The 222,589-nt window shown below is 35.3% G+C and overlaps 3 protein-coding genes across 4 annotated transcripts; 1 reads left to right on the forward strand and 2 right to left on the reverse strand.

Moving 5' to 3' along the window:
- The first annotated feature begins 11,159 nt into the window (after window positions 1–11,159).
- Window positions 11,160–40,557, forward strand: SCOT (Succinyl-CoA:3-ketoacid CoA transferase). Its single transcript, XM_081742291.1, has 11 exons — window positions 11,160–11,516; window positions 14,405–14,510; window positions 15,538–15,764; window positions 19,590–19,846; window positions 21,241–21,409; window positions 25,072–25,192; window positions 29,756–29,972; window positions 33,373–33,448; window positions 34,880–35,050; window positions 37,366–37,537; window positions 40,091–40,557. The coding sequence occupies exons 1-10, from the start codon at window positions 11,427–11,429 to the stop codon at window positions 37,510–37,512; spliced, it is 1,581 nt and encodes a 526-aa protein (XP_081598417.1). The 5' UTR covers window positions 11,160–11,426; the 3' UTR covers window positions 37,513–37,537; window positions 40,091–40,557.
- A 5,745-nt stretch (window positions 40,558–46,302) lies between these two features.
- kermit (PDZ domain-containing protein GIPC-like protein kermit) lies at window positions 46,303–167,196 on the reverse strand. Its single transcript, XM_081742292.1, has 7 exons — window positions 166,663–167,196; window positions 60,970–61,066; window positions 58,391–58,524; window positions 56,535–56,673; window positions 55,421–55,530; window positions 51,481–51,562; window positions 46,303–48,405 (listed from the first exon to the last, which is right to left on the reverse strand). The coding sequence occupies exons 1-7, from the start codon at window positions 166,939–166,941 to the stop codon at window positions 48,248–48,250; spliced, it is 999 nt and encodes a 332-aa protein (XP_081598418.1). The 5' UTR covers window positions 166,942–167,196; the 3' UTR covers window positions 46,303–48,247.
- Window positions 167,197–183,549: 16,353 nt separating this feature from the next.
- Window positions 183,550–199,581, reverse strand: LOC145672998 (leptin receptor gene-related protein). 2 transcript variants are annotated; one of them, XM_081742295.1, is made up of 4 exons: window positions 199,532–199,581; window positions 197,153–197,227; window positions 194,413–194,608; window positions 183,550–191,019 (listed from the first exon to the last, which is right to left on the reverse strand). In XM_081742295.1, exons 1-4 carry the CDS (start codon window positions 199,549–199,551, stop codon window positions 190,906–190,908), a joined length of 405 nt encoding a protein of 134 aa, XP_081598421.1. In that variant the 5' UTR covers window positions 199,552–199,581; the 3' UTR covers window positions 183,550–190,905. The 2 variants fall into 2 exon arrangements, with proteins under 2 accessions (XP_081598421.1, XP_081598420.1); XM_081742294.1 differs by lacking the exon at window positions 199,532–199,581 and adding an exon at window positions 198,832–198,920.
- Window positions 199,582–222,589: the final 23,008 nt, after the last annotated feature.

The following is a 222,589-nucleotide window of genomic DNA, read 5'->3' on the forward strand; positions in this document are numbered from 1 at the left end:
TCAACTGCAGAATACCGTATGTTGCAATAGTCTGCGTTCCGAAATGAAATGAAATCAAGATTTACGTCCCACGGATATGCCAACTAGGCTAATGGTGACGGTGACGACGAGAGATGAATGAAATGGTGGAATGAAGAAAGTGAGAGGAAACGGGAGAACCCCAAGAAAACCCACGCACGCGGTGGTTGTCCACCACAAAGTTTACTTGACGCGAGCTGTGATCGGACCAAAGGTGGACGCTCTACCACTGAACCACTGCTCTGCGTTTCGAGTAAAATAGCTCTACTAGTTTATGTTCGTAGTACAGCAAGATCTAATTCACCGAAATCTGTGGGATGCATGCATTGATCTCACCACCTGAACTACCTTTTAACCCCTGTATTTTATTGGCGTAGTTATCTCTTTTGTTTTCGACAAAGAGCCAGAAAGAAAAGCAAAATCAGTCGGCATTCTCATTCGCTTCAATGCTGAAATTTATACTAAAATATGAGACACTTACTTACAAGTAGCATACACTTTAGTAAACCATTACACTTGCGTTGGACGAAAGAAGTGTTCGTACATTACCTATTACAATTCGTACAGTAAGTTGTTAATTCTCATTGACTATGGTGACATAGAACAAATGCATAGTAATCATTAAATAATTTGGTACTACTACTACTACTACTACTACTACTACTACTACTACTACTACTACTACTACTACTACTACTACTACTAATAATAATAATAATAATAATAATAATAATAATAATAATAATAATAATAATAATAATAATAATTATTATTATTATTATTACAGTTTATCTACATAATAATATAAATAACTATTAATATTATTATGCAGTATTAAAACAAATCTGGAACTTGTGATATTTATTCACTTCCATCATTCCATCAGGCAAACTGGTCCCATGTGTGCAAGAAGGAATGTTTCGAACTGGTAAAATTTGAGATGACTACTGCCTATAACCTTGAGCTTCGCCTGTCCAATTCTATTACAGCAGTCAACCTCCGCCGTCACGTCTAAGTGGAGTAGTCACCTAACCCTTGCTCATGTTCGGCAGCAACCACGAGCACTAGGTTTACTCACAAAGGATGTCGCGGCATGTTCTGCGAACAGCTTGTTGTTTACAGTTTCCATTCAACTTTCAGAAGTAATGTTCCACTGTATAAATATGATAAACAGACTTGTTTCCTAGTTCGCTTTGATTTTCTTAACGACTACTAAAAAATAAGTAGTTATCGTATTTCTGCTTTTTTTTTTTTTTTTTTTTTTTTAAATAGTGCTTTTGGATAGGATAGGCCTAATGGATAGAATAAGATATGCATATTCAATGATTTTTAAATTATTCAGTACATTTTAGCTTGTGATTGAACCTTACAAGTTTTGTGAGTATATGAATCAAGTTTTTCCATTCATTGAAGATGCTCCCCTCAAAATTTTCGTGGTCCCTTCACTGGCCCCCTTGAAAAACATTCTAGCTATGCTACTGCATAGCTCCAATACTATGGGATCTACCGTAGTCGGGTCAAGACTTCAACTAAGAACTAGTATGTTCTCTATCCAAATATCCATGTATCAGTATCTTGCGGTACTTCTGCAACTGCTTTTACAGAGGTAGTTGGTGAGTACTTAAAATTATATGCCCTTAGACAAACTCCTTCTATGAAAATTGTTGTGTGAGTACTGCAGAATTCTGAAACATGTATTTTTGTATAGGTCACATAATTGTTCCTAAGTAAAGTCTTGATCCGACTACCGTAGATCCTATAGTATTGGAGCTAGGGACCATTAAAGTTCATTTTTTCATGTTTCCGGCAGCCTATAATTCCAAAAGTAAGAATTTGTGCACCCAGGTTGGTCTATACTTTTTGTCTTATCTTGGTGTCAGGAATCACCTCCCAAACGTTGTTGATATATATATATATATATATATATATATATATATATATATATATATATATATATATATATATATATATATATATATATATATATATACAAATGATTTCAGATGAGAAGCGGCATGGCCTTGAGTTGGCTTTACGCGGCGTCCAATTGGCTTTGAGCGGTGTTGACAATTCGCGACAAGCAGTTCTGCACGCTGACTTCTCGCGCTACTGCGAATCTTGACAATAGCAGAGGCGCTTATTAGAAATATTGTATTAGCACATTAACTGCTCACTTTACGAAGTAGAGAAAAGAATTACGAACACATACGTGAAAACTACATCTTTTTATGACAACTGGTTGTCATGATACACGCTTTGAAAGGTTTCCATATAAAACAATTAGTAAAACGAGCGTTGAGTCCCGTCTAATTTCCAGTGGATTTTTCTTCGATTTGGAAATGGAACTCAACTTTTATTAAAGGATAATCAGGGGTGTAACCAACAGGTTGTTCTAGGGGAACATTACTTTCAGGGGGAGGAAAGCTTTTCACACATTAAAAACAGAACAAATGACCTCTTTCAGAATATGAAAGCATTTTAACTCACCATGTATACTATACACATATTATGTTTTCTCGATGCTACCTTAACAAAAGACGGATCTTGACAGTACTGAAGTTGAAAAGCGGATTGTAAGAGATAAATCAATAAGCTATTCATAAGAAAACAAATGCTGTTTCTAGCAGTCTGTTTATCCGACTTTGTGTTTATGTAGGTTAAAATACTAAAAGGAAAAACTCGAAAAAATATCAACTCAGATATTATTATGCAATCCAATAATATAGTAGTGAGAGATCCTGGGGGGACTGAGGGAGCCAGGGCCCCTCATTTTATTTGTAAATGTGCAATATTAGGCACAATTTGAACGCAGTTTGTCGTAAAATCATCATATATGCTTTCTGCATCTGAATGCACCCCCCCCCCAATTTACAGAGAAATCAGCGTCCTTGTAATTAGGTTCAGAAACTGTATTGATTATGTTTTCTTTTTTCTTTTTTTAAAAATCTTATTTTATTATAAACGTTCCTAATTTGCATTAACTATTAAATAAGTTTACTAAACATATACTAGATGAACCTCATTTCAGGGCTGGAAATAGTTTGGAAAGTCAAGGCCCTCTTGGGGCCGCGGTGGCTCAGTGGTGGACCTCTGGTGCTTGGGGTCCCGGGTTCGATCCCAGCCCCCGCCAAGTGAACTTTGTGGTGGACAAACACCGTGTGCGTGGGTTTTCTCGGGGTTCTCCCGTTTCCTCCCACTTTCTTCATTCCACCATTTCATTCATTACTCATCATCACCGTCTCCTTTAGCCTAACCGGCATAACCGTGGGACGTAAAACTTAAAGATTTCATTTCATTTTCAAGGCCCTCTTTTCCCCCGTTCGAATTAAATAACACGCCTCTGCAATTTGATTCATATATATATATATATATATATATATATATATATATATATATATATATATATATATATATATATTCGATTCCCGGCGGGAGCTCATGTGGAAGAACAGAAGGTATGGGACATTCGTAATATTGTTTTGAAATTGTCTTCATGCAAGATTCTTCCTTATTCGACAGAAGAAACGCAGTATGATTTTTTTTTCTTCGTTTCAATACCTTACGTATGTGTGGCCAATTACGTATTCCTTCTTTACTCCTCTAGCAGGGATGCAAAAGCACCAGGCGTCTGAGTGGTGTCATAAATTATTGTAACCCAAAACAAACTCGACCATATCGTGTTGCTTACGAATCAGATGGATTGTTGTTGTGAGACCTACATCAAGTATAAGAGTATGTTATTATAGGAACAGACATGGAAGCAAAGGAGCTGATTGTGTGTGTAGGAACGCAACTTTTCTTCTAGCATAAACAGAATTCATCAGTGTCTAGGTTGCTTTCTTTCGTGGTAGTTCATTTGTTCTCCAAAATTATAGTTGACAATGTCTTTAAGGAAACCGAGTACAAGTGCGGAATTTTCTTTAAAAAAAAAAAAAAAAAAAAAAAGTGCTACGAAGTGAAGCTCGAAGAATTATTTTTTGTGTTTACAATTTTTGGAACTCATAATAAAAAAATTACAAGAGTCAGATTCAGACAATGGCGAAATATTAATTGACATAGACGATAGTGAAAGTAGTGTTGAAGACGAACGTTTAGCAGTTCCACTGGAATAAGTTAATAGGTAGGTTATTCAGTTGCTATATATACTTCTAGGATACACAGCCAAAATCTTTGAGTTTGCTGGAATAGTATATTTACATTGTGAATAATGTTGCCAATGTATGTGTAATAATCTCAACTAGAGGAAGAGCGAGAAGGGAAAGGGGAGTCCGAAATCCGGCAACACCGCGCGGAATATCGCACAGCATTGGCTACTGCCCGTGATGCTTTACATCTGAAAAACACAATAGGTAGATAAATAGATAGATAGATATAGATATATATATATATATATAGAGAGAGAGAGAGAGAGAGACAGACAGACAGACAGAGAAGGCTACATCAGCAGTGGATTTTGTTTCGGGAGAGGTTTGAGAAACGGGTAAGAAACATTTGTGCTGTACGTGCAGTGCGAAAAATAGTCACAAATTTATTTCGGGAGAGGCTTGAGCCTGATAGGCACCCCCTAAATACAGGACTGTACATCAGTCAACCGTTCCCATATTATCTAACACTGCGACGAAAGAAATTTTGAGTGAAGACAATTTTAATTTTTATCAATATTCGAGACGAGACCGAGACTTTCGAGACTGACCTAAGTCTCGTCTCGGTCTCGTCTCGATTTATAGAGGCCTGTCTCGGTCTCGGTCTCGTCTCGGTTATATAAAATCCGTCTCGGTCTCGGTCTCGTCTCGGTATATAAAAGCCCGTCTCGGTCTCGGTACCATCCCTATAAGTTAGCGATGCTACAATCAAGGTTAGTTGTCTGTTTCACTTTCACTCCCAAAATAATAATAATAATAATAATAATAATAATAATAATAATAATAATAATAATAATAATAATAATAATAATAATAATAATAATAATAATGTGATGCTGTATTTTTTAGATTTATTTTTATGTTTGTTATTTATGTTTTAATACCACTTCGGTCCGGGTTCGATTCTCGCTGATAGAGAGAGAGAAAGGGAGCATTGAACACTTGAAAGCATAATAGTGCTTCGAACTGAAGAGCTTCGAACAATGTATATGATATGGTACGCTAAAATCAATACGTGAAATTCTTTTTTTTTTTTTTTTTTTTCATGCAAGGATTAATTCAACTCTAAATCGTGAAGTACTGGCCTTGCGCGGGGAAAGACGAAGACCAATCAAATTGGAGTGCTTCGATCACTGAATATCAAAGGATTGGGGGTAAAGGTCTACCCAATGCTATGCAAAATAGCTATTCAATACATAACGAAAAGACGAAAATCAATCAGTCAATTGGGAAGCTTTGATCGTGATAACTGAAGGGACTCTGATGAAGATCCGACAGCCGGCCAAGATTATGAGCATCCAAGACTATGAGCATAGCAACAGCGGGTTCTCACAAACCAACATTTTCCCATGGCTCATGTGGTAGCCGTAAAAGGCTATGAACATAACGACTAAAGGTTTGTCGAAACTTGCCTCCGAATTCCAGGAAATGATATCGAATTCTAGGAAGAAAATTTTCCCACGCCCGACCCAAGTACATTCTTCCTACTCTGGATATAGCTGAGACTTTCGTACCTACCAAAGCAAGGAAGGTAGCATTTCTGAATGTTGTTGGAACACAGGCTAATAAGGTAGCTGAACTATAATCGAAAGTAGTTTTGTGTTTCAACTGAAGACAATAAAAATGCAAAAGTACCAGAAGAAGAATAAAAAACCGTCAAGATCTGTCAATTGACTGGTGATGGGTGATAATGAAAAGTATTATGGTAAAACCCGTATTAAAATTCTGTGCTCACATATTTAATCTACGATATTTTCCCAATTATTTGATATATTCAGGATTTTTTTGTTATAATATATTCTAATACTAAGTGTGTTACTAACTGGTAATGTAAACAGTCATACATATGAGCATGACTAAATTATTAAATACAAAAAATATATCCGTATATATATATATATATATATATATAAAATCATAAAACAAATGTGAAATCTGGAAACAATAGTAAAAAAAGCAGGAAGAAACATTCTAGTGCTTAACTATACATTGATATTTCGGCAAAAACAGTAGGACTAAATAGATCGTATATTATCGCTGACAAGAATCCTAGTAAAATAAAAAAATAAATAAATGAAGAAGACACGCAGGAGAGAAATCTATTCTAGCCATTATTTATTGATAGTTTGGAAAAAAAAAGTTTAAATATCGGGCATGATCACTGGAGAGAAACCGAATGTTAAAGTGAATGGGACTAATTGTAGGAAAAAACTCATGTCAAATAAATGTAGCGTAAACTCAGACAGGTGAGAAACCATGAATAAACTTAACCATATGAGAAATTGCACAGGAGAAACACCAAAGGCGAGAACCGAACAAGAAAATTCTACAGAACATAGAGCTTACATTTAGAAATCGCATCGCTCGTATTATTATTTACAGTTTTTTAAATATCAGCTCATTGTTACATTTTATAAATCATTAAATGTACTATTAGGAGCATTATTTCCACTATTCCATCTAATTACAGGTCGCGTTTAAACTAGGATAGTACAGGTGTAGGATAAATTCTGAATTCCTTATTACGTTTTGTTTGTTCTTAAGATTATGTTATTTCTGTCGTGGGTTGCAGTTTCCCTAATCCCTAACAGGGGCGGATCCAGGGGGGGCGATCGGGGCGATCGCCCCCCCCCCAGAAGAGGAAACTTTCTTACTTTATATATATAAATAAAATCTATCCCAGAGTTTGGACCCCTTAAATGTTGCATTCTGACAACCCACCGCCCCCCCCAGAAGTCGGTCCTGGATCCGCCCCTGATCCCTAATTTGTTTTCCATCGTGACCTTCGTTTAAAAGTGAATAAAAAAAGAAGAAACAAATACGCAATGATACACCTGGTGCGGTTTTATTTTTAAATACCAGCCTGAAGGCGGTTCTGAGCATTAAAAAATAGATAGGGATGCTGAATATCACCCCGATTTATTTAATATATCCCAGATTAAGATGGTTTAATCACACACACCAACGGGAAAGAGTAAACAGGAACAATAATTATGCAACAAATGAATGTCAAAAATAGCAGTGTATAAATGATGATTTTTCAATAAGAGGCCCCGATCTACTTCACTGGCCCCGGGCCCCAGTTTGCCTTACGCTGCTACTGCACGTACTCCTACTAAAATAAAATAAGGGGAATCGAACCTTCATGCTCCAGCCGAAAGTGCATTCACTCGCCATATATTCACAAGGAAGCTCCAAAATAAACGTAAAGTTGCACAAATTTAGTGGGACAATACTGAACCGCTTGTCCACGCTGTGAATGCTTCCGCCTCAAACCAATCCTACATGATTGAGTAGTCTCTATTTATTGGTATTTTGTAATTATTTACTTAAATTACATGTATAATACTCGCACATTTGTTTGTGGCTTCACCTACTTCCTTTCACAGTAACCTTTCAGAGGTAAATAAATTTAAAATGTGGTTCAAGAATATGCATTCATTTCTCAAATGCATGAAAAAAGAAAGAGCAAATACGCATGTATATCAGATGCAATTAAATTCCGAAATTGCAAAATGCATAAAGAGAGCATTTTCTTTCTTCCTTCGTAGTGCAGTAATTTGAATATGGGCATCGCAAATATTGAAATCTACCGCGGAGTTCCTCTCTCTTTGAAATAATATTTGTCAGTTTTTCTGAGAGAAGCAGAAATTCCTCCTACCTTCATCGTGTGGATCGCTCGTTAGCACAAAGCTGAGAGGCTCTGCCTTATTACCTTTTTCTTTCGCCCGCCCCAAGGAAGTAGATAGAAAACACATTTCTTCAGTCACGTTTGAGCTGTTCTGTGAGGCAAACGAACGCGAGAAAGAGCCAAGCCAGAACATATGAACACAAGGTAAAACCAAGCACTGCGACTTAGAGGGACTTATGCAGAGTCGTTTTGACATACACTTAGCGTCATACTAAAAGCCTGACTACTGGAGGAAACATATGTTGGTCGAACTCTTTAGTATGGCACTAAATACGCGTCACAACAACTCTGCATAAGGCCCAGAGTCTTTTGCCAAATCACTCATGAATATCACCAGAATTGCAGACTTCATATGAAAATAACTAAAATGTTTGTTCTGTTGTTCACTATTCGTATACAAGGATAAATATCCATATTTGATTTTTTTTTTAATTCGGGAAGGCGTGTGACATTGTGATTATATTACAGAGCCGTCCTTATCAATAATTCTTATTGGTTTATCATTCCATGAGCTAAATTTCTTCATTCTTCTCAAGATACAAATTGCTGAGAACGTTAGTACTTTTTGTTTCGAAATTATCCTGCATTGTTATATAATCTATATAGTATTTATGATAAAATGGAAACTTCCAGGTTTATCTTCTCTACTTGTATTGATTGAACGACATATTTCCAACCAAAAGAGAAGCTTATCGTCTCACTAATTCCCACCTCTTCTCTATTTTTCACCGAAAAACATATTTAACTTCTACTGAAATTACTTTCTGTCCTTTCCCTACACAAACATTAATATTTCCCATTAAAATTATTTAAGCGCACCTATGATTGATTTTATTTTCCCCCAATTTTCCTCGATTCACATGTAAATAGATCATTAATTATACAGCGTGTCCCAGAATTCTTTCCCTGAAATCAATCAGTCATAAAGCATAAAATATGACACATACACAAATACCTTTTATCTTGAATTGCATGTAACATATTCAAGTTTTTGTGTACATAATTAATACATTTCTACGTGTGGTCCTTTCGTTGCCCGAAGGATATCCAGGCTATATTCCAACTCCATCCATGTGTTGGTGAACATTATGTGAGGAGTGGATATTATGGCTTCAGTAATTCTGCGCCATAATGCTGCGATGTTGTTCACTGGTGTTTGGTAAATCTGGTCCTTGACATAACTCCAAAGAAAAAATCCAGTGGTGTTATGTCCGCTTAAGTTAGTTTATGGAACCATCACGCCCGATCCGTCTTCCCGGAAATAAGCACAGATATCTAACCCGCAATGAGATGACGTACCATCTTGTTGGCAAATTAAGTCCGGAATGTCCTGAATCTGTAGGACAACAAATAACTGCAACATATGAAACGAGATGTCGACTGTGAGTCTTTTCACCGCAGAAAAAACATCCTATGATTTCACTGTGCGTAAGACTGTACCACCCATTCAGCTTAGGGCTGTCTCTGAAACATACCGTGTTGATTCTCGGATTCCCAGATCCTAACATTGTTTCAGTTGATAACACCGTTCAAATGAAATGTCGCCTCATCTGAGCACGTTTCAGATAGTCAACATTTTCCTCAATCTCAGACATGGCAAAATCAATGTCGTAACGAGCATTGTAACCCGTTGGTTATATGACTGCACAATCTGGACTTTGTACGCTAGGAAAATATGTTTATGTAGGATTCTGTGCACTGATGGCTTAGGAATTTTCAACTCACGTGACGCTCTGCGGACTGACTTCACGGGATTTCTCACGAAGGCATCACTCACTGTCTGAATCAAGGATCTTAAAAATAGTGGATCTGCCCTTACAACAAAATCTTGAAGCTATACGTCACAGTTTCGCCACCCCTACTCTGCCCACTCCGCCCAATAGGATTGCAATGTTTTGAGCCAACAATCATGGCGGAAACGAAAGTAGCCAATCAAACGATGGCAGTAACGAGAGTAGCCAATCAGACGTGCCGATGGTCGGTTGTTTTTTCGCTTCATCGATTTAATAGGATGAAGATACATATGGGCAGATCCTCTATTTATAATCCTTGGTCTAAATTGCATGCGCACTAGGGAGATCACTGGCACTGCCTCTTTCTTTAAACTTAGCATTCCACATCTTGATGCATTTAACATCTGGTGGTTATCTATATTATGTCGTCTGGAATTGTCTCTGGACTATTTTTGGTAACTGTGTCTCATGATAGCAGAGGACACAGACACCTTTGGTATCACTGTACCCTATTGTCCTCTACCTCACACAAATTTTCCGTAAACCTCATAATGAACATTTTCTAGCGTACAGGTTTACTTACGGAGCAACATTAGAAAGAATTGTTAAAAAAATATATAATTCTTTCAATAATTTCCTTCTTATTGTCCCCTAAAAGATTTCTACTGGTTGACATGAAAATATCTCACTTAGCATAAATAAAATTCAAGGGGACCACTAGAAGTAATTGTTGATTTTTTTTTACGATTCACGTATAAATACGGCTTTGTGTTATGTAGCATAAAGCCTTCAGTGCAAAAACACAAACCAACCTGTGCTAAGTGACCAGTAAAAACGACGAATGCTATCTAACCGAGTCAGGGCAGGGTGAAGCTGGTAGGACCGTTGGTAGGAAGCAGGCGCGTCAGTAAGTGTGGGTATGCGCGAAAGTGAGGATAGTGGAAAGAAATGCGTTTTGGCAATGATAAGTTTCAATAGTAAGTTACATGCCATGGTTTTATAATAGTAAAGCTCAACTTGTAAATATAAAATACAGGTTCTGTACACCATGCAGAAGTATGCCACCGAAGGAAAATATCATCTAATATAGCCACTTTCCATATGCACTCACTTATTTTATCCGTCGTAAAGCATTTGTGATGATTTTACACTAGTAACGCTACACTTGTTAACCTAAAATACAGCTGTATTACTTCTTAATTAATTCTGTCGCCTGCAGATTTTTTTTTAAACTTATAAACATGTCTATTCATGTATTGAATTCTACCTGTAAATCTTGCAAAATGTGGTGGAACAAAACTACACCTGCATCTTTTCTAGTAGTGAAGAAACTTGGTTGATATCTTCTTTATCAAATTTCTATACTGTTCTGGGTTATAATCGACAAAGTTCCTGCTTGAGACTTTCTTTATCGTGTTTCTTTGCGAAGGATAATGAAAATCGTTTATTTCCAAGCCTCTGAGAAGCATAAGACCCTGAAAATCGTATTTTTCTTTCACTGTTAACAAGAAGCGTATGGAAGTGCAGTATTAAGTACTTGTTTTTAATTTTATTAAGCTTTGTGAGTGGCCATTTGAAAATCAATAGGGCCATAACAGAGCATATAAATGTACAACGGTGCATTAGGAACAGATTTGCACACGGCTTCAGCGTAATTTTGGTGGATTTTAATATTCGTCTGCAAGATTGAGTCATGTGGGAAGGACCTTGTTGCTAAGCGAATATACGCAAATGTAGATAAGACATGTTATAAATTTTACACACGGACTGGTTGACCTTCACGTTTCAGTGAAGACAAAGTGAATTCGTCAATGTTACTTTTGTGGTTAGTGTAGTTTAAGAATGACACTAGTGCAAAAGTTAATTTTTGGTGTAGTGTGGAAGAATCACACTAAGACTTCTCAACTTTACAATGTAATCCGACCCTGTCAGGTAAGTGTTTACGTGCATTAATCATTTATGATTTACGAAAGATAAATTTAACATTTAAATAGAATAGTAAGTTAATTCTATGTAGAACTAAAGCGAACTGCGCGAAGTATTAAATCGTGTAATATACGAACAGTGCACAGATGAAGTATTTGTGTATTGCCATGTAACAGTGATGGAGTGACTTTTGGACAAAATCAGTTGACTGGTTCTCTCCGTCCTACATATCTAACTATGCCTACAGAGAAAAACTCCATTGCAGCAACGTCTATGTTGCGTATAATCAATCAGCGAACTACCCATGTTGTGAGGAAACTTGTTTTTGTGTAGAAATAGGGGCCTAATCGTCGAGAAGATTCTTGAACACAGGTCCTTCAGTATAGGTTAGTAGCTAGGTTGGCTCCTTTCTGTACCAAAGTTTAATATGTAGTTTATATAGTATTGCCGAGCGAGCGTTAGCGAGTGAATGCGGGTTAGAGCCCCGCAGGGCACGTTGTTTTCTTTCTTTATTACAGCTAAATGGGAAGGGGAACTTGCGTTCTAGAATCTTGCCCTAATTGTCTAATGCCTTAACATGACCTATTAATGAATGTTCAGGGCTAATCTTCTGCAGATGAACCCGGATTAGACCACATAAACCTTGTTCAGCGTTGTGTTGCTACGTAGCCTAGTTGTTGCCTTAATGTAGCTTACCTAGAATTACTGCCCTTTCATTTTCATCGTTCATTCTTAACTGTTAATTGCAAATATTTCTTATTTTCATGCTTTCTGTGCTCTTCACTGGACATTTAATTGTCTGTATTGTATTACTTCGCAAAATTAGTATTTTCCGACTGTTAAGTGTTGCAAACTACCGGTTAACTTTACAATACCCGTTCCGGCTGGTATAGGCCTACTTAATCAGAAGCGAGAAATTACACTCTATTAATTTTATGAAAATGGGTCAAAACTTCCCTAACCTTACATAAACCCATTCCTACTCCTACGCTACTTATCCCTATCCTACCCTACGGTACCCTACCCCACCCGGGTAAACTTAACAATACAAGGTCCAGCTGCTCATCGATAAGTAGGGCCGCTTTAAAAGGGTATAGTATAGTAGGGTAGAGTAGAGTAGAGTAGAGTAGAGTAGAGTAAGATAGGGATAAGCAGGGCACAGGTAGGAACGGGTTAGCTTAAGGTTAGGGAAGTTGTGATCTATTTTCCATAGAATTAATGGAGTGTATATTCTCGTTTCTGAGTGAGTATACCAGCTGGAGCAGACATTGTAAAGTTAACTCCTATACCCTTTTAAATCGGCCCTACTTATCGATGCGTAGCTAGTGCGTGTGTTGTAAAGATTACCCCAAACTACATACTATTCAGAAATAACAAAATCAATGAATCCTTACCTTTTGTATCCAACCAGCACTATAAACGGGTTTAAGTTTAGAGTTGCCCCTCCGTTTTTTATAAAAATTAGGAAAATTTACAGGAGAAATGGGGTAAGAAATGACGATTTGGCTTTCTTATGTCATGTTTAAGTGTCAAAGATTGGCAGTAAAGTTATGTTTAATACGAGAAAAGATATGTAGAAGTGGGTACTATTTGCAAGGCGCGGAAGTTGTCGATAACTGAACAGCATGGTAATCGTATAGGATGGGGAATCAGTGCGTTGAATATAATATTTCTGCATTGAGTTTTACAGAATTATATTAGAATAATGAAGAATATCTATTAAATTTTCATGAGAACCATGGATTACTGAATTTAAGTGATACTTTAAGCTTATATGAGAACCTGTTGCGGTCACTGTTCTAGTCTAACTAAAGGCTTACCAGGTAATCTAACCGAACCTAAACTAACCAAACCTAACTTAAACTAACCTAAACTAACATAACCTAGCCTAACCTAACAATTTTTAATGTTTTAACTGCATTTTTGTAGGTTGGAAACTGGAGGGGCAACTCTAAACTTAAGCCCTATAAACAACACCCTACTATAATATCATATTATGTAAATAAACTTTTAGAGAGATTAGGAATCAATCACATGTTTCTGGGGCATCGAAAGTTACAAAACACATGCTGTACTACGTTGCCACATAAGGAGGTACTTATATTCATGAAATATGAATTACTCTTAAGCAGAAAATGCACTCTTAGTGCCTGAGAAACTGTTTATTAAGGGTGGAGTTGCATTAATGGGTGCAGAATGACTTTAGGAGGACTGAGTATAACTATTGCGTGTTCACATATGGCATAAAAACTGCAGTGGATAAACCACGAATCAAATTAAAAACACAAACCAATTCATGTGGCCACTAAAAAGCACGAATGCCATCTAACCGAGTAAGAAGAGAAGCGCTGCATGGGGCCTCGAGGGATAATGTGGCGGTGCGTCTGTAGGGAGCAGGCGTGTCAGCGATGTTGGGTATACATATAAACGAGGGTGGTGGAAAAACACTTTATATGACATAGAACTCATGCCTTTTGTGTGTCAAAGCTCTGCGACACTTATATATGAGCACTTTGCTTCATCACGTCTTTCTTCTGGCATGCTACGTGGTAAAGAACTCACTACCTATTTCGTATTTCTACTTTATTATATATACGTAAGAAGTGAGATCCCGATATATTTTGATTACTTGTACAATCCTATTGTGAAATCAAGTAACATATTTAGAAGGGTATTTTTTAAATAAGTCTAATGGAATTAAGAAAAGTAATCATATCCAGGAGGAAATAAGTAATTCGATTGTAGTGCCACAGACAGCGTTAATTTTTAAAAGATTAATGCCAAAATGTACACAATAGGACAATTCTGAGTGCTTTGAGGTAAGTAATTTCTTATAAATATTACTGTGCATCCTATTAAATCAAGTGACAGTATTTATATTTGTTTGATTTCAGACTGTATGCTATTTCTCAACAAGCTCGAGAAGAAGAACTAAGCTTTACGTAAGTGCAGACGCAGCCGTTAGGGATATTCCTGATGGAGCAAAGCTCCTTGTTGGAGGTAGGTTGAAGTTCTTATTTTGGTATGAAAGGTTTTCTTAGGCACCCCTCTTAAGATTGTTCATTCCGATCAATTTATTTTTCAGGTCTTCCCATCAGGGGAAAAAATAAGTCACGGACCAAAAAAATTTGATGTATGTTGTGCCACTTGTCAGAACTGTAATAAATTCAATCTCAGGCTCAGAATATTCCTACGATGTGATGCAAATTCATTGCATATTACACTTTATAGTCTCAATAATACTCGAAAGAGTAATCATTAATAATTACTAATAGATGCTGTAAGACGCTTATTTAATGTTGAAAAAGATAAAAGCAGTTTATGTTACATCCTTATGTTAAAATTAGAATACGAACTGGACCGCGTGGGGTCATTTTTCGATACCAGCCCCCAACAAATTGGCTTTGTGATGGATAAAGACATTGTGCTTGGGTTTTCTCGAGGTTTTTTCATTTCCTCTCACTTTCGTCATTCCATCGTAATTATCTGTCTCATCATCACAATCTCCCTTAGCCTCATGGATAATCATGAAACGTTAAAAAAAAAAAAAATCACAATTTATCTTGAAAGAAAGAAACGTCTCATATACTTGATCTTTATACTCAAGGAGACAAATAATCAATTTAAATGACCGATAATTGTGGAATGAAAAGGTGGGAGAAAAGGAAGAACTCGTAGACACGATGTTGTCCACCACAAAGTTAGGAAATTATGTACATTTAACTGAGTAAAATGGTTGGTACAACGACTTCATCACCATTAATTCTGTCTTTTATATATATATATATATATATATATCTTAACCTTAAGATCCTGGGTCAACGCTAAGAATTGATCAAACCCAAAGCCATGTGCACTGAAGAAGATTGCTAATCATGATTTTACCATATTGAATACAAATTATTGCTTTAAAATTTTACTAGGCGTTAAACTTTTTAATATTCTTTTATATCAGTACTTTCGTTGTTTTGAATAGTAGTCGAAACTAATACAGCATTGACTACAGTATGTACACATTTATTTGCAGGCTTTGGTCTTTGTGGGATACCTGAAAATTTGATAGCAGCTTTAGTGAAGAGTAGGAGGAAGGATCTGACAGTAGTTAGTAACAATGCTGGCGTGGATAATTTTGGCTTGGGGCTACTGTTGAAATGCAAACAGATAAAGCGAATGATTTCGTCGTACGTCGGAGAGAATGCAGAGTTCGAGAGGCAGTACCTTTGTGGAGAGCTGGAAGTAGAATTGACGCCACAGGTACGTTTCAAGAGTACACGTAATGTTCTAAGTAACATAACTTCTCATTAGTATTTTGAAATTTATTCGAATTTTCAGCGTTTCTATCGACAGTGTGTTAATATTTAGTAAATGAAAAACCGGGACACTAATATCAGGCTATATACAAGGTCACGGTTCCTACTTTTTGGTCAGAATCAATTACCTGTCTTTCCCAGGTTACCAATAACAGTTTTCCAGTTCTTTTTACACACAGATAACTCAAATGAGTATCACAAGCGTTGTATAAAGAATGTGAAAAGGTAACATAAGAAGAGCTGCATGGCGTCCCTTATACCGAACTCCAATTAGTTCTGTTTAACAGGTCCTAAAATTTGCGCGAATTACGACACTCTCCCATTTATGATTTAAGAGACTTGTTTTTTCTTTGTTGCGTCATCACCTGAGTCAGAAACACTATCCTAAAAGAAATACAAATTTAGCAAGATAAAATATATTTACCCTAAATTCAGAACGATAAACAAAATCTCCTTAAAGACTACGCAGGCACTCCAAAAGTTTGACAGCAAAAAAAATCTAGTACGTATCAATTAAACAAGAAATATACCTTTATGTGCTTAACTGCCATTCTTGTGCTAGACGAAGTTGTTACGGAATTTTAACCTGAAAATTTGACTTCACTCTACACCGACAAAGAAGATTTCACTCTACAGACACTGGACTGGTTAAACGCTTGATTGTAAAATTGTTCGTCAGAAGGCGACAAACAGGACGAAATAGACAGTTTAAATGCGGATATACAGCGACTGAGAGCAGTACCACCATTGCTGATTAAAATTTCGACAATGAAGCAGTTCTGCGCTGTCGATTAAAGTATGAACTAAGTAGTAGTTAAATCCCGTCATCAGAGAAAAGAAAAATAGTGATATTCAAGAAAACATTGCCATAACATATGTCCCCTTTTGAATATTTTTTTAAATCTCCCCCCACTCTGAAAGCTAAAGAACCCATAGTACGAAAGAATGGATGTGATTTTCAAACTCCTTTTTTGTTTAGTAAAATTAGTTAGCTACACAAATCTTCCCAAAACCTTCTGTTTTTAGTTGAGACATTAGTTCTTTCAGGTTGATTTTTTTTTTTTTCAATCTGAAGAATGAAAGCTGGGACAAACAGACGTCCCGAAAGCCTTTTTCGGGACGGTTAATTCTTTCATTGAAAACCGGGACGTCTGGCAACCCTAGTTAAGACTCAAGTAACCATAAATTTTGTATTGCTAGACAAGTGACTCATTCCATTTGGTTTGATGTTCAACAAAGTTAGACGTTCGTGATTCAGAATCTAAAATGGGAATAAAAGAGGGAAATCGTACAGTACAGAGCCTAAAATTTCAGTTACTTTCCAAATCGGAGTAGATGTGAATTCCAATCGGTTTTAGATTTACCTTTGTCATTTCTAAGCTTCTCTAGGCGAAACACCGTGATTTTAAGCTTAAATGAGACACGTCTTCAGGAAATAGAACTGAGGTACTCAAGTGAATGCATGGACTCCACAAATTTCAGTGATCTTTGAATCAGCTGATAACTAAATTTGCTGTCTGTCCATTGGGCTCGGAAGATATTTCAAACTAAACTGTGCTATGGGAACATTTGGAAAGGTAATTAGGATTAATTTTCCCTGTAATAATGTATTGCAGAAATCTCTTGTATTTCATATGGACAAAGCTAAGCACATACAAAAACGAGTATTTCAGTGATATGGCGGGCAGAGTATCCTGTAATTTTTCAACCGTGTAATGAATAGAATATTTACATAGTAGTTCAACATCAAGGCACGACTGCTCAAACCTTTTTTGAGCTGTAAATGCATAGAAATAATAAACAACTGATTATAAATAACACAAGATAATGAGACAAGATCGATATTCTTTTGTATATAGTAAAACTTTTCTAAATTGACCAGCTTTGTTTCCACAGAGCTATAGTGTTTTCAAAACTAGAAACAAATTGACGTTTGAGAAGCACGTGGCACGCTGTTGCCACTTCGTGAGCATCCCGATGAGTCATCAGCTGGAACTGTCCTGTAAGTCTTAACGCAAAGGAAAATATCTAAATATTGGTTTGTTTGGATGGATGAAAGGATATGTGTGTCGTCCGAAAATCACTTCCACGCACAAAGAAACGAAAGACGCTTCTTTCCCTAATGAAAACATGTGTTTACTACTTAGCGGCAACATTGGAATGTTGAGGTCTGTTGCCAAGGAAGCCCTCCACCCACTCTTGCTAAAATGACGTTTATGATTCGACCCTCGCTGAGTGACCGCAATAACTATGTGACGTAGATTCCCTTCTTCAAAACAAATCTGCACGTGTTTTTGAGCTGTCAATTTGTTTCTAGTTTTGACAGCACTTTAAAATTGGTCATCGTACACAACGAAACACCCCTCGTATGAGTTCTGTTTGGAAAACATCAAGTCATTGTTAATATAATGAGAAAGTTTGACATGGCCCCGCTTAATTTGACATCCAAAGAGAGAGGGGAATTTCACGAGCCATTGGAGTTGTCAGTTTTGTGCTAGACGATGTTGATTTATAATGTGTACAGATACAGTCACATTCATAATATCTTGGAGCATACAGCATGAACTTCTGCGCCACACTGCAATATCCCTTCAGGTGCAGTACAAATACAAATATGGTACAGCTGCTCCTCGGAGTTCGCAGTAAAATAAAAGGCCAAGATTTCTGCGCTTTTAATTGTGAAATCTTTGTTCACCACGAATACGCTTCTCCAGGACCTGAAATTTAAAAGAAACTGGTGCTTCTATAAGCAAGTGGTGGTTAATAGCTAGATCATGACAATGTTCCCGTCTATTCATTGTTTCCTTTTCGTTGTTTGAAGAAAACAGCAGATCGTCCAAATTTCCTACAGCCCATACTTGTCACTCAGTAACGTGTAACATTCTCTAAGGCTAAAATCACTTGTGAAATGAATGAGATTCATGGGTGGGAGTATGAGGACACCGTGGTCTAGTAGTTAGAGCGCGGAACTCACGTTCGCGTGATCCCGGGTTCAATTCCCGGCTGGTGCTTCCCAATTTTCGACGTCCACCCAGCGTCGAGAGGCAAACTGGGGAGTCACGTGAATAAAAGACCTTTTGGGGACAGAGCGACGCAGAGCGCTGACTACGTGCTCGGTCGCTAGGCTGGACATAGTTCAACCGGTCGCCAACAGATGGCGTTGGAGCGGCTCAGGTCCACAAAAGTGTCTGTTACACCAAATGGTTTTGATTTGGTTTTGGAGCACCGTGACTATATGAGACGCAATTTACTGTTTAAAGTGAGACCTGAGCTACTAGTTCAGTTTTTCTCTGAAGCGAGAATCGAAATCAGGACCATGAACACAGAAATCACGTGTTAGACACATGGCCATTTAGGGGCACTTAAAAGGGACGAAATTTGAGGAAAGGAACACGATTCGATCCTGTGGACTCGATGGAAAAGAACACGACGAGGAAGCTAGTGATTCTAACTCTGATTTCGCGGAGTATTTAGGAAAGCAGAAGAGACATTTGGAGAAATATGTAAATCCCATGGTACTTATTTCGAAAAAGAAAAAAAAATGTCCAAAATATACTATCTTGTTTCATATTACTTGTAGATACTTTCTGAACAGGCTTCATGTCATCTTGATTATGGAGATTGAATTTACACACAAAATTGAACTCAGCATTATTGGTGCTTAAGTGACTATACTACCAAAATACTACACAAAATGTCCTGTATTTGCATAGTACCGAATACAATTTAATAATGTTATTCTTTCCTGTTTCTGTTTTCTTCCGTTTAGGGTACGTTAGCTGAACGTATTAGAGCTGGTGGCGCGGGAATTCCAGCATTTTTCACCCCAACTGCATTCGGAACTCTCATTCATGAAGGTGGAGCTCCGATCAAATACAATGCGGAAGGCCAAGTTGAAATCGCGAGCTGTCCAAGAGAAAGTCGGGACTTTGCAGGACGAGGATACATCTTGGAAGAAGCGATAACCGGAGATTTTGCATTAGTCAAGGCGTGGAAGGCTGACTGCGAGGGAAATCTTATTTTCAGGTAGTAGCTGCCGTATATGATTTTTAGTTATTAAGTCATTCTTGTACCCACTTACCGATAGGACAATATAAATTATTAGGAGAAATTCACTTATGAACGGTTTCTCTTGAAACCTTAATAGTTTCTAGTGTGTCGATCAGTATACAAGATGAAAGTAAACAACCATAAAGTTTACTGTATGGCGTAGGTAAGTCACAAATTTCAAGATTTTTCATTCTCTGTTTAAATACAATGGTGTGATTGAAAATATACCAAACAAGAAATGAAAATATTTTAATAGCCAATAGTAACAGGATCGTGCGATTTCCTTATTATGGGAGAAAAAAATTACCTTCTTTTATCACCAATAAACGGAAGTTCGCAATATTATTAGAGTACTTACGCTTTGCGTTTGTTTATAAGTGATGGAAATAAGGTAGTTCGCTTTGAAATTTTATCACGCAACGATGAAAACAGTGAATTCCTTACTCGAGTATCATTTTCTGATGAAGCTGCTTCCATACCTCAGGTAAAGTGCATAGGCATAACTGCAGGATATAGGATGAGGAAAATCCCCACACGTTATGAAACATGAACGGAACTGACACAATTTAAATATGTGGTGTGCGTTAACCCAAGATTCTGTGATTGAGCCTCCCCCCCCCCCTTTTTTTTTCCTTCTTTTAGATGTTACATTTGGATTGAATTGGATTGAAGTACAGCACTGAGACTATATGAGACGTGGACCTCCAGCTTAACGTAGCATACGTATCACAGGAGCTCCAACTGGGAATCGAACTCGGAACTCCTGCATTATTTTGCCAAAAATTGCACATGAGAAATGGCGCCCGAAGAACCATCTTTGGCATCCTATACCTCCGGTCAGTTTTGTTTGTGTGTGTGAGAGAGAGAGGTATTCAATAACATCTGAGTCTAGCATAGTAAGATTTTTTCTGTGCCTGCCTGAATTGATCTGGACTATGTCATATATTAATTCTGTGTTCAAATGGAATAGAGTGTACAGTGTATTAATTTTGGTTCTAATTGGAATGTCTGTAGCAAATGTTAACCCTTAACGGTTCACTATATTTTCTGTCTGTTTCCGGCACTGCTTGCAAAACAATATATCCACAGACTACCTTCCGCGTAAAATTTACCAGAGTTGTCACCAGGAAGCAATAGCTTCTCTGGATCGCGGAAAACATGTACACAAATAACCACAAGGAATAATACCTAAAAATAATAGTCTTCAAACGCAATAGGCAAGATCAAAACATGTGTAACCAAATGGTTACGAAAACTCGTTAAGGGTTAATAGTGCTCCGTTGATTTTTATTTGAAACTTGGCGTATTTTTCTTAATCAACATATTAATATTATTATATTTAATTTTAATTATTTACTTTTTTTAAAAAGGAAAAGCGCTAGAAATTTCAATCCTCCAATGTGCAAGGCGGCAAAAGTAACGATAGCAGAGGTTGAGGAGATAGTTGAGACTGGGGTCTTGAATCCAGACGAAATTCATGTGCCAGGCATCTATGTGCATCGCATAGTGCAAGGAGATAAATATGAGAAGAGAATTGAGGTATGTTATTTTCTAAAGCAAAATGTTTCTTTTTAATTATGGTTGGCTAGCAGAAATTAAGGCATTCTCCTTGAAAGAAATAACAGAAAAATTCTGCTCTATGGATTGATAAGGATTGAAACTTGGTCTCCCATTAATCAGGTAGTTACATTCCACCCTGTCTCTTTCGTTAGGAGGGGTTTTTATTCTGACGCAGATGTTGTTTTGTTTTTGGTCACACTAATTCTCGTCATTGACACTAATTTATGTTTTTTCCTCCTCTTTCGATGGGTCATTTACTTATTAGGGTTATTTTATTCTTTCTTTTATCAAATATTTTTTTATTTCATTAGCGTACGTAATGAAGACGGTATTTCGGTAGAAGCTAGAACGATTTGGTATATACAATTTGCAGATGGTATGATGTTTGTTGCAGAATCTGAAATGAAAGTGAATAAGAAGTTAGAAAATTTGAGGAGGGGCTGTGAAGAATATGGGATGAAAATAAATGTTAGGATAAGACAAAACCCATCGTGATTGGAACGAAGTGGTCGGTGTCAAAATATTAGAAGTTAGGAGGGGAGAAAATGGAATAAATGATTTTGTTTCAGATAACGGCATAGTATAAGTGATATGAAGTGCGAACGTGAAATCAAAACAATGATAGGAATGCCGAAAGAAACTTGTAGAAGGAAGAAAAGTCTATTTTGTGGATCCTTGAATAGACAGTTGAGAAAAAAGCTCATAAAATGCTTCGTGTGGGGTATTGTACTGCATGGAACAGAAACATGGACATTACGCGAAAGCGATGAAAAAATTACGAGCTTTTGAAATGTGAGTGTTGAAAAGAATAAGGAGAATTAGCTGGGTCGAGCGCAAAACGAATGAGAGGGTGTTAGAAATGGTGGGGACGGAAAAGAACAATTTTAAATGTAATTGAAAAGAGGAAGAGAAGCTGGTTGGGACATTGGCTGAGAAGCAACCGACTTCAGGAATGAGTGAGTGTGTGGCTGTTCCGGAAAGCAGACTGGGTAGTGTAGGGTTAAGGTATCGGCACGGTATGGCGGAGATACTGTGTTCGAGTCCAGGTCCAGTTATTCACTTTTTTTTGTATTATTGAATTCACACACACACAGGATCTAATGTGTAAAAAAAAAAAAAAAAAAAACGGTTGTTTCTTCCTTTCAGTAATGCATTCATCTCGGGTAATACATTTTATTAAGATTAGCTACCATTTACCTTTACCGTGTCCTAGAACTCTAAATGAATTATTATATTCCTAGTATATGGCAACAGGATTGCTCGATATCATCGAAGATAATAGGATTGATTGTCGAAATCATTCTAGGAATATAACAGTCCTGTTAGGATTCCCAGGTACGTTATAGGTGAATTAATTTGATCTCAAAATCGTAATTTCAAGAGTTAAGAATTTTGACGATGTATTAAGAGATTGACTTGAAATTTAGCATTAGAGAAATACAATTGTCTGCTAATGACCCTCCTGAAAATTAAATATAGCTACGTTTCTCAGCTTATAAGAATCTAGGATTTTTAATAGGACTTTGTCAGGCAATACTTATAGCTCAAAATTTTCTAGTGTTGTGTGACATCCTCATATCAGGTGCAGCATATGTAAAGTAGAAAAAATTCAAGATAATTATTTAGATACAATACGTAAAGAACTGGATTGTATCAACAGAGAGATAGTATTTTATCATTAAATGTTAATTCAGGTTTATCAGCTTAAAACACAGCAGAATAGTCTGTAAGGAACGTTGTTTTTCCACAATGATATAAAAATACACTGCGAAGAGTTAATGTCATATTTCGAAATTTACGTTTCTGAGAACAAACACTATAATCAAATTATTATTTGCAGTTCTGCTTTGTTTAATCTATGTAAATAAAAAATAATAAAACGATCTTTGACGGCATAGTCCTCCTAAACTGCTGCTCCAATTTTGATATTTTTTGGTAAATCAGTGATCTTGACCTTCACATTTTCAGCAAGGATACATGTAAAATTAATGGAGAACGACCGATATTAGTATCCAAAACATGGTTTGCGGAGTTGTTGATGTTACAACTGTAATCATTGTATATGTGAGTGCTGCATTATACACTTTATCCGTAACGTTTAATTATAACGTTGGGCTTACTAGTTAGGCTTAACGACATATAAATTTTCCCATATATATATATATAGGTATAACCGCTCACCAAAGTCAGTTATTACCAAAATGTAATTTCGAATATGTACTTTAGCACGATCTATAATTTCAAGTAAAAGATGACATAAACAAAAACCTATTCATAAAATATAGAACATGAACAAGTACTTAATACATCATAGCAAAAACTAGATAATCTGAATTTAATGCACATACTATACTATTCTTTTTATCTTCTTTTAAACATATTTTCACTTTACTGTGCGTAAGTACTTATAACAACGTTTATTTCCCAACAGCTGAGATAATGACACACCCGATACCCCTTAACTCCAAATTCATCCCCCATTGGCATAGAGGATAGGGTGGGAAGCGGTAACATGTATAAATAATCCAAAACTACTGATATTAGTGTCCAATCCATAGTTTTCGGGTTCGTTGAGATCACTTCCGATGCCGTTTAATTCCAAGTTCAGCCCCCCATCGGTATGGGAGCTTAGAGTTATAGGGTTGGGAAGGGAATGACATGTAAAAATAATGAAAAACAACCGACATTAATGCCCAGTCGATAGTTGTATGTATAATGACACACTCATACCCGTTGAAATCCAAATTCAACACCCATCGGCATGGGCGTGAGAGAGGGTGAAAAATAACATGTTCAAAATCGACGTTATCTGTTGTTTTCCTTAAACTATTCTTCCCGTTGAGCTAGTAAATGAATAAGAATGCTTGTAATTCTTTTGTTGGTGAATTTCAAAGAAATTATTAATTTAATGAAAAGGTTTAGAATTATACTTAAGAATTCTCGAAGTTTATAGGTACATTTTTAGTGTCTTTCTGTTCTATTGACTCATTACATCAGTGAGACAAATTAAACATAATATATATGTCATAAGTCTTTTAAAAGTGTATAAGAAGAGCCTAAGTTGTAAATCAGGGTGTTAAAATATGAAATAATGTTTCTGGACTATAGAGTCAAAAGTTCTATTTCGAATTTATGGCCCCGCGTAGCGTAATCTCTAACGCTCTCGCCTTTGGTCCCGGGTTCGATTCCCGGTGGGGACACTCGGTCGAAAAGGTGTAACAGCTTTTTCAGGCCAGCCATCCTGAGTAAGGTTTTTCCTGAGTTTTCCTCATTTACACCAGGCAAATGCCGGGATGGTACCTAACATAATAATCCCAGGCCGTTTCCTTCCTTCCCCATTTCTTTCTTTCTCTCCAATTCCCCCGGGTAGTATGATGACAGAGGGACGTCATCCCTCATATGTGTGACGGACTAATGGCCATAGATGCCGAAAGCCCAGAAATCTTAATTCCTAACCCTAATTATTTCGAATTTCAACCACAAAGCATACACTTTCTTCCAACTTTTGAAGCATGCTTTATTATATGTGCTTTCTTTGCTATAATAACGCAAAATCGTATATTTGAATAAAGTGTAGTGGAAATGAATTAAATTTAGGTGAATATCTATTTTTCTAAATAGTTTTATTTGTTTTTCAACAGAGACTGAAAGTAAGGAAAAGAGATATCACTGATGAATGTGGCGTGAGCTCCAATCCAGCACTGGCGAGACGCGAGCGAATCATTCGACGAGCAGCGTGTGAATTTAAAGATGGAATGTATGGTATCCTTTTGACGATTTTGCAGCTTTGCATATTTTTTATATACTTACTTATTTTAATTTGTTAGTTAGTCTCACAAATCGCTTTTATCTCATCAGTATAATGAAGATTAAGTGTTCAAGTTACATCTGGAAGTACGCATATTTCTCATTTGATAACTATAGGTGGAGATATTTTTGAAGAGAAAATCAAAACATGAAGTGCAATAGTTGCAATGCTTTCGGCGTATTTTTATCACATGCATGTTTTCTTGTCGAATATTTTACTTAAGTGCGATTGTAGAATTGTTTTTTGAAAAAAAAAATTAAAGTAATGATATTTGAAGTTCAAAGTTGAACTTAATGTAAGTCCAGTATCATAATAATGTGGTGGTGGAAGTATCGATACCGAATGTGCATATTTCATGAAGTGAATTGGTGAATGTAGTTTCCGAACGGTTTCTTTAAAAAGCACTGTGAACGCGTATGAAGCATTGTTATTTACTTTTCCCTTCACCCTGTTAATCAGGACAACCCATAAGGACGGGGAAAAAGTGAGACAATCTTAAAAATATTTTTAAAGTTTTTTTCATTCAATTGCTTCTTTTTAAAGTTGGAAATTCTCACCGAACTGTCTGTGGTGCGCGGCCATACGTGCGGCTGATTTCAGTAACGATACTGTTGCATAGAAGCTGTTTAAGGTTTTAAGTGTAAAATAATGTAAAATAAATCTAAGAAAAAAAATTAACCGTATAACTATCAATTTTACAACAAATATCGATCATAGATTATGACGACTGATCATCAATATATTCCAATTTTAATAATAAGTCGCTGTCTAGCTTTTTTTTTTTTTTTTTTTTTTTTCTCACGTTTGTCAACAACAAAATAATTTGGGGGTCATATGATATCTCTAAGAGTCCCTGCTGTTAATCAGTACGACAGTACATTTCTTGATTCATAAACCATGTCATCATGCAAAATTTGAATTATGTCAGCGTTCTGATTGTCTAGGTATAAACAGTGAACAAAACACATTAGATCTTAGTTGCACTCAACTCAATCTACGATCGTGATATTCCTGCACTGTAGCAGTACCGTGTTGAGATTTATATTCCCTTTCTCTGAAAGTCCATTTATATATAGTCCAGGACGCAAAATTTCAGTCAGACGCATTCGCCAATCCAAAAATGATGGTCGCCAGTATATCTCAAGTAAAAATTATGAAAGAAGCCCCTCCCCCCTTGGCCTTTGGTTTGACAGAGAAAGAGATTACATCAGGGCATAAAATTTCAAAACCAGATAATTAGATTCAGGTTAATCAATTTTGAATCGGACAATTCATATACATGTTAAAAAATATCTTACCTTAAGACTCCAGGTGTGTGTGACGCTTTCTCTCTCTCTGCCTCTCTGCACTGAAGTACCAGTTGTCGATCGGTACTTTGCAGTTTTCGGATTGAAATGCTTAAATGAAGGGCCATTGATAAAAATTGTCAGCAAATCATCCAGTGTGTCAGTCTTCAGTAAATTTCTGAGGCAGTCTTAATTCTGTTGAGAGTTCTGAAGCCTCTCTCACATGAAGCAGTACTCACAGGTGAAACTGCACAAAATAGGACAATTGGAAGCAAATTTGGAAATCTTGTAATGAAAGGAGAGGCGAATTACAACGTTCTGAAGACTGCCGTTTTCATGTCCATTGTGGAGACTTCATATTCCGTGTTTTCTCTCACTCAGTGACAATTACTTTCGTGCGAAACAGAAACTGCGCAACCCCGTGAGTTTCCGCGGAAACTATTCTTACTAAACATTGGTCGCCAGCTCTAAATTTCTAGTCGCCAATGGCGACCTCGCTACCGGAAATTTTTCACCCACATCTAGTCTTTATTCAGTGAAAAATTCGACAACGTGTTTACGGAATAATAATAATACAATAACCCTTGACAAGCTGATTTCCTTAACTTGATTGCATACATGTATCTGTGGATACATTAAGACATAAGATAATGTTTACCAAAGATAAAATCAGGTACATTTTTATTAAAAATTCATAGGATAACGCCTTCACAAGTGGAAGGAAATATGTTTGAGTCGTATAACATTAGGACGATACATGTGAGGGCAATCTCGACAAGAACTCGAATAAAGTTATAAACACTGTCATTCAAAAATGCTGATCTAATTAGGTTTAGAAGTTAACTCAGTTTTCAGATTATATCCATAGATTACAAGTTAAAGTAGTTTGTCGATGAGTGAAATTAGGTACCTAATGTAAGTGGAGTGAAATATTCAAATTATAAGTAGTATATGTAAATCATTAGTCTTACATTATTTTAATTATATGTAACTGACATCTTCAAATTTTGAGCTAGAGTGTGTAGGTAGAGTGTGTAGATTACCAGTAAGTAGAACAGTGACTTCGGTGTTAGTGTTTTCTTGGAAAAGAATTGGTTGACAGCAAGTGTAAAATCTTCTGAAGCCAGCGTTCTTCAGGTAATATCTAGGAGAAGATGGACAGAATTGGTTGCTCAAGTAACACTAGGAAAGTAATATGCAGAATAAGAATCACTTGGTATATAATAACGGTTATTGATAATAAACGTATGTTACTTATATCCTATAAGGTAGCCTCTTATTTAAAATTGATATTTTTTTTAGGCATTTCTCACTGTAATGATAATAGATAATATGATAATGATATAATGATAATATGATAATGTAATTCATGCAAATATTTGTCTTTGTGTAGACAAGTGGTTTCCAAAATTGTTTACCTAGCATAAACCTTGCATATTTCACGCTCCCTTCTTCCTGTTATTTGGTCATAATGTGCTTTTTGTCTCACATTTTCTGCGATTCCAAACGCAGCATCAAATTCTGAAATTTTCAATAGTAATAATAATAATAATAATAATAGCAGCCATTTTCCAACCATTTATGTTTATTTCCAGCAAGTCTTCTCCGTACCAGTATATATATTGTAAAGTTTTGTCGTATATAGGTATAGGTAGAGCATTAATAAAAAGTATGTCCGGAATCGATCTCCCATTACCAGTTTTATTATAAACTTCTCCACTCCTCCCGGAGAAAGTATTTTTGCAAAATACTACACTAATATTTTTTTCTAATATACAGGGTTAGTTATAGGTTGTCTTTTGACCGTAAAATCGCAGACAGGATCTCTACCGAGCCCCGTAGCAGGCTAAGCAGAGGGGAATTTAGGAACCAATGCTCCGTAGCAAGCAAAGGCGGGTTAAATGGCCAACAGAGCCCAGTAGCAGGCTAAGCCAGGAGATAGGATACGCGTAGTCCCGTAGCAGACTAAAGGCCTGGGGCTAGGTTACTCCTAAAGTCCCGTAGCAGACTAGAGGAGGGTCACCAGAAAACTGGTACTGAATTGCCTTTGCCCATCCAATTTATAGGGTTCCTTGGGTGGCGGTGGCGCTGCTGCTCCGATGTCGTCTTCTGCTCCGTGAGAGGGGCTAGAAGCCGTCGTCTGCAAGTGATTGTAGATCCATCTGGTGTGAAGTCTTCTTGCCGAACCACGCGGTGGTGTTTGTAAACACTGACATGTTTGTTTGTTTGTTTACAACATCACATGGGATATTACAATATATATTTTTTTTATCAGCTTTGTGCTTAATGAAACAACAACTCTTACTCATTACTAGTTTTTGTTTGTATGATATTTAACGCCTCTTTGTTTCAACATTTGCAATTACGAATGTAGTTTATTTCTGACTGTAACTTGCGCCCGCAGGTGAGGAACCACTGATGTAGGTAAACATTTACTCCTGCTACAGTACTAGTTGAAGGATAGCAGTTTGCCTATTTAATCTGAGTAAAATTACTTCAAAAGCCTTCTTAAACAGTTTTTAACTTAGCAGAGTGCTCAATGACATATCCAGAATCAAACAAAATCAACCAAGAAAACAACTTCAAAGCTTGATTTCATATACTGGACTAGCTATTTTTCACAAAACGAAAAAAGGAAACCACTGTAGCTGTTATATTATTTCCCGTTTATATATAAATTTTTGTAATGTAGACACGGATCGTGCAAATGAATCTCACCGTAGGGATTTGAACAACTTAGGACTTGGAGCTTTCTTTATCAGATGCATTGAGGAGAGTACCGAATTAAATTAGCTTCCAGCGTAGTCACACACACACAAAGCTTGGTGAAAGTGTCGTGAACAAAGTTGATCCAGTGATGTTAGGAATATGGAAATGTGAGAAGTACGCGGAATGTAGCACCGCTTTATTTTCAGTATGTTTTATATATTAATACTTATTTCTGGGTTTGTATTTCTTTGTTCAATTTTCCTTGGTTACGATAGCTGCATTTCGGTTTGAAATAATCTGTCGAAGTTTTCTTTTTTTCAACAAAAGTGCATTTATTATTGCTAAACAAGTCTACCATTCACATTTTTATATAGTTTTAAGTGCGTGTTTGTGTCTTTATAGTTTTACATGCATGTGAAGAGTAATATAAGTGGTAAATTTTAGCAGTTATACAAAGTGTTGTTAGAGGTGTTAAAAAAAAAAAAAAGTATATATGACATCTGTTCCTTGACTGGTGTTTAGTTAATCTTGGCATTGGAATGCCAATGTTGGCGAGCAACTACATTCCATGTGGCATGACAGTCCACTTGCAGAGTGAGAACGGTTTACTGGGTCTTGGACCGTTCCCTTTTGAAGACGAAGTGGATCCCGATCTCATCAATGCAGGCAAAGAGACCGTCACCGTGTTGCCCGGAGCGTCGTATTTTTCAAGTGACGAGAGCTTCGCTATGATCCGAGGGTAAGCATTGCTTGATATGATGTTGTCTGTACAGTCGTAGAAAAGTGTATGGTCAGTCTGTTTCTTACTTGTAACCCAGTCATTAACTTTGGAACGATTGGATCAGTTTTAGTAATGTTCCTTTTTCAACATGAAAAGTAAATAAATAAGGGATACTTACGAAACTTCTACTAATAAAAGAAAGAAAAAATGTATACAAAAATTCAACGAGATTTAAAAATGTCATAATTTACGCTACATAAACATATATGGCTGTTTCCACGATCATTTCACACGAATGTTAAGGAACTGCTTTTCAGATAGCTAGATACTTTCTTCAGTGTAAGTGGCAAAAAATCCACGACGTGGTAAGATGGTGATCAGTGAGCAAGAGTGAATATTTCATACTAAAATAAATATGAAAGAAAAAAATCCTTTGTCTTTTTAATTTTATACAGGCAAATTATTGATCATACTATTTATTTAATAAATAAATCAGCAAATCTCTTTTCTAGAATGATTCTAGTCAAACGAGCTACATGTTTAAGGACGAAATATTTCACAAAACGAAACCTACGTATTTACTGTTTCAGTATTGTTTTCGGTAGGTTACAGAGAATTACATTTTCGTTACACCAAACAAAACTGCTTAAATTCGTTCCAAAGTTAGTGACAAAAGAACATTAGTCTTGTGCTGGCGACTGTACAGTGTGCATTTCTGTTTATATAATGTTAATGGCAAATTTTGTTCGAGACCAACCATCTTTTTTTTAAATAAATATATATACCAACCTAGGTGCAGAAATCCGTCATTTCGGAGTTACAGGCTGCCGAAAGCATGAATAAAATAACTTGAAAGGTCCATAGCTCCAATACTGTGGGATCTACCGTAGTAGGGTCAAGACTTCACTTAAGAACTAATATGTGCACTATCCAAAAATACATGTTTCATTATCCTGCAGTGTTCACGTAACAATTTTTATAGAGGGAGTTTGGGAACGGACATATAATTTGAAGTACTCACCAACCACCTCTATAAAAATTGTTGCGAAAGTACCACAGGATTCTGAAACATGGATATTTGGATAGGGCATATACTGGTTCCTAAATGAAGTCTTGACCCGACTACGGTAGGTCCTATAGTAATGGAGCTATGCACCTTTGAAGTTCATTTTTTCATGTTTTCGGCAGCCTATAACACCGAAATGACAAATTTCTGCACCCAAGATTGGTCTATACTTTATCTTATCTTGGTGTCAGAAATCACCTTCCAAACATTGTCGATGTTGTTTTGAAACACTATATGTATACAGGGATAAGTGTATTCTGTGTAAGAAAGAGGTGTTTGAGTAGGCTAAGAATATCATGAAGGGTAGTATAAATAAATAAATCGTGACTGGATTGGCTTGACCCAGGATAGGATCCACTCGTGAAGAAGTTTAGTTTGCTCTATTGTATAATTGTCGTTTCTTTTTCCCTTTCTTAGATTGACAGTCTAATATATATAATACCTCATAATTTACACCAGATCTTCGGATGCCCTTATCTCTTCTTTTTCTTTTTGAATTTTGAGTTTTTGTTCGGCGTCCTTGTGCAACACCGAGGTTGTAAAGGACAGAACCATGGCCGGGGCTGGAATCCGGTGCATTGAGTGAGTGCACAGATCATTATACAAGATCAGTTCTCATAGTGCAGGTCGTTCTTCACGACACTTCAAGAGAGCTGGATTGCAGGACCGGTCATGGGGTTCAGCTTCCATTTTTTTCCCTTTTTTTTTAAAAAAAAAGATTATTTGTCAATATTTTATTTTTTAATACAAAGGGAAGAACAAACATTTACTCATTCAAGACAATATCTGAATTGTAAGTGTGTCTTTTAACTAATATCCTCTTAACTTAGCCTTCCACCAATGTTATTCAGCTATTCATTAGTACGACCAAACTTCAGCTTCAACCAAACACAAACACTAGTACGACTACTTTATTGTGGTGGAAGGACAAGTTATGATAATAAATCTTAGGTACACTTGCTGTAAGTGTCTTGATATATCGACGGTACTCTGCAGCTACCCCGTATTTCAAAAACAAGACAACCCCGTATCTACTTTACAGAAGAACAAAAAGTTTGACAAAGTTGGAGTTTAGTTGAAAGTCATCGACTTCTTCTGTATATATATATATATATATTTTAATAAGATACGAGGTAGCTGCAGAGTACTGTCGATATTTTTTTCTTCTTACTCATTTCTTGATGACCAAGTAAATTGCAAAGCATTATCTTACTTGTGGAAAACTTTTAAAGATCCCTCACGTGAATTTTGACTGTTTCTCCCCAGAGTTTTCACAGCGTCCCACTTGAAAGGATTTTGTATTTCCTGAATTACGATATCAAAACAAAGAACTTTAAATACTGATCGCAAATAGTAGGGAAGAAGCACAAGTGACTTGATTTCCATATCGCCTACAACTCTTACATTATAAATTGTATCATATTGCTTTACAGAATTACCTATGAAAACAAAGAAAAAAGTATAGAAATAATGAAAATTAGTTTTTTAAAGTGTTATTTTAAAAGCATTGCCATCAGAATACTGGAGGAACCGTTACCAATGAGAATACGTGTTAGCATTATTTGAAATTCATTGACTACTAATAGCGGATTCCACATTAATTTCTATATATTTTTGTCTTCCTCTTTTGCATATAATGGCGAAGTAGGCTTCCACTAAGTTTTATTTTACAATAAATCTAATTTTACAAACTTTTATTTTTTATTTTATTTTATTTTATATTTCCCATAGTGTGTAATTTATTCGGTGTTTGTTTCAATTTTCAACTACTTTTGACTACTCCTAGGTATACGTTGTTTAATTTATTTGTGGAATGTTCTATTTGCAAAACTCTTACACATTTGAAAATAAGCATTACATAGCGCTTGAGTTATCCAATCTAGTTGCCTTTTCTGAAAGCAAGACTAGTGAGGTGAAGAACTACCTAAATGTTTCGTACTGTCTTTGTTTAATCATAATTATATGTGTAAGTTTTGATTGATTAATTGATTTTAGTTTAGCGTCCCTTTCAGCAGCGAGGCTATATGAGACGTGGACCTACCGATTAACGTGGAGTCCGAACCACATGAGCTCCCGCCGGGAATCGAACCCGGGTCTCCCACGCCAAATGCGCGTATGCTAACCGCTTAGCCACGAGAGAGCTCATGTGTAAGTTTTATTGTTTGTTTCGTATTAATATAACTTAAAATTTCGAAGTAAATTTTAGGTTTGGTAGAAGAAACATAACAATCATTTTATCTGTTGGTACATGTTAAAAGTTTCATTGTATATTAAATGTTGTGAATTTTCTGTGAGCCAAATGAGGCTGCTATTTAAACTGACTTATAATAATCACCTGTATTGTTATTATAGGGGTCACATTGATCTTACGATCTTAGGTGCTATGCAGGTATCACAGTATGGTGATTTAGCCAATTGGATGATTCCGGTACGTATCATAACTGTAGAAATATTTTATTATCCTAAAAGTATACTAGGAAGTGCAAGCATTTCTTATGTACATTTTCAATAACACCTAAAACTAATCTATTGTAATGAAATTACAGTGATGCCTTGGAGTAACTCCGTTCCAGAACCTTGTTTGAGTTCCAAGACAATTTTTCCCTTTAAAATAATAGCAGTTTGATTAATCAATTCCTGAATTGAATATAAATGAGTATCTAAGGACCACTAAGTTGTTGTATATAGAATAACACAAAACACGTACAAAAGTATAAAATTAGCAGCAAAAGTCACACGAGATGCTTTCACTATAACTTTCACAACGAATGAACTGTACAACTAAAGCGTATACATGGCCCAAGTGTAGGAGAAACGTGTGCTCAAATACAAACGAGAAATGTGCTGGGTGTTCGACCAGGACAAAATTTGGTCGAAATTTTTGTTCGAATTGCAGATTCGAAAAATGAAATGAAATCTTTGAGTTTTACGTCCCACGGTTATGACGGTTAGGCTAAAGGAGACGGTGATGATGAGTAATGAATGAAATGGTGGAATGAAGAAAGTGGGAGGAAACGGGAGAACCCCGAGGAAACCCACGCACACGGTGTTTGTCCACCACAAGGTTCACTTGGCGGGGGCTGGGATCGAACCCGGGACCCCAAGCACCGGAGGTGAACGCTCTACCACTTGTGAAAAGAGATACATTTGTAAAAATAATCGAAAACTATTGATATTAGTGCGAATCCATAATGTTCGGGGTTACTGAGATGATTGGTGACACTCCTAATGACATTTAAGCCCAAATTTAAGGAAGATACTCTAGCACTCGTAGGAACGTGAAAAAGGGATCCGTGTAGAAGTAATCTGTTAGGATCAAATCTGGTTTTAGGGGTCTCTGAAATGATTATGACTTTCCGATGTCATTTAAGTCCAAGTTCAGGCAAGAAGAGGCATTTCGGGTGACGTTGCTCAGGCACTATTCTTCGCTATTTATTTCACTTGTTTCGTTATTTTCAAAGGGGTAACGCCAAAGGCGGTGCCCTTTATTTATTTCACTCGTCGTTGCTCGTCGTTGTCTATTTAACTTATTTATTTACTTTCATGATGGCGTGGGGACGGCAACGCGAAGGCATTAGAAGGTGAGGGTAGAAAGGGAGTGACATTACGGATTTTCATCAATACAGTTTCAATGAAATTTGTATCCAGAGGAAGTAAGGGTTTATATATTTTCCAGAAACCTGTTCCCTCCTTGAGAAGATAAGGCATTTCAGCTAGTATTGATATATTTGAAGTATTACATGATTCATTTCTTATATTGCAATCATACTTTTCGTTATCAAATAAAATCTTTCTCTGTTACTTCACCATCACGCAGTAACTGTTCTGTAATAGTTGTGCTGTTTTATTTTTTTTCTAGGGTAGTATGGTGAAGGGCATGGGTGGTGCTATGGATTTAGTATCGTCAGAAGGGACGAAAGTGGTTGTAACAATGGAACACACTGCGAAAGGCGGTGAACACAAAATATTGCAAAACTGTACGCTACCTCTAACGGGCAAAGGCTGTGTGGATGTCATCATTACGGAGAAAGTAAGATAGATTTCCTTATCAAATATTTACAAGTGATATTTAGAATATATAGTATATCAGATTTCGGAAGTTCAACATGTATAAAGTTCTTGAAATGGTAGTTACAGAACCAATTTCAGTCCTGTAAATAGTAATAGAATAATTATAATAGTAAAGAGAAAGTAAACGAGTATTTGTACAAAGTTAATGAAGAAATTAGAGGTACGGTCACAGATCTCAAATAAGAATGAGATAGTGAATGCTTGGAAACTTCAATTAAAGATTAGATGAAAAGACAAAAAAATGGGAAAAATTCACGTATTACGGAAAAGAATATAGCCATAGAAAAGCATGTGTTGGACTGGGATCTTCAAGGGAGATTGTAGAGAAAGATTACCATGATTTTAATCTGTAATTTAATTTAATACCGAAAGATCCACTGTATCATTATATAATGTACAAAAATAACATTAATAAAAGAATAAAATGAAAAGTTATTATACATTAAGTACTTCGAAATAGAATACGTTGTTCTTAGATAATATTTTACCCAATTATTCTAAAATATATAGTACATTCAATATGCATCGTGTCCAGAAAGTCCTGCTACTGTTACAATGATCCATAGCGCGTAAACGATATGAGGTAGAGACATATGCTATATGTTCTACGTCTCTCAAAGTTTTATGTACGTTTTATGTTCAGCGAAAATTTCACCGGAAGAATGGAAGAGATCGCTTATTAAAAGCATCCATAATAGATGGGGCGCAAAATTTTAGAGACAGGAAACTTAATAGACATGCCACGGAGTGGATGACCAGGTGTGGAGCAAGCAGTTGTGGACACCGTGCAAGTTGCATTTCAACGCAACCCGCAGAAATCGTTCCGTTGTGCGTCATGGAAATTGCATATACCGAAATCAATCATTCATAAGGTCCTCAATAAGCAGTACATCTTCATACCTCAAAATGTAACTTCCGCAGGCTTTGGAGCTAAAGAACTTCCTCAGCGTGCTGTATTTGCTGCTCCCATGCTTTAATCAATCGAACACGACAATTAGTACCTGCAGAGGGTGATGTTCTCCGATGAAGCCATGTTCTTTGTGTGTGGACATTAACCACCACAACGTTCAGATATGAAGTTTTGAACATCCACACTTCATTTTGTGAACATGTTCGTGCTAGCCCAAAACTTAACATTCAGTGCACCCTTATGCATGATAGAGTAATTGGTCAATTTTTTTCTTTGCTGAAAACATGGTTACAGGGGCGGCTTACTACGACATGCTTCATGAGTACCTACTCCCTCAGGTGATGGAACTGCGATCTAACACGATTGAGCACCTCCTCATTGGTCTCCAGATGTTAGGAACCTTTTCTGTCGCCGTTTCCCTGGGAGAAAGATTGGCTGTGATGGACCAATCGCCTGGCCTCCGCGCCCCTGTTATCACCCGTTTGGATTTTTTTTTTCTTTCTTGGAGAGTATGTCAAGGATTGTGTCTACGAAATATGTGTTCCAGATCTTACCGCACTTCGTACACGGATTGCTGCGGTTCTCGAAAATGTTGATGCTGCTATGCTGCAACGTGTATGGATGGAACTCTTAATATCGTCAGGACATCATGATGGCAACTAAAGGGACAAATGTAGGAATGTTGTAATTGGCAATAAAACTTCGAGAGATGTAGAACACGTTGCAAGAAAACGCATAATTCTATTTCATCTAGTTAACAAACTGTGTTTCATTGTACGAAAGGAGAACTTTGTGGACATCCTGTATATATACAGGGTGTTCACATGGTCCTGCTCCCTATAGTCCTATATACGGTAGGTAGACCATTTATTTTGATTTGCTCTTGTAACTTTTAAAGCAATGGACTAAAAACACTGAAATTTTTAACCCGTCCGTCTCACTTGTGTTATTATTGTAGTAGGACCCTCCAAAATTTCATTGTTTTTCGATGTTTTGTGATACTGTAGTGTCCTTAGTTTGCAACACTGTAAGAAGTGTAGTATTACATGTTTACGTTGAACGTATAGATTTGACTTTTTTTTCAGTCGTGTTTAGATAAGTTTCGTATCTAATCATGTAAGTTTTCAGTAGTCATAAAGATCATAATGCCGTTTGCAGCAATTTGATATTTCAAACTATCGAACAGATACGGGAAACATAAGTAGATTTTTTTTTTTTTTTTGGCGTAAAATGTTGTGTTTATGTCGTAACTGTAACTACATGCAATTGCATGCAAAATGTGACATGACTATGACACTCTTACTATTATGATTATTATTATTTAATGCTTTTTAACACATATTAATAACTACCTCTTGAATTAGGGAGTGTTTGAAGTGGATAAAGAGGAAGGACTGACGTTGGTAGAAATTGCAGACGACGTCGCTGTGGAGGATATAATCTCTGAGACAGGCTGTGAGTTCCGCGTCTCTGACGACTTGAAACACATGAAGCAAATCAAAGACCAATGAAGAAATGGACAGAAAACAAATAATGGTAAGTTTATAAAGAAATATAATTCCTAGAAAAATGTGAGTAAAGGGCTAATACTCACTGCAGAAAACAAACCACTCCCCTAGAAAGTACTTTCGGAGAACATTATCTCCATCTTCAGCCTAGTCACAACCCGAAAAGGATTTAAAACATGAGAAGGAATGTGGATGAGTAAAAATGGTTAAAAAGGATTTAAAATATGCGAAGGGTAAATTTTCTTGCCGGACATAAATATATATTAATTGTAACTCACTTGTCACTGTTGTTCACTGTTATTTTATTACCTTCCAGTTGGGATTGGGAGAGTAAAATGTGAACGCCAGCAAAATCGCCGGATAAAATAATTTTGCTCCGTTAACAAAATATGTATAAAATATTAAAATTCTGTAGAGAAGAAAGACCCTACACCGTACCCTTATTAATGTTAATGCTTTTTAAAAGAAAATATTCTTTAATGTTTAAAATTATTTTTTCATACAGAATGAGCCGCCATCTGGATGATTTAGTGTTTGATCGCCTGTTCAAAAGTTTTAGATATTTAACGCTAAATTAATTAAAGCATGTACACGACTGCTGTCACAGAACTTTATTAGGTTCAATTTATCCTGCTTACTTTCTTGAAAAACTTCCGCACATGCAAGAAATTTGACAGAAAAATAGTACATGTGATAACACTGTCATGTGTCAAACGTCACTTTGCAAGTCACGAAATTAGTTCGTAATCTTGTCGTGTGTAGAAATATATCAAACGCGTAATAAGTTACTTATTTTCAAATGAGGTTCAGATTTAACGTCACTATACTAGTAGCAGAGTGTGACCCACCAAGGGTACAGTATTACACCTTGGTGATTGTTTAGTCTTTGCATGAAAAATAAATAAATAAATAAAAATAAATAAATAAATACACTCCTCTCAAACAGGTCTATGTGTTGGTAAGGTTCCACTTTTTCATGGCCTCAGTACTAAGAGTAGGTGGTGTGGTCAGCACAGCACCACGCTCCAGTGGCTTTTGTTCCCCGGATTTCCCTAGTTTTGACAAGTGAACCTCTGTGGGGGTTGGACCAGGTTAGAATGGGAAAATAAATTCCGCCCCTGCAGGAAATCAAACCCAAGCTGTCCAGTTGGTAGGTAGACACCTTACCGATTACGGTACTACAGCTTTAATCTACATATATCTGTTGCACTTGGTGCTTACTGTTTAAAGGTAAAACATAGCTAAATAATAATACAAAAGACTGTTGTGTTTGTATGGACCGATTTTGAAGTTGCTCACCTTAGGAAAAGACTTGCCGCCGCCACCGATTGTCTTCTATTGGAACCCCAGTACTTTGAACATGGAAGTTTCCATTTCAATAAACTCTGTCAAAACATGGACAACAGAATTCGGTCTCTCACTCCTTCGTACAAATTTTCCAGATATCAACGAGAGTGCGTGGACGCTAATGTTGGAAACGTCTTTTTAACAGGCCAAAGCCACATTGGACTGGCATGAGAGATATTCATAGGAATGTCTTGAAATAGAATGACACGAATTCCTAATTCCCGTTCCATTTCCTGATACAAACGCAGAGATGTAGTATGCCTTGAAGTCTTTACGTATGAATTCTCACTTGATTGGTATCCGTTAATTCTGGAATGTCGATCCGAAAGATAGGTTTTCTAGTAAATTCCTGAAAGTTTCTTGCATTCACTTTCACGTTTTTATCATCGTTGCATATGAGCAACTTCCCCGCATACTGAATACCGTCAACAACCATAAACGGACAGGGGAAACTTTTTCCGGCCGTGGTGAACAAAGTTTCAGCGGCCTTTGGTGTCGCTGTCATATGTCCAAGTCCGAATGTAAGCGCCAGCAGTGGGACGAATGTATATTTCATTCATTGTAAAGACTGTTTGCCATTTGGACTGTGCCAGGTGCTTTTCATTTAGTTTTCTGTAGTTCGTTTTGCGTTCTACACAGGACCAGGTGGTGTAAGCGGCCTTACGGACGCAATTCAGCTGCAGTCGCTTGCAAATAACCATGTACACAGTTGAAGGTGCTAAATTGAATCAATAGCACGCCAATAGTAGATTCCCTGATGTACAGGTGCCAGTTTCCTTGAAGCCCTCTTCTAGGTCCTTTTCGTAAATGACTGTTTCGCGTTCACCACGGTCTCCTGGTTTGTATAACTGGCCACAATAACTTCCTCAAAAATTACCCCAAGTGTGAACCCATTCTTCCGATACTGTTTTCACCATGCCAATGTAGGGAAAATGGATATGAAAAAGTGCCATGACGTACCCTTCCCAATAAAGTTTAATTTAGGCGCCATTTGATGACACTCACCCACCTACAACTTCAGACACTACTGTTCTCCCAAGATGGCAGCGGCTAGCCTAATTCGATCCGATATAAACAAAACAACCGTCTGTGTAATTAGATAATATGTATAAGGATGTTGTTATATATATGTTTTAGCATGTATTCTAAGCGAGCAACTTTTGTGATAATCACTAAAACAGAAACCTGCACTCTGCAAAACATATTTTATTTATTTATGTATTTATTTTTACAGTCACTTTGAGAAATGGCCATGAATTTTGTGTACAGTGTGAATAACCCCAAAGGATCATGTTGAAGAGAACCCGCTATTTTGAGTATGTGAATATATATTACAAGAAAAAATCATGTGAGAAATGACAAAGACTGATGTAATGATACTACGAGATTTAACTTAACCTTTTTTTATAATAAAAGATCTTTTATATAGAAAAGACGTATTGTAAAAAGGTTACGTACCTTTGAATGAAGATTACATAATGATTTGTATAAAAATATAAAATTTTTATAACTTCTGTTGGTGTATATACTATAGAACTAATATTATTCTGATTTCTTATTTTGTGCCTGAACCCTATTTTTTTGTATGAATCTTTTTTTAAATTATTTTTAGTTGCAATGAAGATTGTGTATAGATTCTGCTGTATGAAAGCGATTCTTTGTATTATAGTAAAATAAAAGTCTAACTATGTTGAGAAAATAGTTACAAATACTTATATCTGATTACAAGTGTTTTTAAAGGTAAGGAAATGATTGCGAGGTAAAGAGGATTAATGCACCATAACTCTAAGTGGGAGACACAAATAAAATCTCTTGTAGGGGCGCGGTGGCTCAGTGGTAGAGCGTTCACCTCCGGTGCTTGGGGTCCCTGGTTCGATCCCAGCTCGCGCCGTGTGGACTTTGTGGTGAACAAACACCGTGCTCGTGGGTTTTCTCGGGGTTCTCCCGTTTCCTCCCACTTTCTTCATTTCACTCATTTCTCATTATCACCGTCTCCTTTAGCCTAATCGGCATAACCGTGGGACGTTAAACTTAAAGATTTTTTACAAATAAAATCTCGATCCAGTCGTGCATTCTTTTGACTGTTTGTACGAGAGAAGCCAGAAAGTTCTTACCCTCATCATGATAGAGATGTACTGATAATTTAAAAATTTGCACAGTGATAGGTTGCCCTAATATGAGTACGAATTTATGTCTTTACATATCCTGTCGAATTGCTGTTACAGACAGATAACTAGGCGGGAGTTTGTTGCTTGAAATCGAATCGTAATTAGGTTCTTCCATCTTGAAGGAAAATTGGCAAACACGAAAAATGGCACCTACATGCATTTGGTGAGGAATGACACAGTGAAGCACTGGAAGAGAAAATTCAAATGTGGTCGCACAGATCTACAGAATGACTCAGAAGGAAGTCGTCTGTTAATGGGTATAGATCCAAGCATGGTGGCAAACTGGAGCAATTAATACTTGAAAATAGATGTATGACTATTAGTTTAGCTAGGGAGGTGAACATTAGTGCGGGGTCCATTTACACCATATTACACGACATTCTACTACGTAAGAGCAAAGTAGCAACCAGGTGAGCAATTTGCACAAAGCATGTCCAGAATGAATATTGAGTATATATATATATATATATATATATATATATATATATATATATATATATATATATATATATATATATATATATTTGAACTTGAGACTAATAAAATGTAATCTTGACTCATTATATGCGAAAATGAGCTAGAATTACAGGAACTTGTTGCAAAAGTTACGGGATAGTATCAAAGCAAAGAAATAGGGTTTGCTCTCGGAAGGTCTGTTTACTGCTAGTGGACATTACATCGGGTTAACGAGCAGCAGAAACACTAACTTGTATTCGTCAAAATGACTACGAATCTTTGCACCATCCATCATATTCACCTGATCTGGCTCCGTCCGAGCATTTTCCCTTCTCGAATATGTAGAAAAAGGTTTCTGGGTACACGTTTTACTGGTGATGATTAATGCGGTGAAAATTGATTTGCCTTCAACTCTGCAATTTTATGAAGAGGCAATACGAGATTAATACATAGAAAAAGACACGTCGGTGGACCAAATTGTAGATCTCTGGGTCATCTCTATTATGGTCATGGTAACAATATTTTGGCCTTCCTTTGTATACCATTGAATGCGGATCCATAGAAAAAATGAGTGCTACGAGTATTACAGTAAACAGATAACACAAAGAAGTGGTATGTATCTGTTAATATTTGTTCAAGCTTTTGTTTAAATATCTGGACTTCAGAAGTAGCTAATGACAAGTTAACGAATTTCAAAGAATAAATAAGTGCGACTAGATGAAGAATCAAAACTAGATCTCTGATTTATCTGTCCCTAGACCAATTATATACTTTTACCCTTGAGGTTGGTGCTCAGCTATTTAGATCACATGGGCTGTGCTACAACAACCCACCAACCCAACAGCACTCTTTGAGTTTCGCTGAATTAATACATGTAAAGGATGTGGTGGGAAAAAAAGTAGAATCCACCACCAGTTAATGATGAGGTTTAGAGATGAGGATAAATAATCGATTTTGTTTTGAATAATAGTAAAATAAAGGTTATTGTCCCTCTTTTGAGTTAGGCCATGAAGGTCCAAGAACTGGTGTTGAGGTAAAGACTCCGCAGTTTCTTGACTGTAACACTATTGGAGGTGATGTAGTCAGCACTTCGCACCAGCCTCTTTACGTCCATAGGTAGCCGTTTTCAGGAAGCTGAATGAATTTCAAAGCCGCATTGGAACGCGAAAGTTTCCCGGATCTAAGTCTGGCTGCCTAATTGACAGGTAGACGCCTTACGGACTACGCTACCGCGACTCTTATCTAAAGAAATAATAATAATAATAATATCTCTGTAATAAGCTTTTCACATAGAAAGAAGTCACTTAGAGCCACCACATCCATCAGTTCTAATTACGTACGAAGGTCTTTTTCTGATTTGGGGATGATAAAATTTATGTAGTTTTTCGAGGTTTCTAAGAATGCCTTACATGTATGCAACCAGTATATCTTAATTGTGCGGGCTTACATAACAACAAAGGATAAATACATGTCTAATAATAATGGAATAAGGCCATTCTTTTTCGCTCTGCTTTTATCCTAGTTCTGAATCAAGACCCGGCAACGACCGGTCTGTACTCTGTCCAGGTTCTGAATTAAGACTCGACAACAATGAGTGTTTATGGCTAGCAATAATAATAAGGTACTTTCAAGATAGTTATGGACAAAATATTCTGGGAAACTAAATAGTTATTTAGAAACATTTCAAACAGTCACCTCGTTGGTTGGTTAAATCGAAGTTTAGCATTGCCTTTCAGATTGAGACTGTATGTAACGTGGACTTACATCTTAACATGGGATCCGAACCACATGGGTTTCCATTAATATATCCCAAGAATAACCTAAAATGACCCGAAACTCATCACGAAACATATATGTATCAAGTTGCAATATCCACGACAATTTTGACCCCAAATTTGACCATTGACTAATAATGGCCCATATGTTTCTTACATATACGTGTGGGTTAACCAAGTTACTCTCCTCGATAGAAAGTGGTACATTTAAATCCTTGGTAAACAAAGGCTAATACGTGAATGTTGACAGCAAGTGAAGAACGTTTATAACAGTATATGACACCTAAAATAATAATAATTAATTAATTAATTAATAATATTACGCTACGCCAATACGCGTTGTCTCTCGTAGGCTGCAAGGCTGGCGTTTGGTAAATCAAATTAAATAAATGAATTGATTCTCCCAAAGGAATCACTTCGTTCATCAATGAGGAAAGCGAAGAATAGAAATATTACATTGATTTATCAGAGCACCGGTATAGTACACCGAGTTGTGCTCTTACAAAAATATCAAAAGTGAAAACACTATGATGCATGTATGACCGTGACTCAAATGAAAAATTATCAACTATTATTACATTAAAACATGTAACTATTAGTTAAAATGTAGAAGGTAAGTAGAAATGTGAGGTCCAAGAAATAATACTTCATTGAAATCTTTTAGGCATCGTTTAACATCTAGTTTAAATGTTAACTAACGAAAGGATTTACCCGTAATAAGTAACGTAAATTTACATTATATGTGGATTAAGGATGTGCTGCCATCTTTTATCAATTTGCAGGTTTCATTCTTTTAATAGCTTATAGCAGCAAACTCGTTAAAAAAAAAAAAAACAGGAACCAAGGCCGGGATTTTCCCATCTCTGTTATGTCGCGGATATTAAGAACAAATATAAAAATCCACCACTTTAAGTATCCTACTCCAGCATAAACAATGAACTGAAGGAAAAGTGAACTTGCACTCAGAGAGGCTTAAATACTACAAATACAATCTCGTTGTGTCTGTATTTTTTCTTTAAATAATAATCTATAATGTTCGTGAAAAATAAAGTAAACGCACCTATGAAAGATGGTAATGCTTTTTATAGAATTCAATATCGAGCTTGAATCTCAATATTTCAGTTTGCAATTCCAGTGCAATTAGCACTTTTATCTTCATATCTCGATTTTCCTTATATATCTGTTATTTTTTTTAAAAAAAAAAAGATTTGTTTCCACTTTCAATGATAAGCCTTGGTTTGTTATAAAGACAAGACTAGCCTTCATATCAGAACTGTGATAACTAACTAAACGGAGCAGGTGTTCGAGAATTGAGTTCTTATATTTAACAACAATGAATGAAGATGCTGAGATTTATTTGACTATTTGCCTTAGCACTGTCCACGTGACTTTAAACTAATGCGACTTAAACAGATTTATGAATGTAGTATTCAAATATAAGAACAGTTTAGTAAACTTATCTATCATCATCATGAAGTCTGTTTCCAGCAATAATTATTTATTTTAAGTAAAATACTTATGACAAATTTTGAAGCCCCTGGAAACTTGCCACCCGTGCAAATGCACGTGTAGCACATATGGTAGAGCCAGCCCTGAATATTATATATATATATATATATATATATATATATATATATATATATATATATATATATATATATATATATAGTCGACAAATTATTTATGTGTGGCATTAAGAAAAATACTATTAGGCAAATTAGTACTAGTTTTACCTTCCGACAAGTTATTTGTATTTTATACTGTACGTGATGTTAGTTTCGTATTTATTAAAGGACTTCTTTCGCATAATGTTTCTTGCTTGATATATATTGTACAAACCTCCAAGTAATTAGTGCAATACTAATTAATCACCCATTTCATTAATCTCAAATATCTAATTGATTCACACAGTTGCGAATTTATTACTTTACTTTACTATTGCATAAAAGTGAGTTTGATCTTTTTTTTTTTTTTTTTTTTTTTTTTTTTTTAACATACCATTTATATCCATATAAATGTATAGTACATTACAAAGTCACATTAATGAACTTCTATGATAAACAATTTTTGTTTCCTTATGGATAGTTTATTGATGCATTTCCTACAACCTATGATTCTAAGTTCACTCACTGTCAAGACCTATGTTTCAGTAAGGCTTTCTTTGTTCAGATCCTTCATTAAGCTATTCCTCAGTGATGTCTAATTTCCGAAGAACAACTTTATTAATAGTTTTCAGGAGTCGCATGGACTGGACGTTTTATGTAAACATTTACTTTTTTATTATTTAACTAGATTAAGATTATTCCAATAACTATTTGTATACTAAGATATCTTGCTTTCACGCAGAGCAGTGTACATGGAAAAATGTGAAATGCACGAAAATCTAATTCTTGGGACGAATCGAATCTCCGTCTTCCACGTTCTTTAGTCAGTGAACAAAGAATTTTATAAGTAAACCTTAAACAACCAGATAGGTTCTGGTAACTATTTTATTGAATCAAACAGCTACTTTGTACACTTTTTAACTAAAAATCTTTGAAGTTCTAAAGAAGGAATAAAAAAAAAGGAAGTTGCCAGGAAAATGCGACATCTAAGTTTCTCTCCATTCCCACATCCAGAGATGTTTTGTTATTCCATCATTCTTTTGTATCTGCAGATTGTCAAGTGACGTTTTGTTATCGAGTTTAAACTTTAACATATCGTTCCGTTTAATTTCCGGTGGGCTGTAACTCATAAATGATGCATTTGTGCAGCCATGTTGATTTTTCATGTTTTCGTGTGAGGATTCATTTGCCAAAGCTTTTTGCCATTGTATATTATTATTATTATTATCTTAACGCAAGAATAAAATGTTTTGTTAAATGTTCTTTCTCTAACTTAATAAATTCGAACAAGCTTATTTCTGTTCAGATTTGTTTAGTACTATAAAAGTAATGTTTCCCACTTTAATTTTTTTTTCTCAAAATGTAGCTGATTTTCAAGAAATATCGAGTAACCTGTTCGAACCCTTCTTTGTCGATATCCATGTTTCCATCAAAAGTAATATAAAAGATATAACACAAAAATGGTGGTAAAATAATTTATTATTGTAATGAATTACATAAACATTGAAATTAGCATTAGGGTTGACAAGGAAGAAGTACTTAGCCATGGTAGGAAGACAATTTGTGTACCACAAAGTAGATAAATATATATAATGTACTCGTATATAAAAAGTAGATGCTGCATGGCACGCTTCTAATACAATCGATTAAATACATAGTATAATTCTATGCCAGCATTTCACAAATTTATTTGAAAAAAAAAAGTATGATTTTTTGTGACCTGTTCACGAAAGCACAAAGATAATTAATCACTTTTACAAACTTATTACTATTATGTTGCTGTGTTTGTGTATATACATGTCGCTGACCAAAGTGCATACCTACTCCCTTGTACACACGGAAAAGAAAGTATTTGACAATTGATAAATTTTCTTTGCCAATAACTCGGGAACAAATGAATTAATTTGGATCTTTTTGCTCTTATGCTTAGAATAGTTATAACTTAACAACTTGGCAAAGTCAGTACTCTAATAGGTTAATTTATTGTTGAGTTATTATGAAAAGAAATTTTGTCAACTGAAGAATACTTTCTTTCGTGACTGTACATCTTTTCTTATCAGTAACTTTGGAAGTAATGGACGAATTTGAATACGGTTTTCTTTGGCGTTGAGATAACGTAAATCTCAGTATTACTTACCGGAAATTGTACCCAAATTACTTATCTTCCTGGGAGCAGGTACGCACAGTTGCTTGTGGTTGTACAAAGACTCAAATTTTATTGACAACTAAGGTCAAATATATCGGTTATTTTAGAAATTGCGCTCAAGGACCAAGAAAATTATTCTACATGAAGCCCCTTCAGACCAAATAATTAACGATGTGACGACAACATAGATAAATTTTGTAGTTGTGGGATTGGTATTTAGCGTAATTTTCGTCACAGAGGCTACTTACACTTTAAGGTGGAATCTGAATCATCGTAATTCCCACCGGAAATCGAACCCGAGACGCCGTGCACTAAAGGCGCTTCCGCTATCTACTAAACCAGCGGAGAGGGCACGTAGATGAATGATGTACAGTCCGCAGCAAAAACCTGCAACATGAGCATGTAAGTTTATTGAGAAACAACGAAGTCTCTTGCTTCAAATAAGTGTGTAGGGAAGGACGCAGAGGTTTCTCCTGGCGTGATTCGTACCATTTAGACGTTATGTTGATTCCCTAGGCTGTTAGGCGTAGTTTCACTATAAAGTTACATGCTCATGTTGCAGGTTTTTTGCTGCGGACTGTACCATAGCATTGATTTACGAATCCATTAAGTAGTTATATCGATTCTTTCCAGATGGCAGTTAAAGACTAAACTTTGATACTAACCCTATCTATGAGCGTTGGTTCAAGTTATGAATACAAAAAGAAATACAACAGTCAATTGCTAATCGAACAGCAAACAAATACCTGTACACAAATTGCTAAAGATGAGACTTTTTTTAGAGCATGATATAACTTTATACTATGTAGTTACTTGATGGATTCGTAAAGCAATACTAAGTCATTGCCATAACGTCAAACTTTGATTGGCTTTAGTGCCTGAAGAAGGCCCCGGACGGTATACCATTATATAACATTTTCGTTTTATTTTGACCTGTAGAATAATACTCTACGGTCTGTGTGCGCAATTTTTAGAACACTCGATATATATTAGTTACATTCCTCATATAAATTACAAATTATTTAATATACACGTAAAAATCATACAAAATGAGCTAATTATTATCTCTAAATACCAAGTTTCTTGAAAGACTAGAAAAGAAAAAGTCTTTCATTCTGTCATAATTTATATGTATATATATATAAAATTATACATTATGCCTATAGTAATTGATTTGATAAGGCCGTCACTTTTATTTGGAATGTTCATGACTTGTAGAAAGAAGCCTCAGAAGATATACTTTTACTTTAGCCTTCCTGCTCGAGCGTCTGTAACCGCTCCCCATAGCTCAATGATGAAATCATCTGTGAATCCAAAAGCTTCGAGATCTGAACCATCAATGGCTTCCGCAAAGTCCATACTGTTCGTTTTACCTTCAGCGTGTTCCCATATTTGCGTAGCTATAAAAGAAAGGAATAATAACACTTTAGATGACAAATGCAAATAGCATATTTAAGTAGTACAGATTTCAAAATATAATTTCTTACAATAAACATTTGTATGACTGCAGAAAAATCTGACTGTGGGAACTCAAACCCCGCATTTTTGCTCGACAGATTGATACTCTATCGAATTGCTACTTGATTCAATAGGATGCATATTAAATCTATATAAATACAAAATGAAATTTAATATGTTCGTGACTTAATAACTGTTGAACCACGAGACCGATCTCGATCAAATTTTTAACTAGATGAGGTCGGGCCTGGAATGGTTTTGATCATTTCACTTCGACGGTGCAACTTAGGGGAGGGAGAGGGGGAATATATAAAAATGATCGAAAATTACCGATATTAGTGTCGAATCCATAGTTTTCGGAGTCGCTGAGATGAACATTGGCACTTCCGATGCCGTTTGAATTCAAATTCTGCCCCTCAACTTGAGGGAACGGGAGGAGAGATGTCGATCGAAAAGGACCAATATCAGAAATCGCTTCAGTAATAGTAAAAAGTGGCTGACTAACGGAAAATATTACTATTTTTTTTTATTTTAACCCGCGAAACGGGTAATTGATGCTAATACTTACTAAAATTGCTCTTACCCCCAGGGTATTTTTAAAATGCAATTTGAATATCGATGGCATACATGTTAACTACCAGCGACAACATTACTTTTGTGTTTCGACGCTTATTCCGCGAGCATCGTCTAACCAGCAAAGATTCATGGTTTTCGATTTTTTAGACGAAAGTTAATGCTTTCGAATCGAAAATCCTATTTTTCAATCAGAAATAAATATATATACAAGCAATATTTTTATGGAATCTACGATTCATTTTTGTTGAAACACGGTGGGTAACCTCGATCCCAGCTACTGAAAGGGTTATAACTCAGTGACCAACAATAAATAAGTGAATAAAAATCTCAGAGCTTCCCAAATGATATCAAAATTTAGGACAAAACGATCCATGTAAATGGATACTGCAGCGTGTATAAGACGTGAAAACACTTAATCAATTCCAATTTCTAGTACATGCGCCATTACCAAAAAGTTCCCATGTTCATATGAAGACATAATAATAAATATTACTGACTTGGTAATAGGATTTAAAAAAAAATAAAGTTCTAGGGGAAATTAAAACTGAAACACAACTTTTATCACAAGGCCACAAAACATGTCTTTTAAAAACTAACCATTGACCAATCATCTCCTGATGCACACTTGGTTATTATAATTTAATTGAAAAATTGTTTAGACTGAGTTGAGTGGAAGATACTATAAAGTAAATTTTTTCTTTCTTTGTCAGGCCACAGAATGGTGAATCCTTAAATGAGGAGACAGCACGCGAGTTCCTCATATGCTTTCAGCTGCAAAAGTAGCCAGAATTAATAACCTCGGGGCAAAATATCAATAGATATAAGTTATTATTAATAAACGTAATTAAGGAGTAAACCTAAATAACTTTCTTAATCAAATTAATACGGTTACTGTTGACACCCGTTTTACAACAAATAGAAAAATCTAAGTTATTCAGGGTGCTTCTTTGCAATACAATCTAACCGATTCACTAAATTGAATTAATGGCAATAGTATTCTTCAGTATCGAAAAGTTAAGTAATCTTTCATTCAGAAAATTTTCGTTAAGTATGATATGAGGGTCTAATATGTTATTTTACCGTTACAATTATTTCTCGAGATTAAAGAACAGAAATCTTTTCTTTAGTTATTGTCTTAAATTTGCCAAATAATTTCTCAGAAGTAAAGAAATATTTTGTTCCTAGACATTGACCGTGTTTACTTTCAGATTTCTTTCGTGTAATTCTTCTCGGTTACGTGAAAGTACTTCAAAAATACATGAATAAAATAAAAAGAACAGACAGGATGATTTAATTCATCCATACAGTATGTAATACTGTTACTTTACTGTGTAATATCTAGTACCGAAGTCTTCTCTCATACCGTGTAGTTTCTCCAAAGTTAGAGAAGTACAATAAAGATATTTCGAAACTTAATACTAAGCAGTGACGGCTCTTGAGGAAAATCACAACTGTAAAAGTTAATACATTTTATAGCTACAAACTAAGAGAAGAAAACTTGCCTGATGTACTATTTCTTTCTCATAAGAACTGTCATTTATAGTAACCTGAATAATATATGTTTCGAAGTTAATTTAATTTGATGTAATAGTGTTTCCTGAGTTTGCTTTAAAAATATATTTCGACTTGACCTAGTAAGCAAAAAAACATAATGCATTCGCCATTAAAAATTATTATTATTATTATTATTATTATTATTATTATTATTATTATTATTATTATTATTATTATTATTATTATTATTATTATTATTATGAATTGACGACGAATTGTTTGGAATAATAGAAACATTTCATGGTATAATCTGCGGCAAAAATAGCATATTTTATATACTATTTGTATATAAAGTAATTATATTATTTGTTTTCTCAATGGCGTATATATTTTTCATACACTGATCTTATCAATGACAAGAAACAGAAATTGTCAACGGCACTTAATTCCCAATAAGTACTAGTTCTTGGAAATTCACTCGCATAAATCTTTTTTTTTTAAAGGCATTTTTTTTTCTAATTTTTTCAGGTTATACGTTTATGTGTTTTAATTCTGTAACCGATCATTATTTAACCTGAAAATCTTAGAAAGGAACGTTGAACTCTTGTCGTGAAAGGTTAAAACAACGAATTACCTTTTTCTCTGTAGTTCAAACTTGAATACTGTAACGCTACCTTCCATCGCTTCTTGAGTTTCATTACTTGAATATTGTAACGCGTTACTCTGTGTCATTTCTTGTCTTACGTTACTTGAATATTGTAACGCATTACTCTGTATCATTTCTTCCGCTACGTTACTTTCCAAGGCTTTTTTTTTCCTAAGTAGTACATTCCATTCTGTTGGTAGTGGAAATGCTCCAGAGATAATTACTTTTTGATTTACTTCAGCAATTAGATATATTGTAAGCGATTTGGTAATTCATATTAGATTTAGATTCAAAAACTTACCTAATTCTGTGTCGTTAATTCCCATAAAACTTTCGAGCAAACTATTTATTTTTTCTATTCCCACCTGCATAATGTCATCGGGCTGAAAATAAAAAGGGATAGATTAGGTATTATTTCGGTTCTGAGGCACTAGTTCCGCTACAAGTAACATAGAATAAATCAAGATAATATAGAAAGGCACTATTTTATACAGACTAGAATTAGTCTATTAAACATTCTAATATTAAACATTCTAAACATAAACAGGTTTTAAATTGTAAACAAGAACATATCAAAATCTACTTCGCAAGTAGTGCCGTGCTGCGGAAAATCAGCGTCCGGGGCGAGAGTATACGATGGTTGGTGCGAAACGTAAGAAAATTTTCAAACATAAATCCAGCTTTTCTTTGAATTTGAACACTTTTTATTACTTTTTCCTTCCATTTTATCCTTCCTTTTCTTCTTCCTCCCGAATTTTGCGCCCCTACTTCGGCGCCCGAGTCCATCGCCCCGCTCCCCCACGGCACGGCATTGTTCGCAAGTCTGCATACAGAATAACTGGTGAATAAACCTATGCAAAAAGTGAGCTATGAAGAATAAAATTTAACTATAAAATATTAACTTCCAAGTTTTTTTTTTTTTTAATGGGATTAAGTTGATTCTATTTTCGTTGGGATCAATCAGCTTTTCCCATGTATTTTGTACTATGCGAATCAACACTTGAGTAATCTATAACCTTAGATTTCTCTCAAATTTTGCAACGCTGTTTCGTGCAGGACACGTATAATTTTGTTTACGAGTATGGAGGTATCGTCAACATAGAATACTGTAACTTGATGTAATACCATTTGAATTAAAATAATATTTTACCATGTTGACAACACTATTTATTATGACATTTGTGATCTGATAATGCTTATGGATAGCCTGCTTAGTATTAATTACAATGTCACTAAAATTTCTAATTGTTTAATCTATTAATATTTCAAGATATTTTGATTTATCTATTATTTTTTCATTGTCTGGATTCATTGTTTAATAACTTGATTATTTATAGCCGTTAGCAGTGCCAGAATTACGTATAAGCTAAACAAGCTATAGCTTACGACTCCACTCGCTGGGGGCCCGAAAAATTTAAAGGAAAAAACTGATTGTAATGTGATTTCCAAATAACAAGAGAAAGCAAGTAAGATAAAAAGCACATAGAACAATGATGGTTTGTATTGTTATGTACTAGGCTTTTATGTAGCAAGTAATAGGGCTCTATTTTTCAGTTCCACTTAAAATGAGGCCCCTGTTATCTAGCCCCCGTTTCCTAGCCCTGCTTGTAATGATCCCTTCTTTCCATGAAGATATCAATTAGGTCCATAAATTAGCATCTAGCACATATTCAAGCCTAAAAAAACTGCGACATTTTGTTGCTGAAAAAGAAAGCTTGATATATATAAAGAGCCCCTTTCAATAGATTAGGGCCCCATCAAACCTAAATCATTGACTGACCATTAGCTAGGGTTACCATATATCAGCATTTATGCGGACGTATCCGCATTTTGAGATTAAAACTTTTCCGTCTGCGTACATTTTCCGAAATTCCCTGACTGTCAGCATTTTCTAAGCTCAAGTGTAACGCCAATTCAATGTCAGACATGTTTTTAAAAAATCAGATTTGGTGAAAAATATGAATATTTTTCATGATAACATGATGGTATGTAAATACCGTACTCTTGTTTGATAAGTTTTGACACATATCAGTACATTTTTCATTATATTTTAAGAACGAACTTGAAAATAAAATAAAACGCATCATCGCAGTTAATGTTCATATAACTAGTTAGCCAGTTGAAAGTATGTCCGCATTTCGGCATTTCAGAATATGACAACTCTACCATTAAGTTATAACTTTGGAGAAAGTCAAACATTCATGGGTTCTGCTATCATTTTTCATAGTTTGTATATTCGGTTTACAGGTGGGAAGCAGGCCCGTATTTAGGTAAGTGCTATTCTGTGCTCGAGAACAGGGCGCAGAATTTAAAGGGCGACAAATTTTGAATTTCTTTTCACTTCTTGAATTCACTTTTCATTTCTTTTCTCTTCTTTTCACTTCACTTTTTTTCACTCTTTGACTTGAATTTCTTTTGAATAAGTTTCACAATAAAGTAATATTTAAAACTAACAACCCGCAGAATCACGCCCAAGAAAATGTGTGTTTAATTCTCTCTACTTACAGTAAATTTTAAAATGTCATCCTCTCCCACCCCCACCCCAAGGAGTGAGGATGAACTTGAACATCATGAAAACTGATAGCGTTAACATGAAAACTCAGCGACCTCGAGACCTATTAATTCAACACTAACATCTATCGTTTTCGATTACTTTTAAAATCTCGCCCCCTCCTTGGGAAGTGAAGTTCAATTGGATTCAAACTGTTACTATTCATCTCAGTGATCCCAAAAACTATGAATTCAACTCAAATATAGGTAGTTTTCGGGGTATGGTGGGAGAATTTGAACGGGGAGCGGCAAATTATTTAGAGCACAGGGGCGCACAATATATAAATATGGGCCTGGTGGGAAGTATTCCTTCTTAGTACGTGTGTGTGTGTATTTCTAACATGATTTGAGTTTTCTTTAAAAAATTTGTTGATATTTTATTTTCTCTTCTCTTTCTCTCTCGCTCTCTCTCTCTTGTCAGATTGAACTCGAAGCAAATCCAGTAACCAGCGGCACTTATGTGATTTGAAAAAAATTGAAACTGAAGATCTAATTGCGTGTTATTACCACCGTTACTGTTAATGCTCCTAACAACTAACACTACCAATACTAGCACTACTAACCAAACTTATACTGTACCAAGCTAAATGAAAAAACATAAAACTATCTTATTATTATATTTTGGAGCTCCTCACTTTTGGAGATGAGCCTTGTTTTTCAGAAACCTTTTGTATAAGAAAATTGGCAGGTCATTGTCGAGGTTATCTGAGCACAATCTCACCAATCACAAATACTATTGATATTATTCTGATCATAGAACTTTCATTAACACTAACATCCATTCGACTTGTGCATTACTGTTGGTATAGCGAGAAAGCTTATTATTCTGCATTATTTTGAGCAAATTCAGTGCATCTACTTTCTCGACAAACGTACTCCATAATTTACAATTATTACTTCTTTTTCAAGTGTTGATAGTATAAATTTCAAAACAGTGGACTCATTCTTCAGTTCATTTCCATCGAAATTGTATTTAAATTTCATCCCCATCTCTGTCAAATCATTAAATGAAAACAGTGTCGGTGCCGCGTGGCAATACAAGTGTAACAATGAAAATACTTTAAACATAGTCTAATTTTTACAATAAAAATATAATGCTTGAAAATAATTAGAAACAACCAAGTATGAATGGCATAAATAATTAATTGTAATTCATTGACCCATAAACTGTAATTCAAACCTGGAAACTTCGAGCGGTTCGTGAATCTCCTCTTGTCTAGTAAAAATGACGTTTAGACGTCGAAAGTATTTATTTATTATGAGTACGTTTGATAAATCTGTTCTCTCATAAGAGGGGCCCAATTCACACAATGAAATAAATTTGTATTAGAGTCAAATAAATACATAATGGAGAAACAAATGAAGAAAACTTTACTATTGTGCTTCCACAGGCGATGATGCATTGCAACAGTGAGTACTTCAAAAGAACAACTGCAAACAATATTCTGGTCCATTACTGAGAAGATTATCAAAGGAAAGCTGCTAAAGATAAGCAGCAGATTAGAAAGAAAGACAAAAAGAGAATTTACTAACGTCAGAGAGATGGACTAAACACAGTCCAAACACTTTCATGATATTGGTATTCCTTTGTTTTGATCATATATTCTTGTACACAGGAGTATGGACAGTATCCCATTTAAAAGAATGTCATTGGTCTCTCTATTTACAAATAGAGTTAACAGTGAACTTACCTCGTCTTCTATTTGTGCTTCTCCGTTTGCCCTTAACCTTAAAGTCTCTTTCCCTGAGCCATAGTTTGCTTTCTTTGTTTTACGAGGATCTGACCGAGGTCCGATGTTAGCTGCAAATTAAGTTAATACCAAGTGAGAAATGCTTCACAAAATTAGTATAATAGAGGAGCTATCTAGGTAAATAGTTCTACTTGATTGTATACACTAGACACTGAAAAACTGAGAGGTGTTAAAGACTATTGTATAAATTGTTACGTAGCGTATAACAGAAAAAAGAAGTCCAAAGATGAAACATGTACAATTGATATAACTCCTTAAGCTGAAAAAAATACGGTATATGGGGAAAGTAAATCCTTGTGTGGTCTTTGAGTACATGAATGATGTCCCAGGCAATTTCTGTCTTCAGAGGCCGCAGTGACTTCTTAGTAGAGCGTTCACATCTGGTGCGTGAGGTTCATTGTTCGATCCCAGCTCAAGGCAATTGGGTTTTGTGGTGGACAAACATCGTGTGCGTAGGTTTTCTCGGAGTTCTTCCATTTCCTACCACATTCTTCATTCCACTACTTTATTCATTTCTCATCATCATCGTCTCCTTTAGCCCACCTGGCATAACCATGGCGGGACGTAAAACTGAAAAATTTCATTTCACTTCTATTTTAATATGTTAAGGTATAATCACAAAAATGAATAAACTTTACACGACAGTTTTCTGACTATAAGAACTGTGCGACTAATCTTTAACATAGCAATCATTTGCAGAAAATTCTCAACAAGATTACAGTGTTCAAGAGTACTGTTCGTCGGCAATTTTCCTTCACAGATTTGGAAAAGTAAAAAATTCTCTTACAAACTTATTTTTCTTAAAAGATCACACATATATTTTTCAAGATTAACCACAATGAAAAATTTCTTCAATATGAAATTCGTTTAGCAGTCAGATTTTACTAGTCACACTGACAACGGGGCAACTTGTGAAAATAAGCTTTTACGGACGTTTGAGGTAAGAAATTTTTTGATCTATTCGAATATGTAATAAGATTTGTGTGTTACTCTCAAAATGATACATTAAATAAGACTACTGAGATAATGGGACGAAATATTCTATCAAACGTACCGAAGCCTGCTTTCATAGGTTCTATTAGTCTCATTGTGAATGTGGTTCCTTTGGGAATGTCCTTCAACATTTTAGCTACTTCAAAATGTCTTCGTCCAATTAGATTTTGAGAGTCAATTTTTTCAATATGATCACCAACCTGAAAAGAAAAAATAAATAAATTGATATTTTCAAGCTAAAAAAAAAAAAAAAAAAAAGAATTGTTCTAAATTTCAATTTGTACTGTAGATTTGTCTTTACAGCTAAGATGTCGAATAAAACACATAGTCACCAGCAAAAACACAAATCTCCCATTGTGATTTTTATCTGCATTGATTAATTAAATCAATTTACACAATTTACTTTTACGAATACGTAAATCTCTTCGATAGTAAGGTACAATTGCTTAAACTGTATACGTCAATACCATTAGATCCACACACGTAACTTGATTTTACTTACTGTGGTTTTTTGGCAGCTCGAAAAGCAAGCGCGAAACTCCAAAGACTGAGAGAGTGAATATCGAAATTTTCCCTAGGCTGGTACTATTATCAACGGTGCTTTCCAACACCTACTCAGTGTTTGTAAATTGAGAAGAATACACAGTACGAGCCTGGATGAGAAGTAAAGAAAGGTTGCATACTTTTGCGTCTTCGATCGAAAGTGATATTGGACTACAAATGGGGAGACTCAAGTTGGAAAGATACTGGAGTTGCTGACTGCTTGTATTGTATAACTGTTTCCTTGCTTCCACATCTTCAAAAATGAAGCTATGTTCATGTTATATTAATAACAAAAAATGTACAAAAAAATATTTTAACTATCATATAATATCAAGTTTTATTACATCGCGGTAAGATTATAACGCAGGTGTAAAGTATGTTCCTCAATACCCGCTATTCAATGGGTTTCTACTATATTAAAACTAGTTTATCCTTCGGAAATGAACGTTTTTTCGTATTCACAGCATTGGTATTATACAAAGTATACATGGTAAAACCAAAATGTTTTCATAAACATGTGGTGCCGCGTTCAATGTCGGTAAACTCGCAGTTTCCGTTAGTTTAGTGAATATGTATAACAGGCTTGAAACTGAAAGAAACAAAACTGCCATTACGTAGATGACGTCTCAATGTTTGAAGACCACTGACAAAAGAAAAACTTATACAGAGTGTCCAGACTTCTTTTAAGTGTCTTTCAATGTCTCACAATATGTAAATTATTCCAATATAAAATAATAAAAAATATAATTTTAGTTTATACAATATTCTATTTCATACTCTTAAAATAGTTTATAATAATAATAAAAACTTTATTTTAAGTGCTTCGAACAGTTGTTAGGCAAAATTTAACACATAATATATCAATATACAACCGTGTAAAATAGATAATAATAATAATAATAATAATAATAATAATAATAATAATAATAATAATAATAATAATAATAATCTAAAGTGAATATTTAATCTGATATTCAGCCAGCCATATATCTAAGTTCAAAATATTTCTAACCATTTTATTGTGATTTAAAATGAAAATATGTCCTACACACTATAACAATCGCTCTATGTTAACTACGTATTAAAATGGTAGTTATATTGGAGATATACCATATTTTTATAGTGTTTAACAATAGAATTAAATTATGACGATAGTGATAATATTACAAATCTCCAATATTGAATAGTCTTTTGAAGCAATTCTTATTATAGCAAGCATAAATAATCAAAATGAAAGAATCATATACTTTTCTTTTAAAATCAAATTAAAAATTAAATAAAATAAATAAGTAAATAAATAAAATAACGGCAGTCCAAATACAATCCTAAGAAGCTCACTAATTATCACTTATTTAAAATATAATTAGTGAATACCTGAATATATTTAATTCCATCTATTACACTTCCTTCTTTAATTCGCTTAATGAAAGCATAGCCGGCTCCATTGTCCGTGATAGTAAGGCCTAATGCGTCTTCTGTTTTTGTTATTTCGATTTCTTTGGGCTGTCCTGAAAACAAAGAGGAAATTAGTTAATTCGTTACAAGAGATGAAAGTTGGGTCCATTATCAGTAACCTGAAACAGAGTGACCAAGGAATGGCGCCATAGCTCGTCGCTAAAACCCCAAAAATGTTGCACCAAACCATCAGCAAGAAGAGTCATGCTTACTCTTCTGCGATGGAAATGGGATAATTTTGGAACGTTACATGGAAAAAGGATATGTAAATTTACTATAAAATAACCTTCACCATGCAATCAGAAAGAAAAGACGGGGAGTTATGACTTCAGATATTTTGTTGCTTCACGACAAAGTCCGACTCCATTCTGCCTAACGGTGTCCATAATAGGGGATATTAAATTTAAGTATCCTAGACACGTATCCTATTCTCTAGACTTCGCACAAGGAACTTTCATGCTTCTAGGCTGGTACAAAGAGGCAATGTGAGGTTAACGTTTGCGAAGCTGTGAAAAGCAAGAGAAACTATAGCCATATCACATTTCTTCACACACTTCAAAAACATTGCAATACATACATTCCATGTTATGGGGACTAAATTGAAAAATGAGGACTATTTATTTCTTAATTTGCCGTATATATATCCTAAATGTGTATAATTGCCTTTAAAATAATATAATTGCGTTTCTGGATCTAAAGTGTATTATAATACATACATTACGTTATGGTTGAAAACCAATGAAAGTATAACTTTAATCAGACTAATGTTGTTAAGTGTTTATTCACATGTAAACAATTTTAAAAATCACTATCTTGTAATAACATATTACTATATATTATGTAAGATTCTTTTGTTCTGTAGAAAATAATATTGATAAGTTACTTTTAGACAAGAGAATGGTATTGATAGCTGACTGCAATATTTTTTTATTAATTACATTATCTTCAATATATGTAACAACACTTACACGTATACTCTTCTTTAAGTAGTCAATTATATATATTTTTTACTTTTTAAATCAAAGTACAATGGTACACTTTTAATATTAATAACACTTGGTAAATATGCAATATCAAAGAAAGATTATTATCAATGTTCGTTGGTGATAATGATCACAAACTTTTTTTTTAATATAAAACATTTCTTCCCAACAACCGATTCAGATTTAATTACATCTAAATTAAATCAGCTTGGGAATTTTTTAAAAATCCTACATCTATATATATAAAAGAGAACGTACAAATCCTTTGTCCGCTCATCACGCTAATACGGCTGAACCAATTTCTTTTATTTTTGGGGGGTTATTAGGATTTGGACCCTAGATGGTTTTTATCATATCACTTTAATTTTCAATTACCAGTGTCTTGAGATAATTGACCATTCAGGTGTCCATTACGTACAAATCCTTTGTTAGTTCATCATAGGTATAAAAATAAACGTATGTATATGCAACCCGCATGACCGTGTCACTCGGCGGGTTAACATAAATGACAGGCGTTATAATGGTTTTTATCATATCACTTGAAAGCGAAAAAGTAAAAATTATCTAAGTAACAAAGTTTATTGCGTTCGGGGGTGACCACAGCGAAGCGGGGCGGGTTAACATAAATGACAGGCGATATAATGTTAACATTTACTGCAATCTTCTATGGTTTTTATCATATCACTTGAAAGCGAAAAAGTAAAAATTATCTAAGTAACAAAGTTTATTGCGTTCCGGGGTGACCGCAGCGAAGCGGGGTGAACGCTGCTAGTATATTTTAAAATATTTAAAATGCTACATATAATTAACGTAATATTAAACGTACAGTCTTGTTTTAAAAAATTGGCCACCCATCTCTCCTTGAAAAGTCCTGAACTCTTACCTGAAGCTTAAATTGAATGAAATTAATGGGATTTTCTGTAGTCCATTAACATTTGTATTTAGAGCCTAAGTGCGGTTTAGAAAATGTGATATTCTAAAGCAAGATGGGTGGCCAAAGTTTTTTTGAACAAGATTATACAATATACAAACTACCGTATTTTACGGACTATAATACGCACTTTTTTCTTCGAAAAATTGCCTCCAAAATTCAGGTGTGTCTTATACTCGAAATTAATATAAAAATATCCAGTGTTTGATTTAAAATTCCCGCCAGTCTTAAAAATGGCCATATATATTCGATGCCACGGGAAACCTATCCCTATCTGGCAACATTGGATTCAACTGGCAGCAGCAGTGTTTTGATGCGACGAACATGAGTTGCGGAGATTCACAAGCTTGCAAACACTGTATCCCTCCTGTTCCGCAATAAAAAATGTATAAATGTTATACTTAAAAATTAAGGCGTCTCTTATAGTCCGCAAAATACGACAATTGATCTTATATAAAAGCAAGTAAGAAACAACCAAATTCAAAGAGAAAAAGAAAACGTTGAAGAGTATACTTCAATGGACAAAAAATTCAAGATAGAGTTAGAACTGAACACATTTAGGGATTTTCTCAATTTCCACTTACCTTTCCTATGTACAAAAATGAAATCATCCAAACCTATTTGACCTCCGAGGAGTTTATTCATGTCGATTTTATGAGTGTTTAACGTACAAAAGAGTATCTGCAAAGAAAAGAAAAAAGAAAAACAATGTATTTTATTTTTGATTACTCCTCACCATACACTTTTAAAGATGTTAATTACATTAAATCAGTGGTTTTCAACTTAATTCCTATCACGAACCCCATTTTATCACATTCTCTTGCCAGAGACCCCTTTATGATTTCTGGTTTGTAATAAGCTTGTGTGGAATTTTTAATATACCTATTGCGGAGATCCATCTATTTCTATAATAGTAGACTCCATTTCTTGTATATAGTGGATACAGTAACTTCCTTAAAAGCGGTTAGATTAAAACCAAATATGGTCACTTCATTCATATTACAAATATCCAATTCGATCTGTCTTACTGTTTCAAAATGGAGGCCGTTTGAAAATTTTAAAACTTCATAACTTCCTTAACTTTGGGTCATATGATAAAAATAAATAAAATATAATAATAAAAATAAAGTGATTTCTATTTTTTTTTAAAAAAAAAGCTTGGACATTTCTTTAAAAAGTTATTGCGTATTTTAATTTTCGAAAGGGCGCCACTTAGAGTTACCTCATATTGTTGTGAATTTGGTACATTGTTGTGTATGTGTTCAGTATCACCAAAAACAGTTAAAAGCAACTTGTTTTTCATGCATGGTAAGCATTAAAACAAAGACAAGAAATCGCTTAGTAGTTGAAAATGACTTGATAATGTGAGTCACAAAGATTGAACCGGACATTGACCGGCACTAGGGAAATAGCACCATGCTCAGGTATCTCATTAGCTTTCAATTTTAATTGTATTTCAATATACAGGTTTTGTTGCTTTTGTGTTTTTCTGTTATTTCAATATGCAGTTCTCATTAGTTTCATATCGTACCTCTTTAATTTAAATTGATCCTTAAACAACCTTGCATCTGTTGAAAATGTTGAGTAGAACCTATTTTTTGTTGTTCTTAACAGTACGTATACAAATAAAAATATGCTTATCAGAACAAAATTCAAAATAATATTTCTCAAATACTTTCCGGTATTAGATTCTAATTATATTTATCTGTTCCGCTTATCTTCGCGACCCCAGATTGAGAAACCCAGATATACATGAAAGAAGAAGTTCTGATTGACTGAGCAACTCCCAGTTCAGATCACAAGGGTTGGAGGACAAACATCGTTACATTTATTTTAAAAGAGGAGCGGTCACAGGAACTCCTTCATATATTTACTCTGTCCGTCCGGAAGAAAAAAAAATAAAATAAAATAAAATAAAATAAAATAAAAACTACTTGACCAATCACCATCAAATTTCGTGATAAATTAGGAGGTAACAAGTTAGCAACTGTGTTTGTTTTTGGAGCCAATACTAATACCGGAAAGTAGTAGAAATTAACCATTTGTGATTTAACGTTGATCGCTAGAGCAAACACCATAATACATAGAGGAAATCGGTTTTCTGCAAAACGCTTACGCGTTCCAAGAATACGTTGCAACTTTAACTTTCTACTAAAACCGGAAATAGAAATCCACTACAATTTCCGGATTCGATATTTATCTACATAAAGCAAAAACGATAGCGGTAGCAAGAAAAGGTTTTTAGGAATTGATTTAGTGTTCTAAGAATAGATACCATCTTCTCTCTTAAACCTTTATTCGCACCAGAAATGGTAAAAATTAACCACTTCCGGTTTTAACGTTGATCGCCATAGAATAAAAACAGTAATAAATGGCGAGAAGTGGCTTTCCGTAATCCGTTATCTTAATAGGGACAGTGTTCGAAGTGGAAGAAAAGCAGAGATGGTATGTTTTATTACGATTTTGATTCGACATATTTGCTATCTAAATATTTAAATACAGTGAGGGTATGTTGCCTAAAAGATTGAATTTCTATTTACATAATGACTAAAAACCATTGGAGAACTTCTCTAAAGTTACGGGGAGAGGGACAAGGAAATACTTTGATCCCCGTCAACAACTTTCTAAAAAATAATTTAAAAATCCTCTTATGTTATATTATACAGAATTATACACGAAAATGCCCGAAACCCGAATTTGTATATTAATAATTTCCTGCAGGAAAACTCTCGGGCCCCCCACACGACTGACGATTACTCCAAACTCCCGGAAGATCCGCCCCCACAGCAGAAATCTCAAAATCCCCCCATGCTCAAAACACGACATTTATATGCATTAAGGCAAGAAGACACACACACAAAAAAAGAAAGAAACGATTCAATATGACACATCAAACTATAAACTAGATGAACTTCTTTGAAGACACCTCATTTAGAAACAAAAGGTAGGAAAAAGATAAAAATTTCACTGCTGTCAAGTTACAAATTATTTCTATATAAGGTGTTCGTCAAGTACTGTATACCGTACAAAAATTGATTTATTAAAAGGTACTTGGCATCTACTTTCCAGTGACGCTATATCTTGCTCACTGAAAAACCAGAGGTAGTATGTCTTCATCACGGAAAAAACAGAGGCGGTATGGCATACCACCGCATACCGTCTCACTTCGACCACTGATTAGGGATCCTTAGAATATATTCCATTTTCATTCTGATCTCTTTACTGAAACTAAAAGTAATAGAAATGTAATAGAAAGTAATAGTATTTCCGATTTCAATATAAATTGAGAAAATATTGGCATATAAACCAAACTCTTTCACGTGGCGTACACTTCATATTATCCGAACTCTAAATCATCCGGATCGCCAAAAATTCAAATCTATATCAAGAAAAACATATTTTAAAAAAACTCATTGAACTGGAAACTATATGGAAGCCGCAGTGGCTCAGTGGTAGAGCGTTCACCTCTGGTTCATATGGGGTCCTTGGTTCGATCCCAACTCGCGCCAAGTGAATTTTGTTGTGGACAAACAGCGTATGAGTAGGTCTTCTCGGAGTTCTCCCGTTTTCTCCTACTTTCTTCATTGCACCATTTCGGTCATTTCTATCTTCACCGCCTCCTTTAGCCTAGCCGGTATAACTGTGGGACGTAACACTCAAAGATTTCATTTTGCTATATGTATTCGTTTGTAAAAATATAATTTCGTAGAAATTCTTATTTAAACCAACGTTAAAATTTATTTTAAATTAGAATTCTCTGTATTTTTTAAAAACTTGTTTGTAGTAAATATTTGATGGTATTTTCAACGTACATTAGGCCTACATTTTTATTGAGCAAAAGCAATTTTTAAAGATTTTTTTTTTAATCTCGCAACATAACTTTATTTTTTAATTATTTCCCTGATTATTCGGATTTCTACATCCGGAGATAATCAACTGCTTGATGTTCATAAACTATTCTGTTATGATAGTGTTGAAAGGCTTTGTAATGCCTAATGTTAATCCTAGTGTCACAGTTACGAAGTTAAAAAACTACTTTACGATCGCATTGTTTTCTGCTTCTCAAGCGAAATGGATATTTTCTTTCTTTCTTTCTCTCTATTTAACTCGACTATTAATGTACAAAATCATTATTACCATGTAGAAAGCAAGATTTACGACGTACTGACCTTCAGTAGTCGTCAACATACTAGTGAGTAAAAATTATTGTCTTCACAATAAGTTTGTTGTAAAAACCTGTTACAGTAAACGGTCTTTTAATCCGGCACGATCGGAACCACGGCTATGCCGAACTAGCTACTTTGCCAGATTATCGAACGAAAATACACATATCTATAATATTTACATTACCTATTGAATACTAAATAAAGTCTAGTAAAGAGAATAGAGAGGATCACACGAGATATTTCCATGAATGGGATTTGGATAACCAGAGTTAAGTCACCGATATTAATATTTATTGTAACGGAAGCAATACCACTGTTAACAGGTAACAATGACAAACACGGTGGTATCCTGGAATCCGAACAAAAATTCCGAGCAATTTCTTTGCCTCGGAATGCGAACGCAGTTTTGGAAATCCGAACCCCCAGCATATGTTTCGTTTGTGTGTGTGTGTGCGCGCGTACGTTTCCTCTGTGCACCCATGCACTTTGTTGTTCAAATGAAATGAAATGAAATCTTTGAGTTTTACGTCCCACGGTTATGTCGGTTAGGCTAAAGGAGACGGTGATAATGAGAAATGAATGAAATGGTGGAATGAAGAAAGTGGGAGGAAACGGGAGAACCTCGAGAAAACCCACGAGCACGACTTTGTTGTTCAGTTCGTAGTACAACTTTGTTCGCCACTTTTGGGGGATTTTCCCACGTAGGTTTATGGTTGTTATGGGATTCAGTTGCGTGGGGAAGTTGCTAATACCAAGATTATATAAACATGAAAGTAAATGCAAGATGGTTCCAAGAGGCTATTATAACACCTGTCTTTCGAATAGACATCTCAGAATTGTGCGGTGAGGATACCAATCAGGTGAGGATCCATATGGATAAGGCTCCAAGTCATATCGCCAGAAAATCATGACGTGAAACGGAAATCAGAAATTCGGGTCATTCCATTTCAAGACATTCCTGTGTAGATTCAATCCATGAATTGTCTGCGGTTTTGGCCTGTTGTATAAATGCTTCCAATGTCAATTTCCGCGCACCCTAACTGGTCTCTGGACGGCTTGCAAGGAGTGGGATCGAAGTTTGCTTTAATAAAGCTTCGATATCGGGTGATAATCCACAATGCTGAGTATCCAACAGGATATATTGGTGTTAGCCCTGAGGTTTCTCGCACGGTAACCTTTAAAACGGATCCGATATAAACCAAACAACATTCTGTATATTAAATATAGGCCTAATTTTGAATGATCATAGATATCGCTAATTAAGAATCCAGTCGTTTACAAACAGAATAGAACTGCTTTTAACTCTTCGCTTTTAACTCTGTTGGTAACTTGACATTCTCTGTTCTACTAAATTACACCTATTTCTTTTCTCCTTTATTATTTCAGTTTTGTTTCGGTATTTCCATCAAGAACATTTCGATGGCTGTCGTTATATGAAAAGGAATGTTTGCATTCCATGTTCAAGTATCTGGTATTCTCCAAGTAGCCTTCGTTTCAACACTTTCGACATAAGTAAGACCAGAAAATGAAGTAATTGTATCGTTGAAACTGCAAATCGATCATAGACGCAACCATGCGTAAATAAAACACAGGTGCGCTTATCTTTCAGAAGAGTTTTATATTTTTCCTCAACTGTAATTACGGAGAGAGAAAAATACTAACGTGTCTGTTGTTTTCAAAGACGAAAGCAAATACTGGTTTTATAGAAATATTAATCTCCTGCTGACAGGCATTATTTTTTCCAGAGACTCAAAGTTTCCTCGAAGTACGAGCTCTCAATCAAGTTATAGCTGACTTGCTTTATATAGAATTGTTAAGCGGGTCCAGCGGAGAAGGCTTAGGGTAGCCAGTTTCTGTTCTGTATGGTTAAAAAGCCTATTAGAACTGAAAGTTAGGGACCTGAAGTGAAAACAGATACAAAATCGAGTAATCATAGCTTAATTACTACGTATTTGCATTCCGATATATCAATTAATGTTCTTCCGATATGTCATGGTCATTATCAAGAGACCAGTTTCATGAAAGAAGTTAGCTCTTTGCATGGTAGTGGTAAGTTACGCTCAAATTTTTTGTTGTTCTGTGCGCGTATCCTCAGTTTTTCTATTGGAGGCTGCGAAACACTTTTTCCATATCCTAGCCAAACCCAATATTAAGGTTTGGATGGGGTACTTAGGAGTAACAAGAGAACTTTATTTATATCTTAACGAGAGCTGAATTAAACTTTTCAGTATGAAACACTGAATGATTCAAGCTGATCATACTGGGCGATTTCAAATTTGGTCAGCACATGGCAATCACTATGCTGTTGTTGCTATTTTCTTCTCTTTTCCTTTCTTCTTTTCTTTTCATTCTTCTTCTTCTTCTTCTTTTTTTTGGCTGAGTCTGCTACCCCTTCCAGATAGCTCCACACTCAATTTCACGGTACTGAATGAACATTGCGCACGATTTTTTCCAGTTGTCACTTATTTGAGTATTAGCTAGGCCCAGCACTGCTTGCCTTCGGTGATCTTACAGGTACCAGTACATAATTGCTATGGCGTTGGTGTTCGTTTATGTCTATCAAAATTTAGTTTACATTTTAAGTTTCTCTAAGTGCGTCAATGCAATCTTGACACAAAATGATGTTCTATATAATTATGAGGTGGTTAGTTACATTGGCCATTACAAATTATGCTATGCTTAGATATACAATTTGCGATTTATGTCTGCCGACGATGGTACAATGTTTAGTCTCTGTTTTTAATCACTTATTTATTTATTTATTTACAATGTAAAACAGTTTACAATATGAGACAATTACACAACTATTAAAACAATGAAACAGAAGAAGAAACTTCGATGAGTTAAAGCTTTATTTCAAGGCACCATCACATCATACATCTGGTTGGATCGAGGGAAAAGTGGGGGGAAAAATCAGGAGGAACATTCAAGAACATTCGAAGCCGGTTTCTCCGTCGCAAGATGGGAATTCCAACAGTTCCTCTATCTTTACAGTTGTAATGTTATTTTTCTTAATTCTCCCATACAGAAAAAAAAAAAGTTTCAATGAGAAGATTTGTTTATATTTCCTTATATTTTCTTGCTAAAAGTATGTTATTCTTTTCTGACAGTAACAAATACAAATTATACGTCTAATTTTGTGCATCTCTCTCTCATATATATATATTGACAACCCAGCCACTCAGTGCCTAGTTGGGGATGCAATTTTGAGTGCAACTGGATGCCTTCCACTCACCATCTAGAATGAGTGGGATAAAACTAATATTCATTTGCGAGAGGTTTCTTAATGGGGATAAAATCAAATAAGAATACGTTAATTTCATTAATTTGATATCACTGTATTTCTCAAAATTATGATTTTACTGTAAGATTTCGTTAAGCATTTACTGACGGATATTAGGAACGATTTGCCAGACGAGCATAGCAACGGTCGAGTATTGAGCTTTTGAGCCCTGAGTCGGTGTAACACATGCCTGGAAAATCTGGTGTTGTTCCAACGATGATCTGGCGTCGAACCTGGCTCCTCTATGATGATACTCCTGACTGTTGAATTACGAGGACGAGCATTGAGGTATGAATCTTCTCAATAGCTACTCTGGATGTGACGTTCTGCGTTGTTAAGGATGATGTCGTTTACGAAGTATTTCCTTTCGCTGTCATCGGGCTGTCTGGCGACTATAAACTTAGTTCTCCAAGAACTCGATTAAATCGGTATTCAAAGACTGATCTCTAAGACTCGATCACTCGGACTCCATCAAAGACTCGATCAAAGACTCGATCAAAACTCCTTCAAAGACTCGATCAAAACTCCATCGAAGACTCGATCAAAACTCCATCAAAGACTCGATCAAAGACTCGATCAAAACTCCTTCAAAGACTCGATCAAAGACTCCTTCAAAGACTCGATCAAAACTCCTTCAAAGACTCGATCATGAACCTTTCTCATCCTCTGGTTTTGTTGAGCTTGGCCCAACCTCCGTCGTCTGCTTGTCGTCTGCTTGTGGCACGTGCGACCCCTTTTCACATGGAAAGACAAATTCCTTCCATGTGTCAAGACTCAAAAACTGCAACTCTCGACACACTCTGTTTTCTCGATTCTAAGCAATTTCCGCATATCCGTGATTTCGTGAAATTCGTGAAATCTTACAGATTCTCTTTGTACAATGTATAGAATCTGGCTAATGCGAGAATAGACGCATTGTCTACATTTCCTTCCTACATTGCCAGACTCTCAACGAAGACATTCTTATTCACATTTATTTACAACAGACTGCTGACACTGGAATTAACAACATTGTGCAGCTTGCATTGTATTTCATACACAACATTTAATTACCTTAACCTTAATAGATGATTTATACCGTAAACATTAAAACAAAATTAAAATATACAAAATAATTTACTCGAAAAACGAGTGTTGCCACAATATATATATATATATATATATATATATATATATATATATATATATATATATATATATATATATATATATGCAGGGCCAGATCCAGGATTTTCTGAAGAGGGTGCACCAGTAACTACCAGTATATTTGAATTAAATTTAATTTTTTTAAAAATGCCTTTAAGCATCTATGGTGTGAATGAGGAACTGCCCAGGAAATGCTGTTTGCTCTCGGTGAATCCTTTTTCTTCAGCCTTCAGAAAATTGACTTAAACTATTGGCTAAACTTCGCTTTCTTTTAAGCCCAAACGGAAACTTGACAGTAGAAATTGTTGGAAATGATGCTATTTTCACTGCCCTTCTCACTTTAGGTAGTGTATATTTATAACGAAGGAGGGGGTGCACCTTTGCACCCCCTAAATCCGGCCCTGTATATATATATATATATATATATATATATATATATATATATATATATATATATATATATATATATATATATATATATATATATTGCAAAATGTAATGAACAAATGAATGGTGAGGAGAGATTTATAAAGTAGAATATATGTTGTTCTTCCTGCATCAAATATAATGTGCATCAGGGAATGATTAGATTAATACATAAGATCAGCGGGAACAAATGATCCATGGGAAATACAATCGTGGGAGGCATGTAATGTTTAGTTGGAAATTTTTGGGATATCGAGAGGAAAACGAGAGAATTATAAGAAACTGGATTTTAAAGAAGTGGAAAATTTCAATCCTGAGAATGTTGGAAGTGAAAATGAAATGAAAACTTTCAGTTTTACGTCACACGGTTATGCCGGGTAGGCTAAAGGAGGTGGTGATGGTGAGAAATTAAAGAAATGGTGGAATAAAGAAAGTGGAAAGAAACGGACGGGAGAACCGCGAGAAAACCCATGCACACGGTATTTGTCCACCACAAAGCCCACTTGGCGCGAGCTAGGATCGAACCAAGGACCAGATGTAATGTTGGAAGTGTTCGGCTTGCTAGATACAGGTTATTATTCACTGGCAAAGGTTCTGTCCCTGCGGCAATAAACCTTCGTGTTTCTTAAGCCACAATGTTGATTGCATGAGTTAAACTGATGATACAGTCAAGTAATAAGATAGCATTGATGCGATGTGTGATAACTTGAACTGAATTACAACACAGTCTTGTCTATTGATGATCTGTATTCTTTTAATCTCAAATACAATGCTTTAAATATTAAATGAACTGTGAATTTCTCACAGAAATCTCTTTCCATTATTCTTTGGTACAATTCTCAATTTACTACTTTTTTTTTTTTTTTTTTTTTTAAGAACCTATTGTATACAAATCTCAAATTGTAAATTATCATTTGACAGTTTTTTTAAAGTAAAAAAATTAACTCTTATGGCTTTAGACGGAATCCATCAACACCAATCAGGTATGCAATCTCTAAAATTACTTTCTCGTGTATTTTCTCACCTGAAATTCATTATTATACGCGTCGGAAAGTATATTTTATGACTTCGTGTTTTGAATAGTTACGTACATGATTCCATCTAATCATTCTTTTGCTATCTATGTACAGATGTAAAAGTGTATTATTATCTTCTTCTTAGACTTTGAACCTAATGACACGTTAAACTGGATTAATGTTTCAAGGGGAGAAAAAAATAAATGCGTTGAATGTATTCAACTGGAGCACGCAAACTCGTTACTTTACACGTTACGCTTCATAAATTGTACAGTCACTTTCAAAACCAAGTTCTTTCAGCACATTTTCTTGTCTTAATAACTTACGGCAGTGGTTCCCAATCTATTTTGGCCGATAACATATTTTGCTGAGTACACATGGCTTCGCGACAAATTTGTTTGATTCATTATTGATAATAATAGTCTATTAAATATAATAGTGAACAACAATATAAAACCGTGACTCTATGTAGTACTTTATACTCAGTGGTGCCCACCTCCCCTCATGTCCATGACGCACCCCCCCCCCCAAATTGTCTATCCGTAGGTGTTCTTCCATGAATAAAAATCTTTTCGATTAATTTTTACACCCCCTCAAACATATTTATATAGATTTTTAACCCCCCCAAATATTTCAATGTCGCACTTTGCGTCATAGCCCCCCCTTGTGGGCACCCCTGTTATACTATTGCTGTTGCTGGAGGCGTTGACTGGTAAAATTTACCTCAAAATTGATTTTAATTTATTATTAAATGCCTACTTCATGGGTTTTTAAATTCCAAAATTTCGTGACATACACTATGGGACTGCACGACACATCAGTGTGTCATGACACCGGTTGGAAACCACTGACTTGCTGTACAAACGACTGGTACAATTTCTATTATACAATTTCCAGTTTGGGTTGGATTGGACTTTAGCGTCCACTTCACACTGAGGCTATAAGAGATGTGGACCTACATTTTAACCTGGTATTCGAACCATTACAATGCACTCAAATTTAAGGCTCTCTCACTGAGAATCGAAGCCGGGACCCCGTGCATCAAAGGCGCGTGCGGTGCCCACTAGATCAGCGTGTAAGGTTATATACAATTTCCCAGAAATTAAACAAGTGATATAATGAATAGGCCTATATAAGCACTTGATTATTTCTGTTTGGAAGCTGGTTGACAAATTATATATTAAGAGAAGTATTTCAGGAGCTTATTTTCAAAAGAAAACATTTTCCGTCTTCCTTCGGTTATTTGCTAAATGGTAGACACAGTGACTAAATGGTAGAGTGCTTGCCTCTTGTGCGTGGGGTCGCTAGTTTGATCCTCGTCCAAGTAAGTTTGTGGTGGACAACATCGTGTCTGTTTGTTTTCTCGGGAATCCCCGTTTCCTCCCACACTTTCATTCCACCAATTCTTCCATCGTCATTCACTTGCCGTAATCATCCCTCGCTTTTAGCCTAACGGAAATAATCGTGGGACATTAAAGTGGGATATTTCATTTCGTTTTTAATCCGTCTTCTTTAGCCTAAATGGCGTAGACGTGGGACGTTAAACTAAAAGGTTTTATTTTATTCCATTTTTTTCGATGTGATTTGTTGACATATAAGTCTTCGCATTTCGACAATATTTTAATTAAATACAGATTAAAATTCAAGAGTTAATGTTAATTTTAGGCTATATCTAATTAACCATACTGTGTACTGCCGTTCTGTTAATATTAGTATACGAAAGACCTTAATGAAGATATGATTCAACACCAGTTTTACCTCAATAAATAGCACTGTTCTCGTACAGCATTATATTTTTAGGTTTACAAATTACAGTGGAGTCTCTTTAATTTGAAGTCCAAAGGGACGCGAAAAAATTCGAATTATCCAAAATTCGAATTCTCATTTTTAAGTAAAATCAAGGAAACGAAATAACTGTACTTATAGGCCTATGAAAAACTAATTAACATACAATGCACATTACCTTTAAAACACCACATTTTCGTACGGAATTAGAATACGCGCCGCGATTCGACGTTGTGCATTATGCACACCAATAGATTACAAACGAATCTGATTACCTTTTTGTCACTACTTTTAGTTCAGTTAAAAAGAATTGCACAGATGTCTCGTTCTTACATTATCACTTGCTAGTGGAGGACAGGGGTTCAAGATCGTTCACACTTCTACAGAAGAGATGAACACTTCCAAGTTATTCAGGGGGAGAAGAGAAGCATAAAAAACACTTTCTGACTAATTCTCAATAGTGGAGGTGGTATTAACAAACAAAGGTTTCCCTTCCCCATGGTCCGCTCTGGATAAGATAACAGATAAATAAATAAATCTATATTATAAAAGAGAACGTACAAAACCTTTGTTCCCTCATCACGCTAATACGGCTGAACCAATTTCTTTTATTTTTGGGGGGTTATTAGGATTTGGACCCTAGATGGTTTTTATCATATCACTTTAATTTTTAATTACCAGTGTCTTGAGATAATTGACCATTCAAGTGTCCATACGTACAAATCCTTTGTTATTAGTTCATCATAGGTAAAAATAAACGTATTTATATGCAACCCGCATGACCGTGTCACTCGGCGGGTTAACATAAATGACAGGCGTTTTAATGTTAACATTTACTGCAATTTGAAAGCGAAAAAGTAAAAATTATCTAAGTAACAAAGTTTATTGCGTTCCGGGGTGACCGCAGCGAAGCGGGTCACTCGGCGGGTTAACATAAATGACAGGCGCTATAATGTTAACATTTACTGCAATTTGAAAGCGAAAAAGTAAAAATTATCTAAGTAACAAAGTTTATTGCGTTCCGGGGTGACCGCAGCGAAGCGGGGTGAACGCTGCTAGTAATAATAATAATAATAATAAAAACAGTTGAAATTGCATTGTTCTGTTTGCAATCTATCGAACACCGCAAATTTTTCCACTGTAAATACTTCGAATTATCCAAACAGGAAATTCAAAATTTCGATTTATCCACGATTTTTTTTACCATTGTTTTTAATACAGTTTTCAAGGGGATATAAACTTTTGTTCGAATTATCCAACTTCGAATTAAAAAGAATCCGCTGTAATTTGTTTTTCCTCCATTTTATCTAAAACTTCACACGGGGATTTTAACTCATGAATACTATTTTGTACACCTCAAGAAGAGCTACCAATTGGTGTATATATGTTTCTGCTTTGGGTAATTTTTCTCCCCGTCGTAATATATTGTGGAATTCATAATTTTTTATCTGCTAAAACTTAAAAAAATATATATGATGTAATGTTCCGAGCGTTGTGTCTGCTTACATAGATCTATGTCTTCTACAGTACAATTGAGTTTATTTTGAATCGAGCACAAATGATGGGTGTCTGTTGCTGTACTTTGCGACACTTCACGCTAGAAATTGAATGACTACTCTAGGTATAACTGCCTTATCATCTTCTTACATCAAGATGCATTCTAGTCACAGAATTTTATTAAGAATCACTTTCAAAATCTTATGTTAAATCGTCCAAATACTTTGAGGTTCTGTTCCGGTGTAGAAAGTCCGAAATGGTGATCATACGAGCGAACGAACTTACTACGAATCACCCAGCTCAATGTGCGCCATCTCTTCATAGGTTTTATAATGCAATAAAGTTACATAGATATTACGAATGAGCAATGAGAAATAGCTGTTAAAAGAATATCGAAATGTGATTATGAAGAAGAATGGAGAAAATTTAATTTTAATCGCGTCGCCCTGTCACTAACAGGTGTATCGGAAGCTTTCTAGATCCTATTGGTCCTTACGTCTTTTATTCACGTGACTCCCCAGTTTGCCTCACGAAGCCTGGTGGACTCCGAAAATTGGGAAGCACCGGCCAGGAATCGAACCTGGGACCATCCAACCTTCTAACTACTAGAATATAGTTCCCTCATGCACTTGAAAAGGAAAATATAAACTATTTAGGGGTCATAATGCAGGCTTTTCTTTTTCAGGAAATTTTTGTTCAGAGAGAGGCAAAATCAAAACGTAGAAAGTTGCACTGGGACACTATTTAGTAAAAGACGTACACTGCACAAGAGTGATGTGTATTCAAAATTTAAATCATCTTAGCTCTGGGAAAAAATGGTTGATCAACTCCGGGATTCCTGATGTGTGATTTGATATTTGATTTTTAGTTTAGCGTCCCTTTCACCAACGAGACTATATAAGACGTGGATCTACAGCTTAATGTGGGATCCAAACTCAGAAGCTCCTGCCGGGAACGCTGATCATATGAGAAAGGAGAAAGAAGGAGGGTGAAAGCTACTAATGGATTCACAAATTAAGTAGGATACTGTACTTTTACATAAATACGAAAAGATTAGCGCAAGACTTTCAACCAAATTTATGTCATAAAATGGTTAATTCTGTTATAGATTATACTAGCATCAATTTCCCGCTTTGCTGGATTATTATTATTATTATTATTATTATTATTATTATTATTATTATTATTATTATTATTATTTTAAATAATATGTTCTATTAGTCAGTCACTTTTCACTATTACTAAAGCACTCTCTGATATCGGTCATTTTCGATCATTTTTTATATTTTAGGGTTCCTACTGGTCAGGGAAATCAGGGGAGTCAGGGAAAACTCAGGGAAAATAGTGCAGGTCAGGAAAATCAGGGAAGTCAAGGAAAACTCTGGGAAAATGGTGCAGGTCAGGGAAATTAGGGAAGTCAGGGAAAACTCAGGGAAAATGGTGCAGGTCAGGGAAATTAGGGAAGTCAGGGAAAACTCAGGGAAAATGGTGCAGGTCAGGGAAACTCAGGGAAAAAGACTGAAAATCAGGGAAAGTTAGGGAAATTTTTATAAAATATATTTTTTCTAACTAATTGTACACCAATCTGAGCTTAGCCAACCAATAATGACCACAGAATTGAACGTTGCTAAGAGTTTTATGGGTGTAAGTGGAATGTACGTATGAGCAATTGATTATTATTTGTCTCTATAGAATAAATGTTCTCATATATAAATACTCACCGTTATTTATTCCTTATTTATATATGAACATCATCCGACACCTGTTATGAAAGTTTGGGAATCCTGCCAAAGGTCATGGAAGGTCAGGAAGAAGCCAGGGAAATAGAGTTCTACAGATCAGTAGGAACCCTGTAGTTCTCTCCTTCCTCCTTCTGAATTTGAATTTAAACGGCATTGGAAGTGTCACTATTCACCACAGTGAGTGACTCTAACAACTATGGATTCGTCAATAATATCAGTCATTTTTGATTATTTTTATATATTCCCTCTTCCCCATGTTGCGGGACACCGCATTGGAAATGTCACTGTTCATCTCAGCGACTCGGAAAACTATGGATTCAACACTGATATTAGTAATTTTTGATCATTTATATATATCTCCCCTCCCCCAAGTTGCAGGCTGAATTTGGATTTTCAATAGAATATTAGCATTTTAAGTACCGGTAAGTAATTTAGCTGAAATACCGGTGTTTAAAAAAAAACATTACAATGAAAATATAATTTAATGTTAATAACAAGAACTATTTCCTTTTGTAGAATATCTGTTGAAAAGTGACAAACTCCAAAGTGCAGTGATTCATTTACTGCATCGATGAGCCTCAAGGTCAGTGTTTTCTTCTTTAAAAAAAAAGACAAAACTCATTTTGTTTTCTTCTTCGCCAGTGTAGAACGAATTATGAAGCAGCTGTTTATGCTTCTTGAGCTGGAACGAATAATTTTAACACGCGTTCTTTTCACTTAAACAAAACCTTCAATTTCAAGACAGAATCGTTGCTTATGCGTTCTTCCGACGTCGACATCTATATATTAACTTTGCTACTTCAGAATGTAACTTACTCCTTGTTCTTCCTGGTTGTATTTATTCTAGAACATCTTGTATACTTCAGTCAAAGTAAGATGAAACTCAAGATAATTTGCAACGTCAATCGTCACTTTTCTTAACGTTTTTTTTTTAAATGCAAAACTGCCTTTAAATAGATATTTATTTATGCTATTAAAGACATCAAATAAATACTTAACAAAACGCATTTACCAATACACACAAGCCTGAGTTTGCATCAACATCTCCATGGGCACACTATTGACAAGTGCTTTTCCCAAGGGCGCCCATCAGGGGGGCAAGGTGGGGCGCTTGCCCCCCCTGGGGGAAATTGTACTTCGGAATATCGGAAGCCCAATAGAAGTTTCTACATTAGTTACAGCAAAATTTGAACCTATATTTGAAATGTCGCGTATACTTGCCCTCCTTGGAAACAATATGGGCGCCCTTGGCTTTTCCCTAAAATGTCCTTACAGCCCTATCAGAGTATAAATGCATGAGAATCACAAATGTTAAATCCATATATTTTTTTCGGTGGCACTGTGGCTCGGTGGTAGAGTACCTCTGGTGCGTGGGGTCCCGGGTTCGATCCCCGACCAAGTAAATTTGTGATGGACAACATCGTGTCCGTAGGTTTTCTTAGGGTATTCCTGTTTCCTTCCACCTTCTCATTCCACCAATTTTACAATCATGTCAAATTTAATCATTCTAGCCCTCCAGGAAGTGCCCAATAATTTTGGGAAATAAAAGGTGTACCATATAAATAACATGGGGAAGTTTTTTTTTTTTCAGTTCCCCATAAAACTACTCTATAGTTGGAAATTTTTCATTTTTGGTGATTTACTTAGGTAACACTAACGAAAATGTATGAGCAAACCGAATTTCGAGTTTTTATTCCAATTCCAAGTACCTAAAATATGAAAATATAGGTCAAAAAAGGGCTCATTTAAATAACATGGGGAATTTTTTCACCCCCTTTAGACTCCTTAAAAATTAAAAATATTCACTTTTGGCAATTTTTCTGTGGATTAGTCCCAGAAAGCTACAATCGTGCCAAATTTGGACTTTTCATGTCAACCGGAAGTACGCCTTTACTTTATGTCAGTTCATATAGTTAGGATATAAAGTGGCATGCTCACTTAGTGATGGAGCGCTCATCTCTACTTCGAAAGGTTCCTTATTCGATTCCAGGTCAAGTTAGTTTGTGTCGAAAACATTATGTTCGTAACTTTTTACAAGGTTCTTCCGTTCCTCTCACGTCCTCATTCCACCATTTCATAATCATTTGCTTTCACTAATCATCATTAGTAATTCATCAATGCAATGGCTGACATTATATTAAAAGAAATTGTTTCCGCTTGATATAAGATTTCTCTTAGGTGATGTCCATTATTCCCGTCTTTTCTACTGCGACAATCATGAACAAGACCTACGTATCATTCAGGTGGGGATTGAGATATGCTCAAATTAAATCCGGCGTAGTTGATGGCTGTAGAAATCATCATAAATTACAAGGCTAAATCGTACATAACAAGAGACACTTTCTCATCACACTATGCCTCCGAAAAGACTTAATTAAAGGACTTTGCCATAGCCACTGATCGATGAAAGTAATACACGTAGATAGCTTAAACAAATATACTCCGACACCAAAATATAAATCACACGATTCACTCTAAATACCAGTAAAACAACGCCAATGATGTGTTGCTCAAGTCAGATAGTTCATTTAACGACTACCATTTTAATACTTTACTTAAACTGCGATGAATCTACATGGCTTGCATCAAAATTTAACTGAATTCGGGTAATAGAGCCAACAATTCACTCAAACTACCAGAAATTATGGCCCAATGTTTTCCCTCTTGTTAAAAGCTCCTTTTTTTTTTTTTTTTTTTTTTTTTGTGAATCAGAATCCTCGTATCCAATAACAATTATGCAAATATAAACAACCATAACCTTCAAAGTTATAATATTACTCGATACTTACAGAAAGAGAATTAACCGCTACCGCTAAAAGCTTAGCTGTTTACAACTGCCATATAAGCATAACTTTACAACATTTATTGCGGAACAATGCTATAAATATTTTCTTCTTATCCTCAGTAGATATATTAGCGTTTTTTAAAAATGAAATAAAAGCTTAGAAATTTACTCTCTAGTAATACTGACTACAGCTGAGTAACCATTATGGAATATTTTTCTACCTGAAAAAGGCTATGCTATATTGGAAGATGTTAAAATCATCGTTACTCAATTTATGTTGCCAATCGTCAATAAAGAAAAAAGAGAATTATGTGAAAGCTGGCCAAGGTGGCCAGATAAGATTCGGAAAGAAACTTATAGACTAACAAATCGTTATAATTATTTTACATAATCCTACGATATTATTAGCATTTAATGGAAGGGGGAATTATGAATAGTTAGATCTCATTAAGTTGAACAAAATTATATAGATGCGTCCAAATCTTCAGGCGTAGCTTTTGAGAAAATCGAAAAATAAAACTATTTTTTCCGAAACCGAAACAACGATCACCACGCCATCTACCTATTAAAATGAAAATGATCCTGAAGTATACAATCATCACGTTTTTCATATTATGGTTACTAGCAAGGCAACAGCATAAAAGTCTAGATAATGAAATAAACTCCCAAAAATTACGATTAACTATTACACTTTACATTATTGTGATCAAAAATAAAACATGTATATCAATCGATAGATGGGATTAAGCGCACAAAATGACGTGCGTCTGAGAGTAAATTCTCATGTATATTTTTCTAATTTCCAAGAAAATCTATCTTTAAAAAAGTAATTTTTATAGCGTTAAATAGTATGCAGTTGACAGTTTTTATTCTGCCGGTATAGATTTATTATTATTATTATTATTATTATTATTATTATTATTATTATTATTATTATTATTATTATTATTATTATTTGCTTAGTGTCGTAAATGAAAATAAAAAAGGAATACAGGTTCTGTCTATTGTTATTGGTTGATTCCTTCTGACAGTGACGTATATTCTACTTGTTAATATAACTCGTTCTCTTATTTATGTAATATTTGTGTATCTCACAGTGATGTGTCTCTGGTTTCTACCTCATCCAATATCCTGAACGATTGTCCGAAACCCTGGAGACACATCAATTAAGCTCCATTATAGTTATCTTATTTTGATCAAGTGAGCTTTGGTTCACACTCTAAAACTACGATAGACATCCAAACTATGCACTTTTGGTTTGAATAGAAGGCTAGCGGTTGAGATGAATTGTATTCTGAATCTCACTCTGAAGCCAGACCCACACACACGTACATACATACCTACACATACATACATACATACATTACAGTGGCGGATCAAGGATATAATCAAGGGAGGGGCTAAACCATAGTTTGCCGCTTTATCCAATGTAAAACAGGATTGAAGTCCATTTTATCCAGTGTATACCAGAGGGTCAAGGGGGGGGGGCTATAGCCCCTATAGCCCTCCCCTTGGATCCGCCCTTGCATACATACACATATATACATACACATATATACACACACATACATACATGTCTTCCCTCTTTGCCTAATTCCCATTTTGCCTAAGACTTTATCAGCTGTCAATCACAGATAAAAATTACATCGGCCATCTTATATGAAATGCCAATTTTCATTTTGCCTAATTCCCATTACGCCTAACGATCTTATCAGGAAGGAAATACCCTTTATATAAAATATCTGACATTGTTACCATACGTACACATGTATTTCATACAAAAAATAACTTACATCAAAGACTACAATCACTACAATCACTATACCCTGGCCGGTGAACGATGATTTCTGACAGCTCAGCTCGCGAAGACGACTGAGGAGTGCGGTGTTGCCATGTGCTTCTTGTGCAAGGAGATAATCGTCTGCTTCCTCGTTGAGGGTGAGAGGGGGTGAGTGAAAGTTTGGCAATGTGCGGTGGTTACCATGGAGACGCGACAGGTTGTGAGCCTAAGATTGGTTGACCTGCTGTCTTCTGCTCGCTCGGGGAAGCCTTGTGCAAAGCTGTCAGAAATCATCGTTCACCGGCCAGGGTATAGAATAAATTACTACGAAATTACTAGGACAACTTGCTGGGTACGATAACGCTGGCTATGTCAACGTTGCCTCTTGATTTTTTTTTTTTTTTTTTTTGGCTTATGCATATCAACAGTATTATGGCTTACAACATAAAGTAATAGTAATTATACTAAATAAATTAAATATCCTTTGAATTTTAAAATTTTAATCCCTTAGGCTTTTATCCACGATTCGTTATAACTAGACTCCGGATTGACCTAAGCTGCTGGGATCATGATACATATCTTCTGGGATCAAAACACATTTTGTTTTCTTCAGCATTACAAGACTTCATTCACATTTACACTTGTTAATAGCTTGTGTAATTAATTGCACAAGCATATTAAATGCTAAAATAAGTACTTTAAGGATAAACAAACATCCACGGCATTGTTGTGATATGTTAGGCTTTTTGCCATATATTTTATATCCTAAACTAACTGGGTTATCTCTGTGGATTGCATCCAATGAACAAACACTGAAATCAACACCAGCGAATAAAGTATAAACAGAGAACTGAATAAGAGAATAAATGGAAAAGTCCATATTGTGTGTATTTTGTTCAAATAAATAAATTCAAAATTGACATATTGTTCTGATAGCAATTGATTATCAGTAATAAGAACTGATCAGTCACGACCACTAGCCAATCGCTAGCCACAATTTGTTTAATTTCTGAAATGTAAACAAAAAATAGTCCGTGATTATAGTTATCTGAAATAAATGCGGCTTTTGTATGTAAGTTTCTGTCACTTATTTATGTATAAGTATGCAAATACTGTCAGATCTTCTATATAATGGATATTTCCTTCCTTAGGCAAAATGGGAATTAGACCAAATGACGAGTAAATCACATATATAAATTATACTAAATATTTGGTCTAGGAATTAATTCGTGCGGGTGGACAAGAGATGGCGCAACGAACGGAGCGTCCCACAGTTCCGTGTATCCACACATGTGTTGCAAACCCCTGTCATCGCGTATCGTTCGTAGTATAGGGCAGTGGATTAAAGCGTCAACAACACCAGTTTGTAGTTAAGTGAACATGGCGCAATTTGTGCCTGATAAAGTGTTTTTGCGGGGTGTCCTGCTGCATTACTTTAACATGCAGAAAAGTGCGACTGAAAGTCATCGTATTTTGGTGGAAGTGTATGGTGACCATGCTCTAGCTGAGCGAACGTGTCAGAAGTGGTTTGCACGGTTTAGAAGTGGTGATTTCGGCTTGGCAGACCAAGAGCGAGCTGGACAGCCAAAAAAATTTCAAGACGAAGAATTGACAGCATTGCTCGAGCAGGATTCGTGTCAAACGCAGGAACAACTTGCAGCAGCATTAGGCGTTGATCAAACAACAGTCTCCAAACGCTTGAAAGCCATGGGAATGATTCAAAAGATGTCACATTGGGTTCCACATGAATTGAAAGACAGAGACGTTGAAAGACGAAAAACCATTTGCGAATTGCTGCTTCAACGACAGAGCAGAAAGGGGTTTCTGCATCGAATTATTACGGGTGATGAGAAGTGGATCCATTACGAGAACCCTAAACGAAAAAAGGCCTGGGTGAAACCAGGTGAACCAGGTCCATCACAACCAAAACGAGATATTCACTGTGCAAAGGTTATGCTGTGCATATGGTGGGATATGAAAGGTGTGGTGTACTATGAGCTGCTGCAACCGGGTGAAACTATGAATAGAGAACGTTATCGACGACAATTAATGCGTTTGAAGCAAGCTCTGGCCAGAACACGACCAGAATGGGAGAACAGACATGATAAACTTATTGTTCAACATGATAACGCTCGCCCACATGTCGCAAAACCGGTCAAAAAATATTTAGAAAATGTCGGATGGGAAGTTTTACCCCACCCGCCGTATTCACCAGACGTTGCTCCTTCGGACTATTACTTGTTCGATTGCATGAACAACGATTTGATTGGACAGAGGTTTACTTCTTCAGAAGATATCGAAACATGGGTCTCTGACTGGATCGCTTCCAAGGGTGAGGACTTCTTTCGCCACGGAATCCGTACATTGCCTGACAGATGGGCGAAAGTGGTGGCTAGCGATGGACAATATTTTTCTTAAGGTATTTATGTATTTTGTGTTTGTACTACAGCTTCAATGTGTGCGTACCAACCGCACGAATTAATTCCTAGGCCAAATATATATATATATATATATATATATATATATATAAAAGCCATTTCTCGCTTTCTCCTACAGTTTATGTTCTATGAATATTAATATTGAAACAGATTTCCTCCTTTATCGGTTTGAATAAGGGGTTAAGGGGAAAAGATTAAATATATATTATTCTTTGGGACGCTGAATTGATTTAAAAAAAAAAAAGGAAAAAGAAAAGAAAGACAAGAAACGCTTCTCACTATTTCTTACCATTTCCATCCTATGGATATCAATATTGAATCCGGAACTTCTACTGATTTTGTACCACTTCCGGTTGTAGTACAGAGATACAGATTAAGATGGAATTTTTTCTTGGAATGCGTAATCGATTCCGAAAAAGGAAAAAAAAAAAAAAACACTTCTCGCTGTCTGTTACCGTTTTTGCTCTAATAAATGTCTACAGACGGACATTGCCGTTCTGTAAGACCTCCGGCACTTATGCACAGCATAGGTTACACGTCTAATAAACTGCAATAAAATCTGTCTCTAATTTGGCCATTTGCTTAACTTATCCCCATGTCAATGAAATCATTATATTACTATTGAAGTTAACCATTTATGGATGGCCATCTTAAACATGCACTTTTTTGTTAATAGTTCCCAGTTTTTTTAGTTTTTTTTTATAGGATGTTCAGCGAATACAAACTCAAATTACTGGGAAACACTGTACACGAATCTACGTGTTTTCTTTTTTTTCTTTTTTCGTTTTGTGATTCATTTAAAAACTCATGTCATATGAAAAACAAATAAGAATCTCTTAATAAGAACTGAAAAAAAAATACTTTGTATCACCGGTAAAAGAAGAAAGGTCTTTATTATTTTTTTTTGTATAAAGAGAAAAATGGCAACTGGTAACAGGAATCCTACGTGTTTTCCACACGTCATGAAAACAGTAGTGATCTCATTGTATTAAAAAAAACCTCAGAAAATCATAATTGGAGATCACTAGCTTATGTTTTTAAACATTGCGTGCCTTCTCTTTTCTTCATGCAGCCTTCATTGTCTTGTTTTGATTCAGTGATGATAATCCAACATCTTCGTACAAATGATATCTTTTCAGGTTTTCTTTCAACAAGATGACACATAAAAATGCATTTTGGAAATTCCCATGTAAGATGCACACATTTATTTGAAATACGAGTGTAATATATGAGGGTTTTTTTTTTAAAAAAAATGAAACAATCATATTTAAAATGAAATGAAATTTTTAAGTTTTACGTCCCACGGTTATGCCGGTTAGGCTAAAGGAGATGGTGATGATGCGTAATGAATGAAACGCTGGAATGAATAAAGTGAGAGGAAACGGGAGAACCCCGAGAAAACCCAAGAGCACGGTGTTTGTCCACCACAAGGTTCACTTGGCGGGGGCTGGGATCGAACCTGGGACCCTAAGCACCAGAGGTGAACGCTCTACCACTGAGCCACCGCGCCCCCCTAACATAATGTTTGTTTTATTTTATTTTTACTAGATATAAATTATACCGCAATGTTTTGTTCGGTAGACTCTAATAAAAGTCCGGGATATAAAGTAATTCACCTATTTTATTTACAAAATCAATTTCTATAATAGTTTTTTGATTTGTAGATCACTAATTGTTTTCCGAGTTTAGTAAGTCCTTAGCACACACAATAATGGATTCGAAAATAAAGGTTCAATATGATTGTAGGTTATGACGGAAACTGCTTTGCTTATCGCATCCTCCGGAGTAGGTGATTAAGAGCGTCTCCTTCGCTCATTGCAGCCTCGGGAGACTATTATAGCATTTCCCTGTAGCTCATTACAGCCTCCAGAGATAGATTTGAAGGAACTCCATAGCCCATTCCGACCCCAGGAAAAAGATGTTGATAGGTCATTGATCAGCTGTTTACTGATGCATCCGTCCCTTTAAGTCTTCTTTTATAGACATCTTCTTGAAGGGGAGGTCTGTGAAGGGAGATCGGCCATTTTCGTTTTTCTTCGTATCCGTCTTCTATCATCTACTGTTGTTTATCTTTTAAGCAGAATAATACATGTTCGTGATTGAAGCATGTATTTATAGTAGTGGCTTATACGTGAGGGTATGGAACCTTACAATACTAACATTCTGTTATTTTATTAGCATTTAATGGGGAAAATATCCAGAAATGAGACAATTGAAATCGTTAAATCTTATTTTGAGCTTAAACGAAGTGATATGCATGTAAAAGTTCATGCGTAATTTTTGAGAAAATTGGAAAGAAATCAATTAATTTCTAAATCTAAAATTTGATGCTATATGAGAACCATATTGATATGAAACAGACACAGAAACACAGTTTCATTAAGCTCTTCATTATGATACTACGAAGATGACAGTACATAACATGGTTAATGAGATATATTCTAGAATTGTCATTTTTTCTTTAAAATTTAATTAAAATTCTATGCAAATGTAAGACACGTTTCAGTCGATAGGTCAGATCAAGTTGAAAAATATAACGTTTGAGGATGAATGCTCATACGTAGTTTTGAGAAAGTTAAAAAAAAAAAAAAAACTTTGTGGCGCTAAAAATTGTGTCATTCGTTGCCAACAACAATTGATAATTTTTATCTTGCTGGAATAAATTGATAAATAATTTATATACTGCATATGTACAGGGTGTCCCAGAAGTAGTGACTCACTTGTTAGGTGCGGTAGGTTAGGCTGTATGATTGATTTGTTGTTTGTTTGTGCTTTGGTGTAATGGCGTTTTTTTCATTTTTTCAGTAGGCAACACTAGAAGATGGCAGCTCATCTGACACTTGAGAAACGTGTCCAATGCGTTCGCCTATTTTCTGAGACACGCAACGTTACGGAAGTCCAGCGACGAATGGAGCTGTACGGTGATCCTGCGCCACAGCGGAAGACAATAACAAGGCTAAATAAAGCGACGATAAGAGGCCAGGTAGGCCTAGATCCGTCAACAATCCCTCAAATGCGGCTCGGATACAGGCGGAACTTGCAAGGTCACCGCAGAAGTCGAAATCGATTCGACGGTTAATGGCCGGCAGGTGGATCTCCAAATGGAGAATAGGGATTAGATACTGTAAAGCACTTCATTCCTACATCATTCCTCTGTACCTACAACTTCGTTTCATGCGATTCTTGTTTATAATAAAAATGTACTAATTACTCAAAAGGTGAGTCACTACTTTTCATACACCCTGTATGTAGCAAAATACACTATTGTCTTTTCCTAATAGTAACCTATTTAGATACATACTACTACTTAATGGATCACCATTAATTTTGGCCAGAATGGAGATGATCCATCCAGTTGATCCCAAGATATGGTAAATAAAAGATAGGTTTCCCATGTATTCCTATTGGAGTATGGATATCATCCTTGCTTGACAGATTACCCGCAATGCTGATGAGATTAGCGGGTTAGTATAATGCTCAGGATGTAAAATACTAATCTTTTCGTGCAATACAACGCTATGAAACTAACGTCTTTCTACGTGACAAATCGAAAGAAATATATATGTTACTACGAAAGTCACTATGTTTGTGACTTAATAACTCTTAAACCACCCAACTGATCTCGATCAAATTTTATACATAGCTGAGGTTGGAGCCTGGGAGTGTTTCTATCATTTCACTTTGACGATGCAACTTAGGGGAAGCGAAAGGTGTGTGTGTGTATATATAAATGATCGAAAATGACCGATAACAGTGTCGAATCCACAGTTTTCGGGGTCACTAAGACGAACAGTGATACTTTCGATGCCGCTTAAATTCAAATTCAGCCCCCATTAGCACTTTATGTCCAAAATGAAATGTATTCTTCCCGTGCGAAGAATGGGTATTTTGCTAGTATTTTTCAATTTGCGAATATTCATTTATTAAAATATACTTAATTTAGTTTAAAGCGTAGGCTTGGTAAAATTTAGATTGCTAAGGAGTTCGGTTTGCTTTACCACTGACTCCCCTATTAAGCCATATTCATTCATTCATTCATTCTCATGGGGTACGTGACACTGTTGCTTGTTTATATAAGAAAGGCTATGATATTATTTAAGCAAGGAATAAACATAATATTTTATTATTTTTTAAATACCTAATTTAAAAATACAAGTTCTATCTTTACGTATTGACATACGAAAAACCGTAAAGGAAATACATCATGCCACATAATTATTATTTTTTTCTTATAATAAGATTTGCCTACATACTACACTTCAAACAAATGTAAAATGTTCATATATGTATATCGTTCTGTTTCTACTGATTATGAAAGACGAATGGCTAAAAATAAAAAGCAGCACATCTCGCAGAGCTGTTGTAAACAGCTGAAGACAATAGGTATTCCTGTTCCGTTTTACAAAGGTTAGTTCCACCATAAAACATTGTGAAAATATCAAGTGTAGTGTTCTTATCGTTGGAATTTATAACACGCCAGATAATCGAGATAAGACGAAGATTAACACACTGAGAACTGGTATATTTCGACTAAAGCAGGATACAAGGAGAATTCAGGAAGATGAACGTATTATTATTGATATTATTATTATTATTATTATTATTATTATTATTATTATTATTATTATTATTATTATTATTATTATTATTATTATTATTAAATCTTGATTAAGATATCAACGACTAAAAGGAAGATTTTATTCTGTTGTTCAAGCATTGCGAATTTAGAATTATAGGAATGTAACCTTCATTAATATGAAATAGGACAGCCATTACTCGATTTTTTAAAGGAATTTTATTTACCTAAACTTCTTTATATACAGGGCGGTCCAAAAGTAGGTATACACTTCTGCATTGGTCAAGTTGAGATGATTTTGAGTTTAACGTCCCGTTCAGCAGCGAGGATATATGAGACGTGGACCTACTGCTTAACGTGGAATCCGAACCACATGAGCTCCCGCCGGGAATCGAACCCGGGTCTCCCACGCCAAAGGTGCGTACGCTAACCGCTTAGCCACGGAGGAGCTCGTGCATTGGTCAAGTATAACATTGTAGCTTATGGGTTTATTCGCTTCAGCTGTTTCGGGCTTAAGATATAAGTAAAAAGACATTAAGAACAAATAATAAAGAAGGTAGGTATACCTGTTTGATAACAATAAGAAATAATATAAATACAGTGAGCTCATTAGTACGGGACTGTATACCTACTTTTGGGCCACCCTGTATTTAATCTGTCTGCCCGTATGTTTGACCGTCCGGGAGACAAAAATTCTCAACAATTAATCCATATGGGAATACATGGAGGCCATATCTTTGGAAAATAAAATGAAATATTTTTTGAGTTTAACGCTCTACAATTATGCCCGTTAGGCTAAGGAAGACGGATGATTAAGTGAATGATAATGGGTGAATTGGTAGAATGAGATTGTGGGAGGAAAAGGGAGTACCCCGAGTAAACACACGGTTACGATATTGTCTATCACAAACTTACCTCTCCGGATATCGAATCAGGGACTACACGCACCATAGGTAAGTGCTCTACCACTGAGTCACTGTATCCCCCGCCATATTTTTAGACTAATTCGGTGGATCATCTGCGTCAACAAATTTGATTCCTAACTTTTGACCCTTTACATCCTGGCCAAAATCTAAACCAAACTTGATTCCTAACTTTTGACCCTTTACATCCTGGCCAAAATCTAAACCAAACTTGATTCCTAACTTTTGACCTTTTACATCCTGGCCAAAATCTAAACCAAACTTGATTCCTAACTTTTGACCCTTTACATCCTGGCCTTAATCTAAACCAAATTTGATTCCTAACTTTTGACCCTTTACATCCTGGCCAAAATCTAAACCAAACTTGATTCCTAACTTTTGACCCTTTACATCCTGGCCAAAATCTACGGTGATCCATTAAGTAGTTCTTGAGTTTCGGTAAAGAAATTTTGATAAGCTAAAAACCTTAATCTAATATAAATAAAATAAAGAATTTGTTTGTGTGTCTGTCTGTCTGTGTGCGGCCTGGAGACCAAACGAGTGTATTGGGAGTTACCAAAATTTGGTGACGGGTACCTTGGTCCAAGCTTCAGATCAAGACGAAGCGTTTTTTTTTTTTTAATTTCGAACCAGGGCGTCTCACGGGGACGTTTACCGGGATCGGCCTGGGGACAAGACACGTTGACTGAGAGTTACCAAATTTTTGGTCGCGGATACCTTGGTCTATACCCCAGATCAAGGCGAAACGTTTTTCTTTTTAAATTCGAACCAGGGGGGTTTCAGGGGAGCGTTTACCGGGACATGTAAAAGTAGTAGAAAATGACCGATACTAGTCTCGAATTCATAGTTTTCGCGGTCGCTGAGATCAATAGTGAAACTCCGATCGCATGAACTTCCAAATTCACCCTATTCGCCTGCGGACCGGGGTCACCCAGTGGGGGACTCCGAGACATGTAAAAATGATCTAAAATTAGTGATATTAATGTCAAATTCATAGTTTTCGGGATCGCTAAGCTCAATGGTGAAACTCAAGATCGCATTTACTTTCACATTTAGCCCCCATCAGCTAAGGAACGGGGGCCATAATGAAGGAGATCACTGAGACATGTAAAAATAATCCACAATGACCGATATTAGTGTTAAATCAGTTTTCGCGGTCGCTGAGATCAATGGTGATACTTTCATTAGCGATGACTTTCCAATTCAGCCGCCATTGCATGCGGGCCGGGGAGTCACCTGCGGTGAGGGGAGTTACGGAAACATGTAAAAATAATCGAAAGTGACCGATATTAATGTCAAATCCATAGTTTACGGGGTCGCTGAGGTCAATGGTGAAACTCAAAATCGCGTTTACTTTCAAATTTAGCCCCTATCAGCTAAGAAACGGGAGCCATAATAGAGGGTCATCGAGACACGTAAAAATAATCCACAATGACCAATATTAGTGTCAAATCCATAGTTTTCGCTGTCGCTGAGATGAATTGTGATACCCCCACACTCGTTGACTTCCAAATACAGCTCCCATCGGCTGAGCGCCAGAGGCGTGTTTTTTTTTTTTTTTAATTGGAACCAGGGAGTCACAGGGGGCGTTTACCGGTATATGTAAAAGTAGTAGAAAATGACCAATATTTGTGTCGAATCCATATTTATCGGGGTTACTCAGATGTATAGTGACACTTCCGATAGTGTTTATGTTCAAATTCAGTCCCCATCGGCCATCCCAATGAAAAGACATCTACGTTGTTTGATATACCGTACATTCACACAAAATAGATCAAATTTTAGAAATGTTTCTTAATTGTTCTTTCGTTGTTCAGTTTGTTTACGCTGATATTTTATCTGATCCGTGCGAAGAACGGGCATAACAGCTAGTAAATTAATAAAAGGAAGTTAAATGAAACAGAAACAATAACTGTACGATTTTAAGGATTGTAAAATTCCAGTCCCAGGAAGCAAAATCATAACTTCCCATTAACAGAAAATCGTAAACATGACAGCTAGGAAGGAAGACATCAGTTCTCTATCTCTAGTAAGAATTTTTAAACATTCGCATATTGCTGATTGAAGAGCATAGAACTCACGAACCAAATTGACAGAAGCATCAATTCTTTTTCTTATTTTGTTTTCTCCTCTATAGCTCCTTGCACTCCAGTTTTTCATATACTTTTTTGAAAGTACAAGAGCTGGTGATCCTACCCCTACTTTAGTACCTTAGTGGTCCCATTATCTGCATTAAGTACAGTAAGTAGGCCAGCAGCGTGATTTCAGATTTTGCTTGAAGGGGGATACAAGATTCTCAACTGAAAAATTTCAAGTGTTTTTATTTATTTATTATTTGTATATTACTATACAATTGGTTAAAATAAATTGTCTCAAAAGTCCCCTAACATAGGACAGCTATGTTATTATCAGAGTTACAACAAAATGTAAGAGAGAAAACCGTTTCCAAATATGATGTTTTCAATCTAAAGTGGAGGAATTTTTTAAATCGGACGAACCGTTTGGGCTGTACACTCTTTATGCGCCCAATGTTAAATGGAAATGCAACGTTGCCATTTACCTGGACTCACAACATAAGTGAATGAAGTTACTGTTTGAAATGAGGATTGGCCATCGACATCTTAGCGTAAAAGAGAGTAACTTCATTCATTTACGTAATGGATCAAGGTAAATGGCAACGTTACATTTTCATTTAACAATTGGGCACATAAAGAGTGTACAACCCAAACAGCTCCTCCGATTTAAAAAAAAAAAAAAAAAATCCTTAACTTTAAATTGAAAACATCATATTTGGATCCTCTTACATTTTGTTGTAACACTGATAATAAGAGAGTTACCTTATGTCAGGGCACTATTGAGACACCTTGTATATGCATTTCTCAAATTCAGGGGCAATTTCCCCAGCTCTTCCTATATTGACGCCCCTGAAGCAGGCTAGAGCCTGCATTTCAGCGTTGCCAGACTCACAGCTCGGAATTATTACAAAACTTGATGGAAATTATGCTAGAGTCGGTCAAATTATGCTAGATCCTCATAATTACTAATTCAGGAGTTTTAAAAGGAAAAAAACGGAGTTGAGATACGATAACATAACTTAAAATACGCAGAGCGCAAGAATGCGTGGATATAACTCAATACTTCACGTTGTCGGACTCAATGGCGTATATATCGTATGAATGAATGCGAAGTGTTTGTTTACATATTTTGAAAGAAAATTACCTCGCAGCATAAGCAAAGTTGGGAATTGTCTGTTGGTGGGGGTGGCAGATTTTTGGTCGGTCTCAGACCTTTCATTTCAGGAATAAAGATGGTCATGAAGTCAAAAATAAAGATGGTGAAGTTGTCAAAAAGTTGGGAGGAGAATGGCCCCCGTAGCTCCGCTCATGCCTCGCAGTTAAAGGATTAGAAAACCTTTGGTGGTCACAAAAAAAAAAAACCCAAAGCCGTTTCTAACTTACTTCGGAAAATAAGACTGTCTGTATGGTTTACCGACTGTATGAATCAATGGAAGAGGATACATTTCTGCCGTTCTTTTTCTTCCCACGACCAACTTCTTCCTCATCTCCAGGTTTTACGGCTTTTTGATAAACTTGCTGAAATTATGCTAGATTTGGGCAGGATGCTAAAAGCAAGATGCTAGATGCTAAAGACATGCAAATTATGCTAGATCTAGCATCATTATGCTAGATCTGGCAACGCTGCTGCATTTGGGCATAGCATTCAGAAAAAAAAATGTTCTACTTGCAGTGTACAAATGGTACGTCTCTATTACTCATGGAAAGGGGATCCACTGGGTCCGGACATCCTCCCCTCCCCCAAAAAAAGAAAAATTTCGTAACTGAACACACATTTGTACACTTTTTTACTAAAACCATATTCGTTTATCAGAAAAATTCTTGATGTAGCATGAAATTTTGATCTTACACTTCATCTGTACTCTTCCTCTTATAAATACAACCTAATTCTATCATTTTTTTTTTTTCAGAAAATATAAGTGAACGTATTTTACAATTACTTATCGTATTTTCGGGTGCGGAATATTACTCGTTCAATATTACATAGATATAGTGGCTTGTAGTATTGGACTCCCCGAAAATCTGGACCTCCCCCCTCCAGCAAAACTTTCTTGGTACGTCTACATACGTAATATTTTTAGCTAAGAAATTAACATTATTAAAGTATTCAAAACGTGTCTTCATGCACATTTACCTTTATATAATTAATCAGAAGTATGATAGTTTGAAGTTGATTACATTATCAGTTACGATAAGACCAGATTAAAATAGTTGTATCATGACATCACTTACATACATTCGTATTTTCGTTCCTTTAAGAATATGGCATGAAGTATTTATTGAGATTATTGACGTCACAGCTGACATACTCTAGTTTTCAACATGTTTACAATATTGTTAGCTTATAATAAAAGAAGTTCAACGATGAGATATACATCAATTGATAGTTCGTATTGAGCTGGACAAAATGACGCACTTGAGAGTAAATTCTGATGAGTAATTTTTGAGAGAATCGAGAGAAACGAATTTTTATGGTGCTAAGTAAATATGCCATTCGTTGCTAACAATAGTTGACACCCTTTTTCGAGGACAAATTGTTCACTTATGTACTCTATATGTAAAAAAGTACACTGTTAACTAAGCAGATCATAGTTATTACTGTTTGCCTTTTGTTACCGCCAGGGCCGGATTAAGTGGGGGGATTAAGGGGGCTATAACCCAGACCTTCAGGTAGACAGAGATCTCCACTCTGATCAAAACCTCAACCTACTATCTAAAAAGAATCATGAAGATACAATCATCATCATAAAATAAAATATTACCAAAAATATGTAACACATTTCTTTAACTTTCCTACTGTACTTTCAAAGAAATGTATTAAGTGAAGTCAGCAGGGGCCACATATTTTTTCTAGCCCTGGCTACCGCTGATACACATACGACTAGTAATGAGAACAGGAAACAAATTAAGTAAGTAAACACAGGATGGTGCAGGAAAACGGGAAATTTTGAATCTAGAATTAGCAACATTGTATGTCCGGCATTTGTTTCGGACCAATAAGGCTACATTAAGAAGACTTTGCTATTTAGTAATAATGAAGCACTGAAGTTGTGTGGAATTTCACTTGGGCACCCCGACAAAACCCACGGACACGATGTTGCCCATCACAAACTTGCTTGGCCGGGGATGAACCAAGGACCGCACGCACCAGAGGTGAGCGCTCTATCACTGTGCCACCATGCTCCCTTAGAGCTCATTCATTTATACGAGGAACATTTTTTCTGATTCCTTTGAAATAAATGGAAGTTTTTAATGGTTTGAAGCACACATTTGAATGTCGTGAAAAATTAAATTTTGCCAGACATAATTTTAATATTTAATAAGCAGATTTAATATGAATAATATTAATTTTATGTGTAATTCAAAGAACCCAAATTCATTTTGAAAAAGTAATTGACACTTAAATTGATTTTAAAAAAAGAATTTAGTAAAGTCACATAATTAAAATTCCAGATTTTGTAAAATTTTAAAAAGAACAGTTCCTCGTATAAATCAATGTGCTAAAAGAAAATAAAGATAATTCAACATCGTTAAGTCAAGCGGATTCTGTTTCCAGCAAATAAAAACTATTCTACTTTTTCGATCAAAAGATCCAATATATTTCAGGCAAAAATTTTCTTGTAGGCCTTATATCTCGAGAACTACATATAGTATAGCCAAACCAAAACTAACAATTTACTCAGTATGATGTGCTTATTCCGTAAAAAGTACGAAAACTTGATTTAGAGGCCGTTCAAAAATTGTGTGGCCCCTGATCCAAAAAAATCAATATATTTCATTGAATCAAACATTTTCTTGTACGCTCTATATCTGGAGAACTACATATAGTGTAGCCAAACCCAAACTATCAGTCAACTCAGTATGATGTGCGTATTCCGTAAAAGAATACGAAAACTCGATTTAGGAGCCGTTCCAAACTTTTGTGGCCCCTGATCCAAAAACTAATTCTAGGCCAAGATCGCAATCTTTTGATCAATTTTTTTGATCATTCCTAAAATTCTTGTTTTATTTTTGAGTTGAGTTGATTTTGAGTTTAATGTGCCGTTCAGCAGCGAGGCCATATGAGACGTGGACCTACTGATTAACGTGGAATCCGAACCACATGAGCTCCCGCCGGGATTGTTTCATTTTTATTGCTTTAGCCCTAAACGGTCCGATATAACATCTCATTGCTATGGCCTTTAGGCTAAAGGAGATTGTGATTGACTAATGAAAATCGATGATTATGAAAGGATTGTGAAAAGAGAATTGGAAACATACACTATGTTGTCCAACACAATCTCACCTATCGGAGATCGAACCACTGACCACTCACTCCAGACATGAGTGCTCTGCCACGGAACCACCGTGTCCTATTTAAATTGTAAAAAAATGTAAAATAATAATAATAATAATAATAATAATAATAATAATAATAATAATAATAATAATAATAATAATAATAAACCCTTGTAAAGGTTAAACAGATTTTGTGTCTGTAAATAATCTCGGTTCTTATGCCGAGACTAAAACAATGAAAGGTGGTGAATGTAGCGGGAAAATGGAGTCGAAACTAGGACAATCGTGACCGTGATATTGGCTACAAAAGGAAGAAGACAAAAAAAATCTTTGAAGAGATTCCAGTAAAAGGGAAAAGGGTTTTATTTCTCGTTTCATGCAAAGAAGATTCTCTTCATCGTCTAATATAGCAGTTGAGATGACTGAGCAAACGAGGAAGGATAAAAGAAACAATATAAAGACTCACTTTCTTTTCCTTTTCGTCATTTATGATGGATTTTTTTTTGTTTAAAATTAATTTATTTTTCTATTCTTTAATTTAACTCTTTCTCTGTAAAGATTTTAAAATCTATTTCAAATCTTTGCACATTAGAATATGTAACACAAATCTATATATTAAAATGCTAAGTTTATGTTTATACAAAATCCTTTCGACAATGAGATCTCGAAATCCACAAGTGCTAGAAACGTGCCATTTCCACTGGTCGATTCGAAATTTTATGTAGATTGTCCAGTTCTAATTGAATATTTTAAAAAAAGTGTTCGTAACTTCTTTATTATACTTTTTGGGGCAAACTGCAAGTGTTGAAATTTTAAAAAATCATATCCTACGAGTTATACGTTCCAACACCACATAATTGTATAGAGGGGTTGCATATGCCTCAGGCGTTTATTTCATGTTCAAATGATAATGAAAAACGAAGGATAACTATTTCTCCAGAGGCTACGTCGAATCTTTATTGTTTGGAGTGTATTGCACAATGAACAACATATATCACTGACATTATAATTAATTGTGTGTGTAACGTATTTGCTTATTACATACTGCGTGCAAGAAGAAAGAAAACACTGAATATACATGAATTAGAAACTCCAACGGAAGTAGGCTCAAATCTTGCAAACGGTGCGATATTGAAAAAATAATCGAAAAAATCTCCTCTTTATGATACTGCTTGCCGATTTTTATCTAGACGTCCTTCACTTGTGTCCACTGGAGGCGATTGGATGTTAAAAGTGGGGGGGGGCAAGGCATGATCTGAATATTTGTATATCAATGTTAGTTTTCCTGATTGTTTTATACATTTTGTTTGACGAAGGTTGTATAACTAATAGGATACTACCTTTTTTAGTTAAAATACCATATATCGTATTTCATATTTTATTAAATAAATTGACAAGAGCAACGCAAGTAGCTACTCATAAATAACCAAAATGTAAGAAGAGATTTGATTCCTTGCTCATGAACATCTTAAAATTCTGTCTGGAAAATTGTGTGATCAGATTATTTAATAACAAATTTGCAAAACAAATAAATAGAAAGGATAATATTAATCATAGTAATGAATAATGAAGCTTGTTTTGTAGAAGTTATATTGAAACTGGGGATTAATGAACAACTTATATTTTTAATTCCACACATGCCATTAAATGTATGTTATTACTCTTACGGTTTAGATAATGCAAAACAGTAAATACTACAGGCATATCCTACGACATTAAAAAAAATACGCATTAAAAAAAATACGCAAAATATTAATTGCACTTAATTGCAATTAAAATGCAATACCTGTAGCTTTCTTAACTCCACGGGAAGACAAATAACCAATACGCACTCACGCAACGACAAATATTATATGGCACCATTTTTTCTATGAACCAGTAATACATACAAAAACTTTATTTTTCCAAATGAAACTATATACATTACGGGGTCACTTGAAAAAAGTGGGGAGCAACTGCCCCCTCTTGCCCCCCGAATCGCCGCCCCTGCTTGTGTCTGTATATATATGTCAGCGTCTATATACAAATCTATTACGATTTATTTAAATATCAAGTATATTCGTCGTTACATGTGATTATAATTTAACAATCTCAGTTATTCATTTGAATTTACAGAAAAATCTTTAGTGTGTGGGGCAGTGAATTTTCGCGTCGGGCTCAACTGATAAAAGTTTGTAATAGAAATCCATCCTCTTGCATGTTCTGTAGACGCTAAACTATTTATCACGTTTGCATATTCTGTGCATTCACCTTTCTTCAACATTTATGTATACCATCCTCCCAATTCTTTCTCTGATTAATGAATCTTCTAGATCAACATGACTACAACAATTTTAACTAATCACATTACAACAAAAGGCAGTCGTTCATTTTGTAACTAATTACTTCAAGCGTTAATGTCTTGGAGGGCAGGTGAATAACTTGTAAATGTCGACTAGTACAAAAATAAGAAAAAATAGAGCAATAAAAACTGGATATACTAAAAATGAAAATAATTAAATATCCTCATTATATTTCCATACAAATTAAATTATATTTCCATACAATAATTACATACGTACGTTCACATTAGCCACAAGGGTCTGTACACTGTTTGCTGTGTTTTATAAATTACTTGTACTAACTGAAATGCCCGTTCTTTGCATGGGGAAAACAGGTTTATCGGGAATATTAGAATCCCTTTCAGCTTAGAATATTTAATTGAATGAAAATGTAATGATAAAATTACAGAAGATACTCTATTTTTGGTGTAAATATTGAAACACTTTGCTCCCACAGAATACACTTCTAATCAAATTTATATCATTAAAAAAAAAACTTGAAGTACATACTAATTATCTACTAAATGTCATTTCAAACGGATCAGCCGTTTTACCGATCTCGTAAACAATGAATTCAATACAAATCTGTTATTTTTGACATTTTTTACCTCTCCCTTCCCCGATCTTCTAATGAGGGTAATTTGGACTTCATCGGCTTTTGGAGCATCTATGGATTGCACACTAATATCTATCTTCTCGCATTATTTTTACACGTATTTGTCACTCTTTCCAACTCCCACCCATTCGAGTGTCTTACTCGTTTTCAGAATGAAAGTCATATGTCTACGAAGTTTGGCTGAAATTGTTTTCCAGGCGTTCCGGAGCTACGCTGGAATATACATTCACACATATATATCCAAGTGTATATATAGATGTACGAGGAACGCCTTCGGTACTGCCCCTATGAATTCCCAATTCAACTGATATGCCTAAGTTGTGATAAATTCGTGCCTTATTTTGCAATACTTATTTAAATTTGTTAGCAGAAATTTGTAGTTAAACACATAATACATATGAATCATATGATTATATTACTGAAGAAGCATCATATGGGTCTAAGTACTTCAACAGTCCTATAATTTTACCTATAGATGGCATGAAATGAAATAAATATGAATTTTCTTTCACTACTTGAGATCTTGATGATAAGCAAAAGCTTGTTTTGCACCTACTTATAGCTTGGAAGATAAAGATCTCAAGAGTGAAGGTGGTAAATAAATTTGAAACGTAATAGATTAATGCCTTACACGATTTCATGATCAAGAGTATTTTTGAATAAAATCCTGTGTCGAATACCTACGTCTTTTGTTTAAAATCCTTTTTAGCCCATTAATTCATGTGCGGAATTATTATATTTCGAAACTATGCTATACATAAGTGTTGAATGTCTTATAGAATGTCTATGTCCGTCCGTCCGTCCGTCTGGCGACAGGAATCTGAGCAAAAGCCGTAAGGGATATTATCAAGACGCGATTTTTTTGCAATCGATTCAGCATTCTGAGAATAAGTTTTTATCTATTTAAGCCGGAAGTGATATAAATCAACCTTTTTCTACTTTTAACACTGATCGTCATAGAACGAAAACGGTAACAGATAGCGACAACATTTTTTTATTTATTTATTTTAATTAATTAATTAATTTGTTTGTTTATTTATTGCAATCGATTCAATGCAATCAGTACAACACACCACCTACAACACTCTACCAAAACGAGAAATGGTTGAAATCCACATGTAACTCCCGGTTTCAATATTGATTTTGATAGAGAAGAGGTATCGAGAATCTGCTTTTCTTCATGAGAATAAATTCCATCTCTTCCGTTAACTTCCTATTCAAGCCGGAAGTGGTAGAAACGAACCATTTCCTGTTCAATGCTGATCGCCATTGAATAAGAACGGTAATTTATACAGCGACAAGGTGTATTTTGGAATCTATTCATCGTCTGAAGGGAAGATGCCATCTCCACCGTATTACTCTACTAAAACCGGAAGTGGTAGAAATTTGCTACTACCGGTATTTTAGGTTTTACAGAGCAAAAACTGTAAATGATACTGAGATGCGGTTTTTAGCAATTGATTCAGCGTCCCAAGATTAGGTTCCATCTCTTCTGTTAATAATGTATTCAAACCGGAAGGAGTTAAAATTAACCATTTCCGGTTTCAACGTTTACCTTCATAGAACAAAATGGTATTAGATAGCGATAAGCGGTTTTCTGCAATCGATTTAGGGTGTGAAGAAAACATACCATCAAAACTCACAACGTTTTACCAAAACCAGAAGTGGTTGAAATTTACTACTATTATCTACTTGAGGTTTCAATACTGATTTCCGTGGAGAAAAACGATAAGATATCTCGAGATGCAGTTTTTTCCAATCGATTCAGTTTCCCAAGAGTAGGTTCTATCTCGTTCCTTAACCATCTATTCAAACCGGAAGTGGTTCAAATTAACGATTTTCGGATTCAACCTTTATCACCATAAAACAAAAGCAGTAAGATATAGCGAGTGATGGTTTTCTGATATGGATTCAACGCCTGGGAAACAGGTTCTTTCTTTGATATTATCAATCTATTGTAACCAGTAATTATAGATGTACTACTCGAAGTCTGAGTATTGAATTACCATAGTTTGGAAGTGTACTGAAATTTCGGAACTGAGTGAAACGAAACTCAATTATTTTTCTGTTTTCTTTGATATGAAATTTAATTTTAATGGTGTGATTTTACTGCTCTCTTCTTCAAGTATAGTTGAATGAGCCTTGCTTTTTCAAAATTAATTTTTATGCAAATTTAATATAACTTAAAGTATATTTTGATTATTAAATACAGTGGGACGTCGATAACTCGAAGCTGAAGGGAATAGATAAAAAATTCGAGTTATCGAGTTTGTCGAGTAATCAAACGATAATTGTTGGCGATCAAACGCGGTCAAACGACGATGAAACGATCTGGCCCAATTCTGATCAAATTTGATTCCATGGGGGGCTAACAGTTTAACATGTTAGCCCCCTACATAATTACTTGTATTACGTCAATACGCATGGCGACCAAACGCGATTAAACGACGATCAAACGATCTGGCTCAATTCCAAACAAATTTGCTTACATGGGGGGGGGAGATAAGAGGTCACCGGTTAAAATTCGACTTATCGAGGTTCTAATTTTTAAACATTCGAATTTTAGATGCTATTCAATTTTTTTGATTGACTGTTTATGGAGAGTTCAAAGGAATGTGAAAAAATTCGAGTTATCAGTTATCACGGAATTTGAGTTATCGATGTTCAACTGTATTAAAATTATACGACAAAAATTTAATTTTCAAGAAGTAAGGGACATTTAGAAGAAATTGGTACAATCACACCATTAAAATTCTAATTTGTTAAAAAAAAAAACGAAAAAAATCCAGACAATGTTTGCACAGGTATTCTATACCATTAAAAAAAAAAATATTTGTTTTACATTATCTCTGCATTCGTTATTCTTTAGATATCACCTGTCAAGACAGACATTCAAGCATAGTATTGAAATCAAATAATAATTAATCCTGAAACATGTCTGGTGGATATTATTCAATTGCTACAGGAAAAAGCTTGACCCACAAAACTACTCAATTTAACTATAATACGTAATTCTTGCACGTGCCTTGTCAAACAGGCCTTTCGACTTGTGAGATGGAACGAAAAAATAAAATAAAATAAGACCGAATAGGATACGAATTACCAATTACAACCTCCATTCAATTGTAATTTTAAAAATGATTTGCCTTTCATTACTTGACCGTAAGCGGAAGAATACGTACTTGCCAAAAAAGATTCATTTGTAAACAAAGGTTGGGGACGGGCGGAGGAGAATAAGTTCAGAAAGATGCCCGCTAACTAATGTTGATGATCTCGTTTCTGGTGTTGAAAACCTGTTCTAGTTTTTATTCAGCTTCCATTCCTTTTATTTTCTTCTTTTTTTAAAAAAAAATATATTTTGCTTCTGTATTTATGAGTGTAGCTTTTGAAATATTGGCCAGATGAAGCAAGTTGACGAGCGGACACACAAAAAGTAGATCTACTTTAAAAAATAAAACAAAATAAAGTAAAACCTATGGAAATGATTCTTTCTGATGACGTTCCTAAAGAAAAGAGAAATTAGACCTAAACGCAAGACGAGTTTACATGTTTGAACGTGCATATGCTTTAACCGGAAATACGGTGTATTGCCCGGAAATAAGTGGGTGTGACATGCACGAGGGAACAATGAAATCTGTCCGGGGGGAGTTGAATGAAGTAGATAGAGGGAAAGAGAAAGAAAAAAATGCTATGTGATGTCTGTCCTTACGTGAGGTGTTACAACTAGAATTCATGATCCATCTCCCAGTTCACATGGTAGCTACATTGGCTACACTCGATGTACTGTAGTTCATGTGTGTCGATCAAAACTTCCCGAAAATTCTGCCCTAAAAATAAAAAAGTACGCATATTTTAAAACGACACGCAATTTTTCTTTAGTTGTTAATACAGTACTTGATTTTTGGTTCGAAGATGGGAGTGAGTAATAATTTAGCTAGATATACTTTCGTTCTTTACGGGAATATGCTAGACCAGTGGTAGACAAACTTTCTTAAGAGACGGTCAAAAAGAAAAGGAAAAAAACTTTAGGCGGGCCAACAAAATTTATTAAAAAAACTACAACAATACACTGTTAAAATACTTTTTTAAAAAAAAAAAAATCAAGAAACCGTTTCTTATCTGTGCACCGAGAATATCTTTTCTTAGAAACAAGAGTTTGAAACTCTCATTAGTGAGAAATGAAGAAAAGTAGAGGAGGTTGTATAAAGCGGAAAGAGTCCGTTGCTTTCTTTATAAATGAGAATTGTCAAATCTCATTTCTAAGCAAATATTATCTCGGTGCACAGATAAGAAACGGTTTCTCAAATTTAAGAAATTAACAGTGTACATTTTACAAAATTCTTGTAATAATAAACCCTATTAATAACTGTAAGATTATCAAAGAGGATGTGATAAATGAAATTGTGAATTTATTTCTAAAAGCTTAGGCGGATCTAGCTCGGGGCGGGGGGTCTAGGCCCCCCAGTTTTGTGAGTGACAAAAATAATTGAAGCTATTATTTATATATTTTTGAAAGTTTATAGTAAACAAATGATATAGTCTGGGTTCTGGTAGTCTTCCCCATCCTCAGTTTTAACCTTCTAGGTCCACCTCTGAGCTTCTCATAATCTGGTTCAAATTTGGATGCACTGATTCTCCCAAGTGAAGTTAATGGTCTGTCAGTCTTCCTAGTTCAACTCTTTCGAAGTAACCCTACTTTTCTTCTCATTCGTCAGATTAGGAATGATGTCACGGATCGGGTAGAATCTTTCAGCGAGCCTGTCTGGTCCACAGGCCATAGTTTGCCCATCATTGTACTATATAATGCCCTACAACAAATAAAACCTCGTATAATAGGTTAAACAAGTAATATTTTTGTCCAAATCTTATAATGTTGCCAACAAAACACAACCCCAACTAGAGGGTTTTGAAGTACTAACCGCTGCAATCCAAGCTTGTCCATAAAGTCCTATTCTATAGATGTAGCTGGAAGCAGGGCCGTAACTTGTGAGGGTGGGCAGGGTCAACTGCCCCCCAGGGAAGCTCCCCGCCGTTGAAGTAGGCCCACTTTAAATCAAAATTTTCTTACTCTATATACGAAACGAACATGAAATTATAAACGAAGAATCAAACAGGTTCACTACATTACCTAAACAAAATAGCACACAAAAGGTAAATAAAACAAAAATGAGTTGTGGACCCATTTCAGTAAAAAAAAAAAAAAAAAAAAATCTATTATTAAGATGGGGTCCTAGAAATAATATTTATTCGTATGGCTTTGAGATTTGTCAATATTGTCCCCTTAATTAATTTGTCATGTATGGAACGCGCCCAGGGGCGCGCGGTTGGGCCCAGAGGCTCTGGAGCCCATAAAGAGTAAGAGAAAGATTGAAAGAAGGGGTCTATTTTCGAATTTTGCGGAGGGCCCAAAATAACTTTTTCTAGGGGACCCACATATTAATGTTTATCCCGCTACAAAAAATCTAAATTACGGAAGGTTGGAAGATAGTAAAGCGCTGTCCATCGATTGCACTTCAAACATGGACGGCGATTAGGGGGGACAAAGGGGGGCAGTTGCCCCCGCACTTTTTTGAAGTAACCCATTAATGTATATAGTTTCATTTAGAAAAGTAAAGTTTTTGCTTGTATTTACTGATTCATAAAATAAATGGTGCCATATATTTGCCGTTCCATGAGAATGTATTGGTTGTCTTCCCGTGGAGTAAAGAAAACTACAGGAATTGCGTTTTAATTGCCACAGAAAATAACCCCAAAATTAACCTATTGGAGCACAACAATTTCAGCATACTTTCATTTCTTACAAGGGCTCGCTCGATATATTAGTCAGGCGCTTTGAAACTAATTCAGAGAGCATTTCGCGAAAGAAAAAAAGAAGTCTTTCAGAAGTTATCTTTTAATTGCACAAAAATTGGCAGTTACTAAAATCGTCTTTTCTTCTTTCTAAAGTAAGGGAAAAAAGCGTAATAAGAAACAACTTCTACCTTTCCATTGTTTTGTAGTGTAATATATGGGTGAATTGGTGTGTTAGGGGTGTACGAGTGTGTATACAATTAAATTTAGTGAATTCAACATAATTCTGGGTTTTAGTGTTATTTTGTATAGCTGGAGTATGGAGTGATTCTAAGTATTGTTGTGTTTTGATGTGCTCGAAGAAAGTGAAAACTGCACCTAATGGCAAGGAATATGTTTCGGGAAGTTGCAAAAGCAAATATTTCTTTAAATATAGTAGCATATGCTTGTAGTATTTACTGTCTTTCATTTTCTAAGAGTAATAACATACATTTAATAGTATGTGTGGAAATAAAAATTAAGTTTTTCATTAATCCCTGTTTCAATATGACTTTTGCAAAACAAGCATCATTATGTATTACTATGATTAATATTATCCTTTCTATTGATTTGTTATTCAATAATCTGTTCACACAGTTTTCCAGACAGAATTTTAAGATGTTCATGAGCAAGGAATCAAATCTCTTCTTACACTTTTGTTGTTTAAGAGTACAAAGGGCTACTACCTACTGCCGTTGCTCTTGTCAATTTACTTAATAAAATATGAAATACTATATACGGTATTTTAACTGAAAAAATGGTATCCTATTAGTTATACAACTTTCGTCAAACCAAATATTAGAAACAAGCAGGAAAACTAACATTTATATGCAAATATTCAGATCATGTCTTGCCCCCCCCCCACTTTTAACGTCCAACCGCCGCCACTGACTCCAAACATGTGTGGGGATAATGGATAATCTGCTGTGTCCTGGTAACAAGGAAATCACATGATCAGCATATAGGTTTCTCTACATAAAGATGGCCAACCTTTTAAGTTTGAGGATTATTTCATTTCAGAAATTATTACCGGTTTACTAATTTGTTCACTAGCCTACTAGAGGAAATTATGAAACAGTAACAATGATCGGTACAGCAAATATGATACAGATCGCCGCAGTCGATCGGTTGGTCATTCCTGATCTATTGGAACTCTTTTACCTTAGAATATTTGAATATACTGGTGCGACCTCAAAGTATTTAACAACTCCTACCATCCAAGGAATGTTTATTCACGAGGAATGTTTGGTGTCGATGATGGTACTGTACTGTTTATAATGATTACCCTGAACCAGGCTTTCTTCCAGAAAATTTTGTTCAGTATTGGTGGGGAAAATCAAAATATGTGGAAGCTGCACTTGGACACTATTTGCTACATCTAGTCGCAATTTAATTTATCTTAGCTTTAGGTTGGGTACGTTCTGTAGCTAAAAGTGTCCCAGTTTAGCCTCTTCACATTTTGATATCCTTCACCTCCACTTCCGGGCGAAATTTTGTGCAAGAAACCTTGGTTCTGGATAGCCATTCAAACCAATGCAGCAGCATCATCGATACTAAATATAATCCTCGTCAATGCATTGGTGGAAATGTGCCGGGAAGAAATACTGCCCAGAAACAAAGGTTTGCCAAAATTGCTTAATTGATTGACAAAAGTTTAACTTCCGAGATTCTTAACTGGTTTACTGAAATTTAACGCCCGAGATTCTTAATTAATTGACTGAAGTTTAACGTCTGAGATTCTTAATTTATTGACTGAAGTTTAACGTTTGAGATTCTTAATTGATTGTAGTTTAACGTCCGAGATTCTTAATTATTTGATTGAAGTTTAAGGTCCGAGATTGCTTAATTGATCGATTGAAGTTTAACTTCCTTTCCAGCACCAAGATTGTATGACGCGTAGCATAGTACTTAAAATCAGGTTTGCATTGAAAGGAAGCAAACCCTGGCCTATGCATAGAATAAGCACTACTGTGGTTACGAAGGAGCATATTATTACTGAAGATTGTAATGATCAATTATTCCTGTCCCTGTAGTTCAGTCCTAGGGAACGGAACTTTATGACCACCTTGTCCTTCTTCGAATGATCGGCACGGTTGGAAATTGGTTGAAAAATACGTTGGCTCAATTTAGTTTTAAAGTACATGTTGGCTAACCAATAATTTGTCATTATTTATCCAACAGTTTGGACCTCACTCATAGTTAGTTTTACTTCTTTCGCAGGGGCAGCTTTGACTATTGAACTGTTTGCAAAAGGTTGGTAAAGTAGCCAGTTACAACGTAGGGCCAGTTGACCGCTGGTTGGCTTACCGTTTTCCACACTTGAGCCGGCCTACTGGCTTTATAAGTGATGGAACTGGTCACGTAATTTCTGACCCGTGACCCGGAAAGTCCAGAGGCAGCCAGACATAAGACCCGAACACTGGAAAGAACCATGATCTAGAGTAACCAGGTGTGATCCTGACAGACCTGTGATCCTGAATGATTCGATCTGACTCATGGCCTGTCTGACCCGGACAGACACATGATCTGGAGTGACTAGGTGTAGCACGGTGACCCTGACAGACCCGTGACCCGGAATTACTCGATCTGACCCAAGATCCGTCTTACCCGGACAGACTCATGATCTGAAGTGGCAAGTCTGGCCCGGAGATCCTGACAGATCTGTGAACCTGAAATTCTCGATCTGACCCATGACCTGTCTTACCCGGAAACTCATGATCTGGAGTGACCAAGTCCGGCCCGGTGACTAACTGAACCGCGACCCTCAATGACTCGATCTGATCCATGATCTGTCTGACCCGGAGAGACTCATGAATTGGGGTGACCAGGTCTGGCCTGGTGATCTCGACAGCCCCGTGACCCAAAATGACTCGGTCTGACTCATGACCCGGAGTGACTCGGACAGGATGGAACATCGTCATACACATAGAGAGTATGAATGGGGCTACTCGAATTCTAACAAATACGATTATTTCTGTCTTCTCAGAAAATCTATAATTTTCTTTATCGTGTGGTGTTTGTGTCTGTCTGTGTGTGGCAAAGCATTGCACTCATAACTATAAGGTTTATCCAAGTACATAAACGCTTGAGTATCACAGAAAAAAATAAGCTACATGTTTCTGTTATGAAGGATCGTCAAATGTAATCCAGCAAACTTGTAAAACTTGTTTAGAATACACCTTATAAAAGACACCGCTGAGCCCAAATACAACGACAACATTGTATATTTTATATATTCCTTCGTAATCAGGGCAGCAGTATTCGAGCATTTTGTAGAAGAAGAAGAAAGAAATAATGTAAGCAATATCTGTCGATTGATCTATATATTTATATAGACGTTGCTATAGTGACGGGAAATGTTTCGTTTATTATTATTATTATTATTATTATTAAGTGTGTGAATCTCCATGACAGTTAAAAGTAAGATTTTGAACTGTGATGTAAAATCAGTCATTTATCAAATATAGTGATTTAGAGTTTGAGATTGGTGTATATTTCTTGAAGTTATCGCTAATACGTGTACTAGTTAAAATATAAGCTTATGTATGAACTGAGGCATAGTATGGTTATATAAACAGTGTTTTGTTAAATCTTTTTGTATTGGCTACGTTCAGAAACCAACCTATTATTTTTAGATCATGTCTTTTCTTAACTGTGACTCACAGACAAACACTCCTATCCCGTACCACAGTTACGAATATACTACTTGTAAATTATGAATTTGATCATATTCCATAAATACCATTACGTTACAATATATATACTTCTCAATGATAAATATGTTATCTTTATATCCGCTCAGTTTGTGAAATTACTGACTCAAACAATCAATACTTTGTAACACATGGGTGCACATTCAGTAACGGTTTGCGTCAACTCATCGCAAAATCTTACGTTTTACTACAGCGGTTTTAGTTTTCAATATTAGGGCATGTGCTGCACACCGCAATCTTTGCGAAGACTGGGACGGAATGAGCTCCATTGAGGGTTTTAAATTTGGCGGAAGTGACCTGCGAGAGATGCAGTATTGCCACATTTGGTACAATTGTACCAAATTCAGTTCTTTTTTGTCATTCATCGGTCCATTGGTACCACGCTGGGTTTTTCAGCTCCTTTTATAAAAGCGTTTGTAAAATTCTACCCCATTCAGCACCATTTAACAAATACCGGCACTTGTTACATTTTCAAAAATGGCAGTAGGACTTTTCCTACCACTCATGTTACTCATACTATGTGTTGGCCTCTTAAAAAATGCTACTAAGATTCATTCTGTGACGTTGTTCCGCGTAACGCTACGAACTATGTGTGAAACTATACGGTACCGGGAAACAAATGACCCTAGATGGGCACATCCGCGCCTCTCAGACGAGAAAGAAGCAGTGTAGTGGAAATTTTAGCTTGAAATCTTAAAAAAAAAAAAAAAAAAAAAAAAAAAAAAAAACGTTGAATCAAGTGTTGAATATTCTGAAGAAGACTAGCGTGTGCTCAAGTAAGTCGATAATTTGTGTGCGATAATAAAATCGATAATAAGCACGTAGAGGTAAAAGTGAGCGGGAACGCAGAGGGCCGCCGTTACTCCACTTCCAAAAATATCTATGGCGGCCTCCCACTTCCTTAAAAAAATTACAATGGGCAAAGATACTCACTGGGGACGGCGTGACGTCATACGTCTCCCTATATTTTCAGATCCACTTTTACTCCTGATAGCAAGAAAAAATACATATGACATATTTTTCGCTCTGCCTATCATTATCTTCTTTTTTATCCAGTCATTAGATGATTACTTGGAATACAATGATTTATGATATAATGGTCAAAAACAAATAATAGATAAGATTGAACTTCTTTCTATCTTGGCCTAGATAATGTCAAGTGCGATTCACAAGTGTTAGCTTCTCTTCGTTTGTTCAAGGTGGGTGAGAATTTTTATCTGAAGCAACAACTTCAGTGTTGCTATGTTTCAGTATTGCCAATTGAAACAGAAATTCCACTTAGGAGCAGAAATCAGTCTACACAAATTTGCTGCAATGAAAACAAAACAGAGTAAAAATTGTTATATTAACAGAGAAATTTCGATACGTTTACTCCACTTCCTTTTTACACGACCAAAAACTTTCAGGTTGGTTCGTTCTCGAGCAGTCTCAAGGGAAATAAGCAGTAAATGCCGGTGAGGGAAAAGACAGTTGATAAAAAAGTTTGATCGAACTATGAACCCTCCGAAGAGAACCTTCAATTTACAAGTTGACCTTATAAATTAAAAGTATAGGCCTAGTACTAAAAACAATTTATAATAGCAGACTCCATTTTTTCAGATTCTAAATTAATATACTAGAGGATGTGGAAGAGGGATAGCGACGGATTAGAGATTCATGAGGCCTATGCGAAAAATGATAAACCAGGAACTGAAAACAGGTATGGGTACCATATCTTCTGGTAACACTAATATTACCTACGCTCAAACAATCACTATGTTCTTTTACCCGATCTCGAGTTATGATGACCCTTTATTGTAGTTCCTCTCTATTTTCGCCGGGCTATGACTCCAAAATGGTGCATTTGTGCGCACACGTTCGTATATATATATATCAGGGTGGTTCTTGTTTTTCGACTTCTGAGATTTTTGAATCTCACTCCCTAAAATGGTTCCTTATCATACCAGAGTAACCAATGAGAAAAATTAGCTCATTTAAATAATACTAAACAGTAGCCCAAGCGACCTGAAGTCTTCGGTACATTTACAAAGTACAATATGAGGCAAAAAGGTAGAACGGGTAAATTTAGAACGGGTAGAGGGAGTGACACCATATCTTGGATAGGGGTAATGGAGGAGTAACCAAATCTATTACTGTATAGTTCCATCATGGTGACCATTTTGAAGTCCGCCATCTTGGATTCCGGTCCAACATTTTTAGCATGAAGGGGCCATGTGCTGTCTTGGGGTGCTCTTCACCACAAACACACGTCTGACATTATTTCCTACTTATCTTTAATCATTTAAGAGGTACCACTCTCTGCATGTTTATTAACTTACAAGTCTTAATGTAGCACACGTAACGACTGCAGTCGTACTGCAGAACTGAAGAGACGACTAGATATCACTTAGTAAATTGCAGAGTTAGTAGTATATTTAGTCATATTAGGGAGGAGAATGAAATCTTTGAGGTTAACGTCCCATCTTTATGCCCTTTAGTCTAAGGGAGACGATGATTAAGGCAAGTGAATGATGATGGGAGAATTGGTGGAATGAGAAAGTGGGAGGAAACATGAGTATTCCGAGAAAACCCACGGAGACGATGTTGTCTACCACAAACTTACTTGGCCGGGATCGAACCACGGAACCCACGCTCCAGAGGTAAGCACTCTACCACTAAGCCACCATGCCTCCCTCATTTTGTCAGTATGTCTCATTCCAAACCCAAAATTTCTGTAAGTCTTATTTACAATTCGATTGAGGCGAGTATCGAACGAGGTTAACTCTTTGCAGATGTATGCTGTGTATATGATATTCAAATTCCAAGTATACTTTTTTTTTCTTTTTTATATACGACATTACGATGCACTTTTCAGCGTCTAACGGTAGCTTGTTTATTTTGCCTCAATTAGAAAGTGCATTAATATCATTTTGTAAACTGATGCAGTCCATTTCTGAATGTATGTATATCACGGTAAAAATTTTAAATCACCTGCATATAACAGCTTTTGCAACTTTATTACATCAAGAAAATCGTGAATATATAACAAAAAGAGCAAAGGTCCTATGTTTGAACCGTGTGGAACACCTGAATGAACTACAAATTCAAAAGTTAACTTACAATTGTACCTATGATGGAATTACAGGTGTAAATGCCAAGGTAGTGCCTCACTTTTATTTTTATTTTTATTTTATTTTATTTTATGCATTTTTAATTCATAGAAATAATCGTAAAGCTAAGTCTATTTAACAGTGAATTTCCTCCATCCACGGCTCTTGGAAGTTGAAAAGCGTGAGCAGCACTATAACCGAAGAATAGGAACTTCTGTCTGCGTGGGCTTTCTTAAAACTAACTGTAACCATCCATGCTTAGATGTTCTTTTAATGTATTACATTCAACTACCAAGAAAAAAGAACGAAGAAAAAAGTTAAGGTGCTCTTACACGAACGAACACTTTTGTTCCGAGTATTTACACACGTGAGGAGGAAGTAGCCCGTTTCATTTTGTAAACTGAGACTGCAGCACCTGCGTTAGATGGATTTAAAGGAAGCATGATCAAGTGACAGCAGACACAAAACGGACACCAAACTGAGCAAGTCACGAAAACGAGCCTTCAAAGAAACAAAACGCTGAAACAGAAAGTGAAAAAAAAATAATAAAAAAATAAAGTAAAATAAAAAAAATAATTACTTGTTATTAATTGTACAGATTACTTGTCGAATTGCAAAGAAAAGAAACTAATTTCTTTCATTGGAGCAAAATTACGCAGGTCTAGAACTACTACAGTGAAACCTTTGTACCAGGGGCGTCATTTCGGAGGGGGAGCAGGGAGGAGCATTTGCCCCCCCTGAGTTTGAGATTTATATAGATTTTATCAATAGAGTAGTAAGTCAGTGAAAAATGCGAAATTTTACATATATCAAGGGGTCTTGCCCCCCCAAAGCCAAATCTGAAATGACGCTACTGCTTTGTACATTCATGTCCAAAATTATTGTCGCATGTCTGTAAATATGTTGTTGTAGGAATATAATTTGATAACGAATTCGTCCGGTATTTCTTACAATGTTAGTTCGTGTATAATCAACAAAGACATGTGTGTGGCAAATTTCATGTCAAAAGAGCAGTAAATAAGAAGAATACAACGAAAATAAAATTTTCTTGTCCATTTAGCAACATTTTATTTTACTCATTCTAATGTTCGTATTTATAGTTCTTTTCGTATGAAATTTACCACAAATATACATTTCCCGATTATACACATAGTATCAGTATTAAAAGTACCCTGCAAAATCAATATCAAATTATATTCTTACAAGAAGACAGTTATAGATATGCGACAATAATTTTGGACATGAGTGTACAATGGACACCGATGGATCATGAGAAAGGTGTCTGTTACAGGGAGATTACATAAATTTAGATTACTATCGCACTGTTCATACGGTAATTGTATTCAATATATTCCGAGTGTCCGAGAAGTCCTTCCCTGATTACAGAAATTGATAACAGGCTAGAAATAAGATAGAAATATGAAACTGGTGTTGAATTGTTTACAAACTATAAAAGTTTTGGTCACATCAGTACACTTCCACATGAGCACCCTTGGTAGCACATAGCACATCTAGGCGATATTCAATTTCCATCCACACATTAGCCAACATCACTGGAGGGATCGATGCAACGACTGTGGTTATTCGTTGCTGCAGGGTTTCAAGATCTGGTACACGTATTCGGTAGACCTAACACAGACAAAAACTTTTATAGTTTGTAAACAATTCAACACCAGTTTCATATTTCTATCTTATTTCTAGCCTGAGTTATCAATTTCTGTAATCAGGGAAGAACTTCTCGGACACCCTGTAAAATAAATACATTAGATATAAATGTAGCTACACTAGACTCCCAATTATCCGGTATGCAATCTTTCAGTTTTAGTCCCACGTTCATGCCTGATAGGCTAAGGAAGACGGATGATCAAGGTAAGTGAATGATTATGGAAAAACTGGTGGAATGAGAATGTAGAAGGAACGATAGTACTCCGAGAAAACCTGCGCACACGATGTTGACCAACATAACCTTACTTGGCCGGAAATCGATAGGGATGCGCACGAGACAAGAATTCTGTCTGTCTCGTCTCGAAAATTTGCTGTAAAAGTGATGTCTCGACTCGAAAAATGTATATTTCTCTACTGGAAGATCCGTGTCTCGACTCGAATTTTGCCAGGAAAATCCTGTCTCGACTCGTATCGTGCGCATCCCTAGAAATCGAATTAGAGACACATCGTATCAGAAGTATGCACACTACCACTGAGCCACCATAGTTTCAGATCTACAAGGAGCCGAAAGCGTGGGAAAATGACTTTCGGACGCCAATAGTTCGGAAACTACTCAACATAAAGAAGGCGGGTACAAAATTCACTGAAGAAGTCATACCTGCTCTATTGAATTTTGCATGTTTCACAATCCTACCGTGCACGCGCAAGGGATTCCCCAAAGGAACGTAGGGAGTCCCGGATAATCTGCCAAATGAAACGGTCTAAATGGATATGAATTGATAAGCTTTCTACCAGGTAACAATAATTCGTTTGTCTTAAGTCGATATCTGAAACAAATACAAAATGGCGGACACCTTTATACCCGTTGTGTGTGGTTGCATAATCGCCAGGTACGGATGTTGGCCAACAGTGACGTTCTGAGTATTGATTGTAGCGAATTTGTACTCAAATGTTCTACAAAGACATCTGGAGTGTCGGTAGATCATAACAGATGAAGCAGGGTGATTCACATGATTGGAAACACTTAACGAAAAATTCCCAGAAATGCACTCATACTCAGTAAACGTGAGTTCAAAGCGTCGGAAATGTAAGGATTAGCGTCAAGAACATGAAAGCCATTGCCAATTCACCAATAATATTCCCTCAAACCGATGCAATATGATGTGCATGGTTGCATACCAATAAGGATGCAACAACTGAGTCCAAGTTGAAATTATTCAATGGACTCACAAAGAAACTGGGCAAACTAAAGGAATGTCACTAATGGGATCACATGATCGATATTGAAATGTGGCCAATGTGTGTGTTGATATCGACATGTAGCTAATGGACAAATGCCAACATGTCGCACTACTGCTGGGACACCATCTCACGTGCGAAAACTAGGAAAATAACGTACATTCTGCTATTACATCTAGTGCACCTTTTGGTAGAACGTAACTAAAACACGATTGTATCACTGTCCCTCTTTGTTTGGGACCACGTCCCACAGTAGACACATATGAAAAGAAATCCCTTAGTGTATGGTTCAAATTCTGATACAGCGTGAAAATAACAAACTTATATCATATCCCACGTCTTCTGAGACATATGACGTACTCGAAATATAGGAAAATACCTCCAGAAATTCGTATCTTACACACAGTGCACATGCCAAGACAAAGACGAAAATGAACCGATTTGGCACATTTAACACTACAGCTGGAACACCATACATATGGAAAATAAAATGACATGAGAAATAGGAAGAAACGTCTTAAAGCTCTGGTTATTTACAACTGTACAGTAGGAGTAACAAAATGAAACACACAAGTATGTCGGGAGGCTGTACAAGAGGGCTTGCCAAACAAAGTGGGTACTCCTCAAAGAAATGAATACAGAGAAAGTGAGGCTCCTTCCAACCTCAGAGCTAGAGCGCTCGCTTTTGCTCGCGTGGTCGCAGTTTCCAATCCTACTTTGAGCCCACGGCCTCAGATTCAAGACCCGAGTAGTTATTTTCCTATTTTTCGCACGTGGGACGATGTCTCGGCAGTAGTGGGACATGTTGACATTTGTTCATTAGCTACATGTTGATATCAACACACACATTGGCCACATTTTAATATCGATCATGCGATCCCACTAGTGACATTAATTTAGTTTACCCAGTTTCTTTGTGAGTCCATTGAATAATTTCAACTTGGACTCAGTTGTTGCATCCTTATTGGTATGCAACCGTGTACATCATATTGCATCGGTTTGAAGGAATATTATTGGTGAATTGGCAATGGCTTTCATGTTCTTGACGCTAATCCTTACATTTCCGACGCTTTGAACTCACGTTTACTGAGTATGAGTGCATTTCTGGGAATTTTTCGTTAAGTGTTTCCAATCATGTGAATCACCCTGCTTCATCTGTTATGATCTACCGACACTCCAGATGTCTTTGTAGAACATTTGAGTACAAATTCGCTACAATCAATACTCAGAACGTCACTGTTGGCCAACATCCGTACCTGGCGATTATGCAACCACACACAACGGGTATAAAGGTGTCCGCCATTTTGTATTTGTTCCAGATATCGACTTAAGACAAACGAATTATTGTTACCTGGTAGAAAGCCTATCAATTCATATCCATTTAGACCAAGTTTCATTTGGCAGATTATCCGGGACTCCCTACGTTCCTTTGGGGAATCCCTTGCGCGTGCACGGTAGGATTGTGAAACATGCAAAATTCAATAGAGCAGGTATGACTTCTTCAGTGAATTTTGTACCCGCCTTCTTTATGTTGGATAGTTTCCGAACTATTGGCGTCCGAAAGTCAATTTCCCACGCTTTCGGCACCTTGTAGATCTGAAACTATGTCCGATAGCAGAAAGTTGAAGAGAACTTTTTTTCTTGTCTCAGTGGCAGGAGTCACCTCCCAAGAGTTGTAACACTTATTTTGCAACACCCGATATATATATATATATATATATATATATATATATATATATATATATATATATATATATATATATATATATATATATAATGGTGTATGTACACTATACGTACGCAATTTTAAATGAGCAAAACATTAAGGTAAAACGTAGGCTAAACTTTAAATAAATTATTTAAATTTGTTTTTCTGTTATTGATAAATTATTATGAAATTGTGAAAAGGTAGGTCTAAGGCCTAAAAGTGTCAAAACTTAGTTTTTTTTTTTTTAAGTCCTTGATTGATGACTGTCTTTCCTTGACACAGTCATGTTTTGATCAAGAGGTTACAAGTCGAATAAATCATTCAAAAAATCTTTTTTTCATTTTGTTACAGACTTTTTCCTTTAATTTTTTTCTTTCTTTTTTGGAACTGAGCAGGGTAGATGGCAGGTAGGAGAAACTATTGTATAGACTGCCCGAATTACTGGGAGGATGTCGAAAAAATACTATCTATAAAGAAACAAAAGTATCGCTGGGGGGGGGGATATGCCCACACACTCCAAAGTAAATATACTGTACTTCATATGTGATAATATTCTACTCATGTGCATGTTATTCCCGTGTAAAAACCCCTTCATTCGCATACTAAATATACAATAAGTGAAAATAACGCAACAAGAACATGATTTATTATTATCAAACGCTGGAAATATGTTAATAGAACTCACGAACCATGGTTTATGAATTTCTTGAGAAAAAGTTTGTAATAGTTGTCTGCAGGTACAGTCTGTGGACACTACATTCTGTTCGAAATTTGCTGTACATCTTCTGCACTGTAACTAGGTTTATTTCCACATTTACAGGACTTTTTTTTTTTTCAAAATTTCATAAACTGAGGATAATTTCTATCTGTTATGACGAGATTACTAAAACGTTGGAGGGAAAAGTGGATTGTCATAATCTGTAAAATCGAGAGAGCTATATTATGTCATGACACATTGGCACATATATCTGACTGTATTATGAAGATATCGGTTAAGGAAGGTTTTACTGTATACGGTTTTCAAAATGTTTTTATAACAATATTTCTAATTTTTATCTTTAAAAATCCGGAATTTTTGTTAAAAGGAAAAAAGCGGAACCCGACAAAACTTAAGGGATTTATATTTAGACAAATATAAGTGTGCCACAGTTTATAAAGTACACAGGAATATCTAACCTGTTCATTAACTTTAATAAAATGGTTTATGTATTTCTTGGTTCCCTCTTGTTGCTAAATCGAATTGTAACTTTATAAATTAAATTACTACTAGCAACACTGACATTTTAAATTGATTTTTACTTTCATACCAATTCTTCCATTTCATTATATTTGACAACTTGTAAAAATAGTTGCAAATCTAGATAATATTTGATAACTTGTAAAAATACTTGTAAATATAATATTTGACAATTTGTAAAAATACTTGTAAATCTTCACAATATTTGACAATTTGTAAAATTACTTGTAAATCTTCCTAATATTTGTTAACTTGTAAAAATACTTGTAAATCTTCATAATATTTGACAACTTGTAAAAATACTTGTAAACCTTCATAATATTTGACAACTTGTAAAAATGCTTGTAAATCTTCATAATACTTGACAACTTGTGAACTTCATTATTACTATTTTTTTAATCAGTTAAAATCAAAACTGGTCGCAGACTTGTCGTTGTTTACTAACGAAGTTCTAGTTCATAAACCATTTTACACGTAAAACACTAAGAACATAGGAAGAGAGCTTTGTAAGGAAATCGAAGTGGAAATATTTAAAGGCACCATCCCAGTGTTTGAGTAGTGAAAAAAGTGAAAATGCTATCAGAATGACTGACATTATATTCGAATCCAAAACTATCCTATTTAGAGACGAGAATAATAAACGTTCATATCCACTCTTTCAGTTTATATTACACCGTGAAATTGTCCACCAAAATTACTATGAATTGTTGTCAAAGACATAATTGCTAAAGGTAACCATTAATATGATATCGTACCGTACTTCTCGTTTTGCTTATCACTGTAATTTTACAATGCTGGGTCTACAGTATGTTTGACTAAAAGTAACCATAAATACAATATCGAACCGTACTTCTTGTTTTGCTTTTCACTGTAATGTTACAATAATGAGTTGACAATACATTCGACTGTAATGTTGTAATTTTACTTTAAAAAAAAAAAAATCTCTGTTGTACGTTAAATAGCATCAGAAAAGAAAATTCATGTACTTGTTTCGAGATATTTGCATTATCACTTCGTCAACAGTGAAAGTTCGAAATTTAGCTAATGCTAACAGGGATAACTTTTTCTCATGAATACTGTGAGATGATTATCAAGGAAAAAGAAAATACTCTATAATATGAAGATGAACAAACAGGTTTCATTCATGTCGTAAGTAGTCTTGTAGCGATATTTTTTTTTCCACCCCGGAGACAGGAAGTATCAGTCCCCGACCTGCTGTTCTCCAACAGTGGGAGACGGACGAACGATCTTTTCATTCAATTGCTTTCTGAAGGGAAACTGACCTTGACCCGGAGATGAAGAGCCCTGCACGTATGTATGTGTAAAGTATGTGGTTACATACGTACACACACACCAGAATACTTAAATGAAGAAAGTGTGCGAAAATGATGACCATAAGTGGACTATTAATATATTACCAAAAAAAAGTAGAGTGTTTGTAAAAGTGGAGTAAAGTAGTTTGTGTTTGATATAATAAATCTCTTTAGAACGAGTGTTTCTGTTCTGGTTTTGTTTCTCTTATAATTAAAGTTTCGGAATTAAATCATCTCTGAAGAGGCCTCTCCTTTCACGCTAACTCGATTCTTAAGATTAATTTCTATGAGGTCGTACTAAACGGGCCATGCAAAAGTATTTGTGAAATCGACATAAATTTTGAGCCAAAGACTTGAAAGTTTACCTGCAGGAACAACCATTAATACTGTATTTGAACTCCGCAAGAAAATTATGAGATTGGGCCCCCGATTAAAAATAGGGAATATGAGATTTGGGACCTCTAGAATTTTAACCCTTAATGAACATTTTTATTATCTCTAGAGGCACCAATTGGTGTTTTAGTAAAGTATGGCCTGAATTACAGTTTTGCTTCATCTTAGGGATATGTATTTTGTTCAGTTAACGATAGGGAAGCAACAGGATTTCAAATTATTTTCAGTTCTGGAAAAGGTTATGCAATCAATTTGAAAAAGGGCACGTGAAAATCTGGATTTGTTTTTTTTTTTTTTTTTTTAAGCAATTGATCTTTAACATCGATACACTTTTACATATGCTCAAAACAATTTTGAAAGCATTTTTTACACTCTGAGGCTGCAACTTCAGAAACCGCTGTTCGGGAATCGTCAATAGCTGGTTCAAGCGACACAAATTGCTCACCAAGGACTTTGTTTTCATGTGTGAGAACGAAGACACGTCAAAAACGTGATAAAGTAGGTGAGTACGGACAACGAGTTATTAATTTGACATTTTTACCGGACAAACAGTTTGGTGAGATGAGTGGAAAATGGCAATATGGTGGTGAAGAATAATCCTACGATTTGGGTTTGTTTTCAAAAGCAGTTATCACAGTTCTATCGGATGGTGATTCGTCTCCAAAAGCCAAACGAAGTTGCTCGATGCATTGTTTTTTTTTTCAGAATTAAACTATATTGTAGTTAAACAAAAAAGTATTATCCTTATAGTAGTGATACTACTACTAATATATGAATTGAACTTGGGTTAATGTTTATTAGCTTAGGGCTGTCACTTTAGCAAGCATGGGGCAAAAAAAAAAAAAAAAAACACCTTTTACTTTAGTTTCGCGATCTGACAAAATTGAATACTGATTATGTAGTAGCTATTTTTCCCCTTTGCACTTCATTAGAGAAATTTCCTGTTTTTTATTTATTTATTTTTCAAACTTTGTATTCCTATAGATAGATCCGAAGTGATGAGGTAATTTTTGAGGGAAGTGTCGATAATTTTATTTTTCAGAGTTTGGCAACCTTAGTTATGTAGAGGCTACCGTGTTTTCCGAAAATAACTTACTTTAAAATTGTAGCCAATAGTAACCTTAGGTAAAAGTAATAACCTTGTAGTAACAGCACATAGAAAAACAACTTATTACGTGATCTGTGTAGAACCCTGCAACTACTAAGTAACATTTTGGAGTTACAGCTTTTTGAGTACGGATCAGGGACGTACGTAGGGGGTTGGGTCCTGGGGGTCCAGATTGTACCGGAAACCAGAGTTTGTGTAAATTTAGTCTAATTTAGGAGGTAATTTTACAATTTTTAATATAATTTATCCTCATACTGAACTCGGACTCTCCAAAATAAATTCCTGCATAGGCCCCCTGTTACGACCAGTCTGAAAAAGCATACTAGGGTTTATTTTCTTCTTAGGTCTTATTTTCGGAGAAACACAGTATTCTCACGCTGGTTCCAGTCGGATTTAATAGACAGTTTGCGTGGTTCTTTTATGTTGTCCCCTAATTTTCGGTTGAAAGGGAAAAATAATCGTTAAATATTGACTGTACGTGTTATGCTTGATGCATCTTGATCTCTTGAACTAATACAAAAGAAAGGATAAACAAAAAAGGAAACAAAGGAAAAACTATATAAGGAAATTCAGTTGTCTCAGATGAGTGATTTGGTCTACTCTACAAACATTTTGTGGTTAATATGATTTTAAAAACTCTCAGACAGAAAAGTGAAAAGATTATATTAACCAAATAATTAAAAAAAAAAAAAAAAAAACTCTTGGGAAAACAAACACGAGGATTAAGAACAAAATTATTTTTCGCAAACGTCTTTTCATCTTCACTTCCTTCTTGATACTCAAGTAGAAACTTTAAAAAAAAAAAAAAAAAAAAAAAAAACTCAATTCGATCTCATGGACGCGGACGACATTAAATTGTACAGTCAGTGACAAAAGTTCTTTCCGTTTGGTACATTTAGTTTCGTAAATATCAGAATTGAGTACAGTTCTCAGTAAATTAAAAGAATAATTTTCTGTACGTTCCAGGCATACCACCGTTATCCCAAAAATAAATTTTATCAAACGGAAAGAACTTTCGTCGCTGACTGTACAAGGCCTCCTATCATTATTAAGGAGATTATAATGATATAGAGCATAGGTTCCTAACCTTGTTTAGCTGGTGTCCCTTTCATAAACTCTTCGTTCTTCCTGCCCTCTAGAGCTCCTTCCTGGCTAAGCGGTTAGCGTACGCGCATTTGTATTAAGATCCTGACCGTATTTATAAGCCAGCTTACGCTAGTATATTTTTCGGAAACTAGATTACTAGCAAAAACAAGGGACTCTACTAGTATCTTCTTTTCTTCCTCTCTATATTTTTAATACTTGTTCCAAATGCTGGTATGGCGTGGAAGACCCGGGTTCGATTCCCGGTGGGAGCTCATGTGGTTCGGATTCCACGTTAATCGGTAGGTCCCGTCTCATATAGCCTCGCTGCTGAAAAGGACGTTAAACGCAAAATCAACTCAACTCTTCCCGCCCTCTCTTTCCCCCTCGTTGTGCTTTGGTCTGACCCTTTCTGTGATTTCAGATCAGCATTATAATCTCAAATCCTCATTATTATTATTATTATTTTTATTATTATTATTATTATTATTATTATTATTAATAATAATAATAATAATAATAATAATAATAATAATAATAATAATAATAAAGAAGAAGAAGAAGAAGAAGAAGAAGAAGAAGAAGAAGAAGAAGAAAGAATGGAAATGTCAAACATGTAACGCCTGTGATTATTACAGTTGATGTTTTATTCATGGTTTAAAAGTTTATTTTTATCAGTAGCTGGCTTTCCCACGTTGGGAATCATTGGCGTAGAGAGTCTTCAGCGTGGTATAAATATTATATAGTAAACTGGGCTAACGAAAATAAAATATCTACCAATGTAATTAGGGACCTGGTAGAGGGTATAGTAGCAAGAAAAAGAGGGAGGACGAAAGAGACTACAAGTGATAGACGATATTCTTCTTCTTGTTCACCTCAACCATAGGTTGGTGGGCAACATGAAAATTTTAAAAACACTTTTATACTTTGATAAGGTTTCTTCTTCGTAACTGCATCTAGATATTCTATCCTTGGTCTTCTTCTTCATGGTTTTCCTTCTGCCTTTCCCTCTATCAGCACGGTAATCCAATCGGAGTGACGAATAAGATGGCCAAGCAAGCTGTTTCTTCTTTTTATTCATGATCTGTCGTCCTTCGTTAGCTTCCTTTAGTACGTCTTTATTCCTTTTTGTTTCGGTGCATGATATGCGCAGCAACTTCTTCGCCAACACCACAGAATAGAAAAAATCGAACGTGAAGACGAGGACTGTGGTGCATGAAAGCTTCTCAGTGACTCGTTAATAACTGCAGATGACCCACGATGATGATTATGATGATTAATGTAAATAAGACAAAAAACAGTGTCATATACGAGAAAACAAGTTACATGGTGACCAATTATTGTATGGATGGAGAAAAATTAGAAAGAACAGAGATGCAAAAGACTTAGGATGAATATTTGATGAAAATTTAAAAGTAATAGTTCGAGACGTCACGAAATTTCCAGGTTTTCTATTAACACAATACAAAAGTTTTGACGTTATCGATGTATAGAGGAAGTTCGGGTATTATCTAATAGTTGGGTAATATGGAATACCTCATTATTTTGCCTGTGATGTGTTGCTTTCGAGCGGAGAGGAAAGAAACTACTACCTCCCTTCCATGATGCTCTACAGTCAGTTTTCTTGTGACTGCGACATTCGTTGTGTTGGTAGACGTGAAAATCTGATTTCTTATTCACGAAAACTTTTACAGGTAAGTGTTTTACAACCTGTATTTTCCTATTGAAATGTAATAGAATAACAATCCTTTGTTTACTATGACGTTGGATATAATGAGTGGTAGTTTGATAAGCGCCATTATTCTATACGTTTTCAAATGCGTTTAACAGGTCTTTTGTTTTCAAGGTGGCGTGGAGGGCAATATGGAATACCCGCAAGAAAAGCATGGTATTCCGTATTCCATATGGTATTCCGATTACAAAAATATCTATCGGTATTGGGCAATTGAACTTGAACATACATTTATGATGACAATGCTAAGTGTATTTTTTAATTTTTCACAGCAAATTTTCTGTTGATACAAGGGGTGAGCTTGGGTCCAGCGTTTATCATGTTTAATGTGAGCGCACAATGACTGTGCCGATCCTGAAGCAGAGTATTATATTTATGACTTTTGCAAGTAATCACATTCAGTTATGGCTTGGCATTCAGAAGTTTCATATATTGTCACTGTATTCTTTGTATGTTCAACAGAAAACTCATTTCTTTTCTATATAGCATTTGTATTCCATATTACCCGACTATTTCATATTACCTTCCAAAGTGGTTTCTTTAGAAATTATAAATTTCGCCCAGCCCTGTAACGAAACTTCTTTATCAACATACGCATAAATAAAGCCAAATATATAAGGCGTATACTAGTTTTCCTTTTTGTTTCAATGTGCAATTATTAACTGAATTACAAGCGAAACAAAAATGGTATTCCATAATACCCGAACTTCCTCTATATTTGATGGTACCATTAGCAACAATAGTTTTTTCTGGTTGATGAAATTAGTTTCGAAAATAACTTCAGAATGGAACAAAAACTTGAGTATAGTTTTCAGTAAACTAAAAAGAATGTCATTTTCTGCACGTTCAAGCAATTCCACCGTTGTACCTTTTAGCCTTATTACTATTATTCACAAAATATAAATTTTATCAAATGGAAACAACTTTTGTCATTGACTGTACAAGTTTTTAGTATGCCCCAATGCATGCCCCAAACTAAAATATGCATGCCTACGAGTTTGGTATGGAGTTTGGTATCTTATATTCATTCGCAAAAACTAACGAATACAGAAGAGGTTTATCAATTACTACTGTAGGGGCCGCGGTGGCCCAGTGGTAGAGCGTTCACCTCTGGTGCTTGGGGCCCCGGATTCGATCCTACCCCCGCCAAGTGAACTTTGTGGTGGACAAACACCGTGTGCGTGGGTTTTCTCGGGGTTCTCCCGTTTCCTCCCACTTTCTTCATTCCACCATTTCATTCATTATTCATCATCACAGTCTCCTTTAGCCTAACTGGCATAACCGTGGGACGTAAAACTCAAAGATTTCATTTCATTTTTTTTCAATTACTACTGTACAAAACCAGATATGCTTGTAATTAAGTACAATGTTCAATATTTTTAATATTTGACTTAAAAAAAAAAAAACGTGTGTTACATGATCGGACACTAGTAGATAACTTTGAAAATAAACTGTCCAGCACTCACATAGTACAAAAATAAAATGCATTGAAAGTTCAGAATTTTAGGACAAGATAAGCGAAAACGGGTATTAACAGGTGCAGTTAGATAGGTTGCTAAGAAACTATAATATTTATTAAAAAAAAAAAAAAAACAGTTGCAATAATTGTATTTTCATGAATTTACAGAAAGAGTAGCATATGTGGTACGAAATCAAGCTGTAATAAATATATTAAGTACGCAAACCTTGCCTTTTTTTTTTTTTTTTTAATATTTGTACTCCCAAGTGTATAAATGCATGATTTTGATAAAGTGCTGTACATCGGCTGATCGCTGTTCCTAGCACTATAAATATATATAAAGCGTGTTATTAGTATTAGTATTATAGTATTAAGCTTATATCATTAACCACAAACACACGGCTTCGAACAATTTTATAGTCGCAAGCCGGACACGTGCGTATGTAGATGACCCCCTTTGACTACAATTCCGCAGTCATATTAATGTTGAACAAAAATCTCAGTAATTATTTACTGAAGTTTGAACTAGGATTTTTACACGAGTTACGAACCACTTTGTTATTGATGTCCATTATTTTGAAGAAACTCATTTCAATATGGAGTGTGCTTCATGTTTCTGTCTTGTACTTCAATGTTATTTGAAAGTTAAACAAAGTCTTGGTGTAAATGCTTCGTCAAGTATACTTGAGAAACAGCCGTTGCACATTAGACATGACTTCTAATTTACAGTTATGCAAATATAGTCAATACTGTCCTTATCATCATCATATTGTAAAGAAAGAAAGATCCGAGAAGATATAGGAAAAATAAAGAAATAATAACGTTGCAGTTTTAGCAGGGAAGGGCTTTGTCTGCGAAACATAACGAAGCAAAAGGAAAAGAATCAAGAGTGCCAGGTCACTGTATGTTGGTAGTTCACTCACTGACTGTCATGAGTGGCTTGAGACCAGTGAATTCGCAACTTTGCGTGAGTTACGCTCGCGTCGCAAGCAAACCGATCATTACGAAAGAAAGAAATACAGCGTCTTGAAAGCATTTCACGATTATTGGATCTCTTAAATTTAGAAAATGCAACTAAAATAAACCATTGATAGTACGTGAGTAGTTAGTAATCACACGACTAAATTATTATTACTATTATCAGTGGCGTATTTAGGGGGGGGCTTCCGGGCTTAAGCCCCCCCCGAAATCTTACTTACTATAGTAAAGTATATGAAATATCTTGCAGAATTTTCACATTTTCAGGCAAAGCCCTCCCCGAAAGTTAGCAAAGCCCCCCCCCGAAAGAAAATCGTAAATACGCCACTGACTATTATTATATAGCGCTCTCTTACGTATATAGAAAAAAGCAAAAATAAACTATTTTTCTATATCTCACACAAGTACGAAAATATAGCAAGAAGCAAAAAGTTAAGAAAAAATATTAAAGTTCATATAGGATTGTTTTTTAAGCACTAACTTCGTCATTCTACGGATTGTCTAAGATTCTAGTTGTTTTGAATATGTCCATACGGATTATAGTGATGATTACAGATTTTCTCCATGAGGGGTGACAATTTATTACACTAGGGGGGCGGTGAAAGTAATACTGCACAAATGTTGATAACCCACCGAGATATGCTCCAAGGAGAAATTTCTCCCAGGTCATCCCCTGAAATCATCCTGGCCGTTAAGTAGGGATGCGCACGAAACAAGATTTGTGGCTGTCTCGTCTCCAAAATGTGTTGTAAAAGTGATGCCTCGACTCGAAAAATGTATATTTCTCTATTGGAAGAGTCGTGTCTCGACTCGTCTCGTGCGCATCCCTACCGTTAAGAAACAAAGTAGAATTACGCAGTTCACAAAGTGAAATAAGACTTCATTTACATAAATAATAATAATAATAATAATAATTTCATTCAAATCTTTCTTTCCCTCCAGTTATTATTTTCATATTCTATAGGGGCGCGGTGGCTCAGTGGTAGAGCGTTCACCTCCGCTGCTTAGGGTCCCTGGTTCGATCCCAGCTCGCGCCGTGTCAACTTTGCGGTGGACAAACACCGTGGTCGTGGGTTTTCTCGGAGTTCTCCCGTTTCCTCCCACTTTCTTCATTCCACGATTTCACTCATCTCTCATCATCACCGTCTCCTTTAGCCTAACCGGCATAACCTTGGGACGTAAACCTTAAAGATTTCATTTCATTTCATTTTTTTTTCATATTCCATACTTTCTAAAAGTCGAACACTATATTTCTTTCGTGATTTCAATAAAAGACAAGAGTGTAATAAGAACATATTTCTGGGCCAGTGCTATGAAACAACGAAATGTGTCGTTTATGGACCTTTCACCAGCACTTAATTGATTGATTGATTTTAGCGTACCTTTCAGCATCGAGGCTTATGAGACGTAAACCTACAGCTTAATGTGGGATTCGAATCACCACCTTCTGCCAGGAATCGAATTCGGGTCTCCCACACCACACCAGCATTTGGAACAAGTATTAAAAATAAAGAGAGGCAGAAAAGAAGATACTGGTAGAGTCCCTTGTTTTTGCTAGTAATCTAGTTTCTGAAATATATACTACCGTAAGTTGGCTTATAAATACGGTCAGGATCTTAACACTGTTTAAATTGACAAAATATGCAGAATGAAGTTCAAAATATGTGGAAAAACTGGAAAACGACCAAACAAACCCAACGAATATCAGGCAAAACATAAGAAAGAAAAAAAAACAAAAAAGATGTGGAAAATGGAAGTACAAATAGTAGAAACAGATAAATATTTGCGTAACTTTTTAAAGACAAATTATAAAATATAATTATAATAATTTTTTTTAAATATATACAATACCACGCAGAAACGACTAAATACAGTGATTGAACTGGAACACCGATGTTAAATTAAGATGCCAACAAATCATACCAGCTGTAACAACAACAATTTTAGGAATGATAAAAAAAATGGATTAAAAACGTTGCGATCTTGGTCAATGGAATGAGTTTTTGGATCAGATCAGGGGCTACAAAATTGTTGAACAGCCCCTAAATCGAGTTTTCGTTTTTTTTTTTTTTTTTTTTTTTTTTTTTTTTTTTTTTTTGCGCAATAAGCACATCATACTGAGTTAAGTGATAGTTTGGATTTGGCTACATTAAGTGTAGTCCTCCAGATATAAGAGGTACAAGAAAATTTTTGATCGAAATATACTGGATCTTTTGATGCATTTTTGAATCAGGGGCCACAAAATTTTTGATCGGCCCCTAAATCGAGTTTTCATATTTTTTAAGCAATAAGCACACAATGCTGAATTGAGTGATAGTTTGGGTTTAGCTACACTATATGTAGTTCTCCAGATATAAGGCGTACAAGAAAATTTTTGATTGAAATATATTGGATCTTTTGATCCAAAAATTAAAAATAAGCTCTTGTATATTGAAGTACACCTAAGACAGGCCTATATACATCCAAGCATACAGGTAGCTTTTTTCTTTTTTTTTCAATTCGACTACTCCAGTTATTCAGGCATATTAACGGGGAAGGGGCAAGCATTGCTCGTCGTTAAGTTTCCTAAGCGCCATTCTCCAGTAGCTAAGATAAATGAAATTGTAATAATTATACATAACTCTTGAGCAGAGCACGTTCTTCAACAAATAGCGTTCCAGTGCAGTTTTCCCACATTTTGTTCCCCTGGGGACACAATTTTCTGTGCAAGAAATCCTGGGATACTGTCTGAATATGCGCAAATCCTGAGGAAGGTTGCCTGAATATGTGAATATGTAAACTATGAATAGACTTATCAACACCCATTCAAAATTACGCTTACCATATGACGAATTTTTAAGTACAGGACACTTTTAAATTTTACAAGACGATTTACATTACTCGACAAATGTTACCCATATGAGACGAGACAAAAGGCCGCGTCATTTTTGAGACGAGACATTTCACGAGTCTTGTGCATAACATTAGTTCATCCTAGTTTTAAATCATAGGGGTCCCGGGCTCAAACCCTGCTCCCGCCAAGTGAACTTTCTGGTGGACAAACACCGTATGCGTGGGCTTCCTCGGGGTTTTCCTGTTTCGTCCCACCTTCTTCATTCCACCATTTCATTCATTTCTCATAATCACTGTCTCCTTTAGCCTAGCCGGCATAACCGTGGGACATAAAACTCAAAGATTTCATTTCATTTCATTTTTTCCAAGTTTTTAATCTCAAATTCTCGTTTAGTGTTACATGATTCGTAAGTATAAAAGAACTATAAATAAATTAAGGTACTTGCACGATCAATATGAAGCATATTCATATAAAGGTACGCAAGTTATTACACAACATACTCCAATAATAAATTTCATTTGAATATTGTTATCTTACACCTTTCGTGGACCTCTTGTGACGCGGAAGGATTCTGATTACTTCTAAATGAAATTAAGATTTAAAATCAGAGCATAAATTTTGTGCATAAATATATAAAATGAGACGAGACTTCTGCAAAATTTTCGAGACAAAACAATCAATCTTTATTTCTCGTCTCGTCTCGTCTCGTCTCCTGGAGAACACTACTCGATAAATCTTTTCAGATTATAGCGAATTTTACTTTTACAATATCGATTGAGGAAATATTCAGTTTCTTCCTTTCGTACTTACAGCTGGATGTGTTGTATTTCCTTGGGATTTTTAGATTTCATGAAAGATTTATATTACTCGATACATATTATAAGAGCATTGCGAAAGTATATAATTTATACAACTAAACTTTTACAATACCGATTGTGGAAATATTAAGCTTCTTTCCTTCGCGCTTACAGCTGAATGTGTTGTATTTCATTGAAAATTTTAGTTATCATGAAATATTTATAATATTCGATAAATATTTTAAGTGCAAAGCAAGAATATACTATTTGCACAACTCACCTTTTGCAACATCGATTATGGAAATATTAAGGTTGGTGTAAAGGGACACGTTTTGCCAATAGATGTCACTACAGTCTTCGTATCTCTCTCGTGTATTTTTTACCTTTCACGAAAATTGACAATTTCTCTTACAAATTTTAACGTACAAACTTCAAATTTTTGGAGAAGGAAGTTCATTACGTATCGAAGACAACAATCCGTGCTGATTTCTTATTTAGAATTTTCTTCATTGTTGAAACAGTTATATTGTTAAAGGTTTGGATATCCCTGTCAACAAACAAGCCATTTCAACAATGAAGAAAATTCTAAATAAAAAAATCGGCACGGATTGTTGCCTTCGATAGGTATGAAGTTCCTTCTCTTAAAATCTGAAATCTCTAGGTTGAAATTTGTAAGAGAAATCGTGAATTTTCGTGAAAGGTAAAAAATACATGAGAGAGATACGAAGACTGTAGTGACATCTATCGGCAAAACTTGTCCCTTTAAACTAACCTTAAGTTCCTTCCTTTAGCGCTTACAGCTGGATGTGTTGTATTTCCTTGGAAATTTTGGATATCATGAAAGATTTATATTACTTGATAACTATTTTAAGAGCATAGCAAGAATATACAATTTGCACAACTAAACTTTTACAACACCGATTATGGAAATATTAAGTTTCTTTCCTTCGCGCTTACAGCTGGATATGTTGTACTTTCTTGCAAATTTAACCTTGCAATAAAAGGCAAGACGACATCGACTAAAAGTAATCTAGATAGTATGCTTTTGCATATAAATATTGACTCTAGTCAAAAATAAATAAATAAAACGCTAGAATTTGTAATTTTTATGACTTCTTTTAAGAAGTTTAGCTTCGAAGACCACCACTGTGTGGCGTTTGTGTAATTATAAAATTACAACTTCTCGCATAATTGTCTTTGACATACCGTTTCACCTGACCTTAACGGATCATCACAGTTCCGTCCTCATCTTTTCAGAGATGTCATTAGACTTTTTTTTTGTTTTTTTCTTTCTTTCATTTTTTGACAGGATGTGAAAATACAAAAGATTAGGAGTAAAAAATAGAGATAGTTTTTCTTTCTTACAACACCGAAAATTCTTTTCTCTCAGCCGTGCGCCTTCCTGTTAAGCACTCTAATAGCTGACTCGTTCACGTTATACTGAATGTCGGAAATAGCAAGAACTTGAGTTGTCAAAGCAAAAGCTAAACTAAACATCCGTTATTTCGTTATTAAGTTGTTTCTCATTTCATTCTAATTTTTTTGTTTTTGTTATTATTGTTTTGAAACGAATACTTTTTTTTTTTTTTTTTTTGAAGTTGTGACATGTTGTTTTAACAGTCTTTTCACTATTGTTTCATAATACTAAAGAAACAAAAGAGTAATTAATATACAGTAGACACACAATTACAGAATCTTCTTTTGATTATAGTTCGTACAGATGAGTAGCGTCATTTCGAAGTTTGCCAGGTGGGGGAGAGGGAGGCAAGATTGTCCATCAACATAAGAGTTTCAGTTTTTTTCTTCACTAGTATATTGGTATACAATTTATTAAAAGCATGGCGTTTCTCAAACTCAGAGCGAGAATTTCCCCCACTGCCTTCCGCAAAGGACGCCACTTGGTTCAGATCATAAGTCTGATCTGAAGAAACAAGATAGAAACAACTGCATATTTAGTCTATTGTGCGTTGGGTGAGTATATACAAATTTCCTCGAAATAGGACTCTGTGGCAAAGTATTAACTTAATAATAATAATAATAATAATAATAATAATAATAATAATAATAATAATAATAATAATAATAATAATAATAATAATAATAATAATAATAATAATAATAACGTTACATCTGCAAGATAATACTAGGTTTGTGACTTCGTACCTTTTGTATACCTGACCAGTCTCGATTAAATTTTCAACATAGATGAAGTTCGGGCCTTCATCTGCTGATGATGCAACGGAGGGGAGGGGGAGATATTTGAAAATAATAAAAAATGACCGATATTAGTGTCGAATCCATAGTTTTCGAGGTCGCTGAAACGAACAGTGACACTTCAAATGCCGTTTTAATCCAAATTCAGCATCACAACTTGGGAGAGGGGAGGGGGATGTATATAAAAATCATCGAAAATGACTAATCTTAGTGTCGAATTCATAGCTTTTGGTGTCACTGAGATGAACAGTGACACTTCCGATGCTGTTTAAATTCAAATTCAGCCCCGCAACTCGAGGAAGGGGAAGATATTTAAAAATGTTCGAAAATGTTCGATATTAGTGTCGAATCCATAGTTTTCGAGATCGCTGAGATAAACAGTGACACTTCCGATGCTGTTTAAATTCAAATTCAGCCCCGCAGCTTGAGGAAGGGGAAGATATTTAAAAATGATCGAAAATGACCGATATTAGTGTCGAATCCATAGTTTTCGAGCTCGCAGACATAAACAGTGACACTTTCGATGCCGTTTAAATCCAAATTCAGCACCACAACATGGCAGGGGGAGGAAGAGATATACAAAACATCCAAAGTGACCGATATTAGTGTCGAATGACCGATATTAGTTTTCGAAACGAACAGTGACACTTCCAATGCCGTTTAAATCCAAATTAAATCCCTTTTGTCCAAAACAAAACGTATTCTCCCTGTGCGAAGAACGGATATTCTGCTAGTTATTCATAATGTTAGAATGATACATTGGAATTGTGAACATTCTTAAATAAGAAATCTGTGCAATCCATCCCTCGTAGTGACTCTTCCAAAGGCTTTACGTAGTGGTACTGCACGATGAAGGTATATCATTCACAAGGTATATACAATTCTGATGTTTGTTTGTTTTCGTTGTTTTTCGTTTTCCTGGTGAACGAATTCTCGAGGTCATTTACTGTTTTGTTAGATATGTATCAACGTGCGCTTTAGAATTTTCTACAATTACAAAGGGTGAAAAAGGAATAATTGGAGGCCTTGACCCGTTTTATACTTTAGTTACAAAACATACATTAACAACACTGCTCACAATTTAATAGACGCATGAGAGAAAAATTACATACTAAACAGGGACTGAGAGACAACGATCTTTCAGGCTTTAATCATATATCTGTAGGATAGAAAGACCATGTAATTGGATTTAGCTACTCTGGCTTTCTTGATTTCTCCATATTTTCGATTTATGTGTGTGTGTGTGTGTGTGTGTGTATGTGTGTGTTGAATCTCGTAATAGCTTCATAGAATTTTGTCTCGACTACGTAGAAGATAATAATAATAATAATAATAATAATAATAATAATAATAATAATAATAATAATAATAATAATAATAATAATAATAATAATAATAATAATAATAATAAACTCTTATTTCAGTTATTGTCACTCACTGTAAATACTATGGTCGACCGGCTGGAGCTTGGGTTGAGTATTGTGTTGTCAGTACATCGACTCCCACTGGAATAATTTCTATCTTCCTACTTCTTAATACAAAAATCTCCGCTATTGCCTCTCAATTTTAGGTCAGCGGCTAGAAATTTATGGTCTCACCGGGAAACGAAAGTGCAGTTTTATAAGTGTGCACTAACAGAAAGACTGAAAATGACAAATAATTTAAAGAAGAAAAAAAGAGTATTATTGTTAGCTTCTTGGCTGATTTCTATACTTTTGAACTGAATTTATATAGTTTTGACTGTTCAGTTAAAACTAAATGCCATCCATCTCAAATATTGATATGAAAATATATATTTTCAAGTAGTATTTAAAACAGCAAACAGCATCATAGACACACTTACGATATATGAAGGGAGCATGGTGGTTCAGTGATACAGCGTCTATCTCTAGTACGTTGAGTCCCTGGTTCGATCTTCATCCAAGTAAGTTTGTGATGGACAAAATCGTGTCCGTACGTTTCCTTGGGATATTCCCGTTTCCTCTCACTTTCTCATTCTTTCGCCTCATTCATTTCCTATAATCATCGTCTCCCTTAGCCTAAAGGGTGTAATTATGGGGACATTAAACTGAAAAATTTCATTTTCATTGACTTATGATATATGAGTTATTTCGTTGGTAATGGATGGTTACGAGTATTTCATGTTTCCATTTCCATGTGTCTCCCTATGTGTGTTCCATATATTTCATATAATAATATTTAATTTACTAAGGTTCATTACCAGGAGAGGGCTACATGATTTAAACTACGTACTCGCTTCAAGATAACATTTATCCGAAGATTTACCCATCGAAAACATTAGAATTTAACCTCTGACTATAAATTAAATTAAGACACCCAAGATAGGTGCCACAAGAATTGGAAATATACATTGGGTACATAGGCTAATAATTGGATTTTTTTTAGGAGGGAGTAGGAAACCTTTGAGTAGGTTACCGAAGAATATTGGAGAATAGATCACTAAAGAAAGTGAGTAATAAAAAATTTTATTGCTGGGAGTCATTTAGGGGGCAATTCCCCCCGCCAAGAATTTGAAAAATACATATACTTTAATAGATTGTCTACTAAGTCCTATGTCGGTGGTGCTCTTGGCCCCCCTCAAGCGAAGTCTGAAATGACTGTCTTATTGTATTAATATGGAACAATACAGATCCGTTACATAATTTTCATTTATGCGGTAATAAACCTCCGGTCTCCTTCAGTCATAAGATCAGTTAGTTAATAAATCGATTAGTTAGCTAATAAATAATTACACCCCCCTTTACAATTTCATCTTTCACAAACTTCGGAATGTATGAGGAAATTTCGTATAAAGACCCAATTTCATTTGGGCGTTAGCTGTGTGTTTAGAAAGCGTTTTTGCTAACTAGCCCATGAAAACGAGTACCGCAGATGCCGCGCCACACCCGCTTCAAAGTCAAAATCCATTGAACTTGATCTCAGCTGTTGCTATTATCACATAACAACAAGACATACACTACGAATGCAACCTCCATATTTGAAGATCGGTAGATCGAAGGCGTGTAAATAAAAATATTTTATGCAATTTCAAAAGTAGATATAAATGTACCTAACCATCATTTGGAACAGGTCAATGTGGCTCACGAGCGGTATGAAGGTAGAGTCTCACATTTTCTTAATGGTATTATATATATATACACGTCATCTTTTATTTTTTAGTCGATTTTTTCTGTTGCAATTTAGTAATTTCATTCTTCTTTCTTCAAGTTTTGTTAAATGTTCCTTGCTTTCTCAAAATGAATTTGCAAATATATAAAAATTTTGGTAGCTAGCTACCCTGAGTGAGGTTTTCCTGGATTTTCCTCATTTACACCAGACAAATGCCGGGATCGTACATAACATAATGGTCCCAGGCCTGCTTCTTTCCTTGCCCATTCCTTTCCTCCTCTCCAATTGCCCTAATATGTGTGACCGGCTAACATGGCCATACAGGGTGTCCTAAAAGTTGGTATACAGTCCCATACTGATCAACTCATTGCTGTTTATATCATTTCTTATTGTTATATATCAAGTACACTTAGTGTCTTTATAATTTGTTCTTAATGTCTTTTTACTTATATCTTAAGATCGGAACGGCCGAAGCAAATAAGCATATAAGCTAGAATGTTATACTTGATCAATGCAGTGGTGTATACCTACTTTTGGACCACTCTGTAGATGCTGAAAGTTCAGAAATATAATAGCTAAGCGTCTATATTAGTTATTAGAGTGATTCACCTAGTAGTTCTTGAAAATACTTTTGTCTGTCGGATGAACAGACAAAGTAAATACTGTGCATATAAAGACATTTTGGAAGACCAAATTCCTTTTTAATTAGGGGAAAATTCGCGAATCAAATCCGTTAAAACTTTAATTTGATTTTAAACGTGTCATAAATGCAGTGCATACGTATAATAAAGATTGTTGAAAATCAATGAAGGATGGTTCTATTTTTTGTCCTGAATCGGGAATCTCATTTAATAATTATCTATATTTTCACGTTTGAGAAAATCAATAAAGAAAAAGTCTGGAAAAGCAAACAATTTTGTGCGGTTTACAAAAATTCCACGTCTACAAAACCATCACGGTCTAAAATTAGTTTTGCAAATTCTAAAATTAAGTCTTTCTGTTGAAGAAGTGTCTACGCGGAAGGAATTAAGGTTTTCACAACAGAAGCTTAGGAAGACTTACAAGTGATAGCGTGCAAAGGAAACAAGAAATATCACGCAGCCAAGAGGGGGACGTGGCGGTGAAGGAAATGTTTTAATCCACTATACCTAACAAATCATCTTCTTTCTCATTGTCACTGATGCAATAAGATAAATACATTGTTTTCGAAAGCCTCATCTGTCTTACTGTTACCACACTTTTGTTTGTGTTATTTACAGTTGTTGCTGACTACTATAAAAAAAAAAATTCTGCCAGGTGCAATTTCATTGTGTCACAGATCTCATTTTGTAATTGTTTGGAGTTTGTCTTCGAAATGAGACAAGTGACTCAGTTATTGTATTCCACAATATATAAATATTGAAATACCAATCCAGAACACATAAATATTGAAATACTTGTAGCGATTGATTTTTTTTTTACTCTGTGGTTTTAAAGAACCTGAAGGTTCATCGCTGCAGAAACCATTCTGCTCTATCTTTTACCGATCCAATCCCAAACCTGTCTAAATTGTCTGATTAACGATATCCCAAAGACTGATTTAACACTGTGGAGTATAGTGACTCAGTGGTACAGAGTGGTGGACAACATCTTGTCCGTGGATTTTCTAAGAGTTCTTTCGTTTCCTTCCACATTCTCATTCCAGCAACTATTCACTTTTATGGAAAAATCGTCTCCTTTGGCCTAAAGCACGTAACTCCAGAACGTAAAACTAAAAACTTTATGTCATTTTCTACCCTAACATTATTCTCCCACTTTCTTCATGATTTCCCAAAAGTCTTTTTCCTCCCAAACTTCCCAATTCGGATTACACGCATTGCGCTTATTTTCTATGTAAATAAAGTATCTCACACACCTCAGGCGTCGGACTCTTAGAATCTTTATCACATTTAGTGTGATCTAAAGCTATTGTGAAGTTTCACATTGTGTATGTGTATCTCATTGAGGGTTTATTAGTTTGTCTATATATTTTCGCACTAATAAGATATTTTTTCCAAAACTTCTTTTGCAAAACTTACATCCCTGTACTCTACTCGTCAGTAACCAATTGTCACATTCATACAATACAAAGGCCATTTCGATGGAAACTATTAACAATAAATAAGGTCAATTTTTATGATAGCATGCCTGTAAAACTAGTGGTGTTGAGTATATGAGCTTTGTAGAGAAAGAAGTAAGTACACTCTGTAACTAATTTCTAAACACAATCGCAAAGCAAAACGCATAAAAAGCAGTTTTCATTGTTTGAGTTCGTCTACTTGTTTATGTAATCTCAACAATATACATGTAAAGTATGATGTGGTAGTCTATACATTACATTGGCCATATACACTCTTCGGGTTATCAAATGGAGAACTTTTGGGGCTACTATTCCTGAAGGATCTTCTTAAAGAAAGTGCGTCTACTCATAAACCTTGTCTGCAATGTCCACTATAACTATGTAAAAAGTGCACTCTGTTAGTTTCAGTTCTCCAGTTGTAAGTAGTGAAAGAGCAAGAGGAGGAGGATATATTTTTGCTGATGAACCATGCCTTTGCTAAAGAAGATACTGCATTAGACTGAAAGCATGATGTATCAATACCTTCGTGCTACAGCATATCTAGAGAAAGCTGATGTCGAGTACAGTAACATCATCTGGCATACAGGCAGCAAATGATTCAGCAGAAACAGATGGTTTGTTCTTTCATACACATGGACCTGCTGAAAATAAGATAAAGACATTTCTTGCAGTGGCTGAAGAATGCAAGTGTGGCTAAGAACTTTTATACCATCTTATTTCCTGGTTACTTTTAATCCTGAACTGTATAGTCATAGTAAACTGTTGCTTTCGGTGCACAGGGCAGATTATGCATTATTCTTGTTGATAACTTCAGACGTCTAATCGTTTTGAGCTGTCAGCATCCTTGCAGAGCATTATCTCACGTTTTAAGAATATCATTTCATATTGTTGATTGGTTATCTCAGGAAGAAAAAGCTACCGTTTTCATAGTACGTCCAGCATCAGAGTAGGGTTGCTGGATTGAACTAAAGGCAAGCCCAGAAATCAACAGAGTTTTGTTTTACATAGTAGTAATAAATGATGTTACTTACTACGTGTAACACAAAACATTAGTAATAAATTTACTTACTACGTGTAACACAAAATATTAGTAATAAATTATGTTACTTACTACGTGTAACGCAAAACATTAGTAATAAATTATGTTATTTACTACGTGTAACACAAAACATTAGTAATAAATTATGTTACTTACTACGTGTAACACAAAACATTAGTAATAAATTATGTTACTTACTAAGTGTAACACAAAACATTAGTAAAAAATTATGTTACTTACTACGTGTAACGCAAACCATTAGTGATTATAGACGGCTATCTTTATTATTCATATTTTCTTTGGATCTCCTCGCTACGTTAAGAAGAACCCCTTTTCCAGAATCGTTTTACAGATGTCTTGACAGGACATTTTCAACTCCATCTGAACACAAATTTCAGCCACCATAAGTTCTGTTAACATTTTGCGCCTATCACAAGTTCCATTGACATTTCATCATCTGACCATAAAATTTGCATTACACTAAACACAGTCTAACACGTGTATTACTGACTGAGGTAGAAAAAATGTACTGCATTATTTGGAGTACCATTGGTGCATATGCTTTTTTCGGTAAAAAAGCATACTCCATCCTTTACAAAGTGCAATATCGAAAAGAAGTTGAACCTAGCCTTTTGTTAGAATAAACATGTAATCCTTCTAAATAGCAAAGAACATGTAAGTACAACATATAAACTTTAAATGGCATGATAATTAATTATACGTCAATATCGAAGCTGATACATTTAGTTCATTGACCCGTAGAATGTATGACGACTTTGGGTAGGTGTGGGTTTTCTCAGGACTCTTTCATTTCCTCCCACTTTCTTCATTCTACCATTTCACTCATTATTACATCACTCTTCCTCTTAGCGTCAGTGGATAATCATGGGATGTTAATTTTTTTTTTAAAGCGCTAGTCAATAACTCATATAGCTATTTTGTTATCCCCAACATAGGAACGATTATGGAGGAACCAGTAAAGACAAAAATGTGAGAATAAAGGAAGAACTCCCGAGAATTTAGATGGTCTAGAATCAAACCAGTAGCCCTTTGCATCAGAAGTTAACTCTCTGTATCACTGAAACCGTCTCGTTCTCAAAGAGGATACGATATTTTATCTCAAATGTTACTCACAGATGGATTCGATCTAAATGTGTAGATCAATAAGAAACGTAGATATTGCAGACATTATGTGACATTGATGTTTAAATGTGATAACCACTTAAGGATCATATTTGGTTCATGATCTCTTTTGTCTTTATGCGAGATCTCACGATTTCGTGATTTCTCTACGACTAATTGACATACTAGTAGAGGGTTTCAGCACAAAAGAATAATAATAAGAAATGCAGAAGTAATTTTTTAAAGGATATATTTCAAGAGATGATCGATTACAGGACAAAAGTACTTGAAATCAAAAGATAAGACTGTTAACTGTCATCTTGTCGTGGGGAAAAACCACATTTAATGGCAATTCAATTGGATCAAAAAGAAAAATATATTGTTATTTTTACAGAAACACGTCGCTAGAAAGAAAAGAAAACTACGTTTACTCATTTCAATTCACAAGGAGGTAAGACGGTAAGACTCAGCCGCTTAGAGAAGATCGCTCTTCTGTTTTGAAGAGCGATGTACATCTTTGTCGTTCAGTGAAGCTGCATGATCGAATCCATCAATATGAAACACAAATCTATATTTAAGTACCAATTATTTGTTTTAAAAAAAAATCACCTATATATATGTAGGTCGTAAATCGCTTGACACTAACATTTACTAAGTTCTCAATTGACTAGAGTACCGATAGCTAATTTACCTAAACAATACGTTATGGTGGTTCTTGACTGCTCGTGGTTGATAAATTATTATGTTGTAAGAAATGATTCTACGAATAATTTAAACATTGTGAAAGACTTCTAAAATTACATTTTTTAAAAATGAAAAGCTGATATCTTTCAGGATCTTAGGATTTATTAGATTTCTGGGCTTTCGGCATCTATAATCATTTAGCCCGTCACGTATGAAGGCTGATATCCCTCGGCGAGCACATTATCTGGGGAAAGGGAAGGAAGGAAGCAGTCTGGGACCTGTAAGTTAGGTATCACCCGGCATTTGTCTGGTGTGAATGAGGGAAACCTCATTCAGGACGACTGGCCTGTAAAAGCTTTTTTACACTTTTTCGACCGAGTGCCCCCACCGAGAATCGAACCCGGGACCACTCGCAGCAAAAGCAAAAGCATTAGCGACTAAGCTATGCAGGGCTACTGAAATCTTTCAGTTGAACGTCCCTTGATTATGTCCGTTAGGGTAAGGGTGATGGATGATTAAAGCAAGTGAAAGATGATGAAAGAAGTGATTGAATGAGAAAGTGGGAGGAAACGGAAGTACCTTGAGAAAACCCACGGACACGATGTTGTCCACCACAAACTTACTTGACCGAGAATCGAACCAGGGACCCCACACACCAGAGGTAAGCGTTCTACTATTGATTCACTTTGCCCCTACACTTTTTAAGAATGGATTTGCAGATGACGTACACTCATGTCCAAAATGATTGTCGCATATCTATAACTGTCTTCTTGTAACAATATAATTTGATAATGATTTTGCAGGGTACTTTTAATACTGATATTATGTGTATAATCGGAAAATGTATATTTGTGATAAATTTCATAGAAAAAGATTTACAAATACGGAAATTATAATGAGTAAAATAAAATGTTGCTAAATGGACAAGAAAATTTTATTTTCGTTTTATTGTTCTTATTTACTGTTCTTTTAACATGAAATTTGCCACATACGTGTCTTTGCCGATTATACACATATTAACATTATGAGAAATATTGGACGAATTCGTTATCAAATTATATTCCTAGAACAACATATTTATAGACATGCGACAATAATTTTGGACATGAGTGTACATACCATTGAATGACCAGGGCGTTACCCGCATGTCAGCTCAATGGACTTTATGTCTGGGAAATAACGAAAGATCTAGGCTATTTTTTCTAAAACATTTACGGATCTATCCTAGAGCATTTAGAAAGTGTGTTTATTTCTGAATTTGATAAATTATCATCTAACAACATTTGTGATGTAAAATGTTCTTCTGTTCTTAAAATATGTAATTAGGGCATTGTAAATGTTGGAGGATACTTTGAATACTTCTTTTAGGTAATCTGACCTAATGTTGTGATGCAACTTATAATAATTTCATAAATAATCCATTTCAATGCATGTTTATCAAAGCGATTTTAAGGTTCATTCTGTGTAAAACATGTATGAAGTAGTGTTACCCAGGAAACTACATTTAGGTCTATCTTGTCTTGAAACAGTATAGTGAAAATGCTTTGTGGTCTCGGAAAGTATATTAGTTTCTATTAGAAGAGCTCTGTTTCGTCTCGAAAATTTTGTCCCGTCTCGGGGGTTCTTGCACTGAATTAAAAAAATCAATCAAAGAACATAATCTAGAACAGAACAGAGAGTTTATCTACCAATAATAATAATAATAATAATAATAATAATAATAATAATAATAATAATAATAATAATAATAATAATAATAATAATAATAATAATACGGTTTACCGTTACAGCGTTAGGCATCGAGGCTAACGAAGACATGACGATCATAGGTCAAATGGTGGAATAAAGAGAGTGAGAGAAAACAACAGGAGAATCCTGCGAGAAAAGCACACACATGGTGTTTGTCCACCACAGACAAGTTGGCATAAGTTCAGAATGAACCAGGGACCCCACTTACCAGAGATAAGTGCTCTAAAACAATAATGTGTTTTAGAGTCAATGCGGTCCTCTATGTACCACGTATGGTTTCATATTGAGTCCCCACAGTTTGGGACTCGACTATAATTTTACAATCTGAAACGAAATCGATTCTTTTTTATGTCTACATTTGAGTGTCCTGCCAGAAGCCAGGTTCTAGCCCATTTACCTAAGTTAGGTGGGATTACTAAAGCAGTGGAGTAGGACGGAGTTGGCGACCAGTTTCTTTTATCTGCGGCTCAAGAAGGTATACGACAAAGTGAAAATTAAGAACTATCTGTAAGCACAGTATAGGTATAGAATTGGGCTTTAAAATACCATGTATAAATTAATGTGTAATTATGGCTTCAATACATAAGTGGACATTTGAACACGAAAATTATTATTTCTCCAAAATAAGGCACTTAAGTTTCTATAGGGTGTCCGAAAAGTCCCGCATCGTCGGAAAAAAAAGAAAAAACACTCTTTTTGTTCTTTTGTTACAATGAATGATGCTATCGCAAGACAAGCTGTAGAAATAATACTGTTGTGTAGGTGTAAATGTTACTCATACCGAGATTTTGCCAGTGAGTTCAGTCGACGCCATCCTGAACAACAACCAGTATCCCACATCACCGTGCGACGATTGCTAGAGAAATTCAAAAGTATGGGTTCTGTTGTTGATTTGCCCCGGTCAGGAAGCCTCAACAATTTGCGATTACGTCTGCAAACATGGGTACAACTCAACGGAGAGTGCACACTGAACAAATACTATAATTTTGCCTATAGAGCCAGACTTCTTGTCACCCTCTAGTGTGAAAAAGCTACATCGTTCAGAGAGATGTGACTGTTCAAAGGAAGTAAGCACTTCCATTCTGTTATATGTCTAATATTTATTTTTAAAAAAAATCCAGTTAAACACGAAAATAAAAGCATATACAACACTATCAGAACAATGCTTTGATGTCTGCGTTTGATAACAAAATAATTAAAAGGAGCCTTACAAAGTACAAAGCAACTCTTCTTGCACGAGAGCGTAAAGTCAGGAAGATCGCAACCAGAAAGAAAAAAATCCAACTGCCTTCTCAAACCTTATTTTCTTTCCGTAGTAATTCCAACGTGTATTACGGTATGTTATAAAAATGCTAACATTTTTTTTTTTAATTATTGTTATGCACTGACTTTTGTAGTGTGCTTGTTAAAAGGAATATCACTTATTCTCTTATTTGTCATAAGATACTTAATTACTTTGTCGCGAGCAAGTCTTGCCAAGCAGCACATTAAACACTCAACCATTTTTAATATTTTAAACATCTTTCATGAAGTGAGAATTTGTTCCATTTATTTTTCCAAAATAATTATAAAACAAAAGATGATATTAACATTTGGAGAACAAAATGGTCTAGAACATTAAGAGTGCTGAAAATTTGGGGCATATAACGATCTAAAACACGAAAGTACTAACATTTCGAGAACATAGCGGTCTAGAATATAAGAAGTACTAAAATCCGGAGAACATAACCGTCTTAAACATAAGAATACTAAAATGTGGGCTATACAGAATTATAAAACATAATATTACTAAAATCTGGGAAGCAGCGGTCTAAAACACAAGAAATACTGAACTTTGGAGAATATAATGATCTAGAACAGCGTTTCCCAACCTTTTTCAAATTGCGGCACACTACGGGTGTAACTTGGATTCTCGCGGCATACTTAGACCCCTATATATACTATTATTTGTAAATATAAAACACAGTGGTATTTTGTTTCTGTGATTACTGATCTCACAGAGAAGGAAGCTGGATCACTGTTTTTTTCCCCCCATGGTAAATCATTATTGTTATTTTTCATTCTAATTTAAAAATAGAAAACAATTGCAATGAAATATTGGACTCGGGTTTTTAAAAATAGGCTTTCTTTTTCGAAAACTGTATCCAACCTCTTACTACGAAGGAAGATCACTAAATAACGAATGAACAAACATCTCTTTTACTTTTAAAACACAAATGTAGGTAATTTGTCGAAAGGATTGAATGATATTTTAAATTTTCAAGTTACGAAATAGTCTGCAACAATAAAGAAGCAATAATGGTCATAACCGTAACAAATACTTTTTTCAACATTAGAAATGTACAGAAAAGCAACACGGTATGAAAGTTAAAATTGTAGATTCATAGTAGAGGTTCATAGTAATGTGAAATACAAACATACATTTTCCCCTACGTTTTGCAATTTGACTGCTATAGAATTAATAATTTTGTTTCGATTTCCTCGCGGTACACCAGCGGCCCATTCACGGCACATCGGGTGGGAAACGCTGACCTAGAACATAATAAGCACTAAAATTTGGAGAACATTACGATCTAAAACATTAAAAGTACTAACATTCGGGGAACATAGTGGTCTAGAACATTACCTCTACTAGATGATAAGATTACTTAAATTTGAAGAACATAGCGGTCGGAAACTAGCATTATTAAAATCTGGAGAACATAGCGGTCTAGAATATATGACTACTAAAATTGGGAAATATATCAGTCTAAAATGTAAAATTACAAAAATTTGGAGGACATACTGGTCTAAAACATAAGATTAATAAAATTTGGAGAACACAGCACTCTGAAATGTAAGATCACTAAAATCTGAAGAACATATCGGTCTAAAACATATCATCATCATCATTATAAGTATTCTGCCATTGTTGGCAGTGGCAGTTAACTTGCCGTAGTTGAGAAGCTTCCATGCTTAACTTCTTCGTCTTCACGTACGATTTTTGTTTTGATATCATTCATTAATTGTTTCTCTTCTCCTCCCTGTTTTTCCTGCCACCACCCTCTAGCACTTCTCTCATGGGACAGCTTCTTCTAGACAATATCACAACCAGTTTCTCTTTCTCTTCTTAATAATATCTAATATATATATATATATATATATATATATATATATATATATATATATATATATATATATATATATATATATATATATCTTCCCCACCATTTCTAACACCCTCTTATTCGTTTTCCGCCCGGTCCAGCTAATTCTCTCTATTCTTTTCCACACCCATATTTCGAAAGCTGCCAGTCGTTTTTAATCATTTTTGCGTAATGTCCATGTTTCTGACCCATACAGTACAATACGAAGCATTTTATGAGTCTTTTTCTCAACTCTTTATTCAAGGTCTCACAAAACAGTATTTTCTTCCTCCTAAAGGCTTCTTTCGCCATTCCTATCCTTGCTTTTATTTCACGTTCGCACTTCATATCACCACTAATAATAGTATTCAAGTATCGAAAATTATATACCTTTATATATTTGACCATGACCGCTTCGTTCCAATCACCATGGCTTAAATTACTAAAATTTGGAAAACATAGCAGTCTAAAACGTAAGATTACTTAAATTTGCAAAACACCAAGATCTAGAACATAAGATTACTAAAATCTGGTAATCACTAAAATGAAGAGAACAAAGTGAACTAGTACACAGGGAGTACTAAAACGCGGAAAACATAGCGATATAGGTTTAGGGCCGTAGAATAGACTTATATTACGTGTAGTGTAAATGAGTACTCGAAAATTAAATATGGGAACCAGAAAGTAACAGTTTAATTTGTCATCTATCATTCTATGAAGAAACAAAATACGTATCAGCGTTTTTGCGTACTGTGTGAAGCTTTGTGGTAATTTCATAATAACTTCATTGCTTGATCTACGTAGTTCAAAAACTCTGATGAACAATGCCTAAAAAGAATGATGAACAATGGCCTAGCTTGAAACGATGCCTGGGAAGGCCTTAGATTAAATAGACCAACAGGATTCCACTTCAGCATAAATTAACACTTAGCAAATCCTTCAGGCTTTATACAAGAAACTTTGGTTCGATGACCTGTGCGAATACAAGTAATTTCGGACCTTAAACTCTAAACAAACAAACGGTCGCGTACAATGAGAACATTTCAGAAATATGAACTGACTTTAAATTTAACAATAAATAAAATTAAAAGTTAACTACGTTCATGATAAAAGCACCGATTTTCATTGTGTGAGCACTATTCAATGCTTGCAAGAGCACCGTGTTGAGAATGCCTGCCACACATCGTCCTCTATACATGCATGCATATAAAAGCAGTGTGAGTAAACTAGCCAACCTGCCTCGTTCAGCATTTGAAAAAAAAACTGTCTATATATTCACATCCTCCACAAAATGTGGCGTATGTTTTGTACGCTTGAGAGACCCTCTTCCTGTTGGCTTGAAACAGCCGAGTTCACGCACATCAGTGGAGCGAGGTTATATTATTCTATGCATTCCGAAGAGACGAGCAAAAAAATTAACCTTGCTTACTAAACAAGTATGAGCTTATTTGATTATAATCAAGCAGAAGTGCAATGTTTTATACAAAAGTGACAAGAAAAAAAGTTAAGAAAAGCAGATTTGTATAGTTTTACTTTCGAATAAATATTCATCAAGATTATTTTATGAAATTATTATTATTATTTTTACAATTAATGCGTTAAGCATAGACTGTGGTTTGTACAGTCGCTTTTATAAGTGGATTCTAATATTTCTCTTTCAGTTCTTCTCTCAAAAGTTGATGAATAAACTGACGAGAATGGTTATAAGATGTTTTATGTATACACTATGAGGTAAGCCGGAAGTCCCATTAGCCTGTACGTATATATCGAATATGGATGTGAAGTGAATAGAGTATAATAACAGAAGATAGGCCTACATATTATCTGAGAAGGCTATAGTGTAGATAACACTTTATTCCGAAGTATCTGAATATATATGTCATCGGAGAATACCACAATATCATCCTACTTTCAGTGATTAATGTAACATGTAGACTTTACTCACAAGGAACGAATATGAACGTGCCGGACATCCGAAACAAACTTTGTCCATTCGATACACATAACAAAGATGTTCATGTACAAAAAATTAGGTGCCATGGACAACGGAGTAAGTCCCTGGGGCCCATTAACCCTGTTAGCATAAAGAAAACCGTAAACTCGCAGTGAAATAGCTACTGCATCAAAACTGTTCATTGGAAAGTCATGGTTTATAGCTCATTCTCTTCAGCATAAAACAAGCTTTCCAGCGATGCTTTGTATTGGGGCCCATAACTTACTTGAACAGGGAAAATTGGGAGAATGTCGGGAGAATTTCCTCCCGAAATCCTTCCCATCAAATTTGGATCCCTTTGGAGTGGCCCCAGGGTAAAAACACACAGTCCAAATATATCTCGAAAAATACTATAGGGGATAAGAAATACGTGTACCAAGTTTTGTATTGATAGACAGAATAGGTATGAGGGGAAAAGAAGTATTGGTAAACAAGATTTTCCCTCATATCGATTCCGTCTATCAATACAAAACCTGGTACACATATTTCTTATCTCCGATAGTATTTTTCGAGATACATTTGGATCGTGTGCTTTTACCCGGGGCCACTCCAGAGGGATCCAAAGTTGATGGGAGGGATTTCTGGAGGGAATTTTCTCGACATTCTCCCAATTTTTCCTGTTCAAGTACGTTATTGGCCCCAATACATAGCATCTCTGGAAAGCTTGTTTCATGCTGAAGAGAATGTGCTATAAACCATGACTTTCCAATGAACAGTTTTGATGCAATACCGGTAGCCATTTCACTGCGAGTTTACGATTTTCTTTATAGTAACAGGGTTAATGGGCCCTAGGGACTTATTTCGTTGTCCATGGCAACATTTTTTTTTTTTTTTTTTGTGCATGAACATGTCTGTTTAAGATTATCGAGTGGACAAGGTTTGATTCGGATGTCCAGATGACAGGTTCATGTCCATTTCTTGTCAGTCGTACATTTAAGATTACGTGACATCAAGACAAAATCTCAGAGGTAAAACATCAAGCAATAATAGAATAGCAATATACTATTTTCCCATCAATTTCAACGTTTAAAATTTCATACTGAAGGCACATCGGAAAATGGAAGCTGGGACCTGTATGACATTACGCTTTCTCTATACATTCTATTTGTCATAATAATAATTAAATGACAATTTGAAGATATTGGAGTTATATGAGAACAGTTGATCTAAAGTCTTCAACACAAATAAAATCTGAATTTTACATGAAAACGTCACCTATGTTTTCAAAAACAACTAACTTTTAAAAACTGACGTAAGTAAAGAAACATTTCTTATACAAGAAGAGAATATATTATAATAATTACAATTAACTTGACGAGAATGTTTCGGAATAACGCATATGATCAGCAAAATGAAAAAGGTTAAGTATTTAACACGAAGTAATAACAAAATATTGGAAATAAAATACTAATAAAACATTTAAAAGAAAGAAAAGACGGGGGTATTATATGGAGTTGTCATGGTTAGTTTTGATAAACATCAGAAGTAACTTGAAGAAAATCAAACCAATTTTAACAGATCACAAAGTGGTCTATTATACTATTATTTATTTATTTATTTGTTTATTGGGATAGGGGACAAATCCAAACAATCAATTTTCAGATCATGTTGTGTTATGATTTTTTTAAAAATGTTTGCCCCTTTTGTTTGTAGATTGTTGATATCGCAAATTTTTGAATAAAAATTCATTTTATCAATTATGTGCAAATTCTCATTGCTTATCATTAATTAACCTAAAACGCACCTGTTACAGTGATTTTACAAAAAACAGTGTCAGGGGCCGCGTTTCTGTCGAAAAAAAAATCCATTTTAAGGACTTGCATTAAATAGTCTTCTTATATGGCAACACTGCATCAACCTTGTCACATTTTTGCACCAATGGATAAATGTTGATGCATACTGTGCATATACACAGGAATTCACTCGCAGGAAATCAGTTTTCTGCAACTGAATATATTGATTTTCTTCATTTTGCACATTTTTTTATTTTACACTTTTGGTACTTTCTTTCGTGACTACACAAAAACGTTACAAGTTCCAGCATTGGTCATGATCTCGAAAATATCTACATATAACATGCTAACATTTGCTTCAAGTCTCAAGTCTTCATCACTTTTAGATCAAAAGATATACGCAATCAAACTTTGGGTTGCGCAACTTTATGGACACACTGTATATATAAAACACGGATTTTAACAAAACAAAGAACATTTAACTACTGTAGATTTGAAGAAATCAATACACATTAAACCACGTTAATTTGCGACGTTGCCACATAGTGAAAATTTGATTCCCTATAGTGGCTGAAGGAGGCCCTTAAGGATATGTCATTATATAGGATTTTCGCCTTATTTGATTGCCATTATATAGGATTTCGCGCTCTGTTGTTTGTAGGCGCCATTTTTAGAATGTGCTTAATATCCTTGTATATTCTCTCATATAGGTTATATAGTCAAAGCTAAATAAACAAAATACTAATTTTATGTCCTGAGTAAAATTATATTGTATCAGCATATATATGAGCGTCAAATTCCATTTGACCTTGTTGTGATGTGTGTTTTGCATCTTCTCCAAGGTAAATAGACTTCCAGAGAATAAAACTCGTGTGTGATGAATACCTACACAGTACATAGTCATAAAATAAATGTTCACGGAAATGGTAATTTCAAATAGAAAACATTACAAGCCTCCAATCCATACTATAAACAAACCAATCAAATCTCTGTAAAAATATGTAAATATTTTCTTTTAGAAAAAAATAAATCTTCCATTTCTGTCATCACGTTCCTTGTGCTCTGGTTATTAAGAAAATTACAAGAAAAAACTTTCCAACAATGTTTGGTTATAAAATTATTATTCGTTACATTTAACTTGGTAATGTAGTTCGTTAATTATAATGCATTTTTGATTGCTGTGCAATAAAAGTCTCGTTTGTACTCAAGAGGAATAATGTGTTTATAAAGAATCTGCTAAACACATAAACAGCATATGATTTGTTTATACGTTTTTATTAGGCTTCTAATAAAGACTTCGTAAATATTATGAGAATTCAAGACAAAACGTTTTATAAACAAGTTGCTTTCTCTTCCCTTACATATCAACTACACTTTTGTAATCGTACTGTTTCAGGAATGACGGGAAAATTAGTAGAAAATTATATTCTCTACAGATATTTTTCTTTGTTTCTTTTTAAACTGAATATCTCTTTACACGGCTATAATTTGTCGCTCAATGTATAATCCAGACTGTTCAAAAAACCAGTCTTAGAATTGGGACGTCTGCTTTCTTTCTGTGTGAAATCTGCGTCTTCGCGAGATTTACGGATCTCAAAGCAACGCAAAGCAAATAATGCATCAAGCAAGCAATTTAACTGCTATGCACACTATTGTAAACTAAACCTCAAATTTTGCATTCCGTTGTCGCTAATCGCTACAGAATGAGGCCCAGGGACAGTTTCCTTAAACTTTCTACCGAAATAATAGGGAGTTAAGAACAAAGTCGTGGCAATCATCGTGATTTTGTTTGAGTATTGAACTTCGTATAGGCTGAGTCGCCCCGGAATTTTATTCCACCACATCAGTCAGAAGTCAGTTCTGGTGTTACATTTGCAACATTTGCACATTTATTTTAGTTTATTTCAGTAGCGTTATTTCAGAGTTTATGGGGGGCGGAGGAACAACACTTTCCACCGACATAAGAGTGTTTTTTTATTAGTATAATTTAGTAAAAAGTCATATGTTTCTCAAACTCAGCAGAAGAAGAATTGTTCCCTGCCCTTCCCAAAGGACAGCCCTGATTTTTTTTTTATTATTGTTAATATTACGTTTTGGGTTTATCTAATGAACAACTATTAATATGCAATATTAACGCAAATTTGTAACTTCCTTCTTTGTTTACTCACATCATTGACTGTGTCCGACAGTTTAGAGTGGTATGAGTTCAAGTTATTATTTGAAGTCATTTTAAGCACTGTACGAAAAGAAATGCGTTTGCAAGCTGCTACAATTTGAGATGGGTTGTTCCTATGCAATGACATGAAGATTTTTTTTTTTAAATCTCTAATTCTAACGATCAACTAAAACTTCCTACCCTGCAACGCAGGTATCATACTAACTCATCATCACTGGAAAGAAGCTTTTTAGTTTCTACCTGTTACAGTTTTTATTCAACTCAGAGATGTATTCTTGGGATATAATTGTACTAACATATAAAAGAACGCCTGTATATATGTGTGTGAGACTATCATCAGATTTTCATATTTAAAGGAGTCGCCTAAAGCCACCAAATTTTATAGACAAATAGATCTTCACCAGATCTAATCGCGCAAAAAGTCGTTTTTTAATTTTCGATTCGAAGGGAATTGGGGGGGATCAAAAAGAACACAGTATATCAGAAGCCCCGCCAAGTTAGACAACCCACTCTACTCTACGACATTGCGGGTTGCATAGTATACAGTCCATGCTAGAAAGGTCACTTCTAGAACGTAATTAATTATAATAAAACAATGCTTTCCAGTTTCCTATGATTTTCTTTACCACCTTCACAGAATAGATGTCATATTTCTGCTTAAAACAATATTAATGCTTCTGGATCCAATATGAATACGAAATTTTCGAGCTCCGGTTTGTAACGATAATCCGTATAAATATGTAAACGTTGTTAAGGACAATGGTCTGGTACGGAAGATATAATTTTCTTTTATGACCAGACCTGCAAATTTATGTTGTTAGTTTGTGTTGTGGACAAACAGATTTCTAGGCAGTTAAGATATAATCTAAAGAGATGTCATTAAAAATGTATGTATGTTCAATTTAAAAAGGATGAAATATTATAAAAATATAAAGGAAATGTGAAAAAGTCTTCGAAAAATACACAAGTTTAAATTTATTTTATTTTTCGAGTTATCATTGAATATTCATTAGGTGATTTACATCTTAAGTAGTTTAATAATCATATATTCTGACGAACTTAGGGCAAATATGTAACTAACTGTCCAACAAAAATAGTTCAAGTTGGAATAAAAGTTTCAGACTTCAGTTGAAAAAAAGTCAGGACTAGGATTAAAAGAAAAGGACTGAGTAAATCGGAACGTCTGGTAACCTTAGGAATCATTGAGGAAAGGGAGAAAACCCTCTGTATGTAATATTCATGTAACAAATTTAAAAGAGACAGTTCCTTGTATGGTTTTCGGTGTCACTATATATAGTAGGAATATTAAATGTGCAGTTTTGAAGAAAGAACCTATTAAATATCAATATATGTAGTTCTGAAGAGAATGTTCACATCTCACTGGAGGTACTTGAGATGAACTCAATTAGAGATTCATAACAAAGTGTTTTAAAATTACCTTTCACTCATAAAGTTGTCTTCATTTGCCTTCGATGTTTCACACACTGAAATTAACTCCTGCTTTTATTTCCTCTTGCAGAGATTATTTACATGGCATGGGAATTTGTAACACTAATGTAGGATTTAAGATCATTTGAAAGGTATTAATACGAACTTAACCTTGGTGAAATTTCACTTCCTCTTCCGCTCTTCTGAGCAGAGACACGTTATAAAATCATCGTTTTGCAATATTTGTCAAAGAATTGAATAGTTAGAAAATTACCAATTCAAAACAGTATGCAGAAACATTGTTATGAATAAACCGTATCCTATTACAGGGCCGGTCCTAGGCAATTTGCCGTTCCCGTGCAATGACATCATTTACTGTCCCTTTCTCCAGAAAGAACATATCTTAAAAGTCACGATTTTAAGTATCATATCCCATCATGAACAACAAAGGGGAGGGAAAAGGCACTCGCACCTCCAATACAAGAGGCGTAAACTACCAATACAATCTCGTTGTGTCTTTTTTTTTTTTAAGTTAAATAATAATCTACTGTGTTAGTGAAAGACTACAGCAAACACATCTGAAGGGCAAAGATGATCATCCTTTTTATAGAATTCAATATCGAGCCTCAATTTCAATATATCAGTTTGCAATTCCAGTGCAATTGGCTCTTTTTATCTTAATTTCTTGGTTTTCCTTCTACATCTATTATAAAATTAAAAAAAAAAAAAGTTTCCACCTTCAATGATAAGGAACTTGTTTGTGACAAAGACAAGACTAATGTTCATATCGAAACTGTGATAACTAACTAAATTTAACAGATATTCGTTACTATTCGCGAACTGAGTTCTTGTATTTGACAACAATCAAGCAATTCATGCTGGGAATTTGTTTGACCATTTGCTTGAGCACTGTCCATGTGACCTTAAACTAATGCGACCTAAACATGATTTATGAAGAATCCTATAAGTGGATAGCAAGCCAGACTCCAAATTTGAGCAAGTGCAACCACGAGCTGCATTGAAAAGGAGCGTGATTTCCAATAAGGCTAATGAGTACAAGATCAAGCTAGTGCGACTATTATTGAGGTTGAGCTCGAGCTCGAAGTGCGAGTTTGAGCTAACGTTAGACTCATTATGATTAGTGAGCATGAGCACCATTGAGGAGACTAAGTCCACGCGAGCTCGAGTGAGCCCCGTTTTCAAAATGACAATCTGTGCCTAAAATAGTTTGATCTAACTTTAAACTGCAGGACTCGTCCCATATAGCCTTGCTGCTGATAAAAGACGTAAATTCTTTTCAACCACACTGAGAAAAAAAAGTATGTAGCGTGGGTAAAACGTGAGTTACATGTGTAAATTATGTAATTTTTGGACTCACCGTACAGCATAGGCGGCGGCACAGTGGGTGAAGTGGGTGCAGCTGCACCCACATTAACTTCGATTTTCAGATTTTCTACAATAATCTTTTCTATTTTGTATATTTCTTGTTTCATATTTTTGGATATATTTGAATGACTTCTTAAGTCTTTCATAAGTTACTTGCTATCATACAGTGTTTTTCTAGTTTTTTTTTTTTTTAAAGTAAAACTTAGGGATTATTTTTGAGATCTTAAGTCTCAATAGTACAGAGCGTTCTGGCAACAATGTTAGGATGTGTTGTCCCATTCTAGCCTGCACCCACATTACCAAAATCCTGGCGCCATCTATGACGTACAGCAAACGTATAACTGAAAAAAATATTTTACACATATTTCCCTTATAAGTGTTCCGTACGAACGAAAGAACTGTATAAGCGGTCAGGATCTCATATACAGATGGACATATGTAACATACAACTGACCTATATAATACATATACACTCTGTAAAGAAAAAATAGCGACACCTCAATTCTCAAACTAACTTACACAGAAAACCATAGTTGCAGCCCGTTAGAAGAGGAATATAAGGAAATAAAGAGTGGGATAGTTCATTTGCGTTATCTGTGACACCTGTGGTATACGACATCGCTTGTCAGTTGTTTGTGTATCAGTAGTATTTTCGATAGATGGCACTGAGTGCGTCTCGTAAATTATTGTAGTGAGAATTTTGCATTGCATTTGTGATGTGTAGGCTGAGGTAAATAGCATTTTATGATTGTTCTTTGCTTTCTTATTGTTTGGACAGTGACAAGTGGAAAAATTGTTGTTGTGCAGTGTTGTTTGTGTGTAATATTGTTGCTACATGTGGACTGTAAACAAATAAGATGGGTAAGAAATGTGAGCTGTTGCCATGTGAACAAGACATAATTCTTGCTTTGCGCAGCTAAGGCAAATCTCTAAAGGAATAGGTGGAATTCTGAAAATTCATCATTCTACGGCAGGAAGAGTAATTCACAAGTGGAAACAGCATAACAAATCGTCCCTTCGTCAACAGTGTGAAAGAAAAAAGAAAGAATCACCCAGAGCAGATTACTAAATGAAATCAATAGCACCGCAGATTTAAGGAGTGATTTCCCCAAAAATCGCTTCTGTAGTTTGACATGATATTAAAACTGCAGTTACTCGTACAACTGTATTGTCTTGACTGTATAAAGAGGATATTACAAAGAAGAAACCGCGTAGAAAGTTGAAACTGACAAAACACAGAGGACTTCAACATGTAGTTTTGTGAGTCGATATGCAACTTGGACTTATGACAACTGAAAGCATATCGTTTTCTTCGTTAAAAAGAAGTTTAGAATAGTGGGAAACGATGGTGGTGTGAAGTTGTGGATACGAACAAGCAAGGAACTTGACCAGGATTTTGTTTAAGAGGTGCAAATATTCACTTACTGAGTGATGGTATGGGCATGGTTCACCGTTAAAGACGTCAGAACGACGGATATATGTGAAGGATCGTTTGATGCACGAAAATATCTTCAAATTCCGGTAGGTAAAGTTCTTACAACAGCTAAAGATGACTTTTCTGAAGAAAATTTGGACTACTTCCTTTCCCAGGACAATAATGCTTCATGTCACCGAGCGAAAATTGTTAATATGTGCTTCAAGAATATGACTATTTAGAGACTCATGTGGCCTACAAACTCACCCGACATGAATCCAGTTGAAAATTTGTGGATCAATATGAGTAGAAATTCAATAGACAACTGTCTCAAATAGAATGAAATTCAAGGAACAGATAATCTGGGTGTTATTCCGTGATATCGAGGTTGCATTTTGCAATAGCTTTGTTAGCAAAGGGCTCCGATGATTCGCTGCAGTGCGGGAAGCCCATGGTGCACATACAAAATACTAGTTTGGTGTATCGTACTTCCCGATGTTTGCACACAATCTGTCTTACCCTAAATAAATTCCATTTCTTGTTTTCTGCTATTGTTGTTGATCTTTTTCAGTTTTATGTATTACTCTTCCTACAAACGATTTTGCTCAAAATACACATAGCTACTTATATATGCATATAAATTCACTAAATTCATGTCAAAAGCCTGAAACTCTGGCGCAAGTATTAAGAATGAACTGCTCATTAGGAATATGCATTGTAATATTACCAGGAATTCATGTAAAAAATCATATTGATTAAAGTATGTTGAGAAAACCATATCCGAGCAAGTGTCGCTATTTTTTCTTTACAGAGTGTACGCAGTGGCGTATTTAGGGGGGGAGGCTTCCGGGCTTAAGCCCCCCCCGAAATCTTACTTACTATAGTAAAGTATATGAAATGTCTTGCAGAATTTTCACATTTTCAGGCAAAGCCCTCCCCGAAAGTTAGCAAAGCCCCCCCCCCCGAAAGAAAATCGTAAATACGCCACTGCATATACGTATGTAATATAAGAAGACTGTTAGTGTCAGACATCCTGAAACGGCATGATGGAACATCAAGCGGGGAAAAGTTCAGTACGTAGGTAGCATATGGATGACGTATACTTCGTACTGATTTCCGCAGTAAGAATAAGGATTACGCATATTTGTACAATAATGGATTCTTTTCAGTACAATCAACTTGTTTCATGCATCATTTTAAAAAAAAATCTATGTTCCCAAAATAATACTTAGTACAACGATTAATATCAATTCGTATGGTTAGCTAAAATGTCACCTCTTACTCAGATTGTGTTTCTTCTTAAATTTCATTGGATTGCAAATGTCGCCATTGCTTCAGTCACCATTTTGTATACTCTAATCTCCATTTTATCACACTTTTCTCTTTTTCACAAAAATGTGATATTAAACGATAAGATAATATCTAATGACATTTTTGCACTTCTCTCAGAGGATGCCTTCTGATGTAAGATCTACTGACATTTTTTGTCTTTAAAAAATTATATTCAACATGTTTAGTTATGCAATTTTATCCTCTTTATCATCATGTTACAAGTATTTTTTTTCTTTTTCGCCAAACAGACAAAAAAAAAAAGAAAAAAGAAAAAAGAGACGATTGTGAGTTGCACAGAAGAAGAAAACGAAATAGCTTTGGTATTTAGGTCTTGTGACAGGATACTACTTGCCTATTCATTTCCTTTATTTGCTAAAACGAAAAATTTCTTTCTTCCTTTCCACTGAATGGATGGATGAGAGTAAATTAAAGATATGCTTCCAAGTCGTGAGCGAAATAACATCCTTTCTTTCACACAGAAAACAACACATTTTAACTAGTAACGCATTATCTGAATCAACATTCAGATAACAGATCCAGCAAATTGTAGATGTGAAGTGGAATTCAATATATAGGATAGTGAAATGAAATGAAATCTTTAAGTTTTACCTTTAACGGTTGTGCCAAATAGGCAAAAGGAGACGGTGATGATGAGAAATGAATGAAATTGTGGAATGGAGAAAGTGGGAGGAAACAGGAGAACTCCGACAAAACCTCCACACAATGTGTTTGTCCACCACAAAATTCACTTGGTGTGACCCGGTGTTCGAACTAAGGTCCCAATGTCCAGAGATGAACGCTCTACCACTGAGTCACCGCGGCCTGACATTTAGGGTAGATCAGGGTTGGTTGATTTGGAGTTAAATGCCTTTTTTTTTTAAGGCATTGAAGCTATATGAGGTACGGATCTACAGCTTAATTTGAGATACAAACCTCATAAGCTCACCCATCGGGTGTCAAACGCGGCAGGCCCATAGTCAGCCTAAAAATGTAGGGGGGCCCAGTAGAAGTTAAGAGGCCGACTCAACCATATTATAGTTCATCACCATATTATAGTTAATTTGCAAGCCTACCATGAAAATTTTAGGGGGCAGTGAAAATTTAGGGGAGGCCTGCCCCCCTAGTTCCCCCGTGGATACGGACCTGAAACGCAGGTCTCCTTTCCAAAAGCGCGAAGGAGTTCCAAAAGCGCGTAGGATAGTCAAATAACCTTGAAGCAATTCTAAGGAGATGAGGGTAATTCCTTCTCCCAGAAGAAACAAATCCCTAAGTACATATACTTGTAAGTTCTGCATTTATTGATTGCACTGACACAAAGATACTTACACGGAAAGTTGTTATTTACACCCGAAACATCTATATTTGCCTCCATTCTTTAAATATTTGAATACTCAATCGAGGTAATAGACAGAATCCTCCCTAGATAACAGAAATCACCTCATGCAATTGTAATGAGCTGCGACAGTATCACGTGACCATATTCCTAAATCGATACCACCTTGTCTTTTCGCCCTTCATTCACACCGGAAGTAGGAGAAATCAACCACTTCCGGTTTTAGCATTGATTGATATACAGAAAGAACAGTAATGGATATCGAGAAGTGGTTTTCTACAATCAAGCGTCTCAACAATATATTCCAACCCTACTCTAATCTCTCTAGTAAAACCGGAAGTGGTAGAAATCTACTATAACTTCCGGTTTCAATATTCATTAATTATTATGCCATGCAAACCAAACTCCTTTACGTGGTGTACACGTGACATTGTTACCTGTTTATCTTACATTATTTTGTTTAAATGTGTATTAATAAAATAAGAAAAATATATATTCATGCTTCAAGATATTTTTCGTGATAAAAATCGTGGTCCTCGTAAGAGAATTACTTCAAGATAGTTGAAAAAATACATAGTTGAGGAAAAGTGTGAAATTAAGATTTATTTCGTAAGATTTTGCAACTAGGAAGTGACGCACTTGTTTCAATCAAACTCCCAGTAAGGACTTACCGTGATACTTAAATGTTATCTGTAATAGCTGAAAACAAATTCAAGAGAGCGAAGACATATTTAAAAGCATTTATACAGAGTCTTAATTCATATTTACAGAACAGTATTTGAGTTCTGAGTGAAAGTATTGACAGAGAGGCATAAGTCCTTTTCTTTGTCGCTAATTAATTTGTTCAGTATAACCTTTTCAAATATCCATCTTTAATGCATAGTTTACCTCTCTCATATTTACAGAGTTAAAAAAAAAAAAGTAAGGAAATTGATTTCATCCATAACCGCACGCAGAAAAAACAATGCTGACAAATTCCATTCTTAATTAGTTTGATTAAATAAATAAATAAATAAATAAAGGTTCCATGAAGAATATCAAACAGTTTAAAACTTTTTTTTTTTTTTTAATAGGCTCAGTTAGAAATTTACTCTCTTCTTCCTTGATTCGTTGATCTTTACTTAATATAATTTCTTTCATCAAAAGAAACATGATGAGGCGGCTGAGACCGATTCAATTTATGAAATGTATTACGCATTTGATACATCTATGCAGATGGCGAACTAATTTGCCATCTGCATGTAGACCCGGGTTCGATGTCAGCCTTGATGCATGTAGACTCGGGTTCAATTCCATACGATGATGCACTGAATAATTGTTTTTTTTTATCAACCTTTTTACCTATACAATATAATCTCTCAATGGTCTTGCACCATTGTTGGACTTTCACCCATTCACCCTAGTTTGAAAATAAAATGAAATCTTTGAGTTTTACGTCCCACGGTTGTGCCGGTTAGGCTAAAGGAGACGGTGATTATGAGAAATGAATGAAATGGTGGATTGAAGAAAGTGGGAGGAAACGGGAGAACCCCGAGAAAATCCACGAGCACGGTGTTTGTCCACCACAAAGTCCACACGTCACCCTAGTTTGGAATTACAAAGCTAAAGAGGACAAATAATAAATACAAATGAATGAGTTAGAATGAAGAATTAATAGAATGCAGATAGCTTAGCACGAGGAAACAAAAATTCTGAAAAGCTCAGGGCCACAATGCAATCCAGCACGAACTTACTTGTCCTATGGTTGAACAAGGGACAGGGTACATTAAACATGGCTACTCAACGGCTAATTTCATTGCTTTTTTTTTTTCTTTCTTTCAATCAAGCTCGGTACTGGAAGCGCTGACATAATATGAATATACTTGATAAGAATATATTTATCAGCTCTACTGTAACTGTATGGTTAGCACAACGCCTTCGATGAGGAAGACCTGGATTCGATTCTCGGTGGGAGCTCTGTGATTTGAATTCTAAGCTATAGATGTATATATCATATAGCCTCAGTTCTGGAAAGGGCGCTAAATTCCAATCCAACTAACCAATAGTATGTTCATAAATTTATGCCATACTTTTATCATTTTTCCTTTTCCATTGGAAGGAAAAAAGAAACTAAACGCTCTGTTGCTAAGGTCACGGACGATGAGATGCCATAGTCAACGTCTACAGATAAGTGTAGTCAGAAGTTTTTTTTTTTTTTTAATTGTTTCAAAAAGTCCCCAATTGCATTTCAAAGATTGGTCAAAACCGAAAATTTTGCGCTCCAAATGTCGAGTTCTGTGCACAAGGGAATCAAGTCCACTTTAGATTATTTTGGACATATTTCGTTTTTGCAATCTCTATCTGAAGCTCCTGTAAGAGCTTATCTCTATCTGAAACTCCTTTCACAGCTTATCTCTATCTGAAACTCCTTTCAGAGCTTACCTTTCTGAAGATCCTTCAGAGCTTATCTCTATCTGAAATTCCTTTCAGAGCTTATCTTTATCTAAAGCTCCTTTTAGAGCTTATCTCTATCTGAAGATCCTTTCAGTTTTTATCTCTATCTAAAGATTCTTCAGGGCTTATCTCTATCTGAAGATTCTCTCAAAGCTTATTTCTATCTGAAGCTCCTTTAAGAGCTTATCTCTATCTGAAACTCCTTTCAGAGCTTATCTCCATCTGAAACTCCTTTCAGAGCGTATCTCTATCTCAAGCTTCTTACAGAACTGATCTCTATCTCAGGCTTCTTTTAGAGCTTTTCTCTATCTGAAGCTTTTCAGAACTGAAGTTAAAATGTTTAAAGTAGCTATATAAAGTCACTCAAAATTAACAACTAGTAGACTTAACGTCAACCCACGCATACTCCTGACTCTTAATTTTTAATGAAATAAACCAAATAGAAAAAGAACGTGACTATTTGCAAATTAAAGAAAAGCATCTTCGAATTAATAGACTCGTTGACAGGTTACTTGGCAACGTATGAGAAGGGCTTTTGCTGATGCCTGTACAATTAAAACAAAGTACACAAAACATTTAAAAAGATCATCTCTTTCTGCGTACTTGCTTCTGGTTTTATATTTAACGCACAAAACGCAACGACCAAAAACAACATCCACATCTTTATAGACAATTACCTACGACAATATAATTAGAGCTTTTTTTTTTTTTTTTTTTTTGTCAAGAATTAAAGTGTTTCTACTGAGAAGTGCACGCATCCATTGAAGATTTCTTTTGTAAAGTAGCGGCCAAAGAACGCATTAAAGTCATTCCCTTTGGAAATCAGTTCTTTTGACCTTCAGGTGGGCACCGGGACGTGAAGCGGCTTTCATTTATTCTTCTGTCCTATATGCAAAGTTACCGTCCGTCAAGGATCTGACTTTTAGATACGAGCGGTATTGTAAGAATTCAGAGTGCTTGTATATCGCAGGAACACTAATTGACGTGCACAAGTGAACGTTTGTGCAATTCAGTCATATTTATTCAGCTCTTGTGTGCGTGGGATTTCCAATCATACACTTCCAACACAAGATTATAGTTCAGATGAGCCTATTTCACTTATACACGAAGGAATTTCATGCAGCATCTTTCAGCTGCATTGTAAATTACACCCTGATTGTGCATCTTTTACATACACGACAAAGGTACACGGAATTATAATCGAAGAAAAATATAAGATAGAAACTCGATTTTTTTTTCTATCATAAACTTTTATACGTTATTTTATTTTGTATTTATTTATTTAACGATCACCAGATACAGCCCAGAGGTCATTTTATACTGGATATCTAACAACAACAATAAGAATGGAAAAGATTTGGGAAGGTATCGGCCAGGGTCTGTTTAGTAGGTATCATTCCGGCATTTGCCTGGTAGGACTGAAGAAAACTCAGTTAGAATGGTCTGCAGCGGGAATCAAACCCACGACCTCCCGAATGCGAAGCCAACGTTCTACCACTTGAACTACTTCACTTGTTTGTGAAACTATTTCTTCCTATTTCTTAGGTATTCTTAGGGAAGGAGCTTGAGTTTCTTCATCTCCCCGTAGTAGAGTTTCCAATTGTCTCCATTTGGACAAGATAAAACAGGAATTCTACGCCTTGTCCCGAATGAATTTGCTTGTTTAACCCAGAGGAGACGGTTAAAATCCCGGAATTGTATCTTCCATCTCTTAAATAATGAATATGTGGTACGTTGGTTATAAATAAATCAATCAATCAAATGCAAATTTAAAACTATCGCAATCGTTATGTCTCAATCGCAAGTCTCAGGAAAATGCCGATTTAAAAATTTAACTGATGTGTCGACGATTGATCTTAACAGAAGTGGTTGTGAGTTAAAAAAAAGCAATCGATGTTCCTATCTTTTCAGTGTATGTTTATGGTGTTTATTTTCTTCTTTGCACTGAGAACTCTTTAAAAATAAAATATCCTTAAATAAGGCATGGTTTGATAGAACCATTTTTTTCTTTATTTCAGTAAGTACGACTCTGAACTTTATTTCTGTGATCGTGCTCGTGGGTTTTCTAGGGGTTCTCCCGTTTCCTCCCACTTTCTTCATTCCATCATTTCACTCATCTCTCATGATCACCGTCTCCTTTAGCCTAACCGGCATAAGCGTGGGACGTAAAACTAAAGATTTCATTTCATTTTTCATTTTTTTTTTTTTATTTCTGTGAGTGGAATATGCCACACTAGAAGTAACGTTTTTGTATGTTATGGTGGTAACAATATGAATATTTCTGAACAAATGCCTTTTTTTTTTTTTTTTTTTTTTTAACAGGATGAGGTTCTTAGCTTCATGCCAAACCCCCAAGCTGTAGGATCACTCATTGTCATCTGTCTGCGACTGCTTATTCAGTATATTCGCAGCTAACCTCTATCGAAGACAGGTCTTCTCGATACGTAACCTGAGGACGTGCCTTGCTATGATGACAGGAACCCACATGGGGAATGCGAAATGGCAGAAACTTCATAACGAGAAGCTACATAATTTATACGGTTTACCAAACATTGTTAGGGTAATCAAATCCAGGAGGCTCAGGTGGGCAGGTCATGTAGCGAGAATGAAAGAAAATAGAAACGCTTTCAAAGTCTTAACTGAAAGATTAATCGGAAAACGACCATTAGGAAGACCTAGGCGCAGATGGGAGGACAATATTAAGACGGATTTCGCAGAAATGGGAATATAAAGTAGAAACTGGATCCAATTGGCTACGGATAGAAATCAATGGAGAGCTTTTGTGAACGCGGCATTGAACCTTCGGGTTCTATAGGACATGGAGATAGTTAATTAGATGATGATAACGATATTTTTTGTGAGATTTAATTACATACACTTGTATTATTTTAATATAGCTAGTTTATATATAATAAAGTAGATAGTATATGTATAATAAAACAAAACTGTACGTCTAAAACCTAAAATCGAATTGTTAGGCACAGTGTTTCTTCCAGACATGTTTTTGGGGAACACTGCCCCCCGGAGCTCTGAGAGTGCCCCCGGAGGAGACCAACATAATACGTATATAATAATAAATATAATAGTACCAAGAGTTCCCCCCGGAATATTAAGTATGCCCCCCGGGACATTTCTTCTGAAAGAAACACTGGTTAGGCAATAAACAATTTAACTCTCGAGTGACGGCTATTTTAAATAAATCTTTCTTCAGAGACGAAAAAAGGACGAATTTTCAAACTGAAGTTTTATTATATTGCAATACATAGAATGATTTATTTGACAAATGAAACGCAAATTAGGCTTATAAACCATATCTGTCTTCTTCATCCAGATTTTGTTTATATTCCACATCCCTCAATCGAACAATTTGGATTGCCACACCTGTCCTTAAAGGGTTAAAGAAGTTGCTTAAGTTGGTGAAAAGTAATTGTGAAATCAATAAGAATTACGTATCATACATCCTTAACTGATATGTATGATTGGTCAAAATCTACTGCTTATATAGTGAGGTCAAATATGTCCCGATTTGAAACTAAAAACTTGTAAATAAATTGCTACTAACACGAGCAGTAACAAGGCAAGAAGTACCGTACTGTCACGTATCTGACAAATTTTGAGTTACTTCTGCCCTCAGGCTCAGATTGACCTCACCGTAATACTTTTAAAGATTATATTAACTGGATGATTTTGTGATATACTGTGTATACAATGTTAATCCCGTTCATCGTAACTGAAAGTGTTTATTAATGTTTTCAAGACAAATTGTAGGTTAATGCAAAAACTACTTAAAGAAAATCAAATTATGGACGAAAAATAATGTTTAAGGAACGATTACCTCTGAAAGTTAGGCAACCAAAATATCCATATTGTAACCTACGTTGCATATTACTCAGATTTGTAATAGGACTGGGAAAACAAAATCTTTCAGTTTAACGTCCCACGATTGGCTAAGGGAGACGATGATTAAGGCAGTGAATGATGATGGAAGATTTGGTGGAATGAGAATGTGGAGGAAACGGGAGTACCCTGAGAAAACCCATGGACATTATGTGTCCGCCATATACTTACTTTGTCAGGGATCGAAACAAGGCACGCACCTGGAGTACGCGCTCTGCCACTGAATCACAGTGTCCTCTTTAATCGGATTGGGAAATGAAACCAAGGCTATATTGACAGAAATGATATGCATTAGGACTCGAATAGTCAGCAATGCAAAGTGCTGGTTTTTAAGGCATGATTGAAAAAAAAAAAAAAAAAAAAAAAAAGCTTCTCTGAAAAATCTACTGTAAGGTTAAACAGTTTTGTAGATTTAAGCTCAAGGTCTTTCTCATTTATAAAATGAACTTTTCACTTAAGAGACAAGAATTAACTACCGCTTTATAATGACATCATGCTCAAGTATTTGTTTCTTGAAAATTTACATATTAATAATAATTAATTTTTCTTATTAATTGTATTCTTCTTGATTAATTTCAGGGATCAAAAATATATTTTCAATATCTTCTAAATTAAAATGCCAACGCTGCAATCCCATGGAACATAGGAGTCACCAAAGAGGACAAAACAAATGAATTGTAATGACTAAAAATGTACAGTGTTCTTTAAAAATACTGGCCACTCACCTTTCTTGAAAAGATTTTGAAAAGACCTGTACTCGTACCCACAATTGGAATTAGATCAAACTATCCAGTTGGAATTAGATCAAACTAATTTGGATTTCCTACTTTGCCCAATTGAAATGTTTATTTACAGCCAAAGTATTAGAATTTGCGACGAATGGTTGCCTTCTAGAACAACGTAGATGGCCATTAAATTTCGTAAACTTCTTAGTAAAACACAAGGAATAACTAGCAAATGAGCTGCCACAATATATATTTTTTTAAAAATTACTTTACTATTACTGATCGTTATATTCATATTTGTTACTTCATTGGCCGTCGAGGGGCCGCGGTGGCTCAGTGGCAGAGCGTTCACCTCTGGTGCCTGGGGTCCTTGGTTCGATTCCATCTCGTGCCAAGTGAGCTTTGTGGTGGACAAACACCATGTGCGTGGGTTTTGTCGTGGTTCTACCGCTTCCTCCCCCCTTTCTTCATTCAATTATTTCATTCATTTCTCGTCATTTCACCTTTAACCTAGCCGACATAACCGTGGGACGTAAAACTTAAATATTTCTCTTCGCCCTTCTCACTGGTCCAATGATTCGATCCCCGGTGGAAGAACATAAAATTATAATATTACCCTAATCATTTCCTTAATCATCCCGCCTTCCTAAACCTTAAGGGCATAACAGTGAGACGTTACACTAAAAAAATTTCATTTCATTTCGATTACTGTATCGTCTTTCTTCCTTCTGTTTTATTTATTTCACCGTAATTTTACAGTCATTCAATGATAGTGCATTTGTCGATGATTAATTATAACGTAATTATATACTACAGTGTAGTTACTTTCATTCTTGAAGTACAAATAATGTATATAGATTAGCACATTGAATAAATGAAACACAAACATTATAAAGATTACTTTTTTTTAAAAAAATACTTACTATACTGAAGATATTGCTTTATTTCCTTTTACTTTCCAATATTATGGATTGAAAATATTGTGCAGGATGTTTTCGAATCATCTGAAATTTTCTTATTACCACTCTGAAGCTCTCACTATCACATTTTAAGAAAGTGGATCAATAGACGAAAATAACAGTATCAAATGTTGATCTTTTCTGTTCCTTCCTGTCAGGGCCGTGCCGTGGGTGGGGCGGCGAGCGGGACGACGGCCCCGGGCGCCAAAGTAAGGGGGTGCGAAAAATTTGGGAGAAAAAAGGAAAAAGATAGGAAAAATTGATTGGAATATATGTATGGGGGCGCCGTCGTATACTGTCGCCCCGGGCGCTGATTTTCCACGGCACGGCCATGCTTCCCGTACTCAAATTTCTAGGAGACATCAGAGACTTTATAGTGCCTGATGAAGCCAATATGTCCAGTTACTTGGCGAAACTGGTATTACGTATTAATATTTTAAAATAAACATACAGTGAACGTTTTTGTTTAGTGAATTGTATCTGTAGTTGAAGTTACTTAAGATGGCAGTAGTATGAACCTTCGTAGTTTGAGAAATTGCCGTTTCTTTCTCTTTCTTTCTTTTTTTTCTTTTTTTAAAGGAGAAAAGTGACAATCCATATCACGAATTAGTAGAAAGATTTCTTGACGCCTTTCCCCGTCCTTGAGAGGAATATTTTTCCAAGCTGTGATGCTGATATCATCAACACCACTGACAACAGCACTGATAACATGAAGCAGCAAAAGACAAAAAACAATCGTAACTTTTACAGGAGAAACAGTGGCAGAAAGCTCCTCTCTGGTGCGAGGGGTCCATGGTTCGATCCCGCAGCCAAGCGAATTTGTGGTGGACAATATCATATCCTAGATTTTCTCGCGGACCTCCCATTTCCTTCCACACTCCACCAATTGCTTCTTATTTGTTAACTTTTATTATTGATCCTCTTCTTTTAGCCTAAAAGGCATACCTATGGGGCGTACAGCGAAATTAAACTACTGCTAAGTTTAGAGTTTTTCTGTAATATCTTCAGGACAAATCAAGATATTCGAAAACCAGAAACGTAGTGAACTAGACAATACAATTTTGCATGTGATACCTTTACCACAATTTACCTATCTGCTTTTGGTATACCGCTATTTACAGAAACCGTAAAAAAAAAAAAAAAAAAGTGTTAAATCTCGAAAGCAGATAGATGAATTGTGATAACGGTGTCACATGCAAACTCGTATTGCCTAGTTCACTACGTTTCTGCTTTTCGAATAGTTTTATTTGTTTTAAAGATATTACAGAAAAACTCTAAAATTAACGATAATTTAATTTCGTTGTAGTGAAGATTCTTAACAGTTTCACAATTGGCATGAGTTATGCTGAATAATGTTGTCATAGTCATTAAGTGAAATACATAAATTTGATCACCATATAACTAATTACACTGGTATCCTACAACGTGAATTATTGTTAACACTTCACTGTATATTATCCAAAACCATTAGGGACGCACACGAGAGATTTGAGGCTGTCTCATTCCGAAAATGTAATGTAAAAGTGATGTCTCGACTCGAAAAATGTATATTTCTCCTTATTGGAAGATCTATATCTCGTCTCGTCTCGTGCGCATTCTTAAAAAAAGATAGTTTTAAGCAACAAAATATCATTTTGGTTAATTTTTGATCACAATAACATCAGGTCCATATAGGAAAGAGGATTGAAAAGATAGAGGTGACTAGAAGAAAGAAGAGGGGGGAAGATCCAAAATGAAAAACGAAATGAAATCTTTACGTTTTACGTCCCATGGTTATGCCGGCTAGGCTAAAAGAGACAGTGCTGGTGAGAAATGGATGAAATGAAGAAAGTGGGAGGAAACAAGAGAATCACGAGAAAACTCACCCACACGGTGTTTGTCCACTACAAAGTCAAATTGGTGCGAGCTGAGACACAGCACTAGAGGTGAACGCTCTACCATTGAGCCACCGCGGTCCCCAAGAGCCAAAATTAAATGGAAGAACAAGATGCAAGATGATTTAAGAGATGTTTAGCGTATCAATTTCCTTGATACTCTACAGACTAAGCAAGTTTTATCGTATTAATGCTTGAAGTGTAAGAAAATACTATCATTTATTTAGTTATGACTATGTATCTAGTCATCTAGCTATAAAGCTGTGAAAACATTGCAAACCAGAAACAATTAATAACGAAACATAATAAGAAATTGCAGAAGAAAGTCAGTAAAGCTTATACCGGTATTTAAAGTGCTATTACAACACTCATCTCATTGAAAGGAGGAATTTCTTGGGGAAAAATTGGGCAAGAATGGCCAAAGGCGTGATTTAAACCCGGATCTCCAGATTACAAAGCAAAAATACTAGCCGTTCAGCTACGCTTATTCAATAAAACGGAAATATTTTCTATTGTAGTTTTGATATCAGTTACACTGAATAATGTCATAAGAATGTAATAAAATTATATATATACAGGGTGTCTCAAAAGTCCCCTGACATAGGGTAATTTGTTATTATCAGAGTTACAACAAAATGTAAGAGGGAAAACCGTCTCTAAATATGATGTTTTCAATCTAAAGTGAATATTTTTTTTAAACCGGACGAACCGTTTGGGCTGTACAATTTTTATGCGCCCAATGTTAAATGAAAATGCAACGTTGCCATTTACCTGGACCCACAACATACGTAAATGTAGTTACTGTATCTTTTACGCTAGCGTGTCGATGACAAGCCCCCATTTCAAACATGCCCACATTCACTTCATGTTGTGGGTCCAGGTAAATGGCAACGTTACATTATCACTTAACATTGGGCGCATAAAGAGTATACAGCCCAAACGGCTCGTCCGATTTAAAGAATTCCTTCACTTTAGATTGGAAAGATCATATTTGAAAACTACATTTTGTTGTAACTCTGATAATAACAGAGTTACCCTGTCAGGGGATTTTGAGACACCCTGTATGTATATTTGAATAAAGTAACAGCATTATTATAGCTGTGTCGAAGTCATATGCAAAATAAACGTCACATATTGAAACACTCGACTAGCTTTATAATCATTAAAACGCGATATTTGTTTAATGAATCATTATAATATTTAAAAACCGCATTATAAATCCATTTTGGAGTGTTAAACTTCCTAGATATAATAGAATCATATATAAAATTATGTGCTTGTAAACAATCTTAAGTATCTCTAAAATCGTAACTATGCTGAAGCTCATGGCTTGACGTTCATGATAATTAAAATAAAAACATTAAAAAAAAAAATCAAAGGGTGTAGCTACAATATATGTACTTACCTCTTCCGGTGGGAAGTCATAACATTCTGCAATTTTCTGATACAATTCTTTGACATTGGAAAATCCTGAAATAAGTCCAGTGGGGCTTCCTTGCGCCTGTTGACAGTGGAACACCAATTTTGGTCGCTGCACTGGGGCTTCCCTCTTGTCCAAGGTTGGGGACTCGTGATGTACTGGAGTACCACCATTATGATGATGACGCCGCGAGTCCACATCATCACCATTATGATTTAAATCCACATCATCCCGTTTGCTGTTCTTTTTTGCGAAAAGCGGCATTGCGCACGCTTTTAATTTAAATATAAATATATATTAACACACACTTAATGAATCACAAGTTTTTTTCTTTTTTATTATATATATTTTGCAAGCAGTGCAATGCACTTTTCTTTTCTGTTAACAATATAAAACACTCTTTAAACAATTTTTTTGTTACCCTTTCCACTTAACACTATTCTTATCAACTCAGAGACACTGAAATAATTCCGCCAAACCTGCAGCTTCCTCTGCTCTTTACCGAATGACGATTTTATATCGCGGCTGTTGTTACCTGCTGCTCCAACAGGTGGTAAGAGAGTAGATGCGTGATGTCAGACGCAGTATTACCAACTTCTTATATATTTTACTTTTACTTCCCAATTTTTCAAAAAGATTTTTTTTAAATAAATTTATATATTATACTAGGTATATTATTTACTTTTCTGTTGATTGCTTATATTTTACTTTCATAATATTTTATATATATTTTTTGCGTGTAATCTTTCTCATCCGAGAATAATTCAAAAAGTAAAAGCAAATTGTATTTTATTGTGATGCTAACTAAACATGTCTACATATAATACTATTTTTCTGTATAGGCACCGTCACTATTATAATCGTTCAAGAAGTGGTTCGCACCAGTTCGCTAGAACTGGTTGTTAAAATATTTCGAATTCGCAGAACTGTTTGTTGTATCCAGACATAACAGTATTGTTACCCAGTTATATCCAGAACAGTAAATTTTAGTTTAACTATCCTTGTTTTTAAAAAATTCTGTTAATTTTTAGAAACAGGCTAAAACATACAATTTCTGAGAATGAGGTATAAGCGTTTATTTCCTAATCTCAAATGGTCAGATATAAAAAATGAGAACTGGAATCACATGAGAGTAGTGGTGAAAGTTGTTTATATTTGAAACCAATACACATCATTATTAACACTTTTTGACAACCATCTATCTTACAAAGATATTCACAGTGCTATCTAATTTCCCCACACCACTTTGAATTAGGGTGCTGTGTAGATCTTTGCTTGTCACTTGTGGTATCCAGTAAAACGTTGCTTTTGTCTATCTTGTATGGTTTGTTTGCTAAGAGAATTATAACTATCCATCTACTCTCTCTCTCTCTCTCTCTCTCTCTCTCTCTGTCTATCTATCTATCTATCTATCTATGTATCTATGCAGAACCGGTTGTTAAAAATTAGAATAATGTCACTGCCTCCAAGAGCTTTTGAGCCGAATAGGAATTGAAAGTTTGATGCCAAAACCAGAAAATTTCCAATATATTGCATATTTCAACATGCCAGTAGAATGGTCTAGCAATATGATTGTAGGATTGTACGCTTATTGACTCAAATGTAAGTGGCAAAAGATTTAAGAAAGGACAACATAGATAGCTAAAAAAAAAAAAAAAAAAAAAAAATGCGCGTTGAAGCGAAGGCTATCATTCCGAAGGATTGTAAGTTAAGTATTAGTTAAGAATTACGCAAGATTGTAATTTTAGTATATGCGTACGTAGTCCACACAACAACCCTTGAACGAATGACAATTTTTAATTATTTATTTATTTAGGCCATATTTATTATTATTATTATTATTATTATTATTATTATTATTATTATTATTATTATTATTATTATTATTATTATTATTATTATTATTATTATGCAATAGATATAGATAGAGCGATTATCACTGATTAGACTGATGAACCGCTCCCTATATTCCTAATGAAAATTCAAATCGTTCCAACATTGCAACGAAAGTCGATTCGGTGACACTACCGGCTAGAGTTGTAACTAACTGCATCGTCTGCTACTGGCAGTAGCTAAGTGTATCGTTGGCTAATTCTATCAAACTCGCGCGCTCTGAATCATTTGATTCGTTCTTGCTTTTAGTAGTTCGTGGTACCCAACTCCCTTGAGTGGCGGCGCCACAGTCGCCACAATTTCAGCGAGAAGAGCAGCTGAAACCTCTTATACTATATTATAACTCTATGGCGATTATGTCGACAGAGTTCATTAATGAAGCGAATCCGTTAACATCTCCACGACTAACGGTCAATGGCGGATCTAGAAGGTAAAAACTGAGAGACAGCCAGAACCCAGACTATGATAGGTATATCATGAGTTTACTATAAACTTTCAAAAATATATAAATAATAGCTTAAGCAGTGGAGGATCTAGAAGGTAAAAACTGAGAGACAGCCAGAACCCAGACTATGATAGGTATATCATGAGTTTACTATAAACTTTCAAAAATATATAAATAATAGCTTAAGCAGTGGAGGATCTAGAAGGTAGAAACTGAGAGACAGCCAGAACCCAGACTATGATAGGTATATCATGAGTTTACTATAAACTTTCAAAAATATATAAATAATAGCTTAAGCAGTGGAGGATCTAGAAGGTAAAAACTGAGAGACAGCCAGAACCCAGACTATGACAGATATATCATGAGTTTACTATAAACTTTCAAAAATATATAAATAATAGCTTAATCAGTGGAGGATGTAGAAGGTAAAAACTGAGAGACAGCCAGAACCCAAACTATGCTAGGTATATGATGAGTTTACAGTGGCGTAGCAGCTGCCCCCGCAACCCCCGCAGTGCTTTATGCTTTTGCATCTACATCTTGGACAAAAAATGCTCAGAACGCGCTCCCCCCTAAGCGCGGGGCCTGAAGAAGTTGCCCTATTGGCGACTCCCAAACTCCGCTTCTGTTTGGCATATTGTGGAAAAATTGATGAAATGGGAACCACATTCAAATTGTTAAGAATATTTTAAATACAATCATCTGAAAAAACTCACCCCATAAGTAAACTACCCTTTATGGATTCTTCCGAGATATGCGATGCTGTATTGTAAGACCTATCACTCCTACCATACCTCATCGAAAGTAAATTTACCTATGAGTACAGTGGCGGTTCTTTGAGGGAAATCACGACGGCAACAAGTAAAAGTGAACATCTGGAGGAGTTTGGTTTGGTTTTCGATAAACCAAACTTTCTAAAACTCTAAATTTTACCCAGCCTAAGCTTAAATTGCATTTTATCTCAAATTAAATGAAGTATACTTTAAGATGAATAAATATTTCGAAATAAAAAGAAATCTTTATGTCTAGATTTATCGAGTAGAATGTCTTTTAGCTTCATTTTAGCGTTGTATTCTACGGACGGATTAGTATTTTGATCCTGAGTATTATACTAACCCGCTTATCTTAATAGCACTGCGGGGTAGTCTATCAAGCAAGGATGTATCCATAATTTCATAGGACTGACTGCATGAGAAAATCGATTTTTGATTGTCTATATCTTGGGATCAGTAGGATGATGGATCATGTCCATCAAAGAATTCGATTTCTAACATTCAGGATTCATCACATCCTAACCGAAATCGATGGTGTTCCATTAAGAGTCTTCATCCCGGCGAAATTAAAATACCGCTAATTTTACAGCAATTATGTGATATCTTCAAATAGATAAAAGATAATTGAAATATGGAACAAGAGAGTGCCCTAGACAATATTATTTTGCGTGAGGTACCGTTATCACAAGTCACCTAGTGGCTTTCCGTTTTCAGCTGTTTAGAAACGCGAAAATAAAGCCGACTTTCAAAATGGCTTGAAGTCGAAAGCAGATAAGTGACTTGTGATAACGGTACCTCACGCTAAATAATATTGTCTAGGGCGCTCTTGTTCCACATTTCGATTATCTTTTATCTATTTGAAGATATCACATAATTACTGTAAAATTAGCGGAATTTTAATTTCGCCGGGATGAAGACTCTTAAGTACCTCTTAGAATTTCGTGTCTCGTGGATGGATAGACAAAGTAAATATAGAAAGGAGTTTTGGGAAACCAAAATCTGTAAAAATTAACATTTCATCGCTACAAACCTAGGTAATTACAGTGGCGGACTTAGCCCGGGGTCAGGGGGTCTAGACCCCCAGATTTTTGAGTGAAAAATAATTTAATCTATTATTTACATATTTTTGAGTTTATAGTAAACTTATGATATACCTGTCATAGTCGGGTTCTGAATGGTTCTCCCAGTTTTTACCTTCTAGATCCGTCACTGGTTAATTAGTACGCATTTTATCGTTAAAGGATATATATATATATACATATAATGCATAAATGTATATAAAAATAAATTTTAAATTTTCTTTCCTTAACCTGTTCCGACAAATTGTAAAATTTTACCAATGAGACGTTGCTACATGAGTGACTATTATACTATGAACTGACCACTCACCAGAAATGTCCAAACTCTCAAGCGCGGTTTTCGGGCTCAATAATGGAGAGCAAATCCATGTGAACACTAGTTCTATGTAGATAGTGAGTCAGAGCCTTGGTCCAAACAAGTGCGAACCCCTGTAAGGTCAGAGAGTGAGAGCATGAACTAGTGCAAGTCCATTGAGGACAATAACCCTGAGCCTTCAAGAAGCACGAGACCAATGAGATAAGTCAGCTCAAGATCAAGCCTTATTCAGAATAGCGAGCCCAAACTACCGAGTGCAAATTTGATGAAGTGTGAATGGCCCTGAATGACTATAATAAATGAGACTGAACGCACGCGAGCTCAAAGTGAACCCTGTTTTCAAAATGGCCATCTCTGCCGTTTACGTAAGTTTGGCATTTCTTTGCCATCAGTGGGCAAAGATGTCCCACAGACTAGGGATGGGCACTAGCGAGTTCGAGCGAGTTTTCTTTGAAACTCGACTCGAAACAAACATCTTTGAGCTCGACTCGAGAACTCGGCTTGAAAAATTTCCTCCAACTCGGCTCAAATTCTGGTCGAGTTTCGAGTCGAGTCGAGCCAATTCAAGCTACACTTTGTGTGTAGTTCCAAGTACTCACTTCAAGTATCCTACATAGACAATATAATTATCAACGATACTACTACTACTACTACTACTACTAACACTTTATTATTATTATTATTATTATTATTATTATTATTATTATTATTATTATTATTATTATTATTATTATTATTATTATTATTATTATTATAACACCGTGTATAATCATGAAAGGTAAGCGGCTTGTATCTGAATACTGAAAACTAGTTGACTGTCGATCTCGGTTGTAGTGAAGTCTTCATGAGGCAAGGACATCGGACACGAGGTTCTGGGTTTGAGTTCCGGAGAAGTAAGTATTCGGGCTCGAGCCAAATATTGTTAAAAGTTTTAAGGTGCAGGCTAAACATGCTCAAAACTGCTTGTCCCGGGTTTAGGGTTTCAACGGCTCGAGCGGCTCGGCTCACAGCTCATTCACTATCGAGCCGAAACAATAAATGACCCGAGCCAACAGCTCACACAACCGAGCCAATTCGAGCCATCGTCTCAATTGAGCTGAGTCGAACAGAACCGCTGGATTTGTTTCAACGAAGCTGACTCGAGCCGATGGCTCACATGAGCCGAGTTGATGGCTCATCCCAACCGAGCCAGCTCGAGTCATCGGCTCAATTAAGCCGAATCGATGGCTTATCCCAACTGAGCCATCCGAATCGAGCCGGCTCGAGCAGCTTGCTCAGTTGAAGCGAGCCGAGCCGGTTGACATTACTACCCAGGTTGGCCTGCTTCTGCTTGGGCTCAAAAATTCGACCATGTAGGTCTCAGCCTTGGTGCTAGGAACTATATACTTTGGTGCTCATGACATTTGAGGCTGTCTCGTTATAAAAATATTTTGTCGTCTCGTTATCGAGACGAGACGAGACACACTAAAAGTATCCCACAAAGTGCACTAAAAGTATGAGACGAGTTGAACCCCTGTCGTGAGCGACACCAAAAGTATCCCACATTACTGCTTACATTTCTTATGGCTTTCGCTTTTCAGTCTAATCATGGCATGGCTTCAAAACGAGTTAAACCGAGCTGAACGAGCGAGCCATTTATTAAGCTCGACTTCAAAACATTGACTCGACTCGGAACTCGACTCGAGAAAATTATCTTTGACTCGACTCAAAGCTCGAGTAGAATTCGAGTCGAGTCGAGTTTGAGCTCGACTCGTGCCCATCCCTACCACAGACGGGTTTTGGGGCGCAGATTGTGTCCATGAGACTTTTCGAAGGGGAGGGGGAGACAAATTTTAACTGAAAATGGAAAATCGAATTTTAATTATACCATAATTATACTTTTAAGATTGAGAAATTGAATAAAAATTAGTCTACTAACCAAATTATCTTGGTTTTGTCACAACCAACTCTGGTCTTTACTATCTTTCTTTCTGAAGAGCAACACTACCCATAATGGAGGGCAACCACGATAAATGTTGAGGAAGGAGGGCGTGAAAAAATATATTTTTTTAAAAAAGTCTTCTCCAGTCATCTGTGACTTTTTCGAGTTTCGGATGACTACATATACAATTTTTCAGAGGGACCATGAAATCTAAGGAAGGCCCTGTAGGGCCATAGGGAGGGAAGATTTGGAAGATTTCGTCCAAGCCCATGGGAAGGAGATGAATACCGCTGCCAGTGGGGACAAGTTTACTAATCTACGAAGAATTATATGAACGAATGACTCCATTCTAATGAGACAATAGAAGAGAAAGGAAGACATGAATATGCTTACAACGTGGAATCGAGACACGTGGTATTTTCAACTTAGGAAAACATGATGTTCCATAAATCAATCAAGCGTATAGTTCAGTGGCGTAGGGAAGGGGGGGCCCGGAGGGGCCGGGCCCCCCCCAAAGAGGTCCGACAATGTACTTTGGTACTTTGATGTTTGTAATTTTTTATATATTTTTATGTTTATGTGTTTTTTTGTTTGTAATTTTTCTATATGTGCCTATAACAGCACTTGGGCCCCCCCCAAACACACATCCTGGCTACGCTACTGGTATAGTTAATGCTTATAGTGTATGCACGATATTGATTCACGTTTGTTTTCTGTGGTTGCGTAAACAGAAACGTTTTGTTATATACGCAACAAAGAAGCAATATCAACAGCTAAAGTAGTCACATAAAAACAATGTAACAAAACTTAATATTTATAACGCTACAGAGAATATGGAAAAATTCACTAAGAACGATGTATTTACTCATATATTACCTGCCTACTCTTCGTTATTTTACCATATGAAAACGAAAGGAAAATTATACGGGAATTCCAGAAGGAAGAATCAGAAGAAGAGATTAACAAATCAAAACAATCTAAATAAATAAATATCACACTAATATTATTTGTTCTTCCAGCTGGCCTAATTGCTAGTGCCCGAGTCTTTGGTGCACGAGTCCCAGGATCGATTTCCGTTTTGAGAGTATGAATGCTTTACGGTGGTTCAGATTCCCCCTTAAACTTGTTTGTGATCGCATCCCGGGGAAAAAAACCGGCTGAAATGAATTTTGAAAACTAGTTAGAACCAATCTCGAACTAGGTTTTCATTATTTCACTTCTATTAAAATGCGTGTCCTAAGGGGAGAAGAAAATTCCTGCCAAAAATAGAGATCTCATGAGCCCCTCAAACTAGGAATATGAAATTCGATTGATAAACTTTTCATTAAAAATAAACAGAAACATATTCCAGCGTTTTCGAAAATACCGTTTTTAAGGAGGGAAGAGGAATATTTTCTATATTCTTTCCTTTTCACTACATTGAAATCTATATTGTCTGTTGTTTCTGATCGCACAACGGAAAACGACTGAAGCATTTAAAATGAATTTTGGACCATAGTACCTACCACTACTTTTATTAAAATGCATATGCCAAGGAAGAAAAAAGGAGAGAAAGTTCAAAATTTCTATCAAAAATAGAATACTATCGCACGAGCCCCTCAAATTAGAAAGATGCCAGGCGCTCCGTGGTAGAGCGCTCACCTTTAGTGAATACGATCCCTGATTCGTTCCCAGCTCGCGCCAAGTGGACTTTGTAATGAACAAACAACGTGTGCATGGATTTTCCCGAACTTATCGCGTTTTCTCCCCACTTTCCTTTTTCTACCTTTTCATTTATTTTTTTATCATCACCGTGTCCTTTACCCTCGGTACCTAAACGTGGGACGTTAAACTAAAATAAAAGAAGATAGAAAGATGAAAATCGGCATCTAAACTCTTCATAAAAGTAGGGCCGCAGTGGCTCATGGTAGAGCGTTCAACTGTGGTGCTTGGGGTCTCGGGTTCGATCCCAGCCCTCGCCAAGTGAACTTTGTGGTGGACAAACACCGTGTGCGTGGGTTTCCTTGTGGTTCTCTCGTTTCCTCCCACTTTCTTCATTTCATTCATTACTCATCATCACCGTCTTCTTTAGCCTAACCGGCATAACCGTGGGACGTAAAACTCAAAGATTTCATTTCATTTTTTTCCCCTAAAAGTATCACAGAGTTAACGAAAATTCCGTTTTTAAAGGGATAAGGGAATGCATTTGTACAATATTTTAATTTTCTACTTTCTACTCATAAAATAATGAAAGCAAAAGCACGGTTAAACCGTTTAAACTAAATCGAACCCGGGTTCAATTCCCAACGGGAGCTCTTGTGGTTTAGATCACACGTTAAGCTGCAAGTACACTATCATGTAGCCTTGCTCCTGAACGGGAAAATAAACCTTAATTCAACCACTCAAATAAATTTGATTGAAAAGTATATCATGAAAATGAGATTCAAATATTTTCCATTAAAGTATTCTTCCCGTGCGAAGAACGGGGATTTCACCTAACTACAGATTACAACAGTAATAGTAGTGTTTAAGAACGACTTTACTATTATTCTACGTAGTGTTTTTACTACAAAATATTTTCCAACTTAATAATAATAATAATAATAATAATAATAATAATAATAATAATAATAATAATAATAATAATAATAATAATAATAATAATAATAATAATATTATTATTATTATTATTATTATTATTATTATTATTATTATTATTATTATTATTATTATTATTATTATTATTATTATTATTATTATTATTCCTAAATTTCGTGCTATGGTCTTTTTGTTGAATTTTTGGTACCGATATTTGTGTACTCCTTCTGTTTGCGTGGTCTCGAGTTTGCTCTCTGCCTCGGATACAAATTTGAGTACGGGGTTAACCATTAGGTACAGTATCAAAGCTCATATAGCCTCGGTCAGTAACGACGTCAGACTTAATTTCTTGCGAGCTGTAAATGGATGGGCAGGGACATTTTTAGGGAGCAACTATTTTCCTAAAAGGACAGTTTTATATGTTAGTTGATCTACAATACAATACAGTATGTCTAAGAGAGAGACTTGCCCACCAGAGGAATAACTCTAGCTCAATGGCATGGCAATAGGCTAGGCAGGGTAGGCATTGCCGACAGGCGCAGGGAGTTTCGGTATATTAGGGGGCGCCCCAGGTTTTTAATAAAAAAGAAGCAAATTATACAAATTGAGCCCCAAGTTTTCGCAGTCTTCCTTTCTGAATATGCAAGAATAAAAATTTCAGCTCATTTCATTCGCAGTTTATTACATTTGCGTATCAAATTATTGACATTACTGTAAACTCGTCGAGGTTATAGCACTGTATGATTAAGAAATTAATCCTCCTGTATTAATACGATATCAGTCCTATATTATATGTACTGAGCTTACTAACTTTAAATAAAATTCTCCTGCGTAACAGGCTGCAACAATAATGACAAATTCTATGACATAAAATCTTGATTAAAATGAGTTAAAAAGTGTTGTCATGATTATGAAGCACAGTACTATTGCCACGTAACAGGCTACACAGAATCAAGCACAAGCACCAAGGGTCGGACACCAAGGCCAGGCAGCTGCTCGGCGCGACAACGTTAGAGGGCGCCCGAACGAGCACCTCCAAATAAATTTTCGAACGTATTTTCTAATATCACTGTAATAAAATGTTAAATATAGGCTAGGACTAGGTAGGGAGCGGCAAAAATACACTTTGACCGTGAAAATTTTGCGTGTGAATTGGACATCTCTGATCTGATAGAAGAATTTGCATAAGCAAAAGTGAGAAAGAAACACTTCCGATTTTGTATACAATTTATTAAAAAAAAAAAAAAAAAAAAAGAATGGTTATAAGCGGTTTCACAAAATGTCATAATTATGTAAAATCGTAACATAGAATATATATATATATATATATATATATATATATATATATATATATATATATATATATATATATATATATATATATATATATATATTCATTTGAAATTCTTTTGGTAATACTGGTACACTACCACTGCGGAAAAAAAAGTCCGAATTTTACATGAATATGTTTTTTAAAGGACAGGCCACTCTAACCTGTTCACTTTTAAAAGATACACCACGATATAAAAAGAAAAAACTGTCAATACCGTCCCACTGATAATTTTCAGTTTATGGCCGTTTCTGCGCAAACGCAGAAGTTATAGATGGTCATGCATGGGGCGTATTTGATGGGTGAGGGGGCGCCACTAGGGATTTTGCCAACGGGCGCCAAAGACTATTGTTACGCCACTGCTCTAGCCCCTTGCCTTCCTTTGGCGTTGCCACTCGCCTCGATGCTGAAACGGACTGTTCATGTCTTTTCAACCAACTTTTAGGTTCTTTTATGGCTTTCACGCACGATGATTTTGATGTAGTTGGCATCACTGATTGCAGCGGAGAGTTTGTATGAAAGCAAACTCGCGCGGCTAGCCAGCGATCCTTGCCGCTTCTTCAATCCCATGCATTATACCTACAAACAGAGCAGCAGAAAACAATATGTAACGCACAGAGGGGAAGTAGTAATTCGTCTGCAGTTACGGTGTTAGGCAGTGTAATTTTTGTCGCTCGCAAACCACCTGTCATGGGTCACAGAACAACTAAACAACTCGACGTAGGAATATATCTTTAAAAATAAGCGATTTTTTTTTTTTTTTTTTAATTTTGAACACAATATGAAATACGGTGTACAACTTAATTTCATTAAAAAATAAAATGAATAATGCCTAACTCCTTTTCAAGCGGATAGTTTATTCGTTTTGTTTTTATATTTCATTATTATTATTATTATTATTATTATTATTATTATTATTATTATTATTATTATTATTATTATTATTATTATTATTATTATTATTATTATTATTATACAATGTTGGCGTTAATACTAGGAAAGAGAAGAGGTAGCAACTATAGCAGTCAGTAAAAAGAATGGAGAGCCATGGTCGCTCAGTGTTAGAGCGTTCACCTCTGGTGCGTGGGGCTCCTGGTTCAGTCCCAGCTCGCCCACAAAGACCATGTGCGTGGGTTTTCTCTTGGTTCTTCCGTTTCCTCCCACTTCATTCATTCTCATCATCACCGTCTTCTTTAACCTAAACGGCAGAACTGTGGGATGTAAAACCGAGAGATATCATTTCACTTCACTAGCAGAAATGGACTTTTCTTTTTAGTAACTTCGGAAATAATCGACCAATTTTAGCTAAATTTTCCTTCATGTGGAAAGACTGGAAACTATTCCAATTGTGCCTCTTTGTGGCAGATTTGCAAGTGCGAATTCTTTCAGTTCATATGGTCCTGGGTTTGATTCTCGGCAGGGTATTGATGTATACGAACATTAGTAGTGATTCGGATCCCACTTTCAAGAGCAGAAACCGTCTCATATAGGCTTGTTGCTAAAAAGCGACGTTAATGAATTAAAAAGGAACTATAAATTGGTCAATTTGGTCCGAAGCTGGCCCCCTCCAAAGATCTAATTTAACGATCCACGGTGGTATTCTTTAGGCTAAAGAGGGCGACTGAATAAAGCAAATAAAGGATTGATGGAATGTGAATGTGGAAGGATACAGGGGAATCCCGAGAAAACCCATTAGCATGATGTCCATACTTAGTCCAATCGGGATATCTATATTACGTTCGTACGGGGCATCCATATTTGATACAAAAGGAACATTTGTATTACAATCATACGACTACATGGACTTCTATATTACGTTCAACACGGGACGTCCATGTGTGGACTACCTGGATGTCTATATATGATTCAGCTACAGATGATATAGCCACTGATGCTAATATATTTTAAGAGATTCGATTATGGGTATAATCATGGGCGGCGATTAGGGGGGGCAAAGGGGGGCAGTTGCCCCCGCACTTTTTTTAAGTAACCAATTAATGTATATAGTTTCATTTGGAAATGTAACGATTTTGTATGTGTTACTGATTAATAGGAAAAAATGCTGCCATATAATATTTGCTGTTGCGTGAATACGTATTGGTTGTCTTCCCGTGGAGTAAAGAAAGCTACAGTAATTGCGTTTTAATCGCCACAGAAAATAACCCCAAAAAATAACCTATTGGAGCACAATTTCAGCATACTTTCATTTCTTCTTACAAGGGCTCGATATGTTAGTGAGCCGCTTTGAAGCTAATCGAAAGAACATTATGCAAAAAAGTAGGGCCTATTTCACAAGTTATTCTTTAATTGCACAAAAATTGACAGTTCCTAAAATGTCTTTTCTTCTTTCTAAAGTAAGGAATATCGATTAAAAAGAGCGTGATAAGAAACAACTTCTACCTTTTCCATTGTTTTGTAGTGTAATATACGAGTGAAGTGTTGTGTTTAAGGATGTACGAGTGTATATACAATAAAATTTAGTAAATTGAACATAATTCTAGGTTTTAAGTTTATTTTGTATAACTGAAGGGTGGATTGTAAGTATTGTTGTGTTTTGATGTGTTCCAAGAAAGTGAAATCTGCACCTAATGGCAACGAACATATTTCAAGAAGTTGCAAAAGCAAATATTTCTTTAAATGTCGTAGCATATGCTTGTAGTATTTACTGTCTTTCATTTTCTAAGAGTAATAACATACATTTAATATCATGTTTGGAATTAAATATTAAGTTTTTCATTAATCCTCAGTTTCAATATAACTTTTGCAAAACAAGCATCATTATTCATTACTATGATTATCCTTTCTATTTATTTGTTTTGCAAATTTATTAAATAATCTGATATCACAATTTTCCAGACAGAATTTTAAGATGTTCATGAGCAAGGAATCAAATCTGTTCTTACACTTTCGTTGTTTAAGAGTACAAAGGGCTAGTATCTACTTGCGTTGTTCTTCTCAATTTACTTAATAAACTATTATATACGATATACGGTATTTTAACTGAAAATATAGTATCCTATTAGTTATACAACCTTTCGTCAAACAAAATGCTAGAAACAACCAGGAAAACTAACATTTATATACAAATATTCAGATCATGTCTTGCCCCCTCACTTTTAACGTCCAACCGCCGCCACTGGGTATAATGATGTAGAAAAAAAATGAATCACTGAATACTGATTATAAGATTGGATGCAGTGGTGTTCCTGAAAAATTAGTTTTCGATATCAAAAATGAAGGTAGAGATTTTGTGAATTGTCGAAAGCATTAGGCATATGTTTTTGACTCAGCATTCTTTGGACAGCTTCCCATTCTTCCTTACTCTGAGCCACATTTTTCATTACATTGTAACTTTTCTTCCCTATATCGTTGCTGCACCTCGAAAAACCGCTGTGTTAAAACCACAACTTTTCAGAAGAAAAAAATCCCGAACTTAAAATTTTGCCAAATATGTACGAAAACACTTGGAAAATATAATAAAATTGGTTTTGCATGTATTATGCACTGGACATTGTTGAAGCTTGCTTCAACAATATTATATTACTACTTTTGTGTTTATGTAGCACCTTTTGCGCCTTTATAAGCACATAGAGGATTTGTATGCATTAATCAATATGTACGTGACAAGGACCTGAAGCCTTTAATTTCAATTGGCGAAACATTTGAATATAACTTATCACATTATAAGGGACGCTGCCTGACAGCTTTCAAATTTGTTTGCACGACATAACTCATTTTCGACAAAAATGTCACATAGCGTTTCTTCGAGCCGCACCGACAATATCTTATATTATTTAATCTGTATATTTTAATCACACTTTTCATTTCTGGAAATTTTTATTCTGCGATCCTGCCATCTTTCATAACGTCTACCTTCTTTTTTCCAAAAATACAGTAGTCTTTCTATACAGGGTGGCCCAAAAGTAGGTATGCACTCCTGCATTGATCAAGTATAACATTCTAGCTTATGAGTTTATTTGCTTGGGTTGTTCCGGGTTTAGGGTATAAGTAAAAATGCATTAAGAACAAATAATAAAGAAACTAAGTCTATCCAATGGATAACAATAAGAAATGATACAAAATACAATGAATTGATCAGTACGGGACTGTATACCTACTTTCGGGCCACCCTGTACTTCTTTTTCTATCACTTACCCATTACAACCTGTCCTAAACTTTCTGCCCACATCTTGTATAATTTCTACTGGCTTTTCATCTATGTCTGAGGATTTTCCGTATTTCAGATCTTTGTAATGCTTTGAGAGTGTAACTTAATTAATGTAACAAGTAAGTTCGAAGCGGTAGGTTTCGAAAACCAGTAAGCTTAGAGATGGCGGTTTATGAAAGTGTAGAGGTGGCGCTGGTGTTCAATATGCAGTTGCTTGGTTCACACATAGGTGGCGCTAGTGTTCAAGACGTTACAGTACATGAATGCGGTCATTCTGCTACGAGTTTTAAATGTGACAAGTGGCACTGCTCGAGTGGAACATGGTACTTTATTCAAACCGCGAACAAGCCAACATGCTATTCATCTATGATCGTGCAGATGGCCATGAGCGTGAAACTGCACGACTCTTAACAGTTTTCCTACAGACGCCAACCATCATATGCAAAGATGTTTGCAGTAATTTATCGGCTTGTGTGTGAAACAGGCACCGTACTACCTACCCATGTGGATGCTGGTAGATTCTGTACCAACACCTGTTATGGGTGAATGTATTAGAAGCTGTGGACAATGAACCAGGTATGAGTATGAGGAAACTTAGCCGTGAAATATAGATCACATGAATGCGGCATGCGTTACGTGAAAATGCCTTGTACTCATACCAACTGCAAAGGGCACAAGAACTGACAGAAGCGGATTTCCAACCACGTGAAGCATCCTGGACCATTACTATCATGCTGGCGGTCCAGTGTATTGACTTGTCCGGTCTACGGACCTCAATTCACTGGATTTTTATCTGTGGAGACATAATAAAAGTGTAGTGAATGCTACTCCTGTCAACAACTTGAACAATGTATCCATAACGCCTGTGCAACTATTCACCATGACCCAAGTATCTTCGAACGGGTTCAGTAATCCATGATCTGGTGTTGTCATGCACCCATTGCTGTCCATGACAGACGCTTTGAACACTTCCTGTAATGTGTCCGATGAATGTATATTTGTCCCTCTCTGCACGTCGATATCTACCGCTTTGAACTTACTGTTCCCACGCTTTTCGCACTCACCAACTCTACTAATATACTATACGTTAATACTTTTTTTTTTTGGTTTATCTCTATGTTAGGAATCACTTCCCAACGTGTTACATTAATTAGGTTACACCCTGTATGTTTTACCGTTTTTGCTCTACGGTGATCGTTAGAACAAGAAATATGCTTGACTTTGTCACGCCCAATTTGAATGGAGGGTTAAATGATGTCACGTGACCTATTTTTGGGACGTTGAATAAACTTTAAAAAAAATTCGATTACATAGCTTCTCGCTCTTTTGTATCGTTTCTGCTCTTTGTATTTTCATGTTGAAATTAGAAGTTGTAGTGAATTCGTACAATTTCCAGTTTTAGTAGAAAGACTATGGTGGATGAAATACATCCTTGGGATGCTCGCAAACTGCTCGCAATGCAATTTTTGCTCTATGGCGACCAACGTAAAAACTGGAAATCATTAATTTCCAACACTATCGATTTGAAAACAGGATTAACAATTTCAATCCTACTGTAGTTCCGGAACGACAGGCTGTAAACTTACTTTAAATCCGATTGTTGTTCGGGAACGACACGTCCATTCAAAATTTAAAATACCAACCAAAATTAATTTTGTACGCTCTTTTATTTGAGAAAGTAGTTTTGAGTGCTTTGTAAATTATCTATTGACGAATCTGATCCAAGAATGCCTTTCAATTATTGTAGACAGAGAACTAAAGAAGGTGTATCATTATTATTCATAATACTCAAGCATTATTACTTTGCAACAAACAAAAGTTATTTTTGCAATGATTTTTCAAATAGCTCTTGTTCGGAAACTAGCATCTTCTAGAAGATTGGTACTTTTTCTTATATTTCTGAAAGTTTCAACCGTTTAGAGTAAAAACTTAAGAAGATATGATTTTTAAAAATAACCCTTATTTTCTCCAGGACACAGGACTTTGTCAATTTAAATACCCCTAGGATTGAAAGTGTTAATGGAAAGAGAACCTATTGTTGAACGCTGAATCGTTTCCAATGAACAGCTTTCGTTATCCCTCATCGTTTTTATTCTATAGAGAACCATAGTCAAACCGCAAGTAGTAGTAAATGCAAGTAGTAGATGATGGTTTATTTCCTACAGACATTGAATCGATCCCAAAAGACCACTTCTTGGTTCTCTCTTACCGTTTTTGATCTACAACAATGTTGAAACCGGAAATTAATTTCTATCACTTCCGGTTCGAACAGAAGAGTAACAGAGTAGATGACACTTACTGTTGGGACGCAGAAGAGATTTCAAATATTTGGAGAACAAGGAACAGAGCAAGATTTTACGAAATACATAATAAGCCTTTTATATACAGTTCTTTATTATTTAATATACATTTTCTGTATAAAGTACGCCTATTGCTACTAATTGCATTTATTTACAATGAATTCTCTCTTATTACTGACGCTTGTTTTTATTCTAAATATATTTATCTAAAGTTATAGTATTTTAAATATGTGTGTAGTAATACAAAAACGAGTAGGAATATTTATAAACATATATATATATATCTATATTAATTCAAAACTCTCAATCATACACACACGTATATACATATACATAACTTTCACCATACACATTTTAAATTAATTAGTAGAAACATCGGACATATTTATATAAGGAGAGGGAGGAAAGCATCATTTGCAGTACTTCAACTTAAAATAACACTGAATTTGTATCAGTATTAGAATACATATATTCAAAAGAAAGTTATCTTGAATTTTGAGTTCACAAATAAACATTCATCATTACATTTTTATTCGCTTTTTGTCACGTAATTGCTCTTCATAATTGACATTTGAAAATATATTTTATGTTTAATAAAGCAACAATATTCTTGGGTATTGTTGGCATAGCGAAAAAAGCACAGAGGACAACTATTTTATAATAATGTGATGATTTGATTTCATTTTGGGTTTAGCGTCCCCTTTAGCAGCGAGGTTATATGAGACGCGGATTTACAGCTTAATGTAAGATCCGAATCACATAAGCTCCCGCCGGGAATGGAACCCAGGTCTCCAACGCCAAAGGCGCGTACGCTGACTAATGTGAAATTGAATACTAATAAACAGTGTCACGATAGAAACGAAGGAGGCACACTGACTTATTACTATTATTATTATGAACTCCTTTAAATACAGATCTTTATTTTGTCCCTAATAAATCACCACATATCTATGTATATTTTTAATTTGTTAAATGGTAGCCCTGCTGAAGATATATCAGTAACTGTAGAAAAAGTGTCTTCGAAAAAGTTAATAAATAAAAGGTAATGAAAAATTAAGGTTTTATAAAGTGTTCCAAAATTTCATATACATATTTCGTTATGTTAAACCTAGAAATTAGTTATAAATAAGCAATAGTATGGACAGATTATCTTGCAGAGCTAATATTGATATATCGAACTTTACAGATGGCTGAATTTTAGTTTACTTTATTTTACCATGTTAACTTTAGCGTGTGTAAAATACTGATGTATGAAATATCATGAATATTTTCAAGCAGTTCATCACTGAGTAGTACATCTAACAGGGAATTATGAGTCATGATTTGTTAAGAGCCTCTCATATTAAAAATAATACAAAATTTACCATTTTTCTTTCGCTTGTTTATTCATAATTGAAAGAAGATGACACGCAACTTACCACAATCAAAGATAATGTTAGTCTACAATAGAAAATATGAACCTGAAGAATTTTCAGTGTTGCTATCCATAGAAATTACAGTGTTGCCTGAATAAAAATTCCCCCAAAATCTTAAGTTAAGGCAGCAACTAGAGAAATGAACTCAACTGCACTTGATTACGTATCATGTTGTTTTGGTATCCTGTAAACTAGTTTTTAAATAACATTATTATTTAATTTTAATGACTGCAGCAAACTAAATACAATTATTATTTAAAAAGTAGTTCATAGGATTCCAAGACATGATACGTAATCAAATGCAGTTGTGTTCGTTCCTCTAGTTGCTGCTATAACTTAAGATTTTGGGGGAAATATTATTCTGGCAACACTATAATTTCTACGGATGGCAACACTGATAATTTTTGAGATTCATACTTTCTGTTGTAGAATAACATTATGATTGTGAAAAGTTCCATTTGACTATCTCCTTTCACTTATGACAAACAAGCAAAAGAAAAATGGTACATTTTGTATTATTTTTAGTATGTCAAGCTTTTAATGCACTGTTTAATAATAACATTTCTGGAAAACGTTGACAGTTTTCGATTTTGGACTTCTTATCCCGAGAAAAAAAAGAAGTTGTGAAAAAGATACGTTTTCATATTATCTTTTATTTTGTTGCACCATTCTGAAAAAAGTAGTAGCAGACACAAATAATTATTACTAGTAATTGATATACTGTATAAACGATCTGACATCCAATTAACACAAGCTGCCAACTACTAAGAAATTTTCTGTAGTTGCAATGCGTTTGTGCATAAAGCTAGCCAAGCAGAAACGAGTAATTTTCAGCCTGCAGAAATGTACCTATGACTAAACAAGCCTCGCTCACTGCTTATAATAGTGGTTCTTCCAGCTATACTCACTGCTCAAAGAAGGCCACCTTATATAATGAATTCTTTGAAATTTTATCTCTATGTTATTTGTCATCCCAATTTGGTTTCCTTCTGTGTACGTATATGGAAACATTTATTTTCATCTGCTTATGGAATATGTGGGACCTAGAATTAAGAGTTGAGAAAAACACTCATAAAATGCTTCGTGTGAAGTATTGTACTGTATGGGGTCAGACAGATGGACATTATGCAAAAATAATGAAAAATGTCTGTAAGCTTTTGAAATGTAGGTGTGGAGAAGGATAGAGAGAATTAGTTGGGTCGGGCACAAAATGAATGAGAGGGTGTTAGAAATGGTGGGGTGGGGGGGGGGAAGAACAATTTTAAATATTATTAAGAAGAAGAAGGGAAACTGGTTGGGACATTGGCTAAGAACGGCTATCATGATGGATGATGGACGTGCTAAAGGGTATGTGGGGGGAAAGAGAGGGAGAGAGCGAAGGAGACTACAATTAATGGACGATATTAAAACAGAAAAATCGTACGTGATGACGAAGAGGTTAGCGGAAGACCGTGGAAGATGAATGCTTTTCAGTTGCAGCAAGAGAACCTGCCAATAATGGCAGAATACCAATGATGATGATGGTGATATGGAATATATTAGTAGTGACTACCACGAAAATTCATCATCACAATTTCGTTATACTACTATCAAAGTTCGCCGATTTGCAACGCTATGAGAACGGCTATTATACTTTTTTTTTTTCAATGTAACATTTAATTGTAAATTTGAGCTCATATTAATAAATAAAATTATCAATTAAAAGAAAAGTGTAATTTTTATGAACACTCCGTTTAGAACTAAGTTTTAATGGGCTCGATATTTTTCGTTTTTATATGCATGCCTGCATCACTTCTACATGTAAATCTGCGAATACTCTTCTAGTGTCATTTTCGAAGAAAAGAAAAAGAAAGCTGATAAATATGTTTACAAATTTTGGAACACTTTACTTTCTATTCAAAGAGACCATATGGGAACACAACTGAAAATTTTCATTACTTGGAAGGATTATTTTTATCAAATATCTATGTCAGTTGTTGAGATACAATTTTATATAAAATGTGACGTTTCCTCATATTGTGACACTAAGCAATGGTCTGATAACAACTGAAACTAGATTACAACTACAACGATTTCTATGTGTAGCCAACAGAAAGTTGTGTTACACGTACATCCGTATTTAAACGGCTATTCAGCCACATCACAAGGAAAGAACGCAACCGACACTTGCATGGAAATCCGCCTTAACTATTTAGATCCGCTTCATCGTTAACAGGTGCTAATTTCCTATAAACCAAATTTAGGGGATCATTTAGAGATGAACATAACGCTACAAAGTATATGAGAATACGATTCAACTCACAGAACGTATATAGAACTTTTATCCTATTAAAGTTTATTTACAAGTTACAACCGAGTACAAAACAATTTTATGTACATGTTTCCGTACAAAAGTATGTACGTAATAATACAGCAACCAACAAATCCCAAATTATCCTACTTTTCTGTATCTTACAGCATATAAATTTATGTTAGCGATTATTACAAGAGATTAAGTTACTTAACACAAATAACGAAAGCACATACACGCATTCTTGAAGCAAAATATTCTATGTGTAATTTTACAAATTTTATAGCAGAGTGACAACAAAGTTAAGCACGTTCTGAAATATTCATTTGGAACAGAATTATACTCTTATTTTCCTGGCTTAGTGTACACCACGTACATCATATAGATGCAAAAGCGTAATTTTACCAAAAATTATACATAGAACATTCCTGTTCTACCGAAGTTTTATATATATACGATAGCAACGTTTTTTACGTCTGTGGTATATGCGGAACACAAAAGAAGCTTATTAACCCTCAGATAGTTATGGTATTTTTCATTTTCTCTTCAAAAACAATATTAACTTTTTATTGTTTTAATTAGCTGTTCTGTTATTAACATATATTTTTTTTCTTTTAAATCAGTTACAAGTTACAAAATTATTATTTCTAACCAGCAGAACCAAACAATTTTTTCACTGCACCAGGCAACGGAAGGTCCTTTACGATATGGAATAGAACCTATCCATTAAGAAAAGATCATTCGTTACAAATCTGAAAGGATATACTATCACAAATTGCACACTAATGCAAGAAAAGTACGCGATTTTTGAACGATTAGAAGACTCAAAAATACTCACAACGCCCAAAATAGACTAAATGTACAAACAAAATCAAAGGCCCCATTACGTATCGGCTAGAAACATCGCAACGCAAAATTCACGTTTTAATTCGCAATAGTTGGCACAGTAATTATATTACTGGCGTTGCAATCCGCCAATTTTATGAAGAATAATACGTAACGAGACTCCAGGATTAGACTACAAAACATATCCCATCTGGTTTCTGAGGACTAATACTTATTTGCATATATAGTGAAATCTTCAACGGTAATAATCTCCATTTCTAAATGCTTTCTTTATTAACCGAATATTTCTTTAGCAAAATCAGCATTAGTAAATACTCCATATTGTAAAACAATAGACTATCCTTTAGGTCGCCATGCGAAATCGAATATCGCACATTACATTCGTTTAACGATAGATATTTCGACCAGCACCTGTATGAACAAAATCGTTTAAGAGAGCAATTTGTGTGGTCATAAAATAATAGGTGAAAACATATTTCCCTTCAAAAATATTTACTAATTGCAAACAACGACGTAAATTTATACAAAATGTATCTATATTAATACAAAATTACTTGTATTAATTCCAAAACATTCGTACACACCTGACGAACATTTTCATTTAACCTAACAAATAGATATTCTGTACAACTGAAATAATTAACTAACTAGCTTTGTTTGAATACAGTGATATTTGTACAACTAGAAAGCAAAACGAAATTTTATGGTATTACAATATAAAATGAAGAATTTATGGGAATTCTATTGTTGATGGACTTAACAATACATTTGATGGAATATCGAAGTACTGGATTCTTTCTCAATCGTAACATGATGAAAAATGCTACACTTGTTAAGGAATTTTATGCGGGACTCCAAAAAATGCTACATTTCATTTTTCTTTCTCTTATGCATATCCGTCTATTATTCACAAGGAAAAAAGTAAGCTACGTATATAGAAGATATAACATTGTCTATTACTTAAATTTACATTGTATTTTCGCAGTATACAAACCATGATGATACAGGACACAAACAAAATAACAGATAAATAAACTCTAAAAACAAATTAGAAGTTAATATTCTCAGAAAATCATTGTTTGATTTTATCGCAACCATTGCTATTATAACCAATAATAATATTTGTCAATTATCAGTACATCTAAGAATACATAGAATATCTGTAACCATCATATTTGTTCCAAAATAAACATCAGACAGCTTGACAACAATATCTTTCGGGTCTTTAACGATTTTGAGCAACAAAGTAAAATCTGTAGATAATGTTGCTACCACTCCCAAAGTTACCGGTATTAGCCACGACATTGTCTTATGTGCCTTCATACATAATGGTTATTAATATTCCAAATTTTATTTTATTTGGTTTCTATTGATAAATTCCACATCTTATTTGATTTGCTTTCTGCTGACAATCAATCTCATTATAAGCTCTCAACGATCACCGAACCAAAATCTTAAAATTTGCTACATACAGATGCTTTGCAACACATCCTTTGGAAACATTTAACGGTAACTTCCGACAACTTTTACGTAAATGTGCGAATCATGAAAGTGTATGAGCAAGTAGTAAGCCGTACTGTTAAAATAATTTTAAGTTACACTGCAGCAGTAAGACGCAATTCAACAACAGTATACATCATAATGAACAATATCCTTCGGGAAAGAATCAATGCTCATTTCCAGAAAAGAAGGAAAACATTTGCAAACACAAACATATGTTATAAATAGGTGAAAACAAACTGTTAAGAAAAAAAAATATATACAATGAAACCTTACAGGGCGCAGGGGAAACGAATAGAACATATCTAAAATTTGCAATGACAGTAATTTCTTGTATTGTTCATCATAACGCAAATGTTCGATTATTGCTGAATGCTTGATGGAAGATGGGCATAGATTTTTACCTGAAACATATCGACTACTGTGTTGCAATATTATCTTGGTTTTAGCTTAAACATTCTAAATGTAAGTATTTCCTCGGAGTATTGTTTACTTCAAAATAACTTTTATTTCTTCAAGTTCCTCCCCCAAAATTTATCTCTGGATCTATCACTGCGGTACTGTTATTCCTGGTAGAGACAAAAGTGTATTGAGATTGTATCCAGCACCGTCTAATGCAAGTGCATTGTATGCTCAAAATGCTACTCAATTCCTTCGTAGACTACTCTTACCGTGGTATTTATCCATTTCATAACCGAAAACATATATATTGAGAAATTTTATACTAATACTTCAATAGTTTAAGAAAAATCATTACCAGCACTCACTATCTCTCTCGAAACAGTGAGTGTGACTGTATTACGAAGATTTCACTATATATATGTAAGGAATCAACCAAAACTGCTATTTACTGTAAAATAATAATGGAATTCTCCAACATATCACAATATTCGATACACATTACCAAAATTCAACTATTCAATTAAATTTTCTTTTATATTAAATAATTTATTACTATTACTATTACAATATTAATGCCTTACTATCAAAACAGGACATTCACCAATTTGTCAGTAGAAATCATTTTCATATTAACTATCGTTCGCGAATATTCACTCATATTTTTCCTTGTTTTTTAGATAAATCGAAGTTGAGAACATTTTTTTTTTATCGTTCTATTTGCATTGTTACGTTGCCTTTTTCTGATTCCTTTTTTCTTTTCTTTCTTTTAAAACACGTGGAATCAAAAGCCACACATTTAATTATATATTGACACAATTCACATTAAATAACCATTCCAATGTTTATCACATAACGCTAGCTTTTCACAAAATAATATTAATAATAATAATAGTAAAAACATTTATTTATTCTCAGTGACTAGAGTATATTTATGTATACTCCGAAATGATGTTTTGAATTTTATGTAAGCACATCACCACATACTGTAATCCACATCATCGCTGTCAAAAGTCATGAAAAATCCAAGCAGCGTTAGAAAAACAACAACGTTTCCTGACAATATTAGATAGCAAGCGCCCCAATGAATCTGTAACACAAGATTGAATCCTTTTATTACATCACACATTTAACATTTTTACACATACTTTTTTTTTTTTTTTTTTTTTTTTTTTTCAAGTTGGTATACCTGGAACATTATACATTCTGTGCGTTTCTGACGTTTAAGCGGAGAGACATGTTGGAAAGCGGCTTTGGAAACAATGCCAGTCTAATTACCAATCAGGTGCACTGCCGATGTAATATACCTTAAAATTTCGTTACTACATTTACTCGAAACCCTTAAGAGTCTTCATCACGGCGAAATTAAAATACCGCTAATTTTGCAGTAATTATGTGATATCTTCAAATAGATAAAAGATAACTGAAATATGGAACAAGAGCGCCCTAGACAATATTATTTTGCGTGAGGTACCGTTATCACAAGTCATCTAGTGGCTTTTCGTTTTCAGCTGTTTAGAAACGCGAAAATAAATGCCGATTTTCAAAATGGCTCGAAATCGAAAGCAGATAAGTGAGCCGTGATAACGGTTTCTCATGTAAAATAATATTGTCTAAGGCGCTCTTGTTCCACATTTCGATTATCTTTTATCTATTTGAAGATCACATAATTTCTGTAAAATTAGCGGTATTTTAGTTTCACCGGGATGAAGACTTAAAATATTTCCGCTCTCTTTTCAAGCTGTCAAAAGCCCACAGAAATTTAAATTAAAGAGTAATATATATTAATGAAAGGAGGAAAACAACCGATTTGAATTTATTTTTACACACTACAATCCTCTGTAAGTGCGGATTGTCCAAGCACAGTAACTAAGCTGTGGTATAAGCCATGTGGTCTGAGTGGGCAGCACCGACTGCAGGAGTGAAGATTGTTTTTGGCTGTTCAGGGCAGCGGACTGGGTGGCGTAGTGGTTAACGCATAGGCACGGTGTGCTGGAGATTCCGGGTTCGAGTCCCGTCTAGTCAAATCACTCTTTGTAACTTGAAGTGTAATACAATTTATAATAAATTTGTTACCTTCCGTTGGTGTGCTTATTGACTTGTCCCATATATTTCGGCCATACTGTGATCATTCACAAGGTAGCTTTTCTACTTAAAGCCTTCTTACCTTTACACCAGTGAACAACATGTACTAGGATATATGATAATGGTGAACAAAATAGTCTCGCTCATTCAAGAAGAAGTAGTTATAATTTATATTTTATGTCTTCCATAAATTAATATATAAATTAGATAGTATGGAAACGGAGAGGATATTATGTAAGTTTAGAAGACTCGCACTTACTTGTACGTAAAAGAGCTATCCTGAGGACGCCCGCAATAAAGAAAGGGTCAAAATGTACTGGAGAAGTCAATAATTACGCACACACAACATAAATATTTTATTTACCTAGTACAAAGTAAGTAAAACGAAAGTAGTTACATTCTAACGAATCATTTATTTATTTGTTTACCGATAGGCATCGACGCATGATGGTAAACTTACTACGTTTTGTTAGAACTTCCCTAGACTCCTTCAAAAAATTCACCTGCATTCTTCGGTAGGTTCGAGTCCCTTACTAGAAAACTATCTCACATCATATAATGTAATGAAATGGCACTTTGTTGAACTACAAATACAATTCAAAGTAACAGTAAAAAACTTAATTTAAGTTGTTGTCAGGCATAGTGCTTGGTGTATATAACTTAAAACCACGGGCGGATCAAGGGGGCTCCCCAGAAGAGGAAACTTTCTTATTTTATATATAAATAAAACCCAACTCAGAGTTTGGAGCTCTTAAAAGTAGCTCTAAGTAGCAGTATTACAACCCACCGCCCCCAACCTCCTCCAGAAGTCCATCCTGGATCCGCCCCTGCTTATAACAAGCCACCAACATATTAATTGTTAACGCAGTCTTCAATTTATTATTTAACAAATTCTTTCAAAGTGAAATTTGCGGAAACGAACGTGTAGTGTATTAAAATGCTAGGTTCCACTCCGTATGTCTCAAAGACGAATATTTTTCCTTTTTAAAATCCTTACAACATTTTATTGTATCTCTCTCTGGAGCTCCATTGAAGATAAACTTTTTTTTTTCAGTTCCATGATTATGTAAAAAAAAGAACTGAAAAATTTACAGACACAACAGTTCGTCTCTGTTCTTAGGAAAACATGAGAAATTGAGGAATAAGATTAATCTTCATATAACGAACAAATCACTCAAGCGCTTCAAGTTTTTACATGTTAATATATCAATCGAAAATCTTTCTGGAAATACAGACAATTTATTTCGCGGAAGGTCCACGGTGTAAACTATGGTGACTCACAGACATTCGCACTAGAGAATGTTCATACACATGCATTTGATTGTTGTTGTTGTTGATTGGGAGTTTAACGCTCCTTTCAGCAGCGAGGCTATATGAGACGGGCCTACTGATTAACGTGGAATCCGAACCACATGAGCTCCCGCCGCGAATCGCAACCGGGTCTCCCACGCCAAAGGCGCGTACGCTAACCGCTTAGCCACATAGGAGCTCTACATGCATTTGACCGGGTAGCACAACAGTTGACTCAGTTTTCACATGATATCAAAATAACATGAAAGTGACAATGTGCACGGTGTAGATGTAGAACACTATGATGATAGATCACATAAATATTCACACTAGAGCATGTCTAAATATGCAGGCGATTGATCACGGAACAGCAGATTCATCTTCACAGAGGAGCAAAGGAAATAAGAAGGGTGTGTATTATATTGTTGTCGAAAAACAAATAACAGGAATGTGAAGCGAAATAGTATTTGGAGTTCCTAGAGCCCAAAAAATTCATTCCAAAATACGACCAACAAATTTATTTCCCTGATACAGTATCCTGCAACTTATGACTATTTCCAAAATTAGAAGAATACAAATTTTATGGCATTCTGGACGACAAACATACTACACAGCGTTCGGGAAAACGAGTTGTAGAAATTATTCCGGTTGTAGAACAGTTGTTCAGCAAAGTTCAATTCTTTAAAGAGAACTACTTTGAAGATGACAACAACCATTAGTGTTTCGGTAAGCAAACATTTCTTTTTTACAGTTGATAATTAAACTGTCACATTTTAACATTGACAGGCGATCCATATGTCACACCATTATAACATGAACGTAATACCACAATTTCTTAAAGTTGGCTCACACCAGGGATCGGAAAATCTCGTTTCCTGTGATCGGGTGCACGTTCCGGCCAAATGACAGAAGCATGTCATTCGCGCAGTAATATTTGAAGTTAAAGGAAACTGATTGATTGGGGATTAATGGGGATGTCAATCAAGGTTAAAAGAGATATATACATCACCAAGTATATAAAAAAAATCGTTCTATAGTTCACCAAAAGAAGTTAGTACAGACACGATACAATTCCGCTTGAATGTTATATTACAAAATAATAACCTACCGTTGGCGCATCGATTGGTGACCTCGCCAAAACAACCGGTAATGCAAATGCTGATACCACTAAACCCATTGTTACGAATATTGCAAATTCTAAACAGGCATTACTTGCAGCTGCATCTTCTGTATAACGCCTGGCAATCAGTGTTGGGAGTGGTGAGAGAATGTAAAATGCTACAACAAAAAACGGCCACCAGTTTCTGAAATAAAAACAAATATTTATTAGGTAACATAAAATAACTTCGTTCAACTTGAAACATATGAAGGTAGGCCCCAATTAAGGTTCGTAAGTTACCTTGCACCTTCAAAAACTGAATTCATTCTACATACGTTTTAATAATTTTCTAAAACTATTTCCTGGCAAAATGACGCACTATAGGAAATTTATATTTTCAAACTGAATTACTGAATGAACTGAAGGATGACCCTCACACCTGCACTGAGCAGTCGTTATGCATGAACAATAACAACAACGCAGAGATACAACATTAAATGCATTGAAAACTGGACTATAGTGGAAAATTGTTCGTATATCATCTTAACATACACTTTCTTTCCTCTGTTTATTTCTTTTTCTTTTTTCTTTTTAATTCTACTACGACATAGAGATGCTGAGAGAGACAATGCCCCAGGGTCGCATACACGGAGGGGTCCACTGAGTTCGGAACTCTCCTCAAAACTTCCTAACACAACATACATTTGTACACTTTCTTAATAAAACTATATTTGTTTAACAGAGAAATGATTATTGTAGCATGAACAATTGATTTTACACTTCAACTGTACTCTTTCACTTATAAAAACAATCGAGTTTTATCTTTTTTTTTCTGAAAACATAGGTGGAAGTATTTTAGAATTATTTATCGGGTACAAGATAATACCCGTTCAATACTACATAGACGTAATGGTTCGTAGTATTGGACCCTCTCCACCAACAAATTCTGGGTGCGCGCCTGCACTGGACCATAAAACTTATAAGAAATTAGAAAGAAATGATAACAACAATAACGCGAAACAACAATTTTTATAAGATGTTATATTTTTATACTCTATTAAGCGTAAGCGCTGCAGCTGAAAAAAACACTTCGTACATGACAAAGCAGATTAACATCACTTCAGACAGTCCCTGAGTTATGTAAATTCATATTTATGTACGAAATTTACTGTAAGAATCTTAATTAGAATAAACCCACAACTTAATTCTTCTTGTAACCTTTATTCTTAATCTGTTCCCTAACCTTTGCTAATCACTCAATGAAACGTAATTCACAATTATACTAATCTTCTTATAACCAATCAATCAATATATCCATAATCTGTATCTTCATGTTCTCTAACTTCACAATCTATCCCATAATAATTATCACTCTTACTTTTTTTCTCTCCTTCTTAACTACCGTAAAAGTCTGTGTCTAATTTCAATTACTTTCTGCCTCGTTCTCATATTCTACATTTACTATGTAGGAAATACTGCTGAACCGTATTGTTAAACTGTTACTAATTAACGACTGATAGATCAAATGGAATATATATTACCAAATAAAATAGCACTAACATTTTTGTATTCCTAAGAAAATAATACCCAATATTTCGATCATTTTATGAAGTATTTGTTGTCAAGGCTCGTTGAGACTTATGCATAATCCAGCAACAGGATTTAAAAAAGCTTAAAGTTTCAACTTAAGTGGAAATCTTGAATTTTTTTTTTAATGTAATGTATTTCAGCATATATATATATATATATAAAGTTAATAGTACGTCGAGAAGTGAATAAAAATTACTCGCAGTACATGCAAAAATAACAAATTGTAATATATACACACACATAAACACACACACTACAATTTGTTATTTTTTGCGTGTGCTGCGAGTAATTTTTATTCACTTCTCGACGTATTTTCAGTTTCCCATATTAATGTACTGTTAATTAGAAAAAATTAAATAAACATCAGCGTTGCAACAATCTAAGGCTTTGTACCGTATTTATAACACACATTGTATAATTAAGTTTTTGTATTGTAGTATTACTAAACTGTATTGTTTTATACGGTGTTTGCGATAAATCTTAGGGTTATTATATATATATATATATATATATATATATATATATATATATATATATATATATAAAAGTTATAATACAGGGTGGTAAGAAACTATTTGAACAAACTTCGGGAACTGATTTCTGACACCGAAACAAGCAAAAAAGTCCTCTGGAACTTTGGCAAGTGACGGATAGTTTCCGTGATAAAAGGTGCCGAAAGCCTGAGGAAAATGAACTTCAGAGGGCACTAATTCAAAAACAACGCAACGTAGAGAGAGTGGTTTAGAACATGACACTCGAACTCAAACCTGCTCGATGGAAAAATGTATGCTTTAAACCTCCGCAAAATGTGTGTGAGGGATTCTCCAAAGGTAGAGATTACTTGCCAGGTTATACGGGATCCCTACGTTCCTTTGGGAAATCCCTCACACACATATAAAATCTCTCAATTTTAAGAGAAATTTAAGTATATTATCACAGCTTTAAAAGAGGTTTTAACCATTTCCACTATGAAATGACCAGTTTTTATTATCTTGACTGTGTGTTTCATTAACTAGCTATATACGTTAAGTTAATTCAAATAACAAGTACAGCCGGTCATTTACTATTTGAATCTAGTTAGTACTATAGTGTTTATGCACAATACTACAACAGTTATATCATATTAACATACTGCTACCTGATAAATGTGTATACTTACTTATACTGTGGAAGTGCACAACCAAGAATTACCAAAGTCATACCAACAGATCCGGCAAACGCCAGCGTAACAAGGCTGTGAAAAAAAAGGCATGTTAGTATACGTAATACACCAAAACAATGTTAATGACATCTAACGTGTCATCTACATAAAAAAAAAAAATTACGTAGAAAACGTTAATTACATAATTCTGAAATACGTTCCAAGTAACTAACGAATAATAATTTTTAAATCAAGGACAACGTTCCGTGTCGCATATATACACATTATATATGAAACCAAGAATTGATGTAGTATCCAATAAGTACCAACTGCTGTCGTCAAAACTACTGACAGAATTGAAATAAATTCATGATTTTCAGGAAATAATATACATGATTACCGTAAGAATGAAATTATTATTACAGCGTTGTTCCGAAGGATCTAATGAGGTTATTATCATTTTAACCTATACATGTATTAGTTTAACCTAAATAATTACATTACGTAGGCTCCCTATGGACGCACCCCCGCAGTACTCTTATGCCTCAGGAGGCGCGTGGGGGGTTTGTAGCGGAAGAAGACGCGTCAGCGATGGTGGGTTTAGGCATAAACAAGGATACTGGAAAATTCTTCATATGGCACAAAGCATATGCTTTTCCTGTGGCGCGCAGGTTTACTTTTGGCGCACCATTCGAAATAATTATTCAAAAATGATAGGCCTAATTCTTTCACTAATTTGTTTCCTAAATGATTTGCGCTGGGCGAGATGAAAATTTCTCATATGACAGTTAAAATTCAAGGGAACCATCATAAGCTATTGTTGAAAAATTACAATTCTTTAACGATTTGCTTGTAAATACGGTGTCCACATATATGCATAAAAACTACAGTGTAAAAAAATACAAAACAACCTGTGTTAGGTGGCCACTAAAAAGCAGGGCGATTCTGGGGAACCAGAGCGTTAGCGAGAGGGTGCGTCCGAAGGGAACAGACGCGTCAGCAAAGGTGGGTATACACATAAGCGCGGACAGTGAAAACGGTTTTGGTAATGATACGAGTTTTAATACCACTTGTCATGGTTTCATACTTGTAGTGTTCCACTTGTAAATATAAAATACAATTTCTGTACACTGTGCAGGAATACACCGTCAGTGGAAAATAGTTTCTAATAGAGTTATCTTTCATATGCACTCAACTTATTTTATCCGTACTAAATCACTTGTAGGGATTTTACACTAGTAATCCTACACTTGTAAACATAAAATACAAGTGAGAAAAAGCAAAAAGGCTACTACTCACCGCAAAAAATATGTTGCAGAATTTTCTTCTACATGCAACAAGTTGCGCTTTCGGAATTGTGCAATGTCAGTGAGTGTCTATTCCTGTGTGTTTTGATGTTCGACAGATTTTTTTTTTTCACATCTTAACGTTTTAACCATTTTTTACCCTTCCTTTATGTTTTTTATCCTTTTTGGAGTTTACCACAGGCTGAAGAAGGGTAAAGCGTCTTCCGAAAGCGCTACCTGTTGCATGTAGAAGAAAATTCTTCTATATATTTTTTGCGGTGAGTAGTAGACATTTTTGCTTTTTCTCATTGAATATAATCACCACTCGCAATATTGTGATATAAAATACAGGTGTTTGCAGAAATTTGTTCTTTATAAATACGTCTTTTCCTGAAAAGTATTGAATTTTACCTGTAAATCTTCCCAAATGTGGTGTGCCAAAAGTAAACTAACACCCCGTGTGGAACAATTTTGCGACACTTCATGATCAATTTGAACACCGTCTTCATCATGGGTTCTTTATGGAGTATGACGTGGTAGAGAGCATACGTTGCATTTTGTATTTTTATTTTATTATACGATCCCGATATATTTCGAGTACATTCGTCTTCTAAAATAATTAACATAACACTTCTTCTGTTATATGACAAATCTATGTTTATCTAAACTAGAACAGCACCAACAATTTTTTAAAATAAAATAATAAAATTTGTAACTCTGCAATATCAATAAAATAAAAGTGACGTACGTGCCGCAGATAGCTCCAGGAATACTGAATCTACCTGAAACTAAACTAAACTACCATACTCGAGGCTAACCTAAGTTTTAAAATGCTGGACCTATTCTGCGGAACAAAGACTATATTAATATCTCCTGTCGCACAATAATCATACTCCAATAAGACATAAAGAGATAAATTGTTGCAATATTTATGTTTTTAAAATTGACTTCTTGTGGTTAACCCAGATTCACCTGTACGAAGTACTTCAATAACTGAACAAGAACTATTTACGAACCATAATACCTACAGTATAGACGCAGTGACTCTTAGTAGTACAAAGATCAACTGCAATCCTTTACATTAAGTAAAAGTAAATGCTACTATCAATACCTGAATTCATATTTAGCCATTTATCCTTTTAATTAATAAATAATATTGTAAAGAAAAAAGAATGATTTAAAACCAACAGAGAACGTGACAATATTCTTTCAGAAAATCTACCACAGTGTAAATACAAACATTTACTTTGAACATTGTAAAAAGTTCGAATGTCAGGGAGATGGAATGACGTAAAACTATTAATGTCATATGAAAAATATAATCATATTAATAAAAATCGGGTATTTCCTTCAGAATACTCCATTTTACCAAATGCTATAATAAACTCTCTCGTGGCTCTTATTGTTTCTGAATAACTTAATCGTCTTTCTAACTTCATAATATAATTCCTAAGTAGTGTACAGACGTTTTAATATTACCTTGTTACATAATGCTTTTGGTTTTCACAAAGAAATCAACTTTGATGAAAACAAGTTAAACGTGTATTTTGTATGCAGATTAAAAGAATAGATATTTTTTTCTTATAATACTTCAGCTATGCTTTACTAGGTAATTCATACTAAATCTTTAAATATATGAAATTTTTAAAAGTAGTATCACACTGCAGTTTGCTACACAAAATCATATAGGCCTACATGAGATGCAAAAGAAAAATTAAGTAACCAAATGCGTTGCATCTACGTCGTATAATTATAATTTTTGATCAAAGGCCATGCATGTTGGTGGTGAATAACATTGTGTCCGTGGGTTTTTCTCGTTTTCCTTACATTCTTTCGATTTTCGATCAAAATAAGAAACGAACTATTCTGCTGCTACGCCGCGTGTATTCTACTGAGGAGTCCGCTTTGCTTACTTCGATTGACAAACACTTTCTGAACATGTGTTACACGGCAGCAACTTTGAAATGTTGTTGCCCCTTTCTACAAAAACCTTCCACTTGTAACTATCACTTCAACGTTTATGATTGGAACTTCTTTGGTGACTTTAATATTCTTGTGACGCAGCTTTCCTTTTCAACACAAAATTTCCACGTGCTTTTGACCTGTCAATTCGTTTCTAAAGCCTGCTATACACTATGAGATAAATCCTAGGAAATATCTTAGGATTTATGTTCGGAAAAATGTTACGCCATATCTCGTAGGAAATCCTACCCTTTTGTGCCATACACGTGAAGATATTTCCTGTCTGACCGAATGACGTTTTTCAACATCATATAGTTCTATTTAATAAAAGTACACAATTGATAAATTCCTACGCTAACTACACTGCACATCCCACTGACATTGATACCAGGCGCTACATTGTTAAATTGCATACTTCAAAAAAGCTAAATTAACAAAACATACATCTTAGTTTGTTTGTTTTCGCTTGTTTTGTTTTCCATTTTCTATCATCTGATGTCGCTTAAATCGAAATCTTATGAATTTTCTTTCCGAAATAGAGCGTGCGCTAAACAAGAGAAATCTCATAGGATCGTTCAGGACATCAGGACATAGGAAATTACATGCGATCTGATGCCATAAAAGTTGAGATTTTGACTAGGAAAAATCGTAAGAAATTTCCTAGGATCTATCCTATACTGTATAACAGGTCTAACTGCAATAAGAGTCCAATAAACATTATCTCCTTTAGCATACTGGCTATAATTAAAACTTAATTTACGTAAAATTTAAAGTTAATTTCAAGTATAATTTATGACCGACTCACATACAGTTAAAATTTCAATGTCCCTCGAAAACGACGTTTGCCTTTAGGTGCCTTTAAGGTTTTGAATAGCAGAGAACAGACCACTACGGTCCACACATCATACATCCTACTGGACGTACAATTCATGATTACGAGACCATGTGTTTAAGTATTTATACTGTTTGAACGTAATCGTATTAAAAAATATAATAAAATTACCAACCTTTAGTACGAATTATATTTTTTACTCTACCCGATCAGTTTTCGGTTTAGTTTCTAAAATCTTCCACCAGGCCTTAGTTTAGAAGAAAATTTGAATTGCCATTAAATATCATTTACTTGAGTCTCTTCTTCATTTCGGATTTAATGTTGAATAATAATAATAATAAAAGAATAATTCTTATGCTATCCTATTGTATCCTAAATTTTTCGTATTTAAGAACGATGTCCTGATTGACCATATGCTATTTATTGAATCTGGAACTAAAGCACCTCAATGTTTTTTCGAAGATCTCAGCTTACTTTTCGGAAACAACAAAGAAAAATCTCAAATATCTGCATTTTCGCCATCTCTGATTAGCAACTTTCTGCTCGGTACAAGTAATATTTTTTCTGACCTTTTATCATAGTTTCATACTTACTGTTTTGTTTCTGGTAAGGGTTTCATACATAATCCATCTTCGTATTCCATAACATTGACTGTGAAAAATTCTTTGTGCTATATTCTCTATTGCTTTTCATTGAAATGGCTCAAGAAAAGAAATGCTGGATTTAGAATGTTTAAAAAACAAAATCAAGTACCACTTGGCTAGAACATGAATAACAAAATGAGCATTTATGTGAAGTTAAGTTATTGTGTTTTTATAATAAAATGAAAGATTGACTTCGTAAATTGCGCAGGGGCAATGCCTCGTTTCTTGACGGCGTTGTGAAAGACTGACAACTCAAAACCAGCTACCAGTTGAGGCAATCTGTAGAATAACACAGGTCTATCGATTCTCTAAAGTCAAAACAAATGGCTATTTTTTAAAATTGAAGTTTAACTTTTTTTATATTCTTTCTCTTTTAAAGCTCCGGGCTATTATATTTGAATTTACAGTTAAACATGTTATCAGAACTACACATAATGCTACCGAGAACTAAAGCTGAATCTTTCGTACCAAAAACAAAATGGGACAAGCTCAATATTGTACTGTAGACCAACAAAATTGAGTTTTTTTTTTTTTGTTTTGTTTCTTGTGGGAAGCACCAGTATACTTTTGCCCATCTTCTTTGAAATATTGGCGATCTTTTGAAGAAATATTTTACGGTTACTTTATATTAATAGTTTAAAATTTATTTTTATAGTTGAATCCCAAATTTGTAGTCTGCTGGAAATCACCACTGTTTTCCATGTATTTTCAACAGAACAAATAAGCATATGCACGTGATAACGTTTACTTCTAAACGGGCATTGAAATCTCCAAACTACTCATTAAGTCACAGAAAGCTATTAGTCCATTTTCTAGCATTTTGTAAATGAAAAACAGCATTCCCCCCCCCTCCCCCAAATCATGGCATTTATCATTACTTGTGTTATTTCAGAGTTCCTATTGATCTGGAGAAATGTATTTCTCTGACTTCTCCCTGACCTTTGACAAGAAATTCCCTGACTTTCATGATAGGTGTCATATAACGTTGACATAAATAAGGAATAAATAACGGTGAATATTTATATATGAGAATATTTATTCTATAGAGACAAATAGTAATCAATTGCTCATACGTACATTCCACTTACCTCCCATAAAAATCTGAGCAACGTCCCATACCGTGATCATTAATGGTTGGCTAAGCCGAAATCGATGTACAATAATGTTACAAAAAATATGTTTTATAACATTTCCCTGATTTCCAGTTTTTCCTTGAGTTTCCCTGACCTGCATCATTTTCCCTGAGTTTTCTCTGACTTACCTAACCAGTAGGAGTAGGAACCCTGTATTTACAAAAAATCACGTAGTAATTAAATACATGATTTTTTTTTTTTTTACTACGTTTCGGTATCACAAAATTCTCTTCCAAACAGTATTCTTTCTTGCCTAACTAACTAACTAACTAACTCTATGGCCTATGGAACCCGCAGGTTCAATGCCGCGTTCACAAAAGCTCTCCACTGACTTCTATCCTTAGCTAATTGCATCCAGTTTCTACTTTGTATTCCTATCTCTGCGAGATCCATCTTAATATTATCCTCCCATCTGCGCCTAGGTCTTCCTAATGGTCGTTTTCCTATGGGTCTTCCAGTCAAGGCTTTGAAAGCGTTTCTACTTTCTTCCATTCTAGCTACATGACCTGCCCACCTAAGCCTCCTAGACTTGACGACCCTAACAATGTTGGGTAAACCGTATAAACTATGTAGTTCCTCGTTATGAAGTTTCCGCCATTCCCCATTCTCGTTCCTCTTGGGTCCGAATATTCTTCTCAGGATCCTGTTCTCAAATACTTTCAGTCTATGTTCTTCCCTCAGAGTAAGTGACCATGTTTCGCAACCATACAGAACAACAGGCATGATTATCGTTTTATATATTTTAAGCTTCAAATTTTTCGACAGAATTCGCGACGACAAGAGATTTTGAACCGAATAGTAACACGAATTCCCTGCTTTTAGTCGACATTTAATTTCTTCGTGAATATGATTTTCATCTGTTAATATTGATCCTAAATATTTGAAAGTATCCACTTTATCAAAAGTATTATTTAATATTTTAACGCCCCCACAATTTGCCGTATTACGGTCCCGACGCACTTCCATGTATTTAGTTTTCTCTGCATTTACTTCTAAACCCATGTCCCTGCAAGCGTTTAATAAGATCTCTGCATTTATTTCTACTGTTCTCCTATCATCCCCTATTAAATTTACATCATATTCTTTCTTGCCTTATTATTATTAAAAAAAAAAAAAAAAAAAAAAAAAAAAAAAAAAAAACGTTACGAAATGCTCAAGACATCCTTATGCTTAATACATGGTTTTGCACCAAAAATTATCTATGTATATCTCTTTATGAAAGGATATAATACCAAAGGCCGGTTGAGGCCAGAAAAAAAAAAATGAAAAGAGCGTAGTTAATAAGTATACTCAAAGTAATTACTATACAAAACAATGACCAATACAACTTCACCCTCAATCATTTGCTTCTGGTCTTGGATGGGATATATTGTAAAAGTTAAAATTACATTAAAACTTTTAACTAGATGTTACAGAAATTGTAATGGTTGATATCAAAAATATATATCAAGCATTCTTAGGTTTCTCGATAAAGAAAACAGTGATTAAACTATTTTATCTTTTTTCTACAGTTCGTTGATGAGTTTCCATTTCTTGAAGCTTCTGTTGTTCACTTTGGCGCATGGTTCGAACGCCCAACATACCCTGTGCAAGAGTAACTTCCTGAAAATTCCCCCTCTGTATTGTCTTCTTCAACCGTTCGTTAGCGGTTTTTTTTTTTTTTTTTTTTTTTTTTTTTTTTTTTTAAGAGACGGACAGATGCTTCAGAAGTTACTTGACAATCCCTCCTTGTTTGAGTAATCTTATTTTCCATATCTGCAATTTTCTTGCTAGACTCTTCAGCTTGTTTTAACTTTTCTTCTGTCTCTTTAGCTAAATGTAGTTCTTTCTTTTCGTCCTCCTTTTACAATCTCTTTTGCTCTTCTAGATACCTTGTATAATGTTTATGTGTGCTTTGTCCCATAGCAATAAGTTTACATGTCACGGGAAACAGTTCAGACTTGTTCCCAAACGCTTTCAATATACCTTTAATCACCAAAATTGCATTTAATGTCCGTTCGCTAGAAGCCTTGTCCTCGGTCAAAGCCCAACTGGATACAGAAAAACGCCTTTCAACGTCTACATTCACGTGTGAAAGTGACAACGCAGTCTTGATAACTTTTGCAACTTCTCGATACTTTTGTTGTCCTACTTCATTAGTTTTCTTTAAAATCTTATCCCAGTAACTATCAACTCTTCCTTTAAAGCCAGGTACTGTCTTCATCTGTAGCATCTTCCATTCATCAATAAGCGCATCATCTTTTGTATCAATAGGTAATTCTCTGGCAACCGAAACTATATCTCGACAACTTTTTCGGTTTTACACAAGAGAAGGATTTAAACATCTCAAAGTTTTAATCAAACCACAACCTTTCATTACCTTTTCAATTAAGTATTTGCTCCCAGCAACATAATGCTCTTTAACCCCTTCCATAAACATCAAAACACATTTTTCTGGAAGACCTGAAAGCTCATTTTTAACATCCTGTGAAAGAACAATAGCTTTCATGAACAACATGTTTTTAGGATCGAATAACTCATTTATATCAAAGTTATCTTCAGAAATAGTTTTACAAACACGTCTTCCCAGCTTCTGAAACAGTTATTGGAGATGAGAGTACAGGATATGAATTAGAGGTTCATCTTGCTGAAATTTCTCCGTGAAATTTGTAAAAAGTTCTGCAGAAGATTTAACGAAGTACACTTTCACTTTGATTGTTGAAAACGTAAAAGACTGGTAATCTGTTTGTATGAATCAGACTGCAGAATAATCTGATTCTTTACAGATGGAATGAATTTAAGAAAGTGAAAATCAGCCACCAAGACGGAGAATGCTTAAGAATTCTTTTGTGGTAACCTCAGATCATCTTGAATCTTCTTATATTCCTCCACTCTGGCTGGCCATCCATCAAAAGTGGTGGTGAACAGCTAAAGCTAATTCAGATGCATCTTCGCCAAAGGTCCGCAAGGCTTTAAGATATGCATTGTACACAATATGAAGAGGACAGGTCCCAATGTCAACTAATCCACGAGATCTCATTCCAATTAAATCTTCATTGAATAGTTTGTGGCCTTTCTTGTTCACATTGGGCTCATCTGAGCCAATCGTCAGACGCTTGTGAACAGATACGTTCACTTTACTAATGGCAGAATGAATTCTTCATAAGGAGTTCGTGCATCAGCTTTGCCAATGAAGAACGTCTGCAAATGTCTAGAAACTACTTCACCTCTCCCTTCAGACCAGTATCGCACTGATATCTGCATTTCTTTTTTATCTTCTACGCTGGTCATTTCGTCAAAACACACGGAATAAAAAGAGGTTCCTACATCATCTGAAATCATCTGTTGAAAATATGGTTCCCGTGCATCAATTATTAAGTATCGCATCTTTTTGGGATTTAAAGAAAAATTAGTCGAACACCACCCAGAAACATTGCATCAAAGGCTTCCTTAATGCAGCTGCAAGATGACGCTGAATAATTGAAACATACTGACTTCATAACCCAAATGGATTCATATATTGTTGCTGCATTCTTGGAACTATAGATTTCGATAGTGTCTGAAGAAGGATATCCGTGTATCCGAAACTGTCACAATTATTATTTTATAATAAAATGGTGCTTTGCCCAGCATTTGTATTTTAATATAAGTTATGGAATATAGCAAAGGTGGTATGAATCAGTTAGTTATTGGAACTATAGAGTTTAACACAAGGCAATGAAGAAGGCTTGGCCCAAGATCTTCACTTTGGACTGTCTCAGAATTGCGGCCACTAAAACCATTTGTTTAGACCCGAGAACATCAATAAGCGATTCTTGTTATGTTTAGTATATACCTTTACTACATTTGAAGAATAGTATATCCCACAATCCTGCTCCATAATTTTAATTTCTTCACCACTTGAGGGTAAAAAAAAAGAGAGAAAAGAGACTTATTCTGAAAAAGACAGACTTTAAGAGATTAACTCAAGACAGACGCTTAGCCCTGTGTTTGTCCACCACAAAGCTCACTTGGCGCGAGCTGGTATCGAACCAGGGACTCCATGTACCAGAAGTGAGCGCTCTATTACTGTGCAACAGCGGCCCGTCTTTAAGGAAGCGCTGAACTCAATCGGTTAGGAGCAGAAGGAATGGAAGTCTGATGAAGACACAGTTACTGTGTTGAAACTGTTTTACGTGATTGTGTTTTTTATATACAGTATTATCACATAGCCTTGTTCAGTGTGTTGTATTTAGTTTGACAATACATATTATTATATTTATTCTAGTCACTGTAAACTCTTTGTCTGTCTGGTCCACTAAAGTTTCTGAACCGGTAATCTTAGAGGTGCCTGAAATATAAGGGTCCTACGGTCTTACTTTTAAAGAATTTTCCAGACTCTATGGTGAAGAGCTTAGACAACAGTCTCCTTTCAAGCCTATCCTAATGAACATATTCCTATTTTTTAGCTAGTACCTTATAGTTCAGTGCAATTAGACCAAAAAAGGGCAAAACCCGGACATTCAAAAAAACAAGCCGAAACCTTTTCTAAAATGATCATGATACTCTATTTAGTAACTCAGAGAAAGACCAAAAAAATCCCCCGTCCGGTTTCGTCACTATAGCCACCATATTGGATACCCTACTTCAATTGCTAAAACTTTTCGAGGAGACCTAACATTCATTTTAACTGACAATAATACAGGTTGTAAACGCAGCAGAGATATGAACCATACCTCGTTGAAAAGATATTTAATTAGTTGTTCTTATTGTGTGAAAATTGAGGAAATTTACATGTTTGCAAAAGAGAAAAGAGAAATTCTACAAAATTTCTTAGAACAGAAGTGAAAAATTGAGGTTTGGGATTGTTATTACAACATTGTAGGGAGAAGAAACAATAAAACAATCCGAAACCTTTCCTAAAATGATTATGATACTCTATTCAGTAATTCAGAGAAAAGTCCCAAAAAATCTCGCGTCGGGTTTCCTCACTATGGCCGCCATATTGGATAGCCTATTTCCAACGCTAAAAGTTTTTTTTTTTTTTTTTTGTGTGTGTGTGTGTGTGTGTGTGTGTGTGTGTGTGTGTGTGTGTGTGTCTGTGTGTGGAAACCTAGCATTCACTTTAATTGACTATAATATAGGTTGTAAACATAGCAGAGATATAAACTATACCTCGTTGAAAAGATATTTAACTACTTGTTCTTATAGTATGAAAGTTGAGGAAATTTTTACTTTCCCTAGAGAGAAAAAAAAGGAAATTCCAAAAACTTCCTCAGAACTGTAATGAAAATTTCTTTTTTTATCCTTATTACAATATTGTTAGAAGAAGAAACGTATAATGTGTGCAAAGTGTTGGCTAAATCTTTCTCAGTAAAACGTTAAAAATACACAATAGTAACACCTTCTAAAGGTGGGATTTTAAACTTAAATTCACGGAATGCGTTAAATTCCCTCTTGTCCAAATATTTAAAAAATTCCTCTGCATCCACAAGTTTTGAGTGAAGTTATCAGTGGGTAGGTATTTGCAGAGGCTTCAATAACCTGTACAAACCTAAGTATTGGCTTCTTTGGAGAAAGGAAGAACGGGAAATTTTAATATATATATATACTAGCAGCGTTCACCCCGCTTCGCTGCGGTCACCCCGGAACGCAATAAACTTTGTTACTTAGATAATTTTTACTTTTTCGCTTTCAAATTGCAGTAAATGTTAAAATTATAGCGCCTGTCATTTATGTTAACCCGCCGAGTCACATGGTCATGCGGGTTGCATATAAATACGTTTATTTTTACCTATGATGAACTAATAACAAAGGATTTGTACGTATGGACACTTGAATGGTCAATTATCTCAAGACACTGGTAATTAAAAATTAAAGTGATATGATAAAAACCATCTAGGGTCCAAATCCTAATAACCCCCCAAAAATGAAAGAAATTGGTTCAGCCGTATTAGCGTGATGAGTTCACAAAGGATTTGTGCGTTCTCTTATATATATATATATATATATATATATATATATATATATATATATATATATACGTATATAGTCCCTGCATGTAGGAATAGTCGGAAGAAATTAACAGGTATCCGCAAGCATTAGTTAATTCTTCTTTGGTTAGAAAGTCAATCCATTTCCCAGGTTGGGACATTTTGTAGTGGTTGTAATATTGATTAAATTTTTAAATAGCGAATACTTATTCATCCACTTAGTCATCATCATCCTATGGAAGGCAATGGCAAACCTAGTTTACTTTGTCCTAGGGCCTTCGGGTCAAGTACCTGCATTTACGCAGAACACAACCTCATCATTATCATCAATTCAGCTAATGATCCCGCAAACTAGAATCTATTTTATTGAAACAAGAATTCCCGAAGTTTGTGAAACAAAGCTACTTCATAGTTAAACAAAGTGACAAGTTTTGGTGCTGAATTTGAAGTGACCTGACGATTGAATAGGCTTTGATAAGAGTTATGAAAAGTCTTGGTGGCCTCACCTGGGGACGAGGAATTTTGCTTCAACTATTACTACATGGGTTCATTTTATGCCTGTATATTCAAAAGTAGTGGAAGCTGTGAAGAAATCAACTGATGTTATCTCCGCCTCCTCCGAACAACATGTTGACTTGTGAGAGTCTCGTCACACTCGTGACGCCGAAGATATCTCTGTTTCATCAACTGGCTCCGAGAACATCGAGAAATCATCCCAACTTACATCAATATCTACTGATTTGTTAGCTGATGAAAATGTAAATTGTGATAAAGCATTAGAAGTTATACTTGCTATGATGAAGATGATTGAGGGAAAGCAATTCAGTGAAATTCATCTGAAAAGCAAGTGAAGTGTGAAGTCTTTGGGCAGCTTAACATGATCAGTAACGGTGCGTAATGAATTAATCTGTATAAACCCATGGTATGCACAGTTAGCTTTGAAGAACAGTTATCTGAGATCTTGAAATATGAACTATCTGATATCCTTCCTCCTTATTTGAGGTCTAATTAGAAAAAATACAAAATCATCGACAATATCCGTTTTGTCCTGAACTTCGACTCAGAAAACAACAAGTAGTGCCTCAAAACAGGGTGTATCCTACATTGTTGATGGTAGGCATCTTTTGCATCGTGTTGTATAGCAGCGTCCAGCCACGTTCAAAGAAATATGTCGACAATATGCTGTATACGTTGTTCACATTACGGAAAAATTCTCGTCGTTTTTGACTGAAATAACGAAGGTATAAGGACAAAAGATGAGGAGCATCTGCGATGTGCAAGAAAGACTTGTCACATACACATAGAATTAGAAGATAATATTACTGTTACTGTAGGACAGACTGGATTTCTCCTAAATCTCAGCAACAAAATTAGATTCAGCCATCTTTGGAGTAAGCATCTCCAGAAATCAGGATGCAAGGTACTCCAGCCCAAGGCAGATGTTGGTATGCTGATTGCAACCATGACTATAACAGAGGCCAGAAATGGTCTTAAGAGTTATTTTGATTGGTGAAGACACAAAGATTTATTAGTTCTTCTAGTTGCTCCATCAGACATATCTTTGAAAATAATGATGCCAGGAAAGAAGACTTGCCCAGACAAGATTCACCATGTTGGAACTATTTAAGATGATATAGGTGATATGAAGGATTTTCTTCTAATTGTATACGGCTTCAAAGGATGCGATTCAATTTCATCCATTTATCGCTTCTGCTCTGCTCTTCTTAACTCTGCTTACAAAAAGTTAGAGTAATAAGGAACCTAGAGAAAAACTAAGTATTTTCAATAATTCTCAAGTGTCAGTTGAAGCTGTGGCTTAAGCTTGTGAATTTTTCTTTCTGTCATTGTATGGGTCAAAAGATATCGGGAATTTGGACATTTTATGTCACCAACTATGTGAGAAGACAATTGCCAAACAGTCTATACTTTGCAGTTTAACTTAGCTGTACTTCCTTCTACAACAGGAGCCGCTCGTGAGCATTCACTCCGAGTCTTTTATCAACTGCAGCAATGGCGTGATGTTAACAAGGACATTTTATGCTAGGGTTTGAAGATAGTCAATAGTTATCTACGTCCCATACCAACTTCGAAGTCCGCTGCTCTTGAAGGCTTACTATATCTTATCTCTTGTTTCTGCACTGTCGACTGTAAAGGAAGTTTTGGTTGCCAGAGAGGTATGCTAAAATGCACAATCATGTGTATGTACTGTGTATGGCATGGACGTACCAACAGGAACATAGAAGATGAAGTATGAGTGGATGGAGATTTGCTAGTTTCCGAAAACGATATCGAAGAAGAGATTCCAAGATGCCAAACATCCTCGTCTGGAATAAATTCAAGTAAACGTAAGTTACTTTCAAATCAAAATTATGTAAGTTTGAAACCTTTACATAATATTTTCCTACATTTCATTCAAACATTTCGAATTTTTATACGTTACTAAACATCACTTTTTTCAACAATTTTTTATACATGTCAAACCTCCGACTAATCTGGCTGCTAAGAATAGAGCATTAAAAAATCCCTCAAATTTTGGGATTTTCCCCTTTTTCACTTCCCAAAAACAGTCAACATCGGGGTTTGAAAGAGATATTGAAGCCTTTTCAAATGCCTATCCATTGATAAATTCACTCAAAACTTGTGGATGCACAGGTGAAATTTTTTAAATATTTGGACAAGAGGGAATTTAACGCATTCCGTGAATCTAACTTTAAAATCCCAGCTTTAGACGGCGTTAATATTGTGTATTTTTAACGTTTTATCGAGAAAGATTTAGCCTACAATTTGCACATATTTTACGGTTCTTCTCCTTACAATCCTGTAATAAGGATCAAAAAACAAAATTTTTCCCTTCAGTTCTGAGAAAGTTTGTGGAATTTCCCTTTTCTCCCTCTAGGAAAAGTGAAAATTTCCTCAATTTTCATACAATAAGAACAACTAGTTAAATATCTTTTCAATGAGGTATAGTTTATATCTTGCTGTGTTTACAACCTGTATGATAGTCAGTTAAAGTGAATGCTATCGTTTCCACGAAAGCTTTTGGCATTGGAAATAGGCTATTCAATATGGCGGCCATGGTGACGAAACCCAACACGGGATTTTCTCTGAGTTAACGAATAGTATCATGATTATTTTAGAAAAGGTTTCGTGTTTTTTTTTTTGTCCGGGTTCAAACCTAATTGCACTGTACTATTAGATTACCTGTCGAAGCCAGACGCAAATAGGCAAGTGGCAGACATACAGATCGTCTTCTTAGAACATTATTCAGTGAACTCTTTGACTGAACTGCCATCACTGAAGGAATCGCTGTGTTTCAGAATGTATATCTTAATAAAGAGTGCACTTTAATATATATAATATTTTAAGTCACGAAGTGGAGCGTAGAAGCGTTGGTCAGACTATAACACATCGAAGTTCTGACGAAGGAATTTGCTTCTGAAGAGTTCAAGGTAGGAGGTACTGGTAGTGCTGTGGTCTAGGAAGTCATTGGGAGATCTTTTGGTTTTCCCTTTAGTTGTATTTTTAACCTCCAGAGATGTATGTGTTATGCTGTAGGTTCTTGAATATATTAAAAAGCAGCATAAGGTACACGGTTTCGGTACCATAAATCTCTGATTTTGAGTCTTTACTTTTTGCGTAATTATGCAGCATCAAGGTTATAAAGAATGGCATTTATTCTTAACGAGGGCTCCGAAAAAAGACGGAGGTTTGAATCCGATATATAGACTATCATCCAAGATCAACCTTGGACAGTATATTCAGTCCCCACCACACTGTCTCGCTTCAACAGAGTTGTAATACCGAACTATGTCATCGGCTTCAGCCATAAATCTCTTGCATACATTATTTGTAGTTTCTGTTTAACAAACGTTCCTTCTTTTCTAGATGATCCTCGTAGTTCCCTAATTGACTGATTGTATGAGGGGAAGGGACAATGTAGACTTATCGGCGCCGTGGCCAATTGTTCCCAACAATACCCGTATTTTCTGAACTTTTAACACAGAATTTAATTTCAAGAAACCAAGATGGACGAACTCATACCAATGTTATAGATAAGTCAAGTATGAAGTACATATGGCATTAGTTATTTCCATAGGATTCCAAACAAATATACAACATACGAAAGTAGATCGGTTCTATGTTTTGCGTTGACTTGTAAGGCTACAGTGACACAAGAGAGAGAGTTGCGATTTTTGCTTAAACTTTTACAATCAAAATCATTATAAAAGAAAACGTGTCTGAAAGAAAAATTAAGTGTAAAACATACTGTGGTTCATATTTTCTTTATATTTCAATTTAAAAGTCCCAAGATTATGCCCTTTAGGCTAAGGGAGACGACGATTAAGGCAAGTGAATGATGATGGAAGCATTGGTGGAATGACAAAGTGGGAGAAAACGGGAATACCCCGAGAAAACCCACGGACACGATATTGTCCACCACAGACTTGGTCCGAGATCGACCCAGGGACCAGACACACCAAAAGTAAACACTCTACCACTGAGCCACCGTGCCCCCCCCCCCCTACCTGATAGTTTCTTTATATACAATTCATGTTGATTGAAATCGTACAGTTCTGCTAACACCAAAAGTAACAAAATTACTAGACGAATCCATATCTAAGTGCCAAATTTCATTGTTTCACTTTGGCAATGTTGTTGGTATACACAAAGAACTCGATTCACATATAAATGTCATGTTTTTTTCCTCCTACCATTTGCTTAGATAAATTTTAGTACGTACACTCATGTCCAAAATTATTGTCACATATCTATAAATATGTTGTTGTAGGGATATAATTTGATAACGAATTCGCCCGGTATTTCTTATAATGTTAGTATGTGTATAATCGGCAAAGACATGTAAATAAGAGCAGTAAATAAGAACAATAAAACGAAAATAAAACTTTCCTGTCCATTTAGCAACATTCTGTTTTGCTCATTCTAATTTTCGTATTTATAATTCTTTTCCTATGAAATTTACCACAAATATACATTTCCCGATTATACACATAGTATCAGTATTAAAAGTACCCTGCAAAATCATTATCAAATTATATTCTTACAAGAAGACAGTTATAGATATGCGACAATCATTTTGGACATGAGTGTACCTACCCGTACATATTTTATCAGTAACTTCGGAACAAAAAACAAAATTTACAACGAATTACTATCTCTTGATGTGTCATAATACTATATTTGGTGCATTCGTGCAAAAGTTACCGACGCAAAAGAATGTATAGAGTAATTATTATTATTGTTATTATATTTGGAGATATACGAGAAGAAGTCAAAAACTTCCCGGAATTCATTGTAACTATTTATTACCACAATTAAGGTGCACATTCCCTTAATCGCTTTCAACATAGGCTCCTTGAGAACACATTCACTTAATCGCCTTCAAAATAGGCTCCTTGAGAACACATTCACTTAATCGCCTTCAAAATAGGCTCCTTGAGAACACATGCACTTAATCGCCTTCAAAATAGGCTCCTTGAGAACACATTCACTTAATCGCCTTCAAAAAGGCTCCTTGAGAACACATTCACTTAATCGCCTTCAAAATAGGCTCTTGAGAACACATGCACTTAATCGCCTTCAAAATAGGCTCCTTCAGAACACATGCACCCAATCGCCTTCAAAATAGGCTCCTTGAGAACATACATACTTGTTCCACCGCTCCTGCCATTGCTGAGAACAACGCTGAAAGTCCTGTTTGGACATGTTCCGAAGTTCTTCCGTTGCGTTGGTTTGGATGTGTCCAACGGCGACCTTTGAGACCCTTTTTGATCTTGGGAAAGAGTCAGAAATCCAGTGGTGCTGAATCCGGTGAGTAGGGAGGCTGTCAGGGGAGGGAATCTTCGTTTCTGCGAGTCATTTTGCCACTGTAGAAGACATCCAAACCAACGCAACGGCTGTACTTCGGAACATACCCGAACAGAACTTTCAGCGCTGTTTCCAACAATAGCAGGAGTAGTGGAACAAATGTGTGTGTTCTCAAGGAGCCTATTTTGAAAGCGATTAAGGGAATGTGTACCTATATTGTGGCAATAAATACAGGGTGGCCCAAAAGTAGGTATACACCCTTGCATTGATCAAGTATAATATTCTATCTTACGGGGTTGCTTCGCCTGTTCCAGGCTTAAGGTATAAGTAAAATGACCTTAAGAACAAATAATAAAGCAACTTTTATAACAATAAGAAATGATATGAAATACAGTGAGCAGATCAGTACGGGACTGTATACCTACTTTTGGGCCACCCTGTTACAACGAAATTCAAGGAACTTTTTGACTGCCCTTCGCATTATTAATATATAAAACTGTATTCCAGACATTATCAGTAGAAATGGAGCAAATAAAAAATGAATTAAAAACTTCTCGCTGAACAATTTAGTTCTTATGTGCGTGTTAAATGTTAAAGAGTTTTTGGCTTTGGTGAAGCAAACTTAATGATCATTGAGTACTCACCTAAGCATCCAAATAGCTATCCGAACGCAAATGTTTCAGTGAAGTTTTCGCCATCTTTAATACATATACACTATTTTTACAACGGCGAAATTGGTCAGAAAATGTAGTTCTTCAAGAATGCTAAATTTTTTTGTTACGGAAGATGGACTGAAGATGGAGAAAACCTGTCGCTGAAACGTTTGTGTTCGGATAGCAATTTGGATGTTGGCTAACTACTCAGTTTTTGTTATTACTGTTTGATATGCATCTTATTACGTATTTAAGAAACCTACATTTTATTGCTTTTATGACTACATTCGCTTTGGATCCCATGTAAACACCAAACAAACAACTGTAAAGAAATCAAACTTACTTGTCACGTGATGACCTACTTAGCGATTCTAATAGCGTAAGTTGCAAACTGGCAGTGCTGTTAATGATAGAATGATATAGTATCTCTCTAATTAGCATGAGACTGAAGTTGGAGCCACTGCTAATTTAAGGATCAATTTTCCATTTTATCTCCTTTTTAACATATTTCAAATATTTTCGAAGGTAGGTTAAAACATGCTTTGGAATTAAACCTAGATATTTTTTTTCAATAAATTAATTCTAGATAGTATATTAAAATGTTATAATTCTGAGAGTAAAAATTTATTCTGACATTATGAAACCAATTACAGTAATACAGTGTACTTCAGAAACATACGGTTAGCTCACTCTTCTCCTCACAATACAAATAAAATCGAAAAAGATATAAGAAATAACTTACGCTGTAGACACCAATGGAGAACATGAAAAGAAAAGAAAAAATATATTAATAATTTTGCTTTATACACACATTAAGAAAAACCATAAAAATCGTACGTACTAGTTTTAATTACACTTATTGTAAAAAAAAACAATTTTAAATTAATTACACTCATTTAATGCAAATCAAATACTTATACCGGGATCAGATTAGAATTTACTCTCCACTCCAACAGTAAATTAGTAAGTAGCAACAAAGCCAACATCCTAGTTGCACTGAAATACCCTTTCTTGTGATATCAGCGAACTCAAGCAGTACCGGGTCTGGTTGAGGAAAGATGAAAGACAGTTCGTCCTCACCAGATTGTTGGCATCGTGGCGATCACTCAGGTCGTGATCACATTTGAGGAGGTACTTGAAAGAAAGAAGTTAGAAACTCAGGTTTAGAAAGCCAGCACTCACATTTACAGTGCTAATCACGTAGATATACGGAGTGCTCGATCTTCTCTAAAATGCGGATCTCGTAAATGTACGGAGTTTATTTCAACGGTCATTTGCTGTACAGATGCGGAGTTAGCAGTCCTAAGTGATGTTTGGACATTATGGTTTTTCATTCCGTCACTAGATGGTGGACAAATGCTTATAATCGTTCCATTCACGTAGTTCTCTGAATGTGATGTGCTGCTTGTTTGAAAGTCACAATGGCGGAAAAATCTGTCAGACGATGTTATATGCCTCAATTTAAAAGAAGGAATAAGCGAAAGTGACAGCGATATTTTTGATAAAGAGTTGCTGAATAAAGAGGAAGATTCAAATTTTTCAACAGTGTATTATACATGTAACTTATATTTCTATATTGTGAGAGATGATTTTTTTAAATGTAGCAAAAATGGCCAGCATTCTTCGGATGCCTTGGGTTTTACACTTCCCAGGATAAATCAACTTGCGCTTGCTATTTCTTTTCCTCTTCAGGTCACATACAGTTTGGGTCGCCTAGGAGTTTAAATGTTGTTAAGTATCTCAGATAAGGAACGAAAATCATGAACTAAAATACAAACAATCAAACACCACCGCGTGCTTAAGAAACGATCACAAAGCATACACATTAATTCTTAGGAAACCCCAATCTGAAATATGGTCGATCTCTTGGTTCAGTTTCTTTTGTTGAATGTAACACATGATAATGAATCGTCAGTAAGAACGAACCTGTTTGCTTCCCTAGTTTCAAAACCTAAGGATTTTGGCCAAAAAAACAGATACAGAACATAGGAACATGATGGATATTCCATTTCTGACTTTTTTCCTACAGAAAAGATATGAAGATGCCAACATTAAACAAAAATTGCGCATCATGAAACTGTTACTTCCACAAGTACTGGAATTATATTATTATTTTACAACAATGTGAAACGCGAATTCTGACTCCCTTGCACTTGTATTTCATTTCACTGCGAACTGCTAACTAAAGAAATCCAGTCTTTGTTACGTATTTTTGGAGAGCAGTTCTAGCAGGGGTGTTCCCATGGAGGAACACCCACTAATCTCCTGAAGTTTTTGTGCCCTTCTCTCAAAAGCTGAATTCCAAATTACAATTGATGGAAAAAAATAACCAAATATGTACCTAAAAAAGTATGACCAATAAATATTGCATCGCAGGTACAAAGCAGAAAGCACAATTTAGTGTCCATTGACATATCCCATATTTAATGAAATGAAATGAAATCTGTGAGTTTTACGTCCCTCGGTTATACCGGTTAGGCTAAAGGAGACGGTGATTATGAGAAATGAATGAAATGATGGAATGAAGAAAGTGGGAGGAAACGGGAGAACCCCGAGAAAACCCACGCACACGGTGTTTGTCCACCACAAAGTTCACTTGGCGGGAGCAAGGTTTGAACCCGGAACCCCATGCACCAGAGGTGAACGCTCTACCACTGAGCCACCGCGGCCCCATCCCATATTTAAAGACCGAGAGTCCGATAGAATTAGTCCTATTATCAACGTGAATATTGGCCCAATGCATACGATGCTGTGCAACTTTATCAGTTACTTTCGTAATACATAAGCTCTTCCGAAATAAACCTCTTTGAAAATGAAAATACATTACAATGAATGAAAACACACAAGCTCAAATACGAGTAACCGCATTCCAAATTCTTTTCACTTGTGTGACAAACTACCCTCACTTAATGCAGGACAAAAATTCTATAAAATCGAAACTTGTGGGAACAAAAAAGAAGAAAGGTTGGAATTATATGTAAGTCAAAAATTAATATTCCAGTGGATCCCTTAGCCAATTGTATTTTGTGCATGATTCACAAATGATATTCCACGTCTCAAGCAAAAGCAAAAGATAATGCGCACAACTACAGAACATAAGTTTGTTATTATTAGTAGTAAAAAGAAAAGAAAAAAACATAAAGTTCTATGTTTGAAATTAGTAACTAAAAAACAACTACATTTAAAATTGTCTTATAATTTTGATTTTAAAATATCACTCTTAGCAAATGGAATTCCCTTGACTCTTAGCAAAAAAACCTAACTTTTCCCGGTATTCTTAAATTCCCTGACTTTTACCGCTTTGTCGTCATCCTGGAAAGAAATGAAATGAAATGAAATCTTTGAGTTTTACGTCCCACGGATATGCCGGTTAGGCTAAAGGAGACGGTGATGATGAGTGATGAATGAAATGGTGGAATGAAGAAAGTGGGAGGAAACGGGAGAACCCCGAGAAAACCCACGCACACGGTGTTTGTCCACCACAAAGTTCACTTGGCGGGGGCTGGGATCGAATCCGGGACCCCAAGCACCAGAGGTGAACGCTCTACCACTGAGCCACCGCGGCCCACCTCATCCTGGAAAGAATATGCTAAGGAGTTATAAGAGCGTACGGATAGATCGGGTGATCTAGATGTTGAAGTGGAAAATGAATTACATGAGGATGATAAAAGGTTTCGGAAAACGACTCATAAAATGCTTCGTGTAGTGGTGTACTGTATAGGGCGGAAACGTGGACTTTACGTAAAAGAGACGAAAAATGACTGGAAGCCTTCGAAATGTGGGTGTGGAGAAGAATGGAAAGAATTAGTTGGGTCGAGCGGAAAACGAGTGAGAGGGTGTTAGAAATGGTGGGGGAGAAAAGAATATTTTTAGATATTGTTAAGAAGAGGAAGAAAAACTGGTTGGGACATTGCCTAAGAAGAAATTGTATCATGAGGGACGTCGTAGAGGGTATGGTGGCGGGAAAGAGAGGGAGGGGGCGAAGGAGACTACAATTAATGAATGATATAAAAACAGAAAGATCATACGTAAAGACGAAGAGGTTAGCGGAGGAGCGTGGAGCCTGGAAGCTTCTCAGCTGCTGCAAGTGACCTGCCAGTAAGGGTAAAAAACCTATGATGATGATGATTCTTAGAGATGACAGGGCTCATAGTGGTCTGGTCCCTTGTAAATAGTTGAAAAGTGACCAAAAGCATACGAAAAAGTGACCATAAGCACACGAAAAAGTGATCCAAAAGTGCCCAAAATCTCACCATGCCTCTTTTTCCTTTGTCAATTTCTCCATCACCTGTCTCTTTGTTTGTTGTTTTGTTTCATCTTTTCTTCTTTATTACTTCTTTTTGAGCTTCCTCCTTTCTTAGGTTTTCTAAGTATGCTTTGTAGTTACGGTAAGCAGACTTAGCAGATGTAAGAAGCTTCTGAGTAAGTGGAACCAATTCTGGCCTATTTTCAAATTTCTTCATCCCAGACATTATATTTAACTTAGCATTGAGAGTTCTCAAAGCCATGAAATATTCAAATTCATCACCTACTCTTAAGAAGAACAAAAGAAGCATAACACAGGACGAACATGATGAACCACACAAACATACACAAACAAAGTTGAGCGGAACGTTAACTATTACGAGAGTAAACTAAAAGACTATAATGATACAAGAAAGAATAGACACAGAAGGGTTCTCAACCTCACCTTGAGAGCTTAAGCATCCACCAACCATCCACTGTGCTTTAGAAAGAATAAAAGCCGAAGTGAGAATAAAGCTCACTGTTTCACATGTGGCAGCAAATACTGAAGCTTTCAGAAGAGTAATGAGTAATAAGTTTCTGCCTTTTTCCATTTATTTTTATAATATTTTCCTTAGAAAACTGCCAATGGAAAACATAAATCACACGAAAAAGTCACTTTACCTCCCAAAAAAGTAACTTTTGGTAACAAATTAAAAAAAAAAAAAGTAACTTTTTAGTGACCAACTTGAAAAAAAAAGTAACTTTTAGTTTAAAAAAAAAAAAAAAGTGACTCGCTATGAGTCCTGAGATGAGTCTGAAACAGCTATATCCGTTATTAGGAATGGAATGGCAACCGGGATAGATTATATATCAATCGATTTTACTAACACTATTCAGATAAGGAAAAGAAAGAATTGTTCCGACTCTCCAATGCAGTATTTGATACAGGAGTGGCCATAAGATTTGCTGAAGATGATCATGATACCATGACGAAACTGAACTCCGAGAGACGTGAGGAACATAGAACTATTAGTCTCATACCGCATAGAGCAAAAATTGATGCAATTTGAATTATTAAAGGTAATCGGAAGAAGGTTTATAGAAAAAATCGAAAGAGATGTATGTTATATTTATTGATCTAGAAAAGACTTTTGACGCGTGAACTGAGAATTATTGTTGGGAGTTGAGGAAGACACCGAAAACTGTAACTGGAAGGGAAGTTAGCCTGGGATGTTGTCTCTCAGCAACGTTATTTAATATCTATTTAGAAGAGATAGTAAAAAAGAGCATACATAATGAAGGCAGTATTTCGGTAGGAGCAGAATGATTAGATGTATTCAGTTTGCAGGTGAAATAGCACTGAATCTGAAAATAAAATCAGTAAGATGTTAGAAAACTTCAGGAAGTTCTTTGGTAGGGTTCCCACTTATTTAGCGAGTACAAATTCCTTGACTTTTCCAGGTTTTCCAGATCTATATATATAATGAAAACAAGTGAGTTTCATATCACAGTCTTCCAAACAATAGGAATTCAGTTTGAAGTAGTAAATCTATAACTAATGGTTGCAATAGAGTAACAAGATCACTAGAACCTGTTCCTCGGATGATAAATCATTTCAGAAAGCTATTGTTCACTGTACCTTATTGTTTTTGTTTATAATGATAAGAGGGTGAAACTGGAAATGGTTAACTTAAGATACTTCCAGATTCAATAGGTTAAGGGAGAGACGGAGACTACTTTTGGAAAGTGGAATTGATTGCAAAAAAAAACTGCATATAGATCTTTCTTACCGTTTTTGCCCTAAGGAAATCAGTATAGAAACCAGAGGTACTGGTAAATTACAAATACTTCCGGTTTTCGTAAAGTGTTGTGGGTTCTCTTGACACTCTGAATTGATTGCAGAAAACCAAGCGGGATTCGAACCTGTAACAGATGTCCTCGCACGCTTGACTGGAACGATTATATAGTACTGTTGTAGGAAAATTCGTAGAAATGAATATGCTTGTGGGGAAAAGAAAGGAGATTTTCTGAAAATTTTCCTCGGTCGTTCACACCTGAGAAATTCTAGAAATTATCTATTTAAATGAGACGACAGTTTTGCTTAGTTTTGTAAATAAAGAACATTACGCCATTCAAATTGAACAATTCAGAACTTGTAGAGAGGAGTGTCTAAACTTATTATAGATCATATAAGTGTAATAAAAAACAAAGAACTTCCTTGCTTTTATGTCTATTTCCGTGAACAAAGTAGTTTGGTTTACCAGGATGAGGAACACGTTCGCCAACATGTGGAAAATTTCGAGGTGAAATGTGCTATATCAAAAGGAAGAAGTATTGCCTAAGTACGTATTTCATAAAAATGAAATTAAATTTTTAGTTTAACGTCCCATGATTATTTTCTTTAGGCTAAAGGGGACGGAAGACTCATGAAAGTCAATGATTGGGAAATTACCGGTATATTTTTTATGCTCTCTCACCGGAAGTTTGATTAAGTTTGAAAAAAAAAAGTGTAATAAATATACAATGAAATAATTAGAAAATTGATGCCTTAGCGTTGTACTGTGAAATAAAGAACTGGTAGTATATCGAAATTTTAGAAAATGAAATCTTTGAGTTTTACGTCCCACAATTATGCCGGCTGGGCTAAAGGAGACGATGATGATGAGAAATGAATGACATGGTGGAATGAAAATAGTGGGAGCACTCCGAGGAAATCCATGCACATGGTGTTTCAGACCTTCCAACTCTCTCGCATTTCGACGTTCACTCCCGCTCTCCCGCAACTAAGTAGCCAACTTCCGCATAGTCGAAATGGGGTAGGGGGAAAGTAACCGCTTTAACATGCCTTTTCTTTTTAAAAGAAAATACCGTTGAAATTTCACCTAATTTATTTTTCGGCTGAAATAAAGTATACATTGAACTACAATAATAGTGGGTGCCT

The sequence above is a fragment of the Thermobia domestica genome, chromosome 16, assembly GCF_964235325.1.
Source record: "Thermobia domestica chromosome 16, izTheDome1.hap1.1, whole genome shotgun sequence".
NCBI classification, from domain to species: Eukaryota; Metazoa; Arthropoda; class Insecta; order Zygentoma; family Lepismatidae; genus Thermobia; species Thermobia domestica.

Excerpts from the sequence above, each read along its gene's own strand:
- SCOT (XM_081742291.1), top strand. The coding sequence starts at position 11,427 with ATGACACTAGTGCAAAAGTTAATTTTTGGTGTAGTGTGGAAGAATCAC. Across the intron at positions 15,765-19,589 it reads AAGTAGAATTGACGCCACAG|GGTACGTTAGCTGAACGTAT; the intron begins GTACGTTTCAAG and ends TCTTCCGTTTAG. Across the intron at positions 25,193-29,755 it reads ATTTAAAGATGGAATGTATG|TTAATCTTGGCATTGGAATG; the intron begins GTATCCTTTTGA and ends ACTGGTGTTTAG.
- kermit (XM_081742292.1), bottom strand. The coding sequence starts at position 166,941 with ATGCCGCTTTTCGCAAAAAAGAACAGCAAACGGGATGATGTGGATTTA. Across the intron at positions 61,067-166,662 it reads ATGACTTCCCACCGGAAGAG|ATACTCTTTTGTACGTTAAA; the intron begins GTAAGTACATAT and ends TTTTCTTTGCAG. Across the intron at positions 55,531-56,534 it reads ACCTATGAAAGCAGGCTTCG|CTAACATCGGACCTCGGTCA; the intron begins GTACGTTTGATA and ends CTTAATTTGCAG.
- LOC145672998 (XM_081742294.1), bottom strand. The coding sequence starts at position 198,905 with ATGAAGTGTCGCAAAATTGTTCCACACGGGGTGTTAGTTTACTTTTGG. Across the intron at positions 197,228-198,831 it reads ACATTTGGGAAGATTTACAG|CCTTGTTACGCTGGCGTTTG; the intron begins GTAAAATTCAAT and ends TTTTTTTCACAG. Across the intron at positions 191,020-194,412 it reads CACCAATCGATGCGCCAACG|ATTCATTGGGGCGCTTGCTA; the intron begins GTAGGTTATTAT and ends CTTGTGTTACAG.